The 255,063-nt window shown below is 63.8% G+C and overlaps 27 protein-coding genes and 1 long non-coding RNA gene across 56 annotated transcripts; 12 read left to right on the top strand and 16 right to left on the bottom strand.

Annotated features, from left to right (window-relative positions):
• Nucleotides 1-2,015: 2,015 nt before the first annotated feature.
• Nucleotides 2,016-3,357, top strand: LOC147599186 (uncharacterized). Its single transcript, XM_086757715.1, has 3 exons — nucleotides 2,016-2,681; nucleotides 2,760-2,993; nucleotides 3,253-3,357. Exons 1-3 carry the CDS (start codon nucleotides 2,016-2,018, stop codon nucleotides 3,355-3,357), a joined length of 1,005 nt encoding a protein of 334 aa, XP_086613841.1.
• An 837-nt stretch (nucleotides 3,358-4,194) lies between these two features.
• Nucleotides 4,195-13,669, bottom strand: ANPEP (alanyl aminopeptidase, membrane). 2 transcript variants are annotated; one of them, XM_086757534.1, is made up of 21 exons: nucleotides 13,520-13,669; nucleotides 9,382-10,098; nucleotides 9,000-9,145; nucleotides 8,778-8,914; nucleotides 8,574-8,700; nucleotides 8,309-8,463; nucleotides 8,122-8,235; nucleotides 7,853-7,996; nucleotides 7,700-7,765; nucleotides 7,491-7,556; nucleotides 7,120-7,292; nucleotides 6,962-7,038; nucleotides 6,702-6,835; nucleotides 6,538-6,593; nucleotides 6,277-6,424; nucleotides 6,021-6,112; nucleotides 5,769-5,879; nucleotides 5,510-5,677; nucleotides 5,295-5,435; nucleotides 5,034-5,115; nucleotides 4,195-4,776 (listed from the first exon to the last, which is right to left on the bottom strand). In XM_086757534.1, the coding sequence occupies exons 2-21, from the start codon at nucleotides 10,026-10,028 to the stop codon at nucleotides 4,618-4,620; spliced, it is 2,943 nt and encodes a 980-aa protein (XP_086613660.1). In that variant the 5' UTR covers nucleotides 10,029-10,098; nucleotides 13,520-13,669; the 3' UTR covers nucleotides 4,195-4,617. The 2 variants fall into 2 exon arrangements, with proteins under 2 accessions (XP_086613660.1, XP_086613659.1); XM_086757533.1 differs by lacking the exon at nucleotides 13,520-13,669 and adding an exon at nucleotides 11,826-11,944.
• Nucleotides 13,670-14,780: 1,111 nt separating this feature from the next.
• On the bottom strand, nucleotides 14,781-22,506 carry AP3S2 (adaptor related protein complex 3 subunit sigma 2). Its single transcript, XM_086757568.1, has 6 exons — nucleotides 22,231-22,506; nucleotides 21,775-21,866; nucleotides 21,575-21,686; nucleotides 19,165-19,236; nucleotides 16,163-16,270; nucleotides 14,781-15,603 (listed from the first exon to the last, which is right to left on the bottom strand). The coding sequence occupies exons 1-6, from the start codon at nucleotides 22,297-22,299 to the stop codon at nucleotides 15,475-15,477; spliced, it is 582 nt and encodes a 193-aa protein (XP_086613694.1). The 5' UTR covers nucleotides 22,300-22,506; the 3' UTR covers nucleotides 14,781-15,474.
• Nucleotides 22,507-25,961: 3,455 nt separating this feature from the next.
• ZNF710 (zinc finger protein 710) lies at nucleotides 25,962-49,352 on the top strand. 4 transcript variants are annotated; one of them, XM_086757160.1, is made up of 5 exons: nucleotides 25,962-25,998; nucleotides 44,595-46,038; nucleotides 47,138-47,329; nucleotides 47,838-48,012; nucleotides 48,963-49,352. In XM_086757160.1, exons 2-5 carry the CDS (start codon nucleotides 44,623-44,625, stop codon nucleotides 49,133-49,135), a joined length of 1,956 nt encoding a protein of 651 aa, XP_086613286.1. In that variant the 5' UTR covers nucleotides 25,962-25,998; nucleotides 44,595-44,622; the 3' UTR covers nucleotides 49,136-49,352. The 4 variants fall into 4 exon arrangements, with proteins under 4 accessions (XP_086613286.1, XP_086613288.1, XP_086613284.1 ...); XM_086757162.1 differs by lacking the exon at nucleotides 25,962-25,998 and adding an exon at nucleotides 29,031-29,245 and having other exon boundaries at nucleotides 47,741-48,012; nucleotides 48,963-49,130; XM_086757158.1 differs by lacking the exon at nucleotides 25,962-25,998 and adding an exon at nucleotides 29,039-29,245.
• A 1,660-nt stretch (nucleotides 49,353-51,012) lies between these two features.
• IDH2 (isocitrate dehydrogenase (NADP(+)) 2) lies at nucleotides 51,013-55,045 on the bottom strand. Its single transcript, XM_086757163.1, has 11 exons — nucleotides 54,886-55,045; nucleotides 53,919-54,010; nucleotides 53,434-53,599; nucleotides 52,837-52,997; nucleotides 52,616-52,759; nucleotides 52,354-52,490; nucleotides 52,067-52,218; nucleotides 51,875-51,987; nucleotides 51,707-51,804; nucleotides 51,463-51,555; nucleotides 51,013-51,211 (listed from the first exon to the last, which is right to left on the bottom strand). The coding sequence occupies exons 1-11, from the start codon at nucleotides 54,974-54,976 to the stop codon at nucleotides 51,124-51,126; spliced, it is 1,335 nt and encodes a 444-aa protein (XP_086613289.1). The 5' UTR covers nucleotides 54,977-55,045; the 3' UTR covers nucleotides 51,013-51,123.
• A 2,728-nt stretch (nucleotides 55,046-57,773) lies between these two features.
• On the top strand, nucleotides 57,774-69,774 carry SEMA4B (semaphorin 4B). The gene is made up of 15 exons (XM_086757285.1): nucleotides 57,774-57,832; nucleotides 61,973-62,113; nucleotides 64,723-64,883; nucleotides 65,128-65,190; nucleotides 65,300-65,398; nucleotides 65,514-65,625; nucleotides 65,787-65,903; nucleotides 65,999-66,156; nucleotides 66,624-66,805; nucleotides 66,972-67,122; nucleotides 67,257-67,467; nucleotides 67,554-67,669; nucleotides 67,857-68,020; nucleotides 68,095-68,189; nucleotides 68,317-69,774. The coding sequence occupies exons 2-15, from the start codon at nucleotides 62,029-62,031 to the stop codon at nucleotides 69,090-69,092; spliced, it is 2,490 nt and encodes an 829-aa protein (XP_086613411.1). The 5' UTR covers nucleotides 57,774-57,832; nucleotides 61,973-62,028; the 3' UTR covers nucleotides 69,093-69,774.
• A 1,627-nt stretch (nucleotides 69,775-71,401) lies between these two features.
• Nucleotides 71,402-74,313, bottom strand: CIB1 (calcium and integrin binding 1). Its single transcript, XM_086757633.1, has 7 exons — nucleotides 74,177-74,313; nucleotides 74,062-74,096; nucleotides 73,502-73,604; nucleotides 72,986-73,139; nucleotides 72,650-72,768; nucleotides 72,479-72,567; nucleotides 71,402-72,213 (listed from the first exon to the last, which is right to left on the bottom strand). The coding sequence occupies exons 1-7, from the start codon at nucleotides 74,225-74,227 to the stop codon at nucleotides 72,192-72,194; spliced, it is 573 nt and encodes a 190-aa protein (XP_086613759.1). The 5' UTR covers nucleotides 74,228-74,313; the 3' UTR covers nucleotides 71,402-72,191.
• Nucleotides 74,220-75,451, top strand: GDPGP1 (GDP-D-glucose phosphorylase 1). The gene has a single exon (XM_086757632.1). The coding sequence runs from the start codon at nucleotides 74,347-74,349 to the stop codon at nucleotides 75,442-75,444; it is 1,098 nt and encodes a 365-aa protein (XP_086613758.1). The 5' UTR covers nucleotides 74,220-74,346; the 3' UTR covers nucleotides 75,445-75,451.
• A 468-nt stretch (nucleotides 75,452-75,919) lies between these two features.
• Nucleotides 75,920-87,487, top strand: TTLL13 (tubulin tyrosine ligase like 13). 5 transcript variants are annotated; one of them, XM_086757488.1, is made up of 15 exons: nucleotides 75,920-76,439; nucleotides 77,378-77,496; nucleotides 78,021-78,151; nucleotides 79,841-79,997; nucleotides 80,276-80,419; nucleotides 81,219-81,304; nucleotides 81,446-81,671; nucleotides 82,209-82,393; nucleotides 83,366-83,554; nucleotides 84,015-84,198; nucleotides 84,525-84,722; nucleotides 85,502-85,949; nucleotides 86,532-86,651; nucleotides 87,161-87,262; nucleotides 87,347-87,487. In XM_086757488.1, exons 2-14 carry the CDS (start codon nucleotides 77,476-77,478, stop codon nucleotides 87,235-87,237), a joined length of 2,166 nt encoding a protein of 721 aa, XP_086613614.1. In that variant the 5' UTR covers nucleotides 75,920-76,439; nucleotides 77,378-77,475; the 3' UTR covers nucleotides 87,238-87,262; nucleotides 87,347-87,487. The 5 variants fall into 5 exon arrangements, with proteins under 5 accessions (XP_086613614.1, XP_086613612.1, XP_086613615.1 ...); XM_086757486.1 differs by having other exon boundaries at nucleotides 75,920-77,277; XM_086757489.1 differs by lacking the exon at nucleotides 80,276-80,419 and having other exon boundaries at nucleotides 75,922-77,277.
• LOC147599180 (uncharacterized) lies at nucleotides 80,307-84,518 on the bottom strand. Of its 2 annotated transcripts, none has more exons than XR_015259928.1 (3): nucleotides 84,203-84,518; nucleotides 83,981-84,036; nucleotides 80,307-80,416 (listed from the first exon to the last, which is right to left on the bottom strand). It is a non-coding gene; the product is annotated as an uncharacterized LOC147599180 (long non-coding RNA). The 2 variants fall into 2 exon arrangements; XR_015259929.1 differs by lacking the exon at nucleotides 80,307-80,416 and adding an exon at nucleotides 83,366-83,582.
• A 46-nt stretch (nucleotides 87,488-87,533) lies between the features above and the next one.
• HDDC3 (HD domain containing 3) lies at nucleotides 87,534-89,000 on the top strand. The gene is made up of 4 exons (XM_086757492.1): nucleotides 87,534-87,784; nucleotides 88,229-88,284; nucleotides 88,364-88,604; nucleotides 88,777-89,000. Exons 1-4 carry the CDS (start codon nucleotides 87,673-87,675, stop codon nucleotides 88,980-88,982), a joined length of 615 nt encoding a protein of 204 aa, XP_086613618.1. The 5' UTR covers nucleotides 87,534-87,672; the 3' UTR covers nucleotides 88,983-89,000.
• An 82-nt stretch (nucleotides 89,001-89,082) lies between these two features.
• VPS33B (VPS33B late endosome and lysosome associated) lies at nucleotides 89,083-96,318 on the top strand. 4 transcript variants are annotated; one of them, XM_086756807.1, is made up of 23 exons: nucleotides 89,083-89,235; nucleotides 89,484-89,564; nucleotides 89,648-89,706; nucleotides 89,917-89,955; nucleotides 90,170-90,302; nucleotides 90,524-90,569; nucleotides 90,922-91,016; nucleotides 91,438-91,542; nucleotides 91,996-92,092; nucleotides 92,312-92,389; nucleotides 92,661-92,734; nucleotides 93,145-93,231; nucleotides 93,316-93,406; nucleotides 93,647-93,721; nucleotides 94,024-94,088; nucleotides 94,170-94,224; nucleotides 94,307-94,353; nucleotides 94,603-94,735; nucleotides 94,974-95,047; nucleotides 95,460-95,561; nucleotides 95,752-95,827; nucleotides 95,899-96,015; nucleotides 96,141-96,318. In XM_086756807.1, exons 1-23 carry the CDS (start codon nucleotides 89,140-89,142, stop codon nucleotides 96,218-96,220), a joined length of 1,905 nt encoding a protein of 634 aa, XP_086612933.1. In that variant the 5' UTR covers nucleotides 89,083-89,139; the 3' UTR covers nucleotides 96,221-96,318. The 4 variants fall into 4 exon arrangements, with proteins under 4 accessions (XP_086612933.1, XP_086612935.1, XP_086612932.1 ...); XM_086756809.1 differs by having other exon boundaries at nucleotides 89,917-89,966; nucleotides 90,235-90,302; XM_086756806.1 differs by having other exon boundaries at nucleotides 89,645-89,706.
• Nucleotides 96,273-103,670, top strand: PRC1 (protein regulator of cytokinesis 1). The gene is made up of 14 exons (XM_086756810.1): nucleotides 96,273-96,315; nucleotides 96,944-97,076; nucleotides 97,390-97,512; nucleotides 97,846-98,079; nucleotides 98,161-98,331; nucleotides 99,316-99,465; nucleotides 99,734-99,881; nucleotides 99,998-100,134; nucleotides 100,410-100,505; nucleotides 100,666-100,812; nucleotides 101,184-101,285; nucleotides 101,640-101,750; nucleotides 102,179-102,364; nucleotides 103,531-103,670. Exons 2-14 carry the CDS (start codon nucleotides 96,987-96,989, stop codon nucleotides 103,606-103,608), a joined length of 1,773 nt encoding a protein of 590 aa, XP_086612936.1. The 5' UTR covers nucleotides 96,273-96,315; nucleotides 96,944-96,986; the 3' UTR covers nucleotides 103,609-103,670.
• Nucleotides 103,671-103,759: 89 nt separating this feature from the next.
• RCCD1 (RCC1 domain containing 1) lies at nucleotides 103,760-108,879 on the bottom strand. Of its 2 annotated transcripts, none has more exons than XM_086756811.1 (7): nucleotides 108,682-108,879; nucleotides 107,551-107,896; nucleotides 106,207-106,328; nucleotides 105,910-106,020; nucleotides 105,674-105,789; nucleotides 105,491-105,520; nucleotides 103,760-105,230 (listed from the first exon to the last, which is right to left on the bottom strand). In XM_086756811.1, exons 1-7 carry the CDS (start codon nucleotides 108,836-108,838, stop codon nucleotides 104,823-104,825), a joined length of 1,290 nt encoding a protein of 429 aa, XP_086612937.1. In that variant the 5' UTR covers nucleotides 108,839-108,879; the 3' UTR covers nucleotides 103,760-104,822. The 2 variants fall into 2 exon arrangements, with proteins under 2 accessions (XP_086612937.1, XP_086612938.1); XM_086756812.1 differs by having other exon boundaries at nucleotides 104,963-105,230; nucleotides 105,637-105,789.
• Nucleotides 108,880-108,920: 41 nt separating this feature from the next.
• Nucleotides 108,921-115,918, bottom strand: UNC45A (unc-45 myosin chaperone A). Its single transcript, XM_086756804.1, has 20 exons — nucleotides 115,831-115,918; nucleotides 115,318-115,476; nucleotides 114,861-114,897; nucleotides 114,582-114,757; nucleotides 114,381-114,473; nucleotides 113,967-114,134; nucleotides 113,532-113,700; nucleotides 113,107-113,277; nucleotides 112,806-112,977; nucleotides 112,278-112,578; nucleotides 112,015-112,109; nucleotides 111,793-111,934; nucleotides 111,475-111,615; nucleotides 111,151-111,278; nucleotides 110,868-110,934; nucleotides 110,596-110,709; nucleotides 110,187-110,302; nucleotides 109,950-110,067; nucleotides 109,715-109,870; nucleotides 108,921-109,471 (listed from the first exon to the last, which is right to left on the bottom strand). The coding sequence occupies exons 1-20, from the start codon at nucleotides 115,840-115,842 to the stop codon at nucleotides 109,211-109,213; spliced, it is 2,796 nt and encodes a 931-aa protein (XP_086612930.1). The 5' UTR covers nucleotides 115,843-115,918; the 3' UTR covers nucleotides 108,921-109,210.
• Nucleotides 115,919-116,094: 176 nt separating this feature from the next.
• On the bottom strand, nucleotides 116,095-117,615 carry LOC147599175 (protein shisa-like-1). The gene is made up of 3 exons (XM_086757516.1): nucleotides 117,459-117,615; nucleotides 116,536-116,749; nucleotides 116,095-116,320 (listed from the first exon to the last, which is right to left on the bottom strand). Exons 1-3 carry the CDS (start codon nucleotides 117,613-117,615, stop codon nucleotides 116,095-116,097), a joined length of 597 nt encoding a protein of 198 aa, XP_086613642.1.
• A 1,551-nt stretch (nucleotides 117,616-119,166) lies between these two features.
• MAN2A2 (mannosidase alpha class 2A member 2) lies at nucleotides 119,167-127,744 on the bottom strand. 4 transcript variants are annotated; one of them, XM_086757348.1, is made up of 24 exons: nucleotides 127,244-127,742; nucleotides 127,019-127,108; nucleotides 126,854-126,901; nucleotides 126,564-126,708; nucleotides 126,277-126,448; nucleotides 125,957-126,084; nucleotides 125,632-125,805; nucleotides 125,114-125,300; nucleotides 124,856-125,033; nucleotides 124,461-124,663; nucleotides 123,957-124,139; nucleotides 123,742-123,856; nucleotides 123,471-123,538; nucleotides 123,144-123,309; nucleotides 122,625-122,861; nucleotides 122,395-122,517; nucleotides 122,198-122,312; nucleotides 121,970-122,103; nucleotides 121,716-121,857; nucleotides 121,364-121,497; nucleotides 120,955-121,032; nucleotides 120,477-120,671; nucleotides 120,262-120,372; nucleotides 119,167-119,828 (listed from the first exon to the last, which is right to left on the bottom strand). In XM_086757348.1, the coding sequence occupies exons 1-24, from the start codon at nucleotides 127,373-127,375 to the stop codon at nucleotides 119,676-119,678; spliced, it is 3,411 nt and encodes a 1,136-aa protein (XP_086613474.1). In that variant the 5' UTR covers nucleotides 127,376-127,742; the 3' UTR covers nucleotides 119,167-119,675. The 4 variants fall into 4 exon arrangements, with proteins under 4 accessions (XP_086613474.1, XP_086613472.1, XP_086613475.1 ...); XM_086757346.1 differs by having other exon boundaries at nucleotides 126,854-127,108; nucleotides 127,244-127,744; XM_086757349.1 differs by lacking the exon at nucleotides 127,019-127,108 and having other exon boundaries at nucleotides 127,244-127,741.
• A 453-nt stretch (nucleotides 127,745-128,197) lies between these two features.
• Nucleotides 128,198-134,872, bottom strand: FES (FES proto-oncogene, tyrosine kinase). Of its 2 annotated transcripts, none has more exons than XM_086757175.1 (19): nucleotides 134,750-134,872; nucleotides 133,740-133,904; nucleotides 133,489-133,662; nucleotides 133,320-133,416; nucleotides 132,681-132,864; nucleotides 132,223-132,360; nucleotides 132,005-132,124; nucleotides 131,801-131,923; nucleotides 131,541-131,727; nucleotides 131,366-131,443; nucleotides 130,914-131,123; nucleotides 130,455-130,577; nucleotides 130,161-130,214; nucleotides 129,868-129,986; nucleotides 129,570-129,664; nucleotides 129,331-129,454; nucleotides 129,038-129,195; nucleotides 128,724-128,846; nucleotides 128,198-128,571 (listed from the first exon to the last, which is right to left on the bottom strand). In XM_086757175.1, exons 1-19 carry the CDS (start codon nucleotides 134,870-134,872, stop codon nucleotides 128,429-128,431), a joined length of 2,538 nt encoding a protein of 845 aa, XP_086613301.1. In that variant the 3' UTR covers nucleotides 128,198-128,428. The 2 variants fall into 2 exon arrangements, with proteins under 2 accessions (XP_086613301.1, XP_086613300.1); XM_086757174.1 differs by having other exon boundaries at nucleotides 133,740-133,991; nucleotides 134,746-134,831.
• A 2,828-nt stretch (nucleotides 134,873-137,700) lies between these two features.
• On the bottom strand, nucleotides 137,701-152,652 carry FURIN (furin, paired basic amino acid cleaving enzyme). Its single transcript, XM_086757225.1, has 16 exons — nucleotides 152,502-152,652; nucleotides 149,967-150,351; nucleotides 146,079-146,177; nucleotides 145,399-145,494; nucleotides 144,690-144,818; nucleotides 144,359-144,435; nucleotides 143,913-144,001; nucleotides 143,508-143,680; nucleotides 142,392-142,604; nucleotides 141,972-142,072; nucleotides 141,742-141,845; nucleotides 141,428-141,545; nucleotides 140,336-140,515; nucleotides 140,133-140,257; nucleotides 139,607-139,723; nucleotides 137,701-139,522 (listed from the first exon to the last, which is right to left on the bottom strand). The coding sequence occupies exons 2-16, from the start codon at nucleotides 150,144-150,146 to the stop codon at nucleotides 138,954-138,956; spliced, it is 2,370 nt and encodes a 789-aa protein (XP_086613351.1). The 5' UTR covers nucleotides 150,147-150,351; nucleotides 152,502-152,652; the 3' UTR covers nucleotides 137,701-138,953.
• A 5,860-nt stretch (nucleotides 152,653-158,512) lies between these two features.
• Nucleotides 158,513-162,649, top strand: MFAP1 (microfibril associated protein 1). The gene is made up of 9 exons (XM_086757663.1): nucleotides 158,513-158,660; nucleotides 158,734-158,953; nucleotides 159,511-159,640; nucleotides 159,960-160,147; nucleotides 160,669-160,777; nucleotides 160,851-161,011; nucleotides 161,244-161,403; nucleotides 161,979-162,068; nucleotides 162,221-162,649. The coding sequence occupies exons 1-9, from the start codon at nucleotides 158,582-158,584 to the stop codon at nucleotides 162,401-162,403; spliced, it is 1,320 nt and encodes a 439-aa protein (XP_086613789.1). The 5' UTR covers nucleotides 158,513-158,581; the 3' UTR covers nucleotides 162,404-162,649.
• A 574-nt stretch (nucleotides 162,650-163,223) lies between these two features.
• Nucleotides 163,224-164,159, bottom strand: HYPK (huntingtin interacting protein K). Its single transcript, XM_086757397.1, has 4 exons — nucleotides 163,937-164,159; nucleotides 163,747-163,802; nucleotides 163,528-163,579; nucleotides 163,224-163,386 (listed from the first exon to the last, which is right to left on the bottom strand). Exons 1-4 carry the CDS (start codon nucleotides 164,123-164,125, stop codon nucleotides 163,291-163,293), a joined length of 393 nt encoding a protein of 130 aa, XP_086613523.1. The 5' UTR covers nucleotides 164,126-164,159; the 3' UTR covers nucleotides 163,224-163,290.
• Nucleotides 164,160-165,812: 1,653 nt separating this feature from the next.
• Nucleotides 165,813-169,507, top strand: SERINC4 (serine incorporator 4). Its single transcript, XM_086757476.1, has 11 exons — nucleotides 165,813-165,878; nucleotides 165,979-166,119; nucleotides 166,524-166,702; nucleotides 166,772-166,851; nucleotides 166,946-167,039; nucleotides 167,103-167,314; nucleotides 167,607-167,702; nucleotides 167,775-167,901; nucleotides 168,209-168,281; nucleotides 168,585-168,901; nucleotides 169,291-169,507. The coding sequence occupies exons 1-11, from the start codon at nucleotides 165,828-165,830 to the stop codon at nucleotides 169,505-169,507; spliced, it is 1,587 nt and encodes a 528-aa protein (XP_086613602.1). The 5' UTR covers nucleotides 165,813-165,827.
• Nucleotides 169,508-171,752: 2,245 nt separating this feature from the next.
• On the top strand, nucleotides 171,753-174,362 carry LOC147599169 (ras and EF-hand domain-containing protein-like). Of its 4 annotated transcripts, XM_086757518.1 has the most exons (8): nucleotides 171,753-171,818; nucleotides 172,236-172,296; nucleotides 172,370-172,753; nucleotides 172,855-173,153; nucleotides 173,295-173,421; nucleotides 173,765-173,875; nucleotides 173,943-174,019; nucleotides 174,140-174,362. In XM_086757518.1, exons 1-8 carry the CDS (start codon nucleotides 171,772-171,774, stop codon nucleotides 174,234-174,236), a joined length of 1,203 nt encoding a protein of 400 aa, XP_086613644.1. In that variant the 5' UTR covers nucleotides 171,753-171,771; the 3' UTR covers nucleotides 174,237-174,362. The 4 variants fall into 4 exon arrangements, with proteins under 4 accessions (XP_086613644.1, XP_086613646.1, XP_086613647.1 ...); XM_086757520.1 differs by lacking the exon at nucleotides 173,295-173,421 and having other exon boundaries at nucleotides 172,855-172,996; nucleotides 173,072-173,153; nucleotides 173,943-174,256; XM_086757521.1 differs by lacking the exon at nucleotides 173,295-173,421 and having other exon boundaries at nucleotides 174,140-174,231.
• Nucleotides 174,363-174,884: 522 nt separating this feature from the next.
• Nucleotides 174,885-175,590, bottom strand: SERF2 (small EDRK-rich factor 2). Its single transcript, XM_086757315.1, has 3 exons — nucleotides 175,523-175,590; nucleotides 175,222-175,330; nucleotides 174,885-175,108 (listed from the first exon to the last, which is right to left on the bottom strand). Exons 1-3 carry the CDS (start codon nucleotides 175,527-175,529, stop codon nucleotides 175,045-175,047), a joined length of 180 nt encoding a protein of 59 aa, XP_086613441.1. The 5' UTR covers nucleotides 175,530-175,590; the 3' UTR covers nucleotides 174,885-175,044.
• A 318-nt stretch (nucleotides 175,591-175,908) lies between these two features.
• Nucleotides 175,909-177,940, bottom strand: LOC147599167 (peptidyl-prolyl cis-trans isomerase FKBP8-like). The gene is made up of 7 exons (XM_086757515.1): nucleotides 177,389-177,940; nucleotides 177,217-177,305; nucleotides 176,763-176,980; nucleotides 176,515-176,687; nucleotides 176,367-176,444; nucleotides 176,111-176,214; nucleotides 175,909-175,999 (listed from the first exon to the last, which is right to left on the bottom strand). Exons 1-7 carry the CDS (start codon nucleotides 177,938-177,940, stop codon nucleotides 175,963-175,965), a joined length of 1,251 nt encoding a protein of 416 aa, XP_086613641.1. The 3' UTR covers nucleotides 175,909-175,962.
• Nucleotides 177,941-179,625: 1,685 nt separating this feature from the next.
• Nucleotides 179,626-187,808, bottom strand: PDIA3 (protein disulfide isomerase family A member 3). Its single transcript, XM_086757517.1, has 13 exons — nucleotides 187,608-187,808; nucleotides 187,401-187,479; nucleotides 186,380-186,497; nucleotides 185,831-185,938; nucleotides 184,815-184,944; nucleotides 184,237-184,353; nucleotides 183,972-184,097; nucleotides 183,261-183,443; nucleotides 182,619-182,727; nucleotides 181,616-181,744; nucleotides 180,892-180,971; nucleotides 180,321-180,378; nucleotides 179,626-180,030 (listed from the first exon to the last, which is right to left on the bottom strand). Exons 1-13 carry the CDS (start codon nucleotides 187,763-187,765, stop codon nucleotides 179,911-179,913), a joined length of 1,515 nt encoding a protein of 504 aa, XP_086613643.1. The 5' UTR covers nucleotides 187,766-187,808; the 3' UTR covers nucleotides 179,626-179,910.
• A 6,053-nt stretch (nucleotides 187,809-193,861) lies between these two features.
• Nucleotides 193,862-203,705, bottom strand: CKMT1A (creatine kinase, mitochondrial 1A). The gene is made up of 9 exons (XM_086757097.1): nucleotides 203,462-203,705; nucleotides 197,727-197,925; nucleotides 197,218-197,313; nucleotides 196,879-197,100; nucleotides 196,261-196,346; nucleotides 195,127-195,250; nucleotides 194,806-194,940; nucleotides 194,333-194,458; nucleotides 193,862-194,110 (listed from the first exon to the last, which is right to left on the bottom strand). Exons 1-9 carry the CDS (start codon nucleotides 203,608-203,610, stop codon nucleotides 193,994-193,996), a joined length of 1,254 nt encoding a protein of 417 aa, XP_086613223.1. The 5' UTR covers nucleotides 203,611-203,705; the 3' UTR covers nucleotides 193,862-193,993.
• Nucleotides 203,706-209,197: 5,492 nt separating this feature from the next.
• On the top strand, nucleotides 209,198-253,309 carry PPIP5K1 (diphosphoinositol pentakisphosphate kinase 1). Of its 9 annotated transcripts, none has more exons than XM_086757165.1 (31): nucleotides 209,198-209,423; nucleotides 209,655-209,829; nucleotides 211,027-211,222; nucleotides 211,309-211,399; nucleotides 212,390-212,475; nucleotides 212,712-212,866; nucleotides 213,888-213,989; nucleotides 214,247-214,408; nucleotides 215,455-215,576; nucleotides 216,019-216,120; nucleotides 216,668-216,754; nucleotides 217,207-217,282; nucleotides 217,805-217,914; nucleotides 218,899-218,984; nucleotides 219,386-219,511; nucleotides 220,063-220,184; nucleotides 220,940-221,122; nucleotides 222,830-222,971; nucleotides 223,865-224,088; nucleotides 225,056-225,183; nucleotides 225,688-225,802; nucleotides 227,247-227,354; nucleotides 228,636-228,752; nucleotides 229,063-229,227; nucleotides 230,351-230,441; nucleotides 235,539-235,661; nucleotides 239,749-239,811; nucleotides 242,363-242,542; nucleotides 249,579-249,716; nucleotides 250,150-250,263; nucleotides 251,517-253,309. In XM_086757165.1, the coding sequence occupies exons 2-31, from the start codon at nucleotides 209,683-209,685 to the stop codon at nucleotides 252,209-252,211; spliced, it is 4,356 nt and encodes a 1,451-aa protein (XP_086613291.1). In that variant the 5' UTR covers nucleotides 209,198-209,423; nucleotides 209,655-209,682; the 3' UTR covers nucleotides 252,212-253,309. The 9 variants fall into 9 exon arrangements, with proteins under 9 accessions (XP_086613291.1, XP_086613290.1, XP_086613299.1 ...); XM_086757164.1 differs by having other exon boundaries at nucleotides 219,383-219,511; XM_086757173.1 differs by lacking the exon at nucleotides 242,363-242,542.
• The last annotated feature ends 1,754 nt before the right edge of the window (nucleotides 253,310-255,063 follow it).

Here is a 255,063-nt window from a genome sequence, read left to right as displayed (position 1 = left end):
CCTGCCACCCACCCCACTGTGTCACCCATCCCGGTGCTGCCCAGCACCACGTGCACCCCGAGGCATCGCCCCGCAGCCCAGCCCCTGGCTGAGCCCAGCTCGAGGCGCTCGCACTGCCTGCCAGGCACCACGGGGATATCGGCATCTAACCTGGCCGTTACCTCCCCGCAGGCGCTGCAGGCCTGGCACAAACCCGCCCTGGCACAAACCCGCCCTGGCACAAACCTGCCGGAGTTAATTGCCATTAATCCTCTCTGCCCTTGCTGCAGGAAGTGCCATGCCACTGCCCCGTCCAAGGTGTGAGGGCGCGGGTGCCAGCCCGGACCCCCGGTGCATCTCTGGGTGCATGGCACCTGATGCCATCACAGAGCCCATCTGTGGGGCCGGGGGCTGCAGTCGAGGTCCGGAGGTGGCCTGGCCCTGGGAGCACGGCAAGGCACTCTGCACCCAGGGGCACAGCCAGCAGCATGGTCCCTTCCCTGTGTGCCCCTCGGCACTGCCCTGGCCCCACTCCCCACGTTCCCAGGCCCCCTCCTGGGTCTCATTAGCTGATGAGCTCCTGGGTAATGAGTTCTGCGGCCCCGCTGGGCAGCCGCTTCCCACCTCCCTCAGTGTTTAGACAAGTGCTGGAGCACGGCTGGGCCATGACAGCGTTGGCCATGGGGTCAGAGCCCCCCGGCAGAGGGCCCGCAGCCCCTCGCTCCTCGAGGGAGATGGAGTCCCCCCACATCCCTCCTGTCCGCCTTGGTGGAGGGCTGCCGCAGGGCTGCGGGGTGAACGCGGTGAGGGCTCTGGGAGAGCCGCAGGGCCTCCTGATGGTGCTGCCGGCCAAAGCTGGCCAAACCCTCCCCTGGGAGTTGGTGCTCGGTTTGGACCCGTGTCCCCAGCAGCAGCGAGCCCTCCCACTGAGGGGGTCCCGACAGGCACTGCTGGGGACCCTCCTCAGGGCACCCTGCTGCCTGCTCTGACCCGCTGTCCCTGCTGCGGCACCTCCCAGGGGTCAGGCATCCGCAGGGCTCCTGGCCCTGGCCAGGCACTCATGTACCTCCAGCTGGCACGGGGCGGCTGGCAGGGACGCTGCCCGGGGGCCATGCTCGGCCCAGGGGGGAGTGCCGCAAAAGCCCCCTGGGCCCTCTGCACCAGGTGCACTACCCACCCCAAGCTGGGCCAGTAGCTGCCTCCCCCTGCTTCTGCTGCATCCCCCCACCCACGTGCACAGGGAAGGACCCTGGAGCTTGGCACCCCAGCATGCTGCTGCCTGCTGCCTCCGGGACCCCGACCCCGGGCCTGGGGTTTGCACTGGCTGCACAAGCAGCACAGGGATCCCCACTCCGTGCAGAGAAGCAGAGCCCAGTGGGTCCCCACGAACGCTCAGGCCATGCCCCCAGGTTCTCCAGAGCATGCCGGGAGCTCAGAGAGCCAGGGCTGCATCCCACCAGGGCCAGGGAGATGGGGGCAGCACAGCCGGGTGAAGGGACGTCACGCAGGAAGGGAGCACGTTGGGCCCACCACCAGTGCACCAGCCCGGCTGCCGCATCCCCGCATCCCCCTGTCCCTCAAGGCTGACTGGAGCTGGGCACACACCCAGGACCCCAGCCCCAGTGCTGGGAGCTGTGCGGAGGGCAGCAGGGACACCGCTGGGTGTGAGGCTTTGGGCTTCGGGTCCCAGCACTGGAAGGTCAAGTGCCCCACTGCCGCCCACCGGGCAGAGCCGCAGTGCGGGGCGATGCGGGCCCTGGCAGGGCTGGCCGGCGCGTCCGCATCTCTCATGGCCGTGTGAATTGGTTCCTGCACACTTCCCAGCGCCGGGCAGCGCCAATTAAGGACCGGAGTAGTCAGAACTGACACCTCTGCAAATGGGCCCGGCATTCCCAGGCTCCCGGCCGGCCCCAGCTCGGCTCTGTAGGTTTTGACACCTCCAGGCGGTCACAAAAACGTCGCCTCGCACCCCACCCTGCATAAAACCGGGGCTGCCCAGGCACCCCCAGACGCAGGCGGCAGAGCGGAGCCCAGCCATGGCCAGACCCCCAGCCCCACTCCTGCCCCGGGGACTGCAGCCCCCGGCGGGCCATGCCCTGCTCCGGGACCGGGCTGGGGGCCTCATCGACCCCACCTCCCCGGTCCCCTCTGCAGAGCCCCCCGGCACGTCCCCGTGTCCCCCGCGGCGCCGGCACCCAGGGGCCGGGGGTCGGCAGGGTGGCGGGGGCGAGGCAGGGCGGTGCGGGGGCCCGGGGGGCCCGCGGCAGAGCGCCAGCGAGCGGGAGAAGCTGCGGATGCGGCGGCTGGCACAGGCGCTGCTGCGGCTGCGGCACTACCTGCCCCCCGCGCTGGCACCCGCGGGGCAGAGCCTGACCAAGATCGAGACCCTGCGCCTCGCCATCCGCTACATCGCCCACCTCTCGGCCCTGCTGGGGCTCAGCGAGGAGGCGCTGGCCCGGCGGCGGGGGGCCGCCCCCCGGCACTGCCCCCTCTGCCCCCAGGGCCTGGGGTGCTGCCAGCCCGCAGAGCCCCGCCTGCACCCGCCCGCCCCGGCCCCGCGGGACGCTTCGCCCCCCGGCACTGTGGGCTGGGGGTCACGGCCCGCGGCGGGGAGCCCCCCGGAGCTGCGCGGGGCTCCCGGCATGCAGACAGGGGCCTGGGGGTCGCCCCCCTACGGCCCCACTGCGGGGACCCCCTCAGAGGTGCTTGGGGTTCCCGACATGGGGCCGGGGGCCTGGGGGTCGCCCCCCTACCTCTCTGCGGCGGGGACCCCCTCGGAGCTGCACGGGACCCCCGTATCTGTCTCAGGGTCCCGGCCGTCACTGCCGTGCAGCCTCGGAGCAGTGACCCCGCCGGAGCCCCCGCAGCAACGCGCCCTGGCCGCGGGCACCGGCACGGCCTCCGCCTGCTGCTTGGAGCCTGCAGCCCCCTCCCCGCCTTCCGGGGCAGCACCGACGGACACAGACCCCCCTGGGACCCCCACGCGCGGCTCCCAGCTGCCTGCGCACCACCAGGTACGCGCAGCCCCCTCCCAGCCCCTGCTCCCGCACCCAGCGCCCTCGCGGGGGGGATGCTCCTCGCGGGGTGCGAGCGGGGCTGCACGGCAAACCCCTCTGCGGTCGGTGGCCGGAGTGTCCGCGTGGGCGGGGGGCACAGCACGATGGGTGCTGAGCCCGAGGGGCAGCCCAGCTGCGGGGCGGGGGAACGGGGCGGGGGGCACGGGGTGCGGGGCGGGGGGCCCGGTGCTCACCTGACACAGCTCTCTCTGCACAGCTCGGAAGCCCCCCGGCCCCGAACAGGCTCGTCTTCCTGGCCCCCCGTGCAGCCCCTGTCCTGCCCGGCTGCGCCCCTGCATGGCGCTGGGGGGGCTGGAGCTGACCCTGCACCCCCGGCCGCGGGGGCCACGCGGGACGAGGGCCGCGGAAGGGCTCCTCATTAAAGCTGCCGTGCACCGCTGCGCCCTGACTCGTTACTGCGGGACCCCGCTCGCTGCGGCCCGCGCCCGGGGCACCCCAGAGGCTGGCACCCCCCCCCCTCCCCTCAGAGCCAGGCGCTGCCTCTGGCCGGGGGCTCGCTGCCGCCTCCGCGCCCACTCTCCATCCCAGAGATGTCCCCAGAGCCGGGATGACGGAGGGAGCCCCCCCATCACACGGGGAGCTTCCCCAACCCCGCTGACCCCCGGAAGGGCGGCTCCCACCCGTCCGTGGCGTCCCATCCCTTCGCCGTGCCCAAAGCCCCACGAGGGTTTGGGTGCGGGGCTGCGACAAACACCCTTGCGCTGCTGGGACATCCTTGCGGGACCGTGGTAGCCCACGGGGAACAGTCCCCGAGGGGCCGGCTGCCGGCACCCCCTCCTGCCCGGGCAGCTGAGGGACGCCGTGGCTGCCTCCCGCCCCGAGGGGACCCAGGTGGAGGGGACCCGGCCCGGGTGGGGGCGGGCACGGCAGCCCCCCGAGCCGGGCACAGCGCTGGGCCCAGCAGGAGAGCTCGCACGCAGCCGTCAGACGGAGGGGCCGGGGGGGGCTGGCGTCGGCGAAGCCCCCAGAGCCACTTAGCACCAGGCTCCTAACGGCCCGGGGGGCTCTGCGTCCCCAGCCCCCGCCCCGTGCCCGCCGCGGGGTCCCAGTTGCTTCCTGCCCGGGCCCCGGCGCAGCCCGGCCGGCCCCGCAGCGCCAGCACGGACCCCCCGCGCCCCCCAGCATCCGTGGCTGCCGGTGAAAGCTGATGTGCCAGCCTTTATTTACACCTCCCGGGCCTCGCACGAGTCTGCGGAGCCCAGCATCGTCCCGGGCAGCCGAGGGCGGCGGGACCCCCCACCAGCCCAAAGCCCCCTCCCCTCCCCACTGCCCATCATACAGGTGCCAGGCTCAGCCCGCGGGCAGCGGACCCTGCCCCTCCCGAGCAGCGAAGGACCCAGCCGGGCTGGCCCGGGGGCCGCAAGGGCGGCCGGGGGGGAGCGTTTGGGGCTGGGGGCCAGAGAGGATGGAGTGAGTGGAACTGGGGAGTGGGCGAGGGTCCAGCTCGGCCACGGGGTGGTGGGCTCGAAGAGCTTCAGGCTCGGCCCCCGCCAGCCTGTCCCACGCCAGCCGGCCCCGTGGCCGGGCTGCGAGCAGGGTGCATGCAGCCGGGGCCGCACAGTTAGCTGGAGGGGGTCTCGCCCTGGAACCAGGCCAGCACCGTCTCCTGGTTCTCCTTCACCCAGTTGATGTTGGTGCGGGTCCTCTCCAGCGCCTGCTCCAGCGCCCGCGTCCCTGACCCGAAGCCGATGTCCTGGTTGTCAGCTTTGAACTGCTCCAGCTGCCGGGGAGAAGAGGAGCTGGAGCCGGCGTGGGCACCTCCACAGCACCCCGCCACTGCCCCAGCAGCCAGGACGGGGACGGAAGCCACCCGAAGCCCTGGGTGCACGCGGGGCAGGGGTGGGAGCCCCACTCCCAGGGGCTGCTGGCGAAGGGCAGCTCGCAAGGCGCCGGTGGCGCAGAGCCATGTCCCCACTCCTGCCGGGGCCGGGGTCCCTGATGCCCTGTCCCACAGACCCGGCCTGGGTCTGGCCTCACCTGCTGCAGCTCAAACTCCGTGGAGAACCGCTGGGTCACCGACAAAATCAGCCGGGAGAAGGAGAAGGAGCCGCCCCCGTACCTGGGAGAGCGGGGGGACGGCTGAGCCGGGGATCCTGAGCAGAGCAGCACCGGGGCCGAGGCTGCCCCAGCCCTGCACCGCTGCAGGAAGGGACGGTGCCACCCCCACGAGGGGCACAAGTGATGCTGCTCTCCCCGCAGCCCCCCGTAGCCCCCTGCAGCCCTCCGCCCAGCGCTCACTGGCTGAAGAGCATCTTCCAGTTGCCGCGGATGAAGTCCCAGGCCAGCGACTGCCCCACAACGTTGCTGGCGATGCTGTTGATGGTGGCGGTGGCGTCCTGCTTCCGGATCTTCTCGGGGTCAAGGGTGTACTGCAGGTACCTGGGGGGGCGTGATGCCGGGTGAGGGGCCGATGGGGGCAGAGCTGCCACGCCCGTCCGGGACCCCGCACCCACCGGTTGAGGATCCAGGGAAGGGTGCTGCAGGAGAGGGCCGTGCGGAGCTTGTCGGCCTCGGACACAACGGTGGCGTTCTTGAACCTCTCCCAGATGAAGTCCCAGGCCTCCTCCCCGCCCGTGGCCACCATGCTGCAGTAGATGGCGGAGCGCAGGTTCGGGGGGATCCTGCGGGAGAGAAGAACTGCCTCAGCTGGGAGCCCCTCGTCGCGCCCGGCCCAGCCACCCGCCACCGCACCGGGGCACCCCGGGGCCTCACGGGTTACTGGTGACATTTTGCTGCCACTTGTGGAAGTAGTTGGTGGCCAGGTCCTGGCACTCGGCGATGCCATAGGAGCAGGCTGTGCTGATGGCGTTAATCTCGCTGTACCTGGGGAGAGAGGGGCCGCAGCGGCTGGGCACACGCAGCCGGGCACCAACCAGCTGGTGCTGGGCTGCCAGCTGGGGACCGACCCGGTGCGGCTGGGGGCACCCCGGGGGTCCAGCCTGGCCACGGGGCCGTGGCACTCACTGGTCCATCAGGCCACTGGGGATGGTGCTCCAGTTGCCGGTGATGTTCTTGTAGTGGTTGAAGAGGGGCGTCACCTGTTTCTGGATGTATTTCTGGGGGGCAGGAGGACGGTCAGCGCCCGGCAGCACCGGCAGCAGCCCCCCGCCCAGCCCTGGGTGCAGACGTGGCCCCTTGCCCCTGTTCCCCCGGCGCCGGGCTCTGCCGAGCGGCGGGACGCACTGCGGGGCCGGGGCTGGGCGGCGGCGGCACTGCTCACCGTCATCGGCCCGAAGACCTCGCTGCGGTCGAACATCAGCTGGAAGTAGCGGAGGTTGCTGAGTGCCGCCTGCCAGGGCATGTACGCTGTCTCCCGGCTCAGGAACCGCGTGGTGCTCAAGGCCAAGGTCACGTTGATGTACTTGGCCCTGCGAGAGGTGAGGGCAGCGTCAGCTCCACGGCCCCGCAGCCACCCTGGCTCGCAGGGCACCCACCTTGCCAGACCCCCTGCCCCGGCAGCGGGGCCACCGGCACGGCTCACCTGGCCAAGTTAAAGGCGTCGTCAATGATCTGGGCACGGTTGATAACGGGGATGACCTGGGAGAGGGCAGAGTTGGCGTCGCAGGGCAGCACCCAGGGTGCGTGGGTGCGGGGGGTGCATGGGGTGCGAGGGTGGGGGCCCACACTCCGGCCAGCCCCCCGTACCTGATGGTCGGTGGAGAGCTGGCTGAGGAGCTGGTCCCAGTTCTCCTGGTTGTAGTTGACGCGGAAGTACCCGCTGACGTTCAGGTTCAGCAGGAGCCAGCTGGGGCTGCTCACCTGGAACTGGGTGTTGTTTTCTGGGAGACAAGAGGAGGGTCTGCCGGAGCCGCCCCCCACCGTGGCCCTGGGGTCCCCTGACCTCTGCCAGGGCATGGAGGTGGCAGCGAGACCCACACTGCCGGCCCAGGCTGGGCACGCCGTACCTGAGACCTGGGTCAGCCAGTACCTGTCCCCAGAGGTCTCGCGCGTCATCCAGGTGATGGGGACGATCCAGCTGTAGCTGTGCCGGGGACAGGCAGGTGGTGGGACCGTCCCTCACCCCGCCGGCCTCCCGGCTGCTGCCAGCCCCCGCCCCACTCACTTGAAGGCGGAGGGTCTCTCCACCACGGAGCTGGGGTCCAGCAGGAAGTGGCTCTGGGTGACGGTGCCGGTGAGTGTGTTGGCGGTCACCACGGGGAAGCCCATCTGCAGCGTCCAGCGGTCCATGATGTTGCTGATGGAGTCGGGCAGCGAGACGTTGTTCGTGGTGACAGCCTGCAGGGACGGCAGCGCCGCGGGTCACCGGTGCCAGGGGCGCGGGGCTCGGCTGGCGCTGCACCCCTCGCCCAGTGTGCAGCACGGCGGCTGCGTGGCCGGGACCCCGTCCCACTGGGCGGACCCCGAGAGCCCGGGCGGCAGCGGGGAAGGGGCTGGGTCGGGGGGAGCAGCCGGGAGCCAACAGCCCCCTCCTACCTCTTGCAAATGTGACCAGAGGTCGGTGTAGACAGTGTTTCCGTAGGCGAAGGTGTGGAGGTAGGACTGCGGGAGAGCACCAGGAGAGACAGGTGGGCAGGGGCAGGTTTGGGGTACAGGACACCCACAGAGCACCCGGGGAGGGCCCTGCCATGGGATGCCCGCCCCGCACTGGGGCTCGGTGCCCCTCGGCGCCAGCAGAGCCTCACCTGCAGCCCCTCCCTGAACACGTCCTCAGTGAGGAAGTCGGAGAGCATCCGCAGCACCGACGCTCCCTGCGGAGACGGCAGGTCAGAGCCCGCAGCTGTGCGGGCCCTCGCGCCGCCCAGCCCACCTCCTGCACCCGGGGCTCGCGGGCCCACCTTGCTGTAGGCGATGCTGTCGAAGACCTCGCTGATCTGGGCCGGGGTGTTGATCTCGTCCTCGCGGAAGGAGAGTGGGTGGGAGGTGGCCAAGGCGTCCGTCGCCATCACCGTGTGCACCTCGTTCAGCACCATCAGGTCTTTCTGCAGGGGCGAAAGCCGGCACGCGCCTCAGCCCTGCCTGTGCCCTCCTGGCAGCGAGGGCAGCCCTCGGCAGGGCAGGGCTGGAGGGGGTGCCCGCACCCCTGCCCACGGGCCCCAGCACTCACGATGCTCCAGAGCGGCTCCGCCGAGTCGGCGCCCAGGTACTCCACGTAGGAGGCGAAGCCCTCGTTCAGCCACAGGTCGTTCCACCACCGCAGCGTCACCAGGTTCCCAAACCACTGTGAGGGGGCACAGCGCCCCGTCAGCGGGGTCCCGCCAGCCGGCGGGGCGGGCGGGGGGCACGGCAGGTACCTGGTGGGCCAGCTCGTGGGCGATGACGGTCACCACCCGCTCCTTGTTGCCGATGGAGGAGTAGGCGTCGTCGAAGAGCAGCGAGTTCTCCCGGTAGGTCACCAGCCCCCAGTTCTCCATCGCGCCCGCGTTGAAGTCGGGAAGGCCGACCTGGTCTGGGGGACGGAAGGGTCCCGTTGGCACGCCGCTGCCGCCATGCTGGACTGCCCGCCCCCTCGGCAGCTGGCAGCCCCTCCCGGGGACCCGTTCGCCCCACGGCACCCACCGGACTTGGGCAGCGGGTACGCCGTGTTGTAGTGCCGCTCAAAATAGTTGAGGATGGGGCCGGTCACCTGGAGCGCGTAGTTGCCCTGGCCCTCGGCGATGGCGCTGGGGCGGCCCCAGATGCGGATCTGGAGGGGAGAGAGGTGGGGCTCAGCCGCTGCCCCAGCCCCCGGGCAGAAGGGGGGTGCCCCCCACCCCGACCTACCAGCACGTTCCCCGAGGTGTTCTGCACGTAGTGGAACTGGCTGACGATGAAGGCCAGCAGGTAGGTGGACATTCTGGGGGTGGTCTGGAACTCGGTGACGTTCCAGCTCCTCCCGTCGATATCCTGCTGCCAGGTGCCTGCGGGCGGTGGAGGGAGGGGGGTCACCCCGCAGCTCTGCTGAGCCCCCGGGCCCCCCGCCGGGGTTATCCCCACCCCACTCACTCCTGACAGGCATGTTGGAAATGGCCGTGTGGTCAGAAGGGTGGATCAGCGTCACCGTGAAGTTGGCCTTCATGGCCGGCTCGTCGAAGCAGGGGAAGGCTTTCCGCGCATCGGCTGCCTGCATCTGCGTGGTGGCCACCACACTCCTGCAAGCACACCCCCTCAGCGCCCCGGGGTCTCTGCAGGGACCGGCACCCCCCCCGTCCCTCCACTTGCCCCATGCCCGGTCCCGCCCCCGCTGGGGTGCCACGTGGACGCAGGGGGGCACAGAGGCTCCCCCACACCCATCCTGCTGCGGGAGAGGTGCCCAAACCCAGCCCATGCCCTCTGCCGTCCCCAGGCCCCCCCCTACCCCCAGGCCGCCCCCCTGCCCTCCACCCACCTGACGCCTGACTCGTCCATGTACTCGCTGCGGTAGAAGCCAGCTAGGTCGTCGGCCAGCTCCCCGGTGAAGATGGTGAAGAGCCGGTAGCGCTGGCCCTGCTGCAGCCGGCCATCCAGCTGCACCACCAGGTACTGGGTGGGGGTCTCCAGCCAGGTCCGGGAGATGAGGGGCGCGCTGGAGCCGTCCACTGCCTGCAGCGAGGCGTGGAAGGACCCTTGCAGCGTGTAGTTCAGCTTGTTGCTGTGGATGAGGATGAGGTTGGTGGCTTCCATGCAGACGAAGACCACGCTGCTGTTGCCCTTGAAGATGTACATGTTGTTGGCGTCGGGGGTCAGGAAGGGCTGCAGGGTCACCTCGTAGGACTCCGGCACCAGCGCCGTCGGCAGCCTCCACTGGTTCCAGGGGTTGCTGGGGGCGGTGGTGGTGGTGGGGGCAGCAGCAGTGGTGGCGGTGGTGGGGGCAGTGATGGTGGTGGTGGTGGTGGTGGTGGTGGTGGTGGTGGTGGCAGCGGTGACAGAGTCTGTCGCCTTGTTCTTCTCCTGGGCATATACCACCGAGAGCGCGATAATGGTGGCCACGGCCCCCAGTCCCAGCACGATGGCCACGATGCCCACGCTCCTGCTGATGAAGAAGCCGGCCGCCATGGCAGGGCTGCGGTGGCGGTGCTCACGAAGGAGGTGCTGCCCGCCTGGCACGGCTTTTAGCCTCTTGCTCCTGTCAGGTTTATTAGTCCAAGTTAATGGGTGAAGTATTAAACGACCATGAGGCTCGGGGCGGCGACAGCCCCCGGGATGAGCTTTCCCCCCGCCCGCCTCCCGGCCCGGCACGAGCACTAACACCCAGCGCCACTGCCACGGGTGACAGAACCAGCAGCTCGGGATTGCACCATCGGGGATGGGCAGCATGGGAGCGGTCACGGGCTGTGGGCCAGGACTGCCAGGGTCCCTGCTGAGCACCCCTGAGAGCGGGCGGTCACAGCCGGCAGCCGCATCCCCGCCTCAACGTGGGCACCTGAGCCCGGCCTCTGGCTCAGCGTCGCCCTGGAGTAACGGGGTCTGAGCCGCTGCCGAGGGTCCCGGCTGCCCCTCTGCCCGTGAGGGACTGGCTGCTGGGGCTGAGGGCACGGTGGGCAGGGGCACCCTGGCAGGGGCACCCTCGCCAGGCCGCCCATGCGGCAGGGGAACAGCAGGAGGGTGCGGGCTGCAGCCCGGGACAGCGAGGAGCCCACCCTGCGCACAGCCCTCTCAAAGTCCAAGGTTGCATCGCCTGGCTCGCACCCGGAGGCCAAACTCCAGGCCGTGAACCCAGCCAAGCAGGCACGTGCCCACTGCCACCGACCGTAGGGCACCCAGCAGCCTGAGAGCACCGCGGGCCACGCTCGGCCCTCCCGCCAGCCGCGGCCCGGGCAAGCCGGGGTCTCGACCGGCACGGCACGCAGCTGGGAGACAGCGGGTCCCAGCATCGCCTGCACCCGGGGCCCTGGCTGGAGCCAAGCAAACGCACCGGGGCTCGGGGCGCTGGCGCGCGGGGCAGAGGCACGCGCCTCTCCAAGAGAGCCCTGCCCTGGCAGGGGGAGCAGCCCGAGCCCCCCAGGGCACGCGGGGGGGCCCCAGCTCTGCCAGAGGGGCTGGGGGGCAGAGCGGGCACAGCAGAAAGGCACAGAGCGAGGTCCCCGTGCGGGGCAGGAGCTGAGTCTTGGCCTGGGAATGGGAACCGCTCTGCCCTGGGCCCCGTCTGTCCCGCACTGGGACAGCCAGGAGGGTGCGGGCACCCCACACGCCCTCTGTCCCACACCCACGGGCACGCCGTGCCCCTGCCGTCCCCACGCAGACCCCTCGGGCATGGGGTGCAGGCGCCCACGCTGGCGAGCCCCCGCCCGCATTCCTTTCCCGTTAGCAGCAGCCAGCCCCGCGCCCCTCCCCGAGCCCCCTCCCCAGGCTGCCCGCACCGTCCAGCACCGCCCCGCACAGCCCGCGACCCCACCCCGCCGCACACGGGCTGCTGCTCCCCCCGCTGCAAAGCCTCCCCCTCCACGGGGCCCTTGCAGGCGGCGCACACGCGTGTCCCACGTCCCGAACTCGCGTCCCACGTCCCGAACTCGTGTCCCACGTCCCACACGCAGACACCCGGGGCACGGAGTTGGGCGTCACCCAGGCGGCTCTGGCCCCGCACGCCCCGTAGCTGCACACGCACGCCCCGGAGCCCTCCGTAACCCCACGCACGCCCATGGACACCCCCCAAAGACCCCTCCCCATCACATCTGGGCTCCGCAGCCCCACGGACAGGAACCCCGCAGCAAGCCCACACCCCGCAACCCCTGCGAGCACTCACGCAGCCACTTCCCCCGCCCGGCCCAACCCGGGGGGGACCCCCCGAACCCCTGACTCGGAGTCTGTGGTCCCCCCACGGGGGTCCGGGCAGCGGCAGCGCCCCCCGCTCACCTCCCTGCGCTCAGCCGCGGGGAGCGAGGGGCAGGGGGGCTCCCGGCCGCCCCTTCCCCATCCCCGCACCCGGCGCTGCGCCCGGCTCCGCCGAGCTCGGCCGCAAGAAAGTTTCCTCCTCGAGCTGCGAGGGCAGGAACCTGAACCTCCAGCCTCCTCGCCCCCTTAACCCCTGGGCTGCTGGGCGGCCGGGGGGCCGGCGGGGCACGTCCGGGGGCGGGGGGCCAGGGCGGCGGGGGGCAGAGCCCAGCCCAGGCACCCGCACAGAGGGGTCTCTGCTGCGGGAAGGCGCCTCCAGCCCCAGGCTGCGGGACCCCCAGGCTATGGGACTCCTGGGCTGCGGGACCTCCGAGCTGCGGGACCCCGGGGCTGCAGGACCCTCAGGCTGTGGGACCCCTGAGCTGCAGGACCCCCAGGCTGCGGGACCCCCGGGGTGCGGCACCCCTGTGCCCCAGCTGGGGGCTGCGTGCTGGAGGCTGCCTGCCAGCCACACACAGCCTGGGGACCCCCGTGCCCTGCTGCCAGGGACAAATCACTCCCACCCACCCAGCCCCTCTGCCCCGGACCCCCCCGGGGTCCTGCTGGGGGTCCCCTTCCTCACAGCAGCCTCGGCCAGCATGCTCGTCCCCGGAGGTGGCCAGGAAGGGGACAAGCCAGCACCCAGCAGCAGCCAGGCTGGGCTGTGCCCCCTCCCCGCAGCACCCAGGGCACCCAGGCACCCCAAAAATGCTGTCCACGCTTCGGGGTGCCTCCCACTCAGCCCCACCTGGCACCCCCTGTCCCGGCAGCTGTGGGGTCCTGGTCCCTGGCAACCCACGGGGCTGCGGCCGGGGCACAGAGGGGTTTGCTGGGTGCAGCACCCCGAGGCAGCTGGGCCTCAGGGTCTCGAGGGGGAGCGACCCAGCACGGCCTGGGCGCAGGGCTGACCCGGTGTCGGCGGGGTGAGAATAAATATTTGTCTACTGCACAGCGGGCACCTGCGGAGGGGCTGGGCCCATGCCAGGCTCCATCGCCTGCTCCCCTCCACCTCGCTGCTGGGGCAGGGGGCCTGGAGCCGGGGGACACGCTCCGGCAAGCAAACCTTGGCTGGGCTCTGGAAAATCCAACACCCCTCGGTGCCAAAGCACAGCCCGGCTGGCGACGGGGGACGGAGCCGCCCAGCCCCATCTCCCATCTCCTGACCTCACGGGCAGCTCGGGTGGGAGAGAGCCCCCAGGCAGGCCCTGCCCTCCGCATCCCTGCACATGCTGTGTCCCCCCAGCTCGCCCGTGCCTGTGCATGCTGTGTCCCCCCAGTTTGCCCCTTGGGACACTTTGGGGGGCTGCCTCACGGCCCTGCCCTGGCCAGGAACGCTGCTGCCCGCAGCAGGAGCCGGGTCCCACCTTCAGCGCAGCCTCCCCCTCTGCCGGGTCACTGGGGGCTCCTGTCCCAGGCAGGACCTCGGGGTCCCTGGGCAGCCAGGGTGCCAGCCCCAAGGAGCTGGGGCGTGCAGGGCCGGCTCTGCCCAGCCAGGCTGCGGCTGCTCCCGCACAGCCCTGGAGCTGCTGGGGTCAGGGCTGCAGCCCTCCTGGGTGGGCAAACGGGGATCCCGGGCTCAGGCCTGGCTCGTCCCAGGGTAAACCTCCCCATTGCCTCTGCCTTCTTCCATGGGGGCGAGCGGAAAGTGGGCAGCCGGGAGCGGCAGCCAGACTCACCCTGCCCCAGCGCGCTCCTCAGTCCTCAGCCTCCCGCAGACCCACGGGGCCGGGGCTCCGTCAGGATGTGGGAAGGGGCAGCAGGGCCAGAGCCATTACCAGAGGCTGCTGTGCACAAACATCTCCCTGCCGCAGAGGAAGCATGTGTGGCGGGACACTTCCTGCGGCAGGGGCTGCCGTGCCACACCGCAGGCACAGCCCATCGCAGCCAGTGCCGCCTGTCCCAGCCCGACCACCCCTGCCTCCCCGCATCCCAGGCCTGGAGCAGAGCGGGACGCGGGCACCGCGTCGAGTTCCTCGCCACTGCGCGAGCCAGAGTTTTCCCCTCCGACCATCCCAGTGCCCGCCAAAGCCCGTGTGCCAGCCCCAGGACACAGCTCCGGGCACCGCTCACCCTCTCCCTCCAGCACGTTGCTCCAGCCGCTGAGGGGAGGAGGAAGAGGAGGAGGACTGGCAGCGAAGAGGAAGAAGCAGGTTGCCCGGCTCCTTGACCTCCAGGAGCCACTGGCAGTGGCTCACGGCCAGCTCAGGAAGGGTTAAGTTGCAGGGAGAGGAGAAGGCAGGAAAATTCCTTCCAGGCAGAGTCACGGTTTCCCTGCCAGGGGAAGTGGAGGCAGAGCCCGCGGGAGCTCAGCTGGCCCAGCCCGAGGGGAAGCGGAGGAAGAGGCCCCCGAGCCAGCCCAGAGGCTGGTGGCCAGATAGAGCCACGGCGGGGCTGCCCGGGGACCTCGCTGCCCACCCTGTCCCCTGCAGCCACGCTCACTCCGACCCCCAGGACCAGCCCCGCTCCCCCCAGGCCCCAAGGGGACACAGCCCCGGCCCCACGGCCTCCACGCTGCACGGGGCTGGCAGCTGCCTGCACGCTGCCCAGGGATGCTCCACGGCAGAGAACAGGCAGGGGAGCTGGCAGGAGCGCAGCAGGCTCGGGCAGGGTGCAGGCAGCTGACCCGGCCTCCAAATCCCGGAGCAGGAGACGCCGCTGCCACAGCCCAAGTGTGGGCATCGTGCTCTGGAGAGTGGAGCGGGGTGCAGGCAGCGACCCTGCCCCGAAGCCCACGCTGCAACCCCAGCCCACCCACCGGGGGCGTGCAGGGCCCCTTTTCCCACCCCCCTGCAGCAGCCCGGGCATCAGCCTCCGCCAGCCAAGAGCCCCCCGAGGCTGCAGCCGCCCCACCAGAGCTGCGCAGAGCCCCTGGCCCCCACAGCCCCCTCCCCTGCTCCCCCGGGCCGGGGCCGGCAGCACGCACAGCAGACACAGACATGGGGTCACTCGGTGGTTTATTCGGACACAGGCCTGTGCTCCATCCTGCCCGCCGCCAGCCCCGGCAGGGCAGCGTGGCTCCCTTCCCTCCCGCCGCTGGGTCTCCGGGTCCAGCAGGAACCACCCACGCCGCCCCCGGCTCCATGCCTCGCAGCAGCTCTGACCAGGCGGGTGCCAGTTCCAGTCCGGGTGACAGACCCAGCGAGCAGGAGCAGGGCGGGCACGGGGACAGCAGGCAGGGGACAGTCCAGCCCAGGGAGGATGGAGGAGAAGACAACCTACAGCTCTTCCAGCAGCCATCAGCTTCGGGTGCACATTTACAGCTGGGAATCCTGGGGAGTGCAGGGAGACCAGGGCCCAGCTCCTCCCTCCGGCGCAGGGAGAGAGGCCGTGCATCCATGGGGAGGGAGGAGGGAAGGAGGCCACACTTGCTCACGGGAGACCGGAGAGCAGAACCGAGCGCAGGCCCAAGGTGACAGGCAGGCAGGCAGCACCACCCTGCTCCTGCTGAGCCCCCTCACCGCTCCCCACGCTCTGCCAGCCAGCACGGGCCCCGGCAGCGCACCGGGCCCACCCTGTGCTGCACGGGCAGAGACTCACGGGGCACAGGGAGCCCAGCAGAGCCCCGCTCCCCGCCCCAGCCAGCCCAGGTCATGGCCAGCGTGCGTGGGCAGCCCTCCCAGCCACGGGACGCTCACATGAACTGCGACAGGTTGGGCACTTTGATGTTGATGTCGCCGATGTTGATGTTGCGAGGGATCTCCGGCAGGTTGATGTTCTTCACAGCCGAGACCGCGCGGGAAGGAGCGGCTGAGAGGCCTCCCTGCAGACGAGAGGGTGCAGTGACTGCCGGCCCCTTGCCCCCGCAGCCCCCTGCGAGGGGCTCCAGGCAGCTCCCAGCTCAACCCCGCGCTTTGCCGCAGGAGCATCCCCAAACCGAGCCCAGCCCCGTGCCGCCCGGCCTTCCCCAGGCCCCGGCCACGTCCCCCCTACTCTGCTCGGCATGGGTACGCCCAGGGGCAGCCCGCACACCCGCCTCCCCCGCTGCTGACCCAGGCCCATTAACAGCACAGGACGGGGAGTGGCAGGGGCGGCACGGCACTGCCCTGAGACCTGAGCACAGCTGCATCTTCACAACGGCAGTGCAAACGGGGGCAATAAACCTCTCGCTATCTCGCGTTATCGACCTTGATGGGAACAGCTACTTCCACGCTCGCACCGCTCCCTGCGCTCCTCAACAGCACGGAGCAGGGCTGAGGGATGCCCCCGGCGCTGGGACATTGGGGACACCCCACCAGCGCCAGCTGCAGACCCCGCCGGCTGAGCCCCTCACAGCCCATGTACCCCAGCCTCCCGGGGAGAGCCGCAGCGTCGCCTCTCACCTCCGCCTTCTCCAGCTTGCTCTGTGCCTCCACCTGCGCCACGATCTCGTTCATGTTGGTCTCCAGCACCATGCCGCCTATCACCACCTCCTGCAAGATGTGGTGAACCTGCGAGGGAAGGGAAGGGAAGGTTGCGAAGACAGCCCAGCTTGCGGACCGGCCGGCAGCGGCGGCAGCCACAGCGCCCGCACACTGGGGGCTGGCATTTCCCCCAGAGATGCAAATCCCACTCCCTGCCCAGAAAGCATGCTGGAGAGGAGCCCGCAGGGCTGCAGGGACCCCAGGGCCTCCCGGAGCCACTGGGCAGGACACTTCTTCCTAGAACCCATTTCTTCTATCCAGAAAGCCAGGCCAGAGCCCAACCTCTGCTCTTCTTAGGAAAGATGAGTCTGCAAAACAGCAAAAAGCACAAAAATGCTACGAGGGTCTGCTCCCTTCCCCAGGGTCTGCCCACGTCCAAGGATGAGGCAGCAGTTCCGAGGCTGTGAGCCCATTTCCTGCCACCAACACACCCCAGCCACCGCAGGAGAAAGGGCCCATCACCGTTGCAACACACTCTCGGGTACACCGCTCCTCACGGCACATGCTAAATCAGCAGCTCCCGACAACCACCCAGCACAGATAATGAATTTATGGGGCTCTGGTTACTTCCATGAAATGGACTATTACTGGAAGATGGTTAAGTTGTTATATCGTTTTACGGCTTCATGAGGGCAGGTGGCACTTGTAAACACTGTGTGGCAAACACTGCCAGGGCAATGATGTGAAAATAACGCAAGGTGAAGAACCTGCTGGAAGGGGAAACCCAGCTTTGCGCAAACGGCGAGCCTGATGCCCGCAGAGGCTCCCCGCGGGCCCCGTCTGGCTCCAACGGCACCAGGAGCAGCACGGTGCACGGGATCAGCACCGCGCAGGGCGAGCTGCAGGTGACAGCACCTTCCCGGGACAGCCGCAGCACGGGAACCGCTGTCCTCATGCAGCACAGCCTCAGCTCACGCCAGCCCCGGCAAACGCCGCACCGGACGGTGCTTGCAGCGCTTGGGCTGCAGGAAGTGTTGGTCCTTCAAGATCTGGCTTCAGCCCAAGTTGGACCAAAACCAACAGGGCAGAAATCCCAAGCAAGTTTTGTTTTCCAAACCGAAACAGCACTTCCCGAACAAACCGTGTCCTCTCCAGGACCTCTCAGCTGCTGGGCGAAACTCACGTTCTCGTCCAAGGTACGAAGCACAACCAGGGGCTGGGCAGGAGCCTCCTCTGAGCCTCCCCTTGCGACAGAGGGATCCCTGCAGCTCTGAGGTCGCTGCTTCCACAGCCGACAGCCCAAAGGCACTGGTGTCACTGGTGCCCAAGAACCACAGAGCCGACGGCCCCACCCAGCTACCCGCTCAAGAGCAAGGACCCGAAGCCCGCTGCAGCCCTCACTTCACAGACCCCACGCTGCAGTGTCTGCGGTGCATCTTAAGGCGACAGCAGAAAATCACAGGGCCCAGACAAAGCTGCACCCAAGCCCAGCCAGAGCCTGCTGGGCTGGGGACGTTCACAGCCAAGGCCGCTGCTCGACAAATCAGCACCTCCCCGCTGACACTGGCCTCGTTTCTGTTCTACGGGGAACTCACAAACCCTGCGAGCCCTCTGCCGAGCGCAGGGTCGCACCGTGCCCCGCGCAGCCCCTGGCAAACTGGGCTCCTGGAGGCAGGGCTCCCTGGAGCGCTGGGGCAGCACCACGGCTGCAGAAAGCCCTGCCCGCGCGCCTGAGGAGCAGGACGCAGGACCAGCGGGACACACCTGCCTCTCCCGCAGTGCCCGGCCGCAACCGCGCGCTTGGAAGCACGGGCACTCGGCACAAACAGACCTGAGGAATAAACAAGGCCAAACACAGAGATCGAGAGATGGGAGGATGAACCGACAGCAGCCAAGGACAGACGTTAAGGCTGGGAAGCGGCGGGAGCGCAGGACAGGACGTGAACAAGCCTGACGGGCAGCAGAGCCTCGGGGCCGGCCCAGGGCCTCAGCTACCAGAAACCCGCGACTCCTGTCCCTTTGGAGCCTTTGCCTGGCAGGAGAGTTCAGAGGAAGGGCAATCTGCGCTCCTGCTGCCAAACCAGGCAAGCAGCAGGGTGACCTACTCTGCCTGCAGGCTGCGGATCGAGTGCAAAGCTGCCTGGTCTTGGTCACGCCACAAAAAAAGTAACTGGGAGCACATCCTCCCCCAGATGCGGGCAGAGGTGATCCAGGTGGCTGCCGGCAGTCCTGCCGCGGGTACTCCTCCTTCCTTCCGACTTCCTCCTTCCCGCCTTTTGCTCGCTTTGATAAGAATGCTTTTGCTGACAAGATAATCAGCGCTGTAACATTTCTGCAAGTTTACAGCTAGAGAAATTATCAAATCAAAGTCTTACTTTGCCAGTTGCTAGCACATTCCGTTGATCCAGATCACTTTCTAGCAAGATTTGCTAACTTCCTTTCCCTGACAGAGTTCACAAGTCGAAATCAGCAACAGAATGGGAACAGTTTACAGCCTCATCGATTGTTTTCCACTCCTCTTTTTTATTGGCAGGTTTTGTCTTCAATAAAGCAAGAAAACCCTTGTCAACAACACCACCAGTCCAGCGCACATCAGCTAAGTCCTTTCTCTAAGCACAGTCCCTATCTTCAGCCTCATCTCCGAGACAAAGGGGATCGGTTTCCGCCCAGAAACTCTGTCCAGCTAAAGAGGAAGGACTAAAGGCTCTGGCTCAAAGGAAACTTTACCAAACACTTTGTATTCCAAACATTCCCATTGTTCCTTACCTTATTTTTTTTTTTCCTGCAGCTCCAGTAAAATGTTAACAACACTCCCAAGGGACCCACAGGACAGCGCGCCAACAGCCTCTCCCGAAAGGCTGCAAAGCTCGAGGCTGGGCCAGCTCCTGCTCACAGGAGCGCCGGCCCCAGGGAGGGCAGGGCTCTGGGGCAGCCAGGAGCTGGGGGAACGACGGCGCTGGCCTGCAGAAGCTACAACCCACCTTGTCCATGTGGAAGATGAGGTCCAGCTCACAGACATTCTCAAAGCACTTGTCCAGCGTCTCCACAAACACCTGCGGCGGTAGGAAGGGAAGGTCAGTACAGGAGACCACCACGAGATGCTTCCCGCGCACAGCCCCGGGGCCTGCAGGTGAAAAAGCCGCAGCCCCCACCAGAAACTTGTTGCACCCCAAGGTGTCACCCTGAGCGGGGACAAAGCCCTCAACCACCCCATCTCCCTGCGACGGTAGGAAGGTGCCCGTTCCCAGGGCAAACACAGGCAGGCCCAGCGCGGAGGCAGCCCGGGACCCCCAGCAGCACAGCAGCAGCGCGGGGTCGGGGGTCTGCCACACGGGCAGCGGTGCCAGCTCTCACGCCAGCGCAGAAATCAGAGGGAGAGGCTCAGACCTGCTCGAGGAGAGAGCTCGCCTTGGCCAGGGGCCGCAGCTGGAACAAGAGCCCGGCACCACGCCCGCTTGCTGCTGTCCTCAGGCGCTACCGGCACACCTGCAGCCCCTCAAGGGGCCCGACACCAGGTCAAGGGCACCACAACACGGAACTTGACTGCGTCAATGTCCTGATCCACTGCGGCGCTGGGACAACAGCAGGGCTGCGGTCGGCGCAGGGCTGCACCCCACCAGAACGGCCTGAAAGGAGCCGAGTTACGGGAACAGCGCGATCACGGGGCGGGTGACCCGGGCAGGGCAGGCAGGTCCTGCCTTCTCCTGCGCCAACACTCACACCCCTGTCAGCCGGATTCAGCACAGGTCCCGCTACAAGTCCATGCAGTGTTTGAACACAATTGTTAAAATGCACTTGTAGTTCTGGGCACCTCACAACAAGGACATTGAGGTGCTGGAGCATGTCCAGAGAAGGGCAAGGAAGCTGGTGAGGGGTCTGGAGCAGGAGTCCCATCAGGAGCGGCTGAGGGAACTGGGGTGGCTTAGTCTGGAGAAGAGGAGGCTGAGGGAGACCTCATCACTCTCTACAGCTGCCTGAAGGGAGGGTGTAGCGAGGTGGGTGTTGGTCTCTTCTCCCAAGTAACAAGTGACAGGATGAGAAGAAATGGCCCCAGGTTGTGCTGGGGGAGGTTTACATCAGATACCAGGAAAAATGTCTTCACCAAAAGGGTTACCAAGCGCCTAGGGCAGTGGCTGAGTCACCACCCCTGGAGGAATTGAAAAGACGTGGAGTTTAGAGAAGTGGTTTCACAGTGGATTGGGCAGCGTTGGGTTAACACTTTGTTTGCCGATGACGCCAAACCGAGTGGGGAAGCGGACACTTCGGAAGGGAGAGCCAGCCTGCAGGAAGGCCTGGCCAGGCTGGAAGAGCGGGCTAACAGCCACCTGGTGAGGCTCAGCAAAGACAAATGTAAGGTCTTGCACCTGGGAAAAGCTAATCCAGGAGCACAGCACAGGCTGGGATCTCCCGGCTGGGGAGCGGCTCTGTGGAAAGGGCCTGGGGGTGCTGGTGGACACCACGCTCAGAGCGCTGCTGCGGGAAAGCCAAGGGCACGCTGGGCTGCACCAACAAGGGCATCACCGGCAGAGATAAAGCCATTACCCCACCGTGCTCAGCGCTTGCCAGGCCACAGCCGGAGTACTGTGCTCAGTTTAGGTCCCCGCCACACAAAAAAGACATGGGCAGGCTGGAGAGGGTCGGGAGCAGGGCCAGGAAGATGAGAAAGGATGGGAGAGCCTGCCATGTGAGGAAAGGCTGAGAGAGCGGGGTTTGTTCAGCCTGGAGAAAAGAAGGCTTCGGGGAGTCCCCGTCACCGTGTTCTAGCACGTAAAGGGTGGCTACGAAGAAGATGGAGACTCCCTTTTTAGAAGGAGTCACATGCAGAACACGAGGGGTAAGGGTACAGCTTACTCCTGGGGAGATTCCAGTGGGACACAAAAGGAGAATTTTTCACATTGAGAACAAGCAGCCGTTGGAATAATCTCCTCAGGGAAACGGCGGATTTCCCAACACCGGACACGTTTGAGATTCGGCTGGACAGGGTGCTGGGCCATCTTGTCCAGACCCTGCTTTTGCCAAGAAAGGTTGGACCCGGTGATCCCCGGGGTCCCTTCCAACCCGGTATTCTATGATTGTACAATTAACGGTTGGACTCGGTGATCTCAAGGGCCTTTTCCAATCTAAGTGATTCTATGATTCTGTTTTTCAAAGAAATTCATTCGGATTGGCTTCCCCTGCTGCTTCCAGGTGGAGGAGCTGTGTATCGGCTAACACGCCTGCAGCTCCTCTCCCTGCCGCAGCCCCCTGAACGGTGTCCCCGTCGCTTCCAGAAGGGCTGGCACGAGGTGCCACAGGCACAAAGGCACCCGAAAGGTGTTGGGGGCCGGGCTGTGCCTCAGGGGAAGGCACCGGCCGGCCGCCCTCGGGCAGCGAGCGACTGCAGAGACCGACCTGGATGAGGTCCAGGATGCCCAGCTCGCTCTCCGAGGAGTCCACGCAGAAGACAAAATACAGCGTGGCGTAGTGGCGGTAGATGAGCTTGTAGTCCGAGCCGCCAAACAGGCTGCGGAGACACGAGGAGAGGTGAAGGGCCTGGAGGGGAGCGCAGCCCAGGCGCTGCCCCGGCCCCCTCGCAGCGGGCAGAGGGTTACCTGCCGCACTCCAGGAAGTTGCAGATGTGGTCGTCCCGCTTCAGCACCAGGTGGAAGGTCTCTCGGATAATCTGCTGCTGGACCTCTTCTGCCTGCAAGGAGGCGAGGGCGAGCACCCGTGGGTGGGGGGTCCCACGGCCTGGAGGACCCCTGCCCCCTGCTCTCCCGCGCCTCCCCGAGGGACGCCGGCAGCGAGGGGCGGCTCGCAGCTCCCCGCCAGCCCCGGCTCCACAGGCACGGCCCGGTGACCCGGCCGCGGGGCTCCCCGAGGGAGCGGGGCGGGGGGCCGAGGCAGGCAGCGCTCCCCAGCCACACGGCGACCGCCCCTGCAACCCGCCCCCCCCCCCCAGCTCCGCACGGACCTGGCTCCCCCGCCCCACGCCGCGCTCAGGCACCCGCTGCCACCACAGCCCCCCCGGCAGCCCCGCTCCCGTCCCGGTGCCCGCGGCCCCGCACCAGGTGCTGGTAGAAGCGGACGAGGCGCGGCTTGCCGTGGTTGTTGAACACCAGGATGGCGTTGATCATCCCGGCGGCCGGACGGGCCGGGCCGTGGCCGCAGCCTCCCCGCAGGAAGCCCCTCGGCGGCGGCGGGGCGGCGCTGCGGCCCGGCCCCCGGTGTGCCGAGCCCGGGCGGCCCCTCAGGGACCCCGTGCCCCGGCCCCACACGCAGTGCCGCGCTCGGGGCCGCTCGAGGCCCCCTCTCCGGCGGTGCCGGGGCTGCTGGGCCGGGCCGGGCCGGGCCCTGCCGCAGGGCTCTCCGGGACCGCTGCCCAGGCCCGCACCGGCCCCGCCGCCCGCTCCCCGCCCGCGCCGCCAGGGGACGCAGCCGCCCCAGAGCGACGGGAGCCGCGCGCTGCCACGCTGCGGCGGCGCGAGCGGGAGGGGCGGGGGCGGAGCTCTAGGGCAGACCCCGCCCCTCTCTTAAAGCGACAGCGCTGCCGCCTGCCTCGGGAGGGTCGCGGGCGGGGTCAGGGGTCACCGGCAGGGCCTGGCGCCGGGGGCTGCGGTGTGGCCAGACCCGGCCCGTCCCGGCGCGGCGTCGCCGTTCAGCCGGGCCAAGCCGTCACAGTGGCCTGGGGGGGCGCGTGTTACGTACGGGGGCGCGGGCCTCGGGCTGTCCCCAAAGCCCAGCGCGGAGGAGGCCCCCTGCCCCCCGCGTGTCCCACCCGCAGCCAGGCCATTTTTGTGTCTGTGAGCAACGCGCCCTGCCCGGCGGGGATCGTGACGAGCGACGGGACGAGGAGTCACCTGTGACAGCTGCAGCCACTGCCTGGCGGTGAGCGGGGGGCCCAAAGCGAGCGGCGCATGGGAGGACGATCCCAGGCGCACGGGAGGACGATCCCAGGAGCACGGGCAGACGATCCCAGGCGTACAGGAGGTCGATCCCAGGGGCACGGGCGGACGATCCCAGGCGTACAGGCAGACGATCCCAGGGGCACGGGCGGATGATCCCAGGTGTACGGGAGGTTGATCCCAGGGGCACGGGCGGAAGATCCCAGGTGTACGGGAGGACGATCCCAGGAGCACGGGCGGAAGATCCCAGGCGTACAGGCAGACGATCCCAGGCGTATGGGAGGTCGATCCCAGGTGTACGGGCGGACGATCCAGGCGCACGGGCGGACGATCCCAGTCTAGCGTGGAGAAATCGCACAAGCAGGTAGGGTACAACGTGGTAAAAGCCACGGCGCGACCGAGTCACGAGCAGCACAGGACATCAGGGGCAGCACGGAGAGGGTTCAGAGTGTGTGTGGAAGTATGGGACGGAAGGGAGAGCCAGCGGAAAATAACGATCCGTAATTTAATGGGAAAGGGACTGAAATAACCGAGGGGACAGAGAAACCCTTTGCGTGAGAAGGCTTGGTTGCGAGCGGGGATGGAACGGTGTTAACAAAGGGAGGGAGCAGGGCGGCCTGGGGGAGAGCGCAGCACAGGACACCCCGTTTTGGGGAAGGGCGATCCCGGCAGCCATTTTTAGAAGACGGAAGGGAATCGTACCCAGGGCCGTCCCGCCGTCCCGCCCTGGCACCCGCTCCCGGAGCAATGCCGAACACGACACCAGCCCATTGCCGCGCGTGGCCAGGGGAGCGTAGGGCGGTAAGAAACCGTCGGTGAGGACGGCACCAGCGCAGCGGGAGCCCTTCCTCTGGTCACCGAGCACAGGGGGCTGGGCTGGGGACCCTCCGCTTCATCAGGGAGGAGGGCAAGCGGGGGGATCTGGGAGGGAGCGAGAGGAATGACAAGAAGCCCAAAAACTTGGCCCACGAGGAAAGGAGAGGGAAGCGCTTCCACAAAAGCTGGCTGAGAGGAAACGCGGCGCGGGTCTGCGGCTGCGTGCAGGTCACCGGCCGGGCCCAGCCACCGCACCAGGGACACCCGGCCTCCGGGACAGAGGGAGGCACCAGCCTCTGCTGAGGGGCACTGATTGGCTGGGCCTCACCTCTACCACCCCTGATTGGCTGAGACCTCTGCGGAGGCCTGGTGTGCCTCAACTGCAGAAGGGTGTGGGCACTCCTGGCCTGGCGTGCTGATTGGCTGAGGCAGCTGCAGCCCCATGCCTCCTCATCCTGATTGGCTGAGGCAGCTGCAGCCCTGTGCCTCCTGGTTCTGATTGGCTGAGGCAGCTGCAGTCCCGTGCCTCCTCGTCCTGATTGGCTGAGGCAGCTGCAGCCCTGTGCCTCCTGGTTCTGATTGGCTGAGGCAACTGCAGCCCTGTGCCTCCTCGTCCTGATTGGCTGAGGTGGGCGCAGGGCTGGTCCCCGCCCCAGCTCCTTGCAGCCATGGCCCCCGCTGGCCTAGGCTGGGCCGCGTGCGCCTGGTGCCCGGGGTGCGCTCTGGGCAGCGTCCGTGGGACGTTAGAGGGGCGAATCCCCTGCTGCCCCGTTTATGAGCGGTTAGCATTGCAAACATGCGCGCTGGCAAACTGTGTCCTGTGCCGAGCTCACGGGGTGAGGCAGGATCGCGAGGGCGAGGAGGGGAGCGTCGGGTCAGGCGCACGCTGGCGTCGGCCGGGCCCGGGCTCCGGAGCCACGCTGGGCTGGGCAGCCTGATGGCAGCGACGGGGGGGCAGCGGTGGCCTGGTCGGCCTGCAGCGCGCGCAGGAACCCGTAGGCACGGGCGCTGATGGCTAAACGGATCGGCGAGGTCCACTTTTGCCCCAGAACACAAGCAAATCACTGAGAATCAGAGGTGCGCCCGCCAGACAAAGGGCTGCGTTTTGAGACAAACTCTTCGCTGTGATTAGGCTGTCCAGCTCCACCCGCTTCCATGGAGATGAGCATCGCCGGCTCCCGGCGCGCCAGCCGGATCCCGGCTGCCTTCGCGTACACCTTCCATGAGGAGGAGACCCTCGTCCTCCTCGCCACGGGAACCAGAGCTGTCAGACCCTCGGCCGCTGCCGGCCGCTCCCCCCGCCACACCACGCTACAGCCCCAGCCCCGCGCGGGGACCCGCTGCCTTCTGCCGCTGCAGCCCCGTCCTGCCTCCGCACCGCCGCCACCTCGGCCTCTCCCTGCACGCTGCCTCCCCGGGGTGGGGTGCGCAGCATCCCCCTGCTGCGAGCCCCCCAGATTTCTGCGTCATCCCAAATTATCCTCATCCCTTTCTTTTTTTGGGGGAGAGGGGGGCCCTTGCCCTCAGCTGGTGGGACGTAACCCCCGCACGGTTTTTGGTTTTCCCGTCACCACGGGGCAGAGCGATGCTCAGCTGGGAAAGTGGGGTCCCACCACGGACACGGCTCCTCGGGGCAGCGCGCAGCCCCCCGGAGCATCACTCTGTGACTGATAAGCCCCCCAAAACCCATCCCCAGGATACAACAGCCCCTGGGTCGGGGGTCTTGGGTGGGCGCTGCGGAGGAGCAGATGCGGCGCAGGGCCGGTGCGGGCGTGGGGTCGGGCTGGCCGCGGTAGCGGGGGAGATCTACCGGCCGCCCCCGTCCCCATTACCGTCAGATGAGCCGCGCCCCGCAGCTTTGTTCCCCGCAACCGGTACCGAGGGGGCTGCGAGGGGGGCTGAGCGGGCGGGGGGGGGGGGTGGAGGGGGGGACTGAGAGGGGGTCGCGGTGCTCGGGAAAGTTGGCTGGGGGGGGGGGGGCGGCGGGGAGATAAAGGGCGGCGGGGCGAGTTAGGAGGAGCTGTTTTGCATCCTTCACGTCAGCCCTGCCTCATTCCCTCCTTCTTCCTTCCTGCGCACCCAGCGCTGGGCCCGCCGCCGCCGCGGGAGCGCTCGGTGAGTCCCCCTCCCCGCCGGGCCCCCCCCACCCCGCGAGGCTGGGACCCCCCCGGCCGGGGTCACCCCCCGCCCCGCGCCTCTTCCCCCCGCGCCCCGAGCCGTGGCGGCGCGGGGTGGGAGGGGGTACACACACAGGGTGAGGGGGGGTCGCTCCGCACGTGGGTGCCGCCGCCACCCCCCCCCCCCCCCCCCGCCAAGTTTTCCCCTCCGCCGCAAACTTTCTCCGCGGTGGCGGGGCCGGGAAAGTTGCGGGGAGGGCGGCCCCGGGGGGGTCGTTACCTGTTGAGGGAGGGAGCCGGGCTGCGCCGCACCGAGCGCGGGTTTTGCGCGGGGGGGGGATCGGAGGGGAGCCCACGCAGGTACCGCGCGTGGGTGGGGATGCCCGCGCCGGGGGTCGGGGCGCACCCCGGGGTGTCCGGACTCGGCCCATCCTCACCCCGCGGTGAGGGGCAGCCGCTGCCCCCCGCCCTCCCGAGGGGACACACCCGACCCCGCGCGAGCCACCCCCCCAGTTTGGGGACAGTTTGCAGGCGGCGGGGAGCGGCCCGGGGGCGGCTGTCCCGGCCGGGCCCCCCCCGTATCCACCGCGGCTGCCGGAGGGTGACTGTGCGGGGAGCGAGAGGGGCGGGTGACTGTACGGGTCAGCGGCGCGGGAGGTGCCCCCGGCTGTCCCGGTGTCGGGACCCCTCGGCGGCACCGCGGGGTCGGGGTCTGGGGGCACCGCTTCCCTGGGGGCTTCCTTCTTGTGCAAACCCTTGGCAGCCCCCTGTTCATCAACGGGACGCGGTGCTTAAATTAGTTACCATTAATTAATTAGTCCATCGGCAGTAGTTTCTTTGTAAGCAGCCTGTGTGGGCAGAGGAGGGGGAGCAATGGCAGCGGAGGGCGGCGTCCCAGGGCCCGACCCCCAGACCCTGACCCCCCCAGAGCCCGACCCCTGGCGCGTGACCTCCCGCCAGCCCCGGACCCGTCAGCCCCGCACACTCCGCCGCGCTCCATGCTCCCCACCGTGCTCCGGGCCTCGGCTTGGTGGCTTCTCGCGTCACGGATCCAAACCAGCCTCGCGAAGCCGTGTGTTCGCGCGTCCAGCAAACGCGGTTCCGGTGTGATTAGCACAGGTAGCCTGGGCCGACCGCAGAGTTTTGACAAACGCCTCTCAGGTTGGAGGGAGACCCTGGACCCGCAGCGTTCCCGGGAGGACCCCCGAGCAGTCGCCACAGGGGCACTGACAGTCAGGTGGGGGGCGGCAGCTACGGCGGCACCCCGGCTCCCAGCCCTGGGTGACAGCTTCCCCACCGCGCATCGCCCGCCGAGAGCCTCCCCGGCAGAGCCCGGGCATGACCCGGCTGGGCCGGGCTCCTCGTCTGCGAGCGGGCTGCCGTGAACACCCACTTGGATAGCGATCCCATGATATCCCTCTAAAACGGTAAATTAGATCACGGTAACTCGAGCTCTGCTCCGCGCCGAGGCACATCCCCAGCCTAAACTTGGGAGGCGACCCGCAGGAGCAGGCACGGAGGCGGAGGAGGGAGCGGGAGCATCTGCCTCGGTGCCCAAGTGGCTGTGTCCCCGCGTTCCCCTGAAGATCAGCAGGGTTTGGTTTAATCTCGGAGAAAGAGTTTTTAGTTGGTGTTAGGGAGTCACAATGCAGAGAAGGTTTTTCATTTATAAATGAGTTTGGGAAGCACAGCGCAGAGAGGGATGGGCACAAATGTCATCCTGCTCTACTGTACAGCTGGAAATGTGAAGGAGTGGGTAAAACAGTGCGTTTGTACCGCAGAGAACATGCCAGCCTAAAATCCTGTGAGCCAGAGTGTTGCCTGCACTCCTTACGTTTATTTTACATTTATTCTTTGTTGAGAAGTCGGCTCCAGTCAACATCTGCTTGAGCGTCGGCTCCATGTCAGCTGAGTGGGCCGTGTCCTCGGTGTTTGCCGGGCCGGGGCCAGACCGGGGGCGAGGGGGTGCTGAGCGCTGTCCCAGATGGGCCGGGAGCAGGTGGGTTCCTGCTGGTTTTGTTGCCTGTGCTGCCCTTTCCCTCTGCTGCCCACCGCGGGCTTGGGTTTCCCTTGACCCCTTACGTCTCCCGGGAAGCGGCGAGCGCTGGCAGTTCCCAGCACAACTCCTGCCCCCTGCCCGCAGAGCCCGTCCTGCCCGGGCGCGGGTGCACCGGCACCCAGGGCAGCGGATGAGGCGCCCTGGGTCCCCGCTCAGGGCGCGCTTGCCGTGCAGACGGCGCAGGTCGGACGGCCAGAACTTTGCTGGGATGTGCCAGGAGCGCCGTGGCCACGTCCTTTGTGCCTGCCTGCAGCCGGGAGCCCTCGGGATGAGTCACGTCCCCAGGCCTTCCTGCAGGGCTTGACCTTGGGGACAGAGGACCGTGATCCGGCGATGAGCATTCTCCCTTTGTCCTGCTGTCCCACATTTTCCTCCCCCAGCCCGTGCACAGCTCGCCTCCTCCCTTGGCCCTCGCCAGCAGCAGCACATCGCGGTGGCATTTGGGCTGGGAGCCGGAGCCGGCTCAGCTCGCCCGCCTCCCGGCACGGCTTTCCCTAAAAAACCAGTTTATATCAAAAGCGTGGTGCAGGGGAGTGAGTGCATGGTGCGGTGGGGTGAGCGGGGGGCTGCGTCTGAAAGGCCGGGAGGCCGCCCCTCTTCTTTGCCCCGCTTTCCGTGGCAGAGCGGGGTTCTCTCTCCCGCTGGGAGAGTGAGCACGTCGTGCAGTTTCTTTCCCAAACTTTACATTGAGGGGTGGGGGAAACAGGATTTCAGATGTTCCTGGAGGTGGCTTTGCTCCAGCTGTCTGTCCGTCATGGGAGTGACAGCGGAGCGTTCCTGAGGAAAACAAGCAGGAACGACGCGTGAGCATCCTGCCTGAAAACCTCTGGGAAGCACGTAGCTTCCACCGTGCCCTTGCGCCGTCCTCCCCTCTCTCCAAGCGTCCGAGCAGTGTTCTCTGATGGCATCACAGGGTTTTTAGTAAAGCAGAAGTGAGCGAGGGGGGAAGGCGTCTTGTTTTTCGGATGCCAGGCCTCCTGGGGGGCTGTGGAGGTTCTCAAGCGGGAAGAAAAGCCTCGTCTCCCACCCTTCCTTCCTTCCTTCCTTCTCTGCCGCCTCTCGCTTCACAGCGGAGAAGCTGAGGGAGAGGGGCAGTGGCCGGCTTGCTCTTTTGTGTCGGGCAAGGAAGAACTTGTAGAAAGTTCATGTGAAGCTTCTCAAGGTGTGCTCCTGAGAGAAGAATCAGGTAATTCGGTGCTGGGGGACACCAGGGGCGGGGTGCTGGACGAGGACCAGGCACGTCCTGCAGCCCTGTGCTCTGGCCGGGGGGCTTGAGGGGCATCCCAGTTGTGCAAACGGATTTAAAAAAAGATCACGCTTCCTTTTTCGTTTGAAGCGGACGGCGTCCTCTCTGACAGCAGGGCGGCCGAAAACATCGCACTGGGTGTGTACAAGTCTGCGGGAGTGAGGGGGTGTTCGGCAGCCCGGGGGTCCTGTGCTCTGGCGAGCTGGGGGGAGCGGTGCAGGTTCACCTTCCGCAGTGAGGAGCGGAAGCACTGGGGTTTCGCACCAGGCCCTGCGTGGCTCAGCAATGGACAACTCACACGGGAAGGGACGAGCGGGAAATGAGGGCAATCCTGCTGTACCCCGAAAAGCGATACTGGCTTTCCAGGAGTGGCCCAGAGGAGGGAAAGGGCAGCGTGGCCTGGAGTGCGGTGACATTTTGTGTAAGAAGCGGAGTAGTAGCCAACAAAGGAGGAGAGTTTGTAACTGTTCTTCACTTTACAAGGTTAAAAATTAACTGCATCAACTACCAATCACACCTGCGGTGCCGGCAGCAACGCTCGGGTGAAGAGCTTTGGGATGCAGCTGCGACTGGACGTGCTGGGTGGGATGCTGCCCTGGAGAAAGCGGCAGGGACGATGCTGCTGGCCGTGCCGTGAAGTTTTCTGGCAGAGGTGGTCACGACGTCAGCAATGGGCAAGCGCACTTGAGGGTGTCCAAGGAAGGGCAAGGAAGCTGGTGAGGGGTCTGGAGAACAAGTCCTGTGAGGAGCGGCTGAGGGAACTGGGGTGGCTAAGTCTGGAGAAGAGGAGGCTGAGGGAGACCTCATCACTCTCTTACAGCTGCCTGAAGGGAGGGTGTAGCGAGGCGGGTGTTGGTCTCTTCTCCCAAGTAACAAGTGACAGGATGAGAAGAAATGGCCTCGAGTTGCGCCAGGGGAGGTTTAGAAAAATGTCTTCAGTGAAAGGGTTACCAAGCGCTGGAACAGGCTGCCCAGGGCAGTGGTGGAGCCGCCGTCCCTGGAGGGAATTAAAAGCCGTGTAGATGTGCAGCTTAGGGACGTGGTTTGATGGTGGGCTTGGCAGTGCTGGGTTTGTGGTTGGACTCGACGATCTGAAGGGTCTTTTCCCAGCTCAGTGATTCTGTGCAGGGTCTGACAAACCCACCCCGGAGGTGGCGGCGGTTGGGGCCACAGCGATGAAAACCCTCCTGAGGTGCTGGGGGTGTAACACACAAGCTATGGGAAGTGCTGGTGGGGACAGATGCACAAGCAGGCACGCTGTGGTGGAGAACGTGTAATGACAGGGATCCCTGCGGCTTTGGGAGACGTGGGGTGGGTGGCGGAGGGGGAGCGGGGACCGGCGCAGGTGGGGTCAGCGCGGCCCGAACAGGAGCCCAGCCTGAGGTCGGAGCTGCCAGAGGGGAGCCACGGGCACGGGCGTGAAGTCGGGCTTTCGGTGCTCCGAGGCGGCTGCGGCGGGTCGAGGACCCCCAGCCGAGGCTGGAAGGTGCAGGGGAAAGTTGGGGGCAGCACTGAAACTCACCCAGAGGAGGGGGCTGGAAGGGTCTGGGAATGGGTCACTGATGCCAAACAAGCAGCACGGCTCCATCCCAAAAATAGCCAAAAAATGGCACTGCTCAGCAGTTCCCACTGCTCTGTGTGTGTGTGAGCCCGTGTGCGTGCGTGTTTGCTCCTCGGAAGCGCCCACGGGCCGGGGGTCTCTGCGGTGCCTGGCGGATCCGTACCCTGCCAGGCATGGGGGCTGCAGGCTTCGGAACCGCAGCGAGAAAAGCGGCTTCCAGCGCGAGCGTGTTCTGGGTGGACGCTGTGACACGGAGCGATGGAGGTGGGTGGACTGAGTTAAAATCAAACTCCGCTCCTCATCTGCTTCCCCTGGCTCCTCAGCACGTCCTGCGGGCCCTGTGCCCTGCCAAATGCACGCTTCCCCCTTCGCGCCAAACCGCGAGTGTCCGCGGAGCGGCCAGCAAACGGCAGGCACCAAGGGGTTTTGCCTGAGAAGGAAATAGCAGGCAGTCCGTTAAAGGCTTTATCTTGGCGCGCCAGTTTGGGGAAGCGTGTATTTTAATGAGGAAGCAGCACGTGGACGCGTTCATTGTTTTACTTCCACGTCTTGTGTGTGTGAAACCGTACTTCTGCCCCAGCGCTGTGCGCCCGGATGCGCTTTGCCGGTCAGTGTGAGGGCTGCTGCAGCCGAAAAGGGGAATTTCGGGGGCATGGCAGCTGAGGCCGCAAGCGGAGCAGAAATGAAATTGCTAGTGCTTGCAGCTCGCTGTCCCTCCGAAGCCTTTACCATCCTTCCCTGCGAGGCGTTGCCGCTTCCCACCGCCGCTCCCGCAGCCGGCACCGCGGCGAGGCTGGGTTTGGTCCCTGGGCACCACCGGGCTGGGGGCAAAGCCGGGCTTTGATCCTGGCAGGCAGGAGCCAGGCCGGGCTGGAGTGTGCGTCCTGCCCTGGCCATGGCGAGGGAGAGGAGGGGGAGGAAGGACAGGCAGTGCGGAAGGAGGAGGAGCGCGCACCGGCTGCCTCTAAATTTATCTTTCCTGTTTCTCAGCAGCAGCGTTTGGTATCCGTGCTCCGTGGTGCCGGGTCACTTCTCCCCTCTCTGCCCTTTCTCCTGACTTCTCATCGCTCGTCCGTATGATCCCGCTTTTAACGAGCTTTCTGTCCTCTCCCTGCTTCTCCGTCCGAATTTGTAGCTCTTTAAGTGCTCCCGGTTGTTTTTCCCTTCCTTCACCCTCAGCCTGTTGCTCTGTTCTCGCAGCGCGAGCAGGAGGACGGTGTTGGGGCGTTTTCCCGTGGGGAGGCCTTTGTTTAACGCGTCGAAGGCCATTCTCTCCCAACGCGGAGGCGATGGGTGCAGCCCTCTGACCTGCCGCCGCTTCAGTGCATTCTCTCTCCCCTTGCCAGCTTTCTCTCCCACCACGCCTTGCCGGCATGCTGGTGTCAGGCTGCCGCCTCAGCTCTCCCGCTGCTGCCACAGCCCCAGTTTGGGTGCTGGGGACTGGCTGAGTGGAGATTTCAGCCACACCTCACCCAGCGGACAGGGAGACCTGGAGATCCAAGGTGTCCAGGACTGGGGGCACCATAAAATGTGAACTTCAGCATCCCCGTGCTCCGTGCCAATTAAAATCCTTGGGGATTTTTGAGCCACCCGGGAGTGACGGGGTGCTGACTGACCTGCCCTCCTTCCTTTGCCCCTGGGCTTTGCTGCGGAGATGCTGGGATGCGTGGATGCATTCCCCGTTTCGTGCTCACTGTGCGAGCGGCTTGGCGCGGGTGCACGAGGCCCCGCGACTGCCGGGGCGGCCCCGCGTGTTGCGGGCTTCTGTCCGCGGGCCTGGGCCCAGGGTTCATAGCTGCACTCCAGCAAAAAACGGCTGTCTAGAGGAGAGAACTGCGGAGAGAACTGAAAGAGCCCTTTCTGTTGGTGATGCCAAGCCCCTTCGCTGAATTTCTCCTCGTCCTTCCCCGTTTTATGCCTTGGCCGTTCAGCACGCGCTTGTGAAGCTTGTCAGGGTAATTGCAGAGCTCGTCTGTGGAGAGCAGGCCTTGATTTATGGGGGTTTGAGTGGTTCGGTTTCGTTTCGTGATTATCGACAAGGGACACATACAAGCACATTGTTTCAACAGCTGAGTATTCAGAGCATTTAGAGGGCTTGCTTGCTGTGAGAAGAAAGAGCGCAAAATGCAGCAGTTCTGCAGAGTGTGATGAAAACGGGGACTGGGGCGGTCCCGGCAGACCCGGGCGTGAGCCGGGCCCTGGTGCTGCCGCAGCAAAGGCGAAACTATAGACGGTCCTGGCCCTGTGCATAGGTTATAAAATATTCACTGGGATGAGTAAAGAGTACAAACATCCCCACCTCGGCCAGGGCCAGCAGTTTGTCCCCTGCGTTTTCCATGCCGTTGGACAGTTTCGCTGTGCGCCGTGCCGGGCGGGTGCCCATTCCCCCGACGCCCGCAGCAGCTCCCTGCCCAACCTCTGCTCCGGGTTCCGGAGCCAAACGGCTGCAAACTGCCGGGCCCTGGGCACCACGCTGGGCGAGCAAGAGGCTGCGTGCGTGCCCGGCGCTCCGGACAGCCGTGCCAAACTCTCCTTTGAACTCCGTTAAAAACTAAATAAATACGCAGCTCTTGTGTAAAATTTCAGCCCCCACTCGGCGTTAGGAGTGCTGAGTGAGCTCTCGCACCATGATAACACATACAGAAACGTAAACGCAATAACGGAAATGTCTCTTTCGCTGGGCCATGTAAGCCCTACGGACATCAGCAGTCAATGCCGTGTTCGTCCGGGCCGGCGGGAGCCTTTGCCGTGGTCGGAGCAGCCGTGGTCCTCTGCCTGCCCTGGTTTTGAGACACCTGCCCCGCAGATCATGGTTCGTAGGTGACCAGTGGCAAACATGTAAATCCAATCGCGTGGGCTACGCACACCGTAAGAGAGAACTGCAGCCAGCGCCCCAGGACCGGCTGCCGGGCGTGTCTCCTGGAGCGCCGGGAGTGCAGCTGGGGTGTCGCTGGCGACCGCGCTCCCCTCTGCTCGCGGTGCTCCAGTCCGATGTGTTTCAGGACTCAGATTTCAAACCCTTGGTTTCTGCTCTGAAGTCACCAGGAACATGAGGGACGTCGGCTGTGGAGTCCTTTCTGCAGAGCCTGTCTGCGGAGAGCACCCCGGTAGGTCCCTCACTGATGGGTCTGGAGTGGAATAAAAAGCAGCTCAGCTTAAAAAAAAAATCCCCCAAACTTCACTCTGCCGTAGACTCTCTCTAGTCTGGAGTTGCGTATGCAGCCTTTGTTTTCCGAGGCTCCTGTCCTGGAGCTGCTGTACGTTCATTATCCCTCGTTAGGGCAGGCGCTGGCTCGAGGAGGCGTTTTCCGTAGCAGTCACTCCGACTTCACTGGCTTCAGTTTTACCTGTCGCTGCCTCCGACTTCTCCCCTCTGTTGGGTTAGGCTCCGTGCTGCAGGATTTTTTCCTCTAACGTCAAAGTTTGGTGTTTTGAAGCAGACTCTGTGCTGCCGCGGTGCCGCTGGTCGGGGCTGGGGGATTCGGGACACGCCTTGGGTCAGTCCTGAGCTGGGATTTCATAAACTGCCACTGGTGGGTCCCTCCGCCCGGTACCCACCGATCCCTCCATCCTGAGCCAGGCTTTCCAAACCCTCGTCTGTCTGAGTGCTCAGCTACTCAGAAAAGGATCTGAAACATTTTTCACCCTGCGGATCTGAAAGTACTGTGCCGTTTGCAGCTGAGCGGTCAGTTTTGCTGCTAAAATGGTGCAACACGGCCAGTAACGCTGTTATCGCAGACATCAGAAGCAGGCCATTCCCGGCGGGGCCGTGCTGGGGCCTGGCAGGGTGGGAGGGGGCCCATGGACCCCACCCCTGCCCACCCGCTGTGAAAGCGGCCCATTCCTGCTCTTTTCACCGGTGGGCTACAGAAAAGGGCACTCGATGCATTCGTTATTTAACATTTCCAGCCCCTCTGGTGTCGCCGGTGAGTTCTGCAGGGAGGTTTGACACGTTCGTGGACGTTCCTTGAGACGTTGCCCCGGGAGGTCCTGCCGGTGCGGTTGGTGGCAGCTCTCCCCAGAGCAGAACAGCCTGACAATCTGTGAAGGAGCCGCAGAGTGAAACATCCCCTCACCCGGCAGCTCCTCGCCCTCTCAGAGCAGCCTCCGTGCCGGCGGCGACCTGGCTCCACGTGTCAGCGACAGTGGGCTTCAGCAGCTCTGGCAGGTTTTACACACGAAAGATGATCCAGCCGAGTGTTAATTAACAGGCTGTGATTAGACCCCCTTGGCTGTGACTGTCATGTTACCCGGCCCAGCAGAGGATGCGGGTGTGGGGGGAGCTGCTGACATTTTGGCTGGTTTTCCCTTTTACAGCCAGCGAGTTACGCGTACAAGGGTGCTTGAGCTTCTACTTGTGTACCAGTTCTCCTGACCTCCAGCCACTTCTATTGCTCTGCTTTGAGGTTCCCACAGCTTATGGTTAACCCCTGGCAGCAGGGGATGCTGAGCAGGGGATGCTGAGCAGGGGATGCTGAGTGGAGGATGCTGAGCAGGGGATGCTGAGTGGAGGATGCTGAGCAGGGGATGCTGAGCGAGGATGCTGAGTGGAGGATGCTGAGCAGGGGATGCTGGGCAGGAGGATGCTGAGCTGGGGATGCTGAGTGGAGGATGCTGAGCAGGGGATGCTGAGCTGGGGGTGCTGAGCTGGGGATGCTGGGCGGCTGCTGTCCAGGCTGTCACCCAGGAGTGTCATCCTCCGCCTGCTCCGGACCCTTGTCCCGCCTGGCCCTGCTTTGTTCCCAGCCGTGCAGTTCCCGGTCTGGCTGGCTGCCCGCAGGACCGGGCTGGCTCTCTCCTCTTCTCGCGTTCCCTCTGGCTCTGGGACCCTGCTGTCCTGGTGGGCTCCATCCTCACTGTTTTCCTCTCACCGCGCTCTCGCTCCCCCTTTGTCCCGCGTTACAATGCCTCTCTCCTTGCTGCGCTTTTTGGTTCATCCTCACGTGTGAGGGTCTGCTGACCCCCCGCCTCTGCTGACGGCGCTGGACAAAACCGGGCGGTGCTGGGGTTTGCAGACCCGCAGTAAAAGCCCCCCAGGCCTCTCCCGGCAGGGCTGTCTGCAGTGCTCTCGCCTGCTGAGGGGTTGGGGGTCTGTAGGGCGAGGGGGGCTGTGCCGGGCACCGGCTCACCCTTCACCCCCCTGCTCCCCACAGCGCCTGGCCCAGGATCGGGCCCCCATTTTTGCCTCTGTCGCACCGTCCCTTGCCTTTCCTGGCAGGGTCCGGGTTGTGACCTAGTTCCCTGGCGCCGGTGGCTTTTCACGGCCACGCTTGTTTCTGCAGATTTGTTGTCTCCGGGTATCCGCTCCGTGGATTTTCCAAGGGACAGCGCGGTGGCTGCTCGTCTGGGGGACCTGGCGCAGGCCAGCCCTCCCCAGCGCCGCTCTGCGCGGGGCCGCCTTTACTTTTTTCCGTATCTGCATCTGCGCTTTCTGGGAGAGGTATTTGTAAAAGTAGCTCAGCGTCTCTCTCGGGGAGTTAGCAGAGAGCAGATTTATTTTCTGCGATGCTGAGAATTAACTCCCCTTTCTTCCTCTTCCCTCTGCCCCCGCTGGAAGAGAGAGAATGCAGAAAAGAAGAAAGGATTTACATTGTGCTGGTGATTGGCACAGCCTGTGAATGAGAGGTCATTTCATCTGGCTGTTTCTTTTCAAGCGCTCTTTTTTTCATGCACACTGTATTCAGGCTGGGAGCATTCTTTCCTTTCAAAGCTTCTCTGTCTGTCTCTCTCTTCCCCCTCCTTTATTTTTCATCCCTTTTCTTTACTTTTGCTGTCTTTTCATTCTGTTTTTCTCCTCCCCCTTGGGGCTCCATTTTTCCTTTCCTCTTTCCTCTATTCAGTTCCTTTTTTCTTCTCGCATCTTTTCTGAATAGCTCTTCTATTTTCGGAGAGGAAAGGGAGTATGTCGGAGAGAAGCCGTTGCGGCAAGGAGGAACTTGAAAGTCTTTCTCTCCCTGTTTATTTCACTTAAAAGCAAAAAAATTGTTTTCTGAGAGAGAGCGAGGTTTCTGTGCAACGCCTTTGAAGCCGGGCTGGGGCTGGCCGGGGTGGGGTTGCTCCCCACTCCTCGCCCCCCAACAGGCACCGTCGGGCCCAAACTGCTGACGGCACCCGGCGCCCCGCGCGGCGCGGGCCGCTCTGCAAGCGGGTGCCGTTTGGGCACCTCGGCAGAGGCGGGGTGCTGGCTCCGGCGTTTGCTCTGCCTCGGCCCGTTCGTGCGCAGCAGTTTTCCGAGGAGATGGCAAAGCGCCGGTGGTAACGAACCTGCTCCGGCGGGCTCCTCGCTACGCCGAGTGCCACAGAACCGGGGGTCCTTGGAAGTGACCCCGTGCGGCCAGGTTACACCCAGGCCCCCCCACTCCTTCCTACCAGCCCCCAGACCCCCGAGGAGCGCGTCCTCCCTGGGTCACCCTCATCCTTCCGTCACCCCATGGCCAAACCGATGCGACTGGGACTCTGATTTTCAGATAGCGTCTTTTCCCTGTTAATTTTGGTCTCCCCTGGTTGCTTTGAAATAAAGTTGAGGGCCAGTCTGAGACACGCGAGGCGCTGGACGGGTGCCACCGGCTTTCACGTGGGCTGTGTCAGCGCGGGGCTGGATGATGGGGTCCGGGCTGGCCGGTGAGGCGTCGCCCCGCACCTGGCAGCTGGGTCCTGCTCTGGACAGCGCGGCCACGAGCGGGTGTGTGCCCGGGTTGCTCCTCTCCCTAAAACAGCGGCTCTGGGTGAGCGGCGTGTGCACGGAAATGCAGCAACGCGGGGACTCCTCGCACGGCACCCCAACAGCAGGGCGCGGGCCGGCAAGCCTCATCCGGAGGGGTCCGCGGCCGGGGACAAACGTCTTATGGTGTGAGAGGAGAGCCCTGTCTGGGGCGAGAGGAGAGCCCGGCTCCCCCTCGTTTAGAGGGCGAGGGGTGGAAGGGCCTCGCCGAAGCCGGGTGACTTTGTCCCCTGGCAGAGGTGCGCACTGGGGCTCGGCACAGGCAGGGGTCCCGGCCACGCGGGTGGGCTGCGGGGTGAGCGGGAGCAGAGCCGGTGGCACGGCGGTTAATGAAGTAGATTAATTTTTTTAAAGTGCGATTCAAATAATTGTAACCCCGAGATAGGGAAGACATTGGAGGAGATGAAAAGGGAGAGAGAAAGAAAGGAAGCAAAGGACAGGGGTTTGGAATAGAGGGGGAGATTAGGAGATAGATGAAAGAGAAAGGAGAAAGATAAGAGGGAGAGAGGGGACAGATCTCCGGTGTTGCCAGGGAAACGGGAAGAATGAGGGAGCGACGGAGGGATGGAGGAGCGAGCGGAGGATGCTGGGGGTGGGGAGCGATGGAGGGATGGAGGCTCGCTCTCGGTGGAGGAGGAAAGTGGATGCTCAGCAGAAAGGGCAGCGGGAGCGGGATGTCCCAGGTCAGCCTGGGTGCCAGTCTGCTGGGAAGCTGCGACAGCATTTGGGATTGCAGCTCTGTCCCTCCGCGACCTGCCGCTACCCGTGGGTTACCCCTCTCGCCCTGATTTCCGTCAGCTGAAGCACTCTTGCCCGCGCGGGGAGGCTCTCCGCGGAACCAGGCCGCCGCGCTGCGCCCGTGCCCACTCGGGCGCGTGGATCACCTGGAGTGCTGGCGGGCGGCGGGCGAGGATCCGGCCGGGCAGGCAGAGCCTGGGCCCTGCTCGGCCTCGCTGTCTGTGTTCCACTTCCCGTTATTTGTAAAACATTCCTTTTTCTGTCCAGCGTTCGTCAATTGCCCAGTGGCCACAAACATCAATATTTACCTCTCGCGGTGGGGTGACAGTCGCTGAAAGAGACACGGACGGGTCGGGGGGGTTTGGGTGAGCTGGCGGCGCGGGCGCCGCTCCTGTCCGCAGCCGTGTCTCTCATACCGACCTGAACTCATCCTTTTCCTCAACTTGTCTTTCCACCCAGTCTTACTAAAAAACATTTTCCGTATCACACTGCAAAATGTAGGTTGTGTCATTTTTTGTCTAAAATCAAAGCCCCGAAGATGATCACTCCCCCCAAAGAACCGCTTCACGTGATGCACGCGACACCGTGTGCGTCTCTCCTTGCCGGAACGCGTTTCCAGGCTGGAGCAGCACTTCTGCTTCCTCGTCAGCGTACAACAAATAGGCTGCTTCTTTTTTCTAGAGAAGTCATTAACAAAGGTTTTCCTTAGAAAATGGCGTTAGATAGTATCTAACGTGGAGACACTGATCGAATTTAAAATTTGGTTTGATTTCTGTCAAAACACAGAGTGTATTTGGCAGCAGCAGCCCCGCACCACGCGGCCCCTTTCCCGTTTCTCAGGACTCTGGCTCGTTATTTAAAGTCCAGTTTATCTGCACCGGACATCGGTTGGGAGGCGAGAAGCGGTGTTTTCAGCTCTGCCGCCGGCGCGGAGCCAGGGTCAGGCGCGTGCCCCCGCGTCCCGCAGCCCCTGCCCGTGACCAGCCCGGGCGATGGGGCTCGTGCCGCATACGGCCGGCTGGGCTCGACCGGGCCCAGTGCTGGAGCCGGCGGCCGCATGCCCTTCCCGTCCCACGCGGCCCCCGAGAGCAGGGGAGACCCCTCGTCCTCCCCTCGCCCGGCCCCAGCTTGGTGTCCAGTGAAGACAAGATGGACTCGTAAATCCTCAGGCCTGGTGCAGTACAAGTGCTCTGGGTTGGTTTTGTGAATAATTGTAGTTGTTCGTGGTGATTTCCAGGGAAAACAGTTTTTCTGTTAGAATTTTTGTGGGTGCTTTGAGCAGCTTTATGTGAAAACCACAAAAAGATGAAAGACTGATTTTTCCTTTATTAAATTTAAATGAAAGCTTCTTTTAAGAAAGGAAGAAAAATAAAATCAAAGGTATTCTCACTAATATTACAGATCACCCATTTTCCAGTAAAAACTGTCAAAAAGTTTTAACGCCTCCTCCCCTACAAGATCCCCCCACGTGCCCAACTTCACCCCGTCGTCTTTAGCCCCGATTTAAGCTCGGGCTCATCCCCGGCGCCCCAGGAACTTTGCACGGTGCCCCCGCCATCGTGTCTGCCCCATGCGCTGAGAGCCGGGGGGCAGCCTGCAGCCCCCCTGGGGTGGTGGGGGGCTCGACGGAGGGCTCCTGTAATGGGGGTCCCACAATGGGGGTCCCGCAGCGGGCTTTGCAGAGGGCTCCCACAAAGGGGACCCGCAGTCGCCCGGCCCCGATGGCGCCTGCCGTGGGTGGGAGCCCACCGCAGTTCAGGTGTGGTGGTCGTGCACCCCGTGGGTGCACCCTGCTGCCGCCGCCCTGGGGAGCGGCCGCAGCGCAGGCTCGGAGCCGCGGGGCCGTTGGGGAGCTGCCCTCTGCCCGCCTGCGGCAGTACGGTGGCACTGCTGTGGATGGCGGTGGGGCTGGCGGGAGGGTGGGCACCCAAACGCAGGTGCGAAGGTGAGGGAGGGGAGCTGAGCCGCTGCTGGTGCCAGCTGTGCCCGGCACCCGCCCATGTGCGGGCACTTACCCCTGACGGGGCAGAGATAAGGGGGGCCGGCAGGGGGGAGGGCTCTGTGTCCCCAGTGGGGGTCACAGCTCCCCAGGAAGGCTGCGGAAGGTAAAGCTCCCAAACCTTTGGGGTGTGGATGCCCTTGGGTCCCTTTCCTGCGGGAAGGGTGGGTGAAGTCTGGTGTTTGTAGCCCTCGCCCTGCTGCCTCGGGGGCTGGTGTGGAGAGGAGAAGGGTGTTTGATTAGGAAATGGAGCCTGAAAGAAAAGGGTCCGTGTGATAATTCATACTGTGCCGAGGGGAGAGGCGGCTGGGAGCTACGGACCCTTGCAGGGCACCCTCAGCCGGGACAGCAGCTTGTGGGAGCCGGTGCCCCTTCTGCTCCGGGTCCCCCTGTCAGATCTGGGACATTGCAGGCAGAGCTTGTGTGCCTGCTCAGGTGAGGTTGTCATCAACAGGACGTAACTTTTCTAGGCTGCCCAGTTTAGGGATGCCAGGAGCTGCGTTTCCAGATGGGATCTGCTGTGGTTTGGCTGCAGCGGGCGCTGGCGGAGGGGCCAGGTGGGACGGGGCAAGGTGGTGGAGGCTGGGGGAGGTAGAACAGCAAAGAGGAAGGAGAAGTGTCCAGACATGGATGGCTCTTTGTCCAGGGCAGTGCTGGAAAATCTGGAATAAGCAAGAAACGTACCGGGAGGTGAAGGGACTGCTGGGCAGAACGCTGCTGCAGGAGGGGACCTGGCATCCCTGGGTGAGAGGCGTTTGGGTGGTTCAAGGCGAAGGGAGGTAAACAGAAGCAAAATCTCATCAGGAAGTGAAACCTGCGTTAAAAAAACAAACTGTGCCCGGAGAGCAGGAGGCGAGCGCGGAGGTGGCAGAGGCTCTGGGGCGGCGGCGGGCAGGAACCGCTGGGATGTGCCAGGGCCGAGCCCAGCTCTTCCTGGCTGTGTTGAGAAAGGCGGGAGGAGAGATTGCACCGAGAAAAAACCTCCCAGGAGCGAGAGGAGAGATGCTGAAAGAAAACAGGATTTCACAACCCCGCAGATGGGGCTGGCGGTGGCAGGCCTGTGCTCGGCCCGGATGCGGGGCTGCTGCTCGGGCAGGACCGGAGGTGGCTCCCAGGAGAGCCCAGGTTTAGGTGGTGCTCTGCACCCCGAGGGGCATCGGGGCGTTTCCTGGGGGAGATGAAATATGTGACCCAGCCTTACTGGCCAGTGTGTTGGGAAACAGCGTTTCCAGCCCGCTCTGCGAGACCCAGGAAGGCTGAACAGGGAAGCGAGAGCGAGAAGCGAAACAGCAGCAGCTGTCCCGTTCCTCGCCGCTCTCCCCGCAGTGTTTGCGCAGCTCTGAGCTGTGGCGGCCTCGCTGTCCTGAGCAGCGAAACTCCATTTCTCACGTACCAGGGCTTGTGCGCTCAAAAAGTGCAGAGAGAGACTGGTGTAACACAAGGCTTTTATTTCCTTACTGAGGGGGAGCGGGGCTCGGAGTGCCCTGGAGTAGGAATCTCACTTACTTTTTCCTAAAAGCCCCTGTTTTAGGGTGGTTGTTCTTCAAACGTACCAGTGCTGGTCCCGGGAGCATATGTCAGTGTGTCATCATTTCGGCTTCCTTGTCTTGTGGTGCTCGTACTCAGCGCAGAGACCCTCAGCTGTGTTGGGGGGGTGTCCAGCTGGCCCCTCTGTGGCGCTGGAGATGCAGGGAGGACACTTGGGTCTCATCTCGTCCCCCTTCTCCCCTCTCCTGTCCCTGAGGCTGCTGCAGGTGTGCGGGATGGATGTGGGGCTGTCCCAGTCCCGCGCAGCCCTTGCAGGGTGCTGGCTGGTGCCCGCTGTGGGGAGCGGGATCCGGCGGTGCCCTCCCGTCCCCTGGGAGCGGGGTGACAGCATGCCGCTGTGGGAGGAGGCGCGTGGGTGGCCATCGCTCTGTGTAAGTGGCTGTGGAGAAATCCTTGGGAAAAGTGAGATCTTAACTGGGCTGGAAGAGACATCCAGTGTATGTGGAAATAGAAACTGTGCCCCAAGGAGGGAAACAGAATCCCGGACCAAACCGAAAGGCCTTCCCTGCTTCCCACCTCCTCCGGCTCCTCTCGCCAGAGCAGCGGGACCCCAGCATCCCTGCCCAGACAGGGCTCCTCATTTCGGTTCCCGCAAGAATTCCCGGGGCAGATCCCAAAGGAAGCCGCTGCTCGGGCCTGGCTGGGGCCGGGGGCCGGCCGGGAAGGGTGGGGGGCACGGGTGGGCACGCTGGGATGGCGGAGCGGGGAGGTGCGAGTCGCTCCGCGGCCCTCGCAGGCGGGCGGGGGGCTCTGTGCGGGGCGGTGCGGTGTTGGGCTGCTCCTCCCGGGATGCTCCCTGGGGGGGCGAGGGGCGGCCCCGCGGCCGGGCTGTGCGCCGGCTGCTCCCTCCTCTTCCTCCCCATCCTTCCTCCCACTCCCTCCTCCTCCTGCCGCCGCCCTCCCCCGCTCCTCCCTTTGTTTCGCTTCCTCCGCACTCCCCCTCCCCCCATCCTCTTCCTCCTCCCCCCCATCCTCCTCCATCTCCTCTCTCCCGGCGCCGGAGGTGCGAGGGGCTGAAGCGCCCCCCGTCTCCCCTCCCCTCCGTTTCTGCCGGCAGCCTGTCCGTCTGTCCGTCCCCAGCCCTGCGCGGTGACCCCGCAGCCCCTCTCCCTCCCGGCTGCAGGGGTGCTCGGTGGGGCCTTCTTCCCGCTCGGGCCGGGGTGGAGAGCGCTGGGGGCCGGGGCCGCAGGGTGCCGGAGCCCCCGGCAAGGGCGGCTGGGGCCGGGGCCGGCAGCGTCTCCGTGAGCCCCTCCGCGAGTATCCCTCCTCCCCGGCCGCGCTGGCGGGTCGCCTGCTCAGCGCTGGGAGGGTCCCCTCACCGCGTCTGTCGGGCCCCGGGCCCAGGGCGCCCAATCCAGCGCTGTGGAGGTTCCCTGGGTGCCAAGCCCCCCGGCAGCAGACCCCACACAGTCAATGTCTGTCCCCATCTCTGGCTCTTCCCTTTCCATGCCAGCCCTCCCCGTCCCCAGAGGGGTGCACGGTGGTCTGGTGTTCCGGCGGGCACGGAGCTGCCGTGAGAGGATGCACGGGCCACGCTCACCCGGGCCGTGCCGGAGCTGGCAAGAGCGAGCGGCCGCTCACAGCTTTGCCTGTGGTGGGGAGCCCAATGTACCCCTGGGCCCTGCAGCCCATCACTGGCGGGATGCGGCACGGAGGCCGTGGGGGTGCCGCGGTGAGAACCGTGGGGCCGATGGCCTGATGCAGCGGGGTTTCTCCGCTCAGGGGAGAGTGGTTGTTTAGCCCAGCATTGCCTCTCGCGCCATGCAGGCGCTCCTGGGACTGACACAATCCGGTTTGGAGTTTATTCCTGCTTTACCTCCCCCATAAGGTTTCTCTTTGTTGTAGCTGCAGAAATAGTTATATTTAGAAGAACATTCTTCACCGCGGGAGGAAGCGGCAGCCTCCTCGCTTTCATCTGGCGGCGGCTCTCCGGCCATCCTCGCCTGTCAACGGGGTCCCAGGCTCAGCCTGGGGCGGTCGAGCACCCCTGCTGCGGGCTGTGCTGGGAGCTGTGGCATCCCCCCAACCCTGCTGCATCCCCTCTGACGCCGGTGCGGGGCTGGGGGCTGTCTGGCCCCTGGGCGCAAATGAGCAGAGCGTTAGCATGTTCTCGGTGGTGTGTTAATCCTCATAGACCTGCCTGCGCCTCTGCATCTCTCCTGCTTCTCATTCAGCTCTGTTTCACTTTGTCTGATGGTCTCTGCTCCCTGTTTCCCAGTTTGAATCACCAGGGAACCTGTGGCCACCAGTCAGAGATGTGGGGACGGACGGCGAAGCGGCAGCCCCGAGGCACGGTGGTGCCTGCCCCGCTCTCCTCTGTGCGGCGGCTGCTCTGTGCTCTGCTGTCCCAGGCTCCTGGGCTGTCTGTGGCTGCAGTCCCTTGGGCTGCTGGCCTGCTGCCTCAGGGGCATTGGCTGCCGCTCTTCTGGGCTTGCGCCGGGGCCGTGGAGAGCCCTGGCTTTTGCAGGGATTCCCCTCCACAGCCTGGCTCCCTGGACCCCCCAGCAGCTGGGAACCCCGGGGCCACACCGCCCCTACGTCCTGGGGCATGCGGTGCCGGGGACCCGCGCTGGCAACAGCTGCGTCGGTCTGGGGTTTGCTGGGGACGGTGACCAGGAAAGGGGCGATGGCTGGAATGAGCCCCTCGCGGGGCAGCATCCGTGGCGGCCGCGTGGCGGCGGGGGCACTGGGAGGGCTAACGGCCGTCTCTCTCCCTCCCCAGCCATGACTGCGTAGGGAGGCGGCGAGAGATGGATCGCTTCACCGAGTGCGGGACCCAGACGGACGCGGTGGTCGTGCTGTCCCTGGCGCAGGCTGCGGTTCTGGGCTTGGTGTCGGAGAATGAGCTGCTCGGGGCCACCGTCAGCCCTGCAGGCTTCTTCCCAGGGCTGGGAGGGCAGCTGCCGGACGCCGCCGCGGGGGAGCCCGGGGAGCCGGAGGACGAGGGGCAGGCGCCGGGGGACGGGCAGGAGGAGGACGCCTTGGAGGCTGAGTCCTCGCTGGAGAAGCACGCCCGGAGGAGGAAGCGGCCCCCGGTGAGGCTTGTGCCCAAGGTCAAGTGCGAGAAGGTGGAGGCGGAGGACGAGGTGCTGTACGAAGTCTCCGTCCCCGGGGATGAGGAGGGCGAGCGGCAACGCGACTGCCCACCCTCCCTGCAGGACCCCGGCCAGGAGCAGACGGTGCAGAGCAGCGCCGTGAAGATGATTGACCTCGGCACCTTCGGCAGGAAGCCCCGACGCCTGCGGCACCTGCGCCGGCACGCGCGCCAGGAGCTGGGGGACCCCGAGCGCCGCCGCGGGGGCACCGGCCCAGCCGGCGCAGCGGATGACGGCACCGCGGGGGCCCTGCAGACCGAGTGCACCTTTGAGGCGGGCGCCGCGTCCCCCGGCGAGGTGGAGGCCCCCGCGCCAGCATCCCCCGAGCCGGTGAAGAGCGAGCAGGGCTTCGCCTGGCAGGAGCCGGGGGAGCTGGAGGCAGAGGCTGCGGGTGCCACCAGCGAGCGCAACAAGAAGGCGCAGCTGGACCGGCTGGACATCAACGTGCAGATTGACGACTCGTACCTGGTGGAGGCGGGCGACCGCCAGAAGCGCTGGCAGTGCCGCATGTGCGAGAAGTCCTACACCTCCAAGTACAACCTGGTGACCCACATCCTGGGCCACAACGGCATCAAGCCGCACTCCTGCCCGCACTGCAGCAAGCTCTTCAAGCAGCCCAGCCACCTGCAGACCCACCTGCTGACGCACCAGGGCACGCGGCCCCACAAGTGCGGGGTGTGCGGGAAGGCCTTCACGCAGACCAGCCACCTGAAGCGGCACATGCTGCTGCACACCGACATCAAGCCCTACAGCTGCCGCTTCTGCGGCCGCGGCTTCGCCTACCCCAGCGAGCTGAAGGCGCACGAGGTGAAGCACGAGAGCGGCCGCTGCCACGTCTGCGTGGAGTGCGGGCTGGACTTCTCCACGCTCACCCAGCTGAAGCGGCACCTGGCCACGCACCAGGGCCCCACGCTGTACCAGTGCCTGGAGTGCAGCAAGTCCTTCCACTACCGCAGCCAGCTGCAGAACCACATGCTGAAGCACCAGAACGTCCGGCCCTTCGTCTGCACCGAGTGCGGGATGGAGTTCAGCCAGATCCACCACCTCAAGCAGCACTCCCTCACGCACAAGGTAGGGGCTGGGGCGTGTCGGGCGCCCAAGGTGGGCTGCCCTTGCCAGCTCTGGAGGAGATGTGCCGGCTCTGGATGCGGCTGCTGGGGGAGAAGGGTGTCCCGAAGTCCTGCCCAGCGCTGGGAGGTGGGTGGTGCAGGTGGGCAGCAGCACCCGTGGTTTGTTTGCTGGGGTCACTGGGTAGCAGTGGAAGGGCACCGCTGTGGGCAGGGTCCCTGGAGCTTCCCAGCCCCCTTTCTTCCTGGGGGTTCCCATCCTCGGGGAGGGGGTTCAGACCTGCTGTGGGTGCTGTGGCAGGGCGGCCTGGGGGAGCCTGGCCACGCGCGGCTGCAGCCCCTCCCAGCGGGCTGCGAGCGAGGGGTTTGCCCTGTGCCGGGGCGCTTTCGAGGGGGAGGAATCGGCCTGAGCCAGAGAGCAAAGCTGGTCTCACAGCTGGGCTGACAGCGCCCGTCCAGCCGCACTCCTCGCAGCCCTGCACGCTGCTGGGCTCGGGCAGGGCCCTCGAACGGACCCGTGCCGGCTCGCAGCCGCGCTCCCCAGCCGGCCCCTTCCCACAGGTGCTGCTTTGGGCAGCTGCTCTTGCTCCGGCGGCACTGACCTGGTGCTGGGCTTTCCAAGCACTGCAAATGCATTTCCAGGGCGGGTGGGACGATGGTATTTGGGGGCGAGGCAGGATCCTGCGTGCTGCAGGACCGGGCAGCTGGCGTTACCTGCTGGGACAGTGCGGGGACGGCCCCGGCTCTTGGCAGTGCCCACTCTGCGCTCGCGGACAGGGCAGGGAGAGGGGAGCGGGGGATGTGCTGGGGAAGGCGCAGATTTGCCGATGGGGGTGAGTCTACCCCCTAGCTCCTGCGGTCCAGCCCCCTGCCAGTCCCCGAAGCTCAGCTTAGAGCGAGGAGCCCGTCCCGTGCCCCTTGGGGAGCACAGGTCCCTGCTCTACCCCGTGTCCGGCACCGCTCGTGTGCCCCCGGCTCCTGGGGGGTCGGTGTGGAGGCCCCCGAGCTGGCCCCGCAGCGCTCGCCATGGCCCCTGCCACCACGGGCAGAGCCCTGTGCCCGCAGCTCGGCGCTGTGCCCACGGCTCTCTGAACCCCTCGCAGGGCGTGAAGGAGTTCAAGTGTGAGGTGTGCGGGCGGGAGTTCACCCTCCAGGCCAACATGAAGCGGCACATGCTGATCCACACCAGCGTCCGTCCCTACCAGTGCCACATCTGCTTCAAGACGTTTGTGCAGAAGCAGACGCTCAAGACCCACATGATTGTGCACTCGCCGGTGAAGCCGTTCAAATGCAAGGTACTGTCAGGGGTCCGGGGGGCGTAGCAGACCCGGGGGGTCAGGACGGCCCTGGCGTGCCGGCTCAGGAGGAACCCGGCCAGGCAGGGCTGAGTCCTCGGTCGCAGGAAAGCAGTTTTGCGATGCCTCCCTCTGTTCGCTCGGCAAACAGCTCATCCCCACGCGTTGGCTCAGAGCTGCGCAGCAGGGAGCTGCGGGCAGGCCGCGGGCACCGCTAACGGAGCAGGGCAGTCGGTACCTCTCTGACCAGCCCTCGCCGTGCTGGAGTTCCCACAGTACCAGCACAGCGTCCCGAGGCCTCTGCCACAGGGAGCGGGGAGGGAAGCAGCACCGTTACCCTGGGAATTGGTGGGAGCAAAGGGGGACCCCAGGAGCGAGATCAGCTCCAAAAAGCACACATCCCTGTGGCAGCACCGGCCATCGCGGCAAGCGCCTGCCGCTGTTGCCGTTGGCTGGGGGGGGGGGGGCAGCGGGAGAGCCCTGGCTGACCCCAGGACCGCTGCCGCAGGTCTGCGGGAAGTCCTTCAACCGCATGTACAACCTGCTGGGCCACATGCACCTGCACGCCGGCAGCAAGCCCTTCAAGTGTCCCTACTGCTCCAGCAAGTTCAACCTGAAGGGCAACCTCAGCCGGCACATGAAGGTCAAGCACGGCGTGATGGACATCAGCCTGGACAGCCAAGGTGTGTGCGGGCTGCGGCCGGTCAGCGCTGCCTCTTGCAGATTGGGCGCTGCGGTCTCCCCTGCTGCGGCCACTCCCGGGAGCGCCCGGCCCGTTTGCTTTGGGAGCTGGGCTGTGCCGCGGCGGCTCCAGAGAGCGCCTTTCGGTGAGCTCAGGTCCCCTCACCCGAGGGCTGCCCTCGGTCTGCTCGTCCTGCCAGCCCCACATGGCAGCACACGCTGTCCCCTGGCCTCCCCTCCGTCCTCGAGCAGCCGTCCTCCCACAGGAGCCATGGAAGGGTACCAAGTGGGAGCTGAGCAAGATTGAAAAACTTGGTACAAATACAGAGAAATGAATTTCATAAAAAATAATTTAAAGTAAGTAGCTCCTCAAGGAGCCATTGAGGCTTCGGCATCTCTGGACGGGACGGTGCCCTCTGGTGATGCGGTGATCGTGGTTTCAGTCAAAGGTTTTGCAGCGTGGGAGGAGTAAATGCCACGGTTCTTGCCCCCACTGCCCCTGCCCAAAGGCACCTAAGGGGATGGGGGATGCTCCTGCCGCAGGTTTCGGTACGGCACTGGCACAGATGCTTTGCCAGCAGTCTTGCAGCAGGACCACCCCTGCTTTGGACTCGGATGGACGGAGCTGCAGGCGAGCTCTGGCTGTTCCCTCCCGTCGGTTTCCCTGGCGGCTCAGCGCCCACCCTGAGCGGGTCCTGGGGGTCCCACCAGGATCCCCCATTCCTACCCTCTTCTCATCCTCCCCGCCTTGGACAACTCCCACCTCAGCTGAGCCTCAGCCAGTGCACCAGAGTGCAAGCGCAGGGTGGCCCAGCTCGAGAGGAGCTGTAGCTCCTGAAGGAGCTTTGGGCTCCAAGCCCTCGGTGCCGGGGTGGGACGGTGCTGTTGGCCGCAGACCTTCGGCACCGCGGGAGGCAGGTCTGACATCGCATGTCCATGTGCTGAACCCTAGATCCCATGATGGAGCTGGCCGGGGCTGACCACGCCGAGCTGGATGGGCCGCCGGAGATGGACGACTTCGAGGAGGAGAACTCTTACAGCTACGGGGGGACGGGCCACCCTCCGGACGAGCACGCCCTGACCGAGCAGGCCATGAAGGAGATGGCGTACTACAACATGTTGTAGCCCAGGCTGGAGGAGGCTGCAGGGGCCTGCGTGGACTCGGCGCAGTAAGAGAAGCGGGTGCCGGCGGGCTGCGGCACCCAGCCAGACCTCCGCCGCCGCCCTGGAGAGGGGGCCTCCAGCTGGGGCCAGCGAAGGAGAAAGCAGGGATGTCCAAAACCTCTGCTGGGGCAAGGGCAGGAGCTGGGGCTGGAGGTGGCACCGGGTGGGGGTTGCTGCCTGCCGCGGGTGTGTGGATGGGGCTGGTGCAGCGAGGGCTCAGCTGATGCCAGGGCCCAGCAGAGCCTCGCTGGCACTCTTGCCGTCGCTGGGGCCCTTCCCTCCGTCCCCACCATCCCGGCATGCGGAGCACCTGGCTGTGCCTGTGGCTCTCCTGCCTGGCACCGCCCTCCTGTCCGCCCCGCAGCGCGGGGGAAGCCAACCTTGCCTCTCCGGTCGCCCTCACTCCAGTGTGTGTGAGGCTGCAGACAGGGCCGGCACATCCCAGAAGATGCTGAGCGTTACCGATTATTCTACCTCCTGGATCCTGCCCCACAGCCGCGCTGGGGCTATGGCCCCCCGGCCCCCTGCTCCCCCAGCGCCCCGTGGGGCAGAAGCCCCTCTGCCCACGCGAGGAGAGGGTTGCATCGCCCGCTCGTCCCTCTCCCCTGGGCAGGCGAGAGCTATCCCGCTTGCGCTGGCACTGGCCGCGGGCTGGCACTGGCAAGGCTGTGGCAACCCAAGGCCACGGGGCACATACAAAGCAGAATATTTTCTTACAAACGGCAAAGCTCAGAGGAAGCGGCGGCTCTGGGTCCGGAGCGCCCGCAGCAAGCGGTGTATTTAAAGGAAGGCTAACCCTGTTCGACTTGAGCAAATGATGGTATTTTGAAAGTAATTTATTTTTGTCAGACGTGCCGCGTGGTTGGATTTATCTTTTCACTGAGTTCAGTTTCCTTCAAGCAATGTGCTTTGTAAACCTGCGTCGCGTGTGTGGTCTGTGCGTGGGGGGGAACCGGGGGGGTCCTGCTGTCCGCGGGGCTGCTGAGCACGGCCAGGGCCCTGCTGAGGAACCGCAGCTGCGCTCCCCACTGCTGGCACCCCCTCCTCCCCCCTGAGCTCCGGGGTTCGGGAAAAGGCTTTGCTGGGGCAGCGCAGCCCTCCGGATGTGGGTTCACTTCCTCCCCTCCCAAAGGAGCTGGGGTGGCAGCAGGGGAGCCTGAGCCCACTGTCCTGGCTTCCTGCCGTGGGGTGGGGGGCTGGGCAGTACCCACCACATTGCTCCCCGCGTGCCCTGGGTCGGGGCGAGCACCCGTACCTCCTCGGCAGCCGCAGCGGGCCTGGGAGCTGGGGACAAGCCATGGTGCTGGCAGGGGCTGTGGGACCCCCGACCTGACCCACGCTGCACGCAGCCAAGCCAGCGCAGGCACGCGTCCCACCACGCTCCCCGGGACAGGGCACCGTCCGCCCCATCCCCAAAAGCCCCAGGCGCTGATGCAGCCCCCGACACGCTACCTCAGTCACGCCACCAAAAAGCTGCAATGTGCATCCCCCGTGCCTGGCAAGGGGTCTTTGCTGCTGCCAGGAGGCAGCCCCGGGGGACTGCGGCACCGGGCTCTGCCCCGCGGGACAAGGAGGGGTCCTGGGTCGCTGCCGGAGTTGCGGCGTAGCGGGCATGGTGCCAGCAGCTGTGCAGCTGCCAGCGCCCCTCCCTTGTCCCGGCAGAGCGTTCAGCCGCCCCGCGCAGAGCCCCGCTGTGGTCTGGTCACGGACCACCTCGGACTGGGGCTGTCCACCACGAGGCGAGAGGGTACAGGAACCAGTGCGGGACAGCCCCCCCCAAACCACCCCCCCCCTCCTAGACACTCCTGCTAGAGAGGCTTTAAAAACACTCATAAGAAAACTGCTTATAAAAATTATTGAACTGTTCCTGAGCCGTGCGGTGAGCTGGAGGCGGCGCTGCGTCCCTGTCCCTCCGAGCAACGCGGGGCCTAGCGGGCCCCCCCGCGCCCCTACTGCTTGCCCAGCGCCTTGTCCAGGTTGTTCTTGATGGCGTCCAGGAAGTCGGTGGTGTTCACAAAGTGCTCGTTCAGCTTCACACTGCGGGGGGACAGAGAGGGGCTGGAGGGGTCCCTGCCCGCTCCCCGCCGCAGCCAGCCTGGCCGGGGCCAGCGGCGCAGCCCTGGGCGTGGGACGGGGACCCTGCCCGGCTGCCGGCACGGCCCGACCCCGCGAGCTGTAAATAGACTCCCCGCGTCCCCAGGGACCATCCCACGGCCGCCCCGCATGGCCAGCCTGCCGTCGTGGCAGCCGGCTGCCCCACGCCGCTCCGCCCCGCCAGCCACACGTACTTGGCGAGGCCGTGGATGCAGCCAGCGAGGTCCTTCGTCATCGTCCCGCTCTCCACCGTTTCCACGCAGACCCTCTCCAGTGTCTGGGCAAACCTGGGGACGCCGGCATCACGCACGGCTCCAGCGAAGCCAGCACCTCACCGGCACCCCCGTGCCGCGGATCCCCCGCCGCGGCTGGGACCGGGGCGGCTGCCGGCAGCGTCCCCCACCTCGGGGTGCCCCCACCCCACCCCGCCCCGCTCACTTCATCAGCTCCGGGTTACTGTCCAGCTTGCCGCGGTGCTCCAGGCCGCGCGTCCAGGCGAAGATGCTGGCGATGGGGTTGGTGCTGGTGGGTCGTCCCTGCGTGCAGAGAGCGCTCAGCCGCCGCGCAGGGGCAGCAGGTCCCCCACCGCGGGCAGAGCGCACCCACCTTCTGGTGCTCCCGGTAGTGGCGAGTGACGGTGCCGTGGGCTGCCTCGGCCTCAATGGTCTTCCCATCCGGACACACCAGCACGGAGGTCATCAGCCCCAGGGAACCGAAGCCTGCGGCAGGACAGGGTCAGGGCGGCCCTGGGAGGGTGACCGCACGCAGCCCACCCTGCACCGCCCCACACCGCCCCACCTTGGGCCAGGATGTCTGACTGCACGTCCCCGTCGTAGTTCTTGCACGCCCAGACGAAGCCGCCGGAGGATTTCAGCACCTGGGCGACCATGTCGTCGATGAGCCGGTGCTCGTACCAGATCTTCAGCTTGTCAAACTCCGTCTTGTAGTGCCTGGGAGCCCGGGGCGGGCGTCAGCCGCGCTGCACCCAGCCCGGGCCAGGTCCCACTGCGACCCCCGGGCCACAGCCTCCCATCTCAGGAGGGGCAGCTCTCCCCCCGGCAGCCCCAGCCCCCCCAGGTCCGTACTTGTCGAAGATCTCCTGGAAGATGTCTTTGAAGCGCCCGTCGTAGGCCTTGAGGATGGTGTTCTTGGTGCTCATGTAGAGAGGCCACTTCTTCTGGATGGCGTACTGGAAGCAGCTGTGCGCGAAGCCCGAGATGGACTGGAAGGGAAGCACACAGACCCCCGTGGGACCCCCGCCCGCCGGCCCAGCCGGCCCCACCACGGACGGCAGGGCTGTGCCACCCCACGGGGACCCCTCCCGCTGCCCCCAGCCCAGCCCCTCACCTCATCCGTGTTGTACATGCCCATGCCCACGCCACCGCCCGGGAAGTTGTACACTTCCCACTCCTTGACCCCACTGCCGTCCTTCGGCGTGAAGACCATCTTGAAGGTCCCGGACTTGCCCACCACGAAGTCGGTGGCTTTGTACTGCAAAGGGCAGGGCAGAGCGTGGGGCAGGGCCGGGCAGGAGCTGCCGGCCGCCCCCGCCGTGGGCCGGGGCTCACCTGGTCGCCGTGGGCGTGCCTGCCGATGGTGATGGGCTTGGTCCAGCCAGGCACCAGGCGGGGGATGTTCTTGCAGATGATGGGCTCCCGGAAGACCGTCCCCCCCAGGATGTTTCGGATGGTCCCGTTGGGGCTCTTCCACATCTTCTTCAGCTTGAACTCTGGGTGTGCAGAGTTGAGGCCCCCGAGGCACCCCCCCCAGCAGGCGCAGCCCCGGCCATCACCCCAGCCCGGCGCCCGGCCCCTGCCAGCCCCCCCTGCTCCTCCATGCCGTGGGCGGCTGCCAGAGCCCCGCTGCCAGGCCAGCCAAGCAGAGGGACAGCCGGTGCGGGCTCGTGACCGGCGCTGGGCAGAGGCCAGTCTGTCGGCAGTCCCGTGCCCTCGGGGTCCCCGCAGCACCCCCGAGCACCCCAGGGCGGCACGGGGGGGCACAGCACCGAGCACCGGGCCCCCAGCCCGGGCAGTGGTGCAGCCCCTGACCCACCAGAAACCTGAGCCAGCGGGGGGAGGCACTGGCCGACCCACAGGGGCCGGGCGCACGCAGGGGCTCAGCTCCCCGTGGGGCTGCCGGCACCGCCGCCCTCGGCCCCTGCTCACCTTCCACCCTGGCTTCGTCTGGCGTGATGGTGGCACACTTCACAGCCACACTGTACTTCTGGGTGGCCAGCGCCGAGTCGATGGTGACCTGGTCGTCCGTCTTGTCCCGGTGCGGCAGGCCCAGGTCAAAATACTTCAGCTGGACGTCCACGTTGGGCAGGATGAGCTGGGGGGCCCAGGACAGTGTCAGAGGAGCGGGACGGCGCGGGGTGCCCAGGGAGCAGCACCGTGCACGGCAGCATGGCCCGACCCAGCCACGGCTGCCTGCCCGGACCGTCCCCCCACCCAGGATTGTCCCCCCCTGCCCAGGACTGTCCTCCCTTCCCAGGTCCCGCCGGAAGCTGGGCTGGTCCCACCACCTGCTTCCTGCGGACGGACAGACGAGGACGGGAGGGCAGCGCGCAAGGACTGCCCGTCCCCTGTCTCACTGCCACCTGTTCCCCTGTGCAGCTCCCGCCTGTGCGGCGCTGGCAGGACCCCGTTACCTTCTCCTTGATGAAGGACCAGATGATCCGCGTCATCTCGTCTCCGTCCATCTCCACCACCGGGTTGGCCACCTTGATCCGCTTGTCGGCATCTGGGGAGCGGCGGCAGGGTGTTAGGGGTGCAAGCCCAGCCCCACAGCTCTGCCCCCTCCATGGGACCATCAGGCCCCGTCCGGCAGGGTCCGGGTGCAGGTTGGGGTGCAAACCCTGCTCGGGACGGGGCACAAACCCCACTGGGGTCCGGGCTGGTTCATGGCCAGGGTGCAAAACACCATATGGGAGTGGAAGCAGGCACACACCCCTCAGGGCAGGACCCCGGTGCAAGCTGGGCTGCAAAGCCCCACGCGAGTCCAGGGCCAGGACCGGGTGCAAACCGCTCGGGGCCAGACCCAGGCACAAGCTGGGGTGCAAATCCCTGCGTGGGACCTGGACCGGGAGCAAACCCCTCTGGGTGCCAAGCCTGGCAGCGGTCAGGCTACAGAACCCCCGTGGGAGTGGGACCGGGACCAGGAGCAAACCCTTCGGGGGCCAAGCCGGGCTACAAAACCCGCATGGGGCCGGACCCGGTGGAAACGCCTCCCGTGACGGGACCTGAGTGCAAGCCGGGCTGCAAAACCCCGGGACCGGGCCCAGGAGCAAACTCTTCCGGGGGCCAAACGGCTGCGGGTCGGGCTGCAAAACCCCACGGGGGACCGGGAACAAACTCCTCCGTGACCAGAGCCGGAACAAAACTCCGCGTGGACCGGCTGTAAGCAGTGTGTACGGATCCAGTTGCAACTCCCCCCCCCCCCGGAAAAAAAAAAAGAAAATCCGAGCCGGCCCGGCGTGCAAACCGCTCCGTGGGGCGGGACCGGTGCAAACCCCACTCGGGGCGGGAGCAGCCGCCCTCTCCCGCGTCCCAAGGACACGAGGGCTTCCCCACTCCCCCCCTACTCCCCCCTACCCCCCGGGTTTCCCCCCCACTCACAGTGCCGGCGCTGCCCCACGGAGGCGGCGGGGAGGGGGCAGCGGGCCAGGCGGCTCAGCGCCGGGGCGGCGCGGAGGTAGCGGGCGGCCATGGCGGGGCGCGACGGGGCGGACGCGACGGGGGCGGTGGCACGAGGACGCGCTTCGCTCCGCCCCGGGGCGGTCCGTGCCCAAGCCCCCCCGTGGGGCCCCGCGGGGGCTCGGAGGGGCCGGCGCGGGGCCCCACAGGGTGGCCCGGGCCATTGCTTCATGCCCCCCTCCTCATCACTTAGCGCACCCCATCCGCAAAACACCCACCCTCCTGGGGGTCTCCCCCGCCCCGAGTGGGTGGGGAGATGCCACTTGCAGGGTGCAACCGGTGCCAACGGACAAGGTGACCGCCGGCCCAGGATCAGCTTTCAGCGGGGTCCTTGGGACCAGGCGGCAAGGGCGGGCACGCAAGGCATCGCACGCGTGTCCCCCTCCACGGCCACGCCGTGTGCGTCCCGGGCTCTGCTCGGTGTGGGGGCACAAGGAGCTGGAGGGCTTGCGGGGGTCCCCATTCCTGGCTGGGGACACGGTGCCCAGCGAGCCAAGAGCTCACAGCCGGCCCGGGCTCTCCCTGCGGAGAAGCGAGCGAAGATCCGTCGTGGAACTCCGGGCAGCCAGACCCAGCGGGACCGGTGGCTGCCGACATTTCCCCACGGGGGCCCTCACCTCGCCAGACCCCACGGCCCAGTAGCACCCCGGAACGTGCCAACGCGCACGGGAGGCAGGAGGGTGCTGGGGCGGCTGGGAGGCGGTGCGGCCCGGGAGGTTTTGCTGTCCCTCTGCGTGAGCCAAGCCGATGGCTTTTTTTAGCCACAGGGGCCGGGCAGCTCCTGCTCCGAGAGGAAAAACAGCGCCGCTGGAGCTGCGGCCCCAGGCGGAGGGGCTGGGGGGAGCCAGGGCCCGGCGTGCTGACGTCCGCCCGGCTTTAACATTAACCAGAGCAGAAGCCTGGGGGGCTGCCAGCCGGTGGGGCAGGGCAGCACCCCCTGCGGCGGGGGCAGAGCTGGGGTCTTGGGTGTCCCCGCTCCCACCGCACTCCCCGAGGCACCCCGTCCCGCCAGCAGCCCTGCAGCTGCACGGCCGGCACTGCGGGGGCTGCCCGCAGTGGGGCACTGGGCCGTGTTCCCCCCCCGGCACAGGGCCCCGAGGCGCAGCCCCCCCGGCTGCCCTCACCCCGGCCCCGCGGTCAGAGCCACCCGGTGACCGCGGCTCCTGCAGGGCCGAGGTCAGGCCAGCGCGGCGGCCTTCCCCCCGCGGAGCGCGGGCCCCGCCGGCGCTGACGAGAGCGGCCATGTGGCAGCATCCCCGGGAAGGGCAGCCCGCAGACAAAGGAGTCCAGCGCTGGCCGGAGCCCAACCCGCACGCCCCGGGCTGCGGCCAAACCAGCTTCCCCCGGGCGCAGCTGGCCCCGGGGGGTCCCGGGCGCTGGCAGGGCTGGCGGCGGAGGGCCAGGGCCGAGCGCTGGGGAGCGACGTGTCCTGGGGGAGATGTGGCTCTGGCGGGCGGGGGGCACCAAGGGCCCACCCAGAGGAAAAGCAAGAACCTGGGGACGGGGGGGTGTCTGTTCACACATGCACCGCTGCCCGCAGGCAGCCCCGTGCCCGTGGGCGGGGGGCACCAAGGGGGCCGAAGGGAGCTGCGTGCCCGGCGGGCAGAGCACCGCGGTTCCCTGTGCGAGTGGCGCTGTCCCCAAACACCGGCACCCCTCTCGGCTGCCGGCCCACAGGCTGGGGGGCAGGGGCTGCGCCCCCGCTTCGGCGGCATCCGCCTCCCCCCCAGGGCTGCAGGGCAGCGGCAGGGGCCAGGGATGGGTGGGCCAAGCGGGCAGACGGCAGCACTCGGGGATGGGAGAAGGACGGGAACCGCAGGTTGCACACCAGGCTGGAAGGGCAGCCCAGGAAGGGGGTGCGGGGCAGCAGCTGGCTGCCCCTGGGATCCCTGCCCGGGACCCCTGCCTGGCCAGCGCCAGCGGGTCGCCGTCCGCACTGCTGGCTCCAGGGGAGGGCTGGCACCGCTGCCAGGCTGTGCTGGTGGCTCTGCCCTGCGGCCGGGGGCTCTGCCTGCTGGACCCCCACACCGGGGCACGACTGCACGTCCCACCCAGCCCAGCCCCGCGGCACATCCCCCCGTTCCGCTCACCCCTCTGCACCCAGGGCATGGCAGCCGCCCACCCTGCGCCCATCGGCTCCCGCCGCCCAGCTCCTCCCGCGCCCAGGAGCGCAGCGCTCCGGCCCCGGCTCTCTGCAGGCGCTGCCAGCACCGCAGCCACCAGCAGCCTCCAGCCTGGAGCATCCCCACGGGGCGTGTGGAGCCATGGGCCACCCCAAACCACTCGGAGGGTGCTGTGCGTCACCGCGTGGGGCCTGGAGCCATGAGCCACCCCACCGTGCCTGGAGCGGGGTGTCGGCACGAGGACCTCACCAGGGCACACACGTGCCGCGTGTCGCCGAGCCACCAGCGCAGACGCTTCTGCCCCCAGAGCTGCCGCCCCACGGCACCCCCCGCCCGGCACGCGCTCTCCCGGGAGAGGTCCCAGCAGGGCCCACACCGCTGCCCCCAAACCCACACTCCCTGCCAGCCCCACGGCACTGCTGGGCTCTCCCCTTGCTCGGGGGACCTGGTGTCACCCGGGGCAGCCTCAAGTGGGGGGGCAGACCCACGCCGGCGGTTCCCCTCCCCTGAGGCTGAGCCAGGGTCCCCCCCGCTCCCGCACCGCAGGGCTGGGACTGGCCCCCCCGAGCCAGGCGCAGCCCCCCACCGCGGGCGGTGGCGGTGGCGGTGGCGGAGGCGGCCCGGCCGGGCGGGGCGGCCCCTTTGTTGCGAGCGGCGGGCGGAGCCGCCCGGAGCCGCCCCGCACCCCCGCCGCGGGCGGGGACCCCGCAGCCGCCCCGCTGCCGGCCGGTCCCGCCGCCGAGCCGGTGAGCAGCGGGCGGGCAGGGCCGGGGGCGGGGGGGGCCGCACCGGGCACGGGGGGGTGCGCGCGCGTGTGCGCGTGTGCGCGTGCAAGGGGGCGTGCACGGGCGGCTGCGTGCGGGGGCGGGGGGCGCGCGGCTTCTGCGAGGGCTCGCGCGCAGCGGGCGCGGGTGTGCAGGGGTGTGCGCGGTGTGAGCGGGTGCGCGTACGCGGGGCTCCCCGGGGGACGTGTGCGCGGGGGGCGGAGGGCCTGGGGTGCGTGCGTGGGAGTGTGCGTGCGTGGGAGTGTGTGCGCGTGTGCGTGAGCGCGTGTGTGGATGTGTGTGCGTGTGTGTGTGTGTCAGCATGCGTGTGCGTGTGTGCGTGTGCAGGATGCAGGCGCACTCGGGGGGGGCGTGGAGGGCAGCCCGCCCCGCAGCGTGGGGCTGCTCCCCGTGGGGCTGTTCCCAGGTGGGCGTTTGCCATGCGGGGCGTGCGCAGCCCGTAAGGCTCCGTGCGTGTGTTTACACGTGTGTCGGTGTGCGTTACGCGCGGGGCTCGGCTGAGGGTGCTTGCGCAGCGCCCTGGACGCGACTTATGGGTTGCTCGGAAGGAGGTGTGTGTGCACGCTCCGTGTCAGGCATGGGGCACGCGTGTGTGCAGCGTGTCCCACGTGTGTGGACGTGCTCTGCAGGCCGCACGCGTGCTGCGTGTCCCAGGCGTGTGGCCGCTGCGCCTGACGAAGGAGCCAAAGCAGCCCTTGGCCTTGGGGGCGCAGGGGGAGCTGGGGCCACGCAGGCTGTGGGGCATCCCCGTTGCGCCCCGTGCCTGCTCCAGCTGGTGCTGTGCCTGCTTTTGGGGTCTGCTCCCCGCCTCCTCCGGGCAGCACCGTGCTCTGCCAGGGTCAGCGGGCCCCAGGAGACATGCGCTGGTTTGAGCTGTGTGGGGCCAGGGACGGCCGGGAAGGGGTCACACGTCCCTGAGCCAGGACCCCCCAGTTCTTTCACCCCGGGGGAGCAGAGCCAAGCCTGACGTCACACGGGAGTGATGGGAGCGATAGGACGCGTGCATTTTGTGCGGTGCCTGGCGGGCTGGGTCCAGGCGCCCTGCAGCGGAGGGGATGCTGTGGGGCTGGCTGCGTACGGCTGTCGGACAGGCACCGACACCCCTGGCAGTGTGGTCAGAGCTGGCTGGGGGCTGGGGGGCAGCCAGGGCTGCTGGAGGGGCAGAGAGCAGGGCCGCGGCCCCGTGGGAGGCCCTCGGCTCGGGCAGGGTGGCACGGCCAGCGCCCACGGGACGTGGAAGATGTCCCGGGGTCCCTGGGCCCTGCGGAGAGCCCTGCGGTTCCCTGCGTGGCTGGCCACACCCCGCGGGCCTGCGTCGGGGCCGGCCCCGGGCTTTGCCCTCCTGCGCCTCGTCCCGAGCGGGGCCTCTCCTCCGGGGCTGCTGGCTGACGGGGTGCAGCGAAGCGGAGCCAACGTGCCTGCGTCGCGCTCCCGCCTGCCGCGCCGGAGGCAGCCGGGCTCCAGTGGGACGCACGGCAGCCTCCGAGCTGCTGGCGTGGAGCAGCTGGGTCTGGGAGCATCTGCGTGTGAATCAGCAGGGCTGGGGGCCTGCGCGGCTGCAGGTGCGTGTGCAAGCACGCTCCCGCCCTGCGCGTGTGTGCGGCCCCGAGGAGGCCGTGGGCGGGGGGCTCGGGGGGGCCGCCTGCCGTCGTCTGGCAGCTTCCAGGAGAGCCGAGCCGGGGGCGAGCACGCCAGCCCGGGGAGACGCGGGTCGGGAGGAAGAGCCGCGGCGCGTGGGCCGTGTGCAAGCCAGGCGCAGGTCTCTGTGCGGAGGCCGTGCCTGCGCTGGGGCAGGCTGCGGAAGGAAGGCGTGAGCACACGGGCAGCAGCAGCGGGGTGCACGCATCCCCAGCCCCGCTCCTTGCAGGCAGCGGTGCCCAGCTCCACGGCCGGCTTCCCAGGCACCCACCGCCCACAGGAGCGGGGCGGAGGGCGCTGGCGTGGGAATTTGATGCAGAAACCGCCGCCCCGCCTGCCCGGTGACCCCAGGCCACGGGTTTGGTGCTGCCCGGCACCCTGAGCGGTTTCCCCATCGCCAGCCGCTGTTGCAGGCGGAGGGTGGGCCGCCACGGCAGCCGTGCGTGCCGGTACCTGCAGAGCCGCGCGGGGCACGCACACGCCGGCCCCGGGCGGGCGCTGCGCCTGCGCGGGTGTGCGAGCGGGGCAGGGTGCTGCAGGGTGCCCCTGGCGCTGCCCCGCGCTGGCAGGCTGCGTGGGCAGGCGGAGGAGATAAATGGGAGTTTGTCGTAAACAGGCCTGGCTGCCAGCAGCCGTGGGGAGCGCCTCGGCTTAAAGGCGCAGGCTGAGGCGTCGCCGCGCTGCCTGCTCGCTGCCCGGCCCGGGCCGGGGCGCTCTGACCCCCCTGCCCCCCCTGCCCGCCGCCCCTGCCCGCCCCGGGAGCAGCTGGCCTCCCCGCGGGGGGTTCCCGTCCCTGCGTGCCATCACACCGGGCTGCTGGCACCCTGCTCCCGCGGCCACGCGCAGGCGATGGCTGGGTCCGCAGAACCCCCCAGGGACCCCCGGGGCGCCGTGGGGCAGGGGCGGCCGTGGCTGCGGGGGTGTGTGCTGCTCCCAGCCCGCGCGGGGTGACGTTGGGAGCCGCGTCCCGTCTGCGGCACTTCCCGGGCAAAGGGTGCTGATAAGGCAGGTGGGGTGGAGCCGGCGGGGCTGCCGCGGCCCGGGAGGGGACGTCGGCCCCGGGAGCAGGAAGGGAGCCCAGCCGAGCAGGGAGCCCCCGGGTGCCAGGTACAGCCCGGGCAGCCGGCACCGTCCGGCGGAGCCGAGCGTGCAGAGCGTGGGAGCGCGGGCACAGCCGCCCCGGGTGCGTGGGGAGCACTTCTCCCGGGCGGGGGGCTTGCGGGCGGCCCCGCCGGTGGGGCGGTGATGGCCCAGGTCACCGGGGCTGGGGCTGGCTGAGCAGGGCGGTGTGGAGCGCTGCCCCGCGCGGGAAGGGCGGTGGCGGGGCAGCCCCGGCCCCCTGAGAGCTGCCTGCTGCCGGGAGAGACCCTTTCCCCCCGTTGCCATGGCAAAATAAGCAGCTGTCATTAATAACGTGTTGCCATGGCGACCGCTGGACGAGGCCCGCTCTGTGGGCTCTGCGTGCGCTTCTGCGGGGGCCGCGGGCCCTCCCCGCTCCCCGGCCGGGGTGCGAAGCCCACCACGCGCACAGGTGGAGGCTGCGGCCCGGCGCTGCCTGCTCGACGGTGTGCCCACCCCAGGCGGGCCCCGCGGGGACCACCCCTACCCCAGACCCCCCGGGTCAGGGCGCTGGGGCTGGCAGGGCCGGGTCCGCCGTGCTGCCCTGTGCCCGCGAGCTTTGCCCCGTGGGGCGGCACGGGTGTCCCGCTGCCCAGCTGGTTCCCGAGGGAGGGCAGGGAGCGCTGGGCCGTGCTGGGGCGGGGGCTGCAGGCCCCGGCAGAGACCCCGGCCCGCTGCAGGGGAAGGGCTCTGCAGAGAGGGGGGAAGCTCGAGCTCTGGGGGGCTGCGGGAGCTCCCCGCGGCCGCGGGCGCTGGCGGCAGCCTCGGGGCCGAGCTGCCCCAGGACAGACCGACAGACGTCCCCAGGACAGACCGACGCCCCCAGGCCGGCCTTTCCCACGCCAGCCGGTTCTCCCTGCTGCGGGGAGGGACGTGTGGGTGCGGGGGGACCCCCGGCTGCCCGGGCCCGCGGGACAAAGCAGCGGCCCCTCGGGGCCGGGACCGGCTGGGCGGGGGGCGGGCGGGCAGGGCGCTGCGGGGAAGCCCCCCTGGGCCGCGGAGCCCCGGGAGCGGGTCCCGGCGGGGCGGGGCGGGGCGGGGGCGGTGTCTACGGGGAACCGGCCGCCTCCTCTTCCGAGCTGCCCGCCCCGCCCGGGGCACCGGCACGGCGCGGTGCAGCTCACGTCGGTACCGGGCGGCTCGGCTCGGCTCGGCTCTCGGTTCGGTTCGGCGCAGCCCGGCTCGGTACGGCTCGGCGGGGCCGGGCCGGGCTGGGCTCGGTACGGCGGGGCCGGGCTGGGCTCTGCTGGGGCCGCCCCGCCCTGGTGCCCGGCTGGGGGGCGGCCCCGGGGCGGTGCCGGTGCCGGTGCCGGGTCCAGCCGCTGAGCCCCCCTCTCCCCGCAGGTCTGCGGCGCCGGGCTTGGCGGGAGGCGGCAGAAGGAGCACCGGCCCGGCCCGGGATGGCGGTGCCGGTGCTGGCCGTGCTGGCCGTCCTGCGGCTGTCGGCGGCGCAGGAGCCGGTCCCGCGGGTCAGCCTGCCCTACGGTGAGTGTCCGCCTGCCCACGGTGAGTGTCTGCCCGCCCGCCGTGGGTGTCTGCCCCGCGCGGCTCCGGCGGGACCACCCCCCCCGCCCCGGTCCGGCTGAGCATCCCGCCCAGCGCCCCCCCCGCCCCCATCCCCGGGACCCCCCCCCGGACTCCCCACGCCGCGGGACAGGGTGGCCCCGCCGCCCTACGTGGAAACGCCTTGTGACAGCCGGCGGTGCTGAGGCTGCACAACACCCTCCCAGCCGGCCCGGCAAGCCCCAGCTCGTGTCCTGCCGTGGGGCTGGGGCTGGGGCTAGGGCGGCCGTGCTGCCCGGGGACGCAGGGCGATGCAGGGCAGTGGGGTGCAGCACTGTGGGGGGGCTGCTGTGGGGCTGCAGGCGTGGCGGTCAGGGAGCGAAGCAGGGTGCCTCCCGGCATCGGGACCCAAGGGCGCGAGCGGGTCTGGGGCACCTGGGGGTGCAGTGGTGGCCACCACGTCCCGCGTGAGCGTGGGACAGGGTGAGCTGGCCACGAGGGCTCTGCCCACCCGCTCTGCCCTGCGACTTCATCCTCACCGGGCAGCTGGGTGCCTGCAGGCCCCATGTCCCCAGGCTCCGTGCCACCCCTTGCTGTGTCCTGTGCCAGGCTGCTCGGTGACCCACCGCAGCCCCCGTCAGAGCGCAGCCCCCGCGCAGCCCTGCACTGGGGAAGGACAGCTGGGAGGCCAGGCCTGGCAAGTGGGGGGCCTGGCCTGCAGACCCCTCTCGCCCTGCAGGGACCCCCCAGCAGCAGGGCACGCTCTGCGGGCAGCTTGGGCTCGGCATCGGCAGCTGCCGGGCCCAGCTCTGTCATCCGGCGCCGGGGCTGTGGCGTGGTGGGGGCTGCCCACGAGTGTCTGGGCTGGCTGCGCTGCAGGTGGCTAAATCCAGCTGCTGCCGGCCAGCGGAGCCCGTCCCGCGCTGGCTGCCGGCTGGGCAGCCTGGGAGGGTGCCGTGGTTTGGGTCAGGCCAGCTCTGGCAGCGAGGCACGGGCAGCTGGGAGCGCTCCCTGGCTCGGCATGCTGCAGTTCGTCGGCGTGGACGTGGCCTCGCCACGTGCTCCCGTGACCGCCGGCCACAGTTGTGGTGGCACCAGCGGATCTGGGACCCGCTGAGCTGGACGGGAGGCCTGGGAGCCAGCAGGACAGCCCCGCTCGGTGTTGTGCCATGCCGTGCCACGCCGCGTCGAGCCGCGCTGCCCAGCCCTGCCTGCGCAGACCGGTTCTGGCCCAGCTCTGCCCACCTGCCACAGGCGCTGCAGCTCATGGGCAGCACCCAGGGGTCCCGACCTGGACCCCCGGCACTGCCGGGGGGAGCTGGGTGGGGGGCGCGGGCCTGTGTGCGCCCGGCAGTGGCTCCCGGGGAGGTGGGGAGCGCGGCGGTGCGGGGCTTGCGGTTGGCGGGAGGGAGGAGCTGGCGAGCTGCTCCCCTGGGAGCGCTGGATGTGCCTGCAGCAGGTTTGTCTGGAAGAAGCAGGTCTTGTCCTAACAGGTCCCCTGGCAGCCAGCACCGGCTCCCGTGGCTCCCTGGGCCAGGACAGCTTTGGGGGGCGCAGGGGCCCCCGCCGCCCCTCTGCTGCCCGTGCTGGGCCGTGCTCACTGCGGGTGATGTCGCCCCGGGGCTGGGGCGTGGGACCCTTGGCAGGAGGATGCCCTGGGGGGTCGGCATCCCTCCCTCCGCGCCGCTGCACGGAGCCAGGGCAGGTGCTGGGCCGGCTGAGCCCCCTGGGATGGCGGGATGGTGCCCCGTCCAGCCGCAGCCGGAGCTCGTGGAGTGACAGGGGAAGGGGAGTGGGGTCCGACCCCGCAGCGCCGCTGGCACCGCGGCACCTCGAGCCCTCGCAGGGGCACGAGCAGAGCAGGGGCTGGCGGGAGCCCCGGGGCTGTCCCGGCACCAACCTGGGAGCAGGCAGGGGGGGCAGGGGGTCGGGGGAGGTCGGGGTGTCCCCGGGGCACGGGGGGTCAGGCGTGAGGCAGCTGGCAGCGTGAGTCAGCCCAGCGTGTCCCGCTGACACAGCCGGGCCGGTCTGGTTTCAGAGCGGCTGCGGGAGAGGAAGGGCTTCCGGGGCCAGGCCGCCCACGCGGGACGGGCGCGGGGTGACTCAGGGCACGGGCAGCCGCCGGGGCTGGCCCGCGGGCCGGGGTGAGCAGCCAGCCCCGCCACCCGTCTCTCCCCGCCGCGGGCGTGGGGGGCTCGGGGTCCCCGTGGGGCCGGGCTGGGCCGCCCACGCCGCAGGGCTGAGCGCCGGGGGCTGCGTGCGGCCAGGCGGGCGCAGGCCTGGCTGCGGGGCGCAGTGCCGGGCAGGGCGATACAGCGTGCCCTGGGGCCATCCCCGGGGCCGGGACAGGCGGTGGCTCGTGCTGGCAGCAGCGCAGAGGCCACCCTCGGGCGCTGCCGCGGCCGCGCACGGATCACCGCAGCGCGGTGCCACGTGCGTCTGACCGCGTGGGGCGAGCCGGATCCCGCCCCGGCGGCTCCGTGCGGGCAGCGCGGCCGAGGTGCGAGGCCAGGAACGAGCTGTGGCGCGGGGGTCCCGGGGCGTCTGGTGCAGGCTGTGTGAGGCTGACGCCCGTCGCTCTCCCTCCCCAGACTCGGCCGAGCGGGTCGTGCGGCGCTTCGAGGTGCCCAGCGTGTCCAACTACACAGCGCTGCTGCTGAGCCCGGACGGCGGCATGCTCTACCTCGGGGCGCGCGAGCTGCTCCTCGCTGTCAACACCAGCCACTTCCAGCGCGGCGCGCCGGCTCGCAGGGTGAGCACACGGGCAGGGACCGCGCCGTTGCGGGACCGCGGAGCCCCCGGGGAGGGGGCACCGAGCCGGCTCTGGTGTCCTGGGCAGCGCGGTGCTCGGGCCCAGCCAGCGGCTGCCTCGCCAGCACGATTGGGGAGTGGGGGATGTCGATGCTGGGGGCGCGAGCTCCGCCAGCCCGAGGCGAGGGGGTGTGTGGGGACCAGCCAGTGGCAAGGGGCTCCCAGTGACCGTCCCCTCCCTGCAGCTGCCGTGGAGCGCGGATGAGGAGAAGAAGAGGCAGTGCGTGTTCAAGGGCAAGGATCCCCAGGTGAGCCCTGCTGCGGCGGGCGTCCAGGGGCCGTGGTGGGAGCGGGCAGCGCCCCGGGCCGGGGTGCGTGCGGGCAGGAGGGCTGAGCCGGGTCCCCTCGCCCCTGCAGAGGGACTGTCACAACTACATCAAGATGCTGCTGCAGCTAAACGGCACCCACCTCTACACCTGCGGGACCTGCGCCTTCAGCCCAGCCTGCGCCTACATCGTGAGCACGGGGAGCGGGGTCGGGGGCCGCGGGCTCCCCCTCTGCCCTCGGGGCCCCACGGCGGGGGTCCCGGGCGCTGGTGGTGCTGCTGGCTCACAGCCCCATCCTGTTGCAGAACGTGCAGCACTTCAGCCTGGAGCGAGACACGTCGGGGAAGGTGCTGCTGGAGGACGGGAAGGGACGCTGCCCCTTCGACCCCGAGTACCGGTCCACGGCCGTCATGGTTGGTAAGGCACGCCGCCCCGGGACCCTCGCCCTCTCTGCGGTGCCCGGCTGCTCGGCCAGCCTGAACCAGAGCCGGGCCAGCATGGACCCCGGCGGGCGAGCGGGGCCACGGGCTGTGCCGGGCGGCGCGTGCCGGGTCCCAGCAGCAGCGTCTCTTTGGCAGACGGCGAGCTCTACGCCGGGACAGTCAGCAACTTCCAGGGCAATGAGCCGACCATCTCCCGCAGCCAGGAGAGCCGCATCGCCCTCAAGACGGAGAACTCCCTCAACTGGCTGCAGGGTGAGAGCCGGGGCCGGCGCGGCGGGGTCTGTGGAGGCGTGGGGACGGGGACTGGCCTGGTGACGGGGCGATGCTGAGGGTGCCTGTGCCCCCAGACCCGGTCTTCGTGGGCTCAGCCTACCTTCGGGAGAGCCTGCCCGCCGGCAACCCCGAGGGCGACGACGACAAGGTCTACTTCTTCTTCAGCGAGACCGGCAAAGAGTTTGACTACTTCGAGAACACCATCGTCTCCCGCATCGCGCGCGTCTGCAAGGTGGGCGCAGGGTGGTGTGCGTGGCCCAGGATGTTGCTCGCCGCTGGGGTGGGGGCAGTGTGGGACCATCCTGCACGTCTCCATCCCCCGGTTCCCGGGCGCCCCAGGAGGGGACCAGCGCCCGTGGGAGACCCCTCTGGGGCAGTTACGGCTCCGTAGTGCCCAGCCCAGGGCTGCAGCTCCAGACGCTGCTCCCGCCAGCCCCGTTGGTGGCAGGGACCCTTCCCCGTCTCCTCTGCCCCCTCGCTGGAGGGGATGCAAGCCCCGTCCTCCCCTTGAGTCGTGTTTCCCTTCCCCTGGGCACCTCGGAGGCTGCTTCGCTTGTGCCTCCCCGACACCGGGGCTGCTCCCCCAGGGCCTCGGCTCTGCTGCGCCGACGGCCAGAGCCCTGCTCCTCTCGCCCAGCCCCGCGGCTCCTCGCTGCCAGGCGGCTGTGGCATCGCGCCCTGACCCGCTGCGCCACGCAGGGGGACCAGGGCGGGGAGCGCGTGCTGCAGCGGCGGTGGACCACCTTCCTGAAGGCGCAGCTGCTCTGCTCGCACCCCGAGGATGGCTTCCCCTTCAACGTGCTGCAGGACGTCTTTGTGCTCACGCCGGGGGAGCTGCACTGGAGGGAGACGCTCTTCTACGGCGTCTTCACCTCGCAGTGGTGAGCAGCAGGCGAGGGCGGGCTGGGGACCCGGGAGCGCTGCCCGAGGGGCGGCCGAGGAGCTGCAGGTCAGCTCCGGCCACGCTCGGGGTCCCAGGGCGGCGGGGGCGGCGCGGAGGAGCTGGGTTGCCTGACCCTGCCACGGGCTTTGCCTCTCCCCTGCCAGGAACAAGGGCGGCCTGGGCAGCTCGGCCGTGTGCGCCTTCCCCATGCGCAGCGTGCAGCAGGCCTTCGGCGGGCTCTACAAGGAGGTGAACCGCGAGACGCAGCAGTGGTACACAGACACCAGCCCTGTGCCGGAGCCCCGGCCGGGCACGGTACGTGTCTCCTCGGCGCCTGCCTGGGCGCGGGGCAGCCCCTCGCGTTCTCTGGGTCCTGGCGGCCACCACAGTGTGGCCACTCGCCCGCCCGCTGCCCCGTGCCCCGGCCAAGCCCCCTCCTCTCTCCGCAGTGCATCACCAGCCACACGCGGCACCTGAAGATCAACTCGTCCCTCCAGATGCCGGACCGGGTGCTGAACTTCATCAAGGACCACTTCCTGATGGACAGCGCGGTGCGCAGCCAGCCGCTGCTGCTGCAGAGCCGCCTGCGCTACCAGCAGATCGGCGTCCACCGCACGCAGGGCCTCCACGGCACCTACGATGTCCTCTTCCTCGGCACGGGTGAGCGTGGCCGCGGGCCGCTGAGGGGTGGGTGCTGGCGAGCTGCGTGCCCCCAGCCCCGCTCAGCACGGCCCCTGTGTTTGCAGACGACGGCCGGTTGCACAAGGCTGTGCGCGTGAACCACGGGGTGCACATCATCGAGGAGATCCGCCTCTTCCCCGCCGGACAGCCCGTTCTCCAGCTGCTGCTGGACCAGGACCAGGCAGGAGCCGGGCACGGGCGTGCCGGGGCTGGGGCTGGGGTGGGGGGTGCCGTGGGCTCAGCCCGCGTGGGGCAGGTCCCACCCGTGTGCTGGCTGCCAGGGAGGCTGGGAGGGCAGGGGGGCGCGGAGCCGACCTCGCTGCGGGGCTGTGGCCATGCCGCTGACCCTGCCGCGTCCCCTCCCGCAGGGCCTGGTCTACGCAGCCACCTACGCGGCCGTGGCTCAAGTGCCCTTTGCCAACTGCAGCCTGTACCGCAGCTGCGGGGAGTGCGTGCTGGCGCGGGACCCCTTCTGCGCGTGGAGTCGGGGCGCCTGCCGCAGGGCCGCCCTGCACGCCTCGGCGCACCCCCAGTAAGTGCTGCGCCCCCTCTCCCTCCCCGTGCACCCCGCGGCACCCCGCCGCCCTGACCCCGCTCCGTCCGCAGGCTCTGGGCGCAGGACGTCGAGGGAGCTGACACCGAGCGGCTCTGCCAGCCGGCCAACGCCTCCCAGCCCCGGCCCCGCATCCTCCTGCCCCCAGGTGAGCTCCGGCGGGTGCTGCATACTGGTGGCTCTGACACGCCCCAGGCTCAGCACCCCATCACCCTCAGCCCGCCGCTGGGGTCCCCGCAGCCTCGCTGACGTCCCCGCGGCTTGTCTCCCCGCAGCCTCGGGCACCCCGTGCCAGCGGATCCAGCTGCCGCCCAACGCGGTGCGGCCGCTGCCGTGCCGGCCGCTCTCCAACCTGGCCTCGCGGCGCTGGCTGCACGACGGGGCGCCCGTCAATGCCTCCTACCTGGTGCTGCCCGACGGGGCCCTCATCCTAGTGGGCAGCCCCGAGCGGGCGGGCACCTACGAGTGCTGGTCGCTGGAGGAGGGCTTCCGCAAGCTCATGGCCAGCTACTGCGTGGGCGTGCAGGAGCCAGCCCACGGGCCGCCGGAGCCCGGCAAGAAGGTGGCCACCGGCCGGGATGCCTTGGAGACCGTCAGCACGTCCCGGAGCACCTCCACGGTGGGCAGCGCCGCGGCCCGGCTGGACGGCAAGACCTACTGGACCGAGTTCCTGGTGATGTGCGTGCTCTTCGCTGCCGCCGTCCTCGTGCTGGCCCTCTTCCTCCTACACCGGCACCGCGACGGCATGAAAGCCTTGCTGGAGCCCAGCGACCCCGGTCGGCACCAGAAGCCACCCCGCAAGCCGGTGGAGAGCCTGCCCCTGAACGGCAGCAGCCTGCCCAGCGCGGTGCCCGAGCACAAGGGCTACCAGGCCCTGCAGGACAACTACATCGTCAGCACCCCCGTGCACGAGCCCCCGGGCCCCCCGCGCGCCTTCTCCGAGTCGGAGAAGAGGCCCCTCCATGTCCGGGACAGCTTCGTGGAGGTGTCTCCCGCCTGCCAAAGACCCCGGGTCCGCCTGGGCTCCGAGATCCAGGACTCGGTGGTGTGACGGGGGCGAGCCGAACCCTTGCCCACGACCACCTCTGCTCTGCTGAGCCTCGCCAGACCGGCGCTGTGCCCGGGGTCCGTGTTGTCTGTGTGTGCATGCTAGGAGCTCGCGTCCCGCTGCGGCACCTGCCCAGCTGGCAGGGCTGGCCCCGCGTCGCCCGTCGGGGCTCGGCTCTGCCGGGGAGCTCCTCCGGCATTGCCTTGGCTGCTCCGGCTCCTCGGGACGGCGCTGGTGGCTCCAGGCGTGATGGGTGCTTCGTGCCTTCCAGGAGCGTGCAGGACTCTTCCCCCAGCCCGGCGTCGCCGCCACGGGGACGGGCATGGCGCCCAGCTCAGGCTGCTGGCGCGGCCCTGGCTCCGCGGGGCCCCGGCCCCCTCTATGCAGAGGGCAGGAGGGGGTGACCGCAGCCCCCTTGCAGCCTAACTCACTGTGATGTCCCGCGGTGGGACGCGGAGCCTGGTGTGCAGCTGGGCGGTGCGGGCGCAGCGACCCCGCGGCATGTGCTGTGTGTCTGTGCTTGGTTCGTTTTTAATACGTTGAAAATGTGAATCGTCTCCCGGGGAGGGAGCGGGCAGCGGCACTTGCCCTGCACCGGGCTGAGCAGCGACTCGCCCCCGCATTCCCGCGTGTGTGTGCAGAAACGTCTGTGGTTTTTATATAAAGTCCAGGTGTCTCCTTTGGACGTGTGTGTGCTGCTGCACCCGCACAGCTGGCAGGGCTGGGCATCTTCTCGGGGCTGAACACGGCCGGGTCCGTCCCGGCGGCCCCACGGAAAGGAACCGTGTGCAGCTCTTGTTGCGGTCAGGGGGAACCTGCCCGTGTCCGGCTGCCCCTCACCCGGGCGGGACAGGCAGGCAGACGGAGAGGGCAGGCGCGTCGAGCCGGTGGTCAGATCTCCCGCGAAGTCCCTGTGAGCTGGGCCGCGGGGCGGCGCAGGGAGCTGGCCGTGTGCGCTGGCAGCGGCGTGGCCCCAGGCGGGGGCCCGAGGGTCCCTGTGACCCTGCTGTCAGGGTGCCGTGCATCCACGGCGCCAAGCTCGGGCAGCGCTCGGCTGTTTTGGGGCTGCGCGTAGCGGCGTGCGCTGCGGCGGGCAGTCTTGGGGGGACAGAGCGGAGCAGCCCCCGCAGGGCGGGGAGCCGCAGAGCAGCGGGGTGAGGCTGTCCCAGCACTGCTGGAGGTGGAGGAAGGCAGAGGTGACCAGGAGGAAGAAAAGTGGGGGCCTGGGGCTGGGAGGGGGGTGGCCTCTGGCGAGAGAGGGGCTGTGGCAGCCCCCTTGCCCGGGACCTCGGTGTTGTGCTGCATGTGGGACCCCGCCGCCAGCCCAGGGAGCAGCCCTGTCCCTGTCCCGCACAGCGGCAGGCAGACCCCAGCTGCTTTGCCAGCAGGATGTGATGCTGTGACGGCCAGGACTGGCACCTGCGGCGCGGCGCTGCCCGTGAGCCCTCGTGCCTGGGAAGCGGCGGCAGCGCGAGCGCAGGGCTGGGGGGAGCGGTGAGCTCCACACCAAGCTGGAGCTGGCGTGTCGGGGCAGGCTCCCCCAGGGACAGGCACTGCATCGCTCCCGGCTGGACCCAACCGAGCTTCCTGCCCAGCCTGTTCTGGGACATCAAAAAAGCCACCGGAGGTGTTGGCTGGTGCAGTGCCAGCAGACACAGCCCCCGGGCCGCAGGCCGCGGCAGGCAGATACCATCGGTGCTGCGAGGCACCGAGCTGGAAGGGCCAGCACCGCAGTGAGCGAGAGCCGGTACATGAGAAAGGGCCGCGCCGGTGCCCTGGGACAACCACCAGCCACTCCACCCTGGCGCGGGTGCTCCCGCAGGGCGAGCCGGACCCCGGCACTGCACCGGCCCCGGCACACGGTGCCGCAGCCTGGACCTGGCCTCGCGGAGCAGCTCCAGCTCTGCCGGTTTGCCGGCATGGCGGGAGCGCTGCTGGGGCGGCCGGGGGCTCGCAGTGAGCCACGGCGGGCAGCGGGCCAGGGCCAAGCCTGATGGGTGAGCAGACACAAAGGGCCCCGGCGCTGCCCGCAGCAAAGGTGGCTGTGCGCCCGCCCTGGATTTCCCTTTGTGCCTCTCGCTTGAGAGCCGAGCTCTTTGTGCTGCTGAGCACAGTCCCCGGATTTGGAGGAGGGAGGTGGCCCACGGAAAGGACTGTCACCGTGCAGGATGTGGGACCTGTCCCCCAGAGCCGCGGCTGGCGCGCAGGCAGAGGGGGCTGGCAGGAGGCTGCGATCCCAGCACCCCCGTGGCACCGGTCCCGCAGCAGCCCCCTTTGCCGTCCCTGCGGCAAGACAAAGGCAGCACAGAACGGAGGGTGAAACCAGAGCCCTTTATTTGTGTCCTTGCAGGAGCAGAGGGAGGAAGAGGCCAGGGCAGGCAGAGCAGCTGCTGAGCTCCAGCCACAGGAGGGGGCAAAGAAAAGTAGAGCAGGCCACGAGCACCCCTGCACCCCCCATGGGGCTGCGCATCCCAGTCAGGGCGGGAAGGCATCCTGCATCCTCAGCCCCGCGGGGACAGCTCTGCCGGGACGGCACATCTGCAATGCTGCTGGGATTATTGCTCGGAGAACGGGACCCACGTCCGGGTTATTGCTCGGAGAACGGGACCTGCGCCTGGGTTATTGCTCGGAGAACGGGACCCGCGTCCGGGTTATTGCTCGGAGAACGGGATCTGGTTGCAGCAGAGAGGCCTTTGGGAGGACAGGAGAGCTGGGCAGGGGCTTTGCAGGGGGAGGCAGCTCCCTGCCAGCCTGTGGAAGGCACAAACCGGTATGGAGGGCGGGGGGCTGTGCTGGGTGCAGCGTGCCCCCCAGCCAGGAGCACGCCTGCGTGGCTCCCCACGCCCACAGAGCTGCCCTTGGTTTGCATAAGGAGTTAAAATCCGATCCTGGGAGAGCAGAGCGGCTGCAGCAAGGCAGCTTCCCAGGGCCCCAGCTCGGTGAAAGGGGAGCAGGAGGCCCTGCCTAAGGCACTGTGTGGCACTGCTGGGCTGGTGAGGAGCAAGGGCCTCTGCCGCTCCGCTCGCTGAATGAGGAAGTGTCTGAGACCACAAAGAGCTGCAGCAGCCGGAGGAGCAGTTCTGCTGGAGAGCCGCAGGGCGCTCACAGGACAATCTTGAAGGAGCTGCAAGAGACACGACAGGTTCTCACTGGGTCACATGCAGTCTGTGAGCGCCCAGTGCTACAGGGACGCAGCGTTACGCTGTGTGGGAGAGGCTCCCCGCAGAGTTAGCGTGAGATGCAGTTCCCTCTGCTGTTTCAGGAGACCTCGTCCAGGGTAGCCTTGCCTCACTGCCACCGAGAGCTCTGCCCAACGCCGGCACAGCCATCGGGGCGGGCAAACCCCCAGACAGCCCCCCCGGGACAAGCTGCGGCGCTGGAGACTGTACCTGGCGAAGTCCGGGGAGCGGGAGACGACGTGCTGGAACTCGGCGAGGTTGATGGTGCCATCCTTGTCGATGTCGGACTCCTCCAGGATCTGGAGGGGAACAAAAGGCAAGTGGTGAGCTCTGCGTGACCAGGACCACGCAGCGGGCCATGCCCTGCCCGACAGTCCTCACGTTTTGGATGAGCTGCTCCATCTCCATGCTGCTCAGCCGGGACTCCTCGCCTTGCCCCGTCAGGCAGTTCACCAGTTGCTCCAGGTCCTTTCTGTCCAGAGTCCCATCGTCATCAAAGTCTTTGGGGAGACGAAAGTTAAGTTTTGGCAGGGCTGCAGCGACCCCAGACAGTCACAGGGACCCACGCTTGGTGAGAAAAGGGCCTGGCAGCGTGAGGACACAGCGAGCTCCACGCTGCACCTCTCTGCGCACGTCATCGTGCCAAACCAGCAGTTCCCACAGGGAAGCCACCATCCCCGTGGGCGCTCAGGGCACGGCACCCGCCCCCAGCCGTACCGAAGATGCGGAAGGCATAGTGGGATTTGATGTTGGAGGTAGCGGAGTCGCTGAAGACGCTCAGCATATCGAGGAAGTCTTCAAAGGACATGCTGTCGTCCCTGTCGTCTGAGGTGGAGAACACGTGGCAGATCCGGTGCTGGAAGGGGTTTGCCTGCCGACAGAGGAACGGCTCAGGGCAGGGTGGGCAGCGCCAGGCCGGCTCCCTTGCGGCAGACACCGCCGCAGGCTGGTGCCGACCCCGTGCAAGAGCAGGTACCCCACTGTGCCGCTGGGCCATCGCAGGACAGCAGCCTTGCGCAGCAGGGATCGCCGGGATCCTCTGTGGCACGGCGGGGACAAGGAAGCTGTTTGTTGGCACAGCTGACGTGCGGAAAGTGAACGCCTTCCCCAGGTGACTGCTGGAGCAGCACAGCGAGGGCAGAGCACCGGCACTGCCAGGTAAACAAGGCCCTGCCCAAACACGCCCCGACCCAGGGAGCAGCAGCACGTCCCGCTGTCTGCCAGGCACCGTACCCGCAGCTCAGGCAAGGTCAGGATCTGGCTCTTGGGAACCCGCGCGGAGCAGGCATTCTCCCTCTCCTCCTTTGGCAGCAGTTCACTGAACCTCTTGTAGGCACTTGAAGAGGCAAGAACAAGAGACGCTCTGTGGCGTGAGCGGCGCGGGAGGCAGCCCTCTGGGCACGGCCAGCGCAGGCTGCTCTTCCCCGCGCTGCGCAGAGGCGGGCGGCCCGTTTCCCACGGCTCCCTGCCAGCACCTGCACCCCTGCTCCCGGGACACCGGCAGTGGGGCGGAGGAGCGGGCCCTGCCGCCTGCCCACCCAGGTGGCTGCGACTTCAGAGGGGGAAAGGGTTGTCCCGGGCCAGCCCCGCAGCCGGCGCCGCGTTCCGCAGGGCGTCACCGCGCCCGCAGCACCCGCAGCCCTTGGCCCCGTGAGGCCTGGCTGGCAGGGAAAGGCCCAGCCGGGGACCGGCACCGCCCGGCCCCTGCGTGGCGTCCGGGGAAGGGAGAGGGGGCCCCGCGGCGGGGCCGGGGCCGGGACCGCCGCCCCGCCGCCCGAGCCGGCAGTACTCACAGCAGGATCTCCTGCTTGCTCAGGAACGTCAGCTCCTGCGGGGAGAGCGCGGATCAGCGCGGGGCCCGGTGCCCCCCCCCGCCCCCGCCCCCGCCCGGGGCTCGCCCCCCAGCACCTGGTACTCGCCCAGCGCCTCGCGCTGCAGCAGGCTGCCCGAGCCCCCCATGGCGAGCCCGCGCCGCTTCCGCCTGGCCCGCCGCTCAGCCGCTCCCACGGCAGCGCCCCGCCCGCCCACCGGGAGGGGGCGGGGGCACCGGTCCGCGCTCGCCCCGCCCGGCACACGGCATGGCGGCGGCGGGCGAGGAGGCGGGCGAGCCCGGCCCCGAGGAGTTCATCTACGGGGAGGAGGACTTCGTGCTGCAGGGCGCCGGCTGGGAGGGCGAGCCGGGCTCCGCGCCGTCCCGCTTCGACCGGGCGCTGCTGGCGGGCTGGAACGACAGGATGGAGCGGGGCCTGTTCCGGTACCGGCTGGGGCCGCTGCCCACCCGCGTCCTGCCCGGCCCCATGCGCATGGTGGCCCAGCTGAACGTGCAGCGCGGCACCGAGCGCCGCCCGCCGCAGGCCGTCCGCAGCCTCCGGCAGCCCTTCGACCCCGGGGCCTTCAACTTCACCCGCCTCCGCCCCGCCGAGCTGCTGCTCCGCCTGCGCCGGGAGGGGGGCGGCCCCGCGGCCCCCGAGCCGCTGCTGGTGGCCATCAACGCCAGCCCGCTGGAGCGGGGCCACGTCCTGCTGCTGCCGGAGCCGGCGCGGGGGCTGCCGCAGGCGCTCACGGCCCCGCTGCTGCGCGGGGGGCTGGAGGCGGCGCTGCTCAGCGCCCACCCGGGCTTCCGCGTGGGCTTCAACGGCCTGGGCGGCTGCGCCTCCGTCAACCACCTGCACCTGCACGGCTTCTACCTGGCCCGGCCGCTGCTGGTGGAGTCGGCGCCCGCCCGCCCGCTCTGCCCGCCGCGCCGCCTCAGCTTCCTGCCCGCCGTGCCCGCGCCCGCCTTCCTCTTCTACGCCGCCGGCCCCGCCGACCTGGAGCCGCTGGCGCGGGACGTGTGCCGGGCGGCGGAGCACCTGACCGACGCCGGGCTGGCCTGCAACCTCTTCGCCACGCGTGGCGACCCGCCCGAGGGGGCGGCGGCGGCGGCGGCGGCGGGGGGCGGCGCGCGGGGGCTGCGGGTGCTGCTGTGGGCGCGCCGGCCCAGCTTCGGCGCGAAGGGGGGCGCGGTGCTGAGCGTGGCGCTGTGCGAGCTGGCCGGGTACCTGCCGCTGCCCGCCGCGCCGCTCTTCCGCGACATCACGGAGGCGCAGGCGCTGCGCGCCCTCCGCGAGGCGCTGCCGCCCGAGCCGCAGCTGCTCCGCCTCGGCGAGGACCTGGCGCGGCTGCTGGCGGACTGAGCGGGGCCCGCGCCGCGCCCGCCAGGGGGCGCTGCGCGGCGGGCGCGAGGCTGCCGGCCGCGCGGGCTGGGGGCCGCTCTGGCTCGCGGCGCCGGCGTCTCGCTGGCCCGCGCGGAGTGGGGCGGCGGGCGGCCCCGCCCGGCCGGTCGCCATGGAGGCGAGCAGCGGCGGGGGGGGGGGCGAGCCGGCCCCGGCAGCCCCCCCGGCCCGGCCCGCTGCCCCCGGCGGTTCCCCCGGCCCCGAGCCGCGGAGGCGGCAGAGGAAGCGCAGGCGAGTGCGGCGGGAGGGCGGGCGAGCAGGCCGCAGCCCCCCCCCCCCCCCGGGCCCCGGGGAGTCCTGGCGTTTGTCGCTGGGTGCTCCCGTCAGCGCCCCCCGGCGGCAGAGCCCGGCCCGGCACGGAGGGCCGGTGCCGAGGCGGGGGCCGCGGAGAGGCTTCCCGGGACTCTGGATCAGAAAATAAACGTTCGTTCCCGTAAATTGACCCCGTGATCCCAAGCGCGACGCGCCCACGGAAGGTCCCGGGTTCGGGGCCGCTCTTCGCCCTGTTCCCGCGGCTTGCTGAGCCCCCCGGCTCCAGATCAGCTTCACCTGAGGAGCAGGGGCGCTTGTTTCCCTCCCTCCCACCCTGCCCGGGACGCGGCCCCAGTTCCTCGCTGAGCGGCTCTTTCTGTCGTCTCTTTTCCATTCCAGTGTTCCCTCCATCAATCTGACCAGCTGCAGGTACGAGAGCGGTAAGTCCGAGATGCTGCAGAGCGTCCCTTCGGATCAGCCCGCCAACGGCAAGCTCTCTGGGTGCCCGCTCGGCCGGAGAGGAGCGCTGGTACCGACTTTCCACTGCACAGTCGCTTTCAGTTTATGCAGTTATTGGCTGCAAGCGACTTGGAGCCCTGTGAAAAGTTTTTCAGACTTTGGACTGAGATGCCCTCTGGTTTAGAGACACCAAAGGTGCAACACCAGTGCAAGCCCTTGACTCCCCCGTGCACCTGCTGAAGTTGGTGAGAAGGGTTTAGTTAGGGGCAGTTGTAGTGCAAGATGTACCTGTGCTTGGGGAAATGCGCTGAGAGCTCTCAGCTCTTTAACTCAAAGCCGGTGATGGAACAGGCAGGACCGGTACCTGGAACCTCTCCCTGTGCCCTCACTCTCCCCACTCCAGCGAGCTGGCCCACTCTCCTGCCGTGCTGCGTGCTGCCATGAGCTGTGTCTGACTCCTAGCCTTGAGGGATGTTACCAGCCAGTTTGCTAACGACTGTTGTAGCAGTGCAGTTGCGTTGTTGAAGGTCGCAGCCTGGTCAGCTGCGCGAGGAACACGGTCTTTGCACAGAGGGCTGGGCGCTGCGTGTTTTGCCTGGGCTGTCCTCGGGCAGTGTGGTGGCGGGAGGTGGCTGGGGACCCGCAGCGGGAGGTGGTGTGACAGCGCGGGCGCCGCAGCAACCAGAACCATTTTGCAATGGCTCCTAGCACGCGTTGACCTTCACGGCCTCCTCAGCCCTGTGAGAGGCCAAATTCAGAACCAGCACTAACACAAACCATCCCAGCAGCGACCTTCTGCTCCAGAGCTTGTGTGTTCTGCTGCCAAAGAGCTTTTGATTTCCAAGGTGAAACTCATACCTTCACAAGACTTGTATCTGCCCGTGAGGCGTCAGGCCCACGGTGGGCTCAGGCCTGCTGCAGTTCAGGAGGCACTCTGGGACCCCAAGGCGTGTGGGCTTACGGGGCACACCTGCAGCCAGAGGCTGGGGTGAGTTTGGCCGGGTAAAGCTTGTGCTTCTGACACCTCCTGAAGGGTCACGCCAATACCTGACGTCTCTGAGAGCGGAACTGCAGCCCGGAGAGGCTTGTTCCACATTCTGGCCCGGGTTACTTTGGGGATTTAACAGTCCCTGGTACTTGAATCCTCTGCCTGGTCCCTTGTCATCTGCTTGCTTTGGTACAGTGCGGCGGGCAGCACGGCGCTGCGGGCTGAAGGAAGCGGAAGAAAACGAGGAGTGGACAGTGTACTGGACGGACTGCTCGGTCTCTCTGGAGCGTGTCATGGAAATGAAGCGGTTCCAGGTAAACACCCCATGGGAAGGCTGCCCGGCAGGCAGAGCTCGGGAGGGAGGGCGAGACGGGGGCTGCTGGTGCACCAACGTGTTGCAGAATGAAACAGAAGTGTCCAAACGAGCACCCGGGCCCCCTTCTCCGCATCGGTTCCAGAGGGCGCAGGTTCACAAGCCTTTACTTCTGCTGTGTCGCTGGTACGGTGCCATCGGCAATGCTTTGGCAGTTAGCAGTGCGGACTGGAAAGCTGCCAGCCCCTTTAATGTAGCGTGAAATAAATGGTCCTGGATGACAAACGGCTCCCTTCCTGAAGCTGTGATACTCTAGGGAGGGAGAGCTTCAGGGCTGAGATGGAACGAGCCGATAAATCACGCTGGTGAAGTGCCGATAAAGCAGTTGTAGCGCAATCTTGTCTCTCAGCAGAGGTTCAAGGCAACCACAAGCCCAGCTTCCTGTTCTACGTGCCGGTTTCTCCACACACGGGCTTTCCCTGCTGTTCCTTTGCTGATTCTGTTTTTCATCTGCACCTCTTTCAGAAAATCAACCATTTTCCAGGCATGATAGAGATCTGCCGCAAGGACTTGTTGGCTCGCAACCTTAACCGCATGCTCAGGCTCTTCCCCAAGGAGTACAATATATTTCCCCGCACTTGGTGCCTGCCAGCTGAGTGAGTGATCGCGTTAATGCAGCTGGGAGCAGGGGTGTGACATTAGGAACGGCAGCCCCTATGCTTGGCAGCCAGGACTAGGATGGGGGCGCCTCTCTGAGCCTTTGCGCCTTGGTCTGGGCCTTCGTTACCTTCCCTGGAACTGAACGGGGCGTTGAGACTCGTTTCTGGTTTCACGCACCTTTAGTTCCTGTTAGACTGAACTAGCCCGTGGAACGGCGTCCCCTGCGATGCATGCCATGCTGCTGGGCAGGCCACGCGCTGACGGGCTAAATCTGGGGAGAGGGACCCACCCGGAAAGCCAGAGGGCAGTGGGCGAGCAGGAAGTGTAAATCTGTGTTTCGGTGAAGGTCCCTCTGCGGTTCAGGGTGAGCAGGAGAGGCAACTGCAGCGTGGCAGGGTCCCTGCCCTCAGCGGCTGGGTCGGTGCCCATCGCTCGCCCGGGAAGGGCACAGCACCGGGCTGCGAGGCGGTTCCACCCCGCCGGCTGCGACGGCTGTCCTCTCACCCCCTGCACCTCTGCCGTCCGCTGCGGCAGAGCGTGCTGATGGCGGGGGACAGCGGGAGCGTGCAGCCACTGCCTGCAGGTGTACAGTTCGATGTAAACCAGCACCGATTACCCCAGCTTCAGGGCAGAAGGCCTGGCTTCTCTGATCACATATGGGCAAGCAATGACAGAAACATCGCTGAACGCGACCGAAGGGCGCTCCGGGTTTGGGGTTGTAAGGAGACAAGATGCCCATTCTTAGACAGATTTTAGTCCTGCCGTTTCCTGAAGACCCTGAAGTAGGGCTCCCCTCGCCTGTTCTGGAGCTGAACTCTCCTCACGGTTAGAATGATTTTCTTCATATCTGACCTAAAGCATCTTTGCTGAAATACGGGCACTTAACTCTTCTCCCATTTGCACTGGCCTTGGAGAACAGTGGTTTGCTGCATTTTGCTAACAGCGTGTCCTGTCCAGGAAGGCTGTTGCCACCTGTCCTCTCAGTCTTCCCGTTTCTGGAGCAGATAGACCTAGTTCTCCTGTCCTTCCCTCCAGGCTGCATTTCCTGCACTCAGATTGCGCTTGGCGCTGTTTTCGGGGATTTGTCCTGTTTGCCTCTCTCTTTCCCTAAATTTCGTGCCCACTAGAGAGACAGTCCTTCTCCATCTACATCAAAAGAACTAATTGGTGTGTGGGCTTGACTCTTCAGAGCACCATACTCCCACTGGAGCTGCTCTTGAAGATCAGCCGCGTAACGCAACGGGCGCGCTCGGCTCGCCAGCCTCCGCGCCCTGCACAGAACGCTCTGGCTGTGGCCTCCTGCCTGCTTGCTGATGAGCTGGCATAAAAGGGGAGGTAAAGGCCTCCCCCTCCTTTGTAGCCACTGCTTGTTTATTTTCTCCTGCTCTCTCTGCGGCAGCAGAGCCACCGTCTTACTGGCTCCTGTATGCACAGTGGTGACCACTGCCTAGGAACCTCCTGGTAGCGGTGGAGATGCGTGCCAGGAAAAGGTGGAACCAGGAGAGCTCTGTCAGGTCACACGAGGACCAGTTTGTGACTCGCGTAGAACAGGAATAAGCGTACAGTTCCTCTGCTGGAGACGTTTGGTCTGTGCTGGCCCGCAGTGCATGGTTTGAGTGCTTAACGCTTAGGAGTTGAGAGGCTGGGTTTGTGTAGCTTGTAACAGTCACCCCTTCCTCGCACAGCTACGGAGATTTCCAGGCCTACAGACGCGCGAGGAAAACCAGAACGTTCATCTGCAAGCCAGACAGCGGCTGCCAAGGGAAAGGCATCTTCATAACCCGTAATCCAGAGGAGATCAAACATGGAGAGCATGTGATCTGTCAGCAGTACATCTCTAAGGTAACGGGGCCAGTCCCAAAGTGCTCAGAGTAGGTGGAGGATTGCAACCTCCTGGCTCTTGCAGCATCCCGCATCCTCCTTGCGTCCTTTGCCCGATGTCTTCCTGGATCTGCTGGGAGCACCGGGTGGCTGCAGCGCACAGAGGCACGCGAAAGCTTGCCTTTCTCCCTGCTGCTGAGCTGCCAGGGAGCGGCACAAGCAGCGTGCCTCACGGAGTTGGCAGCGCACCTAGCAATGTTTCGTTGTCTCATGCTTGCTCCTGCCTTTTTTTCTCGCAGCCTTTCCTTATTGATGGCTTTAAATTTGACATGCGTATCTATGTGCTGGTCACATCTTGTGACCCGCTGAGGATTTTTGTCTACAAGGAGGGTCTGGCTCGGTTTGCCACCGTGAGGTACATCGATCCCAGCAGCAGAAACCTGGTAAAGAAGGGAAGCTTCCAAAAAACTTGTGTAGTATCTGTAGGTGTTAGTCCCTAGTTTCTCCTAGGGCCATTCAGACCTTGAAAAGACAGACTGGTGGGTTTCGTGGGACCCAGCCTTTTTTCCTGTTCTCCCCTCCTCTGCACCTCCTCCTCCCCCTCACAGGGGGCATTTCAGGAGTGTCTGAAGTAGATCTGCTCCCAGGCCCCACGTTTGGGCTGTTTACTGGGAGAGCAAGGTGCGGAGTGTGGCCGTGCCCGTCTCCGAGTGGGGGTCTGTAGCCTGTAAAATCCCAGCAGGAGGTGGACTGTAGTGCTGGATTGCTGCGCTGCAGCCACAGCCTGCCCTGAGATGCCCCGGGCTTCTGGCTCTCTGCCCGCTTGTCCCAGAGCTGCACAGGTACGTGCTCTCCCTCACTGCGATACCTGCGTGTCTGGGAGAGGTCTTCCGCTTAGGGTGAACAACGGAAGAGGAAGAATCTGCAGGAATTTTCTGCAGCTTCTGTCCTGAGGAGTCCCCTGTTATTGGTGGGGCCACGGCTGGAATGCCATTTGTGGAGCTGACCGCTGTGCTTTCCCCCGAGATAAGGACAGAGGCGCGGAGAAGGTAGAGCTCTGTTGGCCCTAACTTCTGGCCAGAGAGGGAATCACCAGCGTGATTCACTCCTTGCTGCCAGTCCCCGCCACGGAGCAGAGACAGAAGAGGGCGAAGCTGGCGGCTAGATCAGTGCCAATGGGGCTGTTCTATTTATGCTCTGTGGTTAAGAGTAAATTACAGTCTCTCGTGGTTCCTCTCTCAGGATGATCTCTGCATGCATTTGACCAATTATGCTGTCAACAAACGTAATGAAAACTTTGTCCAGGATGAGCTGACAGGCAGTAAGAGGTATCGTCTTGCCCAGGTACTGCAGTGCCCTGTGCACACCCTGAAGGAAAGCTGCATTTGGGACACTGCTCTACTTCCGTTTGCCGTGGGGCAAACATGGTACCACAGGTCAGCTCCTGTCATCTCCTGTCCTCCACACAGGAAACTGTCCACCCTGAATGCCTGGATGACCACTAACAGCTACAACACAACCAAACTCTGGGAGGATATTGAAGACGTTATTATAAAGACTCTTATTTCAGCCCACCCTGTTGTGAAGCACAGTTACCAAAGCTGCTTTCCTAACCACACCACTGGCTCTGCCTGCTTTGAGATACTGGGCTTTGATATTTTGCTGGACAGAAAGTTGAAGCCGTGGCTGCTGGAGGTGAGGAAGCAGTCTCCCGTGGTGTTGAAGCAACTCTGGAAGCAGCAGACAGCTGAGAGTCAGCTCGTCTCGGGGAGGCTCCAGAACAAGGGGTGGTGGGATGAACAGAACTTGTTTTATTGAAAAAGGGCCACCTCGTTCCCAAAATTAAACAGGCTGCAAAGACAAGTAGCCAAGCAACCTGCTGTAGGCTAAGCAGGACCTGAGAGCCTTTTCCCTGTACGCCCTCTCCAACAGCAGGGAGTTCCCTGACCCTTAGGACCCCTTGACCTGTAACAGCATCCTGGATTTACGAGAGGTGCCCCCCGCCTGTGGTCCTGTGGGGTCTGGATGAGCTGCGGTGCGGGTGGGCATTACACTGCAGAGGGACACAACCAGCCGCTGCACCCAGCCCCCTGCAGCCAGCCCCCTGCTTCCTTCCTGTTACAGGGAAGAACATCCATGAAACGTGGGGTGGGGCAGACTGGGACCAGTGAGCTGGCTGCTGGCAGCGCCTTCTGGGAGCTGCCAGGTTAGAGTGGCCGTTTGTTTTGGCAGGTGAACCACTCTCCCAGCTTCACCACAGACTCCCGCCTGGACCGCGAGGTGAAGGATGCTCTCCTCTGCGATACCATCAACCTGATAAACGTGCATGCCTGTAACAAAAGGAAGGTGCTGGAGGAAGACAAACAGCGGGCAAAGGACCGGCTCCTCCAGCCCCATCAGACTCTCCGTGCACCCAGGTACTGCTCTCCCCCACAGTGCTGCAGGTCCGCGTGAGAAAAGATGGGGCGTGGCAGAGCAGGATAAACTCAAGGCTGGCTGTCTCCAAATTAAAGCTCCCAGAGGCCGTGGTGCTATACGGCCTCCGAGAAGAGATCTCCCAAGCATCTGCATCCTGCAAGGCAGAGCCAGGGCTTCTCTCTGGGCCCTAGGAGATCTGAGATGCCTGGTGCTCTAGGCCCTGTGCAGAGTCATCCCCACCCAGCTGCGCCTGCTTTTCACTTCCTTCCGTGCGGACAGGCTGTGCCTGCACCTCTGGGCCCACAGTGACGCTTGCAGGGCTGCTGCAGGGACCAAGAGCACCCAAGGCGCAGGGCTCTTCTCTAGAGCAGGGCTCCTTTCCCAGGGCGGGGGGTTTTCCCGGCCTTTCTCTGCGTGTCCTTTCATGATGAGTGAATCCACATGGCCTCGTGAGGCCCTGTTAGGTGAGCCGGCTGCCTGGGCTTTTCCTGCCGTGCAGGGCGAGGCAGGAACCACCCTCCAGCTCCCATTTCAATTAGGAGACCTGAGATCACTTCGGGCTGGCAATGCCGAGCGTGTTAGCCCTGCACTCTGCATGGCCCTGCTGCCTCGGCTGCACCGAGCTCCCTGCTGGCGAGGAAAGCTCCCAGCAGCGTGCAGGGTGGCAAATATTCCTGGAATAGGCACATTTTAACTGAACTTCTTGTACCTGGGTTAGTTGGGTGAAAAGGCTGGGGGCAGGGTGTGAGCTTGGGTGGCAGGGAGGAGATCTGAAGCCCTTCACCAGCTCTCCAGAGCTGGAGGATTAAGTGTGGGTTATGCGGGTTCCCTGCAGTGCGTCCATGTGAAACGGGCTCCCAAACGGGGAAAGCCGGGGGGAAAAGCGCTTGCTAGGTCCTTCTCCCTCAGCCGGGACAGCGCCTGCAGTCTCCTACTGCAGCTCCCTGCCTGTGCTTTCTCCTGGTTGGCAGGCGCGAGGAGTCAGAGAGCAGCCAGGCTGCCTGGCTGTCGCAGGCAGAGAAGTACGAGAACTTGCACCTGGGCGGCTACCGGCGCATTTATCCGGCACGTGCAACAGACAAGTATGAGCCATTTTTCAAGCAGAGTGGCTCCCTCTTCCAGGAAACGGTGTCATCCAAAGCACGGGAGGAGTACGCCAGGTACGCTGCTCCTGCGGAAAGCCCTCTCCTCACAGAGGGGGCAGAGAGACCGCTTGGTTCTGATCCTTTCTGGGGGCGACGCAGCTGCTTAACAGATGTAAGTCAGCTGGTGAGAGCTGCAAGGGAGGGGGCTGCATGTGCCATGTCACCACAGCAAAGCAGCTTCCTCTCACACGGACCCTTGAGAGGCAAATGCAATATTCCTTTGACTTCTGGGCGCTGGAGGCACCGTGTCCAAGTGTCCTCCACCCTTCTGCCAGGCACAGCCCAATGCAAGGGCATTTCCTACAGCAGGAGTCTCTTTTACAAGCGCTCCTGGCCCATTTCTTGGCACACTTGTATTATGGCCTGTTCACTACAGAACTTCTGACTGCAGTAAAATGTCCTCGAATTAAGGCTTCATAATAAGCCTATCATGCCTCTTACCGAACCAGTGACCAAGACACTTGTTCCATGGCAGGCAGCAACTGGAGGAAATGCGCCTGAAAAGAGAGAAGTTGGAAGCTGTTATTAGGAAGAAGAAAACAGAGAGGAAAGAACACCTGCATGGAGAGCCAGCTGGGGACAAATCCCAGCTCCCGAACAGAACGAGAGCTCCGACAACACGCCTCATCTATAGAAGCACCAGGCTGTGGGATAGAAAGGTACCTTGCTCTTGTCCGTGGTGGTCCGTGGGCTCTGGGAAGGGTGAGCACTGGGAACAGTGCCGGGCCGTGGGCGTCTCCCAGGGAACAGAAGTGTGAGGGAGGTGGGACTCCCCTTCCTTAACTCGGGAGAGCTGACAGCTTGTGCTGGGAGGTACTTGCAAGCACCACTGTTGTCCCCCCCCGTTGTGGCTCCCACTGGGATCTTCGTCCCACTGCACCCTGAAGTCTGTAATTCTCTCTGGGGCGTGGAGCAGTGAGGCTTTGTCTCTCTTGCACTGACTACAGCTTCAACTGCGCTGTAACTCCAGTCTTTCTTTCCCGAGGTGCGGCGCATGCAGTACGACTCCATGCAACCCCAGGATATTGTGGAAGACGAGGAGAAGAGAAGAGTCAGTGCTCTTCTGCAGCGTGAGAACCTTATCCGAGGCCTGGGCATCATCAATCAGCTCTCCCAGCTGCTCTCCCCAGCCGGCGGACTCGCTGACACCCGGGCATCCTGCACCGCTGTCCCCAGGAGCCAGGTAACCGAAGATTGCCCAGCTCCATCCTGCAGGGCCGACGCAGGAATCGGCTGCTAGCGGGAGGGTCGTGAGGAACGAATCTTGGGCACTGAGCTTCAGGTGAATTCTGCACTGCGCACGGTGCCTGTTCCTAAACACCGTGCCTTCTACATTCCCCACGCAGGGGAGGTGACCAGCCCACCGCACGGGTCCTGACGCATGTGCCTAAACCCCGTTGGGCTCAGCCCTCGGTCTGGAGCTCCCCCTTCCGTCACCCTGGCTCGGCAAGAGCACGCTAGGGCGCAAACCCTCGGCGCTGCTGCGTCCCAGGCTGCCGAGGGGCGCGGCTGGAGAAAGCTGGGCTCGCAACGGGTTGCCCAGGGCACCCGGGGTTGGACCCAGGGGTAAGGGAGATCTGTGTGGTTGTCTCAAACTGAGTCTTGGCTGCCACGCCAATTCCCAAGGCTACTGGTCTAAAACCAGACGAGGAGGAAGCCCGCGGTCCATTGCCTGTGGGCTCCGTTAGGCTACAAGGGCTCTTCTGGAGCGCTGACGGTGGTTGTCACCTGCTGTGTCGGGGAAGGGCTGGTTCTGGACCTGCGATTAATGGAAAACCCTGCAAGGTCCATTGCCTCTTCCAGTGGCACCGCCTGCTTCCAGGAGGGCCTCCCCTCCTGCCTGGGGAGAAAGCGCAGGGCGAAACTTTGGCGAGGGCCCGTAGGTGACTAGAGAAGACTTTTCCTTCCCATCTCTTGCCAAGGCCTCCGGAGCTAAGCCACAACTGCTTTCTTTCCTTCCAGCCGCAGCTTCTCTGGGATGCGCTCGGGGGCCAGGACACCCACCCCTTCATGACGCTCATCCCCCTCTCGCTCCTGGGACGCCGAGTCCGGCCCTGGGGACAGCAGTTCGTACACAACCCCAGAGCCAGCACCGAGCAGCCAGCCAGCCTGGGCTCGGATCCTGCTGCCGCAGGCACCCTCTCCGTTCGAGGCCAGAGCATCCCTTACCGTGAGCAGCACAAGGTGCAGCACAGCCTCCGGGCACGGGACGCGGGCTGGCTGCGGGTCCAGGCAGCAGGGACGGCAGCTGTTACCCAGCCCTGCACCGAACTCAAGGAGCTGCAGGCGAGAGGCCAGCGGCTCCCTGGCCCCGGGAACAAGGCTGAGGGCCGTGAGTACGCACTGCCTTCCTTCAGCTCCGAGTGCCTGTGTCGTGGGGACTCATCAGCGAGGAGCCGTGGGCAGGCAGGTGGGAGCTCTGATGTTCCTGGGCTTGCCAGGGTGGGAGGAGTGGGTGGGCTGCATGGAGCTCAGGGTCCCTGGGGTGCTCAGACCCTGCGGAGGGTTCACGGCGCTCTTCTCTGGGAACTGGTGACCGGAAGAGACTGGGAAGTCTCTGCCTGAGGCTGGTAGCGTCCCATTTGCAGGGGCAAGGAAGAGAGTGAGTGGTTTCCCAGGAACAAGGGTCGCTGTGCTGAGACGGGGGAGCGTGAGAAGCCCAGAAGTACCTGGGAGCCGGGTCAGGAGCACCGCGGGGGGCAGCCCCAGGGGCGTGTTAGCTGTGGGAAGTAGGGGTGAGACACTCGGTGACGCAGCGCGGCCCCCAGCCCCTCGGCAGGCCCCGCTCCCTCCTGCCAGCCCCTGCCCTCAGAGCTCCCCCCACCCACGCTCCCCCACCATCGCAGCCTCAGGGGCGGGGAGGAGCGGGGGCCGCGCGGGGTCTGCCAGGGCCGAGCCCCGTCACGGAGGGCAGCGGGCTGCTGCCCCACAGAGCCGCCGGGGTGGGGCTGCGCTCGCCCAGGTGAAGCTGGCGGGCTGTCCTCCCCCGCAGGCAGCTGTCACCCGGTGTCCCCAGCCAGCACGGATGCGAACGCGGGCGCTGGCCCCTTCAGCCCTGCCGCGCTCCAGGAGCTCCCGGTCGCCTCGCGGGCCCGCGGCGTGAAAGGCACGGGTAAGGCGGCCCGGGGGCTGCCCGTGCTTAGCCGTGCTCCCCGGGGGTGCTCGCCGAAGATCCGTGGCTGCTGGAGCAGGACGGTCGCCCCGGCGGTGCCCGTGTCTGGTCCCCGGCGCGGGCCCCGGGCTGCCGCCTCGCCCCGGCCCCTCGTACCCTGCGCGGGGCCGGGATCGGGACCCCCGGGGCGGCCGTGCCGCGCATCCTCGCTGAGCGGGGCCCGAACCCCGCCGGGCCCCCGCGCCGCCCCCGCCGGGGCCGCCCCAGCGCCGACCCCGCCCGGTTCCCGGTCCCCGTCCTCCGGCCATGGCGGCGTTGGTGCGGCGCGGGCTGCGGGCGGCCGCGCTCCTCCTGGCCAGGACCCCGCGGCGGGCGGCGGCGGCGTGGCCCGGGGACCCGGAGACGCCGGAGACCCCGGACCCGGCGCTGGAGGAGGCCGAGAGGTGCGGGGCGGCGCGGCGGGGGCCGGGGCCGGGCCGGGCCGGGCCTCTCACGTCTCTCCCCCGCAGGGCGCGGCGGCGGCGGGCGGCGGCGCGGCTGCGGCGGGAGCTGTGCGGGGAGCGCGGCGGCCCCGAGCGCACGCTGACCTGGCAGGCGATGGAGCAGATGCGGTGAGCGCCGCGGCCGGGCCGGGCCGGGCCGGGCGGGGCTGCGCCGCGGTGACCGCGCCCTGGTGACCGTGCCCGTGCCCGCAGGTTCCTGCGGCAGGAGCTGCCCGAGGAGTGGCCGCCGGAGCGCCTGGCCCGGGGCTTCGGCGTCAGCCCCGAGGTGGTGCGGCGGGTGCTGCGGGGCCGGGGCTGCCCCCCGCCGCGCCGCCGCCTGCGCCAGGACGAGCGGGCGCTGAAGGCCGTACCGGCACCGACTGCGGGAGCAGGAGCGGCGCCGAGCGGCGACGTGCGCGCCCCCGACGGGACGCTGCTGTACCGGCTGCCGCGGAGCCGGAGCGGGCCGGGGCCCGGCGCGCAATAAACGGCTGAGCGGACCCGCCTCCCCGCGCTGCTTCCGCTCCGCCGCCGTCGCCATGGGCTCGGAGGCCGCGCTGCTGCTGGACGCGGCGGACTTCGCGGCCGGGAAGCACAAGGGGCAGCGGCGGAAGGACCCCGAGGGGACCCCCTTCATCAACCACCCCATCGGTGCGGAGACCCTCCCCCCCCACCGCCCCGGCTCCCGCGGCCCCGGGGAACACCCCCCCCCCCCCCAACCCCGCGTCCCGGAGCGCCGCTCGCCCCCCGGGACGGAGCCCTCGGGACCCCCCGGGACCACCCCGCCTTGCCGTGCCGCCTGCTCCGCAGCACCGCGAGCCCCCGGGACCCCCGCCCCAGACCCCTGCGGAGAGCCAGGCCCCCCCCCGCCCCGCGTTCGGCTGCAGGGCTCCCCCCACCTTGCCACGGGCCGCGTCCGAGGGAGCTGCTGCCTCCGCCGGGGGACAGTGCCCCCCCCCCCCCCCGCGGGTGCCAGCTCCCAGCCCCCCCCCCCCGGCAGGACGCGCCCCGGGCGGGTCCCGGGGGGCCCTTCACTGCCCAGCAGTGCCCCCCCGGAGCCCCCTGCTCCCCCCAGCGCTGTGCTCTGCGTCGCAGGCGTGGCGCGGATCCTGGCGCGCGAGGCCGGCGTGACCGACATCGTCGTGCTGCAGGTAACGGCCCGCCCCGCCGCGCCGCGCCGCGCGCGCCCCCGCCGCCCGGCCCCGGCCCACGGCCCCCGGCTCGCCGCAGGCCGCCCTGCTGCACGACGCGGTGGAGGACACGGACGCCACGCTCCCGGAGATCGAGGAGCGGTTCGGGGCCGAGGTGCGGCGCGTGGTGGAGGAGCTGACGGACGACAAGGCGCTGCCCGGCGCGGAGCGGAAGCGGCTGCAGGTGGAGCGGGCGGCCGGCAGCAGCCCGCGGGCCAAGCTGGTGAAGCTGGCGGACAAACTGCACAACCTGCGCGACCTCAACCGCTGCACCCCGCGAGGTGCGGCCGCGCCGGGGCTCGGGGCAGGAGCGGGGGCCCGGCCGGGGGAGCTCGGGGAGCGGCCCTGCGGGGGCGCCCGGACTCGGGGCCCGGGGCGCTGTCGGGGCGGCGGGGCCTCCCCCGGGCCCCTCCGGGCGGCCGGGCGTGACGCACGCCGCGCGTGTCCCCGCAGGGTGGTCGTCGGAGCGCGTGCAGGAGTACTTCCGGTGGGCGGCGCAGGTGGTGGCCGGCCTGCGTGGGACGAGCCCGCCGCTGGAGGCAGCGCTGCGCCGGCTGTTCGAGGAGCGCGGCCTGACCCCGGAACCCGCGCCGTCGGGCACCGGGCCCGCCGCCACCGGGGACCGCGAGCGGGGCGGGGCGGGGCGCGGCGGCCAATAAACGTGCGTAGAGCTGAGAGTCCCGCCTCCTAGCGTTGCCACGGCGTTGAGCACTTCCGGCGCGCGGTTCGGGCGCGGTGTTCCGCCGGGGGGTTCCGGCGCGGGGCCGCGGCCGCGATCTGCCGTTCCGGGGCCCGGCCGCTCCCCGCCGCCCCGCCATGGCCTTCGCGGGCCGCCGCGACGCGCCCGAGCCGCCCGACTTCGGCATCCTGAAGCGGCTGGCGCGGGACCAGCTCATCTACCTGCTGGAGCAGGTCCGGGCCGGGGCGGGCACCGCGCGGCAGGGCGGCGGGCGGGGGGAGGCCGGGCCCCGGCCCCGTAAGGATCCCGCACCGGGATGGGTGGGGGGGGTCTGCCCGGGAGGGGCCCAGGACCGGCGGAGTTGCGGCGGTGGGGATCGGCCCCGGGGCAGGCGGGGTGGGGGGCCGATCGGCCCCGGGGCAGGCGGGGTCGGGCCCAGGGGCAGCCGGTGGGGCCGGCCCCACGCCCCGCCTGCCCGCAGCTCCCCGGGAGGAAGGACCTGTTCATCGAGGCCGACCTGATGAGCCCCCTGGACCGCATCGCCAACGTCTCCATCCTGAAGGTACCGCGGGGCTGGCGGCTGGGGGCCGCCCGCCGACCCCGGCCCGCACCGCCCGCCCACGCCGCCGCCTCCCCCCGCAGCAGCACGAGGTGGACAAGCTGTACAAGGTGGAGAGCCGGCCGGCCCCCGGCGCCAGCGACCAGTGAGTGCCCGGGGCTGCCGCCTGCTCCCGCGCCCGGCCAGGCCGCAGGGGCCCGTGGAGCAGGCGGCGAGGGGCAGGCGCCTCTGCCAGCTCGGGATTTGGCTCCGCCGGAGCGGACGGGCGCCGGGGCAGAGCTGGCGTGGGATCGGGGCTGGGGAAGGCCCAGGCGCAAGGGGCCCCTCACTGCCCTCCGTCGCTCTGTGGTGGCAGGTTCTGCTTCCTCGTCCGGCCGCGCATCAGGACGATGAGGTACATCGCGGGTGAGTGCGAGCGGCGAGGGGTCTGCTGCGGTGGGGTGACGCCTCAGCCCCGCGCTGCGGGAGGGTGGGTGCTCCGGGCTACCCCCGTCGGGGGGGCTTGGGAGGCCGCAGCCTTGGCAGATGGGCCCTGTGCCTGGGGTTTTTTCTCCGCCTGGGGTATTTTGGGTCCTGTGAGACGTGGCACTCTGGACCCCGTCCCGCAGGAGGTGTTGTGCCAGCGCAGGGGGGTGGGCAGCCTTTGCAGAGCCTGCGTGGGTTTTGTCCGCAGATATTGTCAATGCTGACAAGATGTCGGGGAGGAGCAGGAAGTACAAGATCATCTTCAGCCCCCAGAAGGTCAGTCTGACCGCGCTCTGCTGCCAGTTACCGCGTTGCTGCGTCTGCTCGGCCTTCATGCCTTCCGCTCTACAGACACCAAAGTTTATTTGTTTCTAACCCAGACGTGTTTAATTAAAACCAAGCGTTGTGACGCCTGGGAATGAGCCGCTTCCCTCCGTTGCCAGATGTTTTCCCCTCGGAGCCTGGCCGGGCCCTGAGGGTCTCTCCTTCTCTTCCAGTTTTATGCTTGCGAGATGGTGCTGGAGGAAGAGGGAGTCTTTGGCGGTGAGTGGAGCTGTGGTGCCCGCCCCTTCCCCGCCCCGAGGGCTGGCTCGCCGTGGCTCTGACACCGCACAATCCCAGTGGAATCCCAGTACTGGCATCGCGGTGCTGGCAGGGACGGGAGCGCGGGCAGGAAGCACAGGTTCCCTGGCACCTGGCAGGCAGCGTGCGCACGCCGCAGCGCCGGGGCCTCTCCTTGTCTTCGGGGAGGAGACGGCGTCCTGCCACGAATCCCTGTGGAAAGGCCCCATCTCTGCTCCCCACACCCCTGTTGGCAGGGCTGCCGTGATTCTCGGGGCTGTTTCTGCTGAGGCCGGCTACCCAAAATGGCCACCTCTCCCTGTCCCAAACTCAGATGTCACCTGCGACGAGTGGTCCTTCTACCTGCTCCCCCTGGACGACGACATCATCAGCATGGAGCTGCCCGAGTTCTTTCGCGACTACTTTTTGGTCAGTGGGACGATGCTGCCGGGACACCGCCCTGCAGGGTGGCCCCTGTCCCTCCCTCCTCTGCTGGGCTCGGGACGGAAGAGCTTTGTTCAGAGGCCCGACGCGTGCCGTCCTGCTCAGCCCCTCGGCCTTCACCGCGGGCCCTTGTCTGCTGTCCCGGGGGGGCTTTTGCTGGGGACGGCTGCTCTGATGGGCTGTGATGCCTCCCCTCCTCCGCACGCAGCCCCCCCTGTGCTGGGCCCTCCTTTGCTCCGTCCCGAGCAGCTTCGGGGCGTCCCGGTTCCCGTGCGCGTTCCTCCGGCAGCGCCAAGTGCAGGGTCTGCCCCATCCGCAGTCCGTCTCCAGCCGCGTCCCCCACCGGCGCCGTCGTTTCCCAGCCAGGCGCCCAGACTGGCTCCCCAGCGTCTCGCCGTCCCCACAGGAGGGAGATCACCGCTGGATCACCTCCGTCGCTCGAGCCCTGCAGTTGCTGAACTCCCTGTACGGGCCTTTCGGCAAGACCTACGGCATCGGCAGGTGTGCCAAGGTACGGCCCGCGCTGCGGGGCCTGGCCAGCGCGCGGGGAAGCCTCTCCTGTCCCCGTAAGGGGTTTGGCTCACAGGGAATCAAACCCCATCAGCCGCGTGGCGCCTGCAGCGCTGCAGAGGTGGCACCGCGCTGCTGCCTCTTCCCGGGTGGCTCTGGGGGCTCGGCGGGTTTGTGAGGGGGCCCCACCGACCTGCGTCTCCCAGCCAGGGCCCCGTGTGCCCAGGTTGGGCAGGGGAAACCGCGGCAGCGTCTGCTGCTCGTCAGGGTGCTGTGGAGCACCCCGTGCCCTGGAGGGGGAAGTGCTCGTGCCCAGCCTCGGTCGGCGAGCCCCAGGCCCTCTGCAGCCCGTTGTCCCTGCGGGACGCCTTGGCCCGCGCGCCGGCTGGCACACGGCGGCGGTGCTGGGAGCCGGGGGCTGCCCCCGGGCCCTGGCACGCTCTGCCCCTTGCAGATGAGCTACGAGCTGTGGCGGGACCTGGAGGAGGAGAGCGAGGGCAACGAGCAGAGCAGGAAGCCTGAGATCGGCAACGTCTTCCTCGTGGACAGAGGTGGGCTGCAGCGAGGGCTGCGGGAAGGGGCCGGCCGAGGAGCAGCAGCCTGGGCCGGCAGCTCGCCCCGGGTGCAGGGAGAGCCCATGCTGGCGCCGGGAGCTGCGGGAGGCGCGGGGCGGCTGGCCGCGGCGGGGGCAGCCAGGCAGGGCCGCGGTGGGCGGCGAGGGCGGGCAGGGAGCAGCGGGGGAGCAGCCCGGGCGCCGGCTCTCCTTGCAGACACGGACTACATGACGGCGCTGTGCTCCCAGATGGTGTACGAGGGGCTGGTGGACGACACCTTCCGCATCAAGTGCGGTAGGTTGCCGGGGAAGGCGACAGGGCCCGCGTAGCGAGAGTCTCCAGGGTTTGCGCCTGGCGGCGTCAGCCCCGGGCCCGCGTGCTCAGCTGAGGCCGTTCCTCGCAGCGATGGCCCCGGCCTCCGGTGCTGCTGGAGGCTGCGCGCGCGGGTGGCCCCCGGTCTGACCCAGCGGCTCGGGGGGCACCCGCTGCCTTCTGCGGCGGGGCCAGGCGTGTGTGGGCATGTCGCTGCTGCTGGGGCAAAGCAACTGTCCATCCGTTTCTGCAGGGAGCGTGGATTTTGGGCCGGACGTCACCTCCTCTGACAAGAGCGTCAAGGTGCTGCTCAATGCCCAGGACAAAGTGAGTCCCCGCGCGCCTCGGGGGAAGCGCGTGCCCCGTGCTCTGTGCCCAGGTGGCACCGGGAGAGGCTGAGGGGGCGTTTCCCCCCCAAGCCTGAGCAGGGAGCGGCCGGGTGCTGGGGCCGCGGAGCGTAGGCTGGAATGGCTCAGGGCACAGAGACCGGAGGAATGCGGTCTGCAGACGCGGCTTGGCTTCTGTAGCGGGCAGAGTCCTGCGTGCAGGGGCGTGTCGTGCCGGCCAGTCAGTGGTGTGGGGCTCCGGCCGCCCTGGCAGGGACAGCCCCTCACCCCGCTGCTCAGGCTGCCGGCAAGCGTCGGCCCCGGGTCGCGCCGTGCTGGGGGCTGCGGCTGGGCGGGCCCCGTGCAGGCATGAGGGGCGTCCGGCGCCGACTGCTGCGATGCTCTCTGCAGGTCTTCAGCCAGATTCGGAACGAGCACTTCTCCAGCGTGTTCGGCTTCCTCAGCCAGAAGTCGCGGAACCTGCAGGCACAGTACGACGTGAGTACCGGCCCGGAGCGCGGGATGCCCACGTGCCGTGGCTCCGCAGCGGGGTCACCTCCCCGCGTGCTCTTTCTTTGGCAGCGGCGCCGCAGCATGGACATCAAGCAGATGAAGAACTTTGTCTCCCAGGAACTGAAGGGACTAAAGCAAGAGCATCGCCTGCTGAGCCTGCGTAGGAGCCGGGGCTGGGACGGTGGGCAGGGCGAGGCCCCCGCCCGCTGCAGCGGGTGCCCGGCTCCCGGGGAAGGCGAGGGGGCCGAAGGGCCCTGCTCGTCCCCAGGGCGCAGGTCCCCAGCAGCGGGCAGGGCAGCGGAGGCTGCTGGCTGTGGAGGTGTTGGTAGCGCGGCTGGGGGGGCCAGCTGTGCGCAGAGCTGCGACGCCTCCAAAGCGGCCGCCTCTCTCGTCTGCGCAGATATTGGTGCCTGTGAGTCCATCATGAAAAAGAAAACCAAGCAGGACTTCCAGGAGATGATCAAGGCTGAACACTGTGAGTGCCTGTTCCCTGTCCCACCTCTGCTGCTCCCCCCCTCCCAGTCCTTGCTCCCCGACCCTGCGCTGCGACCCACAGCCCCGCCTGCCCCTGGCCTGGGCAGTCGCACGGCCGGGTGCCCCCTGCGCGACCAGTCCTTCCCGGGGCCCTAAATGGGGTCAAGCCCCGTCCTCGGAGGACTGCCGCGTGGCGGGGTGCGAGGCGCAGCATCGCAACCCTGCCCCGTCGCCGGGGCTGAGGGAGGCTGGGTTAGAGGGTGGGAGGCCCGGGCTGGAGGTGACGCTGCCTCTCCCCCAAAGCTCTGCTGGAGGGCTTCGACATCCGCGAGAGCACCAGCTTCATTGAGGAGCACATCGACCGGCAGGTGAGAGCGCGCCGAGCCGGCAGCAGGCCGCTCCGGCCGCGCCGTCCCGCCGCAGGCCGCTCACCGCCTGCTCCCACGCAGGTGTCCCCCGTCGAGAGCCTGCGCCTGATGTGCCTGCTGTCCATCACGGAGAACGGTGGGCTGTCCGGCCGCGCTGCGCGGGGCGGCACCGGCGCCCTCCGGCCCTGGCGCAGAGCTCACGCTGCCGCTCCCTGCAGGTGTCGCCCCCAAAGACTACCGCTCCCTGAAAACGCAGTACCTGCAGGTGAGCCTCGGGGGCTCGCAGCACAGCAGGCGCTGTCAGGCGTGTTCCCCTCCCGGCCTGCTGCTCCCCACGCTCCAGCTGCGGGACAGCCCCTGCCCCCGCGGCCCCGCGCGAGCCCTCAGCTCCCCCTGCCCTTTGCCTGCCGGGCTGCTCGAGGCGGCCCCTGCCTCCCCGTGGAGGGGGCACCCTGCCGCCTTCCCGTGCCGGCGGCTGGGGCTCTGCGCTGATCTGGCCCGCCCCCGTCCCCAGAGCTACGGGCCGGAGCACCTGCTGACCTTCCACAACCTGAAGCGCGTGGGGCTGCTGACCGAGCAGTCGGCGGGAGAGACCCTGACCGCGGTGGAGAGCAAAGTCAGCAAGCTGGTGACAGACCGCGCTGCGGGTGAGAGCCAGCCCCTGCCCTGCGGGCCCCGGGGAGCCCTGGGGCACAGACCTGCCCCCTCGGGAGCTGCTGCTTCGGAGCTGGCTGGAAGGACGTGGCAACCGTGGACGCTGCAGGGCAGCGGGGCTGGCAGGCTCCGGCACCACGTCTCTCCTAGAGCCGGGGCTCTGCGTGTGCCCAGCCGCAGCCAAGATGGATGCAGAGGCTCTGAGCTGTTTCTCCTTGTCTTGTTTTCCAGGAAAGATCACAGATGCATTTAATTCTTTGGCCAGGAAGAGCAATTTTCGAGCCATAAGCAAGAAGCTGGGGTTGGTACGTCCCCGTGGGGCCGCTGGCCTGCCGCCCTGCCCGCGTGCCCGCTGGTGCCGGAGGAGCTCTGGTCACTCCGTGCCCGCAGCCGGCTCTCCAGGCTCGGCCCCCCCAGAGCCACACAGTGCACGGGGCCGCTGCTGGCTTCCCGGCCTGCCCTGACTCTGGGCCCCACCACCTGCCAACACCGCGCTGGCTGCGTGCAGCTGTCGGGCGCTGGGGCGGCAGCTCTGTGGCCTCGGTCCTGGGGAGAGGTGATGTTTCTGTCCCTGGCACTTCGACGCACAGCCTGCCCGGGCCGTGTATTTGGGCACGAGGAGGGGCCAGAGGCTTGCTCCGAGCGTCTGTCCCTCTCCATGTGCCTGCCCCTCCGCGGGGGCTGGTCCTGTGCCCTGAGCGCCACGCGTCTCTGCAGATCCCCCGGGTGGACGGCGAGTATGACCTGAAAATGCCTCGGGACATGGCTTACGTCTTCAGCGGGGCCTACATCCCCCTGAGCTGCAAGATTATTGAGCAGGTGAGGCTGCCTGTCGCTGGGGAGCACCATGCATGTCCCCCTGAGCCCCGGCCTCCTTCTGGAGGGTCCGGCGGGGGTCCCTCTGCCCGGGACTGGGGCTGCAGCGCTCATCTGCTGGTCGGTGCCTCCCTCTGCTGATCTGTGCTGGCCGCGCTGGGTCTGAGCCTGATCCCTTGCCCTGTCCCCTCAGGTGCTGGAGCGCCGGGGCTGGCTGGGCCTGGAGGAGGTCGTGCGGCTGCTCAACGGCAACGAGTTTTCTGTCTCAGGTAGGGCCAGCGTGGGGCTGGGGGCGGCGGGCCTGGGGCTGGCGGGTCCGACAGCGCTCTGCCCCGTCCAGACAGCGCCGCGGAGGACAACCCTGCCTGGGAGTCGCAGCGCGTCGTGCTTGCTGTCTTCCTGGGGGGCTGCACCTTCTCCGAAATCGCTGCTCTTCGGTTTCTGGGGAAGGAGAGAGGTAGGAGCCGCCGCGGGGGCACGATGCCGCGCTCCCGGGGAACAGCCCGACCCGGGGCAGGGGGCGCAGGCTCAGCCCTGCGGCGTGGTGTGGCCGGCGGGCACTGGCGGGGCCTCTCCCCGCAGGGTGCAAGTTCATCTTCCTGACCACGGCCATCACCAACAGCGCCCGGATGGTGGAGGCCATGATGGAGGCCAAGGCGTGAACCGGGCCGGGCCCGGCGGGGGGTGGCAGCGGCGGGGCTGGGGCTGGGGGGCTCTGCCGCCCGGCGCGCCCCCCTCCCAATAAACGTCTCTTCTGGTACGGCTGCGGCTCCGGTTCGGCGGGGCCTGGCGCGGGGGGCGTGCGGGTCCCGGCGGGGCCTGGCGCATGCGCAATGGCGCTCAGGCGCCGCCCGGAGTGGGGTGGGGCTCCCGCGCGAGGTCACGTGGTTGCTGTCAAATATCGACCGCGCCCAGCGGCGCGCGAGGAGTGCCGTTACGTGGGACGGTACCGGCCCTGCCGGTCTCTCTCGTGATTGGTTAGAAGCTCCGAAGCCTTTTCGCGGCCATTGGCTGGCGGTCGGCTTGGGGCGGGGCCGACCGCGACGGGTAGGACTGGAACGCCGCCGGAGGGGGCGTGGCCTGAGCGGCCGTTGTGGGTGGGGCACGTGGGGACGCGGAGGCTCGCGACAGCCAATGACCACGTCCGGGGGGCGAATTTAAACCTGCGGGAGAGCGGCGAACGGGGCGGCGGCATGAGGAAGAGGTGCGGGCCGGGGGGGTCCCGGGCGGCGGCGGGACCGGGCCGGGGGGTCCCGGGCGGGAGGGCGGCGGGTGGACAGGACCGCGGCCGGGGGTGGGGGCTGGGGGTGGGGGACACAGCGGCTCGGCCCGGCCCGGGCCCCGTCCGGCGACCGCTGATGGCCGGCGGTCCCCGGTGCCCGCAGCGAGGTGCTGGCGGCCGAGGCCGTGTCGTGCCTGAACCGGGCCATGGCGGCGCTGCGGGACATCTGGGAGGAGATCGGCATCCCCGAGGAGCTGCGCCTGGAGCGCACCGACGTCGTCAAGAAGCACATCAAGGTGAGGAGGGGGGGCGGCCTCGCCTGCGGCGCTCGCCCAGGACCGCTGTCTGGGGTCCCCGGGCCGGGCTGCCAGTGCGGGGCCAGCCCGGTCTGGCGGGAGCACCCGGGGGTCCCCGCGGGGGTCCCTGCGCCTCTGCCCTGCCCCCTGCCCCCCGGTCCTGCCGGGCGGCCCGTGCTGCCTGCGCTCCCCGGGCCGTTCCTCCCCCGGCCCCAGCAGCGGTTCTCCAGCTGCGCTCCCGCCCGGTCCCCCTGCGTGTTCCCCGCTCCCTTTCCGTCCCCTGGCCTGCCTGTCTAACCGGCCTGTGTCCCAGAGCCTCCTGGACATGATGGTGGCGGAGGAGGAGAGCCTGAAGGAGCGTCTCTTGAAGAGCATTGCCCTGTGTCGGAAGGAGCTCGACGGTCTCTGCAGGGAGCTCCAGCTGGACCCCTTTGAGGTAAGGTTTGGCTTTTGCTCCTAGGATCCTGCTGGCAGATCTGCTGCCTGGCCTCTGCTCGGGTGTCTCGCTGATGCCAGAGTTCGCAAGGCAAACGCCTGTTGAAAGCAGCTTTTCCTGATGCTGGGTAGAGCCGAAGGCTTTGTGGCTCCTCGCAGGTCAGGGGCTGGGTGTGCTTCTAATTTTGTGCGTTGCTGCCTCATTTGCACCTTCCTGGGGAACACCTTGCTCAGAACTAGGGCTTGTGTCCCAGGCCTTTGTTTAAGAAGCTTAAATGCAAGTCAGGTCTGTTGACAGTTGTGGAGAAGAGAGCTGATTTCTGGACTTTTTTAGGAAGAGGAGGAAAGTACCATTCTGCAGATGGAAAAGAATTTGCGCACCCGTGTGGAAGTGTTGCTAAAGCAGAAAAGGGACAGGAAGCAGGAGCTGAAAACCCTGCGAGAACAAGATCAAGACTTGTGTGACATCCTCTGCACAACCCCCTTCTGCATCGACAGCAATGCCGTGCCCAGCCTGGAGGACCTGGATCGTTACAGGCGCCACGTGGCCTCCCTGACCGCCGAGAAGGTAAGCAGAGAGGGGTGAGGGTCTTGCCAAGGGTGGCACACAAGGAGCTCACTGGTCTCTAATGCCACTCGTCACCTCCAGGAGCAAAGGCGAGAAGAGTTTGTCAGCAGAAAGCGGCAGATCATCCTCCTCATGGAGGAGCTGGACCACACCCCAGACACAAGCTTTGAGCGGGATGTGGTGTGCGAGGACGAGGAAGCCTTCTGTTTGTCCACAGACAACATTGCTGCCCTCCAGAATCTGCTACAGCAGGTATGTTGGCACACCGAGGCGGTGCTGCCTGCTGTGGAGGCTGTCGATGGTCTTGGCATCGTGGTGTGAAGAGCCACTGCTCGGTTTTCAACCTGCTTGTGTGTTAGAACGTCCTTTTGGGAGCTTTTGCCGAGAGATGTTGAAAGATGAGCAAGTGGCTTTGCTAGGTGCAGTGGAGCAAACGGCCCACTCGTGCGGTTACAGGAGCTGGCAGGCTGTCTGAGCGTCTGACGTTGTCCTTGTGGTTCGAACCCCAGGTACCCCATAGCAGAGTGTCAGGCTTCAGATCATAACAAAATAGTTTATTCAAATGGTACAGCCAGGAAAATGCAGCTCAAGCTGGCTGCCTCCAGAGAGGGACCCAGAACAAAGAAATCCCATGACAACTACACTCTGACCGTCTTTGCACCTGCCCCTCATGCATCTTGCGTGCGCCTTTTGCTCCAACGGTAATTACTGGTCTGGGGTCTTCTGATGCCTTACTAGATGCCTCCTCTGTCTTCAGACAGAGTGTTAACTCTCCACATCTGGTCCAGCCACAGCAGTTAAAATAAGAGCAGCTGAGAGGGGAGATCAAAGGGGAGATCAATCTGTTGTTCGCAGCTGTAGCTTCCTTATCCTCTGCTTCACGTTGGTCTTGGGGCCATCCAGGTGCTGGTGTGGCCTCCTTATCCTCTGGCTTGTGCTAGCCTGAGGGCCATCCTTTATGTAATCATCAATTCAGTAAAAGCTCAACAAGATCACAGCCTGCAGCCTAGGGCTCTGACACGTCTAGCAGCTTGTGCTGAGTAAGCAATGCTACACAGCCAGCCCCCCGCATCACGCAGTACTGCTACGGCTCCTGCCTCCCGATGGCAAATGATTGACCCCGACTGATCCGTTCCATTCCTAACATCTTCTCTGGGCTAAATCACTAGTATTTCTTACACCCACCCTCCGGGGCGAGGCTGCGCTGGCGCTGACCCTGCGCTCTCCCTCCCGTAGCTGGAAGCCCAGCGATCCCTGAATGAAGCTGTGTGTGCAGAGCTGCGCTCCAGAATCGTCGCACTTTGGGAACGGCTGCAGGTTCCCGCGGAGGAGAGAGAGTCCTCTGCAGTGCACGTGGCTGGATCCAGAGTCAAAACCAGGACAGCTGTAAGGACCACCCTGTGCCCTTGGAGGGGGGGTTGGGGGGCAGCAGCTCTGGGCTTTGCACTCCTGTTTGCTCAGCCAGAGCGGAGCAGCTGCTTCCAGCAGCCAAGTGCGAGGGGAGCGGGCCACATCCTGCCCTCGCGGGTGGAGGAGCTGGGATTTAGTGCTGGCGACTGCCTCGCCTTAGGAAGTGGCTTATGCAGAAGATAAATGCTGTTCTGCTCCACTTCTCCTCGTGCTGTCACCTGAGCCTGTGCTCTGATCTTGGCAGCTGCAGCTGGAAGTGGACCGTCTGGAGGAGCTGAAGCTGCAGAACATGAGATCTGTGATTCAGGCAATCCGGGCAGAGCTGGCTGACTGCTGGGACAGATGCTTCTACAGCCAGGAGCAGAGGGAAGCATTCAGCCCCTATTACGATGGTGGGTGCTTACCGACTCCCGTGCGAGCTGCTGGCGGGCTGCCCGCCCAGAAGGGCCGCCCGCAGGGGCACGGGGGTCCTGGCTGCCTCCTGAACGTGCTGCTCTCTCCTCTCCAGAGGACTACACAGAGGCCCTGCTCGAGCTGCATGACGCTGAGGTGGAGAAGATGAAGAGCTACTACGAAACGCACAAAGATCTGTTTGAGGCTGTCCAGAAATGGGAGGAGAACTGGAAGCTGTTCCTGGAGCTGGAGGTATTGTCCGGGCGGGAACGTGCTCTGCCTGGCTCGGTGCTAGGTCACCGGGCAGCGCGCCGCTCCCACACGTGAAGCGCAGCTGGGAAAGACCAGAGAGGCACTGGGAAACCACAGTGGGTCCGTGAGGGGTGGGCTGCTGTATCTGGAGCACGGATTTGGTTTGTGATTGGGGGCTGCGCAGCAGGGGTGGCTTCTTGCAGGGTCTGTCCTGTGGGGTGTGTGCAGGGCTGTGTGGCGTGTCTGGTTCTCTCCTGACCTCCCTTCTGTACCAGAGGAAAGCAACTGACCCCAGTCGCTTCACCAACCGCGGGGGGAACCTGCTGAAAGAAGAGAAGCAGCGAGCAAAGCTGCAGAAGACACTTTCCAAGGTAGGTTCAGCCCTGGAGAAGCAGCTGTGGTCGGGGACAGGCCTGTGTCGTGCCAACTGGGAAGCGCAGCACTTCAAAGCCAGCAGCGGATATCTTTGGGTGTGGAGATGCCCACGTCTGGGAGGACAGCCTCTTGACACTGCCCTTGTGTCTTGGCCAGCTGCAGGAGGAGCTGGAGAGCAGAGTCCAGGCCTGGGAGCAGGAGGGCAAGGGGACCTTCCTGGTGAAGGGGCAGCCGTTCATGGAGTACGTGACGGAGCAGTGGCAGCTGTACCGCCTGGAGAAAGAGAAGGAGAAGCAGGAGCGGGTGAGTGGAGCTGAGTGTGCTGCCTCCTGGCCTGGAGGAGCCTCTGCTGCACCGAATGCCAGCCTGTTGGTGGCCCTGCTCTGCACGGGTGGGGGATCTGCCGCAGCCGCCCCACCACCCGCTGCGGGGGGCTCTCTCTTCCCTCTCCGCCTGGAAGCGGCTCTGCATGCAGTCACCATTCCTCAACAGCGGGACTGGTGTCTGTTGCTGTCGCTGTCTGTGTTGAGCCCCTTTCCTGGTGCAGGGCATTGCCCGCTGGCCACAGCCTGCCCTTCCCTGGCAGCAAGGGGCACGTGGCAGCTCCGCAGCTCAGCGCGGCTGGCTCTGCGCTGTCCTCTGCCCAGGTTGGTAAGTGCAGGTCTCTCTTGCAGCAACTGAAGAAGAGCCGCCAGATTGAGACAGAGATGATGTACGGAAGCACCCCGCAAACACCCATCAAGCGTCGGGTGCTCGGCCCGCACACACCTGGCAAAGTAAGGAAGGTAAACTGTCTGCGCGAAGCAGCGCAGATGTGCCGGAGCCCGGGCGCTTGGCTGGGACACTGCTGGGAGCCATGTGCTGTCGCTATGCTGGAGCTGTGCCTTGTCCTGGGCCTGCCTTGGCCCCACGCAGAGATGCAGGGGGGCGTGGGGTGCTGCAGCAGCATAATGGAAGGGGAAAGGGCCCAGGCCACCCGCACCTCTGCTCTCCCTGGGGACCATCAAACCTGCTGCGCTGGGGTGCTCTGGAGGCTCTGTGCAGCTGGGACTTCCACCTTGGCTTCCCTGGCGTGCGGTGCCGTCACTGGCTTCCTCCTGGTGTGATGTGTGCTCTGCCTTTCCCCTCAGCTCAATGGCACTTCCACCTCCAGAACCACAGCCAACAGCACCATTCGTTCAGCCTTTGGGGGAACCATCTACCACTCGCCCACCTCCCGCTTGCCACCTTCTGGAGGGAAGGTAAGGAACCGAGCTGGGCCGGCACAGCTCCTGCTGCCGCCACGCCGTGCTCTGCTGCCCACCCTGCCGAGCTCGGGGGGGCGAAAGCCCCTGTTTGTCCATAGGCTGCTGTGCTGGGCTGCCACAGTCCTGGCAGGGTATCTCTGGGATCTGAGGGAGGAGGAAGGTGGCAGCAGCACTTGGGAAATCTTCCAGCCCAGATTTCTAGTGTACCCCTGTTCCTCTGTGCTGAGCCTGCGGCTTGGGGGACCTTCAGAACGTGGGTGTGATGCTTTGTTTCTGGGATCGGAATTGGACCCCAGACCCCGGAGGGCTCCTGGAGCTTGAAACTACTCTGGTGCCACAGAGTGACAGGCAGCAAAGCTAGCGCGGCTCTCCCAGCCCTACTTGATTCCTGTGTCCCATCTAACTGTCACTTCTTTCCGTAGTTTGGCCAGACTCGGACCCCCAGCCGCGCGGCTGCAAAGCTCCTCCGTCTCGGGCCCAGGGAGTGGAACAAGGAGAACGTGTCCCAGCTGAATGGAACCACCCTGAGCGGTGGGTGCACCCCCACAGCCCCTGCCCAGCGTATCGACAGCGTTAATTCTGTTGCCAGCACCTATTCTGAGTTTGCGGTAATGCACCTCTTCTAAACCCACCTCCCCTCGCTGGGCAGCACGGGGCTGTGCTCCCCGCCCAGAGCACCCCAAGGGGCTCAGCTCTGCACTGCCCTCCCGCTGCCCACGCGCAGAGCGGCTGTTCCTGCGGGGCCGTGGCAGCAGATCTCTTTGCCCTACACTGAGAACTGAAATCTGAGGCTCAGTGGCTGAGGCCCAGCACCGCTCGTGTCACACAAAGGCCATGAGCAGCCCGGTGGGCACAGACAAACCCAAGAGAAGTGCTGATGTCGAGGGCACCTCCCAGCGCCGTACGTGGCCCGGGCCCCCTGAACAGCCTTGCTGGCCTGGTCAGTGGCGGGGGGGCTCCTGACCCCCGGGCAGGGGAAGCCTTTTCCCGCTGCCTGTGTGGACTCCTCAGGGACGCACTCACAGGGGCTCTGCTTGCTGTCCCCCCTGGGCTGATCCCCCAGAGGGAGCTGGGCATCTGCCCCGCTGTTTCGCTGGTCCCTGGTGTGCTGGGGGAGCGGCCCCCGCTGCTGAAGAAGGTGCTGTCTGCTGGGACGGGGCTCCCTTAGTGCCACTGCCCTTCCATGAGGATGGGCTGAGCCCGAGCTTTCCCCTCTGCTCACCAGACAGCCGCGGCATCCCTGCCTGTGTGTGGTGTTCTGCGTATGCCGGGGCCGTGCTGCGGCTGTCCCTGCCCCGGGCTGTGATCCCAGGCTGTGATCCCAGGCTGGTGCGCAGCCTCGGGGCAGGGAGGGTGCCGGTTTGTGATGGAGGCAGATTCCTGCTGGGCGATCCCTTCCTGCAGCAGCTGGGCAGGGTGTCTCTGTCCTGCTTCCCTTCCCTCAGCTGTGGGGCAGCCTCTGTGCTTCCCGCTGATCCAGCAGTGCTTCCCAGGACAGCCAGCCTGCCAGCTGCAGGAGGGAGGGATGCGGTTCCCAGCCTGGGGCTGTTAGGGCAACAGCTGCTTCTGCTTCTGGGCAGCTCACAGCTCTTTCTCGACATTTTCCTGTCCTCGAGCGGGGGAGCCCAAACACGCAGGAGCGGCCTGGCCTGCCCTCCTTGCCGGCCTGGAGCCGTTCCTGCTTTCCTACACAGACACTACTCTGTCTGCAGCCTTCTGCTCAGCTGCCCCCTCTCTGTCCCCTCATCCCCATCTCCACTTCTTGTCTCCACAGCGCGAACTTTCAAAGGCTTCCAGGTGTGACAGCAGCTCCCGCATCCTGAACTCCACCACCACCACCACCTTCTGCTGAGGTGCTGCCGGCCGGGCTCCAGCTGCCCGTAACTGTAGTGAGTGGCCGCTCAGGCAGGGCGGCAGCAGCTCCCTGTGCCCAGAGCTGTAGGGTTAACTTTTACTGGGGTCCCAGGCCTCGCTCCCCTCGCCAGGGTGGGGTGTGAAAGGGACACTGTTCAATACTTGCTTTTATTTGGGGAATTCTTGCAAAAGTTTGTCATTAAAGATTTGAGTATGCTGTTGTTAGGGTAGGCAGTGGTGGGCGCTGGCTCCTGCCGCAGCCTGGCTGGCGTTGAGCTTGGTGCTCAGTGGCAGGGGCCCTGCTGTGCTGAGCGTGCTCTGGGACAGACAGGACCTATTTGGAGAGCTGGCCTCAGCGCCGTTCCTCACAGGCTTTTCCCCTCCATTTTTGTAGCTGTTGTCCACCAGCAGCTTCCTTTCTCAACATCCTTAGGCGTGTTGTGGCAGGGGCTTGCTTTAGCTGAGGTTCCCTGGGCCTTTGGACCCTGGCGTGCTGGGCTCCCCGCTGCAGGCTGGTGCAGTGCTGAGGGGCTCGCCAGCTGCGAGGCTGGGGGTTCGGGGGGGGGGGGGGGGGGGGGCAGTGGGGCTGGGGTCCCAGGGCAGGAGCGAAGCCTGACCAGGTGTCTTGGAGCCCTGATGGCTGTACAGCTTGCACCCTCCTGCTCCCTCCCCGAGCCGTGGAGGGACAGAGCCTGTGGCAGGGAGCGCCTCAGCACCATCACCAGCAAGGAAACGAGCTACAGTGGGACAAAGCCTTTGCCCCGCCCTGGGAAGGGGGGCAGCTTGTCCTACCCTGGGGACCTGCTCTGCACCCTTGGGTGCTGCTCGCTGCCCTCCCTCACCCTTCACGCTGGAGGAGGGCAGCGCGCCCACCGCTGCAGCTGTACAACGCAGCCCGGGGCAGGGCTGGGGGCCCTGTTTGCACCTTCATTAACAAAGCTCTGCCTGCACGGGTCTGTCCCTGATCATGGTTAATTTGCACCTTGTTATCACTACAGTCCCCCACTTGCTGTTATTTATTCTCCACGTTCTGTCCCTTGCTCTGTAACTGTATATACTGTTGATGGGAATAATACAGCTGTGTACATAGCTGCTGCCCTGTGTGTGTCTGGGGGGCAACTGTGGGGGCTGGCTCCAGGGGGGCTGGGGGAAGCGGGGCTGTCCTTTGTACACAGCATGCAGCAGCACCACAGCCGTTACGGCAAAGCAGCTCTAACAGCTGTGTTCAGCCTGTCCCTCCGTTGGCTCCAGCACGTGTGCAGCTGCAGCCGGGGCAGGGGGAGGCACCAGCGCTGCTCCAGGCTGTGAGTTTGGTTCACAGGGCGCTAAACCCAGCTGGGCTGGGCGCTGGGGGCTGCCTACCCCCCTCAGAGGGCAGAGCGCTGCCGGGCTGGTCCTGGGAGCGGGTGCGCAGGAACAGAGCTCGCCGCTGTCTTCCTCAGTGCAGGCAGCCGGGCGGTGGGGGGCTGCAGGGCCCTCATGGCTCCAGCACGCAGACGTAGGTGGTCCAGGGCCCGCAGACCACCTCCTCTGCCTGCAGCCCCTCGGCTGCCAGGTACTCGACGCGGCGCGGGTGGTCGGAGCTGGCGCTGTCCCCGTGTCCCAGCTGCCCGTATTTACCTGTGGACACCACAGCTGCCACCATTGGGCCCTCTGCCCTTGCAGGGCGACAGCTCCCTGGGGTTTTGGGGAGAGGGAGGAAAGGTGAGAGCACCCCTGTACAAACGGCTCCAGCCAGGAAGCAGTGGCAGCGCCCTGCTATGAGACCTTGCTGCGGTAACTAACTCATTACACAAGGAACAGCAGCCAAGGCAAGGAACCAGGAACCAGAAGCTGGTGCTGGGGGTGGTGTACCCCCCCAGAGCAAAGGCACCACTTACCCCAGCCCCAGGTGTAGAGCTCCCCGCCTCCTGCAAAGGGGACAGCACCCATCAGCCAGCGCCCGCTGAGCCCCGGCCCCACTCCTGGCCAGCACCCAAAGTGGGGGTGCTCCCCGCCGCCCCGCCATCGAGAGCCAGGCACTCACGTGTGATGACGGCCGTGTGCCGGGACCCGCAGCTGACCTTGCCGACCTCCAGGTCCTGCGGCAGATCCAGCAATGCCGGGAACGCCTGGATGGAGATGAACGCAGCTTCCTCGGCAGCCGGCTGCTCCTGGCGGGGCGTCAGCTCAGCGTCCCCTGGGGAAGAGCCGACCCTCAGCTTCCAGGAGTGACCGGGCCCCGCACCAAACTACCGGCACTGCCTACGGCCGTGCAGGGTCCCAGTGCCAGCCCCGCCCTGACCAGCCGCACACGCACCTGCACCCGCGTCCACCTTCTGCTCCCGTGCCCGCTCTTCCGCCAGCGCTTTGGAGGGCAGAGCCAGCTGGCCCGACTCGTTCCAGCCCCACATGTAGAGGTCTCCTGCCTCTGCGGGCAGTGGGGAGCGCATCAGGGGCTGCCCCAGAGCGGAGCTCAGCCCTGGAGCCCCAGCAGCGGCTGGGTGCTCCGGGGACACCAGCACCAACCCTGCACAGCACAGCGCTGTGCCCCGGGCTCCCCCGGTCCTGCCAGGGCCGTACGCTGCCGCCAGCCGCACCCGGCACGGCCCCTCACCGCTAACGCTGGCCGAATGCCACCCGCCAGCCGCCAGCGCCTTCATCGGCACGCCGGCCAACGCCTCCACCAGCCGCGGCTGCAGCTCCGACTCCAGCGTCCCGTGGCCAAGCTGCCCGTGCCTGCGGAGAGACGCACACGGACAGACCGACCCCTCGTGTGCCCCACTGCCCTCCAGCCCCCTCCCCGCCCCAAGTGCCTCTGCCCCGCCGTGAGCCCGTGGTCCTGGCCGAGCCCCCTCCTGCCTGCTGGTGTCCGTGCTGAGCCACTGATCGCCTGATTGCTACGCTTACCTGCCGTGGCAACCAACAGCACAGCAGTGGCAACCAGTGTGGCTCCACCCCCCCCCCCCCCCCCAAACCCCCCCCAACCCCAGCCTGAAAGCAGGGGGAACCCCCCCCAAGGGGACAAGTTTCTGCCACGACGAATGTTTCCCTTGCTGGGCACACGGAGGAGCACAGGCCTGTGTGGGCTACACCAGGCAGGACCCGGACCCACGCGCTGTGGGGGAGCCGCCCTACGTGAGAAGTCCACTGTGTCATTGCCCCCACAGCAACGCCAGCGTGAGAAAAGCGAACTGGGTACAAGCAGCGAAACTGGGCCCAGTATCGGGGGTGACTTGCAGGTCCCTCCATCGCACCGCCGGCCTGAAGACGTGGTGCGGAAGAGCCGAGCCAAGAGGGCCAGACTAACGCCAAGTGCCACAGGAGGGGAAGGACGGCCGGGCCTGCGCCCCAATACCACTGTCCCCACTCCCACACCCTTCCCCGAGCCCCCACAGCCCCTCCTCGCGCCCCAGCACCAAGGAAAGTTAAGGGGGGAGGCAGCCTCACACCCGAACCCAGCAGCGCGGAGGGAAAGCAGCAGCTGTCACCCAGCAGCAGCTGTGGGTACCCGAGATTGCTTAAGTATTAATTGCAGCTCAGCAATTATGTGCCACACCACGAAGAACAACACGATCATGAAGTAACGAACCGTGTGTTTACTGGTCAATTAGTTCACTGATCATGTGATCGCTTTATTAGATCATTTTGCCCTGTTGACGGATCAAGCACACCACAGACGCTCAAACCAGTTTGCCTTACGGCTGCAAGCTAACGGGGGCGCTCGGCCCCTGAGGTGACCCCTCCCCACCACGCTCTGTCCTGCACCCCTTCCTGTACCCGCCCCCCCCCCCCCCCCCCCCATCCTCCCCGTCACCCCGGCTGCACCCCCCCCACCCCCATTCTCTCTGCGTGCCCCCCGGCCTCACTCAGCACCCCCACCTCCGCACCCCTCCTCCGTGTCCATAATGCCGAGCCCACCGCCGGGCCGCCCCCCCGCGCCCCCCCGCGCCCCGCTCACCTGCCGCCGCCCCACGCGTAGGCCTCCCCGGCGGCGCCCAGCGCCAGGACGTGCTCGTGTCCCAGCGCCAGCCCGCGGGCCCGCACCGCCCCGGGCAGCGCGGCGAAGAACGGCGGCCGCGGGCTGGCGAAGCCGCCGGGCAGCAGCGGCAGCGGCGGGGGGCGGCGGGGCCCCGGCGGCGGCAGGGCCCGGCTCCAGGCGGGGGCGCCCCGCAGCGCCGCCGCCCGCGGCCAGGCCTCGGCCGCCGCCGCGCCCCGCAGCACCAGGTGCGTCTCGGAGGGCAGCGCCTCGGTCCAGCCCGGCAGCGGCCGCCGCAGCCCCGCGCTCCGCACCTCCAGCCCCGCGCCTGCCGCAGCGACCGTCAGTGACCGGCGGGGGGCAGCCCGGGGGGACCGGCACCAGGGGAAGGGGGAACCGGAACGGGGACATCCCGGGGGGATCGGTACCGGGGGAAGGGGGGACCGGCACATCCCGGGGTGACCGGCACCGGGGGAAGGGGGAACCGGAACGGGGACATCCCGGGGGGATCGGTACCGGGGGAAGGGGGGACCGGCACATCCCGGGGTGACCGGCACCGGGGGAAGGGGGAACCGGAACGGGGACATCCCGGGGGGATCGGTACCGGGGGAAGGGGGGACCGGCACATCCCGGGGTGACCGGCACCGGGGGAAGGGGGAACCGGAACGGGGACATCCCGGGGGGATCGGTACCGGGGGGGTGTCACGGGGACATCCCGAGGGGCGGTGGGGAACCGGAACGGGGACATCCCGGGGAGATCGGTACCGGGGGGGGGTCCCGGGCACATCCCGGGGGGCCGGGGGGACCGGAACGGGGACATCCCGGGGGGATCGGTACCGGGGGGGGTCACGGGCACATCCCGGGGGGCGGGGGGGACAGCCCGGGGGGAGCAGTGCCGCGGGAGGTCCGGTATCAGAGGACGGGGCGGGGCGGGACAGGACAGACCGCGGGAACCGGCACCGGAGGGGAGGACCCGCCTCACCCCACCCACCCAATCCCCCAACGGCTGCCCGCCGTCCCGCGGGGGAACCGGACACCGGGCGGGCACATGGCAGCGCCGGCACCGCGGCAGGAGCGGGGTGCGGAGCAGCGCCGGGGCCGGGGGTCGCTCACCGGTCTCCACCACCACGTAGCTCCAGGCGGGCCACACGCGCCGGAGCCCCTCGGGGCCCGACTGCAGCCGCCGCGGCCCCGGGCCCGGGCCCGGCTCCCCCGCCGCCTCCTCCGTGCTGAACCCGAACACGACCCAGGCGCGGCGCGGGGCCGCCATGGCGGGGGGGGCGGGACAGGGGCGGCCCCGCGGGGCGGAGCCCGCACAGGGCGGGGGGCGGACAGACGGGCGGAGGCGGGGCCGTGGTCCAAGAGCAGCTTTAGTGCGGTGTCACCGGGCGGGCGCGGCCGCGGCGGGCCTCGGGCCAGCTCTCCCGGTTAAGGCAGCCGGTGGCAGAGACAGCGGCGAGCCCCGTGCTTCCCCTCGCCCCGGGCCACCGGGCAGCGGCCGCCGAGCGCAGCGGCGGGCCCGGCCCCAGGGCAGCAGCGTGCCAGCCCCCGCGGTTAGCCGGGACCCCCGGCGGGGCGCCCCGGCCCCAGCAGCGTGTGTGCCCCGGCCCCAGCAGCGTGTGCCTGCGCGCCGGCCCGGCCCTCACTCCTGGCCCGGGTTGGGCTGGATGAGGCCGTAAGCCACGGCCTGCGCCAGGCTCTCCTTGGCTGCCTGGGCCACGCGCGGCTTGTCCTGGTCCTTGGCGAGCACCGAGAGGATCTCCAGCATGTCGCTGGCGATGAGCTGCTCCGCCACCTCCCGCTCGGCCGCCATCATGTTCATCACCACCACGGCCCCGCGGTGCTGCAGCTCCACGCTGGGGCTCAGCAGCAGGGCCTGCAGGATCTCCAGCCAGTGCACCGTCTGCGGGGGAGCAGGGCGGCGATCAGCCCTGCCCCCTGCAAGAGGGGGGCCGGCTCCCCGCAGCCCTGGTGGCCCCTCACCACCCCCAGGCCAGGCCCAGAGTCAGGCTGAGGTCAGGACAGGTTGCCGTCTCCCCATGCCAGCCCCAGGGCACAGCTCCAGGATGCCAGGGGAGGGAACGCAGGACACGGGGTGCTGTCCCAGGGGGTCCTGGGTGCCCCTGCCCCACCGCAAGGCACTCACCACCTGGGGGATCCGCTTGCAGATGGGGGGGTGCAGGGCGGTCAGCATGGCCAGGGTCCCCGAGGCCGCCCGCCGCAGCTTCTCGTCCTCCTCCCCGCTGTACAGGACCATCAGCTTCAGCCGGTTGCTGCCCTCAGCCAGGAACAGCTCCTGCACCTGCAAACGAGGGGGCACGCGGGGGTGCAGGGGGCTGGGAGCCAGTGCAGACGCGCAGCGCGCCCAGCCCGGCCCTCACCTCCTTGCTCATGGCCATGTTGCACATGCACTCGGTCGCAGCCAGCCGGATCAGCTCGTGCTCCTCAAACATGTACCCCTCGATCATGGGCACGGCCTTCTCCTTCAGGATCTTCTGCCTGCAGCAGGGCGTGCGTCAGCGCTCCCTGCCCAGGGCACGCACCTCTGGGCCAGGCAGGGACAGACCCCCTCTCCCCCCCTGCCCGGTCAAGCTCCGCACTGGCCCCAGGGCCCCTACCGCAGCCTCTCGCTGATGCCAGCCAGGTTGGTTAACGCCATCAGCCCCTCGAAGTTCTCCAGGCCCGTGCGCTGAAGGTGCAGAAGGCTCACCAGGGGCCGGACCACCTCGTAGATCTGTGGAGAGCAGCGCAGCGCTCAAACCCCAAGCGAGGGGCAGGGACTCCGCACCCCGTGGAGCAGGGGCTGCAGGGAGCCCCGAGCCCAGCCTAACGGCAGAGCTGCTCCCACGGTTCTTGATCTGCCCTAGCCCAGTTGAGGGGATCACCAGGGGTCCTGTCCCCTCCTGCTCCCCAGGGAAAGGCCAACCCATGCTGGCAGCTCCTGCGTCCAGTGAGGCGTCCTCCCAGCAGGCGAGGAGGAGCTGAAGCCCACCCTGTCCCAGATTCCCACTGCCCTCAAACACTCACGCGCTCGCCGGGGAAGGCCATCTCCGGGTTGGAGGTGATGGTGATCTTTGCCAGGGCCTGAGCTGCCTTGGTCTGCCCCACCTCGGTGCCCTCCAGCGACAGCAGGATGAGAGCCTGCAGGCAGAGATGCAGCAGCCAGTCCTGCAGCCGGGGCACAGCAGCGCCAGCATCCCCAGGTCTCACGTACGAGGGAGCCAGTGTAGTCCCCTGCCAAACCACAGCCCACCCCAGAGCCCCTCTATGGCACAGGCCAGCGGGGCCTGTCTCCTCACCTTGCCTCCTCCCTGCGCAACCACACCGCCCCGGTCCTCTGCCTCCTCCACCAGCGCCAGGAACACCCTAGGGACAAAGCGGGAGCAGCTGCAGTGAGGGACCCACCACAGGGTCCCCACAGCACCCGGACACCCAGAGCGGGCCCAGGCTCCCGGACACCTCCCTTCTGCTCCCAGGAGCCTGCATTCACCGCAGGCACCCAAGTTCGTGGGCAGGACTCCAGCTGGACGCGGGCAGCCTCAGAACCCAGCTCCCTCCCTGCCACCCCCTGCGCACCCGTACCTGGAGATCAGCTCCCGGCAGGAGTTGGTGAGTGCCGGGCTGTCACTCTTCACCATGCAGGCCAGAGCTGACACCACACCAGCCGTCAGCAGCTTCCGCACCCGGCGCTTCACAAAGTCCGGCTTGTCCTGTCCCAGAGGCAGGGTCAGTGCCTGGTGCGGTGGCACCAGCCCGCTGCCATCCACTGTGAGGTCTCCGACCCCACCCCCGAAGGCCTCAAGGACAGCCTGTCCCCAACTCTGGACTCCGGGCTCAGCCCATCCACGCGCTCTCCCCCAGGGCCAGGGCTGCTGGCAGCTCCCGAGGACGGAGTGCCCTGCTCACCTTGGGGTGCTGTTCCGGAATGTGCTGCTTGGCGTACTTGGCCAGCTCCAGCATCTGGGGGTCCGGCTCCTCGTGGTCATAGCTGTTGGTGCAGTTCACCAGTGTGGAGGCGACTGCATACAGCACGCTCCTGTCCTCTGACTGCAGCGACAATGGGACGCTCGTCACACCCACGATGGAGAAGACGGGCCAGGGCTCGAGCCCACCCAGCACCACTGGGCCCTTCCATACCCCCAGCTCCGAGGCGCGAGCCCCACACCCCCCTCTGGGGGGGGTTTCCCACCATGCCGGGCCCCCGCCACTGTGCTCCGCACGCACCTTGGCCAGGTGGAACATGGCCTGCATGGCCGCCTTGTCCTCCACAAACTCCTCTTTGACGTCCGCGTCGAAGGTGAGGTAGGCCAGCCCCTCCACAGCCCAGCGCCGCGTGCCCGCGTCGATCGCCTCATTGCAGAGCCACCTGAGAGGGGGCCTGTGAGCCCAGGCCGCAGGGCACCCTGCCCCCCCGCCGCCCCCAGCCCCCCACCCAGCAGCACTCACTTGCGGCACTGCTTGGCCAATTTCATCGTGGAGCCCTCGGCAAACTGCTTCATGCTGAAGTCGGTGCCTCCGGCAGATCCCAGCTTGCAGAGGCCCTGCAGCCGGGAGCAGAGCGTCAGAGCAGGAACGGCCATATCACCCCGATGCGCCTCCAAGAGCCCCCCAGCAGGGAGGGGACACCGCCGCGGGCCCTGCAGCCGCAGCCCGCCCGCACCACCCGCGGGCTCGGCACAGCCGCCCCCATCCCGTCCCGCCACGCTCACCACCAGCGCCCGGATGCGGATGCTGTCCCTCTCGCTGTGCTTGTAGATCTCCTTGAGCAGGCTGACGCCGTTGGCGGTGATGAAGGAGGCGCGCTTGGCCTTGTCGGCAGCGTGAATCAGCGCCTCCACCGCTACCAGCTGGTGCGCCTCGCAGACGGAGGCGCAGAGGGACAGCACACTGTCCATGATCCCCTCCAGCTCCAGCACCCTGTTCCCAGCATCCGAGGGGCCCTGCAGCAGGCACGACACCGTCTGGATGGCCCGCAGCTTCCCAGCCAGCTCGTGCCCCTCGAACCAGCTCCTGCGGGTGAAGAGCGGCAGGGAGAATAAGGCTGATCCCACCCACTGCCCTCAGCCACACGCAGTCCCACCCGTGAACCCCAGCACCGCAGGTCTCTGGTGGGCCTGCAATCTGCTTTTACTGCTAAGAGCAAAAACGTCTGGGGACGGGGTGCTGCTGCTTCCCCAGAAGGCTGCTGGCTGTATGAGATCAAACCCCGCTCCGCGCCCAGGGACACCCGGGCTCACCTGACGTAGTCCTTACACAAGTGGTGGAAGTTCTCCCTCTCAGCGTCGCATTTCAGATCATCGTAAAGCTTGCTCAGCAGAACCGAGGCGCTCATCCGGCTATTCTCCGTCACGGGCAGGCTGCCTGCAGCGCCGCACACTGTACTTCCCACTTCCAGGATCTTCTTCAAGCCTAGGAGAACGCAAGGTCAGACACCCCAGTAGGGAGCAAAATGCGGTGCGCAGGCAGAGCCGAGGCGCGCGGCAGCCCGAGGCAGAAGGCGCGATGCCCTAGCGGGATGCTGCAGGCTGTTCTGCTCACCCTGGTCGATCACCCAGAGGCTCATGCTGTTGTTCATCTCCTTCGGTGACTTCCTGGGCACCACCTTGATGAGCAGGTTGAGGGCGTTGTCACGGCCGTGCGCGGAGGCCCCTTCCAGCGCTAGCAGCTCCAGGAGGTGCTTGATCAGCAGTTTCAGGTCCTTGGAGGAATCTTCCAGAAGAGATGGTGCCCAGCAGTCAGCACCCTGGGCACAGGCCTCTCCCCCGCCATGGTAAGGCTGGCAGGAGACGATGCCGTGACCAGAAGCTCCTGCCTCCCAGCTCACCCTCGTATTAAGCCTGGACCAGAGCCCCGGCTCTGCAGTGGGGAGTGGCGACAAGGTGGGCAGTAGGAGAAGACCCTGCTGCAGCTCAGTGCCTCCCCAGGGCGCTCTCCCCACCCCACGCCAGCCAGCCGGCACTCACCCAGCACCACCGCATCCTCCTTGCCGCGGAACTCCTTCTGCAGCCCCTCCTTCAGGGACTCGAACATCACGTGCAGAAGGTTGCAGGCAGCCAGCGAAACCTGCTCGTGCTCCACGCCCAGCACCGCCGAGAGACGGGGGGCCCCCAGCTCCACCAGGATGGCCATGGTCTGCAGGCACAAGCACAGCGGTCTGCTGGAGACCTCAGGGAAGCCTCAGCGCTTCCCAGCGCCTCGACAGGACGGTTCCCTGTCACAACAAGGCACTCTCAAACCCAGGCCTGGTGGGTGACAGCTCAGAGCTCCTCTGCCCAGCAGGGCTGCAGCCAGCCGCAGGCAGAGGCTACCCTGCCTGACACGCTCCGCAGCCTCCCCGACACCGGTTCCCCCGGGCCGGACCCCGTCATGCAGGAGAGCTGGGCTACAGCAGGACCTACCCGGGAGCGGTGCCCGGAGCACAGCCCCACCAGCGTGCGCAGGGCCGCCAGCATCAGATCAGCCTTGGCCGTGTCCAGCAGCTGCGTCAGCAGCCGCACACCGTCGCTTTGGAAGATTTTCTCTGCTCCAGCCTCCTCTCGCGCCAGCACAATCAGGTTCTGCGCAGCCTGGGAAAGAAGAATCACATCCACCGTGCACATGGAACTTCCCCAGCGGGAGCTGGCGGGGCAGCCAGCACAGCTGCAGGCATCCGCCTTCCGCCCCAAGTCGCCAGGGAGCACGTTCTGCTGCCGGGAAGCCCGGCCTGGCCCAGGCAGCACCGTTCAGCCAGCAGCGCTGAGCTGGGAACACCATTCCTCCCCTCCCTGCCTTCCAGCCAAGCCATGTTGCCCTCCGCTCCCCAGAGCTCAGACCTTTTGCTTCTTGTCCGCATCCTTTTCTTCAGGATCCAGCAGGATCTGGAACATCTGCTCTACCTTCGAGTCCGTGCAGGACATGGTCTTCATCTGAGACAGAGCAGAAAGAGCAGCTCAGCCCCCACCGTGTCCCTGAGCCAAGCGCGCCCATGGAAGGGCCACAGCAGCCCCTGCCCCCCACGCTGCCTCCCCGCTCACCTTCTCATGCATGCTGCTCCCCAGCGTGCGCAGGGCCTCCTGGAAGGCCTTGTTCTTGGGCTCCAGGCTCACGCACCGCTGCAGGTCACTGACAGCCTGGTCCAGGCGGCCCAGCTTCTGGAGTGCCTGGCTCCGGCGGAACAGCGCCTTCATGTCCCGGCCATCAGCTTCAATGGCTGCGGACGAGAGAGGGATCTATTGCAAAGCCCCCAGACTGGTCCGCTCTGCCTGGCCGGGCAGCGCAGAGGCTGGTCCCCTGCCAGCCACCACTGACAGTACCTTTAGAGGCATCAGCCTCTGCCTTGGCGTAGTCCTCCTGCAGAGAGAATCAGTGAGACGGAACAGCCTGACGCGCTGCCTGGGCAGTCATCCCTCAGCACAGCGTGCTGCAGGCAGAGGCAGCACCTGCTGCTTTAGAGAGGAGAGCAGGAAAAGGACCATGGGGCTTGAGGATGGGAACAGCGTCACTGAGGACAGCGAGCCAGCCCAGTAGGGCATCCCGTCCTTCCCAGAACGCAGCCCTCCTGGGCTCCCGAGGAGCCACAGGGCCTCCAGTGCTTGGCAAGTGCTCCCAGTCCACTCGAACCCCTGAGGTTCCTTGTGTTCCCCCTTGCTCAGAGGCGGGAGATCAGAGACGCTGTGACTGCCCGGGAACAGCCAGCAGCGCAGCCGCACAGGCCGGGGCGGCCGGGCCGGTTCGCGCAGGGCCCGCGGTGACGCACCCGCCCGCTCTCACCAGCTTCAGGTAGCAGGCGGCCCGGTTGCGGTGCAGCACGGCTCGCTCCGGCTCGGCGTCGCAGAGGCTCAGCGCCTGCGTGTACGCGGCGAGGGCTGCGGCGTGGTCCCCCGCCTGGAACAGCGCGTTGCCCCGCTCCCGCAGCTGCCCCGCCGTCACCTGCCGACGGGCACCGGCTGGGACACGCGTGCCGGGAGGGGGGGGCACGGCCCCAACCCCGCCGTGGCCGGCTGTCCCCGGAACGGGGCCGGGACAGGGCCTCTGGGACAGGGCCCCGCCGGCCCCGGCTGCCCCTGGACGGGCCCTGGCCTCCCATCACACCCGGCCCGGCCCGGTCTGGTCCGGTCCGGTCCGGTCCGGTCCGGCCCGACGCTCCGCTCCGCTCCGCTCCGCTCCGCTCCGCTCCGCTCCGCTCCCCTCCCCTCCCCTCCCCTCCCCTCCCCTCCCCTCCCCGGCCCCGGCCCCGGCCCCGGCCCCGGCCCCCTCCCCTCCCCTCCCGTGCCGCCCGCTCACCGTCTCCTCCATCGCGCCTCGCCCGCCGCGCCCCTGACGTCACCGCCGATCGCCCGGGGAACCCGGACGCCACCGCCCGTGTCACGTGACGGGGCGGTGCCGGAAGGGGCGGGGCGGGAGGGAGCCTGCAGCGCCGCCCGCTGGCCCGGCGGTGCCGGAACCGGCCACGTGCGGCCTCGTGCGTGTCGCCTCCCGGTCCCCCCGACCCCCCCCCCGCCCCGCGGCACCCCCGCACCCCCACCCCCGCCCTGCCCGCGGTTCCCCTCAGCACACCCGGCCGCGGGGCGGCAGCGGGAGCCCCGCGGGGGCGCGGCGCGGGCGGGAGCGGGGCTGGGACCCCCGCAGGGTGCCGCGGCGCGGGCGGCGGGCGCGGGGCAGGGGGCGGCCGAGGCAGCAGCGCCGGGTCCGGTAGAAGTGGAAGAGGTCGACGGCCATGAGGAGCAGGACGAGGAGCCCGTAGAGCCCCACGCCGGGCAGCGCCAGGGGGTTCCTGCGGGGGGGAGGGGGGCACCTCAGGAGGGGGCGGCTACAGCCTCCCTCCCCCCCCCGGCATCCCTGCGCCCAGGGCCAGCTTTGGGCCTGGGGTGACACCACGCCAGCCCCCGGGGCCGTGCCGGGAGCCCGGAGCCCCTGCCGCCCCCTCCCAGCTGCCAGGCACTGCGCCCCCAGCCCCGAGCACCGCGGCCGGGCCGCAGCCCCGCTCACCGCAGGAGCCCCGGGGCAGCCAGGCTGGAGAGGTTCACCCCCGCGAGGGCCTCCAGGGCCAGCTGGGAGCAGCAGGACTTGAGGGCGCGCGGGCTGGGATGGCAGCAGTAGCGGTGGCCGGCCGGGTCGGTCAGCCGCGGGCAGTAGAAGCCGGGGTGGTAGCGGCCGTCAGGGCCCGCGTAGCCCTCGCAGAGGTGCAGGTTCTGCGCCGAGACTGCGGCGAGGAGCGGGCGCTTGGTGAGTGCCGGGGCTCAGCCCCGCTGTGGGGTGCCACAAAGCCCGCAAACGGCTGTGCCCCTCGCGTCGCGGTGAGTCAGTGTGCCGGCAGCCGGCGCGGTGCAGGGCCGACAGGCTGCCGGCTCTTGCAGGGCTGCTGCTGAGGGGAGGCTTCCCCAGCCCCAGCACAGGTGGGCTGGGCTGGGCTCGGAGCGCCCCAGCCCCATGCGGCCTCACCGCCACGGCACAGGAGCCCCTGGCTCAGCCCTCAGGGTGGGCTCAGGTCACGGCTGGGCGCCAGCGCTATGAGCAGCGCCGGCTGCTGAGCGCAGCCCCCACCCGGCACTGCCTGCTGGCAGCCCTGGCCCCACGCGCGCCGTGACTTCCAGCACCCGCTGATGCCCCGCAAGGGAGGGCGAGGAATGCGATGGCGGCAGAAGGGAAGGGAAAGCCCCCAGGCCCGTGAGTCAGCCCATTGCTGAGCCTCCTCCCCGTTCCCCACCACTCCCCGGGGGCAGCACTTCCCACCCCACAGACATGCTGCAGTGGGACCAGCCCCAGCACCACCACGCCTGGGCCACCATCCCCGTGCAGACCACCACCTCCCAGCACGGACCCCCCGGCCTCCATCGGGGAGCAGCCCACAAGGGACAAGGCCCCAGCAGGGATGCGGAGGACGGGCTCAGGGAGCGGGAGCGGGGCTGTACCTGTCCCGAGGAGGCCGGGGCACAGAGCGGCGGTGAGGAGCAGCTGGAGCAGGAGCCCACCCAGCATCTTCTCGGCCGACCCTGGGCAGAAGCAGCTCTGGCTCCAGCGGAGGCAGAAACCACAGCCCCTCCTGCTCCCGCCTCCATCACGGCCCATCAAGAGCGACTTGGAGCCATTAGAGCCTCCTGCACTCGCTGCCCGCTCCGCAGGGACCGGGGCGGAAGGCAGGAGCATCACTAATGAGCTTCTCGGGGACCAAGTGCAGGACGGGAGGTGCCTTCCCACCCTGCAGCGGGGCACCAGCCACTGGGTCCATGGGCCCCGGCTGGGCGTCTCAGCCCGTGCGGGGATCCCGGCGCTGTGGGTGAGGACCGTGGGCCAGGCTGGGGCACGGGCGAGCACCTGGCCACGGGGCTGTGGGCAGCAAGCTGTGCGCAGCCCCCCGGCAGCCCAGCCCCGGCGGGCAGCGGGCCCTGTGCCAGCAGCCTGGCCCCCCGCCAGCCGTGCCATTAGCCAGGCTCCGGGAGAGCCGCCGGCGGCACGCTGTGCCAGCACAGGGCCGTGGTCCCCCGCTCCCCGGCGCAGCTCTGCAGCCCCCCGCTCCCCGGCACAGCTCCGCAGCCCGCTCGCACCCCCAGCCCCGCACCAGGCCTGGGGCTCAGCCCCACTGCGCTGCCCCGTGCCAGGGTGTCCCTGGGCGGTGCGGGGGCCGAGCGGCCAGGGCCGTCCCACGCCAGCTCCTCACGCTCTGCCCGTTCTCAGGGCTGCATCCGAGCCCATGGGCTGCGCGGAGGCTGCACGGGAAACCAGGACAGAGCTCAGCCAGCACCACCTTGCACCAGCCCTCCCTGCGGCCCTCTGCCAGCACCCGTTCGCAGTAATTAGCCCCGGGGGGACCAGGGGAGCATGGCAGCCCCTGCGGTCCCCACGGCAACGGGAGGATGCTCCAGGCTACACGGCGCCCTGCAGCCCCTGGGGCAGCGGCGACCTGCCAGCCGGCCTCCTCGGGCACCAGAGCATCAGGGCTAGCGGAGGGCTCAGCACCAGCCTGTCCCAGCCTGCTCTGCACAGCTGGGCACAGCTGGCAGCGCCCCACAGCAGCCCCCCCACAGCCCCATGCACAGGAGCGGGGCCCGGCTGCCCCCGCAGCTGCGGGCGTTCCAGCCCTTGCGGCAGCCGGCACCCCCAGCCCTGCGAGGCTGCTGCGCCGCCGCTTGACCCAGTGTGGAGGGGTGCACATGCAGGTGCTGCACGGAGCCGGGCCCCCTTCCTGGGTGCCAGGGGGTCCCCAGTGGCTGCCAGCACCTGCCCATTGGCCACCAGCAGCCAGAGCTCAGCAGAGACCAGGCTGCAGGGCTCACACTGAAATGGGGCTAAAGGCACTGAATTTGGGGTCATTCCCACACTCAAACCACGTGTTGCTGCCTGCACAGCGAGCTGCCCAACTGCGGCCTGTGCCCCGTCCTCCTTGCTCGTGCCACCAGCCTCTCAGGTGCCTAGGCCCCCTGCCCGGCGCAGCCCCGGGAGCACGGGCAGCGCAGGGACCCCATGGAACAGAGCGCGGCGCAGCCCACCCAGCCTGGCCCTGGCCACAGCTCCCAGCCCGCCTCCCCCCTGCCTCGGGGGGCTGCCCAGTCTCCCCCTGGAGCACCGTTCCCACCCCCACACAACCAGCACGAGAACCACAAAGCAGACACAGACCAGAGCCCTTGGAAACAGCCTCATGTTTCCTGCGCGCTCCCGCCGAGTGTGGTCTCCAGTCCGCAGCCCCTCCCCAGCCAGACCCCAACCCCGCCAGGCTCCCAGCAGCCCCCGCGCTGCCCCAGGACGCCGGGGTGGGCACCCTCCCGGGGCAGCCAAGTGAACGCAGCGGGGCAGCTGTGCCCGTGCTGCCGGCAGCAGCAGGGCCCAGCCCACGGCCCCTGCCCGCTGCGCTCTGCCCGCAGCAGTGCCCAGCCCGTGCCCTCTGCGCACAGGCAGTGTCCAGCAGCTTCCGCACAGCCCTGCCGCAGCGGTTCGCTCCTGAAACCTATCTGAGAACACAGCACTAATAAATTAGAAGGCAGCAGCCTTTGCAAGTCCGGCTCCTCCTGCCCAGCGCCCGCTCGCCGCGGGGCCGCCGGCCCAGCCTCTCCCGGGCCGTGCTGGTGCTGCCGGGCCCCGTGGCTGCTCCCACGCCGCCCAGCCAGTCTGCTCCTCTCCCGCTGCAGGAGCCGCTACCCCAGGCGGATGCGGAAAGTGGCGATTTCCATGGGGTCTAGGCGGATGTTGGTGCTGTTGGAGGCCGTGCCCAGCGGGTACATCAAGGTCAGCGAGGTGGGCTGCAGGGAGCCCAGCTCCAGCCCCTGGAACAGGCTGCCCACGGCCAGCTGGGGAGAGGGGGGAGAAGGGCAGGGGGCCTGGGTGAGTGGGATGCGGTGCCCAGCAGTGCCGTGCCATGAGCGGGGCAGCCCCACAGGCCCTGTGCCGGCAGCTGGTTCGCAGACCCCCACGGCACCCCGGGCACCGCGCTGACCCAGCCCAGGCTCTGCTCTTCCCCGCTGAGGGGTGCGGGGCTCACGCAAGGCTCCAGCCCTGCGTTGTGAGAAACCAATGCACTCCAGCTTCACCCGGGCACGGGGCAGAGCGGGGCTGCGAGACGCACTGTGGGACTCGACCAGCCACTGCATCTGGGATGCTGGTGCTGGGGGCCCCCTCCAGCCCCTACTCTGACTCAGCACGAGCACAGGAGGCACCAGACGTGCCGGGGGCCCCAGCCCGGCCCTGACCCAGCAGCGGGGAGAGGTGGCAGCTCCGTCTTACCGTGCCCTGGCTGGTGGTGCAGTTAAAGCCCAGGTTCCTGCCCTCCAGGCCGCAGTCGAAGCCTTTGCGGTGCAGGATCAGGGCTGCCTCGGCCGAGGGGAGCGAGTCATCCTGCCGGGAGCCAGGCCGTGAGGTGTGGGGCTGGGGACAGACCCCCCGGCTCTGAGCACTGCCGCCCCCGGGCCGTGCCCGCTCCGCTCTCGGGCACCACTCACCTCCGCCTGCAGCATCCGCAGGTTAAGGATGTGGAAGTCACAGGGGAGGGTGGCGGAAAGGGGCACAAAGGAGCGCAGGGCTGCTGGGGCCAGCTTCTCCCGGGCCACGGGCATCACCAGGGCCTCGGCATTCAGGTGCATGGAGGTGATGTGGCTCAGGAGGGAGGGGAAGCTGATCGGGCGCCCGTCCTGTACCTACCAAAGAGCACAGGGTCAGCACAGCCCAGGGGAGCCGCAGGGCCAGGCAGAGCCCGGACAGGGCTTCTCCAGCAGCACCCAGAGAACAGGCACCTGCCAGCACAGGGCACCGAGAGCTGCCCCCACCCAGGCACGACCCCCTCCCCAGCGCCCAAACAGGGAGGGCGGCTGCCGGCAGCCGATGGTCAGACTATGGGCCCACTACGGGGCCTGGCTAGGCTAGTTGCTAGCAGCTAGGGCACGAGACAGGGAGAGACACCGCGGCCAGGCCGGCCGTTACCTCTGGGCTGCCGGTCCTGGCGCCGGAGAAGCCCAAGGCTTTAAACACGGAGGCCAGTTTGGAAAAGAAGCTGGAGCTCTGAGTGGGTGACATGGCGCATGCATAGAGAGCAGCAAGGGGATGGGACAAGAACACCACGATTACGAGGGCGGCATGGCTCCACGTGCCGTCTGTGGGACGGACTCTGGTCCATGGTCCCGCGCTCCCCACCCCCTGCTCCAGCCACGTCCCATCCTTGTGCAGTGCCAGCACGATGGCGGGGGGCTGTGGGGCAGCAGGGGAGAAGCCTGTACCCGGTTGTACGCGCAACTTTCCGCAGACACCTGCGCCCCGCTCCGTCCCAAGGCAGGGCTGGGCTCTCCAGGCGAGCGGCAGCGTGCCCGGCCCTGCGGCCTCACGGCCCACGCACCTTGCTGGCAGCGGCGCGGCGCTCCAGGAGCAGGCGGAACCGGTTGCAGGTGCGCTTGTTGTCCTTCAGCCCCTGGCCCAGGCCGCGGTTGTCGTCCTGCATGAGGCGGCGGTCCAGGATCACCTCCAGCTGGCCTGCAGAGAGCGGTTCCAGCGCCACAGCCTTTCACACACGGCCGCCCCACGTGGAAACAGCCCACCGGAGCGGGGGCGTCCGGGGAACCCTCGGAGACAGCAGGAGCGTGGCAGCCTGCACCCAGCCCGCAGCCCCCTCCGCCCCAGCGTCCCCACCGAGGGTGGTCCCGGCTCTGCGAATGGCCCCCCGAGGAACAGCCCCGGCAGGGCCGGCTCACCGCTGCCAAGGCTGGAGACCCCCAGGGCCTGGGCTGTGTGCAGCGTCAGGCGGCTCTGCGCGTCCTGGATGTAGGCCATGGTGGGCATGGGGTAGAAGTTGGCCTGCAGCGGCAGCTTCCGCTGGTACCTGCGGGGCTGGATCTGCCGAGGAGAGAGCTCAGCGGCTGGAGGGGGTCCTGCGGTGCCCGGTGCCGGGTGGCAGGACGCTATCCCCCCGAGGGCAGCCGCTGTCCCTCCCCAGGCTGCCAGATACCTGGAAGCCATTGAGGTCTGTGAAGAAGGTGTCATCGCTCTCGATGTCAGTGCTGAAGCGCAGCGCCAGCTCCTTGTTGATGTGGTCACGGATGTCCACCAGGCAAGACACGTCCAGGGACAGACCCTCCACCCCTGCGGGCAGGCGGTGAGGGGCCGGGCCCACAGGCAGCATCGCCCAGCGCCCCCAGGCCAGCGCCCTCCCCAGCACAGCCTCCCGTTGGCTCACCTGGCACGTTGTACAGCCGCACCACGGTCTGGACGTGCTGGTAGTAGCTAGTGACTTCTGAGAAGAGGGTTCCCTCCGTCACGCGCACTACTGGAGGGTCCTTGGGGGCGTAGGGCTGTGGGGAAGGAGGACTGCGCTGAGGCTGCTGCCTGCGGGACTGTCCCGTGGCCGCGGGCATGGCGCGGCAGTCCCCGTACCTTGGCCTCGCCGTCAGGCAGAAAGAGATAGGCTCCGCTTTTGTCCTTGGAGGTCCTGGTGCCGTAGACGAGGAACTCGCTGCTCACCCGCTGCTCCCGCTCCTCCCCAGCTTGGCGGATGCTCTGCGGGGCGTGGGCCAGCGCAGCGGTGAGCACGCCTTGCGCGAGGCAGTGCTGCGTCCCCCTCCCCTCCTTCACCCCCACGCCACCCGCCAGCCCCCTGCGCTCACATGCAGCAGGCCCGAGTGTCCCGAGAAACAGGCCTGCAGGTGCTGGTTCTCCAGGCAGAAGTCATCGGCGGCGGCCGGGAAGACATGCACGGGTACGGTCTCCTGCCTGTGCACGGGCAAGTCCCGGCCGTGCAGGTAGAGGCGCACGGAGGACTTCAGCGTGGTGTGGCTGTCGAAGGACTTATGCAGCTGCAGCACACGCAGCCCCAGTGCGGGCAGGCGGGCCAGGACAGACACCTGCGGGCAGCATGGAGACCTGAGCCGGCCCCTCCGCAGGAGGGCAGCCGGGACGTGGGGAGCTGCCGGCTGTCGGCAGGGCGAAGGCCCCGGCTCGGTGCTTACAGGGGGACATGCGTGGGGAGCAGTGGGAGCTCGTGTTGGGATGCAGGGACACGTTGCCACGGCGGAGGGCTCGTGGGGTGTCACTGCCGCGAGAGCAGCATGTGAGGACGGGAGGCTGGCACGCGCGGGCCGTGCAGGCTGAGCATGGGGCGGGCAGCGGCAGAGGCCACCCCGTACCTGGTAGACATTGGGCACCATGTCGGTGGCGGAGCCCCAGTGCGCACTGAGCTGGGAAGGCAGGGGCTGCCCCTCCTCGGAGAGCACACGCACGTGCGGGGAGTCCACCAGCACCGGCACGACGCTCAGGCGCTCCTGCTCCAGCGGGTTGAACACCACCAGGAACCTGCGGTGGGGTCACATAGCGATGGCCACCCCAGCCCCACGGCGGCCCGGGCACCCCACGGCACCCACTGCTTCCCAGAGTCCCAGGCACCCCCCTCTCACTGTCCCCCCTCGCCACCCCCTCCAGCCCCACAAGCCCTGCGCAGGGCAGGCAGCTCCTACCGGGGCGAGGCATCCAGTTTGACCACTGTTCTCTCTGGGAGGGAGTCCTGGCTGGGGCGTGTGTCGTCCTGGGGAGAGGAGCAGTCAACCCTGGTGCACCCACCGCCCCCGCCAGCCGGGCCCAGGGACACAGGCACTGGCTGGGACACCTCCCCGGCCCACCTGGCACCGCGCGGGCAGCAGGGCCGTGCTCCCCGAGGGCAGGGGCCGGCTGGCCAGCGCGGCTCAGCATGCTGGGGTGCGGGGAGCCCCGGGGCAGGGTGCTGCTCACCGTGCTGAGGAAGGGCGCAGCGGGGTCGTGGCGGTAGGTGTCCCTGTCCCCCAACACGAGGTAATGCGCAGCGTTGATGATGACGCGCTTGAGGTTCGTGAGGGAGTGGAGCAGCCTGGGGCACGGGCAGCGTGAGCCACCCAGGACCATCCCCACGTCCCCCCTACATCCCACCACGCTCCCAGCCCCGTGCCCCCGAGACGGGCTGCACGCACCGGACTCCATAGTCCACGGCCACGGCCTCCTTGGCGGTGCCGGTGATGGCGTCGTGGTGCTGGAAGAGGCCCAGGTTGCGGCGGGCGTTGCTCAGCAGGGCATAGTCGGAGAGCGGGTACCTGCCGTCGGCGCCGGCACGGCGCGCATGCGCGAGCGCCAGGCTGTACAAGATCTCTGCCCCCCTGCACAGGGACACAGTCACTGAGGGGCTCTGCCCCGGCACCCCAGCGCTCCGGGCTGTGTCGGGACGGAGGGCAGAGGAGGAGCAGCCAGCCCAGCCTGCACGCCCTCCGTGCACCAGGGCCTGGCCCGGGGAGGGCAGGCGGGGGGCTCGGGCTGCCCTGGGGCTGGCTGAGGGTCTGGCACTGCCTGGGCCGTGCCCGGGCCACCCCGGCGCGCTGGCGGCTGGGCGCAGACCAGAGAACTGCCGGGTGCTGCCCCGCCAACCCTTCCCGCGCCCCTGTGCACAACCCCGGCCCCTGGCCCAGCCCGCTTCCCCTCACCGGAGGTGGGCCTCCAGCACGCGGTCCAGGCTTTTGTAGAAAGGCCGGGAGATGTAGTAGCCCGTCCAGTAGTGATCTTCCCGGTCCGCGTAGGAGAAGAAATCCCCGCTCAGCACCGGGAACCCAGGCGGCCTCATCCCCGGCACGATGCCCACCTTCTTGTACAGGGCGTCAAAGTAGTCGGAGAGCGTCCCAAACTGCGCCTGCAGGATGAGGTGCGCAGCCCTGAGTGCGACGGGGAGCTGCTGGGGCTCCCGCAGCCAGGGGCTCCCACCGTCCCACCCGGCAGCACCCACCCTGCGACTGGGCTCTGCACGTGGCCTCCCCACAAGCTCTGCCTGTGGGACCCTGCTCCCCCCGGCCCCTCGTGCTGCCCCAGACCCCCCTGCACAGACCTGGACGTGGAGGTTGGGCCGGGAGTTGAGGAAGTCAAAGATGCGCTGGTAGTTGAGGAACTGCGCATCCCACTCCTGTGGCTTGTCGTAGCGGAAATCGTCTCCCAGGGGCACCAGCAGCACCTTGCTGCGGTACAGCTTGGACTTCTTGCGGTACTGGTCGAGCAGCAGCTGGGCTCTGCCACGGAGGGCCGGGGGTGAGGCTGGCTCCCAAACAGGGCCATGAGGCTCAGAGCCACCTGCCCCCGCAGCACTCACCGCTCTGCCACGTTGGCGTCGGTGATGGCTCGGGGAGGCACCTTCCAGGGACAGTTGATCCGGCCACCTGGCAGGCGCTTGAAGTCGAACTGGCAGCAGATCTTAGGGTCCGGCCCACAGGTGTGGGGCACATCATAGCTGTAGAAGGGCATCATGTGGCAGAAGATGTCGGTGCTGGCGTCCACGTCTGCGGGACCAAGGACAGGTGAGCACCAGCAATGGCTCTCCATCGCCTACCCCTGAGCAGGGGTCCCGTGGGCACAGGGGCATGGGAACGGCTTCCGGGGCAGGGCAGACCTGGCACATGGGCTCTCCAGCTTGGAGCCCAGAGAGGGTAGCAGCCTCCCAGGAGGCAGCAGGGAGCCACCCTGGGGCTGTCCCGCAGGGCAAAACCGCTGCAGGGCAGAACCATCGCATCCCAGCACTTGGCTCACCCCTGCACAGGACAGTACCTGGTCCCTGCTGCCACCCACCCCGGCAGGGCCCCCTCTGTGGCTGCGTCCCTGGCAGCCCCTCACCCCACGTCTGTCTCCACATGAACTCCAGGTTCTGGGTGGCAGCGAAGTGTTTCTTGATGGCGTAGTGCACGCGCTGGATGAGCATGCCCGTCAGGTTGGAGCGCTTCAGCAGGTAGGGCATGGTAGAGCTGTACCCAAAGGGGTCCACGGCCCAGCCCGAGCGGGGCGTCACGCCTAGGGGCACAGAGACCCGTCAGCCCCACACGGGGCCTGGCAGCACCTCCACGAGCAGCTCCTGCCAGGGACGGGGGTGCCCGCTGGTGCACCAAGTAGGCCCGCAGCCAGCGCTCTGCCCCTGTCGCGCGGCATCCTGCTCGGCTCTCACCAATGTTCTTCTCCAGCCACTGGTGCCCCTCGATCAGCTGGTCAATCATGGCGAAGTAGTGGGAATTGGCCTCGTCGGGCATCACCCAGCCCCCCGTCACCATCTCCAGCTGCCCGTTGCCAACCAGCCTGCAGGAGGGACACGGGGAGGTGATCAGCTGCGGGCAGAGCCCTGTGGCGAGCCGCGTGTCCGTGGCAGAGCCGTCCCCCATCTTGGGGCCACCCGGATCCAACCCACAGCCTCCGCAGCCCCGGCTGCTGTGCCCCACTGCCTCGGGGCAGGGACTGTGCCGGGCAGCGGGGCCAGGCGGGCGGCCCTACCTGCGCACCGCAGCCCGCTTCTGGGCACTGATGTTGTCCCACCACTTGGAAAAGAAGGAGATCTCGGACCAGATGAAGCGCCGGCGCGGGTCCTCCTGCATCTTCAGCACCATGCTGTTGAGGATGTGCTGCGTCTGGTCATAGTAGTACTTGTCGAAGGTCTTGATCCAGCCTGCCAGCAGAGGTGGGGGTCACTGCGTGGGGCCCAGCCCTTCCCCGCCAGCACCGTGGGGCAGTAGGGGCTGGGAGGCCCTTCCCCTCCCCTGCCTGCCTTTCCCTCGGCTCACCCGGGTCGTTGTGGGAATGCGGCACCACAAACACCTGCAGGGGCTCAGTGTCCCACTCATTGGTCTCATAGGTGATATCGAAGCCCTGCTTCCACACGCCGCCGTCCTGGTTGTCAAAGGGCAGCAGGGAATACACGGCCAGCATCTGCCGGGTGGGAGACAGGACTCAGAGGGCAGGCGCCAGACTGAGAGACCCCCAACAGAGTAGGACCACGAACGCCCCGGTACAGACCCCCTCGCGCTAGCGGAGATGGGCCCTGAGCTGCTGGGCCAAAACGCCGGCCCCTCACCTGCAGGTCTGGGCTCTGGCCCTTGCCCCCCAGGGCAAACTGGCAGTCCTGTGGGGAGACGGAGAGGAAGCTCGGGCGACTCTCGGGGGGCAGCACCCAGGAGCCATTGGGCGTGTGGTGGGGCTGCGCCGGTTGCCCCTCTGCGTGGGCCGTCAGCTCCAGCACCGAGTCCTTGATGTGGCTGATGATCTCATGGTTCTCCTCCAGCAGCTGCTCCAGCTGCTCAATGCGGTTCTGCAGCACCGAGATCTGGCTCTGGGGACGCAGACGCCGCGGTGAAGCCCGCGGTGCCCTTTGCCAGGCGGGAACAAGCCCCGGCCCAGGCAGCCGAAGGCGGCCCCCGCCAGCCCCGGCCGCCCACTCTGCGGTGCCCTGCGCCTCGCCACTCACCCTGGGGAAGTTGCCCCCGCTCTGGTGGCGCGCGGGGTCGTGCTGCACCCGGTCCAGCATCAAATAGAGGGAGAAGACGGCCACGCAGAAGATGGCAGCTCCACACACCGTCACCTGCTTCTTCAGCTTCATCCCGGAGGGCGCAGGGACAGACCTGCACCGGGGCAGAGCTGCCGCCGGCCCCGCCAGCCCGGCGGGAGGGACGGGACGGGACGGGACGGGACGGGACGGTGCCCGCTGCCCTAGCCCCGGGCTGAGCCCTGCCGGGGTCCTACCGCCGCCCCTCGCCGCCGCCCTCCTCCTCCTCCTCCTCCTCGGCCCCCCCGCGTCCTACTTGGAGTAATCCGGCGCCGGGTATTTATAGCTCGGACCGGAGCGGCACGGGCCCAGGGCCGCCTCGGGGCTGGGGCTGGGGGGGCCGGGCCGGAGCGGCCGGGGCCGGGGCTGGAGCAGGCCGCGGCGGCCCCAGCGAGCCGGGCAGCCCGGGGCCTCCGCGCCGCGGGCCGGGGTGGGCCGGGCCGGGGTGGGCCAGGCCGGGGAGGGCCGGGGCCGCCCACCGCGGGACGGCTCCGGGGGCGCGGCCGCTCCGCTCTTACCCTGGGCGGCTCCGTGGCCCGTCCCGGCTCCTCACATCGCCTGCCCCGGGCCCGCCGGCTGCCGCGGCCCGGATGGGCCAGGCCCCGCCCGCCGCCCCGCCCCGGGGCCGGCCCCCGCCCGCCCCCCGGAGGCGGCTCCGCCGGGCAGGGCAGAGGGGGCGGGACCGGCCCGGCCGGGACCGCCCAGCTCCCGGGGACAGAGCGGGTCATCCACCCCCGCAGCCCCGGGGACAGCCCCGGCCACCCCCCGGAGCCCCGAACCGGGCCGGGGTGGCGGTGCGCCGTCCCGGGGCGCCCCGTCCCAAGTGCAGCGCGGGTGCGTGGCCCCGCGCCCCCCGTAGCCCCCCAGACGCGGTGCTGCGGAGCTCGTTCATTTATTACACAGGACCAAGCCCGGCAGGAGCTGCGGGTGCGGCGGCCCCTGGGGGTGCGGGAGCCCCCCGGCCTGGGCTGGCGACGGGGCACAGCCGCGTCCGGACGCCCCGCAGCACCCACTGCCCGAGGGACGGACGTTGGCGGCGGGACGGACCCGGGGCACGCGGTGCTGTCCTGGGCGGGGCCGGCGGGGTGCTCCCCTCGGCGGGGTCCCTCACCGGTGCCTCTTGCGGAGGGCGGTGAGGTCCTGGTGGAGCGCGCTGAAGCCGGGCCGCTGGCGGGGGTCGTACTCCCAGCAGCGCTGCATCAGCCGGTACACCTCCTCGGGACACTGCTCGGGGCGGTCCAGCCGCACGCCTGGGGGGTGGCGGCGGGGAGACATGGCAGCCCGGGCCACCAGCCCCTCGCCCCCACTGCCCCCTCCTGCCCCTCCCCTGGGCACAGCTCCGCAGCGGACCCGCACGTACGCACAGCAGCCCTCGAGACCGGACCCCGGCTGCACCCCTTACCCTGCTCCACCGCCTCTCGCGTCTGCTGGTTGCTGAGGTTGGTGTAGGGGACGGCGCCCAGGCTGAAGGCTTCCCACAGCAGGATCCCGAAGCTCCAGACATCGCTCTCGGAGCTGTATCGGCCTGGAGACACAGGGCGGGACAGACGCTGGCGGCTGGGGACACCCATGGCACCGCTGCCCTGGCTGTGTCCGCGCTCACGAGGTGCCTCCCTCCCCAGGACCAGGTGTGTGGGAGCAGGACAGCGTGCCCCGGACTCCTGGCTCCCAGCTGTGCCGTGGGGCCACCAGACCATGCCCAGCTCCATCCCATACCATAATTGAGTGCTTCAGGGGCGGTCCACTTGACAGGGATCTGCTTCATCCCCCCTGTAGAGGCATAGACACCATCCTCCTCCTCCCGCGACATCCCAAAGTCGCTGATCTTCAGGGCGTTCTTCTCCGTCACCAGGCAGTTGCGAGCGGCCAGGTCCCTGGGATGGCCCAGAGCCATCAGCCATGTGCCCAGTTGACCCCAGGAGCCTTCACTTGGCACAGGACGGGGGACAGCAAGGGCTCCGGGGTTCACCCCGCCCTGCCTGGTGCCCACCAGCACTGCCGGAGCCCACCTGTGGATGCAGTGCTTGCTCTCCAGGTACTCCATGCCAGCGGCAGCATTCTCCGTCATCTTGAGCAGGTCCTTCACCCGCAGGTGGGGCCCCTCGCTGCGCAGGAAGCTCAGGAAGTCCCCCCCTGCACCCAGGATTGCGGAGCTGGCGGGGGGCTGCCCTGGCACGCCATAGCGAGCTTGCACACACAGGCTCCGGCTGCCCCGGCAGCGCAGGGGCCACAGGACGGGGCCGCTCACCCTGCACCAGCTCCATGACGATGTAAATGGGCTGCTTCTGCGTGCAGACGCCGATGAGCCGGACGATGTTTGGGTGGTTGTACTGCTTGAGGATCCTGTGGGGACAAGGAAGGGCACCATGAGCGTGCCGGGGTCCTGGCTGCCCTGGGTACGGGCCACCCCCGTGCCATCCCCAGGACGCTCTGCCCAGCCGGCCCGGGCACACGGCTCTCAGCAGAAGGGTTCCAGCGGGGTTTGAATGGCCCCAAGTCCCGAGGATGGACAGATGGGCTGGGACAAGCACGATGGCCGCACAGACCTGGCTTCCTGCAGGAACTTGGCCTTGAGTTCAGGCGGGAGGGTTTCCCGGCAGGATTTCACAGCCACGGGGGTGTTGTCAGCACGCAGGCGGCCACTGAACACCTCCCCAAAGTTACCCTGCCAAATGACACGGCTATGCTAGCCCAGCTCGCCACAGCACGGCCCGAGGCAACCCCTGCCCTCCCGCAGACCCCGTGGGACAGCCCTCTCCTCCCGCAGACCCCATGGGACAGCCTCACGCTGCCCTCCCGCTGAGCCCGCGCAGGCCAGGACCAGAGCACCCCGACTCACCCGGCCGATGTGCTCCCCCAGCAGCACGTCCTCGTGGTTGAGCACCCACTTGTCCTGCAGCGAGCAACCGAAGGCGATGAGCGTCCCCCAGCCTGTCCCAGGCTCATAGCACCCTGCCCCTGCAGCTCAATCCCATGCAGCCCCAGAGGGGGGTCCCCAGCCCCCAGCCCCCCACTCCAGGGCTAAGTCAGTCTGGCTGGGGCAGTGCGCTCGGGGCTCCCAGCTCCCCGTGGGCAGCAGCAGGGCTGCTCCATGCACAAGGGACTTGTCCCCCTCCCCACCGCCTGCTGTCACCTTGGGCACGGCCCTGGCTAGGACGATCCCGCTCTTCCGGGTAATGGGCTGCTGGCTCTGCAGGAGGTGCTCGATGAGCAGCGGGATGGTGGGGAAGCCCTCCCCCTCCAGCCGGTACATGTTCTGCGGGGAGCAGAGGCTGCGGGGTCAGCCCGCGTGGCTGTGCTCGCGAGGGATGGGGTGCGAGGGTGTGCACGCACACGGCGCAGGACACGCATGCACACCAGGCAGGGCAAGCACGCACAAGTGGGTGTTCGCACGCACGATGCAGGGCTCACACCTTGCGCTTCACGCCCAGCCGTGCAAGGATGGGCGCACACAACTCGTACTGTGCGCACACGTCCTGTGCGCTCACACCAGGGGTCCCGTGGCTGCAGAGCCGGAGGCCGTGCTGGGCAAGGACCCCCGCCTGCCCACACAGGGCCCCCCGACCATCTCTCCGTGCCCGCGGTCACTCACGTCAGCAGCCTGGATGATGAAGTGCCGTGGCTGCCCGTCCCACAGCACGCTGAGCACGTACTCCTGCTTGCCCTGGCTCTCCCGCACCAGGAAGTCCCCGCTGCAGCTCAGCAGCTCCAGCACCTCTGTGCGCGGGATGGCCCCATGGTACCAGGCCTGCTGGCACAGCGGCTTCTGCACCTCGGGGATCAGGGGCACGGGGGGTGGCAGCTGGATGGAGACGGGGGTGAGCCCAGCCGTGCCCCCGGGTCTTGCCAGAGGTGGGGGCAGCAGCCAGACCTGGGAGCCGTGCCCAGGGCAGGCACTGGGGAGCAGAGGCTGGAGGGGCTGGAGCGCGGAGGGGAGGGGGCTGTGGGGCCAGAGAGGAGAGTGCAGGGGGTGCCGGTGCACCGGGAGGCTCGGCAAGGCAGCGGGCGGGAGGGCAGGGTGGCCAGAGGTGCCCGGGGACTCACCGAGTACTTGGGGCTGAAGATGCCCGAGATGTGGTTCTTGAGGGTCTCCAGTGCGGTGGCTCCGCTCCGCTCCTGCTCCTGCGGGGAGGCGTGAGCTGTGCGCTGGGCAAGGGGCCACCTGAGCCCGGTGTGCCCCAGCCCTGCGGCCCCCGGGGTGCGACGGGGCAGGACTCACCACGGAGGAGACCGACTGCCGGTCTTCCTGCAGAGGCAGGGCGGGCAGGGGCTCCCCGGACCCCAGCTCCGCCAGTTTCCTGGCCAGCAGGTCCCGCTGCGCCTGCAGCTTGGCCTGGGTGCAGAGGCAGCCCTCGAGCTGCTGCTGCACCTCCTGCAGCCCCTGCCGCTTGCCCAGCAAGTGCACCCTGGGGACGGGACAGGGCGGTCAGCTCCCGTCGCCCCGGCCCCTCGCCCCTCGCCCCCCGCCTGCCACCTCACCGCTCCCCGGGGCTCCGGCCCTGCTCCTCGCCCTGGATCTCCGCCTGCAGCTCTCGCACCCGCTGCTCCTTGCTGCTCACGGCCTCCCCAGCGGCCGCCAGCTCCTCCTCGACCGACGTCAGGCTGTGAGAGACACAGGTGCCGGACGGCGCTGAGCTGCGCTGCTGGCGCAGCTGCCCCCGCCCGCGGCCCAACCCTGCTCACGAGTGCTGGACACTCTCAACGGTCAGTTCGTTCAGCTGCAGCTCCCCCGGCACCAAGCTCTCCGTCTCCTCCAGCAAGCTCTCGTCGAAGGACACCGCTGGCGGCACCTCGGAGCTGTACCTGCGGGCAGCCAGCGTGGCTCTGCCCCCCCGCCTGCCCCGCGCTGGCTGCCGGCAGGGCTGTGCCGGGCAGAGGGGCCGCAGCCACGCGCACCATACCTGTGGCTCTGGATGAAGCCGCTGTACTCGGTGGCTGGGTCGATGGCCTGGATGGCACCGGTGATTTCCTGGTGCACAGCCAGCACGTCCTCCTGCACCAGGCTGCTGATGCTGTGGTACTCTCTGAGGATCTCCTTCCTGTGGGGACGCGGGCGCTGGGGGCTGCCGGGCTCCCGTGTCCCCCAGCCCAGGCACCACCACCCCTGCCCCAGCTCTGCCTCCCGGGCTAGCGGGTTCCTGTGTCCCACTGCCTTGTGCCCTCAGTCCCCGCATCTTGCAGGGCGCTGCCGGACATCACCGTGGTGGCTGCAGGTGGTGGGGCAGGGAAGGGGCACGTGGCCAGTGGCAGTCTGGCAGGAGGACGGAGCGCTGCCAGTTTTCATGGGCCACAGGAGTGCCGGGGACGGGCAGCGGGGTGCAGGGCAGCCAGCGGGGCGCGGGGCAGGCAGGGCCCTTACAGGACAAGGACCATCTCCTGCTGCAGGCTGTAGAGAGACTGGTGGAGGGTGGGCAGCACCCGCTGGTAGTGGTGGTGGTGGTGGAGTGTGGCCGCCTGCACGGCCAGCACGTACTGGTTGTGCAGGGCGTAGAGCTTCCAGAGGCTGCGCACGTACTTCTCCTTCGCCTTGTCCCGCTCCTTGTCTGGGGGGAGAGGCCGTGGAAAACACTCGCAGCTACCACTGCGCCGCCGGTCCCAGCACTGCAGCGCGTACCCCTAACAGCCAGTGAGGGGCACGGACTCCTGGCGGGGGCTGGGGCAGGGACCGGGGGGGCTCCAGGCCTGGGAGGGGTCTCAGGGCAGGCAGGGGGACCAGGGCCAGGCAGCCACACCACACCTCCCCACGCACCGGCACGCCCCCCACCCACAGCGCGGTGTCCCAGGGCCCATAATCTGCAGGAATTTTGCCTGGGACCCCGGGGGCCGGGCGGGGCTCTCCCCATGCTGCCCACCCCCGCAGCCCCCTTCTGGTCCATGCTGTGCTGCAGATCTCACAGGATGCGGGACGATCCGTCCATCCCTGATCCGCTGGGGGCCGAGGGGAGCTGGGAGGGGACACAGAGGGACGGGACAGGGCGGGGGCTGGGCTGGCAAGCACCTTTGCTGGCCTCCTGGTACTTGCGCTTGGCCTGGGCACTGTCGCGTGCCAGGCTGCGGTACTGCGCCTTCAGCTTCTCCATCTCCTGCTGTGTGGTCTGGGGGGAGACGCCGTCAGGGGAGTGGGGCCGGACCAGGCCCCCCGCTCCCCCGCACCGGGACCCGCGTACCCGCGCGTAGTCCTGGCTGAGCTGCTGCCACTGCTCGCTGAAGGCCTTGCGGAGCTGCTGCTTGTCACGGATGAGCAGGCTCAGCTTGGCCAGCGGCCCTGCCGACAGCTCCTCCGCGTGCCGCCGCAGGATCTGGCTCAGCGTCTCCGTCCGGCTCGCCAGCACCCACCAGGACTGCGGGGACGGGGCGTCAGGGACGGCCGCGATCCGGCACCGCACCACGGTGCGCTCCCACACCAGGGCGTCCCTACCTCCCCAATCTGGCTGCTGTGGTCCCCGGCGCGGAGCTGCCAGGAGCCCTCCTGCTTCTCCAGCTGGGAGAACATGTGGTGCAGCATCCCCGCGTACTCCCGGTCGCTCTTGGCGCGCTGCGACATCCACTTCTTCATCAGCTCCAGGAGCCGCAGCTCACTGTCCTGCAGCCGCAGCAGCACGCTGTGCCCCTGCGGGCACCACAGCTCCGGCCCGAAGCCCATGGCACCCTCGTCCCGGGCGCGAGGAGGCTGTGGAGCGGCGGGAGAGCCTGAGCTGCAGCTGCCACCCGTGTCCCGCACGGCCCGCGCGGGTGGCTGAGGCCCTTTGCATCCCGCACCCTCCCGCTCCATCGCCCCTTCGCGGGACGCGGTCCCCGGGCCAGGCGGGGGGGGGCAGGGTCCCCCCGCCCCACACGATCTGCCTTGCAAAGCGCATTCAAAGCAGGTGGGAGGGCTGAGCGCGCCCCGCACCCCGCGGCAGCTGGGGCCCGGTGCCAGGGAGGAGGAAGTGTGGGGTCAAAACCAGCAGCGTCACCCCTGCCACGGGCGCGGGGCCGCCCCTCGAGGGCAGCGCAGCCGTGCCCCCCCCCCGGCCCGGGCACCAGCCCCGCGCGGTCCGGCAGCTCTGGCCCCGTCCTGCCCGGCGGCACGGTCACCCCGGGGCGGGGGAGGTCCCGGGGGCCAGGGCACGCGTGGGGAGCCGGCAGGAGGGGGACGGGGCAGCGAGCCCCGGGGGAAGGCGCTGAGCCTAGACATGTCCCGGCACCCAGGACTCCGGCACGGCCGTTGGGAGCTGCGCTGGTCCCGGCCGCAGTCACAGGGTGCCCCGTGGCAAGGGCGCAGCAGGGCCAGGAGGGCGCTGGGAAACATCGCTGTGCGGGGCAGGATGTCGGCTGGCACAGCCCGCGACCCGCAGAGTGCCACAGGGCCGAGACCCCCCTCCAGCCCCCCAAAGGGGTCCCCTGTCCCTGCCAGCGTCCCGCTGGGGCACGGCCCCTCCAACCTGCGCGTGCTGCAAGGTCCTCGCCGTGGGGTTGGTGCTGGCGTCCTCCCAGGGCCGGGGCCGGCGCAGTCTGGACCTGCTGCAGCTCCGGCTTCTGAGGAGGAACAGGAAACCCAGTGCTGACCATACAGCCATTGCGAGATTTCCTGCCCTTCCTCCCCTCCCTGCCAGTCCCCGCGCCCAGGGCCGACGCCGGCACACGGCTCTGCCATAACTGGGTTGCCCCCAGCCCCGCCACCCCTCCTGGCTGCCTCGCACCGAGGCCTGGCACCCACAGGATCCGGCCCCACAGGAGCCCAGGGCTGTTCTCGCCCGGCTGTGGTCCACAGCCCCTGCGGAGCCTGAATTCAGCCCCGTCCCGGCAGCGGTTTCACTCAGCAAAGGCCCCTCAGCCCTGCCCGGTCCTGCCTGTCCCCCAGCCCCTCCCTGTGCCCCTGTGTCCCTGCAAGGCTGCAAGAAATAGGGGGTACCTGGGGGGTCCGCAGGGCATCCCGTCACCACCCCCGAGCCTAGCCCATGGGACAGTGAAAGGCCGCAGGACAGAGCATCCACGGCACTGGCACACATGGAGCCGTGCCCCAGCCCTCGGTGCCAGACGGGACCCTGCTCCCTGCAGCAGCCCCAGGCGCGTCCTCCCTCAGGGTGCCTCACTGGTGCCATGGTGGGACCCCTCAGCTCCGGTTGCCACATCGCAGGGGCAGCCGCCACCACCTCAGCCAGCACCGCCGCACGTGTCCCCATCCTGGCTCGGCTCCGCTCGCCTGGGCCCAGCCGCCTCCCGAGCGGCTTGTGCTGAGGCCCTTCCTGTGCCTGGCAGGGCCCGGGCCCCGAGGGGCATCACGGTCACCTGCAGGACACAGCTGAGCTGGTTCCACTTCCAGAGGAAGTTGGGGAAAAACCGTGTCAGACGGGAATTTTGCTGACTTGCCTTCCCACGGTTGAGTGACGCCCGGGTGGTCATGCCAAGGAGCAGCACAAGGGCACGGCACGGCGTGGCGCGGCACGGCCGGGGGCTACCACGGTGCCCTGGGCGCAGGCCCCGAGCCGTGCTCCAGCAGGCATGGGAGGTTTCTGTGCTGAGCAACACAAATCCCCCATCCAGAGTCACCACAGCCGCCCCAGGCTAGTCGAGCCCGGCCAGCGTCCTGTTTGCACCTGCACAGTTGAGCAGTTCAAGGGCTGCCCCGTGCTGCCAGGGTCCCCAACTGCCCACGAGCTGGTTCCCGTGTCTCTGGCCCTGGTCCCCACAGGGGGACTCAGCCGGGTCCCTGCCGGGGGGGGCTCAGCTCTCCCTGCGCCCCGTTCAGCCGCCCGGAGCCCTCGGCGCTGCTGATGCTCCCTGGCACCACCAGCGCCAGCTCCCTGCCAACACGGACGCTCGCAACGTGTTTGGGGGTGAGAGCAGCTCCACCAGCACCAGCGCTGCAGCTGCCCCAACTGCAGAAGATGCCAGACTCCCCCAGCCCCCTCTGCCCCAGCCCAGGAAATGTTTTATTTTCTGCCTGAGCCGCAGGTCCCACCGGCAGCGTCCACACGCCCCGCTGGCCCCGGAGACGCTCGCAGTGCAGTCACAAGCTGAGCAAGAGTTTTGCAAACCGGGCTGAGGGGCTGCTTCTCCCCACTTCCATCCCTCCAGCAGCCGCTGGCACCTCCCAGGTGGCGCGGGAGCCGTCCCTTCCCACACCCGGGACACCGGGCACCTCTGGCGGGAGGCATCCGTGCCTGGGGGCTGGGGTCCGCTTCCCCGCGGCGCCAGGACGGTGCTGCGAGGTGGCGGGTGCGGCGGTGGGGGGAGAAGCTCTCGGTCCCTGTAAGCCCGACGGCTGGCTGCAGCAGGAAGGTTGCTGTGGGCCGCACCACAGCTCACCCAGTTTCACATCCTCCGCCCGCCCTCCCGCGCCTGCAGAGCCCCGCGGGGCTGCGGCCTCTGTCCACTCCCCGGTGGGAGCCATTGCTGCCCCATCGATGGCCGCAGCCGCCCGCAGCGCCCAGCTCCCCCCGGACCCCAGCTGCCAGCTCGGGCCCGCGCAGCCCTCGGCCAGGGGGCCACGGGGACCCCTCCCTGGCCCGCGCTCGTGAGAAAGGGAAGAGCTGGCTGAGAAGCGCCGGCAGCCTCCCGCGCGCCGGGAACTCGCTCTTGACCACAGGAAGCAGCCGCAGGCACCGCGAGGCCGAGGGGCTCTGCAGAGAGGAGCTGCCCCTGCAAGCGAGCGTGGCCCCACAGACCCTCCCGGGGGCCAGAACCCCGCAGGGCGCTCGGTGGGGCTGGGGTGGGCTCTGCCTGGGGCACGAGCGGGTCTGGGGTCCAGCCCCAGGGCAGACCTCGCGTTCCGGCTGCCGGACCCAGCTCGGCTGGTCCTGGGGCTGCGGCAGGGCTCAGCCCACGCGCGGTGGTAAAGGGGTGCAAGTTCCCCCAGGTTTTCGCCCCGTCCTCCACCCACCACAGCCGGTTCCCAAATTAGCTCCCCGCTCTGCAGGTTCCCCATGAGCAGCTGTGAGCAGCAGCTTCCCACGGCTCAGGTCAGGGGGCCGGTCCCCGCCACCGTGTCCCCAAACAGCAGCCCATGCCCGGCTCCAGCCCGCAGCCCAGTCAGGGCAGCCCCTGGCTCTGGGGGGCCTGTTACCTCCTGGGGGGCCCCTCTGTCCTGGCTGGGGGCCAGGGGGACCCGGCACTGCAGGCTCCTGCCGCCACACTACGGCAGGCAGCGTAGTGGCTGGGGCTCCCTGCCTGCGCTTGAGCCACGCGCCCCAGCAAGGTGCCCCAGCCCCGGCCGCAGGCAGGACCCCCAGCCTGGCCCCGGGCCCCCTCCTGAGCCGATGAGGGGGCTCCGCGTGCCCTGGGCAGCGTCGTGGGATGCCAGACCCCAGCCCTGCGTCCTCCTGGCCCCGGGGCCAGGCTGCTGTCGCGGCTGGGGCCACCCGCGGCCGCGGCACACAGAGCACAGGCGGCAGAGCTGGTTTGCATAGTTCTGAACATTTAATAACTCGGTCTCTCTAGCGTTATATCCACATCCATTAAATTAAAAACAGGCTCAGGAGGCAGCTCCCGGCTGATTAAATTACGAGGAAAAATTACTGTGCACCAAAAAGTTATTATAGAAAAATAGTCCTGTGGCCCCTGGCCGGCAGCTCCGCGTGCAGCAGGCCGGGGCTGGCGCTGGCATGGGGGGCGGGAGGGGGGAGCCCGCACCACGGCCCCGGTGTGCAGTGGCGGACGGTGAAGGGGCTCGCGGCACTGGCCCCCAGCCCGCGGGACGGGGCAGCGAGGGGAGGCAGCGCCAGGAGCGGAACGGATTGTCACCAAGTGGGGGCAAGGCACGTCGGGGGGCAGGGGCGCGCTGCGGGCTGGGGCTGTGGGGACGTCGAGCTCTGCGTAGCGCACGCAGGGCACCAAGTGCCCCGGCCAGCAGCACGCACAGCCCTGCCCAGGGGCAAAACACGGGGCAGCCCTGCAGAGCAGGGTCTGTGCGAGGGGGTCCCTGCCTGCACCGGGGGCCGAGCCTCGGGCACGCGGGAAGGCGTGGCCCTGCCCCACGCTCTCCGGTGTGGAGGGGCTCCCGTCTGCGCTGCAGGCAGGCGCGGTGGGACGGGCGGGCAGCGGGCACGCAGTCAGCGGAGGCTGAGGCCTGGCCATTATTGCTGTTGAGGGGCACGGGTGGAGGCGGAGGGGCCCTCGGGAGGTGGCGGGGAGCCGGTGCGCAGCACGCCGAGCCAGGGCTGCAGGCAGAGGCCCGGCGGGTGCCGAGGGCCCCGGGGGCAGGGGGACACCGTCCCGCGGGCAAGGCTCAGCCTGGGTGGCAGAGCACCCCTGCCCCAGCCCGTCCAGCCCCAGTGACAACACAGGGACCCCCCGTGCTGCCCACCCAGGGGTACTCGCGTGAGCCCCCCCAGCAGCTGCCTGCCCAGGGCAGGAGACAGGGCTGCCAGCGCAGGGCCAGCGAGCGCCAGGGGCCCCGCCGCCATCAAACACCCCGGCACGGGGTACAGGATGGACGCGGGACCAAGAGAGACGGTGCAAGACTGGGACGGTGCCAAGCTGGGGACGGTGCCGTGCCCGGCGGCTGGGGCTGAGGGACGGTGCCGGGGGGTGGGGAGCCCCGGGCTGCTGCCGTGCAGGAGGGGACGGGGGCAGAGTCCGGGGCCCCTCTGCCTCGCCTGTCCCGGCTCCGCGGTGCTGGGCAGGGAGGAGGGAGGGGCGGGAGGGCTCATCAAAGGGCACTTTGGTCTCTGATGAAGGCAGTCCTCTCGTTGTGGGCCTCGTACTCCTCACCGTCCGACTCAGAGGGGCCCTCCTCCTGCCAGATGTCGGAGGGGAGCCCCTTGTAGGAGATGATCCCACTGTCCAGGGCGTAGACCTTCACGCCCCGCAGGCTGAAGCCTGAGCGCACCTGCAGCACTAGGAAGATGGTGACAAAGATGACGACGATGAGGACACAGCTGAGGCTGGCGATGAGGATGGGCAGGTTGGCTGGAGGGGGGGCCTCGGCCAGCCCCTCGCCGTCGGCCAGGGCCGGGGACGCACGGCTGCTCTGCGTCTGGTGGGAGCAGGACAGGTCCAGGTTGCTGAAGTGGGAGTGCGCGGGGCAGGTCAGGCACTGGTTGGGGCCGGGCCCCATGCAGGTGGCGCAGGAGGGGTGGCAGGGCAGGCAGAGGTGTGGCGTGATGGGCTCCACGCTGTTCTCCAGGCTGTAGTCCGTGCTCTGGATGCCGGGCACGAAGCCAGGAGGGCAGTGCTTCAGGCAGCTCTTCTGGTGCAGGTAGTACCCCTCCTCGCAGACTGCAGGAATGGCAGGGTCAGAGCGGGCTGGGGGGCTGCCCACACCCCGAACCCCCACCCCCTCCCCGCTGGCCCAGCACTCACCCACGCAGGTCTGGCTGGGGGTCAGGGTCTTGCAGCCGCTGCTCTCCAGCTGGTTGGAGAGGCTGGGGGAGTCCGTGGCCGTCCCATACAGCACGAGCGTGAACTTGGTCAGCGTGCCTGCAACAACGCAGAGCACTGACCACTGACGCGTCCACGAGACCATCCGTGCGCAGAACAGGCACAGGGAGGGGCTTGCACTGGTCCCCCCACGGGCCGTCAGCGGACGGCAGGGCTGTGCCCACCACCTGGAACAGTGCCCGACGTGGCACCACACCCCTGCGCAGGGCCGCCCATGGGGCGGGGTGCACCTGCTGCCCAGACCCCCACCGCCCCAGCACGGCTGCATTCCCTCCCCACGTGCCCAGCTCCAGCCTCTCCCCAGCCAGGTCACTGCAAAGCACCCGAGGTGCCACCGGTCGCCGCGGCTCTGGGGCACTGGGAGCGCCGCGGGGTGCCCACGCTGCTCCCACCCCTGCCCTGGGCTCAGAGGGAGGCAGCGGTGGCAGCAGGGCCGGCCCAGCCCTACCGTAGTTGTTGGCGTCGCTGGTGTTCTCGATCTCCAGCACCCACTCCCCAGAGGGGTCCTCATCCCACGAGTGTGTCGTCATGAAGGCCCAGTCGTTGAAGCCGTCGGCTGAGAAGTCGTGCGGCCTGGGCGAGGCGGGGCGAGAGGTGGGTGCCAGCCCGGCCGCGGGGCGGCCCCGGGGCACCTTGCGGCCTGGCACCTACCTGGCGGCCAGGAGGGTGGAGCGGGTGCCCATGGGGCTGACCAGGTGGATGGCCAAGTCCCCCCGCCGGTTGTAGGACAGCGTCAGCCTGGCCTGCGCGTGCTCCAGACGGCTGATGTAGTTGGCTTTCCCCAGGCAGGCGTCCACCTTCCGCCGCACCTCCAGGCGCTTCCCGATGTCCCTGCCGAGGACAGGCAAGAGTGAGCCCAGACCCAGCCCAGGGGCACGCGACGGGGTGCTGCAGCCCCCACTCCTGCTGCAGGGCTTTGCAGCTGACCCAGGAACCAGGCGCCGGGGCGGCGGGGGTGGGAGGCAATCCCGTAGCAGCCGGAGGGGGTGTAGGCACCGGACAGGCCTGCCGGGCCCCCGGGCGCGGGGCGGTTTGCTCTGCCAAGCACACGCTGCCCGGCGCCGCCTCCCCGGCCACCGCTGCGCGCCAGCCCTGAATGGGCCCTTTCTTCGCCCGCCACGGGGCCAGCCCCACCCTGCACGGCCACGGCCCGGCCGGGCACAGCCGCCCTGTCCCACCGCGCAGGACGCTGCTCACAAGGAGCGCCCGCTCTGGCTGGGCAGGGCTGGGTCCCAGGGGGCTGGAGCAGGGCGGTGGGCAGGGGCAGGGCCCAGCCCTGGCTCCCTCCGTGCCCAGGGATGCGCCCCCTCCGCCCTCCGAGAGCCCCCGGGGAGCGCCCCGGCCGCACACGAGATCCGGCACACGCTGCGCTGCGGCGGCAGTGGCCAAGCAGCAGTAAAAGGAGCTTCTGTCCGACCCCTGAAAAGCCCCTCTGTCTGGGGATGACTCGTGCTGGCTGCTCCCAAACCGCAGCGCCCCAGCCTGCCTGCACCCCCACCGCGCCCGGCCCGGCCCCAGCAGGAGCGCGCAGGCTCAGCGGTCGACGCCAGCGCTGGACGGCTGCAGGAGCCTTTCCCGGCTCTCCCCCAGCCCTCGCACAGGATGGTCTGGGGTCTCGGGGAGAGTTCAGCCCCGGAGATCCTCCCCACTCCCCTCCCTGGACTCGGAGGGCCCAGGCTCCCGTGCAGGGTGGCGTGCAGGGCGGGTGCTGGGCGATGCCCTCCCGGGCTCACAAACCCTTACTTCGGCTCCGCGAGGACATCGATGACGCACTTCCGCTGAGGTCCCACCGTGGTCCAGTTCTTGGCCAGGCTCACCATGGCCTCGGCATCCAGCAGGCCATAGCCATAGGAGTGGCTGACTGCGGGCAGAGAGGGGCTCAGTGCCGCTCCCGGGGGTCGGCGGCAGGGGACGTGCGCCCAGCCGCGCCGCGCGGCTCCCCAGGGCTTCCTGCCTCCTCCGGCCCCTGGGCTGCCGGGCTGCTCTGCCCCAGCGCCCCCGGGCAAGGGGTGCCTGTGGGAACGGGAGCCCCTGGTCCACCCCTGGCACCCCGGTACCTTTGCGGCCGACGCCGTTGGTGACCCAGTCGTTGGCATTGAGGTGAGCCGGCTTCGACGTCTGCACCACGAGGTGCTGCATGTCCCGCCAGGTCAGGTTCTTGCTGCGGGGAGACACGGGGCTCAGGCACCAGCGCCAGCTCCCGCCGGCCCAGGCAGGCTCCTGCCCAATGCCGCTGCCTCGCGGGGCCCGCACGGCCGCCCCCAGCCCGCTCCGCGCCTGCCCTTACTTGGCTTCCAGGGCGAGGGCGATGATGCCGGCAGCCAGGGGCGCCGAGGCCGACGTCCCTGTGTGCGACTCGGTGCACTTCTGCCTGAGGTCAGTTGTCACCTGCAAGGAGGAGCGCCGGGGTGGAGGTGCCGCAGACACCGGCCAAATCCAGGAGCCGTCTCGGGGGCTTGCGTCCCCAGGAGGGCCACAGGAGGCGAGGTAGAGCCACCGCGCCTGGGGCAGCTCACAAGCTTCCCTCCGGAAACCCGTCCCTCACGAGCCGGAGCCCTGGGAGCAATGCAGCGGGCAGCAGCGTGGCAGAGCAGGGCCAGCCCTGCTCCCGGCACCGCGGCCCACTCGGCTCCCAGGGGGCCGCAGCTCACAGCACGTCCCACCCCCACGAGCCGCTGGCCTGCAGACACCAACAGCCCCGACTCACGATCTGCTTCTCGTTCTGATTGCCGCTGCTGTAGGTGGTGGCGAGGGTGGAGGAGCAGGCCTCGCTGTACCAGGGCACGTTACCGTACTGCGTGGTGCTGCTGATGGACAGCGTGTAGATGCTGTTGGTGTAACCGTCACAGTTGCAGCTGTCGTGCTCGCGGCCCCCGTTCCCAGACGCCCAGACGAAGATGGATCCCAGCCCCCCTCGGCCCTAGCAACAGAAGCAGGGTGAGGGCCAGCATTGGCGTCACGCGCGCTGCCACAGCGTGCGAAGCCCCAGGCCAGAGCCAGGGATGAGGGGACGGTGCTGCCCCCAGGGCTCTCGTGGCCTGAGTGGGAAAGACCGAGCAGACACAGCTGGGACACTGGGCGACAGCGGGATGCCATCCCTCAGCACCACCTTGCCGAAACACGCCGAGGCAGCTCTGCAGAGGCTGTTCCAACAGGTACAGCACCGGGTGGCAGGAGGCCCTGCTGAAGCGGGACTTCCAAGAACCAATCCCTTTTTCCACTCGGGAGCCACCCAGGCTGACTGTGTGGGATCTGCAGCTGCGTGGCAGCGCTGCGGGAACTCGGCAGAGCAGTCCCGGTCGGCTGCTCAGCGCCCAAAAGCCACAGTGTGCCTGACAGAGCTGGGGTGGCACAGACGCACGCGCGTCCTTCCTTGCAGGGAATCGCAGGCAGAACGCAGGGCACAGCTGAACTGTGCAGGGTGCACCACAGCCATGCCACAGCGCAGGCTGCAGCGACAGCAGGCAGGGACAGCGGGTGGACAGGCAGAGGATGCGAGGGCGAGTGGATGGCACGAAACGAGGCAGGAACCAGCCCAGGGCTTGGGAGGGCAGGGACAGACTGTCCTTGGGCGCGGCTGCACAGGAGCCCTCCGAGCAGGGAGGACAGGGCTGCTCAGGAGGAGAGATAAGCACCCTGCACGGGAGGAGCCCTGACTCAGGGCCACCGCACAAGAAGAACAGGAAAAACCAACAGAGCCTGATCCTGGAGATGGGCTGGAAGACAGCTCATGGCAGCGGGGCCAGGACAACGACCAGGGAGGCAGAGCCAGGGAGCCCCGGGGAAAGGGGCAGGAGCCTAGCCGGCACGCTCTCCCACTCACCTGGCTGACCCCTCGGAAGAAAGCCTCCTCCGCCAGCCGGGCCGGGCCATCCACAGTCTTGCCGTCGTCCTCGGGGCCCCAGCTGGCACTGTAGATGTGGATGTGGTTGGGATTGAGGCCCAGGGAATGGGCCTCCACAGCATCAGTCACCTCCCCATCCAGCATGCGCACGCCTAGGGCCAGAGAGCATACGTCACGGGCGACCGGACGGGACAGGGTGGCCGTGCGCCACTGGGCAGCGGTGCCGCTGGGGAGAGCCCTCCGTCCACTGCTGCTGCCTCGTGCCATGGGCCACCACAGGGCCAGCAGCGCCGAGATCCCCAGCGCAGGCCACTCCTCCGGCCGCAAGGTACCGCAGAGCCCAGCGCAGGCTTTGCTTCTGGCGTAGGGCAGGGTGGCACCCACCTCCGATCCTGGCGTTGTAAGCCACACCGACACCGCAGATCCCGTTGTTTGCCACGGCAGCAACTTCCCCGGCGCAGCGCGTGCCATGCCTGCAGTCAGAACAGGACCAAGTGTGCTCAGATGGGGTGCAAGGAGCACAGGGTGGACACTGGCTGCAGTCGGAGGGACCAGTACCCAGGCTGCCTCCCATCCCTCCCAAAAAGGGCGGTCGGCAAAGGCTCCACCGGCCGCCTCTGTGCCCTCCCGCTCCAGAGCGGGGGACTGGACAGCCTGCGCTGGCGCTGGGCAGCCCCAAAGGATGCTGCTCGCGTCAGACAGGGGTGAGGGGGTTTCTCCATGAGGCAGAAGCGTGCCGCCACCACCGCGCCCTCCTGCAGCCCGTGAGGGCTGGCGCTACTGCCGAGTCCCCGCCGCGGCCAGGGCTGCCGCCCTCGCCTCTGCCTCACCTGTTGTCGTTCATCTGTGTGTAGCGGGGCTGTGGGTCCGGGTCCTGGTCGTTGACATCAAAGCTTGCCCCTGGATCCTGGAAGACAGATCTGGCAGTTAGAGACCTTGGCCACCAAGCCCCCCCGCCCTGGGGCCGCGCCCGGGCTGCAGGTCCGCGAGGCTGGGCTGAGCAGGGAGCAGGCCCCAGGCCCACCTCCATCGCCTTCCTCCCTGTCCCACCACAGCAGGCACGAGCCTTGCACCACGCAGCTCCGGGGCTGCACCGAGGGAACACAGCTGCCCGGACAGGCTCCCGTGGCACACGGACCTGCGGCATTGCCCCACACTTACGTAGTTGCCCTCCAGGTCAGGGTGGTTCTTCTCAATGCCATCATCCAGGATGGAAACCACGATGCCCTTGCCGGTGTAGCCCTGCTCCCAGGCCTGACGCACGTTCAGGTCCCGCTGGTTCGTGTTGTACTGCCGAGAGAAGCCCTGGCCATAGGAGCTGCGCCCAGTCGCTGGCACTGCAGCGGGGTGTGCCCACACCGCTCCCAGGGCCGCTGCGAGAGCGGGCTAGGGGCAGCCTTCACCCGCGCTGCTGTGCCGCGGGGACAGGGACATCTCGGGGAGCTGGGTGCGGAGGGCCGGGCAGGGCCAGCCGAGGAGGGTCGCTCTGAAAGGAGACTGAGCCCTGGGCTGCGCTTGGGCCCCGCAAACATGGCTTCCTTTGCGGAGAACGGGCTTGTGCCCAGGCTCAACGACGCAGACAGACACCGTCCTGCTCCTGGGCCAGGCAAAGAGCTGCTCCCCCCTCCTCCAGCCCCAGGCTCTCCCCAGCCCTGCCAGCAGCCCAGCAGGGAGCCGTGCACGGCCCCTTCCCTGGAGCGTCCCTGGACACACAGCGCCAGGCGGCTCCCTCAGGCCTTCCTCCTCCTCCCCACCGGCCTGGCTGGCAGCCGCCACCTGACAGCCGTCCCTCTGCATCCCCAGAACTCGCTGCCGCGCAGCCACGTGGCTCCCCTCCCGGCCGGCAGCGCGGCCCTCGCCCAGCACTCACCAGGTACCACTGCTGCGGGAACTTGGGGTCCGTGGGCTCCATGAAAACATCTCGCTTGGTCCTGCGCTTTGCCACCTGCTGCTCCAGCCACTGCACCTGGGTCAGAGAGGGCATGGGGCTCCCCCACTGCCCCCTGGGCAGCTCGTGCCCATGCCAGAAGCCCCTTGAGCCCCCTGCCCCACAGCCCGCCCAGAGGGGCTCTCCCTGGGGAGCTCGCAGCCAGCCCTGCTGGCAGACTGACCCTGCCAGAACCACTGCAGCACCCAGATCGCCCCTCCCGGCCTCCCCTGCCCAGCCGTGCCGGAGCGGAAGCGCCAGGCCTCCCGCGACAGGCTCCGCTTCAGCGGAGCGGGCAGGCCGGAGCACAGAGCTCTGCTGAGCAGTGGGCTGCCCAGAGCCTGCCGGCCACTGTGACACGCTGCACGCCCCGCTGCGTCGCCACCGCGCCAGGCCTCTGGGATGGAGCCAGGGGACAATTGTGGCAGCCCCATGCCACACCGTGGTGCTGGGATCTGGCTCTGCCGGCACTGCCCCGCACACCTTGCCCCGCACACAGGGACAGCGAGCCCTGGGATGACAGCAGCCCACGGGACGGTGACGCCAGCTTCGCTGATGCCCTGCCTGTGCCGGCCACGAGCTGGGCTCCCACCCGGCTCTGCCACAGGACTCACTGCACATACCTGCGGTTCCCTGGCCAAACGGCTGTGCCAGGGCTGGTGGGGCGAGAGGGAACGCTTCACCACGCCACTGTGCCGAAAGTGGTAATAGTCACCAAAGATCTGCAAGAGAGAAAGGAGTGGGATGGACAAATAGCCCAGTCTCCCGATTCCCCGTACCCCCACCCACAATCCCGAGCCCCAGCACTGCCACGAACAGACTGGGCCCCACTCCAGAGTGGCCATCGGGGCTTGTGACGGGTACACGGGGCACAGCATCTGCCAGAGGCTGAGGCAGCTGACGCCGAGACAGCCGGGGAGACCCCGGGGCCACCACGATGCGACCCCAGGCAGAGGCAGCCACCAGCTGGGGAGCCCCGCTGCGACGGCCCCGGCTCAGCGCCCACGCACGCAGGGACAGCCCAGCTGGGCCAGGAGGCCGTGCAGCTGCCCAGACGGTTATTTTTAAACCCCAAACCCTCTCCAGTGCCTTCATTTCCTTACCCCCTCCTGCACGTCCCAGAGGCCGGCCGGGCGCAGAGGCCCCACCCCTGCTGCCCAGGGGCTCCCAACCACGCAGCCGGCCTGGACCCAGAAGAAGGGGACTGAGCGCCCACCCTGCCCCGCGGGAAGCCGAGAAGCCCGGGAAGCGGCCGTGGGCAGGATGTGGCTGCCCGGGCTGCGCCATCGCCTGTGGGCCTGGGCTGCGAGGGCTGCGGGAACACGAGGGAGAGGACATCTCACTCTCTGCCACAAAACAGTCTGGCTGCAGCTAACGAACCCCTCCAGGCTTATCAGAGCTCTGCAGACGTGCCGCCATCCTGGCCAGCCACGCGTCCAGCTGGAGCCAAGCAGGGGAGGAAAGATGCACCCTGCTGAGCAGCACCCTCAGCCCCTGGGCAGCGGCTCTCCACGTCACGCACCTCACCCCGAAGCCCTTTGTGCTCCACGGGGCGAGGGAAACGTACTCCAACACATGGAACCGGCCAGGCCCCGCTGCCGAAGGGGAACTGCTCTGCTCCGCGGGCTGCCCCGCCGCACGGCCCCCACCGCACACCGGCTGCTCCGAGGGCAGCAAAGGGAACGCTCGACTCACGGCAGCCAGCACCGGCGGCACAGGACGGCAGGAGCTGAACACCGGGGCCAGGACTTGCGTCCATGGCTCCATCGCCAGGGAGGGCATGTGGGGAGGTACCGAGGGGAAAAGCCTCTGCACGGGGCTGGCAGAGGGGAAAGCGAGCTGCAGGCTCGCTGCCCTCCCCCGGCACCCCCTCACCCTCCGGGGACGAGGACAGAGCCTTGATTGTTCCTGCACACAGATCGCAGCTCTGCCTGGTCATCCAGCCGGGTTAGGTCTGCACAGCCGCTGCGGCGGCAGCCAGGAGCCGGCCAGTACACACGCTTCCACCCTAATCCCCGCAGTCCCTGTCCTCAGCGAGGGCAGAGCGAGCCCCAGACCCGCGCGTCCTCGGCGTGGGCGGCACAGGCCCCACGGAGAGTGGTGCCAGCTCAGCCCTGCCGCCACAGCCCATGGCCACCTCAGCCAGCGCCGGGGCGGCGCGCTGCCGTGCTCCCGTCCGCATCCCTGGAGCAGGGCAACGCGCTGGGCGGCAGCCTGGGCTGGCAGGGACCTGCTGCCAGCAGTACGGGGACGAGAGAACTCCCGGAGCTGGTGCTGCTGGGGGCACTCGTCCCCGGTGTCCCGCCAGCGCAGCCCAGGGCCAGCACCAGCAGCGGGCCCCTCCCCGGCGCTCCCCAGTCAGGGGGGGGCAGCGCCTGTGCCCGCTCCTCTGCACCAGCCCCAGCAACACAAACTGCCCCGCTCCCGCCTCACCCGTTCCTCTCCTCCGACCCGCGCTCCTCTTCAAGGCCGCTGGCACCCAGCACGCCGGTGGCACCGCCAGCCCGGGGGACTGCCTGCGCTGGCTCTGCAGGCAGCGGTGGAGCAGGGAGTACGCCAGGACAGCGCGCCTCCGGGGACAGTGTCCAGACCCACGCTGAGGCCAGGGTCCTCGCAGATAAGGACCCTGGGGGCCTCTCACTGGGGCACTGCCGGAAGCACCCAGTCCCCCCCCTTCTAGCTGGGCTGCCGCATCCTGTCCCAGCGGCACACACCCCCAGGACAGCAGCCCAGCAGCCTCCCGGGAGGGAAAGCCCGGCTCCTTCCAGCTCTGCTCTTCCCACCGGCCCCTCTGCCGGAGCGCGCTGCCCTGGCCAGCCAAGCCTGGTCCCGCAGCGCTGACACTAGGATGGGCTCCAGAACGGGAGAGAACGCGCCCGGACCAGCAGCTCCTGCTGCAACCCAAGCTGCCGCAGCCCGCGGGGCTCTGCCTGCAGGTGCCGGCAGCTCCAGAGCCGCAAGAGCAGGGGGAGCTGCCGGCCTCGGCCGCAGAATGAACGGTGCGGGGAGAAGGTGGGCACCACTGGGCAGAGCTGGCACTGAACTCCATGGCTCACAGGGACAGACCCCGAACAGGCCTGGTTCCCTGCCAAGCCACGAGGCCCTGCGCAGCTCTGCGCTGCAGCCCAGGGCCCGACGGGCACCCTTGGGCTGCTGGAGACACGGCCACAGAACCCGGTGCCCCTCGGTCCCAGCAGCTGGGCCTGGGGCTCAGCACCGCAGTGCGATGGGAAACACTGCCAGCAGCTGGGAGAAGGCTGATGGCATCCCAGCCCCGTCCCTGCTCCCAGGGGTCTCAGCAGAGACCTGGCCCGGCAGGACACGTCCTGGGCCACTCTCCCAGTCCCCTCTGCACGGCAGAACCCCTGGCCCAACACATCCTTTGCCCTGATGTTGGCTCTAAGACATCTCCATGCAGACAGCTCCCAGCACCTGCGTGAGGCTGACCTGTCGCCTCCGCCGCGCAGACGCCCTTGGTGAGCCCTGGCCCCAGCCCTCATAGTTTCCTTCTTCGGCACGAGCCCCAGAAGACTTGGGGCTTCATGTCCCCAGAGCCCTGCGAACCCCCCGCCCCGCACAGGGCTCCTTTTGGGCAGCAGGACAAGGCATCTGCCAGCTCCAGAGGCAGCCACCTTCCCTGCCCACGGAGGCTCACAGCAGCTGCTCACAGCAAGGTCTTGACACCACAGCCACGAGTTGTGCAATTTCCTCTGGGATTTCTCCCCGTGTTTCCTTCCCGCAGAGCCAGTCCAGCCTGGCAGCAGTGCCTCGCTCTCGGGGCAGCAGACCCCAGGGAAGCGGGCAGCCCAGCGTGGCCACATGGGCTCTACTTCACCAGCGTCAGCCTCCCCTCACGGGACGGGGCCAGTCCAGGTCCCCGTGCCTGCCTGGGAGCCGTGGGGGCCATCCCTCCGGGTCAGCCCTGCCGCACCCGCTCCCGTGGGATCCCCTTGGCCCCGGTGGCGACAGCCGTGCTGGTGCCAGCTCCATTGGCAAAGCCCCCACCTGCTGACCGCCCAGGGGCCAGCGCCCTGCCCGCGGCAAGGCCAAGGAAAGCCCCACAGATCGGCCTGCGCCGACGGCGCAGGGCAGAATGCACCGCGCCACACCAGCGGCAGCAAGAAGCGCTGGCCTGCAGCCGGACAGGGACAGCGGAGCTGGCTGCACAGGGGAGCCAGGCCCTGCCAAGGCTGCCGGGAGCGGAGCACCGCAAAGCCCCTCGCGCTGAGGACAAGGCCAGGAACAGCTGGGACCACGGGGAATAGAAGGGGCCCCGGTTCCGCTGCCATCTCCCCAAACTCCCCGCCCCGCTGCCCTGGCTCCATCCAGCTAATTACCACCCCTGAGTCAATGCAGCAGATGCTGGAAGGCTGCAGTGAATGGGCGCAAACACAGTGGCGGACAGAGCAGCCCCCAAACCGACTGCGGGGCCGAGCCCAGCACCCTCCCAGACCACAGCAGAGCCGGCAGCGAACACCGCTTTCACGGGGAGAGGGAAGTGGGGGACTTACCGGGCCCAGGTTGAGGAATCCATGCTTCCTGGCCAGTCTATCAGCCTCCTGGGGCCCCGCGGGGACGAGCACAGCCCAGGTGTTGGTGTAAATACGCTGGGCCAACACCTCCTGGGCCAGGAGAGCGAGGGCAGCCACCAGAGTCCAGAGCAGGGGCAGCGAGCAGGGCCTCAGATCCATCAGAGTACCGGGGTTCCTCTAGCTGGGGAGCAGCAGGGTCCCGGAAGCAGCAGGTCCAGCGGCCTCCCTGCGTCAGCACTGCGAGGCGCGTCGGCCTCTCTGCCCCGCTGGCCCCCGCTCAGCACAAGCGAGCATGGGGACGAGCCCGCGACAGCCGGGCCGGATGGCGGCAGCAGAAACGGACCGTCTGGGACAGCAGCACGATCTGCAGAGAGATGGAAGCACGATCAGGCCCCGGGCGGCTCTCCTCAGACCCAGCGAGGGCACGCTCCGCCGGACCAAGCCGCGGCTCCGGTACCGGGCACGGGGGGCTTGGCACACAGCACCTGCCATCCGCCACGGCTCACGGGCAGCCATGCGGGACCTGGGGCCCCGAGGAGCTGCGGCGGCAGCTGGCTCTGCAGGACGCCCTGGCACGCCTGCCCCGGCACGGAGCCACTGTTTACCTTGCTATTGCCCAATGTGTACCTATGCTCTGTGCTTACAAACACGGGAAAGAACCAGGAGGGGAGAAGGGCACCAAAGGAGGGGAGAGGCAAGGCAAGGGAAGCCCTGCCTCCTGCCGCCACGGTCTGCAGCGGACAGGAGCCCCTTCGCCAGCCGGGAAGGGCCTATCTGGGCATGGAGCCGGGAGCAACTGGGATGGGAAGCCAACCTCCTCAGTCCCAAGGGGAGACCAGAGGAGATGCCCCCAGACGCTGCATGAGGGGCCCAGCTAAACGAGGGGCTGGATGGAGGAAAGCCAGAGAGAGCAGAGTCCCGGGCCCCAGCACCCCCACAGCCAGCGACCGACCATGCAGCGCCTGGTAGCAGCACCGAGCGCCGTGCCGCCTGTCACCAGCAGCAGCTCAGCTCTGCCCTTCCTCTGGAGCACAACATGGTGACACCACTGTGACTCATCTTCACAACAGAAGGAAACTGGCACAGGCATCAGGAAAAAGGGCACACCGTCACCTCCAGCGCGCACCCAGGGACCTGCACGCGGGGATGCCTGGGGACAGCTTGCCGCGTCAGTGGGCAAACACAAGAAGCTGGGAAGCCAGGCAGGGAGCAGAGCAGGGATTGACCCACCCAGCGCAAAAGGAGCCCGTCCCGGCGCTAGCGCCATGCACGGAGCTCCACGGGGACCCTGAAATATCCGGTGGTGTTTCAGAGAGAGCAGGAAAGGTGAGAGTCAGCAGCGCCCAGAGGAGCCCCATCCCCCTCTGGCAAGCAGCGGCCCCAGCGAGCAGGGAACCTGCGGTGCTGCCAGGGGAGGAGAGCAGCTCCTGGCAGCCGCCGGAGACCCCGCCGCAGGCTGCAGCGCAGGCAGTGCCGCGATTCAGGCACGCTGCGGCTCCCGCTCAGCAGCCAGACCTGGCCCGGCTGCGGGCTCGGCCGCCCCGCCGAGGGACCCGGAGCCACAGGCTCCCGCCGGAGGCTGGACCGGAGCCCCAGGTCCCAGACCGTGCCAAGGCCCAAATCACAGTTTCCAGCGGGAAAGGCTCCTGGAGCCCCCAGGGAAGGGAAAAAGCTACGCGTGAAGGGAGAGAGCAGCGAGCACAGCACAAGGGGACACTGTCTGCCCTGCGCCGGCCCCCGCGCCGGCTCCTCGCCGGTCCCCGGGCCCGCAGCCACCCCGCTCCCCGGCCAAGGCCGCCCCACGTGGGGACGACGCCGCAGCGGGCGCCCGCCCGGGGCCGGTTCCCCCCGCCAGACCCCGGCCGCCGAGCGCCCCGGCCCTGCTGCCAGGCCCCGGCCTCCTGCCCCGGGAGCAGCCGGACGGAGAGGCGCGGGGACAGCCCCGGGCCGGCCCGCGCGGTGCGGTGCGGTGCGGGCGGGGACGCGGCCCCCCCGGCTCACGGGCCGAGCCCCTTCCCAGCCCCCGAACCCCCCGCCAGCCGAGCCCCGCTGCCTCACGGCCCCGTCCCGAGGCGGCAGCGGCGGCCCCGCGGCCCGCCCGGAGCCGCCGGCGTCCCCGGCCCGCAGCGCGGCGGAGCCCCGGGGGGCTGGCGGGGCGGCGGGGCCGGGGCTGGCCCCACGGGCGCGGCGGGACCAGGCCTGGCTCGCTCCTCGCCCCCGGCTCCCCGCAGCGGCCGCTCCGGCCCCCCGGGCCCGCTCCCCCGCCGGCCCGGCCGCAGCCCCGGCCCCGGGTGCCGCCGGGCAGCGCCCGCCCCCGCCAGCAGCGCCCCGAGCCCCGCGCTGCCCGACGGCCGCGGCGCCGCCGCCCGCCCCCGCCCGGCACGGCACGGCCCGGCCCGGCCCCCCCCCGCCGCCCGGCCCGGCCCGGCCCGGCCCGGCCGGGGCAGCCCCAGCTGTCAAACCGCCGGCGCCGGCGGGCCGAGCCCGCCCCGGCCGCGGTCGCGGCGCCCTTACCGCGCGGCCTGCCCGCTCCCGTCCCGCCGGCGGCCGGGCCCGTCTGTCGGCGGCGCCGCGTCACGCCGTGGGGCGCCCGGAGCGCCCGCCCCGGAGCCGGGCCCGGCCCAGGCAGGGGCGGCCGGGGCGGCCGGCGGGGCCGCTTGTTTACGCCGAGCAGCTGTCAGCGCCGCCCGCCGCCCCGCCCCGCCCCGCGCCGACCGGCCCCGCTCGGCTCGGCTCGGCCCCGCTCGGCCCGGCCGCCGCTCCGCCGGGCGCCGCCGGATGCCGTCACCGCCGCCCGCCCCGCCCGCCCCGCCGCCGCACCGGGGCCGCCGCAGCGCCCGGCCCCCGGCCGATGCGGGGCCCTGCTCCCCCCGGGCACCCCGCGCAGCCCCCCTCGCCCCGGCCTGGGGAGACCCACCGACACCGGGCACGGCCCGGGGCGCAGCGCAGCCTCTCCCCTGTCCCGGCACGGAACAGCCCTGGATCCATCCCGTGAGATCCCAGAGCCCCCGTGGGCCCCGGACACCGACCTGGGGTGCGAGGGCGCCCGCAGAGGAGGGCACCCCGAAGACGCCTCGCCTCGTGCCCCCCCACACCCGGCCCAGCGGACGGCGGGTCACTGTGACGGGGGGTGGCGGGACACGAGCCTGCCCCGAGCGGCCCGTTCCAGCCCCGGCAGCCGCCGGAGCGGGGGGCTCCTCAGCCAAGCTGATGGGAGCGGCACCGGCCCTGCCGCAAAGTTTGGGTTGGGGGGCTGCGGGCCTGGGCCAGCGCGCAGCGGCCTGACAGAGAAACTGTCTGGAAAGCAGCAACACCAGGAAAACCCATCAGCCCAGTTTCAGGTTTCAGGAGAGAGACTTCCACCAAGGAGAAAAGGTGAGAAGTGAACTGCGATTCATCTTGGCCTCGGCCGTTCGTAAAAAACAACACACTCTTGTCCCTCTCGTGCACGGGACTGTGCCAAGAGCAATGCGAAAGCCGAGTCAAGAGCAAAAAGCAAAAGCAGGAGAACCCAAACTGACCTGAATCCTCCGTACCTCAGACGGGCTCTGGGCAGCCCAGGGCAGGAGCGGGTCCTACAGCTCCTGTCAGAGAAAAGGAAGTCACTCGGATATAACGATCGAGATCACGAAGCGTTAGCAATCGCACAGGAAACAGTCGCCTTGGTAACGGAGATGCTGAGAACAGCCCAGAAAATCTGGCACAGGGCAGGTTTCTCAGCTAAACTGGGTCAGTTTCGCAGGGCAGGCGCCTGGCTGCAGCGTCGCCCCGGGGGCAGCGACCCCAGGCCGGGCCGACCCCGCCGTCCAGCCCCAAGAGCGGCCGCCGCGGGGGCTGCGGTGCCCCGGGTCCACCCTCTGGGGCCACGGTCCCGCCGGGCAGCCTGAGGGGGCCCCGGCACCCCGTGGACGTGTGGCACGCACCCCCACGCTACTGCAGCCTCGTCAGGAGTCGTCCTTGGCGGCTGGCGAGCCCAGGCTGGCCCCGCGGCCCCCGGGTGCGCAGCGGGCCGGGAGTGCCCTGCGCAGATATATGTGGGGGACAGGAGTGCTGTGTCCCTCTGCCCCCGCCTTATCTTCAGCTGCCCGTTTAGGCGCAGGCGGCCCTGCCCGGGCGGGTGACAGCGTTGCACCTGGCCCCTGCGCCGCGTCACGCCGGGAGAGGAGCTGACAAAGGGCCCTTGTCACCACGGCGCTTATCTGGGTGCCGCAGGGCAGGCAGCAGGAAGCACCTCTCTCTTACATAAACGATTGCCTTTGGATCCCCATGCTGACCCCGCACCCCTGCCAAAAGCAACGCCTGTGACCGGGGAGCACCTGGCTGTGGGACAAGGCCAGGGATGTGAGGGGGCTGTGCTTTCCCGGCAGCCCCCCAGGGCCGGGGCCGGCCGCAGCCGGAGCGGAGCGGAGCAGGGCCACCAGGCTGGATCTGAACGCTTGCTGTTCCCCCGGCACCCCTCTCCTCCGGCAGCGAGGGGGTGAAGCAGCTACCGCGACCGCGTCTGCCAGGACCACGAACCCTCCTCCTGGACACCTCACTGACTTGGGGGCCATCGCTCAGAGGCATCAACGCGCCCCAGGGGATGGCCCGGAGCAGGCCGTTCTGTGCAACGACTCCCGGCACGCCGGCAGCGAGGTCTGCCCTGCCAGACCACGTCCCGTGGCATCCCTGCAGCCCACACCATAGGCACAGGGGCCAAACTGCTTACTGGGGCCGAGGGGAGACCCCCCCGTGCTCCTCCGCACCACACGCACTATGTGGTGTGGCCTGGCAGCACACAACAATCACCAGAAACCTCCTTTCATGGAAAAAATCAGGTCAATTTTTGGCTTTCAGGTTGCGGAGATTGCACAAGCTCCAACAGTGTTGCAACTGCCCATCTGCCCAATCTTTTTGGGAGGCAGAGCGGGGATGGGGCTACACCCCCGCTCACAGGCACCCCCAGCCCAGGGGGAGCTTGGCCACACGGCAGGACCGCAGCAGCGCCGTGCCCCAGCAGCCACCACGTGGGGGGCGAGAGCAGACCGGAGAGTGGGGAACCGGCAGAGGAAGGGCGGAGAGCCCCCCCAAACCATGGAGAAACCAAATAACAGGCAGCCACTGCAGGCCAAGGGCATCCAGGGGACCAAATCGATATCGAAATGTTTGCCTGGAGCACAGCAACCCACTCTGCCCCCCATGCTGGCGCGGGGCGAGCCCGCAGTCTCTGCTGTGCTGCAGATGCGCTTCCCCAGCCTCACCACCTGCGCCTCTCCCCAAGCTCAGGCCACAGTCCCCTTTCCCTGGAATTTCTCTGGAATCTCTCCTCCCCTCCCCGCTGGACGCTACCGGCTGGCTGCCGGGAAACCGGTGCCTCCGGAGCCGGGACAGCCGCGGCCCAGCCGGGAGCTGCGCTCCGCCGGCCCCAGAGGCTCTGTTTGTAGCCAGGCTCGCAGACACAACACCGCCGCGGTCACAGGCAGGGGCCGCAGGGCCCAGCCCGAGCACCCTGACCTCCCCTGCAGTGCAGCTGCAGACACAAACAGCGGCGGCTCGGAGCGGCTCCGTAACTTTATCTGCCTCCGACCTTGTCATTGGCAGCCGGAACACTGCCAAGGTATCGACCCACAGCGCTGCCCCTGCCCGGGCTGCGACGCATCGCACCGCGCCATCGCCTGTCCCCCACCGCTGCGCAGCTGCAGGGACATCCTTCTCCAGCGCCGTGAGGTGCCCACGGCACTCGGGGGTCTCTGCTCAAGTGACAGACACAGGAACGCAAGCACAGGCGTGCAGGAGACACCAGGACCCAGCGCCCACCCGGGCCAAGAGCCCCGTTTGCCCGCGGGCTTCAGTGGTTGGGGAGGGGGTTGCTTGCAGATACGGAGCACAAACCGAACCCGGCGCCCGGCAGGCGCAGGTTTCCACTGAGAGCAGACTGTGCCGGGCGCTGGGCTCGCTCCTGCCAGCAGCTGCCAGCCTTGCAGCGCCCCGGGAACGGGGGCTCAGCCCCGCGAAGTGCCCGCCATCCCTGCCGCGGCAGCGCTGACGCGTCAGCAGCCGCTGCGTGGGGACCGGGGGCTGGGGCTGCCCTTCACCGCCCCGGCTCTCCGCAGCCCGCCCGCCACGTCCCCAGGGATGGGGCAAGGGCAGGCGCAGCCACAACACCCCCACGCCCCTTGTGCCACGCGGCCCCAGCCACACCGGCTCGGGCAGTGCCGGCACTGGGTTTCTCCAGCTCGGCCGTGCCTCCGAGGGGACAGGTCACAGGCCGACGGCCGCTTCTCGCCTCGGCCTCCGGCACACGTGGTCGCACATCTGAGCCAGGCTGTGAAGGCTTTTCCCTGTTTGCCAAGGTCTTTAGCTTTGCTTCACCTGAACAGGACATTACGTGCTTTGTGTGCAACTCCCAAGCGTTCCTTTAACTGGCACGTCCGACTGTTTCGACGCGTGCTGTGCCGAAGCCCGCGCAGGGCTCACGGGCAGGGAGCACGCTGTGACAGCCCTCCAGGTGAGCATCTCACCAGAGACCAAGCGCCGAGCGGGAGCCCCAGCTGCCATCTGCGCGCAAAGGCCGGGATCAGGCGAGCGAGCTCTTGCTTACTGCTGGGGGGGGCCGGGGGGGGCCACCAGGCCCAGAGCCACCAGTGCCCCCGCTGCTAGGGCAAACCACAGGCTACAGGGCGCCAAGGGACGCGCTGGGCACCCTGGGGCTGCCCCCGCCGCTGCACGGACACGCTGGCGCAGGCGTGGGGCAGAGCCCACAGCTGTGCTGGGGCTCGGGGGCAGAAATGGGGCTGTCCCGGACAGTTCTGGGGGGCGCGGCAGGGAGAGCCTCCCCCAGTGCCACAGCAAGAGCCCAGCCCGGGGCGGCCGGGGGCAGCCAGCGCTGCGAGGGGCTGGGCCCCACTGGTTCCAGTGCTCCACCACCCTCACTGTAAAAAACGTTTTCCTAGTATCTCCTCTGAATCCCCCTCCTTCTGTCTCAAAACCACCACCCTCGTCCTGTCACAGCAGGCCCTGCTGAAGGGTCTCTCCCCCTTCCCTGCAGCCCCCTTTGGGCACTGGGAGCCGCTCTGAGCTCTCCCCGGAGCCTGCTCTGCTCCAGGGCTGGACACGGTACCGCAGGGTGGGTCCCAGAGCAGAGCGGAGGGGCTCTCTACTCTGAATGAGATCCTCCCACGGGGACGGCCCCGGCCCCTCTGCTTCCCAAATCCCCCTGCTGCAGGCTGACTTCCCGGAAGACAAAACCTCTTCCTTTCTTTCGAGAAGGCGGCACAGGACGGCAGACGTGGCTGCGGTGGCTTGTGACGCAGTTTTGCCCAACTTCAAGAGAAGCCTTATCACCCGTGGCTGGATGCCAGAGCAGGGGCAAATCGCGCACACCAATCGCTGCCGGCTCTGCCCCGACTGCAAAACCTCGCACCCCTTGCAGGCTGTGACGTGTGCTGACGCGGGCGGCGCCTGGTCGCTTATGGAAAACCCCTCATGCCTGCCACAAAGCAGCCTCGGCCCCGGCCCTTCCCGACACCCACGCCACTGCCATCACCTCGCCAGCGCGGTGGGGGAGCCCAGGGGCTGCCCCAGCCCCGTGCCACAGCGCGGCCGCAGCGTCCTGCTGTGCCAGGAGCAGCCCTCTCCCCCAGCGCCGGTTCCGAGGGCTGCGGTGGGATGCGCGGCTGCGCGGGGGTCGCTCGTCGTCGCTGCCCGGGAGCCGGGGTCTGAGCAGCGGTGCTGGGGCCTGGTGGGGCTGGCTGTCGGCGGGCAGAGCGGGAGCGCCGCGGCTCAGCTGCGGCTGGCGGAGGCAGCAGCCGTGACCGCCCAGCGCTGGCTCTGCCCCGAGCAGCAGCGGGCACAGCGCAGACCCGCAGCGGCCCTGCCACGGGGCCCCGCCGTGCGTGGAGGGAGCAGCGGTTCTCCCACGCTGGGCCAGGGAGGAATTTGGCAGCCCCGCCCGGCACAGGATGTGTCCCGCAGCCCAGCCAGGCCCCGCGGGAGCTCGGGGCGAGGCCGAGCCCTCGGCGCCCCGTGGCAGTACCGGCAGCGGCTGGCTCAGCCCCGGCTCGCCTGTTCCCCCCAGCCCCGCACAAAACACTTCCCGAGCCGCGCCCCGCGGGGGAGGCCGCGGCTGGAGCCCGGCGCCTCCGGCCGGCGGGAGCCCCGTCCCGGCGCCGCCGCAGGGGACCCCGCGCGGGGCTGGCGGGCGACGGCCGCTCCCTCCGGCCGCGGCTCCGTGGGCGCCGCGCCTGAACGCCTCGGGAACGGCGGAAACACGGCACCGCCCCCGGCCGGGAGCCCGCAGCGACCGGCCGCCCCCGAGCGCCCGGGGCACCCGCCCGCCCCAACGCGGGGCCCGGCACACGCCGAGCTCCCCGCCGCCCCCCCGGGCCCGGCCGAGGCCGCCACGTCCGGCCCGCACCGGGCCCCGGCCCCGCCCATGACGCGGGGGCTGCGCGGCGCCCCGGAAGTAAACCGCGGGCCGGGCGCCACTTCCGGTTGCCACTTCCGGTTGCTGGCCGCGGCCCCGCCCCCGGCGGAAGTCGGGGCGCCGATCCCGTTCCGGGTGAGCGGCGCGAGCGGCCGTTGTCAGCGGTGCTGCCCGGCCCCGGCCCGCCGCCATGTCGGTCCCCAGCGCCCTCATGAAGCAGCCGCCGATCCAGTCCACGGCGGGCGCCGTGCCCGTCCGCAACGAGAAGGGTGAGTCGGGGGGGGCGGCGGGGCGCGGGCCCGGGCCCCGGCCCCTGGTGACGGCCCGGCCGCCCGCCCGCAGGCGAGCTCTCCATGGAGAAGGTGAAGGTAAAGCGGTACGTGTCGGGGAAGCGGCCCGACTACGCGCCCATGGAGTCCTCGGAGGAGGAGGACGAGGAGTTCCAGTTCATCAAGAAGGCCAAGGAGCAGGAGGTGGAGCCCGAGGAGCAGGAGGAGGAGCTCGCCAACGACCCCCGGCTGCGGCGCCTCCAGAACCGCATCGCCGAAGACGTGGAGGAGCGGTGAGCGCCGGGGCCAGCGGGGAGCTGCGCCCCCCCGGGTTTGGCCTCGCGGGGGCCGGGCAGCGCGGACCCTGCTCTGCCGCACCGCAGTGAGAAGTTGCGGGAACGCCGGGCAGGGGCTGGGAGCGTTCTCCAGGCAGCGCAGGAGAGCCCCTCCCTGGGCTGACGTCCGCGCCGCCCCCGGCCTCGGGCTCCGGCCCTGCCGCGCGCAGCCCTTCCACCCCGGAGCCACCGTTTCCCAGGGCACAGCCCCGCGTCCGGGTGCAGTGCGGTGGGCGAAAGCAGGCTGCGAAATAAAAACGAACGTGGGAAGGGATGGCAGGAATGCTCCAGCCAGGGACTAACCGAGTGCCGTTTGCCTCGTCCCGTGGAGCTACTGCCGCTTTGGGTTCCAGTAACAGCAAGGCTTCCCGCCGGGAGCTCCCTCCCTGCTCTGGCCTGGGATCCGCCTGCGCCCAGCAGTTCCAGCATTCACCAGTCTCGTTAGGAACGACTCACGAACCGCCAGCTTCTTGCAGGCTCTTTGCGTTCTGCCATTTAGTTGGGGTCTGTTGCAGGTTGGCAAGGCACCGTAAAATCGTGGAGCCTGAAGTGGTTGGAGAAAGCGATTCAGAGGTGGAGGGGGAAGCCTGGCGCCTGGAGCGGGAGGACACCAGCGAAGAGGAAGAGGAAGAGATCGACGATGAGGTGCGCGCGCAGAGCCAAAAAGACGGGCCTGTGGAAGCCCCTGAATTTGCAGCCGCAGGCAGAGGCTGAAGCTGCCTTTTGCACGGACGTGCGGGCTGTCTGTGCAGCTGGGCAAGCGTCACAGCTGGCCGTCACTTAACTCCTGGGTTACCATCCCCGTGCGTGCGATGGGACGCTGGGAGAGGCCGCTCCGCGTGCGGAGGGATGGGCGTATCGTCTCACAGGCAGCGCTCCAGACATCGCACGCTTTGTGCGGAAGAGCGAGAGGGAAGCGGCAGCGGCGCTGGTTGTCTGACTCCTGTGCGTTTGCCTCCGTTAGGAGATCGAGCGTCGGCGCGGGATGATGCGTCAGCGAGCACAGGAGAGGAAAACCGAGGAGCTGGAAGTGATGGAGTTGGAAGATGAGGGTCGATCCGGAGAAGAGTCCGAGTCGGAGTCTGAGTACGAGGAGTACACGGACAGCGAGGATGAAATGGAGCCACGTCTCAAACCTGTCTTCATCCGCAAGTGGGTGACGCGGCCGCATGGGTCAGCCCTGGGTGAGGACGCGGGGGCTGGGGGCCGGGCAGACACCGCCGCCGTGGTCTCCTCTTGCTCGCTGCGGGGCATGGCTTGGCTCCCCGGCAGCAAGCGACGGTCGCAGCTGCGGAGCGAGGGGCGATCCCTGCACCGACAGCCCCTCCTCCGCTGCCTCAGGCGCTGCAGGATCGGGCTGCGGGTCCAAGCTGCAGCAGGGTCTGACCGCAGCCCTCGTGCAAGTGCCGTGTGGTGGCAAGGGGAAGCCGTCGGCGGGCCGTGCCCCACAGCTGGTGGCTTGGTCTCCCGTCGCTCGTGTGCGCGCCTGCGGCTGTAGGGGAGCGGCGCGGTAGCCCCGGCGTGGGCGACGCTGGAAAGGGGAGACTTGGCCCCCCCTTGGAGAGGGCAAAGGCTGGACGCGGCTGCGGTGCCGGCGGGGGGAGGTCTGTGAGGAGCCGAGCGGCTGCGCTGGCTCAGGGAAGGGCTGAAGGCTGCTGTGGCCCTGCCTGCAGGAAGGACCGGATCACCGTTCAGGAGCGAGAAGCGGAAGCCCTGAAGCAGAAGGAGCTGGAGCAGGAGGCAAAGAGGCTGGCAGAGGAGAGGCGCAAATACACGCTCAAGGTGCCGAGGGGCGGGCTGGGGGTCGCGCGGAGGGGGCGGTCGCCGCAGCAAGCTTACCTGGTCCTTGCTGCAGATCGTAGAAGAGGAAGCGAAGAAAGAGCTGGAGGAGAACAAGCGCTCGCTGGCAGCGCTGGATGCACTTGATACAGATGACGAGAACGACGAGGAGGAGTACGAGGCCTGGAAAGTGCGTGAGCTGAAGCGTATCAAGCGGGACCGCGAAGAACGAGAAGCGTAAGCATCAGCCTTGTTCGTGCCCACGGGCGGTTGAGGCATCTCTTCCTCAGGCTTCCCCGTGGCAGCGCGGTCTTGGCCAGACCAAGCACCCAAAGCCTCACCTGCCTGCCCCCGGGGTGCCTGTGCTCCCCCGCAGTCCGTAAACGCACGGGACGGCAGCTGGTGACAGCCGCTCGCTGGGGAGGGTCCCGGGGGGACACGTGGTCTCACAGCTTTCTCTCCTGCCCAGCATGGAGAAGGAGAAGGCGGAGATCGAGCGCATGCGGAACCTGACGGAGGAGGAGCGCCGCGCCGAGCTTCGGGCCAATGGCAAGGTCATCACCAACAAGGCGGTGAAGGGCAAATACAAGTTCCTGCAGAAGTACTACCACCGTGGCGCCTTCTTCATGGTGAGCGGTGCTGTGGGGCCCGGGCCCCTGCACAAGACCGCGGGGACGTCTTCTCCCTGTGGGACCCCCGGGCAGTGCCCCGGGACAAGAGCCGGCCCTCAGAGGCAGCACAGGGCTGAAGGGACCGAAGGGGTCTGAGCTCAGCCAGCTCTGTGGCAGAGGGTGAGCGGTGATGCCGCGGCAGCCTGCCAGGCGCTGCCCTCCGGAGCCCGAGGGGACAAGTGCAGCTCCGCCCGGAGCCGGCCCTTGCTGCCTCACCGGAGTGCGCTGAGCTGAGCGTCTGCGTTGGGACGGAGCCGGAGCAGCAGAGCTGCCCCCGTGCCGCTGCATGGGCTGACGGGCCCTGACAGAACCGACCCAGCTCTGCGTGGCCTGCGGCCTGGAGAACTGGCCCGAGGGACGTGAGGGTGGCTGTCGGGAGGCCTGGGGGACCGTGCTCCCGCCCCCCGCCTTTGGCAGTGGTTAGCAGGGCTGCAGGCACCGTGGCAGCCCCCAGCAGAGCAGCGATACGGGCTTCTGGTGGCTCTCCGCTGCCGGCGACTGGCGGGCTGAGCGGGCGTGTCCTTCTCCCACAGGATGAAGACGAGGAGGTGTACAAGAGGGACTTCAGTGCCCCGACCCTCGAAGACCACTTCAACAAGACCATCCTGCCCAAAGTCATGCAGGTGAGGGGCTGGCCAGAGGGTGCCCGGCCTGCCTGCCGGCTGCGGGGCCGCGCCTCCTCGCTGGGGGCAGGAGCTCGCACGCTGGGCGGGGGGGAGCAGCGAGTGCCCGTGTCCTCCCCGAGCGGCTGCTCACGCGCTGTTCTGCTCCCCAGGTCAAGAACTTCGGGCGCTCGGGGCGGACGAAGTACACGCACTTGGTGGACCAGGACACCACCTCCTTCGACTCTGCCTGGGGCCAGGAGAGCGCGCAGAACACCAAGTTCTTTAAGCAGAAGGCAGCGGGTGTGCGGGACGTCTTCGAGAGACCCTCAGCCAAGAAGCGAAAAACCACCTAAGGGAGCGGGCAGGAGGGCGTGGCGCGGCTGAGGGGCCCTGCTCTGCCGGGACAGGGGGACACAGGCTCTGCCAGGACTCAGGTGGTGACACACCCTTCCTCTGCCCCCACGCCTGCCCTGTCAGCACGCTGTCCCGCTCCCCGCACTGCGCGGACCCGTCGGGCTGCCAGCCTGGCTGCCGCGGAGGGCGACGGCCCGTCTGCGCTGCCAGGCCTGCAGCCACACCGCTGTCCCACCCGCAGCCACCCCAGCAGGGCTCGCAGCGCCCGGCAGGGCTGGGCGGGAGTGCGGCAACACCCCCGCTCCAGCACACCCACTTTAGGAGGAATTAACGGACTTCTAAATCCGTCTGGTCCACGGCATCTCCCCGTCGCTTGTACTTCCCCCTTGTCCGTTCAGGCCCTTTTTTTTTTGGTGTGGAACAGCAGTGACCCCGTTTCTTTGCCCTGTTTCTGCAGGGCTTACCTTTTCTACCTGGGAGGGGTCGGTTTGATTAAAGCCGTCATTTTCTTACACGCTCTGGCTGTGTTGTCTGCAGCGCGGCTGTCCTGTTCCACGCCCTCCTGCACACCAAGACGGGCTGGTGCAGCCCGGGGGGCACCGGGCTGGGCAGGGTGCGAGGCGGGGGGGGGGGGGGGGCACCGCCCCCTTGGGCTGGAGGCCGCAGCGCGGGGGGCCGAGGTTAAAGCGAGAGGAGCGGCGCAGCTCCGCGCTCAGCGGGTCACCTCGTCCCGCTCCGCTCGCGGGGATGCCGGGGCGCTGCCAGCTGAGACGGGCCGGGCCGGCGCCCGACGCTGCACGGACCACGCAGACAGCCCGCTCCCACCAGTGCCTTTATTGGGAGGCAGGCGCGCAGCCAGCCCTGCGCGGCAGCGCTTGCCTGGCGCTCAGTCGGTGAGGGCGACGAGTGCCTCCACCACGTTCCCCATGTGCTCCCGCAAGCTGCGCTCCGCGGCCGCCCGCGAGATCTCCATCTCGGTCATCTGCAGGGAAACAGCCGCGGCCCCGTCACGGGCCGGGCGGCGGCGGCGGCCCATCCCCGCACCGGCCCCGCCTTTGCGGAGCAGCCGCCAGCGGCAGCCGAGCTCAGGACGCGCCCCGGCCCGCCCGCGCCCCCCACTCACAATCAGCTCCAGGTCCTCCCTCTTGATGGTCACCTTCGCCAGCTCCTTCTCCCTGCGGCGGGGGACCGGCAAGCCTCCGGTGACCGGCAGGCTCCGGCGGCCCAGCGCGGCGGGAGCGACCCCCGCGCAGCGCGGGCTGCGCTCGGGGAGGAGGCCGCCCGCCCCGGGGCCGGGCTGGGCTGCCGGGGCCGCGTTCCAGGGGGCGCGGCGGGCCGTTACCTCTCCTGCTTCGCCTTCTGCTCCCGGGACCTCCGGTCTCCGATCACCGACATGGCCTGGCAGGACGAGCGCGGTCACCGGCGGGATGGGCACCGCGGCGGCCGCGCAGGCGCGGTGCTGAGGGCCCGGCCCCCGGCCCCCCGGCCCCTGGCCCGTCCCGGTCCGGCCCCGCGGCCCCCGCCCGCCGCACCGTCTCCAGGTTGGAGCTCTGGATCTCCTTCTCCTCCGCGTAGTCCGTCACGCGCTCCAGGTCCGCTGCGCCGCTGTCGTGCTTCCGCGGCTTCTCGGCCGCGCGCCCGCCCGCGCCATCGCCGCCGCCGCCGCCGGACCCGTTGGGCTCCGTCTCCAGCTCCAGCTCCACGTCCCCCTCCGCCGCCATCCCGCCTGCGCGCCGCGCTTCCGGTCACGTGCCGCCGCCGGAACCAGCGAGCGGCCGCGCCGCGGGACAGAGAAGCGGCGGGGGGCGGGGCGGACCTGACCCCGCCCCTCCCGCCGCCGGCCCCCTCCCCTCCCGCCCCGCCCGCCGCCGGCCCCGCCCCTCTCGCCGCCGGCCCCGCCCCTCCCGCCGCGGCCACGCCCCTCCCGCCGCCGGCGGGCGCTGCGGAGCGCGGCGGGCCGAGCGGCGGGGGCGGGGCCTCTGGGCCGCCGCCGCCGGCTCCGGGCGCTCCGGGCCGAGGCGCGGGCCCGCCGCGGTGCCCGGGCGGGGAGGGCGCAGCCCTGCCCGCCGCCCCCGGGCCGCCCCCGGGCCGCCCCCGGGCCGAGCAGGCGCTAAGCCGGGTAAGAGGGTTAGGGATCCCGATTTGGCTCCCGCCGCGATCACGCAACGGAAGGACGGGAGCGGCCCCGCGCCGCCGCAGCGGTGGCCGAGCCGGATTCCCCGGGCGCCGGCTGGCGGCGGGGCCGGGGCCGTGTCCCGGGGCGGGCTGACCCCGGCCGGCAGCCCCCGCGCCGCCACGCGTTCCCCCCCGCGGCCGGACGGGGCGAGAATGGGAAGCGCAAAAGCCAAATAAAAACCGCAGAACCTCACGGGTGGAGGTAAAGGCGCTGTGACCGGGAAGGAAAAAGGGAAAATGGAACAACCCCAGCGCTGTGGCTGCGCCCGCCGCCAGCCGGGGCCCAGCCGGCTTCGAGCAGCAGCACAAGCAGCAACACCCGCAGCGTCCGCCGCGCTGGGCCCAGCAGCCTTCCTCATCCTCACCCACAGCCTCGACCGCGCTGGGGCCAGCAGCCTTCCTCATCCTCACCCGCAGCCTCCGCCGCGCTGGGCCCAGCACCCTTCCTCATCCTCACCCGCAGCCTCCGCCGCGCTGGGCCCAGCACCCTTCCTCACCCGCAGCCTCCAGCCGCGCTGCCAGGACCCTGCGGGCTCCTGCGCCGTCCCACCGCCGGGGTCAGCTCTCCCGGCGTTGCCCCCTCCCGGCCTCCTGCCCGCCCTGGCCTCCTCGCCGCGGGGGAAGAGTGGGAAGACGGGAGAGCCTGGACGCCGGGCCAGCCCCGCAGCCCAAACAACGGCCCCTCGTCGGGGCTGTTCTGGCACAAAGGCAGAGGAGCCGCAGGGGCGCTGGGGGAGGGGGACGGCAGACCCAGCCCAGGGCCTGTGGGGCAGCACCGGGCCCCCCCGCATCCCTCTGGCTTGCCCCCAGCTCCTGCCCGCGCCGGAGGATCCCGCTCCCTGGCCGGAGGTGCTTGTTGCCGTCCTGCCCGCTCGGCCCCTGGGCCCCTTGGGTGCCTGTGTGCCCGCGGGTGCCTTTGCATCTCTCCAGTCCTTTGGGACGCTCGTGTCCCCCCGCCACACCGCACAGTACCGCGGCTCCGCTCTGGGACCCGCCATCGCCACGCAGGTGCTGCCAGCCCGCGGACCCCACGTGCCCCTCCATGCCAATCCGTGCCCAAGCTGGCTGTCACGGCCTCTTCCCACCCAGTGAGGGGCCAGAGTTCCAGGCAGGGGTCCCCATGGCCAGGGGTCACTGGTGGCCCCTACAATGGCTTCCGGGAGGTGGCAGCGAGCAGATGGTGGGGCGGGCCGAGCCGACAATCCCCTTAATCCCACCAGGGCAGCAGGGGCCGAGCTGAGCCGGGCCATGGCGGGCACACGGGCGCACGGCCGCCTCCTGCACTCGCTGCTCTGCCAGGTGGGACTGGGGGGACTGCCGGGGCTGGGGCGGGGGTGCCAGGCCAGGCTAGGGGGCAGCCCTGGCCCAGTGGGGTCCCTGCTGACCGTGCTCCCCACAGCTGTGCTGCGGCTGCGGCACTTGCTGCGGGCTCCGCATGTCCACCGGCACCCGCATCCTCTACACGCTCCTGCATGTCCTGGCCTCCGCTGTGTGCTGCCTCATGCTGTCCCGTACCGTGGCCCAGGCCGTCAGGGAGAAGGTGACAGCGGGAGCCGGGACACCCGGGGTGCTGGGGGTCCCACGGGCACTGGGGGTGCTGGGGATACTGGGGTGCCAGGCATCCCAAGGACACTTGGAGGGTCCTAGGAGCACTGACAGTGCCAGAATTGCCAGGGGAGCCAGGAGTACTGGGATGCTGGGGATACTGGGAGCAACAGGGCTGCTGGCAGTGCCAAGGGCGCTGGAGGTGCCAAGGGGGACGGGGTGCCAGGGGTGCCGAAGATGCAGGACTTGCCCAGGGTGCCGGGGGTGCCGGGGGTACTGGGGATGGAGAAGATATTGGGAATGCTGGGGGCGTCAGGAGTCCGGGGGTGCTGGATGCCGGGGGCGCGAGGGGTGCTGGGCACACCAGCAGCCCCGTCCCGTCGCTCGCCGTGCCTGCAGGTGCCCTTCTCGGCTGTGCTGTGCAAACACCTGCCTGGGGGCGCGGACTGCGAGCGGCTGGTGGGCTCCTCAGCCGTTTACCGGGTCTGCTTCGGCACCGCCTGCTTCCACCTGCTGCAGGCTGCCCTGCTCCTCAACGTGCGCTCCAGCGCCGACCGTCGCGCTCAGCTCCACAACGGGTACGGGGCTGGGCCGCGGGGCTGGGGGCTGCCCGGGGCCCGGTCTCCCAGACGCTCGCTGCCCCACAGGTTCTGGCTCCTGAAGCTGCTCGTGCTGGTGGGGCTCTGTGCTGCCAGCTTCTTCATCCCCGAGGACGGCTTCATCCAAGGTGCGTCCCCCACTCCACCCCAGCCGGACCCCCGGGCCCGGCCCACGGCCCCCACATGCCCCCGTGCCGGCCCCATGCTGCCCTGTCCCCCCAGCCTGGCACTACACGGGTGTCTGCGGGGGCTTCGCCTTCATCCTCATCCAGCTGGTGCTGATCACCGCCTTCGCCCACACCTGGAACAAGAACTGGTGAGTGCCGGCGTGCCAGGCGGGCGCCCGCGTGCTGCCGGCTCTCACCCGCTCTCCCGGCAGGCTGACGGGCGCCGCGCAGGACAAGCGCTGGTACCTGGCCGTGCTGCTGGCCACGGCCGCCTTCTACACCCTCGCCTCCGCCGCCTTCTCCTTCCTCTACAAGTACTACACCCACCCGGCCGCCTGCCACCTCAACAAGGCGCTGCTCGCCGTCAACGGCAGCCTCTGCGGCATCATGTCCTTCATCTCCATCGCGCCCTGTGTGCGGCTCAGTGAGTACCGCCCGGCCCGGCGTGGCACGGAGCAGCGTGGGCTGCGGCACTGCAGGGCCGGCTGCATGCCGGGGCTGAGGGTCGGCTGTGGGCTCCCAGCTCAGGGCAAGCGCCTGGGCGCTTGGGGAGGACCCGGCTCCCCAGGGCTCCCGCGGGCCCCATCCGGTGCCTTGGCACAGGGACTTGGGCGGGGAGCGGCCAGAGGGGGCTGCCCGGGGCGCAGGCGGCGCCCACCCACCAGCTCCTGGCGTTCCGGGGGATGCGGCGACGCCTCTGACCCCAACCCTTGCAGAGCAGCCGCGGTCGGGGCTGCTGCAGTCCTCGATCATCAGCTGCTACGTGATGTACCTCACCTTCTCCGCGCTGTCCAGCCGTCCCCCGGAGAGAGGTGGGTGCTCCCCGCTGCTGCCAGCAGCCCCCGGCCGCGCCACACACCCATCTCACCGCCGTGTCCCCGCAGTGCTCTACAAGGGACAGAACCTCACCGTCTGCTTCCCGGGCGTCCGGCAGGACGAGCTGCAGACAGAGGACACCACCGTCGCCATCCTGGGGGCCGCCATCATGTACGCCTGCGTGCTCTTCGCATGGTGCGTGTGCCCGCAGCACGGGGCGGCAGGGCTCCCGCAGCACCGTCCCTGCCGGGCACAGCCAGCCCCCCAGGTGCCGCGCGGGGACCCCATCCTCAGCCTGTGACGCGGCCATGGAGCCGGGGGATGTCCTGAGGGATGGCAGGGCCAGAGCAGCCTGGGCACCTGTGGATGGGCAGGGGACGCGGTGCCCCTGGCGTGGCGCAGCAGGTCTCCTGCGGCCGTGTCGGACGTGCGGGATGGGCTGGGGGCCTGGTGCAGGGCTGGGGTGCCCATGTTACGATCTCTGCCTCTCTCCTGGGCATAGTAACGAAGCCTCCTACCTCGCCGAGGTCTTCGGGCCCCTCTGGATGGTCAAGGTCTACAGCTTCGAGTTTAAAGTGAGTACGGGTGCCGCCCCCACCAGCGGTGCCCCGGGTCCTCCCGCCACAGGCACCCCAGACCTCCTGCCCCATGCCCTCCTGAGCCCCCACCCCAGCCCGAGGCCAGGGGCACGTTTGTCCAGCCAGGCACAGGGGGCTTCCCACGGCACACCCCTGCCTGCGCTGGCGCCGCAGCACCAGGCAGCCCCAGCGCCGGGCAGGGCCGCATCCTGCGGCGGGGCTCAGCCCAGCAGCGGTGGCCGTGGGGCCGAGCTGCCCTGCCCCAGCCGCGGTCGCCAGCTCACTGCGCTCTCTCTGCAGAAGCCCTCCTGTTGCTTCTGCTGCCCCGAGAAGATGGAGGAGGAGCTGAGAGGTGGGTGCAGGGCGGGTGCCAGGCAGAGCCCTTGGGTACCTGCGTCCCAGCCTGGGGGTGCTGGCGAGGGGGAGGTGCAGGAGCCGCTGTGCCCCTGCGCTCTCCCAGGTGCCGAGCAGACGTGTGAGCAAGCGGAGGAGACCACTGCGGGACAGTGCGTCGTCCAGGATGAGCAAGATCGCGTGGTCTACAGCTACTCAGCCTTCCACTTCGTCTTCTTCCTCGCCTCGCTCTACGTCATGATGACCCTTACCAACTGGTTCAGGTAGGGCCCCGTGCTGCTGCTCAGCCCTCCTTGCTACCGTGTCCCTTCCCTGCGGCTTCTGCAGCCACCCAGCTGGGACTACAGCCCCCCCCGGTGTCATCGCCCCCCCAGCTCCAGCCAGCTCCCCGCATGGGCTTGGGCTGCAGCGCTGCGCTCCTCACTGGCACTCTGCTCCAAGCCGCACTGGCGTCACCGAGCTGGCGCCCGCTGGGGAAGCGCACGGCCCCGCACCCGCAGACCCGCGCTGCTTCGACCGACAGCCCCTGCTGAAGGCAGGCAGCGGCCGTGCGCTGCAGAGATGGGCTGGGGTCTGCAGGGCTGGGAGGCTGCACGGCAGGTGGGATGTGTTGGCGTCCCTCAGGCACCCAACGCCTGCCCTCTCCCACCAGCTACGAGAACGCGGTGCTGGAGACCACCTTCACGCACGGCAGCTGGTCGACCTTCTGGGTGAAGACGTCCTCATGCTGGGCCTGCGTCCTGCTCTACCTGTGGCTGCTGCTGAGCCCCCTCTGTCTCCGCAGCTCCCCCCAGCACCGGCGCAACAGCCCGGCCCTGCGCATCGTGCGGCGACGACGCGCCCCGCACCGTATCAGTGTCTCCACGTAGTCCCTTGCTGGGTCAGACTGTGCCCGTCCCCATGCGCAGCAGCAGCCAGGGCTGGTCCCTGCCATGCCCAGTGCCGTGCCTGTGCCCTGGCCCCGCAGGGTCCCACTGGCCCCCCCGACCCCCTGTCCCGGGAGACGGCAGCATCTGAGAGCCTGCCAGGGACCCAGGAGGTGGGCACTCCCAGGGTCCTGTGCTGAGCCGGAGCCAGCCGAGGGGCCAGCTGGGTGTTGGGCGCTCGGCCCTGGCTGCTGCCGGGCTCCCTCCGGGCAGGGACGCGGCTCCTGCCTTGCACCGGCTGCCCGCTCGGCCCCCCCCGGCCGGGGGTCTGCCAGGGGAGCGGGGCTCTGCCCCAGCCGCCTCCGCGTATCAGCTCACCCACTGGTGGTGTGCTCGTTGTACATAGCTCCTTGAATACATTTTTACATAAAACTCTGAGCTGAGCCTGTGCCATCCACCTCCACGCAGGCTGAAGCCGTGGGGCTGGGCACAGAGATGCCTGCTGCACCCCAGTGCCGGCACCATCCGTGCAGCAGCCATGGCCAAGGGTGCCGTTGGGGCAGCTCTGTTGGAGAGGGGGGCCAAGCAGGGCAGTGGCAGAGCAGGGAGCGCTGGCCTGTGGTCCGGGGCTTGAGGAGGGTGTTCAGCCCATGGCCAGTAGAGCCCCTGGAGGAGCCAGCCCCTCCCTGGGACACAGGGGTGGCTGCGGCACAGCACGGTGCTGGGCACACCAGCCCGAAAGACGCCTGTGAGCCACCAGGGCACTGGCTGGGGCTGGCCATGGGGCCAGCGCAGGGACGCAAGCCCCAGACGAGTGCCTGCCCAGGCAGTGGGGACTGCCCGGAGCCGCTTGGCCAACAACTTGTCCCAGGACACCAGGGATGATGCCAGGCCATGGGGTCCAGTGGGCACCACATCCATCCCCAGCCCCAGCTGCTCCTGTCCTGTTCCACCCCATCCCACCCCACCCCACCCCATCCCATCCCACCCCACCACAGCACCTGCTCTTCTCCCTGGGGCCTGTGGTCACAGCACCCCCGACCACCCTCTGCCCCGCCTGCTCTCTGTGGCTGAGCACGGTCCCAGGACGAACGGACGGACGGAGCCCCTGGCACCTGCCAGCACCCAGTGCCTCAGCAGGGCCGGTGCGAGGGGCGGCCGGGGGAGCCGCAGACGCTGGGTGCGGGTACCAGTGCGGGTACCGGTGCGTACACTGGTGCAAGCCGGGGCACTGGGGGCCCGGCCCGGCCCGGCCGCCCGGGAGGGCACTGCCCCGGCGCTGCCGCAGGACGGCGGGCCGGCCCCGGGCCCCTGCCCCGCCCGCAGAGCAAACACAGCGGGGCGGCTCCGCGGGGCCCTGGGCTCCCGGCGGGCCCCGTGCGGCGGCGGTGGCTGACACCGGACGGGGACCGGCACCCGCGGGCCCTGCGCCCCCCGCCCGCCGCCGCTGGCAGGACACGGTCCCGCGGGAGGTGAGGGCGGCACCGCGGGGTCCTCGCCTGGAGCAGCGGGGGCTGCCCCGGCAGCGGGAGCCCGGAGAAGGGCCGCGGCTCACACCTCGCCCTGCGCAGGAGATGGAGGGACCCGCGCGGGGCCCGGGGACATCGCCCAGGTAGGGCTGGGAGGGGGCCGGGCAGGGGTCCCTGCACCCCGGGCTGCGCCCCAGCGGGGTTCTGTCTCGCCCTGCACAGGAGAGTGGTGGGCTGCGTCGCACCCTGCGCGGTGCCCAGCATGGCGTCTCCCAGCTGCAAGCAGAGCTGGAGCGGCTGCAGGGGAACCTCTCCGAGCGGGGCCAGCAGCGCAAGAGGGGGTGTTTTGGGGGGAGGCAATGGCAGGGTGTCCCCAGCTGTGCAGGGGCCCACCTGCATGTGGCCCAGCACCAGCCCTGCATGCTGCCGCAGCAGTTGGCACTGCCAGTGGGCGCCCCGCAGAGCCCAGCCATCGGCGAGGGCACCGTGCCAGGCCCTGTGCGCAGCTCCCTGCCTCGCTGCCGCAGGGAGGGCCGGGCGCCCCTCGGGGAAAGGCTGCCCTGCTTGGCCCCGTCGTGAGGGCTGGCAGCCGGGAAGCCTGTGCAGAGCTGCTGGCACGGCTCTCCAGGCCTGTCGTTGGCGAGCCCTGTGACACTGGGCGTCCTTGGGGCTCCCTGGCTGTCCCGGCAGCTCCACAGGCACCGCCACCACTGCGGTGCCAGCCGAGGGGACAGGTGCCCGCAGGGACCCTGGGTGAGGATGCTGCGTCCCTGCAGGGAGCAGCTGGCCCCACAGGAGATGGCGGAGGAGAACCTGGCATTTACCAGCTCCATTATGATGCTGCAGTACATCCGAGCCCGGCAGCGCAGCAGCCACGGGGGCTGCCTGGGGTGGGGGATGCCATTGCTGTGGGTGCAGCCCTCCCCTGGGTCAGGCCCTGCTGCCCCCGGGCCGCAGGCTGCTCCCTCCTGTCAGGACAAGGACCAGGAGCCTCCGTGAGAGCGAGAGCAGCCCGCGCTCTGCCCTGCTGCCGTGCAGCCCCGCCGGCAGCGAGCCCTGCAGTCACCGCAGAGCCCGAGGCTGGCATCCGCACAGGAGGGGAGAGCCAGGACCAGCACCCACCCGGGGAGCCAGGGGGGGCACACGGGCTGCTGCCAGCACTCAGGAACCCTTGCGAGCCGCTGGAGCTGGAGGCCACAGGGCCCCCCACCTCGGGTCCCCCTCACAGGGTGCCTCCGTGCTGAACGCCTTTTCCCCCACAGCCATCCCCCTGACCCGGCCACGCCACCCCCTCGCTGCCCACCCGGAGGGCACCCACAGCAGGTGAGCGATGGAGGATGGAGGGGGCAGTGCCAGCTGTGGACCCCCTCTCCCTGAGCACTGCTGTCTGGGACAGGAGCCGAGGGTCGACACCCCACACTGCCTGCTCCGGGCCGCAGCCTCCTGGGCAGATGGAGACCAGGGCTGCAGCAGCGCCAGCCTCAGGCTGCAGCAGACCTCGGCCTCCAGCACAGACACAGCCTCCTCGCTCAGCAGCCGCAGCTCAGAGGATGGGTCCCTCCCCAGCCCCCACGGGGACACCGAGGTGAGGGTCCTGACCCGGCCCAGCACCCTGGGGAGAGGGACGCAGGTCTGCTCGCCCACAGCTCCAAGGCTCAGGCCCCTGGCCGTGGCATTTGCCACCCAGCAGGCTCCCAGCCCCCTGGCAGGCGAGGCAGAGGGACCCCGCTGCACTGCCAGGCACTTCAGCAAGAGGAAGCTTTCTGCCTTCACGCCGGAGGTAACCAGGAACTCCCCATCCGGTGCAAAGGGCCAGGGCTGGGGGGAGCCAGGGTACACCCACAGCCTGTGCTGGCCCCTCACCATCACTTGTCTCGCCAGGGGTGCGAGAGGAGAGAAGAACCCACGCCCCCCTGCCCCATGTACCGGCTGGTGCTGGCAGGGGACAGAGGCACGGGGAAGTCCAGCTTCCTGCTGCGCCTCTGCACCAACGAGTTCAGAGGAGACATCTCCAGCACCCTCGGTACCTGCCCCCCGCCCCCAGGTACTCGGCTGGGGCAGAGGCGCAGGAGCAGTGCCCGACTCTCCCTCCTGGCAGGGGTGGACTTCCAGATAAAGCAGCTGCTGGTGGATGGAGAGCAAACCACGCTACAGGTCTGGGACACAGCCGGGCAGGAGAGGTGAGAGCGCAGGGGCTGGAGCTCCCGCTGCCACGCTGGCCAGGTCCTGCTCCAGCAGCAGCCCTGCGGGCTGGCAGGTCGCCGCACCGGCAGCGGGGCAGCCCTGGACCAGCACCCCAGCAGCGACACCCCCGGCCCCAGGTACCGGAGCATCGCCCAGTCCTACTTCTGCAAAGCCCACGGCGTGCTGCTCCTCTACGACATCAGCTCCCCAAGCAGCTTCCTCAGCGTCCGCCAGTGGATTGAGGACATCAAGGCAGCAGGAAAGGTCCGACAGGCGCCCAGCCCCCACAGAGAGGGACAGGAGCCTCTGGATTTGCTCAGGGAGGGCTGGGCTCTGCCGTGCTGTGCCCCACGCAGTCCTAGGGGAGCAGGAACGAGACAGGAGCGAGCGGGGCTGCTTGCTGAGGAAGATGTGGGGTCAGCCCCTGGGAGTGCTCCCCCTTTTCCCTTTTGCTGGTGTTTGTGGTGGGTCTGGAGTAGCACTCCCCCAGGCACGGCACGGGCCTGACGGGAGGCAGCTGGCGCATGCGGCACAGCTCCGCAGCTGCCAGAGGAGACGGGGGCCGTGGCAGCCACTCGGAGCCCTGAGCCACCCTTCCCTCCCACAGGCCACCGAGAGGCCGCTGCCGCTCATGCTGGTGGGGAACAAGACGGACCTGCGGCCCAGCCTGCCTGAGGCAGCGGGGGTCTGCACAGCCCACGGGCAGCAGCTCGCCATGGTGAGACACAGCGCCTCGGGGCCCGCAGGGCAGCAGGGACCCCACCGACACCTGCTGCTCCCCCCAGGCCCACAGCTCCCTGTTCTGCGAGACCAGTGCCAAGGACGGCACCAACGTGGTGGAGGCGGTGCTGCACCTTGCCCGGTGAGGAGCCCCACGGGCCGCGGCACCCAGCTCCGGGCTGCTCAGCGCTGGCGGTGGCTGCTGGGCTCCATCCTGCTGGGGCGCTGGGACCGGCTGACGCTGCTGCTCCTGGCTCTGCAGGGAAGTGAAGAGGACAGTGGGCCAGAGCCAAGGCCCCAGCGCTGGACTGGACCTCAGCATCCCCCCAAGGGCAGCTCCGCGCTGCTGCTGGGCTTAGCTCAGGAGTTGGACCGGCTGCCGGCTTCTCGTCCTCTCCATGGACAATCCCTGCTCCGACTGTGCCCACAGAGGTGCTGCGGAGCAGGCAGCTCCACTGCTTCAGCTCCTGCACCTGCTTGTCCCAGCGGCTGCAGGAGCAGCTCAGCCCACACGTGGGCCCAGCTGCCATCTCCTCGGCCCCAGACCCGCATCACCTCCCCAGACCAGCCCCGCGCCCTCCTTCCCGCCCTCACTACAACCCTTCCCTCTCCAGTGCAACCCTTGCCTGCTTTCATTCCTCTCGGCCGCCAGCAATCCCATCCTCCCAGGGCGTTTACCTCTCAGCTCCCTCTGCCCACACCCTCCTCCGAGGCTCCCACACACCCGCGGCTGTGCTCGGGGTCCCACAGGCAGCAGGGACCCCCAGGCGATGCCCACAGAGACGTCGCAGGCCAGGCCCCACCTTTGTTCCTCACCGTGAAGATGCAGCCGCTCCACACTGAAGCGGCCATACTCAGTCCATTCCTCCTCCTCCTCCTCCTCCTCAGCAGCACGAAACGCGGCCACCAACGCTCCCTCCCGGCCGGGGGCACCGCGGGGGAGCCCCCCCCCCCCCCAGGCAGCCCCAGCCCCCCCGCCCGGGCGCAGGGATGGAGGAGACAGGCCCTGCAGGGCTCCACAAGCTACTTTAATAGGACACGGACCCGAGGCGGGCGCAGGGCACTGCCGGGGTCCCCGGAGGGGCGGCCCGGCCCCGGGGCTGCTCTGGGCATCCTGCCGGCGGGCGGCCCGGCCCCGGGGCGGCGGCGGCCTGACCCGGCCGCGGGCTACTTGGCGCCCTCCTTCTTCTCGTCCGCCTTCTTCTGCTTCTGCTGCATGATCTCCGAGTCCCTGCGGGAGAACGCACCGCCGGGCTGGCGCCGCACCGGCGCCACCGCCGGGACGGGGCCGGGATCAGGGCGGGGGGAGGACGGGGGGGCCGGCGGGGCCAGCCCGGCGCTCACCTCTGCTTGCGGGCAGCGGCCGAGAGCCCGTCGTCGCGCCGCTTGCCCTTGCCCGAGTCGCTCTGCTTCTTCAGGTTCTTCTGCCGCGCCAGTTCGCGCTGGTTCCCGCCTGCCACGGCGCGGCCGCCTCAGAACGGCCCGGGGCCCAGCCTCGGCCCCACGGCCCGGCCCCGCGCTCACAGGTCACGGCCCCGCGCTCACAGGTCACGGCGCCGCCCCCCCGCCCGCCCCGGCCCGCAGGGCGGGTCCCGGCCGCTCCCCGCGGCGCGCTCCCCCCGGCCCGGCCGCGGCCCGCACTCACGGGTCATGGCGCCGCTCCCTCCCGCCCTCCGCTCCGCCGCCACGTCCCGCACTGCCCCCCCCCCGGCCCCGCCCCGCCCCGCTCTTTAAGGGCAGGGCTCGGCCAATCACCGCGCAGAGCCCGCCCCCGCCGCCCTCCTATTGGCGAGCCGCTGCGGCTAAGCCACGCCTGATTGGCCGCGGGCTACGGCTGCCATTCTGCCGGCGGGGGCGAAAAAGCCGGAAGCTGCGGCGCAGGCGCATAGAGCCACGCCCACGCGCTGGGGGCGGGGCAGAGTGGGGGCCACGCCCTGTCGTTACGTGCTGAGGGGCGTGGCCGCCAGGGCCGCGCGGGCGGTGCCGGGGGCCCGACGCCCCGGGCCGCTGCAGCCCCGGGCCGGGCCCCGCCGCCTCTCCTCCGTCCCCGGCGGGGCAGCTCCTGCGCGGGGGCTCCGGGGCCGCTCAGGCCGCTCCTTCCGCCGTGGGCGGTGCCGGGGCCCTGCGGGGAGGGGCCGCCGTGAGCACCACCCGCGCCGGCGGGGCAGGCGGGTCCGGGACGGGCACCGCCCCCCGCCGCAGCCCGCGGCCCCCTCCCGCACCGCCTACGCACCCGGGGCTCGGCGGCCGAATCGGGCCGTGGCGGGGCTCGTGGGGGGCGGCGGGCGCCGGCGGGCTGCGGCGCTTCACCAGCCGCGAGAGCTCGGCGTGGATCACCTGCGGGCGGCGGGACGGCTGCGGCGGGGCTCCCGACGGGGCTCCCGACGGCCCCGCTGCCCGAGCCCCGCCCGCCGCCCCCCAGCGCCCCCGGGGCCCGGCTCGTGCCGGCGGTCCTGCTGCCCCCCGAGGCGGGCTCCGGCGGGGCGGACCTTGCTGGCCGGGTCCAGCTCCAGGGCTCTCCTCAGGACGAGCGCAGCCTCCGCGTCCCGGCCCTGCTGCGCCAGCAACTGCGGGGAGAGGAGCGGCCGGTAGCGCCGGGCCGGGCCGGGCCGGGCCGGGGGGCGGCGCGGAGCCCACCTGCCCCCGCCGGAGCAGCGCCCGGCCGTTGTCCGGGCTGATGCTGAGCGCCGCCTCGCAGGCCGCCAGCGCCTCGCCCGCCCGCTGCAGCTTCAGCTCGGCGGCCGCGCAATTGTTGAGGCACTTGACCCGCTGCTCCCGCAGCTCCTCTTCCTCCTGCGGCCCGGGCGGGGCTGCGGGGCGAGCGCGGCCTCAGCGCCCCCGCCCCGCAGCCCCGCAGCACCCGCCCGCTCCCCGCCCGGTCTCACCGGCGGCCGGGCCGTCGAGGGCGCGCAGGGCCAGGCGGTAGGAGCGCAGGGCCGCCGCGAAGTCGCCCCGCACGAAGTGGAAGTTGCCGCGCTCCCTGCGCTGCGCGCCCAGGCGCAGGCAGGCGGCGGGCGGCAGGCGCTGCGGGGCGGGGCCGTCCCGCACCTCCAGCAGCGTCACCTCGAACAGCAGCGGCGCCTCGGGCGGCACGTCTGGCTCCCTGCGGACACAGCGCCGGCTGCCCCTGCCCGGCCCCCGACTCCTCTGCCCGCGCCGGCCCCTGCGTGCCCCGGTCCCCGCCCTGGCCCGTGCCCGCCCGCGTCCCCTTCTTCCTGCCCGCCCGCCCCGTGTGCCCCGGGCCCGTGCCCGCCCGCGTCCCCGCGGTACCTGCACTCCCGCCCGCCCCCCCTCCCCCCGCGCAGCCCCTGTTCGGCCCCCTGCCCCTACCCGCCGTACCTGCCTGGGCGGCCGTACCCGTAGGGGAAGGCGGCGAGGAAGAGGGAGACCTCCCCGGGCTGCATGGTGGGGACGCCCAGCTCCAGGGCCTGCGGACGCGGGGCACGGCGGGGCTGGCCGGGGTCGGTACCGGCAGGCGCGCAGCCCGCACCGCGCCACGGCCGGGGCTGACCTGCACGACGTCGCCGTGGCCCGGCACGAAGGTGAGCCGGGGGTCCCGCTCCACCAGCCCGCCGTCCTCCAGGGCGCCCAGCACCTTCACCGACACCTCCTGCCCCGGCCGCGGCCGCGGGCCGCCCGGCCCGGCCCACACCACGAGCTTCCGCAGCAGCCGGTCCTCTGCGGGCAGGGGGGCCCTGAGAGAGCCGCCCCGGCACCCCCGGGGCCCGGCTCTCCCCCGGGCCGCCCGCGAGCGCTCACCCGTCAGGTCGCTCCAGCCGTCGGCCGCGAATAGCGGCCCGAAGCCGCCGGGGCCCGGCGCCGCCAGTGCCTCCAGCCGCCGGTAGAAGAGCCGCTCCTCGTCGCGCCCCGACGGCAGCACGATGGCGGTGTGGGGCAGCTGGAACCGCACCCGCCTGCCCCGGCCGGGCTCCCGCCGCCGCCCTCCGGCCCCCGCCTCCCTCTCCGGGCAGTCGCTGGACGAGGGTCCCGGCATGTCCGGCCCCGGCCCGCCGCTACCAGCCGGCCTCGGGCCGGGCCGGGCCCGGGCCGCCGCCGAGCACATCCCACCGCGCCGTTACCTAACGCCAGGAAGCTGCTCAGGGGATTAACTCGGGACGGCGGCAGAAATAGCCGGCTCAGGCCGAGCCCGCCGCTGCCCCCGGCCCCACCCGCCGCGGTCCCGCGCTCCGGGCCGAGCTGCGCGGGCGGCTCTGGGTGCGCTCACAGGAGCGGCACCGGAGCTGCCCACAGACTCTCGGCACGAAGCACCAGAGAGCACGGGGCCAGCAGCAAGCTGGGCCTCTGTCCCCCAGCAGCCGCACCGGAGAGCTGGAAAGGCGGGAAAGCGAGGAGGAGGCAGGCGCTGACCAGGAGGGGGGTGCCCCCTGCCCAGAGCAGCACCTCTCTGTCCCCAGAGGCGAGCAGCTGCTGGGGAGGGCAGCCCGGGACACAGCCCCAGGCCAGCTCACGCAACACAAGATGAACCAGACCCCCAAAGCTTCCCCCAGCCCCCCCCACCTGATGCAGGGCAGTGCCCCGTCCATCAGGGCAGCAGTGCTCCCGTTCGGTTTCACGGAAGACAGCCGTCAGCAGTTACGAGTATGGCCGGTTGTATTCCCCTGTCCTTGCAGTGGCTGAAGGCTGCAGCCAGCTCGAGCTGCACGGAGCCCTCAGTGCCACACGCATCCTGCACCTCCCGGGTGTCGAGGGCTGTTCTAGGGGACAGAGCAGCTGCTAGCCACCAGCACGGCACAGCGGGCAGCTGTGGTTGAGATACCGACAGAGCCGGGGAAGAAATCCTTCTGTTTCAGAACTGATACAGCACAGCTGCTGCAGAGAATCACGTGCTGTGTAATCTACTGCACCGGGAGAATTCCAGCAGCAATAAATAATTGGTACACAGCCTTTGGAGTTGTGGGAGAGGAATCCACAGAGAAAGCAAGCACCGGCTCTTACCATGGTAACTGCAACACAGCAGCGCCTTACGTGTCTGCTGATCCTCACTTCAACTCGCACACAGCCCAAGAAACTCAAGGAGCCGGGGCAAGGGCCTGGCTCTGCTCACCCACTGCCTCACTCCTGACCTGACCTTCCCAGTCAGCACACTGGGGGCCACGGGAAGGCAGGACTGCCTGCACCATCCACCTGCATGGGATACTACTCCTCTCCCTCCTGAAGCAAAAGCCACAGCTACCAGCCTTTCCACCAAGAGAAGTAATGATCTTAAATTAACTGTCCCAACCACACACAAGCCCCAGACAAGCCTACCCTCAGCTCTGGCCGCACCTGTGTTTGGGTAGAGTATGCAGTTAGTAGTGCTCCTCCCCTACGCTTGACTACTTCTGCACCAGCTTAAAAGGTAATTTATTGCTGCAAGCCCTATGCCAGGCTGCTCCGTATGCCTGCACTCGTCTAGATCCAACAGTCACATCAAGTGCCACGCACCTCTAAACTCCATGAAGCAGCACTACTACTCTATCCGGCAGCAGAGAGACAAGAGTCCCTGAGCCCTAAAGCTACACAAACGCAGCACCTGAAGCACAGCGCGTTAGATCAGTTGCTGCTACTACGCTCTGGAAGGACTCTAGCCGAGGAGTAAGAACAGGCCAAAGGCTGAGCTTAAGATCTAGGAACAGACTTGTAAAGGCTCACTGAAGGAAGCGAGGCTCGCAGTAGGAAGTTGCTGCCTACGAAGAGCAGGATCCTGGTGTCAGGTTTGACAGGTCTCCATAGGACAGGGATACTTGGTCTTAAGGGGGTCATTTTATTGTTTCACTTCTCCAAATGTACAAAAAAAATTAGAAAATAACCCTACCCCCCACCCCCTCTTAAACCACAACACAAACCAGTCTGGGGAGCCCCACAACAGTGCAGCTAAGAGACGGCAGGAAATTAAACAGAACTAGATACTGCAGCTGGGTCCCCTCAGCCCACGAGGTCACTGGCTCTGCACAACCAGGAACTGGCCCCAGTCTGCCCAGTGCTTCCCCAATTCACACAGAGCTCATCCTGACAAGATGGCAAGGGGGTACTTTACAAATCCTCCTTCACCTTCTTCTTGGATTTCTTGGTTTTATCTTCCTCTTGCAGCACAGGAGTGTTGGTTGCCTCCCGCTTCAAGTAGCTAACGAAGTCACTCACTTCTCTGCCACCCTGCCGAAAGCATAAGACAGTAAGGCAGTGCCTGTTACCTGCTGGGGGACTCTCCTTTGCCAGGGGCGGGGGAGTTCAGGTGCCAGGGAGGAGACCAAAGGGACCGCAAGCAGAGCTCTCCCCCATGGATCTGCAGCAGAACATGCCCTGCAGGCACCGCTGGGTGCGTTCCCAGGGAAACACTAACGGGACAGAGTGCCACCCACAACTCCAGAGAGGCTCAGCATTATTTGGACACCTGGATGCTACTTCAATTCTTTACAAAGCAGCAAGAGAAGAAAAATACTCACTTCGTACTTCTTTGGACTCTGCTTCTTGCCAGCCGGAGCAAAATAGATGGTGGGGAAGCTGAGGAGAGAGAAGAGGCATCTGAGCTCCTAACATGCTCTGTTTTCTTTCAGACCAGCAGGCTCGCTGAAGGGACTTGCGCCCTGCATTCCTCTGGTTTAATGTCGTAACAGCTTCAGCAGCTCTTAAGCCAGCAAGTGTGGCTTCCAAAAGCCTGGCCATGTCCACAGAGTTGGCTAGGCTCAACTATGTCCAAGTTTGCTAACTAAACTGTTTTCAGAAAAGCGAGCCCAGCATTGTTTTTACACTGCCAAGAACAGAATCACAGCAGATTCCAAAGCAGCAAGACAGGCCTCCAGGCACAGCCAGGACACCAGAATCCCAGAGAAGCAAGGCAGATGAATGCTCTTTGTTTTCACTCCCGACTTCTTCACTCCAAGCAAACGCCTAGCAATCGCATGCCAATCACACCCACCCATCCTCCCAGCAACACTTTCAGCTCTTCTGTTGTGGTCAGAGACAGAAGCCTGAACTCATCCACTGACACAGTGGTGTACCGACAGTAAGACCTACCCTCTGACTTCGTACGGAGAAGGCACATCATTGGCTGTAGCATCCATTTTGGCAATGATGATATTGGGGTCTTTACTGAGCTGTTGGTAGAAAGAGCTTATTAGTAACCAATCCACAGCAGCGAACACCAGGAACTCACTGATCACCATCACCTATGACAGCAATGTCAGGGGACAGTGCACACAGCATGCTGAAAGGTGAGCAAATTTCTTCTGAGTGATCTTCTTCTGCCTCAACAGGGGCACAGGGAACAAAGTCCCTCCTCAGTCAGCTGTATGCAGCACGCATTCCCCGAGGTACCTGCTGAATGGCTCTGGGACATCTTCTGACAGCCAAATACCAAAAGGCTTGTCAGATCTGGCAGAACAGATTTACACTACTCATGAAAGCGTGCAGGGTAGTGTTATCCTTCACCAGATGGGAGACTATAATCATGCAGAGGGAAAAGACCCAGAAAGGAACTTTACCAGTTGAGGCCAGTCACTGATTCAGGGAATATTTGTATGCCACAGCAAAGGGAGCAGGCTAAACCTCTTACTGTGGTTGCCTCCAGGCTCCAGATACTGCCATTGTACTTCTGCATTCACAGGAGATGCCAAAACTCATGGTCCTCAGGAAGGCACAATTATGCCCTGCTATCATAAAGGCTGGACAGACAGAGCCTGCAGGATTGTTTAGTGCTGCAAAATTCTAGTTTGCGTTTGCAACAGAGTCCCAGACCTACCTTCTCCCCCAGTTCCTTGTATTTGGGCTCCAGATTCTTGCAGTGGCCACACCAGGGTGCATAAAACTCTATCAGGACATCTTTGTCTTCTGCATTAACAATTTCATCAAAGTTCTCAGCAACCACCACCTGATAACATTTGATCATACAAGTTAGTTTTTTTCCTCAGTCAAGAGTGAGGCTATAAAGCGACACGCCCCACACACTCTGCTCAAGGAAGCCTGGCCCTCCACAGTAGTAAGAGTCATGCTGCATAGACACAGCAAGATGACCAAACACGCAGCTCTTCACCAAGCTGTAACATCCTCAGCTTGCGGGTAAAACTGGTTACAAGGTACCAGCACTAATGGCAAGTGAGGTTTGCATCTGGTATCCTCACAGGAGGAGGACAAAATAATTTCTTTTCAATCTCAGCAAGTTCCAGGCTGAGGAATCAGCTTAGCAAGACTGGCTGAGGCCATCCCCATCCACACATACACAAGCAGTCACTTCCACTCCCTCATAAGGCCTTCATCATAAATCCAGGCCCAGAACGCTTTCATTCCGGGCAGAATCTACTGGGAGGGATCAAAGGTAGGAGTCACATCACGCCCCCCGCGTGACGAGCTGAACACGTAACTCCTTAGAAACAGTGCACTTACGACCAACTTGAAAGCCGTGCCACGAGGGAGCACAAGCTGAGACAGCGGGCCTTTGCACAGTCCCTGTAAATCTGGATGACCCTGCGCTTGTGGAGCGCATCACTAGTGTGCTCACGCAGCAGCTACTGTGCCGGGAGAACAAAATGGAATCAAAACCACAAGCTGCATTTCTCCCTCGGCTCAGAAAACTGCAGTACAACAAGGGAGTGAGTTCTTCTTCCACCTATCAAAGCAGAGGCTTCTCACGACACCACAAAGCTGCACCAGCAGTAAGGGATACTGGCAGATACCGGAAGCTGCTGCTGAACAAGGTCTTTTCATCCACGGGTAGGAGCTGCTGCTACGCTTGATACAGCACTCACCTTCACAGGGCCATCATTGCTTTCAGGGACAGGCTCTGATTTCAGGTACTTCTTCAAGTTTCCATCAAAATAATCTTGCAGGAATCTCTCCAGAGCCTTTCCATCACGGCTGAAAGTGAAGTGACATTTTACAGCCATCATCACACATGCATGACGAGAGAGGAAGACTTTCAAGGCTGATTTAAGCTCCTTCCACCCACAGAACAGATGCCACCTGCATCTCCCAGAGCACCAGTCTGGAGCTGGCTTAGAAGACCCCAGAACAAATGCAAAGATGCCCTTAAAAGTTTTGATAAGAAGCTGGATGCACACTCCATTTTAAGTTTTAGGCCTTCCAACACCCTTAAGTTTCTTTTCTCAAGAAGAAAGGTATAACTATTTCCTCTGCCATTTAATGCATCTTAGTTCCTAACCAGACACTTAAATATCTTGAATTAAACTCTCTACCTCTGTATAACAGGAGGTGCTGCAAGCTGTCTAGAAGGCAGGAAAACACACGAGTAGGAGCCACTTTGACCCAGCAATCATTTCTTCCAGCTAGAACATTCAGGCTTCCTCCAAGCTAAGGAAGTATGATCTGCCTACAGACCACCAGACCAAAGCCCATCAAAAGAGGCAACACTGTTAAGGTCAAAAACTTACGAGAATTCTTCCTGCATGACGTATTTATCTCCTTTAGCGGTTCTGATGGCAACAACTGGAGCCTCACCCACGCTGCTGTCTAGACCAAACTCTGAAAGCTCATGGCTAAAGGTTTTCCGACTAGCAACAGCAAAAGACAGTTTGTGGCCAGCATCTAAGAACTTCTTTGCAATCATCATAACTCTGGGGAAAAAAAAAAAAAAGGCAAAAAACCCCTCAAAGCATGATTCCTTGGAACATTATCTTCCACATGATGTTAACACTCTTCAAGTTGAAGTGTGCACTGGACAAGGAATTCAGTGGTGTGTGCTCTGCACAGGTAAGTCCTATAGAAACAGTGCTGAGAAGCAGAGGAGCAAGCTCGTGTCTGTTGTGAGCGAGGCCTGTGCAAACATTGCGTGCTTTCATCCTCCACCCACCAGCGTGACCACCAGGGTCTCAGCACTGGGGAACACAAAGGATAGAATCCCACACAACACCACTAAGGAAGTTCGTGTTTAAGGTCTAAGGACTAGGGATGCAAAAGCAAGGAGGTGGAGTTTCAAAGGATTCACATACTGCACGCTTGGGCTCTGCAGACACCAGCCATCCCCAATAGTTTTGATTAGAAACTCAACCAGAATCTTTCTGGGAGAGAGTAACTGAGCTATGGAACAGCACCCACGCAGGGAACTAGCACGAGAAGCCGATTAACCCCTCGCTGCTGCATACCTGTTGCGCCAGTAGTTGGAGCCCTTCGCATTCTTCTCATAGTCCACATCATAGTATGCCACCAACAAGTCCTTCCCCTGGATTAAGTCTTTGTTGTCTTCAGTCATATGTGGACAGATGCCAAAGCTATCAACGACAGATGTCAGCAGCTTCAGCTTCACTGCCCAGAGCCCATCATCTCCCAGGAACGGGCCTGATGCAGTAGACTCTCGTTTCCACCCAAGAACATTACATGCTAGTAATCAATAAGACCTAAGGAACTCACATGTTCTCCTGCACAAATTTCTTGATCTTTCCACTAGTGATTTTGTCTTCTGTGTACTTGACGGAGCTGTCCTCAAACTTGTTGGTCAGGCGTGGAGGACGGAATAAGACTATACCCCTGAGGGGAAGCAGGTATCATGAGTTAGTTTAAAGTAATCCTGGGCTTCCAGGGGTAACAGCTAGAGGAGCCTCCCGTGACCCCCTCCATTCGCTGTTCATAGATTCAACAAGACTGTCCAGTTTCTTGGTGGCACTACGGCATTAGATCTGCCAGACCCTCTGCCATCATTCAGATAGGCTACAGTGAGAAACAAAAAAAACCCCACCACAACAAGCAATGGGGAAGCAAAACGCCTCTGTTGAGATACCTCCCACCCACAGGCAGACACTAACCCTCCAGAGCCTGCAACCATTTGCATCTTTTATTCAATTAAAATTAAAAAAGATACACCATTGGCAGCTGGGGAAGAAACCAGACCTTAAGCTATGTTCAAAACGTGAACCCAGTTAACAACTGGAATCCATTTATTTGTTCCAGGTGTCTCTCAATAACAAGAATCACTGTGTTAAACAACTTACTCTCCATCTTCCTCATACTTCTGCACCAATTGGTCCTCACTGGTGTGTGCAAAACGGTAGTTATCTCTCAGGTTGTTGGCAGCTTTCATGAATTCTGAATAAGCATCACCAGATGCATCTCCAAAGAAGCCTGCAGCAGAAAGACAGATGGTGACCCCAAACCGACTCAGCAGCAGCCACTGTGCAGCCCTCATCATTTTTCTCTACAATGCACTGAAAGATCACTTCCGAATTGAGTCCTCCAGCGCATGTCCAGGCCTTCATCTTTGACACCTTCTCTCCCATTTTATCGGGACCTTTCTATATTCCCTCCCTTCCACCAGCAGGTTACTCAAGAGTCTGCCCAGCTCAGTAACTCAAAAGACAGTTGTTCTCTGAGCACTAAAATACCCAGCTGTAACCACCTGACACTACTAGTGATAACAACCGTCAATGGTACTTAATAAGTTTGGGAATGCTGATTGATAATTATGCTGTCACACTTTTAAGATAGCACCTGGCTATTGCCACTTGTAAACTGTGATCAAATCATACGATGTTTACAGCCTACTAATGTCACGTGACAGCACCCGAATGTACTTTCTAGCAATCCAAAGCTACTTGCTGCCAGCCAGCCAAAAAACAAGCTTTAAAAAAGATACACTATGGTGCCAGGAGGTCTGACAGACCATCAAAGAATCACAGGGAAAGAAAGAAAAAAAAAAAAGTTGGAAGAAATCCCTAGAGGTCATTGAGTCCAACCTCCTGCTCAAAGCAGGACCAGCTTCAAAGTCTGATCAAAGTCAGATCAGATTGCTCAAAGCTTTGTCCACCTGGGTTTTGAGAACCTGAATGTTTCGAAAGCCCTCTGGGCACATGTTCCAGGGCATTATCACTTTCATGATGAAAACACATTTTTGCTCACATCCACCTGGAATTTCTCATGCTATGGTTGTGATACTGCTTCTTATCCTTTTGCAGTATATCCCCCAGAGTCAAGCTTCCACTCATCTCAGCGCTGCACTGAATCTACTCACCCACTACAGAAGCATCTTTATCACCGATGAATTTCTCAAAATCAGCTACAGAATTGAGAGCCACCGAAGCAGGTCCCGCCTGTTTCTTGAGATGACTGACAATCCCATCTTAAAAGTTAAACGGTTAAAGAGATCAACAGAAAGTTCTACAAGACATTCTTCAAGTTTCCCAAAGCAAAAGCTGTTTCTGCAGAATCCATACACTTCTCCCATACAACAAACAGGACGTGAATTGAAGGGAGTGCTATCACCAACTTCACACAGGAACTTTCTAGCATTTTCCAGATACTGCCCCTCAAGGGTAGTAGGAGCTAAAGATAACGTGGAAACCTTCACCTTTAAAAGAGGGCTTTACAGGATACTAAACATCCAGGTTTCTACCAGAACAGAGAGTTCTGGAAAGGGGGGGGGGGTGGGGGGTGGGCAGTGTAGATGGGAACATTCTTGTATCCCTCAACACACGTGACACCCCTGATACATGTCTGTTATATGCGGGCCTGCCTTCCAGCTCCATTTCGGCAAGCCAGATGCTTGCTGATGAGCTCTTACCTGCTGTCCTGGGTCCATCATAGGTTCCTGCCTCTTCTCCATCTCGAAAAATCTTTAAGGTGGGATATCCACTGACTCCATACTTATTACAGGTGTTTGAGTTTGCTGTACAGTCAACCTAAAGGAAGAGAAACACTGCTACTCAGTGACCTAGCCACCTGCGGGCACAAAAGAAAGCAGCTCTGCCACGGCTCACATTATCACATATAAAGTCTAGAGGCTCTGAAAGCTCTTGCGTGTCTCTAACCAAGGCTGGACTCCTTTCACATAAAGTATAAGGACCTGCAAAGCATCTACAAGACCAAAAGCTCGAGATTCAACAGTGGGGAAGGAGGTAGCATGGGTGCAACGGCAGGCCCACAAAAATATTTGAAGACATAATGGAAAGATTAAGTAGTTCTGAGTTTGACCAGACTGCCCACAAAAAAAAAAAAAACAAACAAACAACTAGAAAGGGTAGATTCTTGTAATCAATGACAGCCTTAACAGGAGTCAATTGCTCTCGGCGCCTCATCAGTCCCAGAATTCTTGCAATGCCTGAAAAAAACAGGCCGACCTCAACAGACAAGGAGGCCGCAGTGTCAAGACCCGATTCTGCTTCCCAGAAAGGAAGAGGAGAACATTGATTTGAGCAAACCATACAAGTTTTCTGGCAGAAAAGAAAACTCTTGGACACCTCCCCTCACTCTGTAGGCCGAGGAACACCCCCACGAAGCTCAGCACTGCGCTGTTCTCAGACTAGATCACACAGCTCAAGGAAGGCTGCCTCCTCCCAGCTCGGCGGGCCCTCTTTCTCCCGTGCACACCCATTTCGCGCTCGGCACGCCAACCGAGCCGCACCAGCCCTCGCAGGGCTCGGCTTCCAGACCGCTTCCCGGCGCCTCCGACTCCGAAGCCCCGGAGAGCCCGGTGCGCGCGCCGGCAGGCCTCCTTAGCGCACTGCCACGGCAACGCCGTTATTCGGCCACGGCCCAGCCGCCCCCGGGCCCGCGCCGCCCCGGGCCCGCCCCGCCCCTCTCACCTTCACGAGCGGCACGATCCCCTTCAGCCGGGTCGCCGCCGACTCGTACTCCGGCGCCAGCCGCTTGCAGTGCCCGCACCTGGGAGGACCGAGTGGGGGCGTTAGGTCGCCCCGGCCCGCTCCCGCCCCTTCCCCGCCCCGGGCCCCCCCTTCCGCCCGCCCGGCGCCCCGCGGGGCCCCGCTCCGCCGCCCCCGCCCGCCCCTCACCAGGGCGCGAAGAACTCCACGAGCACCAGCCCCGGGCGCTCGGCCAGGCCGCTCTCGAAGTCGGCATCGCTGAGCTCCACCACGTCCGAGGCGCGGGCGGCGAGGGCGAGGAGCGGGAGCAGCAGCAGCGCGGCGGGCAGCGGCCGGGACGCGGACATGGCGGGCGGGGCGGCGCGCAGCTCCCTCCTCGGCGGCGGCAGGGGCTGAACAAGCACCGGGGGCCGCAGGCCGGAAGTCCCGCCTCCCCGGCCGGACCTGCCGTGTGGCAGCTCTCCGTTGGGCGCCGTGCCGCGCGTCACGCCAGCCCTGGCCAATGCACTGCCGAGGCGGGGGGGCGGGGCCAGCTGCGACGACACCGCCCCTCTCGTCACCGGTGGCCGGGTCTGGGCGGCGCTCGGGCCGCGGCGGGGCGGGGCCAGGACAGGCGCTGGCCTTGGCTCTGTCCCGCCGGGTGCGGGGCCTGGGTGCCCCGGCTGCAGCCGCAGCGTCCCCGCTGCTGAAGCGACCGCCAGTGTCCGAGGGGTTTCCTTCGTGTCGTCGCCACGCGTTGGTTCGAAGCCCGCGAAGCGCGCCGCCAGCCCGCGGTGTGGCGGGCGCTGTTTCCGCCCCCGGCACCCCGGCCCGGTGCGGGGCGGCTCCGCTCGCGCACCCACCCGCGTACGGCGGCCCGCAGCCTCCGCGGGAGCCCCGCTCCCGCACGATGGAGGAGCGGGCGTTCCCGGACAAAGCCGGGGTCGGGCCTCATGGCCCGCGCCGTTCGGTGCCTGGCTGCCCTCTCCGCCGTTCCGAACGCCTGCCGAGTGCTCGGTGTCACCAGCCAGCTCGGAGCCCGTGCCACCATGCCCCGGTGGCACCACTGCGCTGTTCCCGTCCGAGGAATGCAACCTAAGAGCTGCATACGTCTGCCCCCGTTAACAACCCCGTTCGTGGGGATGCTCCCCAGACAGCAGTTCCGAATCGGTGCTGCCACGTGCTTTCTCCAAAAGCACAGGAGGAATTACAGTTCCCTAAACACTCCCCGGAATGGGAAAAGACTCTAGAGATGGTACTTCAAACTGCGGAGCTGCAAAAAAATGAGCAGGGAACATCAACATCGCTGGCACCGCACCCACGGCAACACCGCCTGCGCGAGTTCCTCCGTGCTGGCCCGGATTGGGTGAGAGGAGCAGGGGTCCCCCAGTTCCCTCTGTTCCAGATTGTGAGGTCACCCCAATCCAGTCACTGGCCCAGGAGATGCACCCCCAACCACGGATCCTCGGGTGAGGCTCTGCCAGGCACATCTGGCACAGGCACGCTGCAGCCGGCTGCCTTTCCGCTCTGGTTTAGAGCACAGAGGATGCTGGCAGAGACAGAGGATGCTCCCCAAGGAAGCTGCTTCCCCTCGCTGAGGCCATTTGTTCCAAGCGGGTTTGGACCTTCTGCCAGAGGGATCACCTCCAGGACCTGAGACAAGTGATGCTCCAACACAGCGTGATGGATTTCCTTGGTAACAAGCTGCACTTTCTACCCCACTGCCTGCCTCTGCATCTCTCCTCAAGGACACTGGGAGAGGTTGTGTGAGAGCTCAGCTGAGCAGGAGAAGGGCAGGTGGTCAGCAAACAGCTCCCAGGAGTGTGGAGATGACTCCCTCTCATCCCAGGCACCACTTCCTCCGCAAGAAGCAGGGCTTTGGGCAATAATCTAGCCATTTGGGGCCCTTCAGGTATGCTCAGCTCCTGCACTTGGCCAGCAGCAGCTTTACGTGTTCTCTGTGGGGGGAGTGAAAATATGTCTCCTCTCACAGCTCTGCTTGGGTTGCCGCAGGACAGTAAGTCAGCCCAGCGAGAAGGTTTTTTTGCAGCTGTGCCCATTCTCTGCTCAGGTCTCATCTAGAGCAGGAGGAGGTAGCATGACTCTTCTCCTGCCTCCGGTAATTTGGCAAACAGAAACTGGAGTGTATGTAGGATACAGTAGTGTCCCCTTCCAAAATAATCTCCCAGTCTGTGCTTCAGCATCCTTTGCTGATGGTACCACTGCAGAAAAGAACCTCTTAATGTTCCTGCACGTCTCAGCTCAGCAGCCGGTCGCAGGCTTGGCTGAGGCTGCACGCAGAGCAGAGTGAACCAGGTAGCTGGGGAAGAAGTGCCTTGGATGGGATGGGGACAACTGGACTCACAGGTCTTGCCGCCAGCTCTGCTGTGTCATCCTAGGGCAGCTGCAGAAGGCCATACGTGACTAGAAGGCACGTTCACAGCCCAGCCTGATCCTAGCCGGGTGTCATTGCTTGTGGCAGCTCAGCATCAACACCCTGATAACGGAATTGGAGCACAGCCTCCTAAACTGTCCATCAAAGGTGGCTTTTTCCCTCTTCATGCTGCAGTGACCCATCTGCTCCTGCTTGGAAGGTGCTGCCTGGCCAGGTCTTGTTCAGTGCCCTCCAGCTGCATGGCTTCCAACCCCTGCCAGGCAGAGGAGAAGGCAGCGTCCCTGAGGAGCACAGATCCCTGGAGGCAGAGGAAGGCGATGCTCACTGATCACTGCCAGCTGGTCTGTTTCAGTATCAGTCACAGCAAACCCCTCATCACCTCAGAGAAATGCCTGTACAGCCGCATCAAGGTCCACAGGGGCTGCTGGCCTTGCCTCCTCCCGTGGATATCCCGGTTCCCACGCTGTATCCTCCACAGGCATCCTGATGGCAGCAGGCTTGCGGGAGCATCTGCCACACAGCAGCAGCAGCACCAGCCGTGGGACACAGGCTCCCTCCAGGAACCGTGGAGGCTGAGCTCTGGGAATGGGATGGATCAGACTGGCTTTCTGCCAGGACACAGGTGCTGTATATCGGCAGCCTGGACAGTCTTTGTCCAGGGCAGGATGAGCAGGAACGGTAAGAATGAATTAGTGCAGAAGGGCTGAAGCACCGGGGCCCAAGCTCTCCTGAGACTTCATAGAATGGTTTGGGTTGGAAGGCACCTTAAAGATCATCCAGTTCCAGTCCCCCTGCCCTGGGCAGAGACACCTTCCACCAGACCAGGTTGCTCAGAGCTCCATCCAGCCTGGCCTTGAACGCTTCCGGGGATGGGGCATCCACAGCTTCTCTGGGCAACCTGGGCCAGGGCCTCACTGCCCTATTGGTAAATAATTTATTCCTTATATCTAATCTAAATCTCCCTTCTTTCTCAGAATTCTTTCTCAGGTTGGGAGCTGTTCCCCAAAAGCTTTTGATGGTGGCCACTTTGCAGCTTTTCCAGTGCTTTAGGTGTCTCTCGTCAAAGGCAGAACTCTGTTGCCAGTGTACTGGGATGAGGACGAAGCTTGTCCTGAAACCTGAGGTCCATGGAGCAGTGTGTCCACAGTGCACCTCTGAGTACCCTTTGCAAGGGCATCTGCCCATTGAGTTTGACAGAAAATGCGTCAGCGTCCTGCGTCTTCCTCAATGATAAAACTCAGCCAGTGTGTACACAAAAAGCATCTTCTTCCTGATCATTCTGAACACCCTTATCCTGATAACCAACAGCGGTGAGCAGGTCTCTGCCCCGCTGCACAGAGCCAGCCTGACCCCGCTGCTGCTCCACCATCTGCCCGGGCTGAGCACTCCCCGTGCAGGAGGGCTCACTGCATCCAGCGACACACCACGGCAGCAGGCTGGGGCTGCTGCCAAGGGATGCTCTGTGTGGTAGTTTTGCAGGATGTGCCCACAAGAGCCAGCACTGGTGACCAAATTCAAGGGTTAATTTCAGACAGCCACCTTCTCTGGCCACAGCCAGCACAGAGCAGCAGCCTTCCCTCCTGCTATGTCCCATCCTCCCCAGGACCTCCTGTCCCCAGCTCGCTTTTGCCCTCAAATCTCAGCCTCCGAGCCAGTCTGGCAGCTCAGCTGGACACTGGGGGAGAGTATTCAGTACCGGTGTTTCCATCTCACCATTTGTTTCTCCTTTGAGCAGCACACTCCTGCCCTCACCCTGTGATCTGGTCCCTCTTGCTGACCGCAGCTGTCCCCTGTGCACCCAGAGCTGAAGAACGGGACTAACGTTCACCAGGCGTTCACCACCGTCCTGGAGGCAGCCGTCGGGGCCATTTCCAGCCTTTTCGTCATCAATATTGCACTGGACAGCTGGACAGCTGGACAGCTTCAATTGCCACTGGAAAAATGTGTGAAATGTCTTTGACTCCATCGTGACCTTTGTGGTAAGGGGCCCTGGAGGAGCCCCGGGGCACTGCCACGAGCGAAGGGGGCTGGCACCAGCTCCCTGACCCACACACGGCGTGGGGGTCCCTACCGCCCCGCGAGTCGCACGGCCGGGCTCTGGCTGCTCCGGGCAGCGGTGAGCCCGCGGCACACGCAGGGCTGCTCCGGCTGGTGCTGTGCTCTCCCGCTGAGGGCTCTTCTGCCCATCCTCTGCCTCTCCGAGCCCGCCCCAGCACCCGCTTCAGGGCCGCCACCCGGCGAGAGGCCCTTTCCGTGCTGAGGAAGACACGGCCTTGCTCCGCGGGGCTGCCCGGGACCGAGGCGAGACAGCAGAGTCTGCGGGGACCTGCAGAACCCGGCAGGGGACTCCCGGTTCCGCGGCCTGGAGCTGAGCCGCGGCCCAACCCGGCGGAGCGGTGAGTGCGCGGCGGCCCCGCGGGCAGCGGCGGGACTGGCCCTGCCCGTCCCTGCCCGCCCCGCCGCTCCCCGCGGCTGCAGCACCGGGACCGGCACCGGGACCGTCGCCTGGGAAGAGCTGTGCGGCGCGCCCGCCCTCCGCCCGCAGTCGGACGGGCTCCGCCAGCCCAGCGCCTGCTCGCCCCTGTCCCGTTACTCCCGCTGCGCCCCGGGGCCGGCAGGGGGCGCTGCTGACCGCTCCGGGACCGCCGCCGCTGCCCGGGGGGGGTCCCGCTCCGGTCAGCCCGCGGGGCGCAGCGCGGGAGCCGCCCCCGCAGCCGGCCCGGCCAGCCTGCCCGCGGGACGGGCGGCGGCCCCGACGGGTTCCCGGCGTCGGTAGTGCAAGAGCTCGGCACCGGCGGCGGCCCCGGGTCACAGCCCAGAGCCGAGGCCTGCGGGAGGGCACCCGCTGCCGCACCTCCCGCCCCTGCCCACGCTCCTGCCCCTGCTGCCGGGGGGCACGGGGGGCCGCGCTGGTCGGGGGTGGCGGGGCTGTGCTAGCCTTGGGGGGTCTGTGCTGGCCTGGGGGGAGGTGCTGGATGTGGGGAGCTGTGCTGGCCTGGGGGCAATGTCCTTGGGGGGCTGTGCTGGCCTTAGAGTCTGTCTGTCGGTGGCTGCGTTGGCCTTTGGGGGGCTGCCTGTGGGGGGCTGTGCCGGCCTTGGGGGGCTGCCGGCAGGGCAGAGGGAGAGGCTGCCCAGGATGGCCAAGGAGAGAGCGGCAGGGCAGCTTCTGTCCCCACACAGCGCCTCACCTGCCTGCCGCGGGCGGCTGTTCTGCCCAGTTGCCCCTTGTCCCTGCTCTGCACCTCTGGGCTCAGCACGGGCACCCCGGGATGCCAGGAGGGCTCAGGTCGTGCAGGTTTGGCCCCAATGCCTGCAGTGCTGCCCCACGGGGAGGCAGGCCCCGCTGCCCGCCCAGCTCATGCTCCCTCTCAGGCTGTGTCCCATCCCACCTCTGCCCAGGTGAGACCGCCCTGCTGCCACCCCCTGCCCTAAACCCAGGACCCGAACAGCTGCTCTGGGGGCAGCAGCAGTCGGTGCTGTCCCTGCCCAGAACTGTGCACATGTGTGTCTGCATGTGTGCGCACTCGCGAGCACTGTGAGGGGTCCCGCAGCAGCAGGGACGTGAGCCCCTCTGTGGAGTGCTGGGGCTGTCACGCTCAGCTCTGATGGTGCTTTCTCTCCTGCAGGCAGGAGTGGAGCCAGGCCTCAGCCCACCTTCACCTTGGCTCTCCTCTGCCTGCCCCACTGCTTTCTGTAAACATCCCAGTAATAAACTCATCATGGGCACAAGCTCTGCTCCTTGCCTTCCTGCTGCAGCGATACGTGGCACCAGAGCACCTTTCCCTGCCTGGCCTTGACTGTCCCAGCAGCTCCTGGCACCCAGGAGCAAGCTGCCCCCCAGGTCCTTCCACACACACAGTCCCTTGCGGCCCCCAGACCAGGGCAGCGCCAGCGGCCCCCCAGACCCCTTCCCCAGGGCAGCAGTCCCTCAGGGAAATCCCGGGGAGAGCTGCTCAGGGCACGCGCAGGAAACACAGACCCGAGTGGGTGCCTCTCTGCACAGGCACAGGGCACTGGGCAGATCGGTGGGGCGGCCGGTGCAGGGGTAAGAAGGAGACTGAGCCATGGCTACAGCAGCGCATGTTTATGGGGTCTGGCCTGGCGTGTTGCGGGAAACAGGACGCAGCGACATGCTGGGCAGAGATGGCGTAAGCTACAGGGGAAGCTGGCTCCTGCAGGGCTGGCGCTGCCTTGGTCCAGCTCAGTGCCGGAACTGCGGCACCGGGGAGGGGATGCGGATGTCCTGCCCCTTCTCCAGCCGCCGCTCGCAGTCAATCAGGTAGTTCACACCGTCTATCACCAGCTGCACCAGCTCCACCTGCACCGGGAGCACACACGTCCTCACCCGGGCGCTGCCTCGGAGCCACGCCACAGCAAGGCCCCTGGCTAGCCCCAAGGTGTCGAGGGCAGGCGCTGCCACCCCCCGTTCCCGTGTGCTGGCCCCAGCGCACGGTCCCGGAGCTGTCTGGGCACTGCAGACCTGTCAAGAACATGTGCTCCAGAACCTCCCTCCCCAAAAGCAGCTCTGCCCAGCACCCACCTCTGACTTCCCCAGCCGGTCCAGGTTGGAGATGTCGAAGATGCTACCAGTAGCTGCAGTGTCCACACCACCTGTCCCACGCTTCTGCAGCCGGAGGTTCTCCAGGATCTTAGGGAAGCGGCTGTCCTGGTGCCCAGAGAAGGTGTCAGCGCTCAGAGCGAGTCGGGGCTCTGCAGCCAACTGCTCCCTGCGGCAGCCGTCCCACCGCTCACAGGACCCTGCCAGCTGGCTCGTAATTCCCACAGGAAGCCCTGTCCTGAGCAGATCCAGGTTGACATCTGGGTCCCCAGCCCCTCCAGCCACAATTGTAGGTGGGGGCTGAGCCATACACTTCCCAGGGGAACATGAGTGAGGTCCAGGGCCGGGTCCCATGCAGTCCTGCACCTCCCGCGTGGCCAGGCTCCCTGTGCCCCGGCAGCCGAGGATCCCCGCAGCCCTGGCCTGGCTCCCCACAAAACCGGCCACGGTAATACCTTGCTGAGCAGCGGCAGCTTGATGTGGACGCCGGCTCGCAGCCCCGTGCCCAGGTTGGAGGGGCAGGTCAGGATGTAACCCAGCCGCTCATTCCACATGAACTCCCAGCCTCGCTCCTGGATTAGCCGCTCCACCTAGGTTAGAGGCACAAGCAGCCGCTCAGGCCCTGGCCACGGGGTGCCCGGCCCTCAGCACGGCACAGCTGCCCCTTGGGTGCTGCCCAGCCCCAGCCGAGCACAGGCAGCCAGCGCCGCAGTGGCCCCACGTGCCCCGTCTGCCTGTCCGCGGGGCTGGCACAGCAGGGGCTGGCGCGTGCCCACCTCCTTCAGGCCCCGACAGAACCGCTCGAAGACGCGCCTCATGTTGCCACCCTTCTCCATGGAGATGACGCGCGTGTGGTCCTCCTCGTTGATCCAGATCAGGAAGGTCTTGTCGTTGTTGTGCCTAGGGACAGGGCAGTGTTCAGCTGCGCTGGTGGCCAGCAGAGCCCCTGTGCCCACCCAGCCACCCGTGCCAGCCCTGGCCATGCCCCTCTGGCCCCTGCGACCATGGTGCTAGTGCTGCCCTGCAGTCCCGGTGCTCTGCCTGTGCCCGTGGCAGCGAGCGCGTGGCCAGAGCACTGCCCAGCAGCAAGGCCAGGAGATGCTCCTGGAGACGGGCCAACGTCCATCCACGTGCGCCGCTGCAGGCGATGGGTCAGCACCGGCTCCGGTGCAGGCAAGCGCTTCTGGGGAGGAGTGGTGTGATGGCGGCACGGTGGCAACCCTGCCTGAGCTGGGGACAGGAGCACGGCTCCTGCACCGCACAGGCAGCGGGACGGGGCTGTGAGACCGCTGGGATGCTGGGCCAGGGAGTGGCTGGAGCTGGGGACCATGTGTGCTGTGGAGGTGTTTCCCACGAGCGTGCCGTGCCAGCGAGGGCGGTGTGGGCGACTGCCTGTGCCGGCTGTCACTCCACTGGTGCGTGGGATGTTGTATGGCTGTGCAGAGATGCTGGGTGGGAGCAGTAAGATGCAATTGTGGCAGGATAAGTTTGGGGGCAGGGAGAGTGTGCAGAGAGCCAGGAGGAGCGCTGGGGATTGCTGGGGGAGCAGAAGGCCACAGCCGAGAATGCACAGTGCTGCAGGATGGGGAGAGCGGGCAGGACCAACAGCAGGGGCTGGCGCGGAAGTCCCGCTTCTTAGGAGGATGCTGTGGCTTGCGTATGGTGTGTCTGGCTGCTGGCTGCAGTGCACAGGGGCTGCCAGGTCAGCTGTGGGCAGGGAGAGCCCAGCTCTGCATGGCCATAGAGCCTGGGCTGAGAGCGGCCCAGGGGCTCTGGTGCCGCACGCACTGCGATCTGCGGCGTGGTGAGCACGGGGAACATGGGTGGTGGTGCTGGGGCCACTGGACGGAGCAGCAGCGTCGCCCACCCTTCTGCCCTGCCAACTGCCCGATGCCGGGACCGATCCTCACCAGATCCCTCGGGCGTCGGGCCAGTCCCGGGCCATTCCTGCTGCTGTCAGGAGTGGGGACACCGGCTTGTCAAAGAGGAAGTGGTCCTGGAGGGAGGCAGAGTGCGTGAGTTCACCAGGGCTGCACGGCTGGTGCCAGGCCACCCTATCCCACTGGTCCCAGTCTGCCACGCAAGCGATGCACCGCGGCTGACCCAGGCAGAGCAAGCTTGCCTGCTGTCCCCGCCTGTGGGCAGGAGTCCCTGCCTTCCAGGCCAGGGAGGCAGAAGGCTGCTGGTGCACAGCGCACCCCATACCAGGGGTTGGTGGGGCACTGGCCGTGTGCCACAAGCCCGCCTTCTCCTGGGCATGGGCAGGGACATAGGGCAAGAGCCAGAGGGGACCCTGAGCTGCTGGGGCTCCATTCGGTGAGCTCCATCCTCCCCTGGCTTGGGAGGGCTGAGCAGCACCGTGAGCACCCTCTGTGCTGTGGGGCGGCATCACTGGGGAAGGCGGTCCTGGTCCCACAGGACAGCGGGGCTGGGAAAGGAGGATACGGGCTCCTGGAGAAGCAAAGCTGGGGAGGGGGTCCTGCTCTGTGGGCACCTGGGGTGGCTGGCCGGGAGCTGCACCGACTCACGTCAATGAGCTGCTGTTGCTCCTTCTCTGTCATCTCGCTGAGGCGGTAGTACCGGCCTGCCAGGTCTCCAGTGAGGCCATTTAGCGCCTCCACGGCCACCTTCTCCACCTCTCGCCGCTCAGCACGGGTGCAGGCTGGCGGCAGGCTCAGCCCGCGGATGCTGCGCCCAGTCCGGACCCGGGACGAGAGCACATAGCGCTCATCGAAGTGGCCAAACTTTATCTGGAACACACACGAGACGTGGGGCACTTAGGGGCTGGCGCTGGTGCTGGCAGGGGCCCTGTCCCCCAAGGCCCAGGGAAGGACCCCGTGTGCAGCACCGCTGCCCAGCTCGCGCACCTTGGTGGCGTCCAGGTCTGTGACGTGCTTCATGGTGCGAGGGTTGTATCCATTGTGCCGCTCCTGAATCACGGGGTCAAACAGGTCAGCGAACACCTGGAAGCAAGCGGGATGATGTGCAGCACTGCAGACCCAGCACCCCACAAAGCCCCAGCCATGAGCTCGGCACAGTCCTGCTGCCAGCACGGGGGATGTGGCAGCGGGGGGATCACAGAGGGTGGCTGGGGGCCATGGCGCATCCTGCAATGCAATGGTAATCCACGGGGCAAACGCCACCCGGGCCAGCGGGGCACAGGAGCACAGAGGAGGTGGTTGCAGGGCTCTAGGAACAGCTGCTCTGAAGGAGCACTGTGTCCCACAGGGACACACTGGGGCTGGCCAAGGGCTGGGCAGGAGGAGGGGCAGGAACATCCCGGGCTGCCAGAGGTACCACAGGTATCGGGACTCCTCTGGCTGCTGCTGGCACCCTGGAGAGCCTGGGGTAGGGCATGGCTTCGGCCACCACTCACCTCGTAGGTTTCTTCGTCACCAGCTACCATGCCCACGGTCTTGATGAAGGGGTGGCCAGGGTTGTCAACACCTGTCTGGATGCACTGGTCCAGGGTCCAGCCATTTGGGGTTGCTTTGTCACAGAGCCTGGCATAGATGGCTGGCGTCAGGTTGCTGGCCATGCAGTTGTTGTGTTTCCGCAGGTCAGGGTACTCAGCGCTGTGGGAGAAAAGACTGATGAGTCCTTGGGCCAGGGGACCCCAGCACTTGTGCCCTTGCCCCTCAGAGACCCTCAGGGCAGATGTGGGCAGGGGAGCTCTGGGGAGAGAGGCCAAGCTGCTCTGCTTGTCCACACCAGCAAAGGCCAGCCGGGAGCGTGAAGGCAGCCACAGGCACGGCCCAGCAAGAGCTGAGAGCAGCCCGAGCTGAGGGCTGACATTGCCACAAGGACAAGAGTCCATGAGCAAATCTGGACCGGTTGTTAGGGTGCGGCCCGTTATCAGCTGCCTGCCAGGGTTGGGAGAGCTTGCTGGGTGAGCGGCAGCAGCCACGTCAGCCACAGCCCCACGCTGGGCACAGGCCCCTGGCGAGAGCCCATGTGCTGAGCTGCCGGGGCAGCTGGGCTGTGGAGGACGGGATTTTGCTCCCCTTCTCCTCCCTGGGGCTGTGCCGACGCCAGCCCAAACACAGGGTGGCTGCTCCCGCTGCCCCTTCTGCCCAGCGTGGGGCTCTGCCCATGCAGCGAGCGGGGCAGGCAGGGCACGCAGCCTGCGGGGGCCCAGGCGTCTCTGGGCCCCCATCCCTCCGCCCCAGCCAGGCGCCCCGGCCCCCATCCCTCCGCCTCCCAGGCGCCGTGGGGCAGGAGGTTGGTTGACCTCGATCTCCAGCCAGTGGGAACTGCACTGCTCCGGCGTGGTTTATTGTATTAGGGGGATGCTTTCCCCTAATCATCTTAGCGGGAGGCGGTCTCCTGACCTCATTCCCACTTTATCCAGGCTTTGTGCTTGTTCTGCGCTCGGGGGGATTGGCAGGGCAGGACCCCAACTGTGCTCTCCTTGGCCAAATCCCTCCTGCTAGGAGGTGGTGCCTCCACTTGCCTGCGTGGGACAGGACTGGCCCTTGTCAGCCCAGGCGACGTGGCTGGTGGCCGGTGGCCGGGTGAGGGCGGCCCCGCAGCCTTGGAGATGCCTGTCTCCCCTCCCAGGAGGGGTCTGCTTTGCGGGGGGGTGGTCCATGTGGGGGAAGAGGAGCTGGGGCTAGTGCGGGTCCGGGCCGGTGGGAGCAACAGCTGGCCATCACCCCTGGCAGCGAGTCCTGGCCCCCTCCCAGCGCTCAGGTCCTGCTCCTGGCCTGAGCATCTGCACAGGGCACTGGGTCTGGCTGCCAGTGCCCAGCCCCCGTGCTGCAATGCAGTGCTGTCGCTGCGGCTGCCTCCTCCCCTGCGTCTGCAGGCCAAGGAATGTGCGTTGGCCCTTCGCCTACGGCTTGGCTACCGCTTGTGGCTTCCTGCGCTTTGCAGAAAGAAAGGGAGGTAGGGCTTACATTGTCTGCTCTGCATAGGGAGGCACTGGCAGCTCCAGCCTGGACCAGTGCAAGGACACATTTGCTTCAGGCAGGAACACGTCCCAGGCCGGGCAGAGCAAGGGCTGCTCCCCCAGCCCACACACGTATCTGTGCCGTGTCGGGATGCTCCAGTTCAGAGGCTGACACGTCATACATCAGACGCTGTCTGCCCCAGCCACCCTTGCTGCTCCTGCCCTGCCACAGCCCCCACTACTGACCCGCGTCTCCCCAAGGAGAGACACTCTGGTAAAAAGCATTTGCTGATCAGATGGGTTCCTCGCTGGACCAGTACGAATAGTGCTGCCTGGCATGCCAGGACCGCAGCCTGCTGTGCTTTCCACGCTGGTGACACCGGACTACATCCAGAGAGCCAGCAAAGGCAGCTAAGGGAAGCAAGCTTACTTCCAGTAAGCTGAAGATTGCGGCAGGTTTAAGCATGCTGCCTGCTATGGTCAGTCCATACCTTCACTGAGGTGTTCACAGAGTCCAAAACCCTGAGAGACTCTGGCCCCTGCCTGCAGGGTCCCTGCCTGCTGCAGTGCTGATTTAGCTCCTGGTCCGAACGCACCCTCCCCTAGAACAGCCCTGAGTCACAGCCAGCAAATCTGGAGAATCTCTCCTCAGCCTTTCTGGAGCACTGGAACTGAGCTGGACAGTGCCCAGAGCAGCAGGGCAATGCAGGGATGAAGGTGCTGGATGCCCAGCGCTGTGCTCACAAGCAGTGCCCCGCAGAGCCAGAGCAGCGTGGCAGGGGACATTGCCCGTCCCTGCGGCCCGGGCTGCGTCCGGGCAGTGGGTGCTGCGCTCCCACCACGCTCTCCCGGGTGTACAGGTGTCCTCTGCTACAAGCACGAAGGTGACACTGCACTTGGGCTTACTAGGGCTGCCTTGGCCACTGGTGTTTGTCCCCAAAGCTGGTTTCTGAATGATGACCCTTTCAGCACCACCTTTTGTTCCCAGTGCCACGTGGCCGAGCCATGGGGTGGGCTCCCCCAGCTCCCTGCTGCAAAGGCTGGAAGCATCTTCAGCAGCAGGTGGACATCTGCCAGGAGCGCGACTTGGCACGGGTGCTTCGCTACCACCCACGCCGTCCCGCGAGGCAGCTCAGTGCTCTGTCCTGCCTGTGACCTCAGGATGCAGCTGCCTGCAGCAACTGCCCTCTCCGCCCTTGCGCGAGGAGGTGCCTCACCCGGGAGGAGACTGCTAAGCGCTCAGCCGGTATCATTAGTCCGTCTACGGGCTGGGCAGCCTCTCCTAGAGCGGCAGCTCCCTGCATCTCCCTGCAGCTCTTCACCGCTAATCCAGCAGCCTCCAGCACCCTTCCTGGCGTCACCAGCTCTGCAGATGCCCACACTGATGGCAGCCCCTGCGGCACGTGGCCTCTGGAGAGGCGTGGGGGTGCGTGGGGCGCAGTGGCGGCAGGCGGGAGGAGCCAGGTGCTGGCAGGCTGCTGCAGGCAGCGGAGCATGCGGCTTCTTTACGCAGGGAGGAGGGGGCTCGGGCTTTGTGTGGAGATGCTTTGGCGGGAGCCCCAGCATGACCGTCCAAACATGGCGCCGCGCCTGGTGTGGGACCGCGCCTGGCAGTGGGCGCATCGGTGCCCATGTCTCCTCTGGAGGAGGGTGCCCATGCCCCAGCATGGCCATTTGCACTGCGGTGCCTCTGACGAGTGGCCGCGGACTGCCGCTCAGATCCCTTGAGGCTGTTGCCAGTGTCTCTCGTTATTTAACTTAGAGACTAGAGGAGCAAAATCCCCAGGTGGGTTGACTTGCTCCCGCAGAGTGGCATGCTGTGGCTCACCCCTGGGGCTCTGTCCACGCTCTTTTCAAGTGTCAGCATCCTCACAAAACCTTTCCCAGCCGAACAGACCCTCCCAGGAAGGTCATTTTAGAGCTTCTCAGTCACATCCCCTACTTTCATTTCATCCCCTCCTTCAGACTCACCTCAGCCCCCTTTTTCCCACAGATGGGGCCTGGCTGTTTCCCCAACCCTGCGCTTGTTTTCGGTTTCGACGTGCTGCACTGCTCTTTTCCCCCAGCCACCGATCCTGCCACTGCACCGATCCTTTGCAGCATGGCCAGCTTGGCCCCTGCCCCTAGCCACAGCAAGGACACGGCCGGCGTTTTGTGCACCCAAGGGGACACTTGTGTGTCCAGGTTTAGCAGGGACAGGCCAGCTCTCCCCAGGCCCCGGCGCCCTTGCCTGCAGGAGCAGGACTCGGGCAGAGCGCCTGCCTTTCTCACGGCAGCCAGCAGATCTCACAGTTCCCCGTGTTTTGCCTTCACCATCCTCACTTCAAGAACACCTGATGTCTGTGGCCCTGCAGTTGTTGAGAAAGCTTGAAAATACAATCCTCTTGGGAGGTGAATAAACAATAACATCCAGCCGTCATCATTCTTTGGACTCACTCAATTTCTGTCCCCTCGTTTCTGCAGCCCGAGCCAGCACAGCTCTCAGCACGCGGCTTTCTGCACAAGCAGGGCTCTCAGCCTGCAATGCAGTAGTGCCGCTCTCTAACTGCACGGTGTTTGGTGCAGGGATCGCAGCAGCTGCCTGTACTTGGAGCAGGAATGCGTTGCCTCCTTCCCCACTCCGCTCCTTCACTGCGTGCAGCCTCTGTCGGCACCAGGATGGGGAGGAAACCCTGCTCCTTGCTTTCCTGACCTGTCTCTGAGCTGTGCCAGGACGAGCAGCCGGTGCCGTTGCAAGGCAGAAGGACCGGCTGGGGCCCGCCACGTCCCGTTCCCCTGCTGGCCCTGTCCCTACCAGGCCCAGTCCTTGTGAGGCGCAGGCAGCTCCTGCCTCCAGACCCTATCTTGTGCCTTGGCCCCCACGCTCCTCGGGGCCAGGCAGCGCAGGCACCAGGCAGGACCAGCCTTCACCTCTCCTGGCCTCGAGGTGCCACTTCCTTATTGCTACGGCAAGTGGCGGTGAGTGGAGCAGCGGTAAGGCCTCCGCCGTGGCACCGAAGCGCCTGGCCCTCCTGGGGCGCGGCCAGGCTCCCCAGGGCAGCCCTTGGCAAATAGCAGTTTGGAGGCAGCGTGCCACGAGGCTTTCTGTGCTGGAGCTTGAACCTTAGCACTGTGCCGTGGCTGTGACACTTATCTGGCTTAAGGGCTCAGGCACGGGTTGTAAATAGGGCCAGCAGCTCTTGCAGAGCCAGCATTACCCCAAAAGCACCCCTAAGGCAGGCCACAGCCACGCACGCGCCCGCCTGGCCCGGCCCGGCCTCGTGCTCACCTCCCAGGAGTCGCCATGGCACATCTCAGGGCTCATCTTCATCCAAAATTTGCCTGCAAGCTGGGGACTGCCTACTCGGCACCTGCGGGCCCCTCCAGTTCTCCCATTAAAAACTTCCGTCGGACGGAGGGGCGAGGACCGGCCAGGAAACCTTTTCTTTTGAAACGAGAAGGCCCTGTCCCGAAGGCAGGCGCGTGGGAAGGCTGGCACAGCCAGATGGGGTCGGGCCAGGAGCTGCCGCCAGCCCCCGGGGCTGCCAGGAGCCTCTGCCTCTGCCCGGACACCGGCTCCTGAGCGCGGAGCTGCCGGCTGCTTCGCCAGGAGGAGAAAACGAGCCGCTCCGTGCCGGGCCCGCCGGGACGCCGCCCGCTCTCCCCTGGCTCCCCCGACGCCCGGGCCCAGCCTGGGTACGTCTTCACCCGCGCTGCTGGTACCGGCCAGGCTGGCCCCCCGCCCCGACAGCCCCGGAAAGCCCCCCCTGGACCCGAGCCCTGTCCCCCTCCCGCTCCCGGCCGCCCCGGGGCTTCCAGCTGGAGCCGGCCCGCGGGCAGGGGGGTTCGCGCGGGGAGGTCCCCGCAGCCCCGGCTCAGCGCGGGCCCTGCGGCGGGGCGGGGGGCGGCCCCCGTGGCTGCGGGGCAGGGCGCGGAGGCCCCGCCGCGGCGGCGCCGGTGCCCTTGGGCGCGGGCACGGCGGGGTCCGCGACGCTGGTGTCCGGCGGCCCGAGGCGAGGCGGCTCCGTCCGGCGCGGCCGAGCCCCCCGGCCACCGCGCTGCCCGGTTCCTGGGCGCGGGCTCGGTTCCTGGGCGGCCCGGTCACTCCCGCCCACGGACGAGCACCGTCCGCCCCGCCGAGTAGCCCCCGCACCCCTCCGGGGCAGCCCCGCGCCCTCCCCGGTGCCGGGGCCGCGGGGACCGGCCCCCGGACGTGCGCCCCCGCCGCCTGCGCCCGTTACCTGGGCGGGTAGCGCCGCCGCTGCCGGTCGCCCGCGCTGAGCGTGTCCTGGGCGAGTAGGAAGCCGGCGGCCAGGGAGCCGGCGCCCACCATGGCCAGGAGGCCGGCGGAGCGGCGGGCGGAGAGCGCGCGAGCGAAGGTGCTGGCCATCGCGGAACGGCGGCGCTGGCGCGGCGGGGCCGGAAGGCGGACGTGATGGGAATGGGGACGGGGACGGGGACGGCGGCGGCAGCAGGGCGCGCGGGGGGCGGGGAGCCGCCCGGGCACGGGGGGGGCCGCAACGGAACCGCCACCTGCTCGGCCGCCCCGCCCCGCCCCGCCCCGCCGCGCGGCACCGGGGCCGCCGCCGCCTTCAGCACCGCGCGCCGGACAGCGCTGGAGGGGCAGCCGCGCGCGGGCCGCGACCCGCCCCGGGCTCCGGACCCCCGCCGCGGACCCCCGCCCCGCCACCCGGTGCGGTCGGGCACGGCGCAGCCCGCGGCGGCGAGGGCGCGGCCGGGACAAAGTCCGTGCACCCCGCGAGTGGCGGACGCGGCTCCACGACGGCCCGGGGCCGCGCATGGGATGCGGAGCGGGATGGGTCGTGGGGACGGCGGCCGGTTCGCGGCGGCCCGGCCTGGCGCGGGCAGCGGCCGTCGGCTCTCGTGCCGCGCCCCGTGCCGCGGCCCGGCGCCGGGCGCTCCCTCTGCGGCCCCTGCACACGGGGTCAGGACGGTCGGCCCGCGCACCCCGTGTCCAGGGCACCGGCGGGGGCCACGCCGGCGGGGCAGGGAGCGCGCCGCCTTCTGCTGCGGCAGGCCGCCCGGGACCGGCGCTGCCCGGGGCGCGCTGCCCGGCTTCTCCGGCGCACGGGGAGCGGCCGCCCGGCACAGTTGCGCGGGGTCCCGCGGGGCGGGGGGCGGCCCGCGTGGCGCGGTTGCCGTGGTAACGCGAGTCCCCGCGGCGCGGCCGGTACCCGGCGCTGAGGCCGCGCCCCACGTGCGCACGGCACGCCCGGCCTCGCCGCGCCTCCTGCCGCCGCCGCCAGGGGCCGCAACGCCGCTCCAGCCCGGTTGCAGCCCGGCCCGCCCCTCTCCCCGCCGATTGGCTGGCGGCGGCCGTCAGCAGGCCGTGATTGGCCGGCGGCAGCGCCGGCGGCGCAGGGTGCGCTCGGAGGCCGCAGGTGAGCGGAGGGAAATGGCGGCGCCCGGTGTGGCGCCCCCTGCTGCCGTCGCCGCCGGGGTGCTGGGGCGTCCCCGGTGTGCCGAGCCCGGGGCGGGGAAGGGGGGGCGGCGGGGCGGCCGTGGCGCTGCTGGGCCCGGCCTGGATCGGCTCGGCTCGGCGGCGACTGTCGGGGCATGCCGGGTGGGTGGCAGCGGCGGCCCCCTGGCGAGGCGCGGCCCGGCTCCCCGGCGCGGGCCCTGCCGTTCTGCCACCGCCGCGGAGCTGCGCCTGCTCCCCGCCACCCGCCCGCGTCTCTCGGGCCCGGGGCGCCCGCTGTCCCCCGGCGCGGCCTGCCCGTCGGCACCGAGCGCGGCGCGGGCCAGGCCGGGCTGTGCCCGCGAGGGCCGGTGGGGCGGCGGGCGGGGCGCTGCCACGGCTGAGGGGACCGGCAACCCCTCCCGGCCGCTGCGAGGCCCCGCGGGAAGCGGGCGGCCTGCCCTGTGCGGGTCCGGCTCGGGGTCGGCGGCTCGCCGGGTGCTCGGCTGCTTGCGGCCGCGCTGCTGTGCCCGGGGCGAGCCCCGGTAGCTGCCCCCGGAGGAGCAGCCGCCGCCCCGCTCCCCCGGGGCCGCTGTCCACAGCCTTCCCCCGGGAAGCCTTCGGGAAGGCGCCCGAGGCGGGCGGGTTGGGGTCTGTGTCTGCATCGCCCCGGGGTGTGAGGGAAGGGTAGGACGGCAGCGGTTCGTTCCTTAGTAAACCTTTATTAACGGTTACAGGCTCAGAGAAATTCTGATGCTGTGAAGTTTCACACTTAACGTTCTCATAAATCTCATTTAAAAATCTAATTAACATAAATTTCCCAAGACAAGAATTGATCTTACTATGTGAGCAACATAACACTTGCTCAGATGTAGAATTGATAAGCCAGGAGATTTTTTTGCAAGCGGCATTGTCTAGCAGAAGGAGCTCCTGGTCAAGAAACATGAAATGTTTCCACCGTTGCTTTATTCTGTGTGGGTTTGAAGGTGACAGGCTTGGAGTTACCGAACAGGCAGAACTGTACGTTTAGAAGCGTGACTTCAGCTTCCTGGTTGTGAACACATTGAACTTCCACATTAATAGAACATGGAAAGCTTTCTTTCATACAGCAAGTCCAAATAGCATTTAATTATTAACTCTGGAATAGGTGTTCTTTTTCTTCTGAAGCCTTTAAGTGTCTACGATAAGAGGACAGCTTTCACCTTTTGTATGTAAGTATGTAATTAACCTTAATGCAAATAGTCCTCGTGACAATGGGGGTAAGTCTTTGGGCAAAGGTACTTCACTGATCAAGGCCTAAACTTTCAGGATTGGTTGGTTGGTTGGTTCTTAGTGCTCACAGCAGTTTCAGGTAGTTCAACAAGACATTGCCAGTATTATATGTGCATTCTTAAAGGTTACAATCCTGCAGATGCTTGAGCTGGCTTAAGTCAGGCTGTGGGTGTGTAAACTAAATCATCCTTGCAGCCTGGCCGCATGCAGTGGTACCCTGTGCTCCATGGACCTGCTGCCTGATGCTCCCTCGTGTGCACAGGCTTGGTAGAGCTGCCTCTTCTACTGCCTGTGGCTGCTGCCACCAGCGATGCGATCAGCCTTGTTTGGTTCCTGCGTGCCGAGACTAAAGGCAGTCCTTGGCCTTCAGCCCTCTGCTGTGGAGATCGCGCTTTCAAATAGTGTATCTGCACCTATAACAGGCTCTGTTTAAAAAACAACACCCAAACCCACTCTTTCAGTTGTTGATGCCAGACTGAGTACAAAGTTAATACAAGACCTGGTCATACCTTAAATTTCAGGTACCTCAGAAGTGGGGCACAAAGAATAAATTATTTTTACTCTGTGAACATCCTTATCTGAATGGCGCCAGAATGATCTACTGGGGAACTGAAAAGCAACTTACTGTCTCAGTTCTTACTGCTAATACGGGGTAGTCAGGGAGCTGATTTAGTCCCAGGACACGTAGAAGCAAGGTCTACGTCTCAGTTTCAGGTTGTGTGTCAGCAGCTGTTGATTGCCATTAGGCGATTACGGTAACCTTTGGTATGGTTGTGTAGGAGATCAGAGCCGCCCTTCTTGGAAGAGAGTGCAAAAATGTCTTTAGCTCTAGCGGCTGGTGGGTACTTTCTTGTGTATCTGTGATGGAACTAGCAAGCCTGAATATTTTGTACTCAAAGCCGGAACCATCTTTACTGTTTTTATGTCTGTGCCAGAGCCATGTTAATGCTTTTGTCTCCCTTGGACAGTACAGCCAGCAGTGTTAAGTCAACACTTAATTGTCTTGCTGTGATTAGTGAAAGGTGAGACCCATAGCACTGACAGCGAGTGGGGTCTGAATGTGAGCCATTATCTCAGGAAGCAATGAGAATGGTGCAGAACCATTTGCATCGCATCCTGTCAGTGCCTCTCGTAGCTCTAGCTTTGAAGGAATGAAGTAACGATGCGGTGGTGGTGTGGGCTGAGCGCCGTACTTGAACCTTGCTGGTACCGTGTCTGTAAGGGAAGTTGCCCCCCTCCTGGCACACAAACTCTTTGATAGCCCAGCCCTAGAGCTGATTCAGGTGTGGCGGCAAAACCTCATGTTGATACCAGAATAGAGCTCCACTTGCTTGATTCCCTTTACGGCCAAGAGTCTGCCTGTGTTTTAGATGCTTTAGTTATGCCTGTAGCTAAAAGTTCTGTTTCATCAAGAGTCTGTAGTCTCTCTTGGTATAAATCTAGTCAGATAAGGGATCTGCTTTAAAAAGGAACTTTAAAAGGTTTTGCTTATACCCTCTCAATTTCCCCACACCAAAACCAACCTGAGATCATGAGGCTTTTCCTGTTAACACCAAGGGGATGCCTGATGCATCAGAGGCCATCAGCTTCAGTAAGGCTCTAGGTTTTTGCAGCATGGCCTCTCGAAGTAGCTGCAGAACAAGGCAGAAGCTTTTTTTTTTCTGGGACAGGAGCAGGAATGTAGAGAACCCATTGCTTTCTTAGTTCTTAGGGCAAAGGTTTTCCTGCTGCTTGATCTGTTTTTTTTTCTAGGAGGGAGGAGAGAGTAAGGGATTGGAGAAAACAACCCTCCTCCTCCTCTTGCATGGTTGACTTCATTAAATCATCAGCCATCAAGCTGATAGTGTACTTGCTAAGGTCTCGTTCTGCGCTGACGTGCTGAGGCAGCAGGGCACAGGAATGAGAGTGGTTCCTGAGCACATCAGAAATCCTACTCTTGTACTCATGTGGAAATAGTAGGGCTATGTGGAGCACACAGTAAAATGCCGGCGCTGTTGCTCCCACAAGCAGAGAGCACTGATGGTGAGTTGCAGCTTTAACTCTCGCTGATCGGGACGCTTTTCTGTGCTGGGTATGTGCTGTGCCGCAAGGTTTATGTGGGAACAGGCAGCACTGGACTTGGTGCACAAGCAGAAGATGAGTGTGAGCTGGGCGTCAGTCGGAGGAGATTGTCCTTGGTGCGGCAGGTGCAAAGTCCAGGCTTGCTGCGTCGCCTCTGTGGTTTCTCTTCTGTTGGTGTTGGCTGCCCCAGTAGATCCGGCATGATAACCGGTGGGCTTGCTGTCGGACCAGTGTCTGGTAGCATGGCTGCGGGACCTTATCTGGTGCACTTCTGCTCCAGTGTCTTCTTGGAGTGCTTGCCTGTTCCATCTCCTGTCCTTTCTGGGAGCACACACAGCGTTTCTGTGTGGAGTTATGCTTTGTTTGTACCCTTATTTCCAAGGGGATTTCACAGGCAGCTGGGTTGCTCTGTGTGTTTGTTCCTTTTGCCTGTTCCCACCCTGCTTGAATAGACTAAGGCAATCTCCCTCCGTTGTTCCTCACCAACTGTGAGACCATGCTGCCAGCAGGCCGCCGCATTTGGGTGTGCCTCCTCTGCCGTGTAAAGAAGAGCTGCCAGAGGACTGGGAACTGACAGCTGTATGTGGCAGTATAGTCTCCTGTGGTGCACTGGCTGTAAGGGAAAGCATACTCAGAAGATGAGGAAATACAGTAACTCTCAGTCTGTGGAATGCTGGAAATCATGTGAGAGAATGAGAAACAATGGTAGAGAGCATCTCATGTCCATTTTTGGGAAGTACTTGATAACACGAGGTGTTCATGTCTTCTTCTTAAGGTTGCACGCACTTACATGGGAGGAATGCTTTTCACCACGTTATAGTTGGGGAAAACACGGTAAAGGGCAGCCACTTGACATGTATGTTATGTGCAGCTGTGGTCAGAGGTGAACAGCTGTATCCTTGGTCTGTACAGGTCACGTGTACTGCGGGTTCCAGCCCTGTCACTTCTGCGGCAGACAGTGCTGCTGTTGCAGGTGATGGTGCAAGACACACGCCTTTCCTGGAGTTTACAAGCATAGCTTGTATCCCGATAATAAACCTCCATGGTCACAGTGTAAACCTCAGCCAGCTTGCAAACCCAGAAGCCCTGACCTGCAACCCAAATTGTTGCTGATGCTTTCTCTGGGTCCTCTTTCCCCACCAAAGAGTTGTCACTTCTTCCTTTTGCCTCCTCACCACAAACTCATGTGCCTCTCAGACTCGTCTTTCTGTTACTGTAGGTCTTCTTGAGCTGAAAGGATGAAAATTGGCAATTGGAAAGTCGCCGTCACGGTCCTAAGCTTCATCCTAACTTCTGGAGTTCCAGTTGATGTCTTTGGGTGTACAAGCCTGCGAGAGTGTCCACTGTTCTCTTCCATGATTTAGGCAGCGGCTTGGAGCATGCATCATTGTAAAGTTTACATGATTTCAGTGCTAGTGGTGACACTGTCCTTTCCCAGTGGGTGCAAAGGGGTTAGTTGCACAATGGAGCTGCTTGTCTAAAATGGTCCTGCATCCTGGATCCCCTCCTACCCTGAGAGTCTCTTCCTACTCCCTCCTTTTGTGCGGAGTGGCACAGTCCCTGGGCTCAGTCCTGCCAGATCAGTCCCTCCCCACCCTCACCTGCTTGTAGTAGCGCCAGCCAGCCCCTGGCTCACCCTGCATCTGACCTTTTCTATCTCTTTCTGCACGCTGTGATTCCAGAGCGGGATGGTTGGCCACCGAAGCTGCAATGTCGTCCCTGACGACCTCCAGTGAGGGAGAGAACTCTGCCCCCAGGTTTGTTGTCGGTTCCAGGGATGATGAGACAGACTTTCCTGGATCAAACATGAGGACAGACGAAACCGATTTCTTTGAAGATGATGAAGAGGAGGAGTCGGTAAGGATGTCCTGGCATTCTGGGTTGGAGCATCTGTGCAGAATTCCCGGGTCTCAGCCAGGGTTTCCGCGGTTGCTGCTGCGGCTGCAGGCAGTCAGGACTTCAGGGGACTTGGCGCCGGGCTGCGTGGTACAACCGTGGGGATCAGCAGTGTCATTTCTGACAGGACATATTGCTGTCATTCTGCCATACTTGGTGCCTCATGCTGCAGTAAATTCTAGCCTTTTTGCTTGCAGGTCTTTTTCAGGTGCAATAGCAGATTTCTTTGTCCTAGCAACTTAACCCTGACGCTACTGTAAACCTTTCTGTTTTGCCAGGGAAATTTTTGAGGAAAATTCTGGGAACTGTGAAAAGGACAAAAGTGTGTCTGCAGAGAGGAAGCATTTAGTCTTTTCTATAACCTCCAGGAACATGATGCAGACAGGAGAATGATCTCCAGCTCCTGACTGTTTTTGGCCCCTATTCAGTGTTACATGAAATGTTACATTTGCTGTTCTGCACCGGGGACTTGGATGCTGCAGGGACATTGCTGCTGCTTGTGTGAACTGCTGGGACCATATGCCAGTGTGATGGTCGTTCCCATTCCCTCTGTACCCTGTCTCCATTGCAAGCGGGCTGTTAACCTAGGCTCCCTTCGAACACATACAGTGTTGTATGCCTTGGTGCTCAGTGAGGAGCTATTGATCAGGTGTGGTGAAGGATTTAGAAGCCCTTTCACTTCCCAGATGTTGTTTTTACTGTGGAACCTTGGCTTTGCAAGTCAGTGCAGTAACTTCTGAAGTCTCAGCTTACAGTTTGAAATCCCAAATTTTTGTGCTGGGTAACCTGCAGTCCTGTGTGTATACCTTCAGATGATCTCACTGCATTTAATCTTGCTTGGGCCAGAATTAATCTGTCAGGAAAACATCTGATCTGGGGTTTCTAGACTGTGATGGAAGGTCTTAACCTGTTCCTCTGTTACGGTTGTCTGAAGCGGTTGACAACCAACTCTGAAGTGGTTGTCTTGGGCTGCTCCTTAGCGATGTCCCCCAGTGGACTCTGGGAGCTGAAAGTGTGTATGAGTTTGAGTCTAGCAAGAGCTGTGAGTGCGTAAGGTTGGAAGAAAATCCTGTGTTTGTTCTGCATTTCTACACTGTTACAGTTTATATTCGGTAAAGTAGTTGACCCTGTACTAAACTGATCTCTGTCTTCCCTTAGCCACCTGAACGGCAGATTGTGGTTGGAATCTGTGCCATGACCAAAAAGTCCAAGTCAAAGCCCATGACACAGATTCTGGAGCGTCTGTGCAAGTTTGAGTATATCACTGTGGTGATTATGGGCGAAGATGTTATTCTGAATGAACCAGTGGAGAACTGGCCCTCTTGTGACTGCCTAATATCGTTCCACTCCAAAGGTAAAAAGTCTGTGGCAGGGCTTAGCTCACTTGCCATCTGGACGAGGGAGATTCCACTCACTTTTCCCCCCTCTCCCATATTTCAGGATTCCCCCTGGATAAAGCAGTTGCTTATGCCAAGCTGTGCAAGCCATTTCTGATTAATGACCTTGATATGCAGTATTATATCCAGGACAGGTAGGTGTCTGATCCACTAAAGTCCCTTCCCTCTTCCTTTGTCTGATTCCTCTCTCAGCACGCTGTGGAAATTTCTTCTTCCTGGCCACAAGCAAATGAGTGAGATGGGGAGGAAGAGGACCTTAGCAGTGGCTTTTAGGGATTGTTTCTCCAAAACATAGAGGGGAGTAGATTTGAGGGTAAAGCCATTGAGACTTGGCATGTTTTGTTTTCTAGTGCAAATGTCTTGTAAGGAATGGCTAGATGAAGTAGGAAGTGAAAGAGGTCTCACAACAAGACTGCCAGGATGAAGACAAAAAGACTAGCCTCAGAGTAGGAGACACAAGCAGTGGGATGGGGTTCTGGGACAGAAATTGGGAGCAAGGCCAGGTCAGATTCTGAGCAGGGTATGGTGGTCAGACAGTTCAAGAGGCTTCTCAGTTGGCTCTTGTAAGGGCCACCAGCAGTCACATACTTCAGTGCATATGGACAGACTGCTTTGGCTGCGCATGGGTACGGCTCGTACCAGACCTCAAACCTCCTGCCATGGTTTTGGGTTGCGAGTGGTGTTCCTCTGGGTGCTGGCAGGCACCCTAAGGTGTAACTCTAGTGAAAGAACTGCAGTTTCCCCACTGACGTTGGATGAAAAGAGGCTCTACTGCATCTGCCTGGCCTGGGTGTCGGGCAGCTTGGTGTGACAGAGCAAATCTGGGGAGGTGGTATGTGCTGATGTGTTGCTGTGGTTTCGGCACGTGCTAGTAAATGAGCATCCATGTTTAGGCCAGGCAGAGATTTACTTTGGGACATCTGTATCAGGATTAGGACCGAGGCATGGCCAATAGCCTGTAGGTTTTATCTGGAGAGCATGTACTGAGAAGTATTTGCGCTCTGTCTCGAGGCTTTTTTTTGTATTTGTTTGACTTTGTTCTTCATCAGTGAGAGTGAAGCCTTTCCCTTGGTATGTACTGAGGACCTTGTAGACTCTTCTGACACCATTTCTGTCCTCTACAGGCGTGAAGTGTATCGAATCCTTCAAGAAGAGGGAATAGACTTGCCCCGCTATGCTGTGCTCAATCGAGACCCTGATAGACCAGAAGGTCAGTGTTCAGGCTCTGCCGAAAGCTGTTTTCACATACTAGACCATATAAGATACTCTGCGGAGAACAGGTACTGATAATCCGCTTGAACAGGCTGATTCACAAGTCTCTCTGTTTTTTGTGGACAAAGATCACAACAGCAGAGCTGGCTGACTGGCCAGGACTGAAGGGCTTTGGCTCTGCACTAGGGCTGTCTCACCCTTTCCTAACATGCTGCTGCTGTGCTTTGTCTTCAGAGTGCAACTTGGTGGAAGGAGAGGACCACGTGGAGGTAAATGGAGCTGTTTTCCCAAAGCCATTTGTAGAGAAGCCAGTCAGTGCTGAAGACCATAATGTCTATATTTACTACCCAACGTCAGCAGGTGGGGGCAGCCAGCGGCTCTTTCGCAAGGTGAGGAGAGGGACTCCAGTTTTGCTGTTGGAACTAACAGATCTATGTCTCTGACACCTATGTGGCTTCAGGAGGAAGTGTTGGGGCAGGTGAAGGTGAAAGGAAGGCTTTGTACTGGGGAAACCTAGATCTTCTTAGAACTTTCAGTTCAATCCCATTTACCTGGGAATTGCAGAAGGACATATTTTAGTGGTAGTGCTGACTTTACCTTCCCCATCCTCTTTTTGACCTGTGTTCTATCTAGCAGTCATGGGGAACCGTGTGCCTTATTGAATTGCATCTGTTTTTTTCCAGGTTGCTTCCTAAGTTTATCAAGATGACTTTTGACTTTTTTTTTTTTTAACTTATGTTTCTTGTCCTCTAACATCAATGTTGTCCTTCTCAGCTTACTGTAGCTTGCAAATGTGATAAATGTGGTATTTATTCCTAGATTCCATGGAGAATCTGCCCTTACTCACTTCTTCCACTTTGCCAGCAAACAGTCAATACCTGTGATATATATTTTTTTCCAACCAGTTATGCTTCTGCCATTAATCATCTTAAAATTATGCTTTCTGCAGCTAACATACAGGCATACCACTTGAGACTGTATCCAAAGCCTTAGTAAAAATGAAAACAATGTCATCCTCTATCCATAAGATCGGTCAGCTGTCCTAGAAGGAAGTGAAATTGATCTGATTATCAGCTGTCATCATTTATTTTCATTTGCTTGTTAGCTAGGCTCCTTACTTTCTAGATCTTTATCCGCTGCTTTTTATTCCGTGTCCTTGTAGTGAGTGGAGTCAACCTGCTTGGTCTATAATAACTTTTCTCCTCTTTAAAGCCTGGAAAAGGACATACCTGCTGTCTGCATTTTGGAGTCTCTGTTGTCCTGCATAAATAAGTGTGGTGTAGTAGCTGGGGGTTCTGGGAGGCATTACGCTAAGTCTGTGCGTATGGGATGAAAGTTATGCTTTTTGTTCTTCCACCTAAGAAAAGGAGCCCCATGCTCTTCCCTCAGGTGTTTATTCTGTGCTTTCAGATTGGCAGCCGGAGTAGCGTGTACTCCCCAGAGAGCAGTGTGAGGAAGACAGGCTCGTACATTTATGAGGAGTTCATGCCTACAGATGGCACTGATGTAAAGGTAAGGAGAAGACTGGGATAGCTGAAGGTTGGGCAGTCCTATTTAGTCCTACTTAGAATCAGGAGTTTGTTTAAGCTGTGAGGTGCTGACTGGGCAGCTTGGATCCCAAAGAGGGCAGCGAGCGTTCTGTAGGTCGTAGCAGGAGGAATGCGTGAGACCATCTGATTTTCTTCTCTCTGGGTCTGCAGTAGAAATACCTTCTGGAAGCTGCAGTTAGTCTAGATGGTTATGTCAGGTGTAACTATTTCTCTTCCCAGGTATACACTGTTGGGCCGGACTATGCCCACGCAGAGGCTCGCAAATCCCCTGCTTTGGATGGGAAGGTTGAACGGGACAGTGAAGGGAAAGAAATCCGTTACCCCGTCATGCTGACTGCCATGGAGAAACTAGTTGCCCGGAAAGTCTGCGTAGCCTTTAAGGTCTGTGTTTTCTCTCCTGTGCAAGCAGGATACTCCACAAATGCCTGATTTGAATCTCGCCCAGTTTTAAAGCTTGAGCTCTGTTACCCTGATGTGTCTCTGGTGTGGCAGTCTTTCACGCCTGATGCCAGTTGCCACCTCTGCTGGGTGGGTGCAGCTGGTCCTGTTGGCCATGGCAGTTTGCTGGGCAGAAATGTTTGGGAAAGCAGGAGGGCCTGCAGCAAATGCCCTCTGTGGTGGTAAGTGACTGGTGTCCAGCGTACATCTGAGCATTTAATATCAGATTCTGAGTATGCTACTGCCCACCTGACCTGTGCTCGTCCTGCCTTTACTGTTTCCTAGTTGTGTTTGTGTGGAAAACTTGATCTTCTTTTCTTCTGTGGGTTGGTTTTATTTTTTTTTTGTTGTTGTTGTTCTGTTTTTTTATCTGGCTTTGGTGCAAATTTGTGTTCTGTTTTACAGGTTGGTAGAGTGAGTCTAGGGATCCTTATGTGACATGTTCAGCAATGTCAGCAGAAGAAACACATGGCTACTTGTTCCTGCCTCTGCTTTAACCTGCAATCCCTGCAGTTGTGCTGGTACAGCTGTGGGCTTGTTCTGCCTTGTAGCCTTTTCCACATACTGATGGATGTCTGTGCCTGCACAACTTATTGTCTCTACTTGTCAGTCTCGTTCAAAATGGTTGGATTTAGAGGCAAGAGCAGGAGAGTCGGGAGCTGCTCTGTCTAAGCCTTTAGAGCTCTGGGAGCTAGAGGTGTGGCCCAAACAGCTTAATCTGGGGGCTTGTGGGATGGGCCTTTGTGAGGGTGTAAGGGTTCCTCTAAAGGGCCTGTTACTGCTGGCTAGTGGCTGTATTTTCACACTTCTTGAAGTGTCATGAGGTAGGCACAGAGCGGAGGACGGCTGTGGCACCAGTGGAGCTGAACTAGGCGGTGTACACTGGCTGGGTCTGTGCCTGTGCCCCACTCGGTGGGCAGCTACCGTCCCCTTGCTGCACTCCCTCGCAGCATGCCTGTGAGTCCTGTGTCCTCTGCTTTCTCATGCAGCAAACGGTGTGTGGGTTCGACCTCCTGCGGGCAAACGGCCACTCTTTTGTTTGCGATGTGAATGGCTTCAGTTTTGTGAAGAACTCTATGAAGTATTATGATGACTGTGCCAAAATCCTTGGGTATGTAAAATTCAAGTTTTGATAGCAGGTAAGGTAACTCATAGCAAATATGGAGTCCTGATCAGTATGTTGGAGAAGTCTGCGTATGATTCACATGGGGACTTCTGTCCAGCAGGTGAAAGCTTGGCTCTAGGAGGAATGGGTTTATTATTTTTAGCCCCTGGAGCTCCTGCCTGCATTAGCATTAGCATTAGCTGTCTTTGTCTACAGCTAGATATATCTTACAGGACTTTTAATTGGATGTTAAGCCCAGCTGCAGTATTGGTGATGTGAGGGAAATTGGTGTCCCTAACTAGCCCATAGTGTGATAGATATCTCTGTGAGGAAGGTGAGGAGAGATTCTGTGGCTCTCTTCAAATCTTTCAGCTGGACCACTAAAAGAGCAGATGGAGAGCCAAGGGAATGGAATTTCTTGTGAGTTTTGTATTCTAATTTATTCCAGAAATATAATCATGCGGGAATTGGCTCCCCAGTTTCATATTCCCTGGTCCATCCCAACAGAGGCAGAAGACATTCCCATTGTCCCCACAACTTCAGGCACCATGTGAGTACCTGCCATCTTCTCAAAAGAATGCTGGTGATGAGGGACAAAGTGCAAACCCTGTCCAAGGGACAATCATCACCCAGCAGCATGGCATTCCCCAGCTGCTGTGTTGGTTGCAACCCTGAAATGCATGTAGAAAGGCTTAGTCATGCACACAAAAAGGATGCTGGATGGTAAATTAGTTGTAGGTTTGATGAATGCAGACAAGCAGTTATTGAAGGAACGACAGAAACTGCTCACATGGCTTTCAGAAGGCCCAAATTCTTGATCAGCACAGGAAACAGATTAGGGCATCGCTGTAGCTGGCTCACTGTTCAGTAGGCTGCTACTCGGAGAAAGTGCATGTTGAGCAGCCAGTGAAATGGGTTTTTACAGTGCTTTTACAGTGTTGGCACTTGTGCCCGGTTTAGTCTGGGAGAAGTTCTGCCACTGCTGCGGAAAGCAGCTGTCAAAAGGATGGAACTGAAAGAACAATGGGGAACTACTTTCTGGTGGCAATTCTGCAGTGTAGGAGCACATTTGTCAGGTGTATCTTGTATTTTCCCAGGATGGAACTTCGTTGTGTTATTGCAGTCATCCGACATGGAGATCGCACCCCAAAACAAAAGATGAAGATGGAAGTTAAGCATCCCCGGTAAGAGTCAAGGCAAGAAGATGCTGTGCTGCTGGAAAGTGAGGAGGGCCCCTTTTCTGAATCAGGAGGAGGAGCAGAAGGGCTGAGTGCATGGGAGGCAGTGTTATTTTCCTGGCTCCATTCCAGCAAATGCTTTCTGCTCGGTTGAGGGAGCCCCTTTTCCCCAGAAGGGTCCTGGCACCTTCTGTGTGGACACTGGAAGAAAGAGTGAAGGTCTGGTGAGTGCTGCAAAGGGAAGTGCCCCACTAAATGGGAAGCTACTGGCTGCTTCCTTTTCGTACCTGCAGCTGGAAACACTTGTTTTTTTTCCAGAATTTCTGAAGCACAGGAAGGAGCCAGTGGGCTTGCTGGTTCTCCTTGAAGAAGAGAGTGTGAATGCATATGTAGGGATGACGGTCCTTGTAGCACTGAAACAGCAGAAAATAGATCAGTGTTCTTTGTTGTTTGTTCAGATTCTTTGAATTATTTGAGAAGTATGATGGCTACAAGACAGGGAAGTTGAAGCTGAAGAAACCAGAGCAGCTACAGGTGAGGGGAGTCTTCCTTGAGGTTACTGTGCGGGACATGCAGGTGATACGGATCCCACCACAAGGCAATTCTTTGGGAGGGTGGAAACCCTCAAAAGGGCAACAGTCTGTCGCACAGATGCTCCCTTTCTCATTCCCCACCCTGTGCATGCTCAGCAGGGCAGCAGAGTGAGAGTGAGATGGAAACTGTTCCTGGCTGATGCAAAGACGGTAGGGTGGGGATGACCTGATGCAACTTGCTCATCTGTTGTGGTTGCCACTGGTGAAAGATGGATCCAGGTTGGGGAGTGGGGCAGTTGGAGGCACCTGCTTGGTTCTGAATGGGGCTGAAGCACAGGGTGAGTTTGAAGCAAACTACAGTGTGAAAGTTTGTCCTGCCTGAGCTGTCTCTTATGAAATGATGTGCTTCCGATGAGCATCTGTGTGGACTTGATCTGGATGAAGCCATCTGGAGGCCTTGCAAGAGTACAGTGGTGAGTCTAAGGCAGTTTCTGGATGCTTGAGACTGTCTGCTCTCCCACAGGAAGTGCTGGACATTGCGCGGCAGCTTGTGGTGGACCTAGGAACCCACAGTGATTGTGAGATTGAGGAGAGGAAATCCAAACTGGAACAGCTGAAGAGCGTCTTGGAGATGTAAGGGTTCATGTGTTTGAGAGCTGTGAGTCAGCATGCGATGCAGAAACAAGCTGTGCTGCTAATGTCCTGGCTAGCTGGCTCTCCAGAGGCTGGAGTCTCCTCCATCTCCTGTTAGCAGCTGTACATGGAAGATACCGTGCTCTTAATGTTTTCTCCTTGGCATCAAACCCACTGCTCATTCTTGTTCCAAGTGTGTCTGATTTTTGGCTAAACAACTTGAGACAAGACTGAGCTTCCTTTGCTGCAGTAGAGGAACTGAAGTCCTGTAGAGACCATATTGATATGAAACATTTTGAAACAAATCTTATTTTAAATAAGGTTGTCCCAGTGCCAGAAGTTTAATAAAAATGAGTTTGGAAAGCATGAAAAAATGTATGTGCTCTTAGGTTTTGTACAGCTGGAATAAAAGACAATCTGGTGGTGCTGGCATCTTAGAACAAAAGAAGGGTTTCTCTCAGAACTATAGCTCGCTATGGCATACACAGGCAGCATCTGTGTTCAAGCCATGTCTGTGGAGCACAGAGGATGAATTTTTGCTGTGATTCCTTCCCCTGCTCTTTCTGCTCCTTAGAAATGTGGTTATCCTCAGAGTGGCTGGCAGATTGTGGTTGGTTTTTGTTTTTTGTTTTTTTTTTTCTCTGTGATCTCATTAATTCACTTGTTAAAGATGTAGATAGAAATTAACTAAGGTTGATTAAAGCCCCAGTGGGGCATGAGAGCACAGAGTGCTGTCAGCTGAAGAGCAGGCAAATGAATGGATCTTTGAATTTCATTTGAAGGAGTTGTTTGAATTTTTTAGGGGGTGCATGCTGGGTCACAGGTAGATGGCAAAAATATTCATGTTCTGGGGCAACTGCTCTTGCAGCAGAAAGTCTCTTGCTTATGCTATATTTTTGCTGTGTGCTGCCTAGGAACCTCTAGGCAAAGGGTGAGTGGAGTTGGTTTGTTTAAATTTTCCCCCCCCCCCCCTCCTTGTGGCAGGTATGGACATTTTTCTGGCATTAACCGTAAGGTTCAGTTGACCTATCTGCCTCATGGACATCCAAAAGCTACAAGTGAAGATGAAGGTAAAGAAACCTGATATTGCTGTCATGACCTTCAAGACTGATGTTTAAGAATGCGTGCAGCTATCCTACCTATGTAGGCTTCCGGACGTGCAATCAAAATTAGTGGCCCATACCTTATCTTTGCTCACATCGCATGAAGTGTTGGAGTGATGCATAATGTAATGTACTGGTATGTCCCAGATGGTGCCAGAAGGCTTATGCTTCCAGTTTCATGAATATCAGCATATACCTTCAAAGAATATTGACTCTTAATTTCGTATTTGCTCGTTTGGTTCCTGGGGATTTTGGTTCAGGCTTGTGTTGAGAACACCCTGCAAGATGTTGATGACAACCTCTTCTTCCTCCCCTGCAAGTTCAGCTTTGACACCTGATGTAGTGAGTGCCTGTTTGTCTCCTAGAAGCTCGCCGAGAGTCTGCCCCATCCCTTCTCCTTGTGCTTAAGTGGGGTGGAGAGCTGACACCAGCAGGAAGAGTCCAGGCAGAAGAGCTGGGGCGAGCCTTTCGCTGTATGTACCCTGGTGGCCAAGGTAAGCTTTGTCTGTGTATCTCCAGTCCTGTCCTGACTCCTGTAGTTAACCATCGTAAACAAACTGGCATTTTGTGCCACGAGATAATTGTAGCTCTACAGATATGCTTTGGAAGCCAGGTGCCTCCCTACTGAATTGCTCTGCCTGCAGCTCTGGTGGCAGCAGTACCTGCTGTACGCAGAGAGCAAGTAGAAGGAGACAATCTGTGAATCTTTATTCTGTACAGGGGTATTCAGGCTAGCAGAACAATTATGGTCTGTTCAGAGAGGGTTGCTGCAGAATCTGGGCAGCATCAGACTTGATTGCTGAATGCTCACTTTTTTCCTCAAAATGAACTTTCCTGAGTTAAGCAAAGCCTGAATCAGTTTTCTAGTCATCATATATGGCTAGAACTGTCCATTTTGGAGCAGCCTAAATGCTGGCTATTAAAGTGATTAATTTTCTACATAACTTTATTACTACAATAAAGTTTTTTTTGTCTAAAGCAGTATATTCAGGTGATAGTTTTGCAAGTGTCAGAATGTTAATTTTGAGTTTGTTTTCTGTTCTAGGTGATTACGCTGGCTTCCCTGGATGTGGCTTGCTCAGGCTGCACAGCACCTACCGTCATGATCTCAAGATCTATGCCTCAGATGAGGGCCGAGTTCAGATGACAGCAGCAGCTTTTGCAAAGGTCCTTTCTCTCTTTTGGGCATCTCTTAGTTCTGCTACATTAGTCTTAAAATATGACAGTTCTAAAGGAAAACCTCTGGTGATGAGGAAGGAGCTGTCCTAGGAGCTTCCCTCTCTGTGCTGGGAGGACAGTGGTACACTGTGCTAATAGAAGTGTGTGGGGCGGTACTGGAAGTCTGGTGCAGCTGCACATGTATCCTGTCCAGGATAGACTCTGACCAGAGAAGGAGTTATTTATGGAGTATTGTTGGTGTTTGATCTTGGAGCAGCACATCAAACCTTTTGCTGAGTATTAATTGCCTACAAAATGAATGGGTATTGGATGACTGCCCAGCCAGAGGGGTTATTCCTTGACTGCTGGATTTAGAAGGGGAATGAAATGTCTTTGGTGGAGTGAGGGTTGGGGAGAAGATAGGCTCACCTGCAGTTAAAACTTGAGCTAAGGGGAATCCTGTGGTGACCCTAGCTGTCCTTCAGAGCCTCTGCTGTACCAACATTTTCCAGCAAACTGAGTTGACTGCTCTACAATTGCCTAGACAAATCTGGGGCTGCTGCAGGCAGAGGTGGCTTTTTGCCTTGAATAGCTCTAGAGGCATGCCAGAGTCACTAGTGACTGTAGGTGCTGTTGCTGTAAAAACTGCTCTTCAAGGACAATTGAGATTTCACTCAAGTTGACTAAAGGCTGGCCATGAAACTAGCAGAAATCTTTGTTGTTTGGGCTGCACGTAGCTGAAATCTTGTCCTGCATTACTTTAGGGTCTGCTGGCCTTGGAAGGAGAGCTGACGCCTATCCTGGTGCAAATGGTGAAAAGTGCCAATATGAATGGTCTCCTGGACAGTGACAGTGATTCCCTTAGCAGCTGTCAACACAGAGTGAAGGCACGACTGCATGAAATCATGCAGAAGGATGCTGAGTTCTCTGAAGAGGATTATGAAAAGGTAAAGCACCTGTGTGGCTCTGTTGCTTCCTATATCTGGAAGGAGAATAGCATTGCTCCAGTGGTTTAACATGAAGCCTGCTGGTATGTAGGGACCTTGACAGGTGGGCCCGTGCAAACCTCATGGAGTTCAACCAGGCCAAGTGCAAGGTCCTGCACGTGGGTCAGGGCAATCCCAGGCACAAATACAGGCTGGGTGGAGAATGGATCGAGAGCAGCCCTGAGGAGAGGGACTTTGGAGTGCTGGTGGATGAGAAGCTCAACATGAGCCAACAATGCGTGCTTGCAGCCCAGGTGGCCAACCGCATCCTGGGCTGCATCAAGAGGAGGGTGGCCAGCAGGTAGAGGGAGGGGATTCTGCCCCTCTACTCCGCTCTCGTGAGACCTGACCTGGAGTACTGCATCCAGTTCTGGAGCCCTCAACATAAGAAGAACATGGAGCTGTTGGAGCGGGTCCAGAGGAGGCCACGAAGACGATGAGAGGGCTGGAGCACCTCTGCTGTGAGGACAGGCTGAGAGAGTTGGGGCCCTTCAGCCTGGAGAAGAGGAGGCTCTGGGGAGACCTGAGAGCGGCCTTCCAGTGCCTCAAGGGGACTTACAGGAAAGACAGGGAGAAACTCTTCAGTAGGGCCTGTTGTGACAGGACGAGGGGGAATGGTTTCAAAATAGAGGGAGGTAGATTTAGATTGGATATTAAGAAAAAATTTTTTACAATGAGGGTGGTGGAACACTGGCACAGGTTGCACAGAGAGGTGGTGGATGCCCCATCCCTGGAAACATTCCAGGCCAGGTTGGTCTGGGCTCTGAGCAACCTGATCCGGTTGGAGATGTCCCTGCTCCTTGCAGGGGGATTGGACTGGGTGGGCTTTACAGGTGCCTTCCAACCCTAACGATTCTATGATTCTGTCTGAACACTAGTTTGGTTACTCTGAGATCACTTCTGGTCAAAGTTACAGGATATAAACAGAACTTAGGAAGGGAAAGGGCTGGTTAATAACTCCTGCCCTTCTCCAACTGAAAATCCTCAGTGTGGCTACACTGTATCCTTCAAGAATCATCATGGTACCTTCTTCTCCCTTTAGAATTCCCAGTGCATTTTATTCTCATGGGAGTGCTAAAAGAATGGTTCTCATGGTTTAGTGCATGCTGCCCAGAACAATCCCAGTTGCTGTGAACAGGGAGTACACCTTGCCAGATTCTAGATCCATGCATGTGTGAGCAGACATTTTGGCTACAAAACCTGTTGTGGTCCTGTTGGTGTCTAAGCAGAGTACAGAGCATGGGCTCCATTCAGCACAGTAACCAATAAAAGCACTGTAGCTGCTTCTCCAAGTCCCCAGAACACTATTTTTCCCAGACTTGGAGATCTTGTTACCGGACTGAAATCCATTACCATTAAGTAACATATTTATCACCTCAAAGAAGTAATTAAAACTTCTATGGAGACCTTCTGCTTAAGCATAGAAACAAAGTGAGACAAGAGTGGATATTGTAGGTGGAGGGAGGTCTGATTTTATAGGAACAGCTGTTTGGTCCTGAGGAGGTTTTTAAAGCATGCCTCACTACCCCTAGGAGCAGGCCAACTTATGCTCAGCTGGGACCACAACTTTTGTACCTAATTAGAAAGCAGTACAGCTGCAAAAGGCAGACATTTTGTGTTCTCAGTTTGTAAAGATACTAACTAATCTCTGCTGGTATCTTCTCTCAGCTAGCACCTACAGGCAGTGCTTCTCTGCTCAACTCCATGACATTTATCCAGAACCCAGTAGAGGTCTGTAACCAGGTGTTCACCCTGATTGAGAGTCTCACCTCCCAGATACAAAAACGTCTGGAAGATCCAAAATCTGCAGGTGAGCATCAGAACTGGAAAGGGTCCGGGGCAGATTCATTTTTACATCTTCAGAGTTCCCAGCCTCCGCTGTGGTTTATGTTTGTCTACAGCAAAGAAATTCTAAAGTGAAATTCTGTATGTGCTATTGATATAGAAGGCTCCTATTCCACTTTCAACTACTGTTAGAGACCTGTAACATAAAGGAAATTATGTGTGCATTTTAGGTTTAGAGTGAATGTAAACAGCAGCAATATAGCTTGGAGAGGCATCAGTGCGTAGCTGTTTAGAGTGTATTCCAGTTGTTAGAGCAAAGTCTCAGTTGTGAACTCAGACTCTACTGCAAGCTAAGCAGAGCACCCCCTATTCTTACTGTTTCCATGCTTTTATACCCATAGTTTCTCTAACCACCACCAGGTGCTCCTTATCATCTTCCCACCACCAGGTGCCCTCAATTTCGCTTCTCTTAGAAAGTCCCTTATTTTTCAATCCCAGGGCTTCTGATATTCATTGCCCCCAACAGAGAGGTATGCCTGATTTTTTCAGGCGTTTCCTGGAGGGGATCTTGAGACTATAGCCAGCAAGTTTTTCAGTCATGATTTGCTCATCCCTAAGAGCTTTCCTAGTAACAGCACAGAGGTTTTAAAAAGGCACCTGTGGGACATTTCACGATTCATGGCAGACATAAGCCAACAGCAAGCAGTTTCACTTTTCTCAAGTATTTTGGAAGTAGCTTGTTGCTGCAGGTTAAAACTCCGTGCAACAGGTCCAGTGGCTTTTCCAGTCCAGTATTCCTGTGAGTGACAAAATAATCAGAGCCCTTCTGTGCTGGGAGAAGTTAGTAATAGCTGCCACTTGAAACGTACACAGAAGTAGTCAGGATGTGAATGTGGTTTGGTGTTCTCTGCTGTTTAGACCTACAGCTGTACCACAGTGAGACTTTGGAACTGATGCTGCAACGCTGGAGTAAGCTGGAGCGAGACTTCCGGATGAAGAATGGGCGTTACGACATCAGCAAGATCCCCGATATCTATGACTGCATCAAGTATGATGTACAGCACAACTGTGCCCTGAAGCTGGAAGGCACAGCTGAACTCTTCAAACTCTCCAAAGCCCTGGCAGATGTGATCATACCCCAGGTATAGCCTGTCCTGCCCGTGTGACAGTGTCTGTGGTGTCAGGTTCTGACCCTTTCCCTGTCTGTTTTTTCTCGATTCTCTTGCACATTAATTCTCAAGGCAGCATATCAGATATATTTCTCAGATGTATCTTTTAGTGTTTGTATGAGGCCAAAACCATTTATGACTTAAGATGTGGAAGGGCTGGCTTCCTGGAGGAGGAGCAGCAGCTTTTGCATATGCATTATAGCACAGGTCTCAACTGAGTGTGTGTGCTGTAGCCACATCCCTTTCTCCACATACAAGACTGTACAGAGGAAGAGAGTTTTCTCTGTTAAAGTGAAGGCTTGTTCTGGCAAGTTTGTTATTCTTGTCAAACTAGAGCTTGTTCCACTTGCAAAGTTGGCTTGCTTCTCACAAAGTTTATACCCGTGAATATGGGAGGGGAAAGGAGATGCATGCAACAGATCTCTGTATTCACCTTTGCTCTGTCCCACTTCTGTGGAGATGCGTCATTTATATGGGCTGAGCTTCTGCCAGCAAGGTCCAATTGCAGTTTTGTCCATGTAGAGCAGAAGTAGTCTTCTAAACTTTTTCACAGTGTTCCTGATCAGATGAAGTTTGGCTATTTCCAGCACGGCACTTCAAGTTATATCTTTGCAAATAGCAGTTGTTGCATTAGTGCTCATGCCAGGTCAGAGTATAAGTTTATGCATCATGAGAGGAGGTTCCCTGGTGGTACTTGTGCTTTTCAGCAGTTGGAAGAATTACTGACAGTCATGTCTAGACAGACAGATTGGGATTCTTGGAGGGGTCTTTCTCCTCTATTACCCTCTGCAATATGTGGGGGGAGAAAAAAAAAATTCCCTTTCTGTCCTTGTTTAACTGCAGTGGTGCTTGTGGACAGGACTGTTGAAGTCCAGCCTCCTTTCATGTGAGGATATGGCAAAGAACCAGGGCTCAAGGCTCTATTGTTTTGTTTCTGCAGGAATATGGGATTAATAAGGAGGAGAAACTGGAAATTGCTATTGGCTTTTGTCTTCCCCTCATTAAAAAGATCCAGTTGGACCTACAGAGAACACATGAAGATGAGTCTGTCAACAAGCTACATCCCTTGTAAGGATTATGCTTCATGCTGCTGCTGGTGGGGAGGGCAGCTTTGGGGCAGCGTGTGGGAACCACACCAGAAGTGTACTGGTGTGGAGGACGCACTGAATATACACTGAAGGACACACCAAGAGGGAGGCGTGTTGATGCTTCTAGAACTAGAAGGGAAATGGAAAGGCATGTTGAGACTGCTGAGCGGGAGCGCGGTGCTACAGAAGCTTAAGCCCATTGTAGTTGGATGGTGGTGCCTTCACCCTGGTCTCTGCAAGGGACAAGTGCTGGTGTGATGAGGCCACCTCTACCCCACCATGTGTCTCTATTAGGACACCGTAAAACTTGCTGCTTTTGTGCCCAGTGCTCTCACTGTTTGTTCTGTTCCTGCTGCTCTTTAACAGTTCCCAGTCATAACCCAGTGGGATTATTTTGATCTGTTAAGTGTGCAGAAATGCTGCTGTATGATAGATGGCAGTTCATTAGCAGGCTATGAGTAACACTGGGCTGATTTTGGTTTAGGTACTCAAGAGGAGTTCTGTCACCAGGTCGCCACGTTCGGACACGGCTCTACTTCACCAGTGAGAGCCATGTGCACTCTCTGCTCAGTATATTCCGCTATGGGGGGCTCCTGGATGTAAGTGTCCCGGCAATGCTCACAGAGTAAGCCTCCCTGCTTTTTTTCAATGGCCCTTTCCAAGGTGGACAACGTATGTTTGTAGGTTGGCCCTCTAGCCAACTCATCTAGTAATGATGTGGCACTGGTGGCCTCTGGCCAACTCCATCTCTGCTGTGTTTGCATGCTGCAGCTTCCTGCCTTTCTGGCTTGTAGAAGGATTGTTCTTCTTCAGTCCTGACACTGCCTGCCTTGCTTGTACGGAGCCATATTTTCTCCAAGAGCTGTCCTGCTGGTTTCAGATGAGTAGACCACCTACCTGTGTAGGAGGACAGCAGTATGAGGAATGGAGATGAGGGAATTTCTCTCTTCCTGCTTCCTTGAACCCTTTATTGCAAGAGCTTGGCCCTGTTACTTAGTGACTTTTTGTCAATTCTAAGTCAAGAAAGTAAGTTTTCTTATAAGGAAGCGACTTGAGGTTGCAAATGCATAGAGGGTGCTCTCTACCAGAAGGACAGATGACACATTTTTAGGGGACTAACTCATCCAATCCAACCTTCACTTGCTCTATAGCCTGCTTCCTGAAGGACCTGGCACACAGACGCTGAGAAAAGGTCTGCTTTAGACTCCTCAATAGGCTCTCTGATTTATCTTCCCATTTTTAAGCATGGTGTTCTGAAATGCATTGAGAGCTTGGGCTTGCTTAGCAGGCATGGTTTCTGATGTCTGTGGAAGCTCAGTGTATCTGTAGGCAGTGATCGTGCAAGTGCCTCTGAATTGCTCACTGAATAAGATGCTACTTTATGCCCAATTTGAGTGTCAGAGTATGCTGTGTTGCCAGCACAGGGATGTTAGGCTGCATCCGGGTTCGTTTGTACCGGTGGCGTTAATTTCCTGTCCGTCAGGGTGGTGAGATGCTCCACAGCAGCGTGAGTGGCAGTTCAGGTACGGCCATTCCCTAGCAGTGTTGGGAGACAATGAGGGGTGGGCTGCCCTGCCTTGTGGAGTCCAAGGGTCCAGCATGGCTCTGTAGACTTTTCATTCAGCGTCATGTAAAAGCAGCTTTACTTGGTCCCTTATTTAGGACAAGTTCACCCCTTGTGCTTTTTTGGAGATTTCTCTAAAATACTCTGTTCCGTAGGCCACTATTTGAGAACAGCTGTGTTTGGGAACCTGCCGTGGGTTGTGCCTTTCTCCGGTCAGCATGGCGTAGGGGGCTGGCAGCTGGATGTGCTCAGATCTGCACGTGGATTGTATGGGTAGCTGGAGTGCCCCTCTATGCGGCTGCTCCTTACTGTAAGCACCTCATTGCAAGGTCGTTCCTCTTTGTGCAAGTTAAGCAAGGTGTTGTGCTGACAATGTTGTTATCTTGTGGAGAGACAAACTCTCTCAGACCCATTTCACTGAATGCTGCAAGGTGTCTGCTGTTGCTTATTCCATGCGACTGTTTATGTGTATATATCAGGAAAACAAAGACCAGCAGTGGAAGAGAGCCATGGACTATTTGAGTGCTATCTCAGAGCTGAACTACATGACCCAGATTGTTATCATGCTCTACGAGGACAACAACAAGGTGAGGGATATAGCTGTAGGATAAAATCCTCCCTGCCATGATGCAAGGCCCAGTCCCCGAGAGATGAGTTCAGCTGGGAAGTTTGTAACCTGAACTCTCTCCGCTTGTCAATAAAGAAGGACAGATCTTTAGCACAACTGCTAGTTTTTATTGTTAGGTGGGAGGCAGTGACCCAGTTAATGCTTGCTACGTGTAAGCAGAGTGCCACACTGAGTGGTAATACCAAACTTAAGTAATCAATACTATCTATTTTAAAGTATTACCTAAAGCAAAATAACTTGCTGTTTCTTAATATTAATTACAAATGAACATTAGGAAAAAATAAATTAAAACAAATTATATTTGACAGATTTTTCCAAATATTTCTAGAAAATATTCAGAAATTCAACATTCCTAAATTTGTTTTATTTTAAAAATATACTGGTCTAGTTAGAGAAATATGTACTGATATCTTCAGGAAGGAAAGAAAATGATTTAAGAAACAGCCAGAACATGGAAGCTGATGGTGATGACCCTAAGTAGGTTTGGCACCAAACTGCATGTCCTGAATCCCAGGTCCTGTACTGCAGGAGGTTGTGGTGGGTGAGGGGAGCAGTCCCTTTCCTCCATATGCTCTGGAGTTAGATTCTTGTATTCACAGAGCTGACAGGGGGTTTTAGTGGTAGAAGCTAAATGTTTCTTAGTGCTGTTTGTCAAAAAAACCCTCAAAACTCTGACTAGAGCTCTTAGGAGTGGTGTAAATCTGTTAGTAAGTAGAGATAGTGAAACTTTTGGGTTTACATCATTAGTGCCAGATACTGCGAAAGCTCTGACTTCCCTTAAAAAAAAAATAAAATAGAGACAGTTACTTAAATCTTGGAACAACCTGACTAAAGGTCTAGGAGAGAACCAATCTCTCCCTGCCCCAGTGCGTGCTGGTTTTGCAACAGGAATGGCTCAGAAGGGGCTATATTGTGGGTTTGTGTGTGTGTATATATATACACACACGTGTATATACACACATATAGCCCAGCACCAGATCGTCTGGTGACTCTTGTCACAAAATAACAACAGTTTGAGTGCCTCAACTTTGTGCTAATAAGGGCTGTCCTTTTGGATGAGACAAACCTAGAGCCATTATGTTAATGGTTTCTTGTTTCTTCTGCTTTCCTTCCAAAAAGATGCACTTGGGATGCGTGCTGCACTGGCATGGCGGGGTGGCCCAGGACCAGGCCACAGCCTATGCTGACAGTGGAACTGATTTTTATTTATTTACTTATTCCCTGTGTCTGATGTTCACAGGACCCATCTTCAGAAGAACGTTTCCATGTGGAGCTGCATTTCAGCCCCGGCGTGAAAGGCTGTGAGGAAGACAGAAATGTGCCCACAGGCTTTGGGTTTCGGCCTGCCTCTGCAGAGGTAAGCACGCTGCCAGGACGCAGGCTGCCCTGCCTGCTGGGGATGTGGCGAGCGCAGGCCCATTGGCAACCTCGCTGCTCTACCAGGCTCTGCTGCCGTCCAATCTCCAGCAGCAAATTTTCCTCTGACCTTTCTCTTGTTCCTGTGGTTCGTGTTCCCTGCCTAACTCTGAGGGTTTGTCAGGGCAATCTTGAGGATGCTGGTATCCTCCTGAGATCAATAGAGATGGGAGATCCAAGGCTGGAGTCAGTGCCTGGGCAGTGCTTGCAAAGGCCACGTGCCTGTAGGTGTAAATGTTTCCTTACTGCAGAATGAGGACAAGAAAGCAGACCAAGGCAGCCTGGAAGACCTCTCCAAAGAGAAGAGCATTGATGAGCCAGATTGTGCACAGCAAAGGTCTCCGCAGCCTTCCGAGCCAGTCTGCATTCAGCGAAGATCACCACTGATCAGGAACCGGAAGACAGGGTCGATGGAGGTAACAATGCGATGGGCGCCCTTGGTTGTTCTCATTAATCTCATTAATTCTCATTAAGGTCTTTTGCTTGGTTTTGGTTTCCTCACATTCCTTTTAACGTGAGAGAGCGTGAGTTCATTCTGGGAAAGGATCTGCAGAAGAGGGATTTTTTGGAAGGCAGACCTTGCAAACTCCTGCTCATTTAGGAAGGACAGAGGGAACACAGGTCAGAGGAATTGATGAGGAAGAGCAAGTAATGAAATGCTTGAGAAACAAAAGAATTCTTTCCATTACATGCTCTGTAGAGGCATCAATGTAACCAGCTATAAGATTGCATGCAACCTCTTCACCTAGCTGTGGTGACATCTTTGTCTTCCCTTAGACTCCAGCCTTTGCCTCTCACAGTTCAGCTCCATGTTTCTTGTTCCTGTCTCCCATCTAGGATGTCATGCAAATCAGAGGTACCTGCTAACCAGTGGGTTTATTACAGAGTGTTTAAACTGTCAGAGGGTTTAGAACTCTTCAATTCACTGATCTGCTGAAGTAACAAAGATGGATTTTACTGTTCTTACTTCTCTCATTCAGGGCTGTTATGTGTCATAAGGATAGCTTCACAGTCAGCAGGTAGCTGACACCTTCAGAGTGCTTTACGAATTGCCCCTCCTTTTGGAGGCTTTCACAGACATTTTTGCTATCTTTTTTTCTGAACCAGTGAAAGCAGAGAGTTAGGACCTGAGGTACTTGTTAGCTGGCTTCCATCTGTGTCACTCTTGACGTAATCTTCGCGTGCAGCACTCGGGCGCTCTTTGTAACAGGCATGTTAAAGAAGATATATTTTCCTGCTGCTAAAGAAGGGAGTCTGTGTCCCAGTGATCCCAGCAAGAGTCTTGGGAGACAAGGAGCTCAGTACACAAGCCCTTTCATACTTTTGAAATCTCTACTGTTCCACAACCCAACACAAACTTGAATTTAAAATTGAATGTGCACTGTCACAATCTCAGCATATGAGTACCTTTATGCTTCTTGAAAATTGTGGTTTTAAGGAAGAGATGTACTTTTCTTTACCTTCAATTGATGTATAAATGCTTTTGAGACCAGTGGGTAACTTAGAGCATGACACTGATTATGCTCTCTGTCTTTGCAGGTGCTATCTGAATCTTCTTCCAAATCAGGAGGTTATCGCCTCTTCAGCACTTATTCCCGGCAGTCTTCTGAGATGAAGCAGAGTGGCTTAGGTACTGTACTTTATCTGTAACCAGCCTGCTCACCTGCACCTCTGTATTTCTGTGGGCGTCTGTTTGTCTCTCCGCGTATACATCTGGCTTAAGTTCTTTGTACGTGTCTCGGTGTGTATTATGTCTTCTTTTGGTGTTACTGTTTAGACCACTGTAGAGACTATCTTATTGCATTTCCTTTTGTGTATGATCTTCTCCTTCAGCTTCTAGCAACAGAAGATGCACTTTATAGTATGGGAGCAGCAGAGCAAGCTGCGTATTTGCAGGTTGGCCTTCTGGTTCCATGTTGTTATCATTTGTTATACCATTTCTGAACTTAGTAGGAAGACATGATTTTACGTGAGAACCACTGTGCTTTCTGTTCTGCAAAACTGTAGTTTGCATGCAAAGCTGCTCTTCATGGAAGGCTATTATACTTCTACCTTTGCTTCACAAAAATCTCTTGTATGGAACAGATCTGTCATCTGCTACAGTGTTTGACAGTTATCTCATTGAGCTGGAATCCCTGGTTAGCCATTCTTTGCATGGTAGCCAGCAGAAGAGAATATTTTGGGGCACTTGGTGTTCTCTGCCTGTTCTTGAGAGTACCATCCCCTATCACCCTAACCTGAACTATGTCTTAATAGTTGAAATTCTTCCTGGAATATTTTTGCTAAAGCAAGATCTATTTGGAGACTGAGAAGCTGTCTTTGCTGTCATGAGGTTCAAAGATAGCTGTGAAATCTAGATCTTGCACATGACTAATAAGCAGCAGAAGGTGGAAATGCCCATGTTATGCCACTTTTTTTTTTTTAAAACCTGTTTTGCCTTATAGCTTGGCCATAGTCTTGCATCAGTCCGGACTCATCAGTTCTTCAGTCTGTTACGTGGACATCCTGCAGCCAAGAGATTTCTGAAAGCCCTGATCAATTCTTTGTCACTTTTGAATGAGCTGCTTCTTTGGAAGCTAATCTTTACCAAGTAAAGGGAATTTTCTTCAGAGTGGTTAGGAAGTATCCCTGGAGTCTGCCAGCTATGCTCCCAGCCAGTTGGAAAAATCTAAGAAGGAATGGCTGATGCATATTATTTTTTAAAGGCACAATAGCCTTGGCCATAGTGGATTTTGAATGTGCTATCTCATGTGGTGCATCTACTTAGTTCTGCCTTTTGCAGACCACTTGCAGGATTCAGTAAGCTGTAATGGACTGTCTTGCTTAGGCTTGAAGAAACCTGTGGTTATTCTGTTAATCCATCTGAATCAGTATGAGAATTTCTGAGATGGCGCACAGTCAAGGAAGTGCATCTGCTTGGAGAATTACCGAGTACATCAAATGCTACGTGCAAACTCTCTTTATTGTTTGGATGCCTGAGTACCAGAAGGCATGTGCTCTGGAAAGCAGACATTACAGCCTGTTTACTACAGCCTTTTCCAGGCTTCTGGGGAATGTCTGTTTTGGCAATAGAAGAGATTACTACTTTACTGGACCCTTGTACAGTACTACTTTTCCTTGACAACAAAACTTGAAATGTGATCTCAGCAGGTTTAATTTCAGGTTCTTGCCTGACCTGCCTTGCTGGGAAGCCTTTGCTGGTCACTCTTCCAACTGTGAAGCTCTGCAGAGACAAAGCTTTGAGTAGGAATTGATAGACCTGAGCTGTGACAGCAAGCCCCTAGCTGGATACTCAGCCCAGCCATCATTCTTCTCTGAAGAGTCTGGGAGATGCAGGCACAGAAGGACTGAGCAGGAGAGACCTGTGGTACAGCACTAGCTTGCGCAATCCCTGGTTATTGGACTGTCTGTGTTTCTGTAAATTTCTCTTAACCTGAGAACTGTTAAGAAGAATTATACCTCTTTACCTGTAAAAGTCAAGTTCTTCAAGGAATCTTCCTGATTCCTTTCCTGCTTGTTTTGTAGAAATCAAATTTCTTCCCACTTTAGGATCTGAAATGTGCTCTCTCTGGAAGAAATAATATAGAACTCACAGGAGCTTGAACTTTGGCTTAAATACTTGTCTCAGCAGCTGTGCTATGAGGGGGTCATTCAGCTACTACCTGCTGTTTCTGACCTTTTCTGAAATGGAGCCTGTCTCCCGTTGCCTAACCTTGTCAGTGGCCGGCTGTCGTTATCTCTGGGAGAACGTCTGTTCAGGTATAACCTCATATGTTTGGGCACACAGAATGGGGAGCAGGACAGAGCTCCTATAATAACCCTGCTGCCCTACCTACCAGAATTGTGTCTTTGCTGTAATTTTAAAAATGCCTTGAAATGTCTGCTTGGAAAAGGGGCAGGCTGCAACTTGCTTTGTCTATGCACAGTCGTGCTTCGGAGTATGCCACGTTTTTCTGGGCAGAAGAAACGCATTATTGTGGATTGTTTGCAATAGTGTGCATGCGTCTAGCTTGAGGGGCCTAGGGAAGTTTCAGTGCCTTTCTTTGCTTGCAAGAACACTTCAAAATGAGGTAAAATCCCTGCTTGCTGTTTGAGCAATAGAGGTGATGTATTGCCAGTGGGCATGAAGCTTTGTGCTGAGACTCACATTCCTGTAGGGAAAAAAGGGATTTCTGTTTTTTAAACATCTGAAACATTGAATGTACATCTGAAAATTAAATGCACAAAAAAGATCCAGCACATGCAGTAATTTTTAGCAAATGTTGTTACATCTTAAATCCAAATGTATGTTCTTTAGGATATACATGTGTGTGTGTGTGTGTTAACTTTGGCTACAGTGGTCTCCTAGAGTTCACTGTAGACAGTTGCTATTGTCCACAGAGTCATCTTTGTAAATTCTCTTCTGGCTTAAGGGTGCTAACAAAATCCTCTGTCTACTGTAGGGTAGCAGAAACACTGGGGGTATCCTTAGCTTAATGATTAGTGGCATGAGGTTGCTCAAGACAGAAGGTCATAAAAATTTTCTGTTCAATTTTTATCTGCCAGTAAATGAGGTTTTTTTTGTTGTTTGTTTGTTTCTTTGTTTTTAAGCCGTAGAAGGACAATAAGGGGCATCATCCTGACTGCTGCTTGACAAAATTTGTTTGCATTCTGACAGATTCCAGTTCATGCTGAGTCAGCATTAGGAGGAAATTTTTTAAGACTTGTGTATCCATCACCTTGGAGGCAAGAGTTCTTTGTCTGTTGAAGGACACATACGTATATGTGCTAGTCTGTCCTGTGGAAAGCTACCAGCAGTGTCAGAGCGGTGAAATGGCTTAAGTTCAGTGCATATGAGAACTCTTTTTGTCACCTCCCACTATTCCCAGTAGCAGATACTGTCAGCTTGGACTGAGCTTACATATGAATAACTCAAAACTCAGGATCTGTGTGTTTTCTCCAAAGAATGTCTGGCTAAAAAGAAGCTTTGCAGAGAAAGAGCTGGGATCCTGAAGAGAGAGGAGTGGACGTAAGGCAGGAGTGTGTCTTTACACCAAAGAAAGCCAACAGCATGCTTTGCTGGATTAGCAGGAGTACAGCCGTCAGGCTGAGGGATTTGGTTCTTCCCCTCTATTCACCTCTTGTGAGACTGTGTCTGAAGGACTGCTGTTGTTCCCTGGGCTCCCTAGTTCCAGGAGAGTGTGAATGTTGCAGATGTAAGCCCATTAAGGGGCAGTGGAGGTGGATGGGGGCTGAAGCACACTACCTGTGAGGAGAAGCTGAGAGAGTAGGGCTTGTTCAGATCGGAAGCTGTGGGGAGGTGAGACCTTAATGCTGTTCAGCCACCTAAATGGGAGGTTACAGAGAAGCTGGAGAAAGTCTGTCCTCCAGGGGGCATGGTGATAGGATAAGAACCACCAGACACAAGTTGCAGCATGGGAAATTTGAATTAACTAGGAGGAACAACATTTTCAACATGAATGTGCCAAATATTGGAATAGGAACCCAGAGAGGTTGTGAAATCTTCGTTCTTGGAGGGATTCAAAACTTGACTGGACAAACCCTACCAAGCTGATCCAAGTTGGCCCTGCTGGGGCATTCGGAAAGAAGCCTTCAGAGGTATCTTCCACCCTAAATCATGCTACGATGCTGTATTTTACAATCAAGAGCTGCGTGCAATATAGACAGGATCTTTTTAACAGTAGTAACAGTTGCACTGTTCCAGTTAAATACTAATAGGCAGCATGTCAGGTTTTTTTCCTTGGCAGACAAGGTGGAACAAGATCAGTCTGCTTGTTTCTGGAAGGCTTTTGTATGTGGGAGTAATGTTGTTTTTAGCAGTTGGTATTCTCAGTACAGAATGCAGCATCAAGATGGTTTAGCAGAGAATTTATAACCAGTCAGTGGCTTTCTCTGGCCCATAATAAGGTTTTGTCTCACTCATGATCATTTTCCTCAGTTGAAGGAATTGTGTTTCAAATGCCCAATGTTCCCTAAATATCACAAGTCAAGTCACTCTACAGAACACTGTGCGCTGGAGAAGCAAACGCTAGCAGTTGCCAAAGCCACTGGTGTTAGGTTGCCCTCCTATGCGTGAGACCGTCTTGCATGCCATATTCCTCGCCACAGGGTAAGCAAAGTTCCATGCTGTGTGCGCATCTGGTGCTTTGCAAGGGTAGTTCTTGGGACAGCTGGACCTACTCTGGAGTAGCAAGACATGATCAAGTGGATGTGAAATGTCGTCTGGGCAGCAGCTTGTGAAAGAAAGCGCTCTGGTTACATTGCTTTCTTTACTGCTTGACAGAGTGATCAGGCAGTCCTTTTTTCTTTATGTCCTACAGAAAAAAAGAGTCTTCCAAAGAGGAAGGGCAGAAAAGCAGAGAAATGAAGCCCTGTGACATGAGCATCGGTGATTTGGCATCCTGGCGTTTCTGACATGAGTATATAGATTTGCTGACTGGAGCGTGCCAGGGTGTTTCTTCTAGGTCAGGGCAAGAAAGCCAAATGGAAATAAAGCCCTGGACAGAGTTGGGAGCTTTCCTGGTGCTGAGTTTTGGGCTACCTGTTGTGCATTTGGCACTACTGAATTTAGAATACTGCCTCTCTATGCTCCCTGGCATCCTTTTTTTTTTTTTTCCTGAGATTGCCTGCGAAGTGGCCAGTTCATTCCTCATTCCTTGACTAACCCTGCTTTTCTGTAGTTGCATGCAGTGGAGATACAATACTAACACCTTCCATGCCTTTCCAGGGTCACAATGCACCGGCCTGTTTAGCACCACTGTGCTGGGAGGCTCCTCCAGTGCCCCCAATCTCCAGGACTACGCACGCAGCCATGGCAAAAAGTTTGCCAGCAGCCTGACATACAAAGACGGTATGTGTGTTCCCCATGCGGCAGGTGGTTAATGTGTGGACTTTGGTGTCTCAGAATGCTGCTGAGGCAAAGACTTAGACCGCTAAGAAGAATGACAGTTGAATGTGTATATTTGCTGCATCTGCAGTAATGCATTTTATCATATCCCAAGAAATTGTGATCCTTGCTAGGACAAGACAGGAGCTGACATTGTGCGAGGAGTTTTGTGCTGATGTATGGTATTGCTGGGGCCTGATTTTGCTCTGACATTTTAATACTACTTGCTGTTGTGAGGGAGGATTTATTGGTCTAGATATTAAATAAGTTTATCCTGGCATAGAAATCCAGCACATCACATCATCTTGCTCGCCTTGGTGATCTTGCTGATGCTAAACGAAGCTTTTGTGGAGACAGTAATCCTCACCCTATGGAAGGTGGAGCCATCCCAAGGGCAGAATGATATGCCTGGGGTTGGATAAGACGGGTACTAGAAGAAGGATGGGCACATGGAAGAGTCTGAGGTAGCTGTCAGAAAGCAAGTGTAATATGCGTGAAATGCTTGAGGTAAGTAGGATACTTAGATGGAATACTGCAGAAGGACTGAAAAGTCTAGTTATTGTGCAATTCTGCAGAAACTGCCTTAAAGTTCAGCAAGACAATCTGGTAAAACGTATTTGGATCATTAGTATAAATGTTGCCCAGTGGACGTGGGTGGTCTTGCCAGCGCAGACTGATCTGCAGTTAGTACTAGTGTGTTACGCATTGAGAAGCAGAGATTGTGTTGCTACTTTCAAGGAGATTGGAGCACGGGGAAAGACTGCGGTATCCTGGAGGAGCTGGAGGGGAGATATAAGTGCAAGTGTCCATTGTGATCCCAGTAAGAAAGGCACTCCCACTCTGTAAGCACGGATTAACATACCATTTGTTTGAACGCGGAGTTGGGCAGCATTGAACAAACCGCTCCACGGATAAGATCTGCACAGTGTGCTTTGCCCTAGTTGGAAATCCACCTAATGTTGCACAGCTCGGGCTTCCCAGCATCTGAATGGATGTAGATTACCTGTTCTCTCTTTTTGCTTTTTGTGTCAGTTCTAACACATGGTATTTTAATCAGTACTGAGTGCCTTTCTTACTGAGATCACAATGAACACTAGCAGTGGTGGGTTACAATATGGGGAGATGATTAAGGCAATAATTTGGGACCTTTGAGGAAAACAGGAGGTTGGTTCCTTTGACTTTTTGTCCAGTTTTGAGGCAAGGAAAATGGCCTAGGAAATCAGGCTGGAAAGATGCTATCCAATTCTCAGACGTATTGCAACCGCACGAATGCCATTGTATTGAGACTATTATGCATCCTGGCTTTCTGTGCTGCCTTTCGCTGGGTACAAGAAGACTGCGTTGCTTCTCACCTCTTCAGGGAGCTCCCTAGCACACAACAGGCTGTAAGTGACAGAGACGGAGGGTGAACTGGGAGGATTTTAAACCCTGCTGTACCAGTCTGAGCTGCTTGGGGTAGCAAGTACTGGCTACTCACAGGTCCCAGAATAAGCGCATGGTGTTTGGCACAGAACGAGGGTGTGAATACCGGGAGAGCCTCTGAAAAGACCAGCAAAGACTCTGGCTGCTTTTCTTCCATAACTCTGCAAGCAGCGTGAATCCAAGGCAACACTGATTCTCGGGGAGAAGCATCAAAGCCTGCTTGCTCTGCACCCAGCTGGGAACAGAATGGATTCTGCTCATTCCTGGTGCTGGGTTGCCTTTCTCTGTAGACTGGGTAGTAGGAGTGTGCCTGCGACTGGCTGCTGGCATTCAAGGTCCAGAGCAGGGTCCTGCTGCATTAGCCTAAATTCGGTGACAAGGTTTCTGCATGCTGAGATGTGGTTGTACCCTCAGGCACTTAAAAGGCAGCCTTACTTAACTAGTGTGTGACTAACACAGCCCAGAATGATTCATCTTGGTGTTACGCTTCTTTCTGTCATGTTTCTCGGTGTGCTGTGGCACCCAGTGCTACCAATGCCTTGCTGCAATAAGAGAAATTGTGAGGAAGAAGCAAGGGGCTTGGAAAAACAAGTAGGAGGCAGAAGAGTATTTAGCTTCTGGGGAAGGTAGTTTGGAATGTGAAGTAAGCCCTTGATCTGCATTCCTGCTTAAATGAGCCTCAATGAAATGCTGAACAATGGCATTTAAACCAAATGTCACTAGAGCTGACAGTAAGTGACAGAGCAGCTACAGCAGATTCTTGGAGTACGTTTGTATCAAGGCCTTTTTCACAGTCGTCAGGCAGATTCTGGAGCACATTTTTTGCATGAACTCTTTGATATTTTTTTCTTGGCTGTGATGCGTCAAGGTGTGGTGCATGGCTTATTGCACTTCATCAAAAACTTCCTCACGTGAACTTAAAATTACCCTTATTTCTAAAGTCTTTTTTGCTTGGGGCTGGAAGAGGGCTAAGAAACACTTGAGTGGAAAGTTGTGCCCCAAGCTCAGGTTGAGGGAAGGTCTGCTGGTGGTTGTGAGTTGAAGTTGGCTTGTCTGAAGCCAGGGAATCCCGTATGCTATGTTGCAGTACCATTGGGCACTTCTGAGAGGTTGCACGTGTAGGAAAGATTGTCATGCTCTATTTGTTGGGTTTAAAGAAAGAAAATCTATTTTTAGGGCTGTGATGCTGGCCAAGAAAGTTGCAGCAAGTTTGAGAGTTGGTTTAAATGTATTATTTGACCAAGTCAGTGGATGTAGCTAGAGAAGCGCACTAGGGATGTGGAGCATAAATTAATATGTGTGTCTCCTAACCTTGGTGTAGAGGGATAGGCGGACAGGCCCTGTGGACTAGGTAGAACAGACGAATGAGAAATGAAAGAGAAATATAAACATTTTCTAATATTTCCTAAAAGTTTCTAAATAGTAGCAAAAAGTATGATTGGCTGGGGTCTCACATCAAATTCTACATACAGATGGTCTGATCTAGGTCGTTCTTTCTCGTGATAGCTGAGGAATTTCCAGAGTGGGAATCAACTGAAGTTTTTAAACTTTTTTTTTTTTTTTTTTTTTTTTTTGTATTTTGAAGCTTATCTATTTGCACCCCATTAGATGCATAGAACCTGTTCTTGCACTGTCTTTCTGATGTGTGATTTCTATGGGAGAGCTTGGCCTGGCCTGGGACATGGCCAGGAGAAGCCTGAGGACCACTCTGACAGGTGTATCTCAAACGCTCTTCTGTACTGCAATGCTTTGAGCAACAGAACTGCAGAGGCATGTCTTTGTGGGTCTTCTTTTGTTCCCTAATTACTTAGTTGATTTAGCTGTAAACTCATAAAAAGCTCTGTTTAGCTTGCGTTAAGATTTACCTCTGCCAGGGCTCTTCAGTTCCTCTGCAGAATGATCGTCATTTTCCAGCCCCAATCACAGAATGGTTTGGGTTGGAAGGGACCTTCACAGGTCATCCAGTCCAATCCCCCTGCAAGGAGCAGGGACATCTCCAGCCAGATCAGGTTGCTCAGAGCCCCGGCCAACCTGGCCTGGAATGTTTCCAGGGATGGGGCATCCACCACCTCTCTGGGCAACCTGTGCCAGTGTTCCACTACCCTCAGCATAAAATTTTTTTTCCTAATATCTAATCTAAATCTGCCTCCCTCTATCTTAAAACCATTCCCCCTCGTCCTGTCACAACAGGCCCTGCTGAAGGGTCTCTCCTGAGAACTGTCCTCCTGTGGTGCTGCTGCTCGCTTGGCCATGTGCTCCTGTGGCTGTGAGCATGGCCTAACTGCATCTTGCACTGGACTGAGCCTGGATTGCTCTCAGGATGGCTGGAAGTGTGGTGGGAAGGTGTAAGATGCTGTCTGTGGCTGGGGCCTTTGTATTGTCAGGGCAGACCCTGGCAGGCAGTGCAAGGACAGTGAGGCGATGGCAGAGCACAAGGAGGCCCAGACCCAGAGATTCAGTCTGACCCGCAGGGAGAGGGTGCCTGGGGTGCTACAGCAGTGCCGTCGGGAGCATGTGTTATGGGGGTCAAGAAGAAGGTGAACCTGAAAGGGTATCTGGAAGCATATGAAGGTCGGGGGATCCTCAGAAGTAGGCTGTTAACTGAGATGATCTGTTTTTATTTCCTCAGAGCTCTTGTCTATGCCAGCCGTAAAACGATTTTCTGTGTCGTTTGCAAAGCATCCGACTAATGGTACGTTTGCTTCCTTGATTTGATGTTCCCTCACACTTCTAACCCCATGCTTACATTCAGTTTTCTCTGCACATATTCTCCTCTCAGCTTTCTTGTGGGTTTTTTTGTGTCTGTGTATCTGATGTCCAAACATGCTTCACCTTCCCCCGTTGTCCCGTTGTGACTAACTTGTTGATTCATCCTCTGTTACTGCTCAGTGGTTCCTCTGCTGTCCCCTAAGGCATTTGTGTCCCAGGTGAAAAAGCAAGTGCAGTGGCTCTGTGAATGGACTCCTAAACCAGCCTTTAATTCCACTGCTGACATTAAAGCCTTTTTGGGGGATGGGGTTTTGGGAGGAGAATGCCGTTGGACTGTGGAGGGGGTGGATATCCACTGCATATTCTGTAAGAGCATCAGCAGCTAAGGTCCTCGGTTTATACAGTGCAGATTTGCAGGACCAAAACAAGGACAGCCTGAGGCTACCCATGTGTCGCCTGGAAGGGCACAGTCTACGGTGGGAGAGAAGCAGGTGCCAGCAGCATTCCCTCTGCACGTGATACTCCTCAGCATAGTTGTCTTAGGAGTCCTGGTAACCTCATGGCTTCCTATTTGCAAACTTGTCTGTTAGGGTGGTCCCTTGGCTACTCCAAGCATGGTGGTGTTGGTGGGAGTAGGCTTACCTTTCCTGCAGACGTTGTCCTGGGGATGGTGTCCCTCCAGAACTTTCACTCATCTGCTGTTGGTGGACAGTGCTGGCTTGGGCCTGCTGCCTTCCTGAGGTAGGAGGGGGTCCGCACTGTGCCACCCCGGGGTGAGGTATCCTGCTTCACTCTGGTCATGATAGTAGCTCTGAAGAGGCTTGGTAAGGAAGAATGTCTGACAGTGCTTCTATTGATTCACTATCTCTGCTTCATATTGCTGCTAACCTAACACCTGAACTGTGAGTCTTTTGAGGTTAAAGACCATTAGTTCTGTGGCAGCAGATGCCTTGAACTACTGTTTATTATCCAGGTCTTGCACAGAAACTTTTTAAAAGGTTTGTTTCACAGCACCACTCCTACCTCATGGCTCCTGCTATTGAGACAAGTTAGAACCAAAGCAGATCACTGAAAGATCAGGTTAAGTATTTCTGTCTTATGTGATCAAGGCTGCTTCTGCAATCCTGTAGGTTACTAAATATGAAGAAATTCTGCTCTGTGTGATCTGGAAGATGAAGGAAGTTCCGAAAACTGTTATGAAGACCAAAGTTTTGGGAAAGACGAAAGGGAAAGGGGCAGCTAAATGTGGCTTTATTGTTTCAGATATCTGAAGCGAACCTATTTTCTGTGTTTGCTTGGTTTTGTTTTCCCAGAGTGGCCAACTGCTCGATTTGTTTGTATGTCTGGATACCATCTGAGCTCAACGTGGTGTATGTCAGCAGGATGTGTCATTCTATCTTGCCAGTAAAACTTGTACCAAGCACCAGTCTTTCCTAAGACACACTGTAAAGCAACTGCCCCTGCCCCAAATACAACAAAGTGAAAGCGGGCATCAGGTTTTTCCCAAGAACACAATGAATATTTCTAATGGCAAAGTGCTCCTTAATCGAGAAAACAAAGACAGAGGTCTGGCAAGCGTGAGCTTGAAGTTAGGCATATTTGGTCTAGGCTTGGCACTAGTTTTAGCGGGAAGGATGTTTAGCCACATGAACCACTCGCCTGAGGATGCAAAAGCTATTCACAACTCTGAGTCTGGATTTCGTTTCTGAAGAGTTGCCTCTGTGTGGTGAAATGGGAGGGGTGAACCAGAGCAGTGGCCAAGTACAGTGTTGGGCCAGCTGCTTTCTGCCCTGATCTTGTGAGTCTTGGGAACCTGGCACGAGTCCTGAGGCTGTATGGAGGAGAAGACATGCCTACATGCTAGTGTCCTGTCTGCCACACAAGGATATCACAGAAGATTCCATAGGGCTGTTCTGAGAGCGTAGAGAGGGGAGATCAGCACTTCTGTGCTTGCTCTGTTCTTCCACGCTCTAAGCTCTCTGCTCTCAGTCAAACTCTGCTGTCACCCAGCATCCCCCTCGCAGCCACTGGCTGTTTGATGCTGGGTCATTTGCTCTCTTCGATGTATTGAGGCGGCTAGCTGCCTTTGAATGCAGGACTTGAATGCTCTGTTGGCAGTCTAGATTTCTTATCTCAGCTGGGGGAGGGTGAGTGTGGGCCAGACCTTCTTATCTAGCCAAACCTGAACTGTATTGGACTTGGAATGTGTCCTAAAATGTATTTGCTTGTCAGACTTCCACTTATAAAGATGAAACCTCACTGCTCGGGGACTGGCCCTGTGCTGCAGCTGTGTTTGGCAAAGGCTGGGCTGGGTGGGAGGCTGGCCTGCTGCGATGTGCCTGTGTGTGTGTAGATCTCAGAGTACTCCTGACCTGCTCGCTGCGGGAGGGACTGAGCTTCAGCATGTGTGGTGTGGGTCTTTCCTGCCCAGCGGTCCTGGTGCTGCCGACTCCATCCCCACATCTCCACAGTTTCTCTATCCTCGGCTGCACCTGCCCTGCTCCTCTCACTCTCTGTGGCCCCCTTTCCTCCAGATGCGCTTGAGCACCACCACGTTGCCCAGTTGCTGCGCCGTTTTTCCTCTGACTGTGCCACGAGCCGGAACATCTCCCTGGATGCCACTCTAGCCCATCACCTCCAGCAGTGCTCCTACCACCTGCGTCTCTTCAGGAGCTGGCTGATCTCAGGGCAGGATGATTTGGAGTGTCTTTACGGTACTGCACGCTGCAGCTGCCTTGGTCCCGTGCTCTTGTAGCTGAACAGGGACCACTGTCTGCTTGAGAATGCAAAGTATGCTTTGCTTCTAAGAAAGAAAGCGTTTCCCTCACTGCATCCCTTAAATCTCTGGGCTGCTGCTGCAGCAAGCTGTGTGGGCTGTTGCACCCGGCAGTGTTGGAGCCTCAGGCAGTAGCCTTTCCACATGGAGCTGGTGCTCTTCGTGTGGCTGTAACTGTGCTCTTTCCATCTTTGGCAATTGTTCGTTGCCTCCTTCCTTTAGCCAGGGTAAGCCCTTAAGTTTCCTTCAGGTTAGATACTGAACCCCTTCCGCAGTGATGCCCTGCTGACATACAGCCCTGTGCAGGTCTCAGGGGGGTACCGCGAGATGTCCCATTATTAGCAGAAGAACCAAAGTGACTAGTAAGAGTATGAGAAGAAAGAAGATTAAGGAGGTGCTGCAGTTGGTCGCGTGCAAAGTAAACTTGCTGTGGAAATTTTGGGGAAGTGAGTGCTTGTGGGATTGTGTTGTTTCTAGAGAGACCAAGTTAAGATAGGGTAGAATCTGAGCTTTTGTGTGGCTGCATTGCATGGCATCTCTTCTGCCTGTTCAGGCCTCTGCAGCATGTCCTGTCTCTGGTGGGAAGGTGTAGGTGAGTTCAGTATTGAATCTAGATGTCCTAAATCAAAGCTTGCTGCTGTTCCTCTGGTACTTGTCAGCCTCTGGCACAGATGAGAAGTTTGACGTGCTGAGGTCTCAGTGCTTCTGAGAGAAGTAGAAAGATTTCTCTCGGAGAGTGGCAGCTAGCTGGGGCTGGCTGTTAATGTTTACCTTGCACCATAAAACCTGCTTGGTGCATGTGGCTTGCTGAGCTGTGTGGTGTGATGCATGGACCTCCTTTTTCATTCAGATCCATAGGTGGAAGGGACAGAGACAGTATAGCTTTACCTGTAGTGAAGCAATGGAATCAAGCATTTTCAGAGCCTGGAAAAGGGAATTTATCTTACACAGTCTATTTTTTCTTAATATGTCCCTTTCTGTCAAGTAGGCAATTTGGAGAAGGCAGTTACTTTTCATATTTAATTAGGACAATCCTTGGTCTCCTAGCAACAAATACTGAAGAGGAGCAAAATTGCTTCAAGGGAAGAGGTGCTGGAACACAGCAGACTGCTCCAGAGCCAAAGCTGAACCTCCCCCTGCTGCAGATCTCAGCCATCTCCTGTGAGCTCTGGTAGGGAGAGGAAATGAACTCAGTGCTCTGGGCAGCGACACGTCAAATATTGCAGCATGGTGCTGGGTTATGCACCCTGCCCTAATGCAGCCAAACATATGAGTTATGTACGTCAGTGTAGCAGCCTTCCTGTGTAGGAATCGGATCTCTGCAATCATTGAGTTCTCTCTTGCTGTTTTCTCAGTCTGTCACCAAGCCCACAGTTAATTAGCATGTTTGGGATTCCTGCTGGGGTTCTGCTCAGAGCAGACCTTTCTCTGGTCTCTGTAGCTGACAGCCCAACTTCCTCCCCTTGTGAAAACTACATACTCCTGTCCTCTCTTGGCTTTCAACCGTACTTCTATCCACACAAAGAAAACACGAATTACAAGATAGAATCAAAGAGTTAAAATCATGCAGTTGGCATCCATAGTTGGAAAGATCTGCTGGAGCCCTGAAGCAATCTGTCTGGGAACCTGTGCTTATCCATGTGGTCATAGCTGGAAAAAAGAAGAGTGTGAAGTAAGTTCATGTTAGTAATGAATTACAGTGGTACTGAAGCAAAAAGTCAGCTGTGAAGAAACAGAGAATGACCCTGTGATAATGAGTGGGCAGAAACACAGCAGGTGATGTTTAGTGTAAATAAATTCAAATGACAAGGGGAAACAGCCACAAATTCATACATAAAATGGTGGGCTCTGATCTGACCATCACCACTTGGGATGATGTGCAAAAGGTAGAAATTTGCAGTCTGAGAAAGATGTTCGTGATAGTGGTTGGGGTGGCCTGCAGAGGGGTGATGAGGATCCGCAGTCCAGTGTCTGTTCCAGTAGAGGAGCTGGAAGGTTTCTAACAGAGTGCGGAGAGGCAGCTTCAGACAAGTGATTTCTTCCATGCAGAGTGAAACTCCTCACTGGAGTACATGGAGGTGTTAAGAGCTTAACTGAGTTCAAGGGGAGGCTGGAGAATATGGAAGAGACACATCAGGTTCAGAGCAGTTCTGAGCTGCAGGTCACTGAAGTTTGGGGGACTGCTTGGGGGAAGAGTCACCATATGCTATCTACTCTCATACCCCTTCATTCGTAGCCACTTGTGGCACTGTGGGCAGAGAGGTGCTGAACTAGGACAGACCTTCAAGCTGACTGTACAAGCTTAAATTTAGAAAGACTGGTTAGCAAAAGTCCTAGTTTGTGTACATATCATATATGCATATATAAACACATTCATTTACGTGTGGCATATTGGAGTTCTCCCAACAAAATACGGCTGGACTGGCCAAGCACAATGGAGAGGAACATGCTGAGTGTGCTTTCTCCCGTGCCGTTCAGAATCTGTGGTGAGACTGGGCAAGGGCGTGTTTACTCCAGAAGAGCTGGCATACAGACCTTTGGCATACAAAGGTTTTGGGAATGTGCCAGATGCTGTTGGTCTGCCTGTTGCTTTCAGGATCTTCATTAGAAAGGAGCAGGCACCCTCTTCACTCCAACGTAGAGTTCACAATTGGAGAACTGGGTAGTAACTTGGCAACTTCTGCTAAGCAAGTTGTGCGTAGTAATGTTCACAACTCTGAGACAAAAATATAACACATGAAAACGATTGCTTTGGATGAGAAAGACTACTCACCTGAGTCTTCCTTGGCCTCTGTCTTTGTTGGCTGAGAGCAGTTTGGCTGCTTTCTGCTTGCCAGCCAGCTGCAGCCGCAAGTGTGTTCTCTCTTTTAACAAGCCCACTCTGCTCGTAGAGAAGCTTGCCATATTTGGGACCTCAGGTGAATCTTAGTAAAGCTGAGGAACATGTGATTTGGACTACTTGAAGAATGCTTTTTGTGATGCCCACCAGCCAGGAAGTCCACTGGCTCCCGGGTGATCTGCTGAATTGCCAGCTCTGAGGGATAATCACACCAACACTGTTTTCGTTCTGGGGGTGCATGTGTTCCATATAAACTCAACTTCCCCAACTCATATTACACAGTAAGCTTTCTTCTTGTCTCTCTGGGACATACATAGAGTTTAGGAAACTGTGTGTTACCTTGATTCAAATTAGGTGCTTCCTCTTAATGAAATGGTATTGATTTCTTCTTGAGGATTTAAACTGGGACATCTGCAGTAATCAAGGAGATGTAAATGAATTCAAGGTCTTGTTTTCTCCCTTGTTTTTCCCTTTTCCCAGTATAAAAATGTGCTTATTTTAGTTATGCTGCTAACACCTTTGGTTGAATTTTCTTTCAGACCTCAGAGTGACTGAACGACAGATAGCTAAATGGATGAAAGTACTCCTTACATCTGCAGTGAAAGAGCGGTAGGGTAACACAGCATGTAGGGCTCACTCAGAGCTCTGTAATACATTTACTTGGTGTTCAGTCATGCAGTCATAAAGTAGGTGTTGGCTGTTTCAGAATTAATCATTGTGTACTCCAGGTAAAAAGGTGGTGCTTCTTAACTCTTTGAGGTCATCTGCTAAGAGGCGGCTGTTCTCAAGAGTTGTATCTGCGTGTTCCTGCTGCAGTGTCCTAGAAATCTGGGATTCTCTGGTTTAGATGGAAGATGTGAGACAGGTGCAGGTCTCCATTTGCTTTGTATGGTATAGTGTGCTAGATGATCTCTGCAAAAGGGTCCTTATATCCCAAATCACCTTCTTCATACACTTCTGAAGTGCTGTGTGTCAGTACTGGGCAGCTCTGAAACAGTCTTACTGTAAGGGGAGAGTCAGTCCCTCCCTGAACATCTGTAAGACTTCTTCATAAACCGTCATTGCACCAAGCAAGGCTCTCTGACAGTGTGCACGTGCCAAGAACATGAAGCTCCGGGGAGAAGAGCTCAAACTGGACCACAGTTAACTCGGCAGTAATGTGGGCAGGCCTGCAGCTGTGGCATCAGTGTGCCTGGGAGAGTCAAAACAGGACTTGTGGTCCTCTGCCTGGATTGTATCTCTGGTGCTCTCCCCTGCAGAATGGCTCTTCAGGCAGTACTGTTCTCTCAACTGCTGTGTCAGGATGCTGCTGCGTTACTGATTCAGAGTGGAGATTCCCCTGTAGCTGCTCCCCTATGTCACGTGCTGTCTCCTTGGACATCCGAAATAACGCATACTCAGCAGACTCCTCTGCCTTGTGTATGTAAAGGTTTTTCCCATAACCAAATCTTATTTTCTTTACTCTAACAGATGGTTTCTTCCTCTTTTGCTGAACAAAGATTTTGGAGAAATAACCACCCTGTACTCCTTGCCTGGAGAAGATTACCATTGACTTTGGGATTCACTTTTACTTACCCTGGTCTGCAGAGCCCCGCCGCGGGCCTCTGCAGCGCAGGCCTCGCTGTGGGGGAGGCAGACTGCCCTCTGCTTACTGCGGTTGGTGTAGTCAAACCTAAATGAACTGAGAAATGAAACTTGTTGCGCTGTGAGCTGCTGTTTGACTTTGGTACAAAATGAATGGAATTCTGCCTAATTTCTTGTGCTGTTGTCCACATCTCAGACTGCTGTCCTGCCGGCCCCAGGAAAAGAGTTCCGGGAGGCATCAGCAGTATCTGAGCAGCCAGCACTGGGTGGCTGTCAGGCTGGAAAGGTTTCTGTGATTTGCTCTCTTGCTTTTTCTTGCCCCTTCCCTAAGATGTCAGTTCTTTGCTAAATGTGTGTGGTGCAGCCATGGTCAGAGCCTTCGCTGGGGACTCTGGCTGCTGCTGCTGCGATGCACGTAAGGATTATGGTCTTTGGCAGTAGCTTCTTCTGCTTTGAGTCTACTGTGGTGGCATGAAACTGCCATTGTTGGCCTCCCCACAGCTGCTAAGCAGGCCCAGGGAGATGTGCAAGGAAGTGGGCTGCCATATGCGAATGAGAGGGATTTCTTGAAAACAGCAGTGCTTCACCTTGAGAAGGGAGACTTTGGCCTTTTTCTCTCCTTGCTTGAGAACGATTGAGTGACATAGTGCTGAGCAGAGCTGCGCAAGCAGGCAGTTGACACTTTGGGGATATAGGTGTATCATTTCACATAGCTAGCTTTGTCAGTTTTCCATGTTTCCTTTAACACTGGACCTTTCATTTCCTCTTTTTATTAGAGGAAATGGCCAAGCACTCAGATCCCCTTCGGTGCCTACAGTGTATCTTGTAACTGCCTTGCTTTGCTCTGTGTTATATTCACACTGCTTCCCTTTTTCTTTGGAGACCCCAGTAGCTAAGCCAGCTTTGGCCCCTCCTTAGACCAGGTTCTGTTGTGAGATGACATTAGCCTCGCACTATGCTGCTCCGCAGCCATCTCCACGTGGCTGTTCATTAAGTCTTTCCCTCACACTTTTCCTTTAGCTCTGTCTCACGGAATGCCTGTGAGAAAGTAACAAACAGATACTCTTCCTTATTCAGCACTTCCACGCTAAGGACTTCTCACCAAGGGGCAGAAGAGTATGGTATTCTTCCGGTGCCTTATGTTCCTTCGTCCTAGCCAAGGATTTGTTATCCTTCATGTCTTGAATTGATGTTTGTAGGCTGCTTGTGGCATAGGTAACCTGTCTGGACTGTCTGAAGCATTTTATCTCCAGTAGCTGTTAGAGCAGTGAACGTCTCTGCAGCACTGCAAACTGCTGATAACCTGGTCTGCAGCCCCCTCCACTCTAAATACCATCTGCTGGCTCGTGCTCCTTGCCTCTTGCAGAACTGGGTTAGGTGAGCAGATTGGTGCAGAGACTGTCCCAGAGGTGACTGGAACAATGACTACATGGAGCAGATAATCCAGGTGCTCTAGGTCTTCTCCTTTAGGTGCTGTCGAGCTGCAGGATCAGCTTTAGCCTGTCAGTGTGCTGGGTAGCAATCCTGACACAGTAGTGAATCAAGAGCTGTTGTACGTTTTGCATTTCAAAGTAATTTTCCTTCTCTGTAGGAACAAGCCAAATTCCTTCCCAGGGTCTTCCTGAGCTCCTCGGAGAGAGCCAGGGGCTAGGGAGTCACAGAATGGGAAGCCGGGGCTTAAGAGGTTCAGAGGGCTTTGAACTCCAGAGGTGCAGAGCGGGAGGAGGCCTCATTCCCATATACTCAGAGACTCATTTGCTTCTTCCTTGCTTCTCTGACAGTTTTAGATTGGCTTGGCACTACAAAGCATTGCCAAGAAGCTTGGATGAAGAGGAAGATGCTTTGCCATAATACTGCACTGGCTTGAGGAGCAAAGAATTTACTGTGAAGGGCTGTGATGCAGCTTAGCTTTGAGCAAGTGTCTGCTAAATGCTGAGATACTTATTTCTACTAATTCTGAGTTTGCTGACCGGGAAGTCTCATTAAGGGGACAAATAATTCACATCGTTGCCCAGCCCTTCCTTGGGAGACAGTCTGTGAGGCATACACTGGAGGTTCCGCCGTGAGAGAGGGAGGTTCTGCTGGTCCCTGCGTCTGTAGTAGTGCGCACTGCCGTGCTGGTGGGAAGAGTGGCCTGTGTCCCAGGCCGTGTCACTGGTGGGGACTAGCCGCACAGTCCTTTCATGGAAATTCTGTTGACTTCACCCAAATTCTGTTTAGCTTCTGTAAAGTGTGGGCACTGTGCCAAGTTCTCCATCAGAACCATGTATTTTAGCAAAAGGGTCACGGGCTTTGCAGCAAACACAACTGCTGCTAAATAAGTTTCCTTCTCTTCCCCTTCCTTCTGTGTGTACCTGGACGCTTGCTTTCAGGTCTGTTATTGCATGTGGTTGCCTAGTGGCGATTTTCTTGGCCTAGAAGAGGTGATCTCAGGCCTGAGCGTGCCTGTTGTTTGATTCCCAGACTGCCCAGCTCCTTCAGCCATGAGTGGCCCTGCATGGATTTAGGTTACTGTTTGCTCTATTCATTTTCTGATTGGGTTTCTTTCCAGGTTTTGAAGGCTGCTCCATGGTTCCCACCATTTATCCCCTGGAGACCCTGCACAACTCCCTCTCTTTGCGACAGGTCAATGAGTTCCTGACGGCTGTGTGCAGGAGTTGCAGCGAATCACATGTCCAGTCTACCGCAGGTACCGGTGAGGTGGGCTTGTCTCTGGGTAAGCCGGAACAGAGTCGAGGCAGGGAGACCTTTAGGTCTTTTACATTGTTGGGACAGATCAGCCTGACAGGACGGCAATAAGCGCAGTCTCTGAAACCTGTTCCAAGGTGTTCTAGCCCAGAAGTGAGCTATGGGATCCAACTCAGAGCCATCCTAGGCCACTTAATTGAGAGACAAGTAATCTGTCGAGTCTGTCTGTGGCTGCTAAGTTTGGTGACATGGATACAAACTCGAACTTGAGAAATCTTAGTCTCAGATTCCGAGGAGCTGACCATCAGACATGGCTCTGAATTTGCACTGTTTTTGAGCTCTTCCTGGAATGCCTGCTCGTGGCTGCTGGGCTATGAGCCATTCCTTTATGTCTGTCTGAGTATTACTGATCTGTGTATTTTTTTTTCTTGAAGCTTTGTTTGATTCAATGATTGGCAGCCAGATACCAGGAGACCCCTTTATGTCCCAGCGAATCCTGTCATCATCGTCTTTGCCGTTGCGCCAGCGTTCGGATAAGCCCCCTTGGTGTGAGTGTGCCTCCTTCTTGATCAGGGGTGAAAGTGGTGGTGAGGGAGGGAAATAAAGGGTGATAAATGGTGGAAGCCCAGTATTGGTGTCCAGGGTTTCTACGCTCTGCCCTTGAAGGAACAGAAACAAGAAAGGGGAAATAGGTAAAAGGAAAAGCAGTCATATGCCTTCTGAAAAAGCTTCCAAAGATGCAAAAAGGGACTCTCTGTAGTATTGTATGTCACAGGGACATCTACTGTTGGCTGGATGCTGTCTCTTTGGACATCCTCTGCTCTGTGCACTAGGGCATGGAAGGCCTGAATGCACTTCACTAAACTGGAAATGAAAATGATTCTCCATGATGCACGGCCAGCTCAGTATTGGCGTGTGGAAATGCTTTCCTTTCCTAACCAGCCACGTACATGCCTCACCTAGAGCTCCATATAGGACAGCTGCTTGTTTAGTTCTTCACTTACAGACTTTTCTGCAGCTCCTGGACCTCACTTGTCACAGTCTCTGCAGAGCTGGTGACTGTCAGTTAGTCCCCTTTGCAGATCTGACTGGCACTTGAAGGGAAAAGGGTTAGCCAACATTGCACAGCAAATGCCTTAATAACACAAGTCAAGGTTGCCGCTGAAAGAGCAGTCCTGCTCTTCTGACCGTACGTTCCTTGTGCCAGGAGTAGCGTGTGTTTTTGTGGGCAGCAAGGTCATGGAACTGATCTGACTGAAAACAGTTGTTTGATCTTCCTCCCTTTCTTGGATTATTAGATACAATCTAGATCTGTTCTCTAGTTTGCTCATTGTACAACAGAAGACAAGAATAAGCATTAGTGAAGAAACGGTATTTCTCCTTCCAGTGGTGACTCTAGCTTAACATTCAGGAATCGTGTGTGTCAGGAATCAAGAGGAGCAAAGCTGAAGCTGAGTGTTCCGTACTAATGAGGGAATGAAGGAAACTGCTTGTCAGCTCAAAATCCAACATCATATTTCACATTTTGCTCTGTAATGACAACAGAATCCACTCTTGGCTATATGATAACATTGCACTGTACAACAAGATTTAAGTGTGGTGTTTGTGCTTGGGTTTTCGTCAGCAGAGCTGCCAGAAACACACGTAAGAGCAACAGCAAGCCCCTGCCAGGTTGCCTGGCGTATAGACGACTCTCATCCATTGGTTATAGAACTGTGGGACTGCGACAGCTTGGGTCTGCCCAGGCTTTGGGCTGGGGAAATATCAGCTAAATGTTTAAGATTTTTCTTTCTCTTTGCAGACAGCAGTGGCCCCTCCAGTACTGTTTCCAGTGCAGGCCCATCCTCCCCAACCTCTGTGGACAACTGCACTCGTTTCAGCTTCACTGAGAAACTTTCCATCAGTCCCCCAAAAAGTGAGGAGCAGCTGACTAGCCAGACCCCTGAGCAAGGAGAGAGACAGTCTCCAAGCAGAAGTCTTGATGTGGAAGTGGGGGTATCGGGGTTGTCAGTGGCAGAGCCAAGTGCCCCAGAGATGCTGACTTGGCATACGGGCCCAGAGTCAGGCAGGGTCCCGGAGCTGTGCAAGAAGGAGCTGGTGGAGGAAGACTCTAACCCAGAGGAGAAGAGCATGGTGGAGCTGGATGAAGAAGAATTAGCTGGGGACATGTTAGAGCCAAGTAACACAGAGAACCCAAGGTGTGGTGCAGGGTCTGATACAAGGCTGGCTGGCGACAGAGTGAAGCCAGGTGAGGGGCATACAGAGGCAATGACTGGCCTGGATCAGTCAGGGCTGTCCAGGGAGATCTTGGTGCCTTGTGAAGAGGAGCTGCTGGGAGAGGTGTTGGACCCAGAACACACGGGCAACGAGCTGCTGGGGGACAGTGCTCTGTCAGGCCAGCTTTGGTCTGGTCATCCATGCCAGGTGCAGCCACTGCTTCCTGAGAAAAGCGTGGAGGAGCAGCAGCTGCTGTGTCAGGAGGATCAGCAGAATTAGCAGCTCACTGGACACACTGCAAGTGCTTCTAGCCTGGAGGCAGCCCAGCTTCCTGTGCAGCACCTCATGCAGCTGGCTCTCCATAGCACAGAACAAGCCATGTCCCAAGGCCACAGAACTCCGGCGCGTGGAAGAGTCTGCTCTGCTCTCCACAAGCCAGCTCTCTGCCATTTGGCAAGAGACTATGCCCCATCTGCCTCGTTAAATGAACAACAAATGCAATCTTGGTCCTGACATGGCACCTCCGTGAAACAGGCACATGGAGCTGCATTGGTGTCCCACGGGCTGTATGCTTACTGGGACAGCAGAGTTAGAGGCCTGGTACAGCCAAGGCTTTTGGGGTGGTGAGTCCAAAGGGAACAGATGCTCCCTTCAATTTTTTGGCCCACAGCCTTCAGAGAAAGGCATTCTGGGCCCAAAGTAATCAGATCTATCACAACCACTAACCTCCTCTCTGTTCCTTCCTTCTTCCGCTCTCAATTCCCACCACTGACCATAAAAAACAGGTCCAGAGAGTCCACAGCAGGAAGACTAGGAGAAGCAGAAAGCATTCTGAATGAGTGTGGGAAGGAGAGTAACGAGAGTATTGGGTTCAAGACTGCCACTTCTAAAAACGTGTCTCTTTGGTGTGGACTTGAATGCTTTCCTGCTGGGCTGGGGCAGGCAGGCCCGGGGATCCAGCCTGAGAGAGGCGGACAGGGAGGACGCACACGGGTTTTTTTTTTTTCTAGTTCCCAAGGGTCAGGCAGGGCGCAGCTCTGAAGTCTTGGTGACAGAAATTAAAAGAAACTGCTATTTGAACAAATCAGGATTATTAGAAACCAATACGGAGAAATCTTTATTATATATAAAAGGAAAAGTATTTAATACATATTTATGTAAATGACTTGTGAGCACAAGCCTGAGGGCAGGATTGACACGGGTGTCCCTGCTGCATCCTGAGTGCAGACCAGGGCTGTGCCTCATACGCCACCTGTATTTATGGACAAGTCTGCGTGTTTGTCTGTAGCTAGGATCTGTGTTTTTGTGAAGCTGTGCCCAAAGATCTGCTGTGTTGTGACAATGTGTGTTCACATAAATCTATGCTGTGGGTCCGGTGTCTGTCTCTGGAGCTGACTTGCGCAGCACTGTGTGTGTGTGACAGAGCTTGCAGGTGCCTGGGACAGCAAGCCCTGCTTGTTCTCCGCCGTCCTGGAAGAGGAACTGTGGCTGAAGTCACAAGTGAAGTGAGTGCACGAGGCGTGGTGCTCAAGGAGGCCAGACACCTCTTTTTTTTTTTTTTTTTTTTTTTTTTTTTTCCCTTCATAGACGAACTGGTCATACCAGAAGAGATCCTGGCTTCCCAGGTCCTAAGGCAGTTTGTGGTAGAACAAAGATGCTGGGGCAGTGCGTTCAGCTCCTTTCACTTGGCCCACACCTTCTCACCAGTTCCAAACACGTCCTGGGTAGCGTGTCCTCATGCTTGGTAATCCCTAGCTGCCAGTTTGGGCATTTAAAAAAGGTCATGCTTACTTGCACTTGAAATGCACAGTCGTACAGCTGCCTCGAGTGCAGCTCGGTGCTAGGAGGAAGCCTGGTCCCACTCTTCCACAGGGCTGCTTTGGTCTGGATTCACGCTGGGGTCTGGGAGGAGGGCCTGCCTCCTGCTGTAAAGCAGCCCTCTAGCTTTCACTGGCAGCCCGGCACTAACGACCTGGGGGAACAGCTTCTCTGGCCAGTGCCCGTCGGGCTTGGGAAGCAGCTTGCAGCAGTGGCTCTGCAGTGGCTCTGCAGCTCAGTGAGAGACTGGGACCAGGAGAGAGGCTGGAAGGGTCTTTGTTGTGATGAAAAATATGAACCTCTATATCCCTAAATTAGCAATATGTCTACAAATTCTAATTAGTGTTTAATTTCCGCTTCTGACTATATCTTTTGGATGCTGGAGTCCTCTAGCCAGAAATTATCTGGCTGCATTGGTACTTTGCATACTGGTAATTCTGTGAAGTTTTCTTCTCCAGATAGTTTGTGGGATCAGAGGGCTTCCTGATGCAGGGCAGAGCAACAGGGAGACAGCCTGGTTCCTTGCGGCCAGTCGTGCTTATGCTGCGGAAGGAGGTGTCCTGAGCTCAAAGGGAAGCATTGTCCTACAAGCAGCCAAGAAGAAAGCCGGGCTGCCTGCAGTGGTGGAAGAACTGGGTTCTAGTCTGTCTGCTTTCTTTGATAGGTAGGCCAAGAAGGGACAGTGCCCTTTGTTTTAAAAGAGCTGGTTAATAGCTCCCTCTGTCAAGAAGTTTGCGGTCTTTCACAAACCTGCAGAGCGTGTTGTGAGGGCTGAGCACTGACCGCCTGCTCTTACGCAGGGTCTGTACCGTGTTTTTCTTGGCTTAGCAGTGGCAGTGGTTGATGGCAAAGCCCTGTCCAAACAGGCCAAGGCCTGCTTTGGAGGTCTGGGCTGGTGCAGTTCCTCCTTGCAGACACCTGCTCATGGATCAACACTGATGCTTCCATCCCGGTCTCATGGGCGCTTGAAAGCTTCCTAGTTTCAGTGTACTCCTGCCCATTGCTGAGGAGCATTGCTTCCTCAGGACATGGTTACGTGACTGACACCACTTCCCTGTTTGCTGCCACTTGTGTTTTCTGATACAGTAGTAACCTGGCCAGGTTGGACGGGGCTCTGAGCAACCTGATCTGGTTGGAGATGTCCCTGCTCCTTGCAGCGGGATTGGACTGGATGGGCTTTGAAGGTCTCTTCCCACCCAAACCATTCTGTGACTTTGCCTCCCTTCTCCTGCAGAACAGCCTGTAGTAGGTGTGTTCACCACAGCCTGCACGGTCCATCCCACAGCTGGCCAGGGAGCTCTGCTCTGCAGGAT

This window comes from Chlamydotis macqueenii, chromosome 12 (genome assembly GCF_036417535.1).
Source record: "Chlamydotis macqueenii isolate bChlMac1 chromosome 12, bChlMac1.mat, whole genome shotgun sequence".
In the NCBI taxonomy this organism is placed as follows: Eukaryota; Metazoa; Chordata; class Aves; order Otidiformes; family Otididae; genus Chlamydotis; species Chlamydotis macqueenii.
This window is presented reverse-complemented; position numbering and strand designations above follow the sequence as displayed.

What these genes read in the sequence shown, in the direction of transcription:
- MAN2A2 (XM_086757346.1), bottom strand. Translation starts at nt 127,375, where the DNA reads ATGAAGCTGAAGAAGCAGGTGACGGTGTGTGGAGCTGCCATCTTCTGC. An exon ending in CCAGGACCGGCAGCCCAGAG is followed by an intron (nt 120,672 to 120,954) that starts GTAACGGCCGGC and finishes GCTCTTTGGTAG; the next exon opens with GTACAGGACGGGCGCCCGAT. An exon ending in GCACCACCAGCCAGGGCACG is followed by an intron (nt 119,829 to 120,261) that starts GTAAGACGGAGC and finishes CCCTCTCCCCAG; the next exon opens with CTGGCCGTGGGCAGCCTGTT.
- CKMT1A (XM_086757097.1), bottom strand. Translation starts at nt 203,610, where the DNA reads ATGGCCAGCACCTTCGCTCGCGCGCTCTCCGCCCGCCGCTCCGCCGGC. An exon ending in CGGCGGCGCTACCCGCCCAG is followed by an intron (nt 197,926 to 203,461) that starts GTAACGGGCGCA and finishes TTTCTCCCACAG; the next exon opens with CGCTGAGTACCCTGACCTGC. An exon ending in AGCAACAGCAGCTCATTGAC is followed by an intron (nt 196,347 to 196,878) that starts GTGAGTCGGTGC and finishes GCCTCCCTCCAG; the next exon opens with GACCACTTCCTCTTTGACAA.
- GDPGP1 (XM_086757632.1), top strand. Translation starts at nt 74,347, where the DNA reads ATGGCGGCGGCGGGCGAGGAGGCGGGCGAGCCCGGCCCCGAGGAGTTC.
- IDH2 (XM_086757163.1), bottom strand. Translation starts at nt 54,976, where the DNA reads ATGGCCGCCCGCTACCTCCGCGCCGCCCCGGCGCTGAGCCGCCTGGCC. An exon ending in AGACGAAGCCAGGGTGGAAG is followed by an intron (nt 52,998 to 53,433) that starts GTGAGCAGGGGC and finishes CTGCACACCCAG; the next exon opens with AGTTCAAGCTGAAGAAGATG. An exon ending in GGCACGCCCACGGCGACCAG is followed by an intron (nt 52,760 to 52,836) that starts GTGAGCCCCGGC and finishes TGCCCTTTGCAG; the next exon opens with TACAAAGCCACCGACTTCGT.
- LOC147599186 (XM_086757715.1), top strand. Translation starts at nt 2,016, where the DNA reads ATGGCCAGACCCCCAGCCCCACTCCTGCCCCGGGGACTGCAGCCCCCG. An exon ending in CTGCGGGGACCCCCTCAGAG is followed by an intron (nt 2,682 to 2,759) that starts GTGCTTGGGGTT and finishes ACCCCCTCGGAG; the next exon opens with CTGCACGGGACCCCCGTATC. An exon ending in AGCTGCCTGCGCACCACCAG is followed by an intron (nt 2,994 to 3,252) that starts GTACGCGCAGCC and finishes CTCTCTGCACAG; the next exon opens with CTCGGAAGCCCCCCGGCCCC.
- VPS33B (XM_086756806.1), top strand. Translation starts at nt 89,140, where the DNA reads ATGGCCTTCGCGGGCCGCCGCGACGCGCCCGAGCCGCCCGACTTCGGC. An exon ending in TCATCTTCAGCCCCCAGAAG is followed by an intron (nt 90,303 to 90,523) that starts GTCAGTCTGACC and finishes CTTCTCTTCCAG; the next exon opens with TTTTATGCTTGCGAGATGGT. An exon ending in GCTGTCCATCACGGAGAACG is followed by an intron (nt 94,225 to 94,306) that starts GTGGGCTGTCCG and finishes CGCTCCCTGCAG; the next exon opens with GTGTCGCCCCCAAAGACTAC.
- SERINC4 (XM_086757476.1), top strand. Translation starts at nt 165,828, where the DNA reads ATGGCGGGCACACGGGCGCACGGCCGCCTCCTGCACTCGCTGCTCTGC. An exon ending in CGAGGACGGCTTCATCCAAG is followed by an intron (nt 166,852 to 166,945) that starts GTGCGTCCCCCA and finishes CTGTCCCCCCAG; the next exon opens with CCTGGCACTACACGGGTGTC. An exon ending in ACCCTTACCAACTGGTTCAG is followed by an intron (nt 168,902 to 169,290) that starts GTAGGGCCCCGT and finishes CTCTCCCACCAG; the next exon opens with CTACGAGAACGCGGTGCTGG.
- AP3S2 (XM_086757568.1), bottom strand. Translation starts at nt 22,299, where the DNA reads ATGATCAACGCCATCCTGGTGTTCAACAACCACGGCAAGCCGCGCCTC. An exon ending in TCCGCTTCTACCAGCACCTG is followed by an intron (nt 21,867 to 22,230) that starts GTGCGGGGCCGC and finishes GCCTCCTTGCAG; the next exon opens with GCAGAAGAGGTCCAGCAGCA. An exon ending in GCAAGCTGGAGAAGGCGGAG is followed by an intron (nt 15,604 to 16,162) that starts GTGAGAGGCGAC and finishes TCTCGTCTGCAG; the next exon opens with GGAGGCCTCTCAGCCGCTCC.
- RCCD1 (XM_086756811.1), bottom strand. Translation starts at nt 108,838, where the DNA reads ATGGCGGCCCCGCGCCGCGCCTGGGTCGTGTTCGGGTTCAGCACGGAG. An exon ending in GAAGGTGGACGCGGGTGCAG is followed by an intron (nt 105,790 to 105,909) that starts GTGCGTGTGCGG and finishes GCTCTTCCCCAG; the next exon opens with GGGACGCTGAGCTGACGCCC. An exon ending in GCTCTACACCTGGGGCTGGG is followed by an intron (nt 105,231 to 105,490) that starts GTAAGTGGTGCC and finishes TGGTGTCCACAG; the next exon opens with GTAAATACGGGCAGCTGGGA.
- LOC147599175 (XM_086757516.1), bottom strand. Translation starts at nt 117,615, where the DNA reads ATGGGCCGTGATGGAGGCGGGAGCAGGAGGGGCTGTGGTTTCTGCCTC. An exon ending in CCCCGGCCTCCTCGGGACAG is followed by an intron (nt 116,750 to 117,458) that starts GTACAGCCCCGC and finishes TCCTCGCCGCAG; the next exon opens with TCTCGGCGCAGAACCTGCAC. An exon ending in GCTGCCCCGGGGCTCCTGCG is followed by an intron (nt 116,321 to 116,535) that starts GTGAGCGGGGCT and finishes TCCCCCCCGCAG; the next exon opens with GAACCCCCTGGCGCTGCCCG.
- LOC147599169 (XM_086757518.1), top strand. Translation starts at nt 171,772, where the DNA reads ATGGCGGAGGAGAACCTGGCATTTACCAGCTCCATTATGATGCTGCA. An exon ending in CCGGAGGGCACCCACAGCAG is followed by an intron (nt 172,297 to 172,369) that starts GTGAGCGATGGA and finishes TGTCTGGGACAG; the next exon opens with GAGCCGAGGGTCGACACCCC. An exon ending in TTTCTGCCTTCACGCCGGAG is followed by an intron (nt 172,754 to 172,854) that starts GTAACCAGGAAC and finishes TTGTCTCGCCAG; the next exon opens with GGGTGCGAGAGGAGAGAAGA.
- LOC147599167 (XM_086757515.1), bottom strand. Translation starts at nt 177,940, where the DNA reads ATGTGCTCGGCGGCGGCCCGGGCCCGGCCCGGCCCGAGGCCGGCTGGT. An exon ending in GCCACGGCGACGTCGTGCAG is followed by an intron (nt 177,306 to 177,388) that starts GTCAGCCCCGGC and finishes CCGCGTCCGCAG; the next exon opens with GCCCTGGAGCTGGGCGTCCC. An exon ending in AGCTGGACCCGGCCAGCAAG is followed by an intron (nt 176,215 to 176,366) that starts GTCCGCCCCGCC and finishes CGCCGCCCGCAG; the next exon opens with GTGATCCACGCCGAGCTCTC.
- ZNF710 (XM_086757160.1), top strand. Translation starts at nt 44,623, where the DNA reads ATGGATCGCTTCACCGAGTGCGGGACCCAGACGGACGCGGTGGTCGTG. An exon ending in AGCACTCCCTCACGCACAAG is followed by an intron (nt 46,039 to 47,137) that starts GTAGGGGCTGGG and finishes AACCCCTCGCAG; the next exon opens with GGCGTGAAGGAGTTCAAGTG. An exon ending in TGAAGCCGTTCAAATGCAAG is followed by an intron (nt 47,330 to 47,837) that starts GTACTGTCAGGG and finishes CCGCTGCCGCAG; the next exon opens with GTCTGCGGGAAGTCCTTCAA.
- HDDC3 (XM_086757492.1), top strand. Translation starts at nt 87,673, where the DNA reads ATGGGCTCGGAGGCCGCGCTGCTGCTGGACGCGGCGGACTTCGCGGCC. An exon ending in CTTCATCAACCACCCCATCG is followed by an intron (nt 87,785 to 88,228) that starts GTGCGGAGACCC and finishes TCTGCGTCGCAG; the next exon opens with GCGTGGCGCGGATCCTGGCG. An exon ending in CCGACATCGTCGTGCTGCAG is followed by an intron (nt 88,285 to 88,363) that starts GTAACGGCCCGC and finishes GGCTCGCCGCAG; the next exon opens with GCCGCCCTGCTGCACGACGC.
- TTLL13 (XM_086757488.1), top strand. Translation starts at nt 77,476, where the DNA reads ATGGAAATGAAGCGGTTCCAG. An exon ending in TGGAAATGAAGCGGTTCCAG is followed by an intron (nt 77,497 to 78,020) that starts GTAAACACCCCA and finishes CACCTCTTTCAG; the next exon opens with AAAATCAACCATTTTCCAGG. An exon ending in CCGCTGTCCCCAGGAGCCAG is followed by an intron (nt 84,723 to 85,501) that starts GTAACCGAAGAT and finishes CTTTCCTTCCAG; the next exon opens with CCGCAGCTTCTCTGGGATGC.
- MFAP1 (XM_086757663.1), top strand. Translation starts at nt 158,582, where the DNA reads ATGTCGGTCCCCAGCGCCCTCATGAAGCAGCCGCCGATCCAGTCCACG. An exon ending in GCCCGTCCGCAACGAGAAGG is followed by an intron (nt 158,661 to 158,733) that starts GTGAGTCGGGGG and finishes GCCCGCCCGCAG; the next exon opens with GCGAGCTCTCCATGGAGAAG. An exon ending in GACCGCGAAGAACGAGAAGC is followed by an intron (nt 161,012 to 161,243) that starts GTAAGCATCAGC and finishes TCTCCTGCCCAG; the next exon opens with CATGGAGAAGGAGAAGGCGG.
- ANPEP (XM_086757534.1), bottom strand. Translation starts at nt 10,028, where the DNA reads ATGGCGGCCGGCTTCTTCATCAGCAGGAGCGTGGGCATCGTGGCCATC. An exon ending in CGGAGCCGCTCTGGAGCATC is followed by an intron (nt 7,997 to 8,121) that starts GTGAGTGCTGGG and finishes TCGCCCCTGCAG; the next exon opens with AAAGACCTGATGGTGCTGAA. An exon ending in GAGAGACCCTCCGCCTTCAA is followed by an intron (nt 7,039 to 7,119) that starts GTGAGTGGGGCG and finishes TCCCCGGCACAG; the next exon opens with CTACAGCTGGATCGTCCCCA.
- FES (XM_086757175.1), bottom strand. Translation starts at nt 134,872, where the DNA reads ATGGTCAGCACTGGGTTTCCTGTTCCTCCTCAGAAGCCGGAGCTGCAG. An exon ending in GGCAGTCGGTCTCCTCCGTG is followed by an intron (nt 131,444 to 131,540) that starts GTGAGTCCTGCC and finishes GCCTCCCCGCAG; the next exon opens with GAGCAGGAGCGGAGCGGAGC. An exon ending in CCCTGAAGCACTCAATTATG is followed by an intron (nt 128,847 to 129,037) that starts GTATGGGATGGA and finishes CTGTGTCTCCAG; the next exon opens with GCCGATACAGCTCCGAGAGC.
- HYPK (XM_086757397.1), bottom strand. Translation starts at nt 164,125, where the DNA reads ATGGCGGCGGAGGGGGACGTGGAGCTGGAGCTGGAGACGGAGCCCAAC. An exon ending in CAGAAGGCGAAGCAGGAGAG is followed by an intron (nt 163,580 to 163,746) that starts GTAACGGCCCGC and finishes CCCCCGCCGCAG; the next exon opens with GGAGAAGGAGCTGGCGAAGG. An exon ending in GGGAGGACCTGGAGCTGATT is followed by an intron (nt 163,387 to 163,527) that starts GTGAGTGGGGGG and finishes GTTTCCCTGCAG; the next exon opens with ATGACCGAGATGGAGATCTC.
- SERF2 (XM_086757315.1), bottom strand. An exon ending in GCCGCTGCCCGCAAGCAGAG is followed by an intron (nt 175,109 to 175,221) that starts GTGAGCGCCGGG and finishes GTTCTCCCGCAG; the next exon opens with GGACTCGGAGATCATGCAGC.
- CIB1 (XM_086757633.1), bottom strand. Translation starts at nt 74,227, where the DNA reads ATGGGGGGCTCGGGCAGCCTGCTGCAGCGCGAGGCGCTGGGCGAGTAC. An exon ending in CTATGCCTTCCGCATCTTCG is followed by an intron (nt 72,769 to 72,985) that starts GTACGGCTGGGG and finishes GTCTCCCCAAAG; the next exon opens with ACTTTGATGACGATGGGACT. An exon ending in TGGAGCAGCTCATCCAAAAC is followed by an intron (nt 72,568 to 72,649) that starts GTGAGGACTGTC and finishes GTTCCCCTCCAG; the next exon opens with ATCCTGGAGGAGTCCGACAT.
- UNC45A (XM_086756804.1), bottom strand. An exon ending in CCATGTTCCACCTGGCCAAG is followed by an intron (nt 111,616 to 111,792) that starts GTGCGTGCGGAG and finishes TTGTCGCTGCAG; the next exon opens with TCAGAGGACAGGAGCGTGCT. An exon ending in TGGCCTTCCCCGGCGAGCGC is followed by an intron (nt 110,303 to 110,595) that starts GTGAGTGTTTGA and finishes TGCTCTCCACAG; the next exon opens with ATCTACGAGGTGGTCCGGCC.
- SEMA4B (XM_086757285.1), top strand. Translation starts at nt 62,029, where the DNA reads ATGGCGGTGCCGGTGCTGGCCGTGCTGGCCGTCCTGCGGCTGTCGGCG. An exon ending in TGCTGCTGGACCAGGACCAG is followed by an intron (nt 67,670 to 67,856) that starts GCAGGAGCCGGG and finishes CCCCTCCCGCAG; the next exon opens with GGCCTGGTCTACGCAGCCAC. An exon ending in CACGCCTCGGCGCACCCCCA is followed by an intron (nt 68,021 to 68,094) that starts GTAAGTGCTGCG and finishes CTCCGTCCGCAG; the next exon opens with GCTCTGGGCGCAGGACGTCG.
- PPIP5K1 (XM_086757164.1), top strand. Translation starts at nt 209,683, where the DNA reads ATGTCGTCCCTGACGACCTCCAGTGAGGGAGAGAACTCTGCCCCCAGG. An exon ending in GACTGTGCCAAAATCCTTGG is followed by an intron (nt 215,577 to 216,018) that starts GTATGTAAAATT and finishes AATTTATTCCAG; the next exon opens with AAATATAATCATGCGGGAAT. An exon ending in CAGATGTGATCATACCCCAG is followed by an intron (nt 224,089 to 225,055) that starts GTATAGCCTGTC and finishes TTGTTTCTGCAG; the next exon opens with GAATATGGGATTAATAAGGA.
- PRC1 (XM_086756810.1), top strand. Translation starts at nt 96,987, where the DNA reads ATGGCGGCGCTGCGGGACATCTGGGAGGAGATCGGCATCCCCGAGGAG. An exon ending in AGCTGTTCCTGGAGCTGGAG is followed by an intron (nt 100,135 to 100,409) that starts GTATTGTCCGGG and finishes CTTCTGTACCAG; the next exon opens with AGGAAAGCAACTGACCCCAG. An exon ending in GCCCGCACACACCTGGCAAA is followed by an intron (nt 101,286 to 101,639) that starts GTAAGGAAGGTA and finishes CTTTCCCCTCAG; the next exon opens with CTCAATGGCACTTCCACCTC.
- PDIA3 (XM_086757517.1), bottom strand. Translation starts at nt 187,765, where the DNA reads ATGTCCGCGTCCCGGCCGCTGCCCGCCGCGCTGCTGCTGCTCCCGCTC. An exon ending in TAAAGATGCTTCTGTAGTGG is followed by an intron (nt 184,945 to 185,830) that starts GTGAGTAGATTC and finishes TTTCTGCTGCAG; the next exon opens with GCTTCTTTGGAGATGCATCT. An exon ending in TCTCCGTACGAAGTCAGAGG is followed by an intron (nt 180,379 to 180,891) that starts GTAGGTCTTACT and finishes CTCTCTCCTCAG; the next exon opens with CTTCCCCACCATCTATTTTG.
- FURIN (XM_086757225.1), bottom strand. Translation starts at nt 150,146, where the DNA reads ATGGATCTGAGGCCCTGCTCGCTGCCCCTGCTCTGGACTCTGGTGGCT. An exon ending in TCCCGCAGCAGTGGTACCTG is followed by an intron (nt 144,819 to 145,398) that starts GTGAGTGCTGGG and finishes TTCTCTCGGCAG; the next exon opens with TACAACACGAACCAGCGGGA. An exon ending in GATGTCCTCGCGGAGCCGAA is followed by an intron (nt 140,516 to 141,427) that starts GTAAGGGTTTGT and finishes TGTCCTCGGCAG; the next exon opens with GGACATCGGGAAGCGCCTGG.